The sequence below is a fragment of the Anabrus simplex genome, chromosome 7 (assembly GCF_040414725.1).
Source record: "Anabrus simplex isolate iqAnaSimp1 chromosome 7, ASM4041472v1, whole genome shotgun sequence".
Lineage (NCBI taxonomy): Eukaryota > Metazoa > Arthropoda > Insecta > Orthoptera > Tettigoniidae > Anabrus > Anabrus simplex.
In genome coordinates this window covers 346,220,983-346,464,775 of record NC_090271.1, presented here as the reverse complement: position 1 = coordinate 346,464,775, position 243,793 = coordinate 346,220,983, and the positions used below count along the sequence as shown (strand labels likewise).

Sequence of the window (243,793 nt, the reverse complement as noted above, 5' to 3'; positions counted from 1 at the left end):
TTAAGATGTTGATGTGTTACATGTTTCGCTCCTTTTTTCTTTTTTTCTATTTTTCATTCTGCTGCGTAATTGTCTAGTGTTACTCCTAGCCTCTTGAGAACTACTCATAATACTCTTAATAAATATGTAAGTTTATGTTATGTTTATTGTATTGAATAGGTGGTAATTAACAAAATTATAAGAATTTGTATCACATACCACTTAGTCGAGCAGCTCTTCTTCTTTCTCTCATTTCCTCCCAACCCAATCTTTGCAACATTTTTGTAACGCTACTCTTTTGTCGGAAATCACCCAGAACAAATCGAGCTGCTTTTCTTTGGATTTTTTCCAGTTCTTGAATCAGGTAATCCTGGTGAGAGTTCCATACACTGGAACCATACTCTAGTTGGGGTCTTACCAGAGCCACTTATATGCGCTCTCCTTTACATCCTTACTACAACCCCTAAACACCCTCATAACCATGTGCAGAGATCTGTACCCTTTATTTACGATCATATTTATGTGATTACCCCAATGAAGATCTTTCCTTATATTAACACCTAGATACTTACAATGATCCCCAAAAGGAACTTTCACCCCATCAACGCAGTAATTAAAACTGAGAGGACTTTTCCTATTTGTAAAACTCACAACCTGACTTTTAACCCCGTTTATCAAAATACCATTGCCTGCTGTCCATCTCACATTTTCGAGGTCACTCTGCAGTTGCTCACAAACTTGTAACTTATTTATTACTCTATAGAGAATAACATCATCTGCAAAAAGCCTTACCTCCGATTCCACTGCTTTACTCATATCATTTATATATATAAGAAAACATAAAGGACCAATAATACTGCCTTGAGGAATTCCCCTCTTTATTATTACAGGGTCAGATAAAGCTTCACCTACTCTAATTCTCTGAGATCTATTTTCTATAAATACAGCAACCCATTCTGTCACTCTTTTGTCTAGTCTAATTGCGCTCATTTTTGCCAGTAGTCTCCCGTGATCCACCGTATCAAATGCTTTAGACAGGTCAGTCGCGATACAGTCCATTTGACCTCCAGCATTCAAGATATCTGCTATGTCTTGCTGGAATCCTACAAGTTGAGCTTCAATGGAATAACCTTTCCTAAAACCGAACTGCCTTCTATCGAACCAGTTATTAATTTCAAAAACATGTCTAATATAATCAGAAAGAATGCCTTCCCAAAGCTTACATACAATTAACGTCAATCGTACTGGCCTGTAATTTTCAGCTTTATGTCTATCACCCTTTCCTTTATACACAGGGCTTACTATAGCAACTCTCCATTCATCTGGTATAGCTCCTTCGGCCAAACAATAATCAAATAAGTACTTCAGATATGGTACTATATCCCAACCCATTGTCTTTAGTATATCCCCAGAAATCTGATCAATTCCAGCTGCTTTTCTAGTTTTCAACTTTTGTATCTTATCGTAAATGTCATTGCTATCATATGTAAATTTTAATTCTTCTTTGGCCTTAGTCTCCTCCTCTTTATGGAGATTATCCTTGTATCCTTGTAACCAACAATCTTTACATACTGCTGACTGAATACTTCTGCCTTTTGAAGATCCTCGCATACACACTCTCCTCGTTCATTAATTATTCCTGGAATGTCCTTGTTGGAACCTGTTTCTGCCTTAAAATACCTATACAAACCCTTCCATTTTTCACTAAAATTTGTATGACTGCCAATTATGCTTGCCATCATGTTATCCTTAGCTGCCTTCTTTGCTAGATTCAATGTTCTAGTAAGTTCTTTCAATTTCTCCTTACTTCCAGAGCCGTTTCTAACTCTATTTCTTTCCAACCTGCACCTCCTTCTTAGTCTCTTTACTTTTGTATTATAATAAGGTGGGTCTTTACCATTCCTTACCACCCTTAAAGGTACAACATGAGGTTAGTATTCAAGTCCCGTATAGATCAGAGCACAAAATTCCACAAAGACTGTCCATTGATAAAACTAATTCACTGGAATCATACCAGAAAGATTCTGAGTCTACACAACTCTGTACTGAAAGCACATCAACTCACGAGGATTCGCAATGGTAGAACACTGCATGAATTGCTTGTCGAGTTATTCGTAGACCACAGAAGAAGAACCAGGATTGGTTTGATGATTCTGATGTCGAGCTATGGAAACTCTTTGATAATGCAGAAGATGTTCTAAAATACACAACAGATGTTGAACTGCACAGAAGGATCCAGCAGGAGCTAAAGGTGAAATCAGTGGCGGACAACAAGAGCGGTTGCACTTCAACGCCTGGCTGATACACACGATATTGGAAGCTTTATGAAAGCTTGAGAACTATTTTTGGACCAAGAAGCTAACTGTTCTGATACACTCATGAGATAGAAGACGCAGAGTCAATGAGCCTCGTAATATTCTCGCACAATAGGCTGAACATTTCGCTGATCTTGCTTATATAGATTCGCTTCTCTCTCTGACTGTTAAGCCCCCAAACCTGGAGAGTTTGAAAACACCTGGTTTGGATAGTCTTCCTGGTTGTTCTGATTGTTATGCGTAGCTGGGAAGAATTGATAGCATCTGATCTTCTTCTTGGTCTCCGAAGAAGCCTTGGTGACCTGGAGCTCCATGTACATGGCACAAGCCATCAGAATTAACCAACTCGACCCGTCTGGGACCAAAGGCGAGCGCGCTATTTACCCGTCGAGCCGGACACAGAATCTGTCAAGAACGAAACATGTCATCCTGTTTTTAATTACAGTACTGTACATGCACTAATTTTGACTGACAGAAAAATAGATTAACTGACTCAAAACTGAAAAGACCATAGCATCACAAATAGAGGTTTTTAATTATATGATATTTTATTATATTAAAAGATACAGAAGAGTACAGTGGTTACAGGATTTCAGGTGTATATGTTGAGAAAGAGTGTTTTGGCTTTTCACAACAAAAATCCCAGTGTATTCACCTTCTGGAAATTGATTAGAAACTTGTTATTGAGAATTTCTCACTTGACAAATGAACTAAAACTCCATGATGAATAGCAAAGTTATGCATATTATAACTAGTAAGTGACTAGTGTTTAGTGTCCATTGTTTATTACAGAGATTTTCTTCACAGTAACACACCCGTGCTCTGTCCTTGTCGTTGGATAGAACCGGTGTGTGGCATCCCAACTCGTGGCTGTAACGGGCGTAGGTATTTGAACATTTCCTCACCACGACTTTCTTAGTGAATGGAACAGCAGTCCAGCGAGGATCATTTCCGTCCCAATCTTTAGCATTTTTACCACCTGCCAGTTTATATGAATATTGAGTTACTGTAAGAACAAAAATAAAATTATGAACTCAAACAAATATTGTGAATATACGAGGTCAAGTCAGTAAATTCCTGGGCTCATCTCATAAATAGTTAATTGTGTACATTAGATATTATTGACCCCCATCACTTTCAAAGTGAAGCTAGACGTTCATTCCTGTGGCATTGCCACCATGGGAAGCATTCAAGAAAGTAATTTTCTTGTAGCGTATTCAAAACAGACTGCTCTGAATTTCCTCCACTCTGAAATTTTTGCTGCCTTAGCTGCATTTTCACTTCTGGGAAAGAAAGAAGTTCTAAGGATGTAGCTCCAGAGATATATTATCGTTATCCAAAAGCTGTTGAGTCAGGTGAGTGAGTGAGATGTTGTTTCATGTGGTGCTCCTCACATTCCCGTGTTGATATTTCAAAACTTCACGACAGAGGAAGCAGCATTAACTGACTGTCTTCAGGTATAGGCTGATGCATTCTCTGGCATTGAAGTGGGCACTGGGCAACAAGGGCAACGTTAGAGGGAAGTCCCATATCCCGCTCCCCAAATGCTGTCCTCCGCATTCTGAAGCTATATTCCCTAGGCCAGGGATGGCGAACCTTTTCCAACTAGTGTGCCATTTTAACTCTGGTTTATTATTCTCATATGTTGACTGTGCCACTTGTTGTTTTCCATTTCCATTAAGGGATGTCTACAACCTACAACCCTCCCCCCCTCGCAACTTCCTTTCAATTTCTCGATTATGTTTCATAATACAGATGTTGATTCCCATGGGGAATTTAAAATATTTGTCCCGAATGAGTAAATTTATAATACCAATATAATGGTCCGTTATTGGACATTATAAATTTTCCAGCTAACTCATTCTTGGTTGCCTGCGTTTCGCCCTCGTGTGCTAAGTTAGGCTCATCAGTTGGGACTTAGCACACCACCCAAGACGCAAGGCTAGTGCATACCGTGGAGGCCACTGCATAGGCTATTTGAAGCCACCAGCAGTACCAATGCACTACGAGAGCTATGTCTCAATTTCCAAAAATAGATTCCTGCCTGGCCATCAGATAATACAGATGTTGATTCCCATGGGAAATTCCGTGGGGCCGCGGCGGTTTCCTACCCACTAGTAAGCCTATCTCATCGTCGCCACAAGTCCTGTCTGTGTCAGTGCGACGTAAAACAAATTGTAAAAAAATATTAGATATAAAAATCTAAAGTACTGATATTGCGAATGGACTTCACTTCCTCCATTAGCTTCATTATCTTCCCATGTTGTAGTTTGTACGCTCAACAATTAAACTAATTTCTCCCTCATCACATTTCCATAAGGAAATCTAAAAAAAAGAAAAAAAACAGCTATCCTTGTTTGTAAGGTCACATTCATGCTTTCATCAAAACATACTGCATATATGTGGGAGTTATCCAAATTAGCTTTCAACTGCTCTGAAACTACTTCATCATCATCATCATCATCATCATCATCTGTTTACCCTCCAGGTTCGGCTTTTCCCTCGGACTCAGCGAGGGATCCCACCTCTACCGTCTCAAGGGCAGTGTCCTGGAGCTTCAAACTCTTGGTCGGGGGATACAACTGGGGAGAATGACCAGTATCTCGCCCAGGCGGCCTCACCTGCTATGCTGAACAGGGGCCTTGTGGAGGGATGGGAAGATTGGAAGGGATAGACAAGGAAGGGGGAAGGAAGAGTCCGTGGCCTTAGGTTAGGTACCATCCCGGCATTCGCCTGGAGGAAAAGTGGGAAACCACGGAAAACCACTTCGAGGATGGCTGAGGTGGGAATCGAACCCACCTCTACCCAGTTGACCTCGCGAGGCTGAGTGGACCCCGTTCCAGCCCTCGTACCACTTTTCAGATTTTCGTGGCAGAGCCGGGAATCGAACCCGGAGCTCCGGGGGTGGCAGCTAATCATGCTAACCACTACACCACAGAGGCGGACTCCGAAACTTCTTCACTCATTTTTATCCTTGACAGCAGTTCAGCTGGCTGGCATTCCTTTAATCACATTAATTAGTAGTTGTTTGTTAGGAAAGTTTTCAAATGATGTGTCGGACGTCAAAAAGAAACTTTCTTTCAACAACTCACCGTCAGAAATCTGTTTCTCATGCATGCTGTACTATACAGCCGCACTGATTTTATTCCTTGGCCGGAAAGATGATACAAAAGAACTAGTTTGTTTGTGTAATGCTGGATATTTTGTGAAACGAACTCTCTTCTTTCTTCATGTGAAATGGAACAAACATTTGAATGACCAGTCTCAAAATTGCGCTTTACATTATATGTGGGGGATACAACTGTTTTCGAACACAGGCAACACATCTTTTTAACAGTCCGAATTCCCGTGGCCAGAGTTCTTGAAAAAGACGGTCACCACCTTTGTTAAGTTTCTGTTTTTTTCGACACCGAAAACATATTTGCGATGTCCGCATACAAAACCACCAGAAAATGACACTATCTCACTTGACTTTCGGACCTATCAGTGTAGCAGTGTTGCCATATTGCATGTCCGAATGGAACTAGTATTTAGATTTTCGATATGTATTTCTTACACGTGAAACACTGTAAGATGTGCACTGTCTGTAGTACGAGACGTATATATAAAATATTATGTTCATGTGGCGTGCCACCGAAATTGTGTCCGCGTGTCACCTAGTGACACGCGTGGCATAGGTTCGCCATCCCTGCCCTAGGCTGAAGGAGAATTTGATGCAAATACGCTGTCCATCTCACTATTTGCCCCGTGTCGGTAGATTTACTGGCACGTAAAAGAACTCCTGCGGGACTAAATTCCGGCACCTCGGCGTCTCCGAAGACCTTAAAAAGTAGTTAGTGGGACGTAAAGCAAATAACATTATCACTATTTGCAGAGAACAAACTGCTCGTCAGCACTCCTAGCACGTTAATGATGTTCCACACAAGCATGGGAATTAAATGACTAGACCTCGTATAGTAAGATACAATTTGCAGAATATTTCTATAGAACTTTTCTTAATATGATTTGAAGATCTCTTGTTCTACATGTCCTGCCAAGTAATCTAGTACTGTACAATATAAAAACTAGAGTGCAGGAACACAATTCACCTTCAGCTTCAAGTTTGACACAGCCAGTTGACAGGTATGGACAACTTGTCAAAAGTTTTGGCGCATGCTCGCAGAACTCGTCATCTAGTGAACTGCACACATAACAACGAAATGACATCACTGAAATGAAATATTAGCTACATATGTACAAAATATTAAATATATAATAATACAGTAAGTAGGCCTATAGACTATTTTTCTAATGAATTTGAAATAAATTATTCCAGTAAGCTGTTCTTCTCTCTTTTTTCTTACTAGATTTAATTGATATCATAAAATTAAATTTTTATGTCAGTTTGGCTTCTTATGAAAATTATTTTTGTACCATTTATCATCTCCTCACTATTATTTAACCAGCTGTTAGCATTCATAAATATCAATAAAAGAGAAGAAATTCACTGGTCTTTTGTAATACTACTTTCTGTTATCTCCCTCTCAAAATATATTGACAGTAATGTCAGTGTTATAGTGGTTTATGCCCAACAGAGTCAGTACTACTCTAATTTCAGATAGTATAAAATAAATATATAGCAATATACGGTGCTATGGAAGAAGGGAACATAAATAACATTTGAGAAGATTGATGTATAAAAGAAGGAAGACGTCAGCTGTGAACCTTCCACGAGGTGACTGCAGTGGAATACATCCAACATCTCATTCAGTGATGGGGCCTATGTTAACTAAGAGTTCCTGCCTATTCCTGACTTGTCCTGTCTTATGGAAAAGTAGGGATGGGAAATGAGAGAGCTTGTCTCGAGAAGCCCAAGAACTTCTCACAAGATGCGTCTCTCAAGCCTAAGCGCGCTTCTGAAGTCGCACAGTACACTAAGAGCGATAACGTACTCTGACGTCTTGGTCAACTGGACGAATCGGAAGATGGACAGTAGGCCGTTCACTTGATGTGAATAACATAGATGCATGTGTAAGTAGCAGAAAGGTTGCCACAAATGTGATTCCAGGTCAACCTATAAGGCAAACAGCAGAATTTGTCATTCCATACTAGCCTGATCCTTTGAGTTACGTAGGATGTTAGCTGCGCCCTTTAAACTTATCTCCTTCTACAGAACATTACTGTGACCACTGCATGGTTACCCCTTCTCTCACTTCAGAATTCCTTGAATTAGATGAAATCATAGAAATTGATGCCAGTGCACACCGATAGCTACCAAGAGAGATTTATGGACCTGGGAGAATTTCACAACAGCCCCAGAAAAGTACCAACAGTGAAGAGACGATGTGAAAAAAATTGTTAATCGTAATCTGTCTCATACACAAACACTGAATAATAACATTTTTCTATACATTTCGTGAGGAGCACTGATACACGGTCTGTGTTGCAGCTGGGCTAGTCATCATCATCATCATCGTTGACCACCTCGTTTCCCAGGTATGGTATATAAGCCCCTTCCATTTTGTTCTGTCCATGAGCCATTCTTCGTTTACAATCCGGTCCCAATCCTGACATCTTTCCTCTACATCCTTCTTCACTAAGTCTGTCCATTTTTCTCCAGGTCTGCCCACTGGTCTCTTTCCCCTGATTTCTCTTTCATACTCCTTTCTTGCAGACCTGTTGGCACTCATTCTTTTCACATGACCAAATCACTTCAGTTTTGCCTTTTGGATCTTCTGGAGTAAGGAGTCTTCTAGTCCTACGTCTTCTCTGACTTTTTCATTCCTGATTTTATCCCTCCTGGTTTTCTGGATCATTGTGCGTAGGAACTTCATTTCTGCTGCTTGGAGTTTCGAGTTGTCCTTTCTTGTTAATGTAGCGGTTTCCAGGCTGTATGTGAGGATAGGGGTGTCATCTTGGTTTTGATTGGTACTTGTTTATCCCATAGTAGTACTTGGTGGTAAAAATGTATTGCTTTGCTGATTCGACTGTTTACATATTTAGCTAAATTATCCTTGGACATTATACTAACCAAGTACTTAAATTCTGTGACACTGTCCAGCTTAGTGCCATTTAGCATGATTTCTAGCTGATTGTCACCCTTCTGTACCTTCAACACCACCGTTTTAGCCTTGTTGATGTTTAATCCATATCTCTCAAACTCCTGACTCCACCCCTGCAGTCTCTCTTCTACATCTTTCTCTGAGTTACCCCAAATTACTACATCATTTGCAAATGCAAATGCTTTTAAGTCTTGTTGCCCCTTTTCTTTTAGCGCCTTTAATATGGTATACATTACAGTGATAAATAATAGGGGCGACAAAGCACTACCTTGTTGTACTCCCCTTTTTGTCTCAAACCAGTCTGACAGTCCAGAACCGACTTGTACACAGCTTCTGGTTTTCTCGTAAAGCACCTAAACTTTTGAAATTAGACTCTCTCGAACTTTGAGCTTTCTCAGGCACTCCCAAATAAGCTCCCTTGGTATGCTGTCATAGCCCTTTTCGATGTCAAGGAACAGTAGATATAAAGGCTTCTCTTTTTCCCAATGTTTTTCCATCAGCATCCTGACAGCAAATATAAGATCTGTTGTTGATCTTCCAGGCCTAAAGCCATATTGTTCCTCTTCCCAAAGTGGTTCTACAGTTTCTTGTAGTCTATTCTCTATAATTTTGGGCTCTTCACTTTTTCCAGATTCTTCTCTGTTTCGAATTACATTTGATCCTCTCCATTCAGGAGCTTGTCAAAGAAAGTCTTGAATTCTCTCCTGATTCCTCTTCCTCTCGTACTACTGATCCATTGTCCTGCTCTATTACCTTGATGTCTTCTAGGTTATTTCGCTTGTTTTTAATTACTCTGTAAAGAAGTTTCTTGTTTCCTCTGCTGTCCTCTTCCAATTTTTCCACAAACTCATTCCATTTTTTCTCTTTCTCTTCTCTTACTATCCTCTTAGCTGTAAGTTTTTTTGCCCTGCAGAGTTCCTGTAGTTTAGTCATTTCTTGGCCACCTGGATCTTGTGCATCTCTTTGCTTTTCTTTGTCTAGCATCTTTTTTTTGCCCAATTTCTCTCTTTTATAGCCAATCTGACTCTGTCATTCCACCAAGGTGTCTCATTTTCTTTCATGGTCCATCCTGATACTCCACACACGTCTTTAGCTTCACCCACCAAAGTATCCTTAAGAATTTTCCATTCTTCTTCTACTGTATTCATTTCCCCTTTTGGTAAGTGTCTGTATCCTTATTTTATATTCTTCCTTCAGCTTGGCTTCTTTTAATTTCCAAGTCATCACTTTAGGTTTTCTTTTCTTTTTCTTTTCTTCGGTGTTGTGTTAGCCACATGATTTAGGTCTGCAGTCAATAATCTATCATCACTGTCCATACTCTCACTGGGGATAACTTTGACATCAGTTACATATTTCCCTCCTCCTTTGTTAGTGATGATATAGTTGATGAGAGGCTTATGTTTTCCATCCCAGCTATATCTTGTTATCTTGTGACTGTCTTGTTTTTAGAAGAAGGTATTTTTGATGATCAGTCCATTTCTTCTGCACAAATAAAGCAGTTTTTCTGTTCCCAAACCCATGTGGTCCAATGATTTCCTCATAACCAATTCTGTCTGTCCCAACTTGTCCCCAATGATGATGACATTTTCTTCATCAATTATATCTTCTGGATCTTGACAGAACTGTTCCTTCTCTTGAGCACTACATCCAACCTGTGGTGCATATACCTGCATGACTGTGTAATTTGTGGACTCCAGCTGTATAGATAATTTAATTATCCTATCATTCTTATAGGAGACTTCGGTAATGGCGTCCATGTCTTTTGTTATCAGGAAAGCTACACCATTTCTGGCCTCTTCCTCGCGTCCACTCCATACTAATTTGTAGCCTTCTCTGAGAATCTTGCTACCTGCCTTTGTCCATTTTGTTTCACTCATTCCCAATATGGATAGATTTTTCCTCTTCATCATATCGATAAGTTTTTCAGTTTTTCCAGTCAGGGTCAAAATATTCATAGTCCCAATTCTTACATTGTTCTTCGGACATATCTGTCTTTCATTAGAGCCATGTTGGCTGTCATACCTGCCAGATCTGCTCGAAGACTTTGTCAATTTCGGTATTAATTTTTATCTCCATCCGAGGCTCGTTTGATTGTTGAAAGCAATTCGAAAACGCTACCACGGGCTTGCTAGGCCTACCCTGGATCTTCGCGTTGATACTTTGTTATGCACTAGATGGTCAGTGCCTGACACGCATTTCCTCATGTCAGTTAAGTCTATGGTTTACCTGCCAATACTCGGGAGGCTGATTGCAGTGGTTACCCACTGGGCGATGGGGTCGCCACATCCTTACGCTTAGCTGGGCTAGTGCTATATAATATTTTGGCATACTGGAAGTGTTACATTGATGTGAGGTCCCAGTTAATACGTGATTCGTTGAAGGGCATTTTACCAGGATATTACAGAAATTTTACAATTAAACATAATGTTTGTATAAAAATGAAACAACAAACATAATTCAAAGGAATAACAACTCAATTTTTATTTGATTGCAAACATCCTTGTGTTTAAAAGAAAAACCTTCCCGGAATGAAACCTCTTTAGCCCTTGCTGATGGCTAGTGCCATTGAGACACCACTGCAAGAACCTTACCCTGTCCTTGTGCCTTGGCCTAGCTCAGTGGTCCGGTAGAAAAAGTGGGTGAAAAATCTGACTAAAATTTACTTAAAATGACTTAGGACAGGAGCAAGACTACGTATTATATTTAAATGAGAAGTCACGTACGTAAGGGTCAGACACAAACTTTAATATGCTAATAACACATGGCAAAATACGGTGACAAATAAATCAAGAATTTACAATGGAAACTCGACATCACAGGAGTGAATGTCGTGATAAGGGTTATGAACCCAAAAATAAGTCTTTCATAATTGGTGAATATCGGATGGCTCGTATTTAATTACGCTGAGTTAATCAGATGAATTTATCTACACTTGGCAAATAGCCTTAAATCAATCTATACATTTATGATGATACACCATAATCAAACTAGCAATGTCACGGCAATCTATATACACACAAATATTCTGATCATGTCGGTAAACATAAAATATCAAACACAGTCTTGGGACTGACTCCAATAAACCCCAAAAAGGCACAGAGTCTAAATCATGGGACCAACCCGGACGCAAGTGGAGAAGGTTGAGCCTCCGACCCATTACAGCACGTGCTGTCACTCAATCAACGTTGCACACACACACGAAAACAAAATGACAAGACAAACAAGAAAATATATACACAAGTCAAAAACGAAACCCGGTCGCACTTCCTGAAATAGAACACATGGAAATACACTTGTGATATCATTGGCATTATATGTCTGCTGGACTCTGGGAAGTCACATATATGCCACGCCTACTTGGCGAGCCTCGGGACGCAATGACAGAGATTCCAGAGGGGCTACTGAATGAACAAATCAAACGAAAGGGGAAGTTACCACCTGTCAGACCTTGCCATTTGCCAGGGCTTCAAATGTAACAGGACTACACACTGCGACTGCCGAAATCCGGGCCCTGCTCGCCTACGTGCCTTTCGCACACAATGCTAGCCCTCTGGGCTAACAATAAAACAAGCCATTTCCTGCTGCTAAGAGGCAGAGAAGCAAATAAACATAAGCCTTCATCACAATCTGAATCTCTGGCGACATAATTAGGCCATCTCAGGGCTCGTCTGTTTTATTCACATATCTTATTGGCGCTAATGGCTCTTCTTACGAAGTATTAGCTCCCCGAACGTCTGTCAGTGCTACCGGCTTCTTGCCTCACAATATGTAGATTTATATCCCGGCCTACTCTTGTCCTTTCAAAGTTAGTCGTCTCACGACTACAAAACCGCTGTCTCAGGTCCAATAATACTGCCTTGAGGAATTCCCCTCTTAATTATTACAGGGTCAGATAAAGCTTTGCCTACTCTAATTCTCTGAGTTCTATTTTCTAGAAATATAGCCATCCATTCAGTCACTCTTTTTTCTAGTCCAGTAGCACTCATTTTTGCCAGTAGTCTCCCATGATCTACCCTATCAAATGCCTTAGATAGGTCAATTGCAATACAGTCCATTTGACCTGAATCCAGGATATCTGCTATATCTTGCTGGAATCCTACAAGTTGAGCTTCAGTGGAATAACCTTTCCTAAACCCAAACTGCCTTCTATCAAACCAGTTATTAATTTCACAAACATGTCTAATATAATCAGAAAGAATGCTTTCCCAAAGCTTACATGCAATGCATGTCAAACTGACTGGCTTGTAATTTTCAGGTTTACGTCTATTACCCTTTCCTTTATACACAGGGGCTACTATAGCAACTCTCCATTCATTTGGTATAGCTCCTTCATGCAAACAATAATCAAATAAGTACTTCAGTTATGGTAATATATCCCCAGGAATCTTATCCATTCCAACCGCTTTTTTTAGTTTTCAACTTTTGGATATTACTGTAAATGCCATTGTCATCATAGGTAAATTTTAATACTTCTTTAGCATTAGTCTTCTCCTCTATCTGGTCATTATGACTTGTTGGCTGAACGGTCAGCGCACTGGCCTTCGGTTCAGAGGGTCCCGGGATCAATTCCCGGCCAGGTAAGGGATTTTAACCTTAATTGGTTAATTCCTACGGATTGGGACCTGGGTGTATGTGTTGTCTTCATCATCATTTCATCCTCATCACAACGCGCAGGTCGCCTACGGGAGTCAAATAGAAAGACCTGCACCTTGGCGAGCCGAACCCGTCCTGGGATATCCGAGCACTAAAAGCCATACGACAATTCATTTCATTTCTGGACATTATCCTTGTAACCAACAATCTTTACGTACTGCTGATTGAATACTTCTGCCTTTTGAAGATCCTCGCATACACACTTACCTTGTTCATTAATGATTCCTGGAATGTCCTTCGTGGAACCTGTTTCTGCCTTAAAGTACATATATATACCCTTCCATTTTTCACTAAAATTTGTATGGCCAATTATGCTTGCCATCATGGTATCCTTAGCTGACTTCTTTGCTAGATTCAATTTCCTAGTAAGTTCCTTCAATTTCTCCTTACTTCCACAGCCATTTCTCTTTCTTTCCAACCTGCACCTCCTTCTTAGTCTCTATACTTTCCTGTTATAATATGGTGGATCTTACCATTTCTTACCAACTCTAAAGGTACAAACCTGTTTTCACATTCATCAACAATTGCTTTAAACCCATCCCAGAGTCTGTTTACATTTTTATTTACCGTTTTCCACCGATCATAGTTACTTTTTAAAAACTTCCTCATGCCTGCTTTATCAGCCATATGGTACTGCCTAATAGTACTAATTTTAATACCTTCATTTCTTTCACATTTATTTTTAACTACGACAAAAACAGCTTCATGTTCACTAATTCGATCTATTACTTCGGTTTCTCGATAGAGCTCATCTGGTTTTACCAGCACACCACATTCAGAATACTCTTCCCTCTAGTTAGTTCCATCACTTTCTGAATCAGCTGCCCTTCCCATATTAACTTGTTTGCCATTTTTTGGTCATGCTTCCTGTCGTTCGCTTTAGCTTCCCAATTGACATTTGGTAAATTGAGATCACCTGCTACTATCACATTCCTTTCCTTATCGTTTTGCACATAGCTGATTATGTCTATATCTATACTAATATTATAAAGAGGAAAAGTTTTGTTTGTTTGTAACGAATAGGCTCAAAAACTACTGAACCGATTTTAAAAATTTCTTCACCTATAGAAATATACATTGCTGGTGAGTAACATGGGCTGTATTTTATTTTCAAAACAATTCGATGTGGGGGGCAGGGGGGAGAAATATAAAAATAATAGGCTAATATAGGCAAAATATCAAATTTGTCATATAAGGATGAGACAAAGCTCAGTATAATCCTCTTGACGCAAAGAAGAAAACTCGGTAAGCCCTACGGGCCCTAAAACCAACCGTTACAGAGATATTGGCACCACACTACCCCTGCTCTAGGAATCGGATAAAGAAATGATCTGCCGTAACCATGGCAACGTCAGCTCCAGGATTCTAGAGCGGTGAGATTATGTATGTATATTTGAGCATAGCTGCCAACCAAAATTGGAACAAATAAGACTTAATATCTGGTAAAAATATACTGTTGTATAAGGCACTCATAGGACTCCTTTGGGCGGGGATGGAAAGGGGGTGAAGTATGAGTATAAAAATCTTACCATATATAAAAATGGAAGTGTGTGCGTGTAAATGACACATCTAAACCACTGGAGCAATTTCAACCAAACTTGGTACACATATTACTTACTATCGGGAGACGATCACTGTGGGGGTAAGCCATCCCTAGTGCCCTTAAGGGAGGGGGTCAGTGGGGTAGTTACAATAATAATCGAGAATAGTATCGAATTCATAGTTTTCAGGGTCGCTGAGTTGAAAAGTAATACTCTAGAATTTTAAGTCCAATTCCAGCCCCCTTTTAGGTGGAGAGTAAAAGGGGGGGGGGGTGAGATATAGAAATAATTATAAACAGTTTTGAATCCATAGATTTCAGGGTCTCTGAGATGAATAGTAATACTCCGGATTTTTTGCAAGTCCAAGTGGGGAGTGAAGGGGGTGAGATATAAAATTAATCGAAAAACTATATATAAAAATCTTATCTTCTTCTTCTTACTATATATAAAAATTGATGTGTGTGTGTGTGTGTGTGTGTGTGTGTGTGTGTGTGTGTGTGTGTGTGTGTAAATGACACATCTCCTCCTAAACCACTGGAGCAATTTCACCAAACTTGGTACACTTATCAGTTAGTATCAGGAGACAAACCGCGTGAGGGTAAGACACCCCTAGCACCCTTATGGGCAGGGAGCGGGGGGACTGGTATAAAAATAATCTGGAATATTATCAAATCCATACTTTTCGTGGTCGCTGAAATGATTAGTGATACTCCGAATGTTTTAAAGTTCATGTTCAGCCCCCTTTGGGGTGTGGGTGAGGGGGTGGAGTGAGATATAAAAATGATCAAAAACAGTGTCGAATCTACAGTTTTCTGGGTCACTGAGATGAATGGTGACTATACAGATTTTTTATCTCTTAGTGGCGGGGGGCAAAAGGGGGACAGTCTCAGTGACAGTTGAAATCCTGTACATCGTATCTATAGTGCGATGGCTAAATACATATAGTTATCACTTATTAATTTTTGACAGGATCAAATACTTCCCAGTTGATTCGAGCTTCCATAAGGACGAAGTTTTACTCAAAAATTAAATAATCTAAAACTAAAAATCAAACACATCTAAATAATTCTAAAACTATTTTTTTTTTTTTTTTTTTTTGCTAGGGGCTTTACGAAACTATATAATAGATCATAATATATCAATCTGCAAGTCAAAAAGGAAAAAAAGGAATTCTATAAAAATTTACATCACACATAACTAACTGGTAATAGTCAGTAAGGCGGCAGATGGTGAAGGCTGCTAAAATGAACTTCCAGGATTCCATAGATCAGAAATCGTTATACATTGAAATATAACAATTTGTCAATAAGTAACTGGATAAAGGATTCATTCTCTGTCACAGATGACTTTTAAGGTTAAAGATTAAAGTAAATGATACTTTGCAGGAACTTCAAGACATGAAATCTACCCCTAAACATGAAATTATATATATATTAAGAGATCACTAGCCTGCCTTTACATCGAAATGAACGAAAATACAATCAGCTATACAATATTCATTTAAAATTTGAGTTCCTTCTAGATATTAATGCACTATAGCAACTTACGTGCTATACAAATTACAAAACCAAATTACAATTGAACCATTACCCATTATCGAGAACATCAAACGCTACTCAAGGTACCATGAACACCGTACCAGATGACAACACCCCACAGAAGTCCTAACCAGATACTCACAGAAATACCAAGCGAGGTAGTTCAACGTCTGACCCGAACCAGATAAACGTAAGTCACTTGGATGTAGATCAGGAGAAATTTTTCCCAGAGAAGAAGTTATTACACAGGTATAATCCAAAAGGTAGGAACAAATTCAAGGTTTAGAACTTAGCAGATACAGGACTACGACACGGTGTAGAATAAATCATTTTCAAATTCCAACATACACTAACAAGAATATTAATAACAACGGTTCAACTTCCCACATCAAAATACACCACCTAGTTGAATAAGAATAAGGACAAGCAACCAATATGCAACTAATAAATCCTGCTTTACCGGGCGAGTTGGCCGTGCGTGTAGAGGCGCGCGGCTGTGAGCTTGCATCCGGGAGATAGTAGGTTCGAATCCCACTATCGGCAGCCCTGAAGATGGTTTTCCGTGGTTTCCCATTTTCACACCAGGCAAATGCTGGGGCTGTACCTTAATTAAGGCCACGGCTGCTTCTTTCCAACTCCTAGGCCTTTCCTATCCCATCGTCGCCATAAGACCTATCTGTGTCGGTGCGACGTAAAGCCCCTAGCAAAAAAAAAAAAAACCTGCTTCAAGTGACCAAGGATAGGGTATTAAATATGGAAAATCCAAGGCTTAAAAGGGTAAACATGTTTCGAGCAAGGGAAAGATAGACTGGACCGGTTGGAGACCTCTTAAAATATCCAGATGGTGGGTTCGCAAATAGTCTGTCATTGACAACAGATCAGCCAAGCAATACCGAGCAACGAATCTCTAATAGATCGAAATTGACACTTCATTAGACACTAATAAGCAACATGGAATTAACAGGACAGAATTAGGGATAGAAGAACCACAGGAGGGACACAATCTGGAATCAGTAACTAACCTACTACACAAAACCACAAATACAATTCATTTCACAATGGCCATCCAATCAAATTAAAAGACAATGAAAACCTCAGATCAGAAAACCACAAAGGAAAATAACGAGCAATGACCCACACAGCGCACACCACCGGTTACCCAACAGGGTCTCGGCATTACCTGGTCTGTAAATATGTGACTTTCCCATCACACTGTCCCAGTACGGCAACAGGTACCTTCTCCTATCCACCAGGAGAGCAAGCAAATAAAACATAAGTGGCGGAATACGAGGCAAGTCTATGGAAAATGCTCAAAGTAGCATGAAGAAGGCAGAACACCACTAATAGACCCCATAATCTATCAGCAGGAAGATTCCAGTACCGACTAAGGGAGTCCTAACCAGTCCCATACCTGAGTAGCAAACCCATAGCGCGGTAAGATGACAGCAACCATGTCGACAGACACTAGAAGATCCACTGAGAGAAAAAATACCATAGAGTGGCAGATAAAATAAAATGAGCTTTACAGGAGCAAATATTAAACACTAGACGACATCAGATCAACCAGGAAATGCACGGAGACAGGAAGGAAGAAACCCGGACATACTAAACAGACACATAACTCATAACAAACAAGCTAATTCCAAGAGTAGCAGATTCGTGTAAGAAGAAATGGCCATATCCACAGGACACAGAGGTAAGTTAAAGACAGACTCAGACACTGCCCATACCAAGGTGCCAACATTACCCAATTATACAACACAATAGAAATAACACAACCATGATAAACCACACCGGACAAGGGATTAAAGGAACACAGACCATCCTCAACAACATGGCGTGAAGTCACCGTGCCATCCCAAAATATATCCCCAAACACAAACCACGGTACCATCACAACGTAATCATCCAACATAGATCCAGAGCCACACCGTTAGGTTCAAAGAGGCATTTCCCCTCTCAGGCAAAGGATACTCACTTGCACAACACAAGACCAACAACTACAAGCAGATATGGTAGGGAATACACTGAACCCACGACTCAAAGGAATTAGATAAATAACAATAGGTTAGCAAAATTTTTCCAAAAATACATGCTCCAGGTACATAGTTACCAACGACAGTGCACAATACCAATAATGCAGAGAACAAACAGGCCTAAGAAACACCAAGGCAGCAAGTAAAGTTTACACCAGGGTGTAATCAAATCCAGAAGTTGCGAAAGGACAAGTTAGGTTAATAAATAGACAGCAAGACAAGTTACGAGTAAGAAAACTTGAAGTGGGCCAGACACCAGATAAATACTCCTCAACTAGTTGATAGATTACACAAGGAAGATGGTCCCCGGCACATCAGAAATAGTCAGACACATACAATCGATAATCAGGAAAGGGAAAATCAGGAAAAACTGTAAACGTTCAGGCATGAAGCCAACTAGTTATCCCAACCTAATACCGACTAACATGGCTCAACCATAACTGATGACTGCCTCATAAACAGATGACACAGAGGATAACTCAAATCATTAACCGAACCCAGGCACACACATATACACGGATAGGATGATGAAATGAACGGACCTTCATGCAGACAATGCACTCTACTCAAAGCACTCAAGCACTCAAAGCACAAACACACAGAAGCTCAGTAATGATGGAGTCACACCACATAAACAGTTTCAACACACCAAATTCCACACAAGGACGAGAACACGTTACTAGTAACTGGTCAAATAACCGAGTCATCATCACACAAGGGTGCATATATAGCGGCACACTTCAAGCCCACTATACTTTAGTAACTTAAACCAAATTTAAAGAAACAACAATAATAAGACAGATAAGTTGAGCAATTTCCAAATTAAAAACAAACCAAAGGGCTCAGAAGTATCACAGGCTAGATTAATTTCAGGATACCATGATGTCGCTCACCAGATTATCAGATACTAACAGCCAAAGGAACAGTTACTGGCATGAAAACAACAGTGGTTACCCATAAGTTAGTAGGAGCAAAAAATATATGCATACAGCGGCGTGTGGCATGGTCCAATGAATCCCGGTTCCGACTGTATCGAGCTGAGAGTGTGGCGTATGCCCCATGAAGCTATGGATCCTGGCTGTCAACAAGGTTGTGTCCAGGCAGGAGGTGGCTCAGTTCTGGTCTGGGCAGCGTTCTCATGGTCGCAATTAGGTCCCCATGCAGGGAGTGCTGACAGGTGCACGTTATGTGGACATTCTTTCAGAACATCTGCATCCCTTTCTGGCCCTAGATTACCCTGATGGGGATTCCATCTTTCAGCAGGACAATGCACCACGTCACTGTTCTGCAGTGGCACGCAGGAGGTTGGAGGAGCACTCCCGTGAAGTTACGACCATGGATTGGACCTCTAGATACCCCAATCTTAATCCAGTCGAGCATTTATGGGACGCTGTCGATGCTGGTGTACCCTCCATGAACCCCGCACCAACTACACAAGACCAATTGTGGGTATCAGTGCGTCCAGATCCCTCCAGAATGATTCCAACACCTTGTAGAGTCAATGCCTCTGCCATATTGGTGCCATTTTGAGGGCTCGCAGAGGACCAACTTGTTATTAACATCACATTCAGTGTCTTCCCATGACGTTTGGTCACTCAGTGTAATCAGGATACACTTAAGTGAGTTATTCTAGTGTAGTTATTTTATTATTGTTTTATCACTGGTTTTTTTCTTCAAATTTTCAGCATTTAACAGCCGTTTTCACTTCTGTTATCACATAGAGAGAGAGAGAGAGAGAGTGTGTGTGTGTGTGTGTGTTATTTTTTTTTAAGTATTCTAATGCAGGACAGGTATTAAAGAGGGAGGGGAAGACAGTGGGCTAATGTTTTAAGGGGAAGGAAATCGAGGGCCAAGTGGTCTAGTAAAAGGCACAGTTCAGGAGTGGTATCAGCGAGGAATAGGCCATACCCAGGAATATTTGGGGGGGGGGGGGGGGTATGATTTTTTGGTGGAGGACAGGAGAGGGGACTCCTGAAACAAAAGCTATAGGAGCAATAAAACACCCTGTAGAAGTGACTAGCTCTCAATGTGTTGGCAACTACATTTCCCGTAGCTCTGACCTTCCCTTCCTTTTGCCAGTGCTGAGGCTGGTTGCCCTGTCTGTCAGGATGAATTGAACCCGGAACTCCTTGAATAAAAGGCCAGCATGTCCTCATTCCAAGGTGGTAGAACTCTGCAGCATTTCACGAATTTTGGCAGCGTGCGTAAGCAGTAACTGCTGCCTCCTTCTCCGTAAAGGTGTAGGCTGGGAATGGGGCTAGTACAGAAAGCTCCCGTTGCCAGCTGATCTCCACTATGGTGAATACTGTCTACAAGGCTCAGCGTAGATTTTGATGCTGAGCCATAAGCCGCACTTTCATAGTCAATTCAGGAGAGGACTATTGCCGTGTAAAAACGTTGCAGCACCGCACGGTCAGCCCCCCACGAAGTGCCGCTAAGAAAAGCATGTTAAGTCTCTTCATGAAGGCAACCTTCAATTGACGGATATGGGGCTGCCATGTTAGTCTCTGATAAAAATGGAAACCCAGGAATCTGCAAGTGTCTACCACTGGTAAGACACTGTTTTGCAAAGCGGAGCTCTGGTTTAGGATGTACAAGCCGACGTCGACAGAAGTGTACAACTGAGGTTTTCACCGCTGAAAATTGAAAACCATGTTGCAGGGCCCATCTGTTGACTCGGTTAATAGCTTGGTGTAGCTGTCTCTCAGCAAACACCACCCTTCTGGAGCTGTAATGTAGAGCTAAGTCGTCTACGTACAGCGATGGAACAACTGCGGGCCCAGCAGCAGCAGCTGTGCCGTTGATGGCGATTGTGGACAGCATGTCACTCAGTACAGATCCCTGAGGTACTCCATTTTCCTGAACATAATATTGAGAAAATGCATTCCCTACACAGACTCAAAAGAGCCGGAAGGACATGAAGTTCTCAATAAACATTGGCAAGTTTCCCCGAAATCCCCATTGGTGTAGAGTGTAGAGAATTCCATATCGCCAGGTAGTGTCGTAAGCTTTCTCCAGGTCAAAAAACATGGCAACTCGGTGTTCCTTCCGGAGAAAGGCCTCCTGAATGGCGTTCTCCAGTCTGACCAGATGATCAGTGGCAGACCGATGAGAGCGAAACCCACATTGGTAGTTAGACAAGAGACCTTCCTTTTCCATGGCCCCACCATCCTTTCAAATAGCTTACAAAGGCCATTTGTAAGGCATATTGGCCTATAACTATCCAGGAGTTGATCTATACCTGGCTTGGGAATTGGTATCACAATTCCCTCACGTCAATGAGATGGAAACACTCCCTCACTCCATATTCTGTTTAATAGAGTGAGGATATCCTTGAGACATCTGTAGTTCAAATGCTTAAGCATTTGATTATGGATTTTGTCCGGTCCAGGAGCCGTATTCTCTGCATAGCGTGAGTGCACTCCGCAACTCCCACTCCATGAAGGGCACGTTGTAGGGATGTGAAGCACTAGAGATGAAAGAGAGATGGTGTGCCTCTGCTTCACGCTTAATTGGTAGAAATTCAGGGTCGTATCTCCCAGAGTTGGACATATCTGCAAAATGTGACGCTATGTGGTCAGCAATGACTGAAGGAACCATAACAATATCTCCATTAATGGAGATACCAGGGACTGAGGGCACATTCTGTACACCGACAATGCGGCGGAGTTTTGTCCACACTTGTGATGACGGAGTATGTGCTGTCATGGAAGACACATAATTTTCCCACGTACCTTTCTTACTTTCTCAAATAAAAAAATGGGCCTTCGCGCGTGGACGCTTAAATGTGATATGATTGCCCATCATTGGATTCCGACGATAGTGCTTAAAAGCCCATCAGCAATCACGTAAGCTGCTGCAGTTTCGTCCGTCCACCGTGGGACCTATTTCCGGTGACGAATACCAGGCGAGGATGGAATTGTTTCCTCTGCAGCAGTCAAAATTCCAGTAGTAATGGAATAAATGTGATCGTCAACAGACTCAAGCATATCTTCGGCCATCACTGCGCGTTTCAAAAATTCTGGCCAATTTGCCCACCGAAGTAACCAGCGCTTGGGTATTTTGGACTGTCTTTGATTTAAGAGAGATAGAATTATCGGGAAGTGGTCACTGTCACAGAGATCGTCGTGTACTTGCCACCGTAGCAGGGGAACCAGCGCACGGCTGCACAAAGTGACATCAAGGTGTGAGAATGGGCTGTGTGCGCTGCTGAAATGTGTCAGTTACCCTATATTAAGCACGCATAGATCAAACAGATTGATCAGTCGCTCGACCATCCTTCCCCTAGCACAGGAAGACCGAGAACTCCATAGTGTGTTACGGGCATTCATGTCGCCCAGCATGAGGAAAGGAGGAGGCAACTGAGTGATCAAATCTTGTACTGCAGGCATTTCAAGATCGTAGTCCGGTGGAAAGTACACGTTGCACACCGTAGCCATTACTGGTAATGGAGTGCGAACTGCGACTGCATCTAGCTGAGTATGGAGCGGTACTTCTTCGCTGAAGACGTTTGTGCGAACTAGGGTACAAACGCCCCCAGTTGCGCATCATCCACAGCTACTCTGTCCTTGGAATAAAGATGATATCCTCTCGTAGTCGTGTTATGTCCATGTCTCAAACGAGATACCTATAGGCAGACTATGGAGGCCGCATAGACGGATATCAACTGTCATAACTCAGCTAAGCAGCAGTGATAACTACTGCAGTTCCATTCATTGTGTGGATAGGTAAAACTTCAAATTCAGAGCAAATTCTTGCCCTTCGTTCGGTTCATTACCTGCCAGGTTCCGCTGTCTTTGTCAGTATCTTTTTTGTCATCATCACCATCCACGACAATAAGTGGTTCAGTCTACATTGTCTCCTCAGGAGAAGGAGACAAGGTGACTGGGCACTCCGCAGACGGTGATCTCATGGATAGGGAACAGTGGGTCTTCTTCCTGGGAGAACTAGGTTCTCCAGAAAGTGATCGAACAAGAGGGCGTCAGGGCCTCTCGCTCTTGCCCACCATTTCTGTCTTTTCGGAGGAGAACTGGCAGATGGCTTGCCAGATTTCTTCGGGGATTCTGTGACCTTTGATTGAGTTGGAGTAACATATGAGTAACAACACAGTAAAGGTTTCCACCTATTCAATACAAAATATATTCACAATATTTTAAAATTACATGGAACTAGTTTCGACCCATCTAGGGGTCATCAGCCACATCAAAGCAAAGATTACTCTTGACGAAATCCTAAAAACATGTTAATTTTAACAGTAAGATTGTTATGGAATAACAAGTGAATGTGGTAAATGAAAAGAGATGTTAGTATGGGACAGGTGAGTAATAGCTAATAAATATACAAGGAATATACATAAGAGGTTTGGAACAAAGTATAAAAGGGGGCTTAGTGTTGTAAAAATTATATAATCATGGAAAACAGTTAAGTCCTTATAATGAAGAATGCAATGTGAAATGACACACATAAAATTATATATGGCTTAGGAAGAGTGGAGGTGGTTTAGGAGGGGAAGAGGGCTTAAGGTGTGGTTGAAGGGTGCGGGAGAAAGGGTAATTGTCTCGGAAAAGTACCTTTGATTAAATTTAGGATTGAGTTTTGGTTGGCTGCATTATTGTTTCTGAGGAAAGTGATAAATAGATCGAAGAGTATGTTGGGTTTCTCTGAGATTTCATTGAGATTGTGACTGGCATTAAAGTATTGGTCTAGGTGTATGTAGTAATTTTCCATTATGTAATTTCACCAATATTGAACAAGACATGGACATCCTCGTATTAGCAAACAAGGGCCCTTTACTCGACATAATGGAAAATTACTACATACACCTAGACCAATACTTTAATGCCAGTCACAATCTCAATGAAATCTCAGAGAAACCCAACATACTCTTCGATCTATTTATCACTTTCCTCAGAAACAATAATGCAGCCAATCAAAACTCAATCCTAAATTTAATCAAAGGTACTTTTCCGAGACAATTACCCTTTCTCCCGCACCCTTCAACCCCACCTTAAGCCCTCTTCCCCTCCTAAACCACCTCCACTCTTCCTAAGTCATATATAATTTTTACAACACTAAGCTCCCTTTTATACTTTGTTCCAAACCTCTTATGTATATTCCTTGTATATTTATTAGCTATTACTCACCTGTCCCATACTAACATCTCTTTCCATTTACCACATTCACTTGTTATTCCATAACAATCTTACTGTTAAAATTAACATGTTCTTAGGATTTCGTCAAGAGTGATCTTTGCTTTGATGTGGCTGATGGTGACCCCTAGATGGGTCGAAACTAGTTCCATGTAATTTTAAAATATTGTGAATATATTTTGTATTGAATAGGTGGAAACCTTTACTGTGTTGTTACTCATATGTTATTCTCAGTTCAATACGGACCAACAACATGAAATTTATGACCCTTAATGAGTTGGAGTAGGCGTCTTCTACAATTTCTTAAGGGAGCTCTGTGGCTTCACCTTCTCCTCCTTTGCGGTCTGGGCATAGGAAGGAGGGCTGGACTTTCCAGCCCTATTTGGGGAAGTCTTCCCCCCGCCCTGTTGGAGGTGGACTTCCCAGCCGAACGTTCCTGGGAAGGGTCCTTCCCAGACAACGTCGGCAGTAACGCTATTTTCAATGCTTCACATAGTGAAACTTTTGTTTCTTTAGTTATTACATTTTGTTGCTGGCTTTGAATTTTTGATGCAATTTCAGTACTGGTGTTCTGTACAAACCTCTGTGGAGTGATCCGCACATTTACGACCTTTTCAGCAAAGGAGATGGAGAACTCCGGAGCAGCCATGGACTTGACTTCCTCCGGGCGCGTGGATAAGATAGCTTATCCAGCGTTTTTATCTCCTGGATTTTCTTCTCCTGCTTGAATGTGGGGCACTCCTTGGAGATTGGAACATGCGCACCCGGACAGTTGATGCACACAGGTGGTGGTGTGCAATCAACCCCAGCATGCTTGCACATTTTGCAGGTTGTTGAACCTGTACATCGCAATGAGGTGTGTCCAAACGTTTGACAGTTACAGCACCTCATTGGTGCCGGAATATATGGACGAACAGTCAGGCGATACATTGCCACTTTTATCCGTTTAGGTACAGTCTTGGCGTCGAAGGTAAGGTTGCAAGCACCCACATTGAGTAGTTTATCACCCACACGCCTCTTCAACCTCTTCACGTCGGTTGCACCCCGAGGTGCTAGGTATCAGATCATAGAATCATCGGAAGACTTAACCAAATCCCTGTGGAGTATAACTCCCTTGCAGAAGTTAAGGGTTTGGTGTTTCTCGATTATCTCCACTACCTTTCCGAATAACTTGGCTTTAAGTAGCCGTCTGCACTGTTCAGCCGTAGATGTCTTTATAAGTACGAATTCATCGCAGAGCTTGCGCATCTCGTCGACTTCACCAGCAACAATTTCTTCGATTGAATTTTTTATGACATAGATGTTGATTCACATATGGAATCTGAAATATTTGTCCCGAATGAGTAAATTTATAATACCAATATAAATATCTATATCATCTGATGGCCAAGCAGGCATCAATTTTTGGTAGTGAGACAAAGTTTTTCATAGTGCATTGGCACTGCCGGTGGCTTCAAGTAGCCTACGCAGTGGCCTCCACGGTATGCACTAGCCATGCGTCTTGGTAGGTGTGCTAGGTACCAACCGACGAGCCCAACCTAGTACACGGGGGCGAAACGCTGGCAGACAGGAATGAGTTAGTTGGAAAATTTATAATGTCCAATAACGGACCATTTATATTGGTATTATGAATTTCTTATCACAAAAGGACATTCATCAAGGAAACTTTTACCATCAACCCTGGAAGCAACCAGCTATCGAGGAAGACATTCATCAATTATATAATATACTGGAACTGGAGTATACCGCTTACGTTTTTTACCTATCTTAGACGCTGCTTTTTTGAAGGGTGCAGGAAGAGAAAAGACCAAGCTCGATAGCTGCAGTCGCTTAAGTGCAGCCAGTATCCAGTATTCGGGAGATAGTAGGTTCGAACCCCACTGTCGGCAGCCCTGAAGATGGTTTTCCGTGGTTTCCCATTTTCACACCAGGCAAATGCTGGGGCTGTACCTTAATTAAGGCCATGGCCGCTTCCTTCCCACTCCTAGCCCTTCCCTGTCCCATCGTCGCCATAAGACCTATCTGTGTCGGTGCGACGTAAAGCAAAAAAAAAAAAAAAAAAAGAAGAGAAGAGAGAGGTTCCGTTTTTGGTCCCACAAGTACTCCGGAAATACGAAGTTGACCCTCGGCAGAGCCAAGGAGTTGTACTGAAGGCAAGGCTATATACTCCAGAAGGCGCCCGGTATCTGGAAAGGGTCGCCAACAACTACTCTCCCAGTAGCCATGCATCACCTCGCTACGACCCGAAACTTGTGATTGGGGAGGATAAAACCTCCGTACTAACCTAATCTACCTGAGGCAGAGAGAGTGGCCAGACAGGAAGAGGAATTAAATTTAAGAAGGTGAGAATAGAAGGTTAGAAATAGTGATTAATAATAAAGAGCACAGACACCTGTCAAGCAACTCGGGGGACACCTGGTTAGTCTGGCCACAGCCCTCGGGATCAACAAGCCCCCAAGGTCATGGTGTCCCTAGAGGGGGTACTTTTACGGGATCATTTCACTTATTTTGATTCATTTGTATTATCATTCTACTACATTCTTCAAGTCTCTCTGTCACAAGTTACAAATGTGTAATTCAGGACATTTTTTTCCATAAGTATCAAATGTTGTCTCGTGGCGTAATGTTGTAACCAATAATTTTTTCATACCACTTTTGGCATTTTAATAGGTAAATACTATATATTCACCAATATGCATTTTTTAAATAGGAAAGATTACACTTTATGTTCATATAGATCTACTCCCACTTTCTGGCTACCTGTTCTATCCCATATTCCACCACCTCACCTCCGCCGAGAAAATGCTCTCCTACGAGATTACAAGAAAATAACTAACAACAGTCAGTTGCCAATCCATGGCGACATGAATGATGTTCTTATTAACAGGCTAAAATCAAGACGCCCACCTGTTAGAACAGCTAGAAACCTAGCAGACGCTAACTTTAATCTGCTTCAGGCCTGGAAGCAAGTATGGATATCCAGTGCTCCATCAGAATATCACTATCTACCATGGCTGAAAAACAAACCAGAGGGTTTTGATCTTCCACGGAAGACCTGGCCATGGCAGATGTGGCGACTCCCTCCATAAATGGGGAATACTTAATTCGGCAGCGTGCAGTTGTGGTGCTGTGAAGCAAACAGTTCGGCACATTGTGGAGCAGTGTCCTCTCACGGCCTACCAGGGAAACCCAAGAGACTTTTTCTTGCTCTCACCCTTGTGTGTTGAATACGTAAATAATTTGAACCTGTAAATACTTCAAATTGTAAATATTATTTATTATTATTGTATCTATAATGTGATGTGTTAGCCATACGCTAAATAAATAAATATGTTCATATAGAAGAAACTGCAGTAAGAAATGGTTAATATTTTTATCAATTGTGTACACAAATAAATGTATAAATATTATAATGGAGCAAATTTAAATATTCCATTATGTTTACTTACATATGTATATTGTTGCAAAAATCAATTCATCTTCACACTCCAAATATAAATTATAATAAATGTTATTATAGCAATTTATGTAGTCTGTAATATGTTTGCAGCTGTGTTGTGATCACCAAGGCAGGCAGAGCAATGCGATTGTGAGACTTCACTCCATTTCTCCACTTATTTACAGCAAAGGTGACCCTTTAGGAGGGGAAGAATTTAAAATAAAACTAAAATGCGTATGCCAGGAGAAAGGTGCCCTACATCTGTTGAGATTTCTTCACGCTGCGAGCAATTTATTCTCCTGCTTACAAATCGGGGATTGGCCTTTTTGTTAATGAGCTAAGGGTTTTACAAAATGCAATTGCTCTAAGGAAAATTTAAAATGATGAAATTGTTTAGTGACTACCACAAACTGTTTAAAAATGATTAATTTTTATTTATTAACATGAATGGGTGACAACCATTCTGGAAAATCTAAGACGAAAAACTGAATATTTTGTTAACAAACACAAATTTGTTATTAGTTTTCTTTGTTATATTTTATCGAAAATTATCTTAATTACATCTAAAAATCTGCTCCCAGGATGAATTGTCAGCGTATTGGCGCAGGGCCCCGCATTCATTTCAAGGATAAATAATAATAATAATCATATGGCCTCAGCTACCGTGTGCAGACATTTCGATTTGACTCCATCTGGCTGTCTGCTCGTCAATTTTGACGTTCCGTTTTACTCTAGGTCCACTAGATGGCAGACAGAGTAAACCGGATCTCTCTTGGGCGTCTATGGCTGAGATTTAATTAATTTTGTCGGGTAAATACCAAATGTATCACCAGAGATCTTTTACATGCCGACATCGTACGACATGGAGTGTCGAATGGACTTTTTTCCGCCCTTCAAAAATCTGACTACCTCTGCCGGGTTTGAACCCGCTATCTTGGGATTCGGAGGCCGACACTCTACCACGGATCCACAGAGGCAGCTATTTCAAGGATGGGCTGAGGACATTAACCACGTTTGGTTATTTCTTCTAGCTCGAAGACTGGATGTTCGTGATCGTACACACAACATATCACACTGCTATCAACACTCATTACCCCTTGGCTTGGCTTCAGGAAGGGCATCTGTTAAACAGGGCTTAATGCACATTAGGGCCGATCCCAGAAAAGGCTAGGAGAATCTCTTATGTGAAACATGAGCTGAGAACAAATATCTCAAAAAGTGAAGACTGTTGTAAGTTTCTAGGCATATAACCATTCAAATGGATATGTCAACACTTACAATATTTAGACAATATACTGTATGTTTCCTGTATTTACATGATGGTAACAAAAGGCTCAAGCAAAACATTTCAGACAAGAATGACTTGGTCTGGAGTGTAAATAATTGAATGACAGTGCAAAATGTATTATAAAAGCAATAAAAATAAGCAAATCTCACCAAAATTAAAATTTTCATTTATTTTTTCAGTAAATTTGTTTACTATATTCATAGAGAAGACAGCATAGTTTTATAGGTCAAATTCATTTTTATTATTTTTCCTTGATTTCATAATAGTTTTAATTTAATGGGTTGAATTTTCAAAAGTACCTATGTATTGTTTAAATATGTCCAGTACCGGGCGAGTTGGCCGTGCGCATAGAGGCACGCGGCTGTGTGCTTGCATCCGGGAGATAGTAGGTTCGAATCCCACTATCGGCAGCCCTGAAGATGGTTTTCCGTGGTTTCCCATTTTTACACCAGGCAAATGCTGGGGCTGTACCTTAATTAAGGCCACGGCCGCTTCCTTCCAACTCCTAGGCCTTTCCTATCCCATCGTCGCCATAAGACCTATCTGTGTCGGTGCGACGTAAAGCCCCTAGCAAAAAAATTTGTCCAGTCATCTCCTATTTCAGGAAGAGGGGGTTTGAAACCCTCCTAACCCTGCATATGGTATGGCCCAGAGTCACTACAGGTAGAACAGCAGAGGGAAGATGAGGAACAGGGAAGTGTAACAAAAGAGGGATAAATAAGAGGAAACGTAGATAAGGGAAACGTTGAGTAGAAGATAGTAAGAGGGAGGTGGATTAGGATCATGAGAGGGAGAAAATGCAGGAGGAAGTAAGTCCTGGATACTGGGAAGGGAGAGGTTGAGGAACTGCATTGTTAGGCATGTGGGAAAAGTGCATGAAGGGAAGGGAACCAGGGTAGAGTGTTATCGAGGAATTAGGTTAAAGCAGGTGTTGATGAAAGTGGAAGGGAAGGAGCAGTGCAAGAAGAAGATGGTAGTTTTTCACTTTGGCACCATTAACGTAAGGCGAGCAGAAATAGGTACCACCATAGTTGGGGGTATGTGGAATCTTGTTAATGCAGCATGGGAGAAGTTTAAGGGAGCAAAGTGAGCTACTGTGGAGGATGGGTACTAACTGGAGGGTGCTCAGGCATTTAAATGAGACTCTACATTGGGTATGCTGAAGAATCAAAGTAAGATTTGTAGATGGTAATGGATGGGTAGAAAATAGTAATCTGCACTCAGATGACGTTCACTTGAATCGCAGTGGTACGGGTAAGTTAGGAGATTTGTTAGGAAGGTTATAGGGAAGTGGGGTGGTCTAGGAAGCGATGATGAGAGTACAGTAAGTCAAGTAAGGATGACAAAGTTGTTAGCATTAAACTGTAAGTATTGGACGGAAAGGAATGTAATTAAGTCATTTAATATACATTACTGTATTTACCAGGAATTGAACCATGGCTGAGATATTATATTATTCCCCAAACTGGAGAATTTACCATTAGGAGGGGGAGTATACTACTTGTACTGGCTCATCTCTAATGATAATAGGCTACTTAATGTTTTGGGGATATACAGGTCTGGAAAGCACGACTTTGATGCAGAATTATATGATAATTAGCTATGTAGGAAACAACACTGAAAGGAACACGATTGAGCAGGTGATCTCAATTTATGAAATGAAAAATGAAATAGCGTATGGCTTTTAGTGCCGGGATGTGTCTGAGGACTTTGGCTCGCCAGGTGCAAGTTTTTGGTTTTATGCCCGTGGGCGACCTGCGTGTCGTGATGAGGATGAAATTATGATGAAGGCGACACATACACTCGGTCCCTGTGCCAGGGGAATTAACTAATTATGGTTAAAAATTCCTGACCTCGCCAGGAATCAAACCCGGAACCCCTGTGACCAAAGGCCAGCACGCTAAGCATTTACCCATGGAGCCGGACCGTTTACTAAATGTTAACTGGGAAAGAAATGCAAATGACAGAGAGCATGCCCAACAAAAGGTAAATACGTTAATGTAGAAAGGACAGACAAATCAGAAAGTTATGGAATCAACTAGAGGGAAGAATAAGCCACATGAGCTCCACAGAGAAACTGAAGTGATAGCAGGTATGGACAAGAGAAATGAGATTCATTAGAAGTATGCATCAAACTACTAGAAAGGACAAAATCAGGAAGGTATGAGGTCTGTGGTATGGACACCTTACCGTCCAAGGCAAAGAAAATGCTGGAGGAGAGAGATCTCAAATGGGCCACAAGATGCATGCAGATGCTGCCATGCCACCTGGGCTACAGACTGATATGGCACGACAGAGTTTTTATGATCAGTGGAAAAATAATAATGAGAAATGTAAAAACTGGTATGTACCTTTAAAGGTGGCAAGGAGTAGTGAAATCCCACTATAATAAAGAGATTTGTGAAGGGGTGCAGATTGGAATGATTGTGGAAGTAAGAGCAACTTACCAGGAAATTTAATTTTGATAGTGGGTTTGAACCCCCACTGTCGGCAGCCCTGAAGATCATTTTCCATGGTTTCCCATTTTCACACCAGGCAAATGCTGGGGCTGTAATTAAGGCCACTCCGCTTCCTCTCCGCCCCTAGCCCTTTCCCTATCTCATCGTCGCCTTAAGACCTATCTGTGTTGGTGCGTTGTAAAGCCAGTTGTAAATTTTAACCCTCAAATGGTCCATTTATACGACTGTTATGGTCAGACGATTTTCAGGATTTTTGTATACTTTCGGTAAAAAATTCTTAAAAATAGGTTTTAAAAGAAAGGCATGCATTGTAATACATTTTATTAAATCCTAATATTATAGGCTATTGATTGTTTCGTACCTTTCATTATATATTTACAGCCATCCTGAGTTTCCAGAAAAGTGTTTGCACCCATACCAGACACTAAAATACTTGACTTACCTGAGAAAGTCAAATCACAATGTTGTTCACAATTTCATGCACTTCAAGAAAACATAAACACTTTAGATGATATATACACAAGCACTAGAACGCTTCCGCAAAGTCACTCGGGAGCTACCAGAACTAGACTGCACTCTCCGTTTTCTTCCTCTCCTTTCAGGTCTCCAAAAGTGCTGTAAATTGTGGTAACACTCTCCCTGTGAACTGCACAGTTGCAACCCGGGCACCAATACTGGGTCCTTCCTTTTTTTTTTTTTTTTTTTTTTTGTAGGTCCACAGATTATGCATAAACGTTCCAGCTTTCCAGGAAGTTTGTCAAGCTTGTGTGCAGGGCCTGGGATTTGTGGTGGAATACGGTCAGTTGAAGTTGATAGACATTCAACAATACTAATAATGAAATCTCTTCTTGTTCTTGGCTTGTCAGTGTTCAAGCTGTACAGAACAGAAGCATTGAACAGTGCCAGGTCAATCAAATTGAAGATGATTTTCTTCCGGTACTTGTATGTATTTCTGTTGCAAGTTGTATGATATATGCACTTGTCGTTGACATCTACACCTTCCATATCCTGGTTATAGTGATTGATAAAATGATAAGTAGAGGCTTCACTGCCTGTAACCCACTCTTACTTTGTACCAATCCATCTTCTGCATGGCACGCAGTTGTTAGGAGGAAGACCAGTTTTCTTCCTGCTCTTTGCTTGTATTTCACCAGCAAAAGCTCCCCTTCCCTGAAATACACTCTCTCTAGGCTGAATTACTGCTGTTTTTATCTGTACTGGAAGATTTTTGGAATTTTTATATGATGTACCAGTCAAGTATGTGTTCCGAGCTAGCAGACTCTTCACAAGGGGCATTTTGGTATAAAATTGGTCTGTATAAAGGTGATGGCCTTCATCCAGTAGTTGCTCTTCTCCATTACTTCCATGACAACACGTTCAGTAAATAACATATTTGGATCACTAGGTCGTACAGGTAAATAATCCCTGCCACTATGTAGTTCCACATCCAGTACATAGTATTACTGTCACAAGACTCAAACTTTTTCAACCCATACTGCTTGTGTTTTTTATTTTTTGGAGGTACTGTATGAAGGCACACCTATTTTTCATACCGATAAGTGATTCATCAATACACACTCTCCGAGAAGGTACAAAATGCCTAGTAAAAGCTGAATTCAGTAGGTCTAATAAGTACCTAACTTTTAGCCAGGGATCATAACCAGGTGCACCTCGACTGACAGGATTTGCAGAAGAAAGATGAATATAGGAACTAATAAGAAAAAACTTGTTTGCAGGCATCACAGAACTAAAAATGGAACTTGCTGTGACCCCCTCACATCCCAATAATGCCTTACATTCTTTTTTATAATAATGCCCATGTTTATTATCAAACAAATACTCTCACATCTGCCACAGTTAGAGGTACCCATCTTTTCGACCTGACATTGAGTTTCTGGTTCTGATTAGCTGAGATTTTTCTGTCAGCATAGGCATTTGTCTCTCTGGTAAGTACTTGCCAAAAGGCTGTTGTCAGAAATAAATTTAAATAACTCAAAGGGGCACTATTTCTGGGGGGGACAGTTTCTGATGTCAGGGTTCCTGACAGTTAAGTTGGCTTCAATGTTTTTAGGGGGCTCTGGTGGGTAGACTCTAACCTGTAGATTTTGCAGTAAAATATTCCTAGGCCTAGGCGTATTATTGTAATCACTGTCTGAATTCTCATTATTGTCGGAGCTATCGTTATTACCTTCTAATTCATCTTCATCAGGGACAAAATCTGCATCGCCACGTGAACCAGATGAGAAGTCCGTCAATGATCTGTCGCTCATAACACCAGGGTCAATGTCACTGTCACCGCCATTATCACTCGTATCACTCACGTCGCTCATTGTTTCATCCAACATCTTCCGAATGGGACTTGAACGTAAATTACTCGCCATTTCAGCAAAATAACTGATAAAAACAATGCGTACAACAGAACTACTCCATCATGCGGCAAGGCGCCAAACTGTACTGCGCAGTTCATTTAAAGGGCAATCTACCGCCTAGCAACTAGAGTCAAAAGAGAGACTGTAATCTGCTGTTTAAAATGATACTACATAGAGCACATTTGTGTTTTGCTATGCATAACAAGAGCGTGCCTAATGAACGGCTGCAAAAACGGTCGATGTATCGTCGTTGACCACGACGACATGTACGAAAAGGGCGATACATCGTCGTTTAACCATTTGAGGGTTAAAAAAATTTGGAAAGAAGTCAGCTAAGGATAATTTGATGGCAAGTATACTTGGCAGTCACATCAGTTTTACCGAAAAATATGGGGGTATGTATAGGTACTTCAAATCAGAAACAAGTTAATGAACTAAATATGTGAGAAGTATTTTGTCAGCAGTATGTAAAGATTGCTGTTCATAAGGATAATGTCCAGATAGATGTACTGAAATGTATCTATGATAACAAAGGCATTGGTCCTTATCTAGGACGCTACTCGAAAGACAGGAGAGAAAGTTGTAACACATGGGCCTCGGGTAAGATTGCAGAGCCAGACATATCAAGGAAGGAAGAACCAAGAGACGTCTTTATAGAAGACTCTATTGAAGAAACGAAAACAATAGATGCAACAGGGACCCAGGTGTCATCGAGAAGAAATAGAAGAGAACAACACTTCAACCAAATATGAGAGAAAACAAATACCAATGAAAGACATGATATCATTGGAACATAGCAAAAAACACGCAAACTGCAAGCAGCAGAAAAAATGGCATGGATGTATATAGGAAGATTAAGTGACAACACCAGCAAGGAACTCATCAAAGAATACATGAAAAAGAACGGAATACAGGGAAACATAGAGTGCAAGGAGCTCCAAACAACGGGGATAAGTAAGGCCTTCAAAGTCGGCATACTATTCAAGAATCGAGCATATATTGAACGATCTGACTTCTGGCCTGAACGAGTCATTGTAAGATGATTTCATTTTCGAGCCAAACACAACAGAATGTTCGGTGCTATCTAATCCAGAATCACTACAAGAATTGAATGTACTCTTATGGAATGTGGAAGGACTATCGAGCTTGATGACAACAATTTCAGATGAAATGTTCTTGCAATACCATATTATAATTATGACAGAGATGTTTCTAAAGACAGAATACAACCTGAGAGACCGACATTCACTAAATGTTTTTGCAGAACAAGGACAATTAGGAAGACCAAGTGGAGGCATAGTGTGCTACTTGGATAAGAGTTTAGCTCCATTTAGGACACCTCACAAAACAACAAATTTATTCCTAGTCCAGACTCAAATGTGTTGGATAATTGCTGTTTATTTCCAACCTGAATACACTGCCAGGGAGATAATAGATGAACTTGGATCTGCACTCTGCAAAATCAAGGAAAATAGCGCTGTTATCATGGCTGGTGATATGAACTGTCGAATAGACACGCAATCTTCAAAAAACTGCAGGCATCTTGGAATATATGGAGGAAGAAAGCTTCTCTTTAATAAATCAGAGACCGGGCGAGTTAGCCATGCGGTTAGGAGCGTGCAGGTGTGAGCTCGCATCTGGGAGATAGTGGGTTTGAACCCCACTGTCGGCAGCCCTGAAGATGATTTTCTGTGGTTTCCCATTTTCACACCAGGCAAATGCTGGGGCTGTACCTTAATTAAGGCCACTTCCTTCCCATTCCTAGGCCTTTCCTATCCCATCGTCACCATAAGACCTTCCTGTGTTGGTGCGATGTAAAGCAACTAGCAAAAAAAGATAATAAGAATAAATCAGAAAGAAAATGAACCATATGTCATAATGGATCAAGCACAATTGATTTAGTTTTTACAAATATGAAAAACATCAAGTCAGTGACTCAAAAGATATGAAACACGGTAGACAGAAAGAATCTACCTGTCAAAACAAGAATCAAACTGTGCAAGGAAGCACCGATCACCAGGAGGTTAAGGCAACAACTATCAAAGGGGAAAGTGGACCCTGAGTTGAAACGACAAATATCTGAGCGCATTCGGCGAGGACACCTTGACAGTGGAGCATCTGGTATAGAGCAGGTAATAAGAAGTGCGGCATCGCCGGTCCTTCCTATAGCAAGAAGGGCAAAGCCTTGGTTCAATGAAGCATGTTATGCAGATGAGCGTACAGCTCTGAATGCTTTACACATGGTGAGGAGTGAACCGTCGGAGATAAACTGTATGAAGTATGTAGAATTAAGTAGAATCTATAAACGCGTAGTGAGGGAAGCAAAGAAAGAGCATCAATAAAGAGAATAAAGTGAACTGATACTTGAAGCAGAACAGAACCCATATAAGCCGCTAAATGCACAGCTACCAACATTTCCTAGAAGCATTTCAACAGACGTATGGCAGGAACATCTACGCAAAGTAGTTCAAGCAAGAGAAACCCGCCCTGATCTGGAAATGACAAGTGAACGTTTTACAGAGGAAGAAGTGGCGGAGGTTATAACAAGTCTCAGGAACAACAAATCAAGTGGACCCGACTCTATACACGGTGAGAATATTAAAGAAATATGGCCTGAAATGAAAGATGAAATAATCAATCTTCTTAATGGATGCCTACAGCAAAACAATATTCCGGACAGTTGGGGGAAATCTACGGTCAAAATGTTATATAAAGGGAAAGGAGACACGGGATCCTAATTTATACAGAGGAATCGCCCTAGAATGCACGATGTTCAAGTTACTAACTAAATTACTATGCAAGAGGCTTTCAAATATAACAGACTTGAAATTACCTGAGGAACAATTTGTTTTCAGGAAAAATAGAAGCACAATCCAAGCCATTACATGTCTTCTCATTGACATACAGACTACCTTTTCAAATTCAGGATGAAAACTACATGCAATATTTATAGATTACACGAAGGCCTTCGATTCAATCAGTCGGAAATTAATAATGGAAAAACTGCAGCAATTGGTTGGTGGACAGAACTAGCTATTGCGAATTATTCAAAACATACTGCATGACAACAGCATAATCATCAGTGATGGAATAATTTCTAATGTCCAATTCAACAAACAAACAGGGTTCTCCAAGGAGATCCACTGAGCCCTCTGCTCTTCACTGTAGCAACAGCTGACATAGTTCAAGCAATAACATCAGACAAGGTATGTCTGTATATCTATGCAGATGATACGGTAATAACATCAACAGACCAGGTAAAATTGCAGATTGCCTTTGATCAACTAGTGCAATGAACAAAGGAAAATGAGCTACAAATTAACGGAAAAAAAAGACAGTGTCCATGAGCTTCAGAAAAGCGGGACCACAGGCCACCTTCTTTTACCAAGGAAAGAGACTAACAGCAGTGTCACACTTCAAATATCTTGGCATGACCTTACAAACACGTGCCATCATATTAAAAAAACACATAGAAGACAAAACAAACACAGCTATCAAGGTGATGAATGGCATAGACTATCAATTGGAACAGCAGTGAAATTATTCAAAATTAAAATCACTCCTATCATAACATATGGACTAGAATTAATATGAATACACTGCCCACAGAGAAATCTGGAACAAATTGAGAATGTGAAAGCTACTTTTCTGAAGAAATTATTATGCCTTTCCAAATTCACACCATCTTGGCTTGCATACGAGCTCACCAGAGAGTTTTTCTGCCTACGACTGCAGTTACTTTTGCCAGCAACTCCTGCATATAAAGGCCTATGGAAGTGCTTTGGAAAAAGAAAAATGAAATATGGTCAGAATTCTACGTCACAGACACTATGATCTATTTATTATAGTGGAATTTAGTGTTTTATCCATTTTACGTTTTTTAAATTTGTACTCCAGTCTGTCTCCGAGCTATTCCGTATTTCTTGTCAGGAGCTAGTAGTCACTTGAGGAAAACCTGTCATTTGGATTTGATGTTATGAGATCATGGTATCATAAATTTGTAATGCGTGGGGAAACGTTACTTATCTCTTAGTTGACGAATGACGACAGATAATGAAACTGTGAGAGAGTAGCATTTATATTTATGCTATGAAGGAAGACCGTTTAATGAACTGGCCTGTTCTGTGTGTGGCCCTTGAGGTAGGGGATTCACCTTGTTTGCACCCGGCAGTAAAACGCGTACAAGTTTTAGCTCGCCGGCTCGCACACAGGGAGTTAATCCCAGTGAAACTCACAGATCAGGTGAGTGCAGATATTTACTTTTATTATTATTATTATTTATTATAATTATTGCTCATTTTTATTGCTCATTATTTGAGATCAGATTTCTTGGCGGAATTTTAGCAGATTTTTAGTACGATTTAGCGGATCTTGAAAACATAAGTTGGCAACAATGGAGCTGAGACATTTAGTGACACGCTATGCCGTTCATGGCTTCCACTTTGTTACGATTGTGGGGGTAAATGGAACCAAACATGTATCTATATGCAGCAATTCCTAGAAGGTAATACTCCCTATGACGTAATAATTATTTAAAGATACATTGGCAAGCTATCCAGTAAGAAACAGGTCCATGGAGGGAACAAGAAGAATAACAGTAAAGTTTAACAAAGACTATATATTCTTTCCACTCGAAAGATAAAACTCAACATTTCACAATATCGTAAAGTTCAAGAACAATGTTTGAATAGAAATAACGTATTTACAAGAAAGTCCTAGACCATTTACAAATTTTTTTTAGATGAGACAATTCAAAAAGATGTAGTGAACTTCAAGCCTCAGCGGAACGAGATAAATGAAGACAGTTTTAAAATTGAGAGAAGGAAAAGGAGGGAGCAGGACGGGATCACAACAGTGGGAGTCGCCCAAGCACGTAAAGATGTAAAGTGCAAAATTAGTTCATAGTGTGCTTGCTAAGTCCAGGCCCATATTCCATCATTCAAACCTCTTCAGTCTATGTTGCCATTATTTTGTTAAAACACTCATGTAAACTCAAACTGGCCATGCAGATAAAGTTAAAATTAGACCCTGCACTGGTCAAATAATAACAATAAATAAGAAGACACTGTTGCTTACACAATCTGGAAGAAAATAAAAATATAGTTTCCCAACAAAATACCGGGAACTTGTTGGACAACCCTTCAACCTCACTCGGTATCAGCGCTGGATTCAAGACCAAGGGATTCGGGGACAAAGCTATAGAGCGGCAGAAAGTTCGTGAAGCGCACATGGCTTCCAGAAACAACAGATAGTGACATAACCCAGTGGTACTTGAGTACGCAGTGAGATGTCCAGCAGGTCAGGCGATATGCAAGGCAGCAGCGAGAGTACAAGGCCAAATACATGAGTGCTTGTAGCGGCGTGTTGAGTAAGTCAAGCGGTGTACGAGAAAACGGTGGCCATACGGAGTCAAGTAGGTGAGTGGGCGTTACAACTTCAAGGTGTGCATGACCAGCAAATGTCAGGATCCCGACGTCACCTGTGTGCAACAGAAGTTGTGATCGACGTCATACAATGATATGCAGTGAAACAAAGTGTTCATTAACTATTGTGTTCCTGCACATTGTGCACTTTTCCTCTTTATTATTATCAATATGTTGACAAATGCAATGGTAGTGAGTTTGAAGTTGCAGGTATGATAATAAAAATGTTATGGGAAGCAGTTGGGACAGGTTATGAATTAGAGGGAAATCAAAATACAGCACAGGACTGGAAATGTTCATTCAGGTACCATTTCTTTTTAAAATATTAGGCCTACTTGTATAAAACATAATTATCAGTTTTAGTTCTCCAGTTAATTCTGTTTCATACTATGAGCCTCTACGTAATTACATAATATTCCAACTAATGTCAATTAATCTTACAGTCAATCAATGAATCACTACTGATCTGCATTTAGGACAGTCGCCCAGGTGGCAAATTCCCTATCTGTTGTTTTCATAGCCTTTTCTTAAATGATCGCAAAGGAATTGGAAAATTATTGAACATCTCCCTTGGTAAGTTATTCCAATCCCTAATTCCCTTTCCTATAAACAAATATTTGCCCCAATTTGTCCTCTTGAATTCCAACTTTATCTTCATATTGTGATCTTTCCTACTTTTAAAGACACCACTCAAACTTATTCGTCTACTGATGTCCTCCCACGCCATCTCTCCACTGACAGCTCGGAACATACCACTTAAAATAAGTAAAACACTTTCAAGATTAAAATTATTGTGTCCACCTTTTCAATACAAATATATTTGTTTTAGTTATTGTATCTTCAATACGGACCAAAATGAGATTAGTTACTTGTAACATACCACTTAATCGAGCAGCTCGTCTCCTTTCTACCAAGTCTTCCCAGCCCAAACTTTGCAACATTTTTGTAACGCTACTCTTTTGTCGGAAATCACCCAGAACAAAAGAGTAGCATTACAAAAATGTTGCAGAGTTTGGGTTGGGAAGAATTGGGAGAAAGAAGAAGAGCTGCTCGACTAAGTGGTATGTTCCGAGCTGTCAGCGGAGAGATTGCGTGGAATGACATTAGTAGACGAATAAGTGTGAGTGGCGTTTATAAAAGTAGGAAGGATCACAATATGAAGATAAAGTTGGAATTCAAGAGGACAAACTGGGGCAAATATTCATTTATAGGAAGGGGAGTTAAGGATTGGAATAACTTACCAAGGGAGATGTTCAATAAATTTCCAATTTCTTTGAAATCATTTAGGAAAAGGCTAGGAAAACAACAAATAGGGAATCTGCCACCTGGGCGACTGCCCTAAATGCAGATCAGTATTAACTGATTGATTGATAGTATATTTCTATTTTAGGTCTCGTTTTGTCAATGATGAAGACATACCTGACATTTTGAGCCAGTTGTCCGAAGAAATAGAGGACTCTGCCTCAGACTTTTCCGATGGGGAGGAGGAAATTATGAACGTATCGGATCAGGATCATAGCAGTGATACGGAGCAGGAGGCCGAGGAAGACAATAACGAAAGGGAATTTATCTTCGGGAGAGATGGAGGAACAATGTGATCCACGACGCACTTTTTCAAACTTACTTCGAGGGTAGAAGCAAGGAATATTGTAAAAATACTGCCAGAACCGGAAGGGGAGGCGAGAATGGTATCAACAGAAATTGACTGTTTCATGCAATTGATAAACGCTGAGATGGTCGATGAACTATTATACTGGACTAATTAGTACATTTCTAGGAAGCAGGAGGAAGTGAATTACAGCTGTGAGCGCGATGCTAAATTTGCGAACCGCAGTGAAATTATGGCATTGCTCGGGGGATAAGGTGTGCAAGATTTCTTGCACATGGCAACAAAGTCTATTTTTCATCGAGTCATTTTTTTGCTATTATATCTGATCATTTCATTGTATAATTGTGCAAATATTAAAATATGACCATTATTTTAATTTAATTCTGTATCTACTGCTTAACTCATTTTAAATAGGCACAGTATTCATATTAACCACTAATACAAGTTTTTAATTTTATTTGGAGAATAACATTGAAACAAAAGATAAAATGCCGTTAAATGAAATGTTTAAACGATTGGAAGGCTGTAAACGACTGAAAATGTAACTGGTTGACAAAGTCAACCGCGCGCCCGCTAGTGTGACAGAAATTGCCGCGCCCGGTCTAGGGTTAATATGAAATGTATTACCTATGAAGGTATCACCAGTCCTTAGAAAACATCTGGACATATCTAGCAAAGAAACAATTATTAGATATTGAAAGTGTAAAATCAACTTTTCTTGTCGAAATTCATGCCATCCCCACGTGTTAGCCACGCTACTTCCAGCCAATTAATGGCCTACACGATTTATCAGCAAAGAGAGCGGACGACTTCGTTACCACTGATGCGATGTTCTCACAAGACTGGAAACGAGCAAATTACGAGCTGCGGCACCCTGTGACTAGGTTTGCAGTGCATGGTTTCCACCCTATGTTATGCAGAAGATCAATTTGTCATCATCCTGACTCAGACTGTGTATGCTCTCGTTGCGGGGACCATGTGGTAGATACCGTGCCATTTCCTGCAGATAGAGACATTAATCATTTGTTCAACAGAATTGTAAGACTTCATATAGCCATTGGCTGCAATTAAATTTTCATTCAAAATCCTGCCTTGTGTGGACAACTGTCCAGCTCACTCGGCATTTCTGCCTGCCAACATAACCGAGCAGAGGGTCATGAAAGTGCTCTGCACTTTTATCGAAAGAGAAGTGAAGTGTATTGATTGGGTGGACCATTAAACCTAACACTAGTTCTTAATTTAAACTGTATCAATATAGATCTATATGATGAAGTTCATAAATTGTAACAATGAATTTCATCTCCGCTGCATGGGAAGTGTCCGAAGTGCAGACCATCACCCATTGCTTAAATAAAGCAGGCTTTTTCAAGGTCAGATAAGGATTATTTTATAGGTCTTCTATATAAAAAAAAGTCCCACCTTGGTGTAGACTGTAGAACCTTGGCCTCTCACCACTGCTCCAGTGGTTCAATCCCCGGTCACTTCTTCTTCTTCTTTTCTTCATGGGGCCTCTAAATATTAGTTCCTAATTAGTGTCGACCTCTAAGATCTTTTGCTACCATGTTTTTCCTTCATTCCCACCTAGATATACCTGCTCCCTTCACAAAGCTGCAGGTTGTTCTTATTGGGTCTTCTTGGATTTTTTCTCTCTCTTCACCTGATAGTCCTAGAGTGGAGAGTCTGATTCTACCCAACGGCTCACATTCGAAAAGTATGTGTTCAGCTGATTCCTCTGTTTCATTGCATTTCCTACACATATTGTCTCTAATTACTCCAATTCTATGTAGGTGGTTTTTCAGATGGCAGTGTCCTGTCAACAATCCTACTGCCCATCTTATATTTTCTCTGCTAAGTTTCAACAGTTCTTTAGTATGCTTCTTGTTTTGTCCTTTTATCAGTTCCTTTGCAAGCCTGCATCCTGGAGTATTTTTCCAGTTTTCCATTTGTTTCTTTTGTACCCATTTTCCTATGTAGTGTCGGGCTTGTCCATAGGGAATCCGGCATACAGGTTCTGGGCCTACAGAATATGTTTCTTCCCTTTTCCTGGCCAGTTTATCTGTCTTTTCATTTCCTGCTATACCTGCATGCCCTGGTACCCATACCCCGGTCGCTGTTGAAAGTTAGAAACTTCATTTTGTTCCGTATTGAACTGGGATTACAGTAAAATGAAAATGTTAAAGGTCCACCTATTCAATACCATGAATATTTAACAATAAACAATAAAGGTGGACCTTTAACATTTTCATTTTACTGTAATGTTTGTGCTGGACAAAGTGGAGGTGGGACATGTTTTTTTTTTTTTTTCAGGCACTCCAGTTTTGCCTGTCATCTTTCATTCCAGCAACACTCTCCACATTAATTTAATTTTATTTGTCATTTGTTAATCATTACCCTGGAGTGCAACAGACCTCACCAGGGGTTCATTCATCCCGTTTTTAGATCTGGTCGGTTGTCTTGAAACAGGCTGCAGATTTTCAGTTTATCTATAAAATGGTTTTGTTTCACCAGGAGGTTAATTTGCCTTTTTCATGGTGCAACACTCGGTGAAACAAGCTGATAATGTCAAGGATTGGGCTGCTATATGGGAGAAGTTAGAGGATTTTGTGTCAGTGACATCAGAAATCCGCAATGTCGATGGCATCCTGCCGCTACTGTCCAAGATGAAGGCAGTGATGAGGAAATTGAAAATGTCACTTGCACAAAATGAAGCTCTGGGAGCAATCAATCTGCTTCAAAATTACATGATCACAGTTATTCCTAGCGGCGTATCAAGTGATGTGAACAGCTACTTAAACTCCACAGCAGTAGTGCACGCACTCGAGAAGCATCAATCAAAGACTTTTTAATAGGAAGTGAGATGTCGGAACTACAGTAATGGACAATAACATGCTGTGCTGTAATACCGGTAATAATACAGTAATATTGTTTTAAATCACGGTCCCTTGAAGAGCGTAATAACGGGGTTTTACTGAAATTTGTTCTAAAAATTATGGCAAAGAGAATTTTGAAGATAAACTTATTGTGGGGGTGTATGATCTACTATTATGGGTTTTGGAGATGCCAAAGTGCCAGAATTTTGGCCCACAGGAGTTATCTGGTAAATCTTCCAACATGAGGCTGGCATATCTGTGTACCGTCGTATACCATTGGAATGAGCTGGGATTGAACCCACCATGCGAGCTACGCAGCCCAACGAAGATTCCTTTCGATTGGATGAAACAGCATTCTATATTTATAATGTTTTTATTTCAGCTGTTATGTCTTAACCTTATTTTTGTACAATAAATTTTGTTTGATGGGAGTGAAAAATCTTTTCACATTCTCCACTGTTAATATTTGAACTCTAAAAACCAATCGGACTTCACAAGAATAACAAGAAAACTTTGGAACATGAAAAGAAGGTTAAAAATACACAAATTGAAAAATGTTAGATGGCAAATGTCATCTTTGGCAGTTACAAATTTTTTGAAATATTGGGATGAAAAAGACTTGAGGAAAGTTCTTACAATACCAAAAGACTTAGAGAAAAATGGTGCTGTTTCTGTGCTTTTGATACCATGGAGTCAATTGAGATAGCTATTGATCAGTCCTACAGTGCACAAGAAATAATTATGTAGCATTTAGAGCACACAAATATAATTCTTTCTAAAGCAACTTTTAATCTATCACCAGCTTGCTGGGCCTGTCTTGACTTCTCCATGTTATGATACGGTACGGAAATATATACAGTAGTGAACATGCTACAAATTACAGATGAAACTTGGAAGATGATTAGATGAGTTGAAATAAAAGAATAACTGATATGCTGAAGAGGGAGAAGTGGTGGAAGACAAGAGGAGATGGAGAGGCTTATGTCCCAAGCAGATCTGGCCAACTGCATGCGATGATGATGATCGAATATAAATTATTTGAGGTACAAGTCAACATCCAATAGATACATATGTTAAACTACTGTTCATATCATCTAAAAAAGTTAAGAAAGGTGTTGGAATGAAAATATACAGAGTCACTGCAGATCGTGCTAAAAATGTAGAAAGAATTTCTTCTGCTAAAATAAACAGGGTACTTGACACCACATCTGATTTTGTTGGCGATAAGAGATATGGCAAAGGAAGAAGAAGTAATTCATAAAATATTGAAAATTAGGATTAGTACTAACCTGGGTATATTAAACTATATAGGACAGAAGCTATCTGAATATTTAATCTCATATTTCTTTAACATGGCATTTGTTGTTGTTATGCTTCAATAAATTAAGAGCACTTATCCCACCACAGAATATTATTAAGCATGAATTGGAAACAATACGGCTTTATGTGGCCTTGACAGTTGTTACATTTAAGCCATTTATTCCATGAGAATAATAAAAGGTAGTACCCACATATGCAGTAGCATAGATTTCTGGGGAGGGTGTCAGAGATTTGAGAAACATGAACTGTTCTATTCCCTTAAGATACTGATTAACATTTTAACACTAATATTAGCAAAGTACTGAAATTTACCTATGATAAAAAAGACCTTTACTCCACAAGTAGACTTTAAAGGCAAACCAGAGGACCCAAATTCATATTGCAGCACAGCCCTAGATAATACAAGGTTAAACCTACTAGTCAAAAGACTAATGTGAAACCTCAAAGACACCCCAGATTACCCAGAGGTAAATTATACAAGAACTAAGCTGATGTCAGCACCTTTCTAAAGTTCTGGCTCATTTCCATGTGGTCAGGCAATACCCACGTGACCACATGTCCCCATTCTCATTTTCACCAGTACCATGAATTCCCATGACTTGCTCTATACATTCTTTGATGGTCCCTACATTTGCATTCAGATCAATGATAACAGCAAGCCCCAGGAGCTCTTAACTTGGGTTGGCAACCACAGGGCCCTTAGCTGAGTCCTCACTTACTTGTGTGAGGGTCCTCCTATGCGATCTCTTGTTCTTTTCGGACCCGTATGGAGGCCTAGGGAGTCTTTCATTTCCACACTCTTTGCGGCCCTTGTTTTTCTTTGACTGATACCTTTATTTTTCAAAGTGTCTCTTCCATTACCCTATTTCTCTCTGATCAGTGTTAAATAGAGAAAGGTTGCCTAATCGTACTTACTCTTAAAACAATAATCACCACCACCATAACAATTCCCAATCTCATTCATCAAGTGGTACAATATCTGATTTAGCATAATACTGTCAAAGTGGATGTTAGGTCCCTTTAGTCCTGACTTGTAGTTTGTGCTCTCTCTTGTCACTTGTTTCAATCTAAAAGGGCCTCTTTACTTGGGAACCCCCTGCCTGTCGTAAGAGCCGGAGCGTGGATTGGTAACCACAGGGCCCCTAGCTGAGTCCTCACTTACTTGTGTCACGCTCCTCCTGTCCGACCTCCCTTGGTCAACCGTTGTTCTTTTCTGACCCGAATGGTATTATCACGTGCGAGGCCTAGGGAGTCTTTCATTTTCACGCCATTTGTGGCCCTTGTCTTTCTTTGGCCGATATCCTCATTTTACAAACTGTCAGATCCCTTCCATTTTTTTCTCTCTGACTAGTGTTATAATATAGAGGATGCTTGCCTAGTTGTACTTCCTCTTAAAACAATAATCGCCACCACCATCTTGTCTTGGCTGTGAAATCTACAATCTTTTCCGAGTTGCTGAGAACAAGCAACAAGAGTCGCCAGTGGGACCCTGGAAAGATCCAAAGCAAAGCAGTGAGAAGACTTGGGAGTAAGAAGATGAGCTGCCTTCAGTAGACAAACAAGGTTGAATGGGATTTTTAAAGTAAGAAAGATTGCAGTATGAAGGTAAATTTGGAATGCATATTCGGGTAAATATTTCACAGGAAGAGGAATTCCTACTTCATTGAAATGATTTAATGGGCGATGACCTAGGTGTTAGTCCCCTTTAAACAACAAGCAACAAGAAATGATTTAAACAATCTGGCAACCCTAAATGCAGATTAGTATTGACTGCATGCTCTCCATCTTCCACTCCTCTTCCTTCCAGGTCCTGATTGATGGCCATATCATTCTTAGCAACTGCTTTACTTTTGTATTACGACAGATCTTACCTCTTCTTGTTTTCTGTAGCATTGACTATCTCTACTGTTGATCGTACAGCTTCATGGAATGTACCTGATAAAGGGTTGTCGTTGTACTTAAAGGTGCTCCTTTCTGCACTCTGTTAGGGGACTTTGCGTCACTACTTACAGTATTACCAAAATATTCAAAATGGTTAACGTTTTCTAGTTTCTCACCGTCTAGTTAGATGTTAACCTGTAGGGCGTCACTACGGTTTTCATGTGGCTGATTTTTAAGCCAAACTGCTGGTTCCAAGTTTTTAATTTCTTCTCCTGTTCCTCCCTCATTCACCACATCGTCTGCAAAGATTAGATTCATTCTTCACTCTCTTCATTACTTCCTCCATCACCATAATGAACAGACAAAGTGCTGCCCTGTTGCACTCTTTTATTTGTATCTTTAGTATCTTTATTTTCTCCAAATGTTACAATTTTTTTAACCTTAATCTTTACGGAGAAAATAGAAAGAACAAAGCAAATGGACACAATCAATACTGTGAAGGTACAAATAAAAAACCCAATTAAATAATACTCAGTGACAAAACAACAACACAAAACAAAAACAGAAGAACAAAAGAACAATGGCCTACCTATCAAACTCTTGTTGAATCAGCAAGTCTTAATCTCCCTCTCTAAACGCTACACTCACAGGCCATGATCTAGAACAAAGCGTAACCATGTCCTCGATTCTCGACAAGGCTGCATGCTCCAGGCCCCGTAATGCTGATTCACCCCTCTTCCTTCCCGTATCCTGCTGAGCCTAGTGCCCTACATTCCTCATTTCCTCTTACTTTCTTACCTAGAGCCCCAATATCGTTATCTAACCATACAAAACCACTATATTAAATTCCTACATACACTGTCGTACATATTTAATTGCATGTCCAATTGTCTCTAGCATTCTCACACATCCACTTCCTTTAGTTTGTTTACGCATAATTTTTTCACTGCACTTACTGTAAATACCAATTTGAATTCCCCACCCTATTCCATTCTTTTATCACCCATGCAATAATTTTCTAATCATTACCATTCTGTTTTAATAGTTCCTGCTGACTTTCAATATTTTCACTCTCACACTTTTTGTTTCTTTACATCTTCCTAACAAATGCATGTCTTCATTCACTTCTCACCAGGCGAGTTGGCTGTGCGGTTAGAGTCGCGCAGCTGTGAGCTTGCATCTGAGAGATAGCGGGTTCGAATCCCACTGTCGGCAGCCCCGAAGATAGTTTTCTGTGCTTTCCCATTTTCACACCAGGCAAATGCTGGGGCTTTACCTTAATTAAGGCCACGGCCGCTTCCTTCCTACTCCTAGGCCTTCCCTATCCCATCGTCATCCAATAAAACCTATCTGTGTCCGTGTGACGTAAAGCAAATAGCATTCACTTCTCCACACAACAAACATAATGTATTTTCCTTTTTTCTAATCCACCCGTTATTTTTATATAGGCCCAAAATCCACCATAGTCTACATTACCAATGCTTAACCTATTAAACATACTTAGAGACACTCTCCTCCATCTGTCATTGCAATTGGATATTCTTCACCCTCATTAAAGTCATTCTCCAAATCCTACTTCTCCTTTTATCCCAAACCGTGTACCATATGTATCCCAGACCCATCTTTTCCATATACCTTTTGATCTTCGCCAGCTAGCTCTCACCATAAAACCCCATGGCACAGCCCTTGAAGGGCCTTGGCCTACCAAGCAACCGCTGCTCAGCCCGAGGTGTCGTGTGGTCAGCACGACGAATCCTCTCGGTCGTTATTCTTGTCTTTCTAGACCGGGGCCGCTATCTCACCATTAGTTAGCTCCTCAATTCTAATCACGTAGGCTGAGTGAACCTTGTACCAGCCCTCAGGTCCAGGTAAAAATCCCTGACCTGGCTGGGAATCGAACCCAGGGCCTCCGGATAAGAGGCACGCACGCTACCCCTACACCACGGGGCTAGCAGCTCTCACCATACATACTTTTTAATCTTGTGCTGATAAGCAGATTGTAGCAATATGTCCCGCTCCCCTCTCTTTAATCTCATCCAATAATTAAGTACCCTCTTCACAATTTCTACTTGTATATACTCCCCACAAATTTTTATTGCCCCCACGTTTGCTGTGCACTCAGGGAGTCGCATTGACATCTTACTAAATTTACTAGTTATCTGGTTTAGCATATCCCATCCTTCCTCTAGACCCCATAGTTCAGCTCCATAGAGTACTCTGCTCAACACTAATGTCTTGAACACCATCCTTTGAATACTATAATTTATTCCTGGGTATTTCATCTCCAAAATCTTGACAACTGAGAGAGCCACTAACACCCTCCATTTCGCTCTCTTAATATGATCTTCCCACCCCTGCCCCTTTTTTGTTTATGAGAACCCCTAAATATTCCAATTTTTCTACCTCTTCAATCATCTCCCCCTGGACCACCCATTTCCTCCTCTTCTTTTTCGACCTGTTCGTTTGAACTACCAACTATGGTTAATTTTCAGGGAGCACTTACTTGCATATTCTGAAACCGCATTTAAACTTCTCTGTAAACCCCACCCTGTTAATGTCATTAATATCACATCGCCAGCAAAAATCAATCCCGGGATCTCTTTATTGCCTATAACTAGACACACCCAGTTATGCTCTCCATGACCTTGCAAAATGTCATTTATAAATAATAAAAATAAAATTGGAGATAGTTTACAGCCCTACTTCAATCCAATCTTACATTCTATGAGGTCACTTACTAAGCCTTCTTTCACTTTAATACAACAATAGACTTTATCGTATATAGCCTCAATCGCTCGGATCATCTTTCCTGAAACCTGTACTCTTCCTAATTTTTCCACTAACATGCTTCTACTCACTGTGTCGAAAGCTTTTTCAAAATCAGTGGCAGCTAGATATACTTTACCTCCTTCCTTATTCAAATATTTCTCCAGAATCATCTTAACTATCGTTATATTATCTGTCATCCTTCTGGCCTTTCTAAAACTGCCCTGAAAAATTGACAGTACCGGTATCGATTGTTTTTCAGCCCAGTCTCTCAGTCTGTTCGCTAGTATACCTGTATAAATCTTACTCAAGGAATCACAGTAAATTTATTCCTCTATAGTTACTTGGGAGATTTCTCTCTCTCCTTTCCTTTTGTAAATCGGGCATATAATCCCAATTTGCCACTCTTTTGGGAACCTACCACCCTTGAAAATCATGTTGAACAACTTTACTATGCCCTCTATCATCTGATTATATTTCCCTATATCTTTCCAAAATAAATTATTGATTCCATTTTCTCCTGCCGACATAGTCCTTAGGTTTCCTACCACCCCCATTACCTTCTCTTCTTATATCTCTTTATCTAGCTTATAAATCTGTACATCTACTCCTCTCTGTATGACCTTCTCGCCCCCTTGTTTCTCTCCACCTATCCTTCACTCCTAATAATTTGCGAAAGTAGTCCACCCATGAATCATAGTCAATATTTGGTTTGTCAACCCTCTTCCCCTATATTAATTTTATTAACTCTCTCCCACACTCTTTCAAGTTGCTTCATTCTACACTTCCTGTTTATCGCCTCTGCTTGTTCTCTCAGCCATAATTTCCGCCTCTCTGCAATTTTAAGATTGTATTCTTTCCTTAATTTACAAAAATCTTCTCTTTTTGCCCTCCCTCCATGCTTCCTCTATTCTTTTAGAGCCCTCATGACTAGTTTCCTCATTTCCTTACACTCTTTATTATGCCACCCGTCTTCCCCTCCCTTCTTTCTTTTCTTAAATCTAGCTATCTGCGCTATCCTCTTTATTGGATATACGATTAACTCCAGTGCTCTGTCAATATTATCTTCCCTTAAAGCTACCTCCCATCCACACCTGATTAATTGCAATTCATTTTCTATAAGAGTATCTAAATCCCGTTTTACGTTTTCTGTTCACATATATTTAATGTATCTTGTACCCTTCTCTGCACTCCTCCTTTTCTCTCTTTTCTCTTCCGCCCTCTCACTTCTTTCCAGCTTAACATGTACCGGGGTATGATGGGATTTAACCCAGTCCCCTATTTCTATCCTCTTAAGTCTCTCCAATATGTCCTCTGAACTAATTACTAAGTTTATAACACTTACACGTCAGCTACCCTTTCCTATCAACAGCCGTTCAAAATATAAAAATTGCCTGCCACACACAATTAACTGCTGCTCATGCAGCATTTGGATGGTTAATGCACAGAGTCTTCATGAATAATGACCTAAAACTGTATACCAAACTCATGATGTACAAAGTTGTTGTTATTTCCACGCTGCTGTATGGACGCTCTATCGCCGTGATATCAAAATTTAACGTCAAAATCTTCATTTTAGGGTCCGTATTGAATTGAGATTTACATTCAAATAGTAAAAAAGGGGGTATTAGGATCCACTTATTCACTACTAAATTATGTAATATCACCACATATTGATTTATTCTAACTTATGGTACCAGTTTCAGCAAAAAAGATTGCCATCATCAGTCTAGGGAATCTTTACAAGGCCATTCAAAAAATTACATTGACATATGACTTTTGTAGTTAATACATACTAATAATTTAAAAAGATATCCATGTAAAAGCTGAAAAGTATTTACAAATGTTACATAATTGTCATTAAGTATTTACATAATGAGGTGTACACCATCCTATAGTTAAAAGGTTAACAAACTAGAAATGTTTTAACTTACCAATATGTAACAAAATATAGGTCGTCATGAAGACAACTGGTATAAATATACAGACATGGGAAGCGTATTGGGAGGTGTGCTAGGTACCAACTCATGAGCCCAACCTAGCACACGGGGGCGAAACGCTGGCGACCAGGAATGAGTTAGCTGAAAAATTTATAATGTCTGATAACGGACCATATTGTACCCGGATGAGATGGGCCCTAGTTATCATGATTTGATATTATAATATAAATGCAGACATGTTGTGCCCTATAATGACTTACTTCACATCAGGCGAACGCCGAAATCGAACCAAGTGCATCATAGTTACCAATACGTCCACCAGAGTGAGTATTTATGGCACATAGCTTACCTTGCGATGGGTCTCCTCTCTCAGCAGCTCTGGAGAAACATGAATCAGGGTTAATGGGTAAAGAACAGGGCATCGATATTACTTAACTAAAGAGGATACCAAAAGTGCAAGGTAAGAGCAATCCTAACGAAAGAACGAAATTTTTAGCTGCATTCAAATTTTTACAATAATATTTATTACAATCAGATCGATAATGAAGATATACAAATATATAAGTCAAATTTGATGTGTAATATATGGGACTTTTAAACATGGAGCCGTCGATAACCATCCCACATTTGGTCGCGAAAACATCTTCACATGACTTTCGTGCTGTAACAAGCATATCAACAATGATACGAGTAACGCAATATTTAAACGTGCATCTGCACAAAATGCAAGGCTAGCAATTTCCTCCTGTTCCTCTCTAAACAGCTCTATGCCACAGTACTCAGTACATCCTAACTGGCAAAACCTAAACATCCGAAATTACATTGCTCCGATGAGGCATCGAACACAAGACCAACCAAGAGCAAGGTTCAAACATATAAGATAAATCATTAGGAGCTCTAATATATCATCCAATAATCATATAATTGGGGCTGGTTGCATAAAAATAATATTTACAATTGGGAATACAATCACAACTTGTTCCGTAACAGAAGGTCGTTGGTCTCCCTAAGCATTTAACAGACATTCACTAGCATTTCCCTTCCGCGATCCTGTGTCGTGACGTCATACTACTCCCTTCCTCCCCTTACTACAGGCACGTGACAAGGGTCGGCCATTCTTCTGTCTCTAAAAATAGCTTCCAGCTGGTGAACAGTAAACAAACTGCGGAAGTCTTTCGCTCATACCGCAGCTTCAGAAATCTGGCTTTCTTCTCGTCCTCATTACTATGCATGGGCTACCTGCCATCATGTTTATATCATTACCAATACAACAATACATAGCGGCTGCCTACAACGGGCTTGTCTATTACTATTCTCTGGCGCAATCTCCAGTGCAATTAGTCCTTGGCCAACACAGGGCATTTACATCTCATATGACACATTATAAGTAAGCAATAGGCCCTCCTTTACATCGATACACACGGTCAGCTGGTTACACAATACTCATATATCTCAAATGTTATGACCCGCGCCTCTCGACACGTCCACCCGAGTAAGTTAAGGGATAAGTAACGTACTCCAACGAACTACATTAAACCAAAAGTTACGTACATGACACATCCCTATCAACAATAGCTGTCGACCTAACTGTTGTGACCGTGCTGGTCCGACATGGAAATGTATACAACAAATACACAATCCTAATAATACCGAGTACCATGGTTATCACACTAAATAAACAACACACGACAAGCAATCTACTATTAACCTAACTGAGTTCGAGTCCTAGGCATAGACACTAAATACATGACAATTTCCTATGATATTTACATGTTGGCTGACGGCCAACATTCTCCTGTAAAGTAGAATTCATGACAGCATGCTTATTACAATTGGAAAGCTCTGACCTGTGATGGTGTACATTACGGAACGGAACGGCTCCTCAGTGGACAGACTGATTTACTGCATCATGACGGGCTTAGATGGTGACGGCGCACACAAGTTGGTAGCGGGAGACATCCTGGCTGGCGGTTGCATTTCCTGCAGCTTCCCTGATGGTTGGATGGTCGCCACTTCGGTGTTGTGTTGAGTAGACGTGCTGGTTGGTTCTGGGTCGACTCCTGATGCCGTGATGACACCTTGTCTGTTTCAGTTGCGGTTACCGCTCCCCTAACACAAAGGAACAGTATCTCGTTCCGGGATGATGTAGGGAAAACTGTAAAGAAATGTCCATTACACACTGTCCGTAGTTTGATGCCCGTTTCCTCTACCACCGTATCTAATGTGTCGGTTAATCAAGTCATTTTCAGAATGTAGGCCTGCTCCTCAAATTGTTTATCTCTCAAGACATAATAGCAGTTTCATTTCATGCCTTTCACACTGACCGAACATTCTAACCCCATCGATAACCTGAGCCTACACTAATATGTATCATTCGTTTGGTACAATTTGAACCTCAAGTAATGTGAAGTCACTAGCCAAACAGCATATAATTAGCAGCATATTACCTCTAGGCAACAGATCAACGCTAGTAATTTCAATTGTACAGCTTAATTATCCATGTCAATTACTTACTTTTCCCCAAGGCTTGCTTGAACTTGGCGTACGCAGCTCGAAGATAAAGACGCTCTTCTGTATGCCGACTTGTAGCGTGATGACCTCGTTCTGGCAACAGTACAGTCGATGAATGAAACTGACGCCCATGGCGGCCGTGTATATATAATCAGGCTCGCGCACGCGTTACCACGCTTCAACGTGGGAGGTCTCCATTTAAGCGCGCCCGCGAATGAAAATTTCTACCGCGCAAAGAGTGACAAGTATCTCACTTTAACGTATGCATTTATAATTATAGCCGTGTCGCATATCAAAATTTACGGGAAATTATGCAGGTTGCAATTCTCCTATCAGATCCAGTGCATCTCGTATGCAGCTGGAGATATTAAGTTAACTTCCTCTTCCCTCCAAGTTACAATCAACCCGCGAGATTCATGCAGCGTTTAGCGTCCAACGCCACTTATGAAGAGGCTTCGCTTGGGTAATAAATTCCTTTTATGAGTCTCTGGAATTTTCTTCACGCTTCTGATGCTATGTTGCCACGAGAAACACTCAGTCTCTTATCATCTTACATAATAAAATGCTATACAAAGGGCTTGCATGGCGGTCTCATATTATTCCAACACATTAGGCCAACATCCATATTACTTTACCATGAACTGAATGGTTCAATATGGGAATATTACATTATGTACAGGAAGAATTTTAATATAGTCAGACGTATTCTCGACAATCTGTCGCCAAGACTTGAGCCTGTCATTATGGGTAGTATTATTCCCTTGTCGAAAGCTAAGAGGATTAATTCTAGAACTCACATCAACAGTCCTAATTGCAACAAGGAAGTGAGAGAGTATTTATCTCTGAACAAGGTGCAGCCGGTGTGTCACAAAATACGAAGAAGATGACGAAATAGAGTTTCCAACGCCTCGAGGCACGTTGTCGTCAGGTTGCAAGGAAGAGATATTTAAACTAACCGCTACAGTGCTAGCCAATGACAAAATTTATCAGAGACTCGCAGATGCGCCAACATAAGAGAAACCAAGGTGAACTCCTGTTAGCTTCTCCCATAAAAATAATTAAATTATTCCAACCACAAAATTGAACAGAGGGGATTTTTGTGATATCATCCAAATGTTGATTAATTGTAATTATAATAAATTAAAGTAAAGAATTTTTGGAAATGACCCACGCTAGCTCGCCATTGGTCAAGACGATCACTCCATCAGGGACGCCGACTTAGGGCGCGAAAGTTGGAGAACAGAAATAAAGTGATATCTCCGTGATCGCCGAACGATATGAGATCAGAATACGACACGTGAATGTGCATCGCCAGTTTATTAAGTGGGTTAAATTAAGAGATCCAAATCCATCTGCAAATGCCGATTTAGGATAACCAACTCCCCTCCCTCTGGTATGACCACGGATGACCCACGCGCGAAACCAGGTCGACCATATATACTAGGGAACTAGGGAGTCGAGCTTCACATCAACCAGTCGTTTGAAACAATTTGATATGCTGACACGGTGACTCTGTAACTCAGTACCAGAAAACGCATTATAGATTTCGTTAGAGTTGAAAGTACGTTAGTAGTCATGAAAGTGAAAACGAACAGTGATAATTATTCAGAATATCAAGTGTAAATTATCAGTATTACTGTATGTGAAAGTAATATATATCTCAACATTTCATGTGTTGGAATTTTAAGGGTCGACTGAATGCCGATAGTACTTTTTGAAGGCATTGTTCAGAGCCTGAAATATATATTTCATGATAGACGGTGTAACAATTATTGTAGCAGGGAACTGTAGGAGCGAGGCGATCACAAGACGGCCTCGTATACATCAGGAAGTGCCGGATAAAGAACGCGATACGTGCCGGTTCGAATGAAACGACACTTCGTCGTAATGTGTCACGTCTAGTGGTTCGGGCTCAAGGAAGAATAATATTGTGCAAATGTAATGGATCTAGAGGCACCTATAAGTGTTCTTTTATTCTTGTATAAATCATTGTAAATTATCTAGTAAGATGTTAATCATGGGTAATCACCCAGAAGTGTTTTGTTGTGTTAATTTCATAAAGTGCGATATGATGAACGATGGGGCCATGAGACTTCTCATCCGCTACGAGAAAATGGAATTCTACATAGGAATGAGTACATAAATTTAATATTTTGGGATGTTGTCGCGACAAAATGGGATTCAGTGTAGATTAATCATGGTTACTTAACATGGATCGCCTCCCGAATCCATGATTTTTTGATAGACGGACGAACTAATTTATATTAACGTAATAATGGGTTAGATTAATTATTTGAGTATTTGTTTGTTGTATATCATCTGAATATGGGATATATCTTTCAATTAATGCACGCTGTTTGTGGATACAATGATTTAAGTTCATTTCAAGTGTTAGATTACTTTTTGTGCTAACCCATTTATTAGATTTTCAGTCTTTGCGGTGATTATTTGTATGTTAGTATGAATATTTGTTATCAGACAGCCAGATTATGAAAGTGCCAGAGTGTAAAATTTGTGTTGCGTACGGAAGGTCATAATAATAATAATAATAATAATAATAATAATAATAATAATATTTTGTGCGTTTGCAAGTTAAAGTATAATAATAATGATAATGCTTTGTATGTTTGCTAGCGGAAATAATAATCAATGTGGAGATAAAATGTAGCGTTAAAGAATTTATTTCGGGCAGTAAGTTTGATTTTTACGTAAATTGTTGGTTTCACGTTTTTGGGCTTTATCTTAACCATTAAAATTTATTTAAAAGCGAGAGAGGCACGTGAATAGAATGGTCACGATATATTGAAAGCCGAGAGTGGTTTGAGCCCATATTTAGAGTTGGAAGTCATGAGAGACGAAATTCCGGCATGAAGTAAAATTGAGGCGTACTGTTTATGATGATGAAATAGATGAACCTCAAGGCCTAAGATGATATAAAAAGCCGATTCCGGTGTTATGAGTGGCAGAATTCACGCACAGAGGATTAATTTATGAATTAAATGTTTGAAGAGTTCCAATGAAAAAATGGTCTCCAAATGAATTGGAAGGAATAGTTTAGCAATCGCCGGCATTGGAGGTATTTGCCCAGCCGCGATGTGCCATGGGTTGTGAGATGTGTCTTGGGAGGACATGTGTCCCCATAAAATTAACGGCAGTACGAAACTGAAGGTGCGGTCCCGAATACAGTGTTGTCCCGACCGATAAAGAGCAGATCTTGGTGGTTCATAACGGGATTTAACATTGTGACTGAATTCTAAGGAGTGGAAATTAAAATATCAAACTGTCCATTTTTACTACTGCTACTGCTACTACTACTACTACTACTACTACTACTACTACTACTACTACTTACATACATACATTTATTGAACATAACAGGCGACTTCGCCCCTATACATGTTCACATGCAGAGTAAAATTAATAATAAATAATAATAATAATAATAATAATAATAATAATCAGAATAATCAGAATAATTAGCAGTCATTAGCTGTAGCAGTCACTCACTCAATGTTCATCCAGTGTCCTTATTATGCTCTGTACTTGCGTCACATTATTGTTCCTGACTTACACCTAATCAATAAATCAAACAACAACACTCAGCATTTCAGCACTTGCATTCCAGCTAACTTTAAAACAAACTGACCATGCAATCCTGTCTTATTACCCAACTCCACATAACTAAGTACTCGGTCCCTATATTCCCTAATCCATTAGAATTTTATCATACTATCCCCTTCCCTTATACACATAACTATTCCACCCCCCTATTCCCCTGCCCACCCTCTAACTCACTCTCATTCATTTTACTCCCGCAGGCCTTTTTTGTAGCACAAAAATACCTGTTCAATTGAACCCCCTTTTTTCCCATTGTTTAATAATCCATCTCAGGATTGCGTTCTCATCCCCTCTCCCCAATATTTCCCGATGCTCGGCACTCAATAATCCATGTCTTAACCCCCTCGTTACCTCACAGTCTCTTAGCAAGTGGAAATCATCATTCACATCTCCACAAAGTACACACCTTGTCTTATCTCTCCCCTGTATCCACCCTGTATTCCTTTGCAAACCTAAAAGCCACCACATCATCCCATATCGTTTTGACCTATCGACGTATCTAATATTCAACCCTGCTATCTCCTCTATTTTCGTCAAAACAGTCAGCGAATTTCTTAGTCTGCTTTCCCCCAATAGTTTCTGCCTATGGATATCTCTAATTCTCCTTTCCAGTATATTCATCCCTCTCACTTCTGTCTTCGACCAAACCTCCCCCCACAGGTGTCCTAATGCTATCCTCTCCAAATATCCCTTTATTTTTTCTAACCATCCACCCTTATACATGCTCTTACATTGCTGTGCATACGCTGCCCGTAATACCCTCCCCCCTTCCTGTCTTTTTAAATTCATCCAGTATCTAACTATTCTTTTCACACCCTCTGATTCCAAATCCTCCCCACACATTAATTCCGCCCCTACATTTGCTGTACACCTTGGTAAGCCTATTACTAACTTAGCAAAGCTACTAACAATCCTTAGTTCCTCTCTTTTCTCATCCAGCCCCCAAACTTCTGAGCCGTATAATACCCTCCCAACGATTACCGACCTGAACACTAGCCTCAGTGTTTTATAACTGATCCCCGGGTATTTGACTAGCAAATTTCTGACTGAGGCTAAGGCTGCCAATCCTCTATATTTCACCCTTTTGATCTGGTCACTCCAAGTTCCTTTATCATTAAAAATAACTCCTAGATATTCCATCTTCCTTACCTGTTCCAATCTTTCTCCCTGAATTACCCAATTACCTTCTATCTTCCTTCTTTTGTCCACCTGGACTACTAATATTTTAGACTTATTTCCATTAATTCTCAATCCCCATTTCCTCGCAAATAGCGTCACTGACTTTAAGGCCCTATTCATCGCCCCTGAATTTAGCGTCATCAATAACACATCATCCGCAAATATCAGTCCTGGTACTTCTAAACCATTAATTACTGGCACAGCCCAATTTTCTGTCCCAAACCCCTCTAAAATATCGTTGATAAATAAAATAAACAGTATTGGCGATAACTTGCATCCTTGTTTTAAACCCACCTTGGACTCTAATGGTCCACTCAGTCTCCCTTCTCCCAATTTTACACAAAACCTGACAACCCTATATATTCCTTCCACTGCCCTCAACATCTTCTCCGAAATCCCTAGCCTGCCTAATTTCTCTAATAGGGCCTCTCTATTCACCTTGTCAAAAGCTTTCTCAAAATCTATTGCTGCTACATAAACCGTACTTCTAGCCATATTCTTATACTTTTCTAGAATAGTCTTTACTATCATTATATTATCTAGTGTTCTTTTCTTTTTCCTAAATCCACCTTGGTAAGCTGTCAAAATTTCATTTTCTTCCGCCCACCCGCTTATTCTTTTCGCTAAAACCCCAGTATATATTTTACTCAAGGAATCCAACAGAGATATACCTCTATAACTGTTCACATTGTTCCTACTACCCTTCCCCTTGTATATAGGGCATATAATTCCTGTTTCCCATTCCTTAGGGTAATTACCTCAAATATCCTATTGAATATTTTAACCATTCCCTCTATCATTATCTCATTTTTGCTAATTTCCTTCCAAAACTTGTTATTTATACCATTACACCCCCCAGATGACTTTGCTCTGGCTCTGCTTATCACTCTCAGGATTTCCTCCCTTGTGATTTCTTTATCCAGGTCATAAATTGCCACTCTCCTATTCCTCCAAATTACTTCTTCTCCCGAACCTCTCCATCTTTCATCCCCCTTATTCCCTAGTAATTCGTCAAAGTGTCTGACCCATTGCACTTCCTCAATACTCGTTTTCTCTGTATTCCTTCCACCCTTAATAATTTTTTTAATCTTATCCCAAACTCTCTCAAAATTATTTGTCTTGCAGTCATTATTTATGGCTTCCATTTGTTCCTCTAACCACGTCTTTTTTGTCTCATAAATTTTCTTTTTATACTCCTTCCTCAATCTACAGAAAAACTCCCTTTCTTGGCTCCCACCTTTCCTTCTATATTCTCCTAACGCGTCCATCACCTTCCTCCGCATTCCTTCACACTCCCTATTAAACCATTCTTCTCCCTCTTTCTTATTTCCCTTTCTAGCTTTCGCCTTCTGCGCTATTATCTTTATTGGATGTAGCAACAATTCCAAGGCTTTATCAGTATTATTCTCTTCTAACGCCCCTTCCCACCCATATTTCAGGAGTTGTAACTCCTCTTTTACTACCCTATTCCAATCCCGGCCCACCTTCTCTGTCCATTTATACTTATTATAACCACTCCCTCGTTTATCATTTGTCTCATCTTCCTTCATTGTACACTTCTCTTCCCTCCTTTTCATCATAACCCTCACCGGGAAATGGTGTGATTCAATCCAGTCTCTTATTTCCATTCTTACAACTTCCTCAATCATCCCTTCCGAACTTAAAACCATATATATCACACTACCACCCTTCTCAGTAACATATGTCAATTTCCCCGTCCTGTCACCCTCTATCCACCATTCAGAATATACAAATTTCCCACAGCACACATCTCTAGGAGCTTCTCTCCATAACTATTTGTAATTTTGTCCTCACTCTTTCTACTTTCCAACAAACACATTCCATCCTCCCTACTATAAACTGGGCTCTGTTCCCCTATTCTCGCGTTCCAATCCCCGAATAACAACATATCCTCCTCACCTGGAAACATTCCCCTTATCCTACCAATATCTACCAATAACTCTTCAAAAAATATTTATTTGCATATGCTGAATTACTAGGGTGGCAGTAAACAAAAGCCAGATTTATTTTCTTCCCCCTTCCCTCACCCCCTCCCATATTCAATCTCAACCATATGGTTTCCATCATATCGGTCTCTATATCCTCTACTCTTTCACTAATTTCTTCCCTAATTAGAATTATCATCCCTCCTGGTGCTCGTCCCTTATTCCTCTCTTTTCTTCTATATTTATATTTTATCACATACCCCTTCCATGAAATCTCCCTCCCTGTTTCCAGCCACGTCTCCAAGAGTGCCACAACATCAAAACTTTCAATTACTTCCCGAACTTTCTTGTTTCCTAATTTGTTCCTTAGTCCCTCAATATTCACACATCCTATTTTCCAATATAGTTATAACTTTCCCTCCCTCCCTTCTTGGTCTCCCCCTCTATTCTTACTTCTAGTAATTATCGACCTCTCATCCCTCGTCTCCATTCCTCCTTCTTTAACCAACCTATACCGTTCCATGTCCTCTGTATCCTCCACCCCTTTACGTACTTTTCTCCATATATCTTTTAAACTCCTACTTCTGACTTTACTCATAATTTTTTTACCTTCCTGTCAATCTGTCTCCTCTTGTCTTTTCTTGTTCACTACAGCACTGCACTCTGCTCTCACCGATTCTTGCTGCTCACCCCCACTCACCCCCTCACTATTTTGGGCTTCTGAATCCACCTTCCCTTGTCCTTTCTTGCTCACTGCAACACTACACTCTACTCTCTGAGTTTCTTGCTGCTCACTCTCACCGTCCACTTCACTATCTTGATCTTCTGCCTCCCGGCTGCACTGCCCATTCTCTTCTGAGATGCTCTCCTCTCCTGCCACGTCTCTCCTCTTCTTTTCTTCTTTCTTCTTCCCATCATGCCTTGTCATCTCACCACCCTCAACCCTCTCGTTTTCGTCCATCTCCTTTAGCTTCGTCACTGAATGTACTCTAACCCATCGCCCGTTTGTCACCTCCAACCTCAGACCTCTTATTCGGGCCTTTAGCCCCTGGTTCCTCGCTCTCCATAGGTGCCTATTCAAGTTCCTCATATTTTCACTTCCTTCTCTTCCCATGTCTCTTTTCACCCTTATTTTCTGTCCCTGTAAATTCTTACTGTTACCTACCACAATTTCTGCCATTAGGGTAGATAAAAATTTTACCCTAATTGGCCTCCGTCCTTTAGTTTTACCAATTCTCTCTACATCGTCTATGTCACCACTACTGAAATCTATCTTCATTGTATCACGTATAACTTCGATCACCTTGCCTATCAGTTCCAACTTGCCCTCCCTCACATCTTCCTCAACTCCATATATAAATATGCCTTTCTTCCATCTCTCCTGCTTGTACTCCTCCCCTTCTTTCTTCATCCTCATCATCTCCTCTTTCAAATATTTCACTTCCCCTCTCAATAACTCGATTTCTTTCTCATTATTGTCAACTCTTCTGCTTGATTCCTCCGTCCTCGTTTCCAGCCATTTCTTCATGTTGCCTATTTCCTTCCTCTGCTCCTCCATCATGTCCTTTATTTCCTGCAGTTTCTCCAACTGGTATTTCTCCTGCATGACTTCACACACAACCACCCTGAGTGCGGCCAAATCCTCTGTGTTATATTTTCCACTGGTATTTGGGCCTGGGTTTAATTCCACCCCACCCCCAATAACCAGTAGCACCGCTACCACTGCCACTACCAGCACCGTTTCACTAATTTTTAATCCGTCCTTACTTATCACCAATCCATTCTTGTTCTCCTTCTTCCGTTTCGCCTGCCATTTGCCAATAGTGGCCCGGTATTGCTCGATGCCAACCATATTCACCGCACACACTACTCTACACGACCTCTCTCCTCGACCGCTCGAGCTAGACTGACTACTACTACTACTACTACTACTACTACTACTACTACTACTACTACTACTACTACTACTACTACTACTACTACTCCAAATGAAACTTGTCTTAAATCAATTGCTTACTGCCAAAGTAGACCGAAATTGTAAAAGCTTATGCATTAAACATAAATATGGCTAACGGTAGTGTAACACGTGAAATTAAGTTACCATAATAATAATAATAATAATAATAATAATAATAATAATAATAATAATAATAATAATAATCAGCTACCCGAGTATTGGCGGGAAAACCATAACGTTCGCGGGGTATGGAGGAAATGCCTACTCCCAGTCACAGTCTTTGCTGAGCTGAGCTAGTGAGCAGACGTGCGTGGTAACGGTGCGGAAGTGCAGGAAAAGCAATATGGGCGTAACAGTGCAGCAGTATAGGAGTGTGATAGGGCGATGGCACAACCGGGTCAAGTGGATCAAGACGGACTGTAAATCAGGATTTAATAAAGAAATAGGACTGACAGAACTGTTGATGGCGGCAGCTATAGTGGCTACTCTATTAGTCATCGGAGGCGTCGAGATGAACCCAGGCCCATTGACATGGGAGGACATTGAGAAAATCAAGGAAGTTGTCCGCGATGCTTCTCAGGCTGACCAGACCAAATAAATGTTCGAAGCACAGTTCCAACAAATCAACGATATGAAGGAAAGCATAACCGAAGATCTAACAGAAATAAAGGCGAAGATAAGAGAAGACAAGGAAGAAAGAGCTATAATAAATCAGAGGATACAGGAGCTAGAAGAACAAGTACAGGTACTTCAATGGCGAGATAGCAGAAGAACGGAGGAGGAGAAGAGAAGAAATATTATTATTTACGGACTGGATGAAACGGAAGGAGAATCTAAGATGGAATTGATGAGCTCAGTCCTTAAGCTAATGAGAGAGAAATTAGGCATTGAGTGTACCGAAAGGGAGATAGATGATGTGTATAGGATGGGAAAGAATAGAGGAAGAAGACTCGTTAGAATTAAGTTTGTTTCCTCATTAATGGCAAGCCGAATTTTGAATAGTGCGAGGAACTTGAAGGGCAGCAGAATTTGGATAAAAAGGGATATGGACAGAAACAGCCTCCAAGAGCAAAGAGTTCTACAATTCCATTTACGACAAGCAAGAAAATCGAATCTACGAGCATTTATAAGAGGAAACCGCTTGCATGTGATGGGAGATACCTGGGCGAGAACGTGGACGGTCAGTGATCTGGGTGATATGTTTAAGGAACGAAGTAAGCAGTTTGGGTCATCAGCGGAAGTGCATGGTGAAGGAGTGATGACACGAGAGATTCCAGAGTATACGTGCGATGCTCGGGTTGATAACCCCGGGCAGGTGATTCAACAGCCTACGTCAGATCTTCCAGCGGAGTTAAATAACAGTGGGAGGAACGACGAGGCGAGCCGGATGTCAACAGCGGCGCCGCGTGGAGGAGCTGAGGATACTTCCAGGCGTAGGTCAGTGAGTCTAAAAGACTTTTTTCAGAAGAAGGGGATGGGTTCAGGTAGTAGATTAAAACTCACAGAAGAACTATCTGATAAGGACGTTATTTGCTCTCCGGAGGGAAGTATAATGGAAGTGGAAAGATCTAGAATAACTAGAAGTAAGTCAGGAAGTTTAGAACATAGAAGTAAAAAATAACTAGAGTTAAAGGTATCATGTGTTAACATTGAAGGAGTATGGAGCAAAATAGGTAACGAAGACTTTAAAGAGCTACTGGAAGAAATGAACATCCTTGGGCTTGTAGAAACTTGGGCTGATTACAAGAAAAACTTAAAGATAGAAGGGTGTATCGTATGGAGTCAATATGGATCAAGGAGATCCAATAGAGGAAGGATATCGGGCGGAATTTCAGTGGTTATCAAAAACAACTTAAAAGATAGAATACAGCTGTTAGAATATGAGTTTAAGGAATTAATCTGGATAAGAATATTAGATAGGGTCAATTGGAGGAATGAAATATGTATAGCTTTTATATATAATCCACCTTTGAGCTCCCCATTTGCGCAGAATGATTTTTTTGAGAATTTAGCGACAGAAATTAGACGAATGAGAAGTACGTATGATCAGGCAAGCATTATTATTATGGGCGATCTTAACGCGAGGATAGGGGACAAGAAACCAGTTTATAGTCAACTTGAGGACGGGGTATTACTAGTTAATAGAAATAGCCAGGATAAAGAATGTAACAGAAATGGAGAAAAACTACTAGAGTTATGCGCGGTAGAAGAGCTTTATATATTGAATGGGTGGTGGTTTGGAGATGAGAGTGGAAAACTAACCTATATAGTAGAAAATGGGGGCAGTACAATTGACCTAGTTGTATGCTGTAGGGATAGTTTGCAAATTATCAAAGAGATAAGCATTAAGGATTGGGCAGAGGCAAATCATATGCCAGTATCTATAAAATTAATTATTCAAGAGATAGGAGCGCAAGAGATCGTTTACGATAGCGTACAGGAGAGGAAAATAGCTAGGTATCGTTGGAGAGAAGAATTAGGAAATGAATTCAGAGAGTACTTCAATGGAGAAAATTTTGAGGTTTGGAAAATAGGTATTGTAAAATTGATAGAAGGGAATAGAGTGGAGGAAGCCCTAACCAGGATAGAAAATTTAATGGGAATGGCAGGAAAAGGTATGAGGCAAAATCTAAGTAAAACGCAGATAAGAGGTGGATGGTATAATACAGAATGTGTAAAGAAAAAAGTCACAAGTTATGAAGGCACTTAGGAGATACAGGGTGGATGGTGGTCAAGTAGCTAGAAACGAATTTTGTAAAAAAAGGAAAGAATACAGAGAATTGTTAAGAAAGACGAAGTAGGAATGGCAACAAAAGATGGCTGCAGACATAAATAAAAAGTGTAAGGACAATGACAGTAGGAAAGTATGGGATAAAATAAATCAAATAACCAAGAAGAAGTCGGGCTCTGGGGGGACCAATATAAGTTATAGTACATGGGTCCAGTATTTCGAGAAATTATTAAATAAAGAAGACAAATGGAGAGCTCAGCATGAGGGGATTACTGTTTCGAGGGGTTTGAGTGTCACTCTGCCTGAATTAGATGAGGCTATTTCGACTCATGAAATAAGGAACCTGTTACAAGGAGCCAAAAAGGGAAAATCAGGAGCTATTTCAGGTATCACATATGAATTTTGGAAAGAGGTGGGAGAAGGAAGCGGCATGTTGGAAATTTTGACAAAGATATTCAATAAGATATTCGAGAAAGGGATATTTCCAAAAGCTTGGAAAGAGGGGATTATATGCCCTATATACAAAAATAAAGGGGATAGATTAAATCCAGGAAACTATAGGGGAATAACCTTATTAGATACATTGGGGAAAGTATATACGGGTATACTAGCAAATAGACTAAGGAACTGGGCAGAGAGACATTCAATCCTCTCGAAATTTCAAAGTGGCTTCAGAAGAGGGAGAACAACACCAGATAATGTTTTTATTGTGAGAACTCTTATTGACAAATATGTAAAGAAAAACGTGGAAAGCTCTATATTACATCAATAGATTTAGAAAAAGCATTCGATACTGTGAACAGGGGGGCAGTCGTTACTAGATTGAGACAAGTAGGAGTGTCATGTAAAATGATAAGGGCTATAGAAAAGATATATGCTGAAGTCAAGTGTACTGTGAGAGTCAAAGAAGGAGTAGTAGTAGGAGATATTATTTCTAAAATGGGTTTGAAACAGGGATGTAAATTGTCACCGATTTTATTTTTATCGTTCATTAACGATATACTAGAATTTGAAGTTGAGGAAAGATTAGCACTGCCGTGTTTAGAAAATCAGGATATTCCTGGTCTTGTCTTTGCTGATAACATACTCCTGTTCACACTAACGCCAGTTGCAATGCAAAAAAGTATTGATTGTATCGAGAAGTACTGTAAAGAGTGGAATATGAAAATTAACGCACAGAAAACTAGAGTAATGGTGTGCAAAAACGGGAACAAATTAGCAAAAAAGGAAAAAAGGAGTAAATCTGGAAGTAGTTAATAAGTTAGAATATTTAGGAATTATCATATCAGGAAATGGAAATTGGTCTGAACACGTCAAGAGAGCAAAACTGATTGGTACAGCAGCCCTAGCTAGTATAAGAATATTAGATAACAGGATGCCTAATATTGACTTTAGGGTACAAAGAAATGTATACAACGCTGTGATTAAATCTAAAATGATATACGGTTCAGAAGTATGGGGCACAGAAAAGGAAATAGTAATGCTCGATTCAGTCACTAGTAGATTTATTAAAATAATTACAGGCTTACCAATATGTACAGCGAATAGTGGAGCAAGATTAATGTGTACTGACATTAATATAAAAGTGGATATAATTAAGAGATTAATAAAATATTGGTATAGGTTAAAAAGGGGAGGAGGGGGAGAAATTCTAGATATAGCTTACCGACACCAAATGAGGTATCAGGATGGGTACTGGGCGGGCAACTTAAAGAAAATACTAGAAGGAATTGGGATGGGGAACTATTGGGACAACGATTTAGAAGAAAGAAAAGTCTGTGGGAGAGTGGCACAGAGGGTAGCAGATATAGAAATACAAAGGCTAAGAGCTGAGGGTAATAATAGGAGAACTCTGGAGGAATTCATGAATATATACCCAGGTATGAAAGTAATACATGATAAATTAACCAAAAGAGAATACAGGGGAATGATATGATGGTTGATGGGAGTTTATAAAAATAAGGCATTTACAGAAGTTGCAAATACATGTTTATTGTGTGAAAAGGATTTAGGAAATGCACATTTCTTGAGACAGTGTGAAAGTACAAGAGCATTACGCGTTAAATACTTGGAAGCGGAAGAGATAAATAAAATGGAAAGAGAATCTGAGTACTATACTCTTGTCAAATTAATAAACAGGGAATGGAGAAGGCCAGGGAAACTATCAAAACTATTCACAATTATAAAAAGCTTGTGGGAGAAAAAATGAAATTAGTGCATGAGGGAAGGGGCACATGCTGCTGAAAAAAAAATGAAACAGCGAAATTAGCACGAGTACACATGGTTGAAGGATATTATGGAACACTTAAGCTACACATACAGGAATGCATGCTAGTATTTCAGAATGAACCAGGTCTCGGCTCTCCTACTTCGGACGACCGAAGTTGGAAGAGGGAGACTCCAAATCGACCAGTTACCAGTACACTGAATAAGAAGTTTAAAATCATTATAGTCAGTAGAAGAAAACATACGGAAAGTAGTTATCTCTGAAGTATCATCTCTGCATGGGTTAATAATAACGAAGTTTTGTAATCATGTATGTACATAAAACAACTTCGATTCACAGATATGGAACATTATAGAGTTTAACTCACTAATAACTAAGGGCGACAATAATTATAAATTTAGTATTATTTTTGTTTTTTATATCTGTTCAGTTTTGTTCCCTTGTTCCTTAGGTATTGTATATTTCTAATTAGTAGATTCAGTTCATTGATATGTAAGCCGTACCGTATTACTTCTAATGAGGTTGTTTGTTGTTTGTCTGCCTGTTTTATTTTACTTTGGTTTTGTTAGTTAGTTTGTTATGGCTACCTTCTAATGAGATTGTTGGTTGTTTGTCTGCCCGTTTTATTTTATTTTATTGTGGTTTTATTTTAGTTTGGTTTTGTTAGTTTGTTTGTTTTGGCTGCTGACGTACAGTAGAGTTGGAAGAGGCGGGGATAGGCCTGACCTATCTCAAGCTAAAGTGTTGATTCGGTACGTCAGCACATGTAAAGTAGAGTAAAGTACTGAATAGTGTTAGGTTAGAGGAATTAAGTTGTCAATGAGACAGTGAAAGATGAGCCGAGTTATGGAATCCGTCTCGGCAGTGAAATATAGGTGTGACAGTCTACATGTAGAGCTAGGCAATCCGCACACATTTGGGTTGTTACAGGAAGGAGTGGTGAGGAAATAACATTGACAGCTTAAAGGGTCTATGAGGTATCGGGTTCCGAGCCTCATGAGACATGTCTGGTCGTGACATCCCAGGGAAGGGTGGTAGCAGTTCCTCACCAGGGGTGATGTCACGGCCAGATAGATTTAGGATAGATTTAGTATATATTCATGTAGTAAAGTAGTGAGTTTAGTTAGGTGGTGTGTTGCATGTGGAGCTGGCGATCCGTCCATGTGCAGGATGCTACAAAGTAGATTTAGAAGTAGTTAAGTAGTATATTTATGTAGTAAAGTAGTTAGTTTAGTTAGGTGGTGTGTTGCATGTGGAGCTGGCGATCCGCCCATGTGCAAGATGCTACAAAGTAGATTTAGAAGTAGTTAAGTAGTAAGTAGTTAGTGTCTAGCTATAGTCTGTGAGTGTTTATTTTATTGGAACATTGTAACTGGGCGAAAGCCTGTTATGTTCAGTTCAATAAATTCATTCATTCATACTCCCAGTCCTGAACAACTAAGATGAAATAGGGCAAAAAGCTTTCTTCACAATTCATCTTTCATCACCCATCATTCACCATTCATCACCTTGCCAGATCACATCTGGCATTGTAAGCCCTGACTTCGGTCAGAAATGTATTGATCATTGATCAGACAATCAGCCTATTATGATTAGTCTTCTAATGATATATCCACCGGTTTGGGTACACACATCATCAGATCCAAACAAAGACACCATTCGGATACGGTGGGCGTGTCACATGGAAGACCAAGGCGAGTCGGAGCGCCTGCAACCCATTAAACAACATGCAGACCCATCCGATCAAGAGGAAACTTAAATTTAATAAATCAGGACAGTTCTCATATTTCGCTACAGTGAACATAAATTCATTAATGAAAGTGGGCAAATTAAAACATCTCACAGACGTCTTAGATCAACATAAGATACTGATAACTGCCCTTCAAGAATTGCGTAATACGGATTAAGACGCCCTTGAGTCAGGGGGATATCGCCTATACAAGGGTCCCCCAGGTGAAAGAGTACTAAAGAGTGTTCCTCAGTTTGGAGTCGGCTTTTTGGTTCATACTAGTATCTTAGATTCAATTGAAGATTTTTCTTCCACCTCCCCCCGAACGGCATTGATGACAATCAAAGTAGAGAATAAAACGTACACATTGATAAACGTCCATGCTCCAACGAATGAAAAAACAGGACCAACAGGGAAGACACAGACAAATTTTGAGAAGAACTAGACCAACTATTATCATCCATTTCCGATAACCATATTAAAATCATGCTTGGAGATTTCAATGCTAAAATAGGCCGTGAGAAAAAGTTTCGTAATGTTGTAGGTAAGTGGCCAGCTCATCATCTACAGGAATGGTCAGAGATTGATCGATCTTTGTACTGATCATGGGCTACTTTTGGAAACCACACGATTCAAACGACGACCACATAAACTGATGACTTGGAAGTGCCCTAATGTTAAATTAGGGGAGTTCCAAATTGATCATGTAGCTATGGATAAGAACTATCATAAGGAAAATTACAATGTGAAGGTCCTCCGTTGAGTGGATATAGATTCAGATCATTATTTGTCCAAAATTAAAATAAAATTAACTCCAAGAAAGAAACGCATTCTCTCCAAATGTAATAGGAAGAAAACATATGACCCTAGCTATCTCATTAATAATAAATTATATTATGAACAACCTAAAACCTATCTAAGTGATGATTTGGGAACGGTAATTAACAAGCTAAAAACCATTGCTGAGGAAACCGCTCCCGTTAAAAAGAGGATAAAACATGCTTGGTGGAATGAGGACTGCGATGCAGCGATTCAACACCAACACAAGGCATGGTTGATTGATCAACAACGGAAAACAGAACAGTCACGCGAAGAACTTGTTACTGCTAGACGACATATGGCTAAAATCATCCGAAGGGTTAAGAGAAATTATCACACGGAGATGTTACACTCTATTGACGAAGCATTTACTCAACATAAGACAAGAGATTACTATAAAACATTTCGGCAATACCAAACTAATTATACTCCCCCAACACTCCTAATGAGAGATACTAATGGAAAACAGGCACATACTAATCAAGATAATGCGGAAATTTTAGCTAGATACTTTGAGAACTTACTTAACAGTGAGGAACCTTCAGAATATCTGCAATATGACACACATCCAAAAATAGGATACCTTTAGAAAAGGTTACACCGCCCGTTTATAATGAAGTGCGAGCAGCAATTGATTCCCTTAAAAATTATAAAGCACCGGGAGAGAACCAAATCGTCGCAGAGGTATGGAAGAATGCTAATGACCAAACCGTTCAGAATCTACATAAACATCTTATAGATATTTGGAATACTGCTACAATGCCTGAAGAGTGGAACATGGCAATAATTCAACCATTGCATAAAAAGGGCGATAGATCTGATCCAAATAATTATCGGGGAGTATCATTATTGGATATTACATATAAGATTTTATTTAAGATTATCCATAACAGAATACAGGGACATCTTGACTGTGAACTAGGGGAATATCAAAGTGGATTTCGTCCAGGAAGAAGCTGCCCTGACCAAATCATCAGTTTAAAATGGATTATGAAACATCATAGACCTAGAAACAAAAATTTAGTTATTACGTTTGTTGATTTTCAAAAGGCGTATGGTAGTATACATCGTGAATCACTGTTGAATGTCCTTCAGGAATTTGGTCTACATTCCAAACTTATTAGCCTGATTGGTATGACTCTTAAGAATACTCAATCTAAAGGTAGATTCAGAAATGAGTTATCTAAATCATTTGCAATTACAACAGTCCTCCGCCAGGGAGATGGACTTTCGCCATTATTGTTCAATTGTGTATTGGAAAAGGTCATGCGAGAGTGGACTAAGGTATGTCCTCCAAAAGTGAAAATTGGAAAAAATATCAAACTAAATTGCTTGGCATTGGCGGATGATCTTGCGATACTGGCAAATGGTTTCGAAGAGGCTAAAGTTCAATTGGAAGAACTTGCAAATGTAGCGAAAAAAGTTGGATTGCAAATTTCGTATGATAAAACAAAAATAATGCCTACTTTCAGAACTTTAAATTCAGAGCTATTATTAAATAATAATAAACGAATTGAAATTTTAAGTACATTTAAATATTTGGATGAAAATCTCACTTGGAATTGCAATGAAAAACCATCAATAGAGAGCAGAATATATAAACTGAAGCAGGCACAACGGATAACTTGGCCTACATACAAAAAGAAATGTCTTTCGATTAATGCTAAATTTAGGCCTTATAACTCTGTTATTAAACCAGAAGCAACTCATGCTTGTGAAACATTATTTAAACCCAATACTAGATCAACAACAGAACGCTTACAACGAGTTGATCGAAGGATACTCAGGACGATCATAAACAAGAAACATCAGGTGGATGGGCAGTGGAGATTGTTGCCGAATGAGGTTATCTATCGGGAAAGTGAGTCCATCACAGACACGATGAGAAAAAGAAGAATTGCCTTTTTTGTCATATATTTCGACTAAGTGATAACAGAGTTTTAAAACAATCATTTAATTACTTTTGGAATAGTAAATCAAAAAACAATTGGTTTAAAGAAGTACAAAGTGATTTGGAGGAGTTGAATATTACTATGCAAACCATAGAAAACAGAGGCGAGAGAAGTATTTTGAAGAATAAATGCATCAGGCTTCCTCTGACCACTGTACAGAGGAAACAATATGTTATAACGGATGCGGAGAGGGCAGCCAGGTCAACCAGACTCAAGACTTTTTGGGAGAAGAAAAGGAAGACAAATTTGTTGTAGTCTGATTTACGTGCTCCAATGTAGGCGAAAACTCTGTAAATAAATAAATAATATGAAGAGGAATAGTAGGAAGAAATTTTTCGATAAATTTGTGAATAATTATGGAGAGATCTATGTAAACAATTAAATCCATGATGAATAAGTGATACGATAATGATAATCTCCACTAATAATAATAATAATAATAATAATAATAATAATAATAATAATAATAATAACAATAATAATAAGTTGAAGAAGCAGAAGAAGAACTTGCAATAGTAATTTGAGAATAATAATTACGATGAAAGGAAATTAAGATATTTTATGGACGATGACTCATTGTTACGAATATAATAATAATAATAATAATAATAATAATAATAATAATTGAACCGTGTGTTTGGTCTCCTCCCGCCTTAAAGGACTTGGTTCCTGTGCTGTGCTCCTAGCGAGCTCATTGAAAATTTACTACCATCATTGTGCGTATTTCTGAATGTCCTAGGCATTGATTGTGTAATAAATGTGTCTCTCCCTGTTCCTCACTTATGGCTCCATGGACAAGGAATTCTTTCCGTCCTGGGGCGTCCCTCCGTATTTGCATTTCTTTCGTATGTCGATCGTCTGCCATGCTCCCTCGCGTGTACTTACCCCCTCCCGGCTTCTCCGAGAGAGGGGCGTGATGACGTTGGTATCGGGACCTACCCCTCCCGGCGAGCCAGTGTGCCTCGCCGGGCGGTGGACCGTCTCACTTACCTGCTGCTCTTTGTGGAGAGCACTACTCTTGGGTCGAACCAAGGACCGTGAGAGGGGCATGGGAGGTAAGATCTACTGGCTTGCTATGTGTTGGTAGGATGATGGGAGGAACTAGGAACTTGTACAGATATGTAACGCCATGTGTCTGGTTGTAATTGATAAGGAACGGCTTGGTGCCGAGATATTTTGTGAAAGTAACGTAAAGTAACTTAAAGTGTTGTACGTTTCTTGTAACATGAAAGAAAGATTCCAGAATGTTCTGGACGTGTAGTTGGGAAGTATGCGTGTCATTGTGAGTTCACTGATAGAAGAGTTTTCCTTACCTTGTAACTGGGGAGCTGTATATACGATGTAGCGCTGTAGTGATTAGTAAGACCTTTTTGTGACCAAGGTGCGCAGCTTACGTTCTGTTAAACCTTTTATTAGAGGAGTGGAATTCCTCTTATATTTTACAAGGATGAGAAATGGAAACGGGTTAAAACCCTTCTTTAGTTATGTTATGTTGATTTTCGTGCGCTTCCGAATTGGTTTGTTTTACATTGTCTATGAATAAAGTTGTTGTCAAGCTGTTTGAATTGGGACTTGACATTATCCTCTGGGTTGGACCTTACTTTTATATCCAGATCCCTGGCCCGCTCTCCTTTGGGTCATCGTGCCGGGGTACGGCACAGTGGTGGCAGCCAGGAGCGTGGTTCGATCTGGATTTCCTTTTTTTTCATTTACTTGCGAAATTTGAGCTCCCAGAGCTCTCTCGTCTCGGTGCTTGTAATTTTGCCTTGTGTGTTGTATCATTTACACGATGTCTGCTCGCGACATTATTTATCCGGGAGCTTTGCGGAAGGAGGAATTGCTGTATGAGTTAGCAATACGTAATTTGGAATCGAAAGGGACAGTTAAGGCCGATGAACTCTTGTTGAGGAACAATTTACATCGGAATGTCTCAGCGCCCTGTTATACCGAAAGCGAGGTCACGAGATCGGTATCCCTTATTGAGACTAACCTCTCTGATATCGCCTCAGTGATGGATTTTCTGGAGAGCGACGTCGCTTCGCCCCATCAACTTAAGAGAGTACAGGGTCGTTTGATGCATTATGTTCATCGTGTAGGTGATTTGCTGTCATTAGACTTAAAGGAGGAGGTGTTAAATCAGGTTCAGGATTTACAGGTCAAATCTTCTACGCTTTTAGAGAAAGTTGAGACTTGGCTAGCTGACCCGTCTATCAAGACTAAGCCAGTGTTACCTTCCACTGCGGCGGTGGTAGGCGAGTTAAACCAACCCACTCCTGACCTTGGGCCTGACGGGCAGCGAACTTCCCTCGAGCCGCATTTCTCATCTTTAGAGCGTTCTTCAAAACAGACTACGAGGCAACAGCCACCTTTGTCGCCGCAGGTTTCACCATTCTCGAGTATTCCTCACCCATTGAATAACATGCTGAAGGACAGCCCGCGCTACTCAGTGAATTCGGCGAGTGATGTGGTTGCATTTCTTCGTTTTCTTGTCGAATTCTTGGATCACGCTCAAGTATTTGGGTTGACGCATGCACAAATTTTACAGGTGATCTATCCGCATACTGTTGGAGTTCTTTCTGATAAGATTGTTAATGCTATATCGGAACAATTATCGTTGCATCAGTTTCATGCCCATATACTAACTCACTTTATCCCCGCTAGGGCTCTTAATTCTTTGGTGCAACAATTCTACTTTCGTGTGCAACGTTTAAATGAGACCTTATCAGAATTTATTTCTGACATTAAATTTTATGCCAGGGTATTCGCACTTGATTATACGGAGGAGCAGGTGGTTTCGACTATCGTGGAAGGAATTACTCCGTCGTATCGTTCTTGCTTGTGTTTTGTGTCTCAGCCTCGTAACTTTGCCGAGTTGGAAGCTATGGTCGTCTCGGCGGAGGGCATTCGACATGCCGACTCGCTTCGCGATCCTGGTCTTTCTTCTGGCCGGGGTGTATCTGAGCGTGCTGTTACTCGTAAACCCGCCCCGTTAAAAATATGTTTTGGCTGCGGCGCGTCTGATCATCTCCGTAATAAGTGCCCTTCTCGATCTCTTCAGGCACAAGGGCCTAGCCGTGGTTCGAGTACCGAGGGGCCGCCTAGGGTTTCGAAGGTTGTATGTTTTCGCTGTGGGACCCCGGGTCATGTAGCGAGGGATTGCACGAAAGGGCCGAAAGGTATCTGACTAGACCGGCAAAAGGCCAGGGACAGGCTCATTAATTCGCCGTCGCCTAGTCAAAATCATCGTACGACTCCAGGTGAACGTTTGTCATCCTGTCCTGCCGAATGTTTGCAGATAACGACCGAGAATAAGGGGGTAGCTCCATTTGTCAAGGCCGAGATTAATAATGAGCCAGTGACGGCACTCTTAGATACTGGAAGTGTTGTTTCCTTTGTAAGCGAGAAGTGGTTTGGTCTGCATAAATCTGTGTGTAAATTTCCCGTCGTCCACCCGGTTTCCTTTTCCTGTGTGGCCGCTAATTCTTCTAGAGTTGAAGTCTTGGGAGTTGTGAAGTGTAAGATTCGTGTTGCTAATTTTTCGTGGAAATTTCCGTTGTATGTGGCCAAAGATTTACCGTGTCCTGTAATCTTTGGATCTGATTTTTTCGCTTACTCAGGCTTGGTTTTGGATATACAGGAAGGGTCCTGCTGGTTCAAATTTTGTCGTGATGTTCGGATTCCTGTATTGCGGTCTAACTCGAGTTCTTCTTTTGCCGTGGTGCCCTCTGAGGACGAAAAGGGCTCCGATCTTAGCCATTTGCCCGAGGATCAGGCCAAGAGCATTAGGGAGTTGTGTGATGCCTTTCCCGAGGTTCTGACGGAAAAATTGGGGATGACTAACTTGTTGGAGTACAAGATAGAGGTCTCAGATTCTATTCCTGTTAGGAGTCCGCCCTATCGTCTTTCTCCCCCAAAAATGCGAGCATTGAAGGAGATCATCGATAACATGTTGCAGGAGGGAATAATTCGGCCTTCCACGTCAGCTTACTCCTCACCCATATTTCTCGTGCCTAAGCCTCAGGGAGGTTACCGTCCAGTTTTGGATTATAGGTCATTGAATAAGAAGGTGATATTGCAATCTGTTCCGCTCCCAGACTTGCATTCCTGTTTTTCGTGGTTCAGAAAGGCTAGGTATTTTACCGTCCTGGATTTAAACCAGGCATATTATCAAATCCCTTTGGCAGAGGAGTCCCGTCATTTGACAGCCTTCGCAACCGACTGGAACCTCTACGAATTTTGTCGATTGCCCTTTGGCATTTCCACTGGCGCTGCGGTGCTTAGTAGGCTTCTAGATCAGTTGTTTTCGGATATTAAATTCAGTTATCTTTATCATTACCTCGACGATGTCGTCATCTATTCGGAAACCTTTGAGGAGCACCTTGACCACCTGCGCGAAGTGTTGTCTAGACTGCGTAACGCTGGCCTGACGGTTAAATTGTCGAAGGTTTCCTTTGCAAAGCCGCAGATGTCCTTTTTAGGCCATATAGTGTCATCTAATGGAGTTTCAGTCGACCAGTCTCGCACCCGGGCCATTGATGAGTTCAGACCCCCACAGGACGTTAAAGGCGTCGCCCGCTTCATCGGGATGGTAAACTTCTTCCGTAAGTTTATCCCTAACCTTGCTAAGCGTGCTGGGCCTCTTAACGCCCTCCGGCGTAAAGGGGTGAAGTTTGAATGGGGTACTTCACAACAAGCAGCCTTCGAGGATCTGAAGTTGGCTATAACTAATGCTCCCATACTTGCGATGCCCGATTTTTCCAAAACCTTCATTGTTCAGACCGATGCTTCAGCCTCGGCGGTTGCAGCTGTCTTAATGCAGGAATCCGACCTGGGCCGGCGACCTGTTGCTTACGCTTCCAGGACCTTGACTCCTCTTGAAAGTAAATATTCAGTCTATGAGTTAGAGGGTTTGGCTGTGTTGTTTGCCCTAGAGAGGTTTCGAATGTATTTAGAACATGTAAAATTCGAGCTTGAAACCGATAACCAAGCGTTGAGCTGGGTCCTGGGTAAACCTAGGAAAACGGGCCGTCTAGCTCGGTGGGCCATAAGAATATCGGCGTTTCAGTTCGATGTACGGCACATTCGAGGCTCGGACAATGTTGTGGCCGATTCGCTTAGCCGCATGTTCACTGGTCAGCCTATTCAGGATGATGACTCTTCTGACCCTGAGGTCCTAACTTCTTTACCCCTGGCTGGAGCGATCTTGACTGATGCCCCGTTGTTATACCATGATCTTGCAAAATTCCAAGTGGAAGATCCTATCTTAGGGCCTATTGTCCAGCAGTTGAAAGAAGGCAAGATTGGTAACCCATATGTGTTAAGAAATGGTGTCCTTTGCTGTCCCTCCCGCTCTGATCACAAGATGAAAGTTGTTGTTCCATCGGTATTAGTACCTATGATATTTAAATATTTCCATGAAACTCCTTTGGCTGGTCATCTGGGAGTGTTTAAGACCAGGGAGAAAATTCGCGAAACCTTTATTTGGAAGGGGCTGGATGCTGAAGTCCGTGAGATGGTCAAAGCGTGTAAGATTTGTAGGATGAGCAAGCCTGCCCTTAATACTCGGGTCGGCCTGTTGTCTTCTACCCAGGCTACGCGACCCATGCAACGTCTATTTATAGATTATGTGGGACCCCTCCCCAAGTCAAGGACGGATGGCAATAGATTTATATTTGTTTGTGTCGACGGCTTCACTCGTTTTTCTTGGTTTTTTCCGACGAGGTTAGCCACGGCAGAGTCCACCATAAGGTGTTTAAAAACCATATTTTCTTCTTTTGGTCCGAGCCAGTACTTGGTGTCCGATAATGCGAGGGCGTTCACGTCGAATTTGTTCAGAAAGTTTTGCTTTAGCCTGTCCATTACGCATGTGACAACGTCCCCGTACCACCCCCAACCCTCTTATGCCGAGAGAGTCAACCGCAATTTGCGGGCCGCTCTCATCGCCTTCCATCATGACGATGTTTTGAGATGGGATACTTCGTTGCCATGGCTGGCTTTCGCATTTAATTCTGCTGTACATGAAGCGCATCAGTTTTCTCCTGTGTCTCTTATGTTCTCCTTCGTTCCCAACTCTCCACTCAGTAATCTCTGGAACATTGATGAACTGTTACCAGAGAGGATTGACCCCCTTAACATCAGGGCAATTTGGAAAAAGGCTAAGGAAAACCTCAAGGTGTCCTATGAGAAGAAGAGAGAACGTTACAATGAGGGGCGCCGACCGACCGATCTCGCTGTAGGAGATAATGTTTTTGTTAAGAATTTCGTGCCTTCCGGGAAGCTCGCTCCTAGATTCCGAGGACCGTATGAAATTATTGATTTCTTAACGCCGGTCACCTTGTTGGTAAAGGATCCGGAGACGGAGAGAGTCTTCCGAGTTCATCTTTCGCAAGTAAAGCCTGCTTAGCGTTTCAGCTACGGGTACCTTGGTTTCATGTGGTATGCAGCTTTAACTTGGTTATCCGGAGAGTTTTGACTCATTTCCATTCTTGTCGGAGATATGCTCTTCCCTTAGTTAGTTTAAGTTTGTTCTTCCCTTTTTAAGAAAAACAAATCTGGATGTATTATTTATTTATTATGAATGATTTAATGTGAGTCCTCCCGGAGTCCTATCGCACCCGTACTGCTCCCATGCCCCCCGGTCCGGTCCCCTACACTGCATTGGCCCCCTGTATCCTGTACCGGTGGATGGATATCTTTCGACATCTTTGCTGGCCTTCTGCTTTATTTTACAGTGGACTGGAGTATCCACCTACGCCCACTGCTCCATGAGAAGGGCCCCTCGTGGCTGCGATTCCTGGCGATCATTGACTCCAGCCGCCGTGTCTTACGGCTACCGAGTTCAGAAGGATTGGGATTTCCAGCGTCTGAGTTGCCTAAGGTGGCTCCGAGATGGTCCGCTACTGTGGCCGTTGTCCTGCATGCATGCCGCTCAATGTTTGGTTGGGTTGTATCCCAGCTATGATGGTTGCCGGCCCTGATGGCCCACCTTTCCCCTGGCGATTGCTGGGGACATCTTCATTGAACTGAATGTTGCCATATCCCGGGATATACTTGTCAAAGACTCGCTACTTCATTGTGGTGTACAGTAAGAAACTAAATTTTTGATACAGCAAGAATGTAAAGTCAGGGATAGGCTTGGCAAAGACTCGCTACTTCATTATGGTGTATAGTAAGAAAGTAATTTCAGTGCTAATCTTGGCAAGAACTCGCTATTTCGTTTAATGTACAGCAAGAATGTAAATTCAGAGATAATCTTGAACTCACTACGTCATTTGGGTGACCAGCAAGAGTATTAATTTTATATATTATCTGGGCAAAGACTTGTTTCTTCATTTTTATGTGCAGCAAGATGTTACTTCTGTATATAGTTATTTATTGTAAAGCAAGAACACTATTGTATATCCAGCAAGTATTCAAGATAATGAACTTTATGCGGCTGATCTTTATGTAAGGAAAACACTTTGGTCAACCCTGGGTTGGTGTTTTGGGGGGGAGGTCTGAACCGTGTGTTTGGTCTCCTCCCGCCTTAAAGGACTTGGTTCCTGTGCTGTGCTCCTAGCGAGCTCATTGAAAATTTACTACCATCATTGTGCGTATTTCTGAATGTCCTAGGCATTGATTGTGTAATAAATGTGTCTCTCCCTGTTCCTCACTTATGGCTCCATGGACAAGGAATTCTTTCCGTCCTGGGGCGTCCCTCCGTATTTGCATTTCTTTCGTATGTCGATCGTCTGCCATGCTCCCTCGCGTGTACTTACCCCCTCCCGGCTTCTCCGAGAGAGGGGCGTGATGACGTTGGTATCGGGACCTACCCCTCCCGGCGAGCCAGTGTGCCTCGCCGGGCGGTGGACCGTCTCACTTACCTGCTGCTCTTTGTGGAGAGCACTACTCTTGGGTCGAACCAAGGACCGTGAGAGGGGCATGGGAGGTAAGATCTACTGGCTTGCTATGTGTTGGTAGGATGATGGGAGGAACTAGGAACTTGTACAGATATGTAACGCCATGTGTCTGGTTGTAATTGATAAGGAACGGCTTGGTGCCGAGATATTTTGTGAAAGTAACGTAAAGTAACTTAAAGTGTTGTACGTTTCTTGTAACATGAAAGAAAGATTCCAGAATGTTCTGGACGTGTAGTTGGGAAGTATGCGTGTCATTGTGAGTTCACTGATAGAAGAGTTTTCCTTACCTTGTAACTGGGGAGCTGTATATACGATGTAGCGCTGTAGTGATTAGTAAGACCTTTTTGTGACCAAGGTGCGCAGCTTACGTTCTGTTAAACCTTTTATTAGAGGAGTGGAATTCCTCTTATATTTTACAAGGATGAGAAATGGAAACGGGTTAAAACCCTTCTTTAGTTATGTTATGTTGATTTTCGTGCGCTTCCGAATTGGTTTGTTTTACATTGTCTATGAATAAAGTTGTTGTCAAGCTGTTTGAATTGGGACTTGACATTATCCTCTGGGTTGGACCTTACTTTTATATCCAGATCCCTGGCCCGCTCTCCTTTGGGTCATCCTGCCGGGGGTACGGCATAATAATAATAATAATATTTTATTAGGAACTGATCATTTTTTGTGCGGATAAATTACGAGGAAGAACGACCCTTCGTTTGAAACGTCGGCAAGGGTTAGCATATAATCATCAGGGATGACAAATGATAATAATCAAATATAGGATTATAATTGAAATTAATTATAATAATAAAACAATTGATGGTGATCAAAGAATATGATAATGATCAGATATAGGATGGTAATGATAATTATTGATAATGATAATGATAATGATGAGTCACTTGCGGTATGTACATTCTGGTGAGCCGGACCCCACCGTGGAAATGTTATCGTATTTAAAACGGGAATTCATAGTACGGACAAACTCTAGCCTATATTTCCAGATTCACAAACATGCCTGGTATATCTCATTAACTCAAAGCTTATCTCAATATTTACTTTTGTCAATACGTTAAGACGTACGGAAAGGTTCATTACCGTGCTCTGACATTGAAGACATGTGCCGTCCGTGGGTTATTTCGCATCTACCGCTAACAATCTCCCACGTGGAAGTCCAACGTCTGTTTCCGACCAGTTCGACACATGCCGACTGTCCCGATCATATCTTCATATGATTGTTAAAGAATTATCATTATCATCCTATATCTCATCATTATCATATTCTTTGAATGCCATCAATTATTTTACTTATTATCATTAATTTCAATTATAATCCTATATTTGATTATTATCATTTGTCATCCCTGATGATATGCTAACCCTTCCCGACGTTTCAAACGAAGGGTCGTTCTTCCTCGTAATTTATCTGCACAAATTAATGATCAGTTTCCTAATAAAATATTATTATTATTATTATTATTATTATTATTATTATTATTATTATTATTATTATTATAATATTCGTAACAATGAGTCATCGTCCATAAATATCTTAATTTCCTTTCATCGTAATTATTATTCTCAAATTACTATTGCAAGTTCTTCTTCTGCTTCTTCAACTTATTATTATTATTATTATTATTAATATTTTCATCATTGTAGCTTATCATTATCGCATCACTTATTCGTCACGGATTTAATATTTTACATTGATCTCACCATAATTATTCTCAAATTAATTGAATAAATTCTTCCTATTATTCCTCCTCTTCTTCTTCTTCTTCTTCTTATTATTATTATAGTAACTTAATTTCACGTGTTACACTACCGTTAGCGATATTTATGTTTAACGCATAAGCTTTTACAATTTCTTGTGGAAATGATGAGATGTTTTTGCTCTATCCGCATCATACTTTCGTCATGATTTGATTACTACTTCCATTCCACTTCGATGGTGACTGATCTCGTCCTGCAGATTCTGGTTATTGAGTCTCAATTATTCATTCTCTCGTTGAGTCAGTTGGATCATGTTAACAAATCTTGGGCGTCGCTGTCAGGCTCTCCACATTCTAGACATGGTCTTGCTTCTATTTGCCTATGGATCAATTGGACTTCTTCTCTTTCGTCTTCTTCTTCATCATCCTCTCCTTCGTCCTCATCTTCTTCTTGGTCTTCCTCTGCTTCTATTAAAACTCTCTAGTTTTCCTCCTAGCTCCGAGTTGTCGTTCGTCCTCGAATCTAGAGGCGTTTGTATTTACCTGGCTACTTACTGATATTATGGCATCGGCGTGTTCCTTTCCGCGTTGCGACCACAATTAGCCTCCTTCTTCCAGTTGTCTTCTAAATATTGCTTGGTTTCCTGATGTAGCTCCTCCATAGTCTGTATCGTCGCCTCTATGTATGGTTTCCCATCGTCTTGGTCCCAAACACTACATGGCTTGTCATCCTTTCGGTCATGATTTTGGATTTCCTCCTTCCATTTCCTCTTCTTCAGCTCATCGAGGTACAGCTGGGTTTCTGGGTGTCGCTCCTCCCCATTTCTACGGTATTCCTCCGTGTAAGGCCTTCGATTATTCTGATATCTTCCGTGGTATGGCTGAGTTTCGCTCCTTTCATTCCGATATCCACGGTATCCCCTTTCTTCATGGAATTTAACATGCTTAGTTTGCCGGTTGCCTTCTGCAAATCCTCCTCGGTTACTCCATTGTCGAGGTCTCCATCCTTGGTAATACACTCTCTTGGGCTCTGGATCGGTACTCGTTCCCTGATTTCTGGTATTTATGGTCCTGATTTCCGTCTCCCTTTCGACGTTATTGATCTATTGCTCTCTATGCCTGGGTTGCCTTTGTTTAGAGTGATACGTGGTCTGATCTAACTGACGCAACAGAGCTTCCGCTTGTTCTGCCGTCCGAATATTCGACGCAATCATCATCCGCTGGACCTCAAATGGCAGCTGCTTCCCAATAGCGCTAATGAGTTCTGCCTCACTGACCGGATTGTCTAGTTCGCGCATCTTGTGAAATTGTGCCACGAAATACTCTGAATATTTAGCTGGGGACAATGTAGAATATCGTCTGGAGTACATCTCCAACCTTAGATCTTGTTGTTCCTCAATGCTCCAAAATTTCTGTAAAACGCCTGTCGGAATCCCATAAAATACTCGAATGTGTATAAGAAGGCCCTGAACCACATTGCAGGTGCTCCGTCCAAAAACTTCTCGACAGTTGGTAATTGCCTCTCCGCCGGAATTTTATTCTCACTAATATAGTTAGTGATCTCGCGGATGAAGCCTTTAGGGGTTATATGTCCTCGAGCGTCGTATCTAGGTGGTTTGTCGTCTGACATTTTGATGACGTGGACCGCAGATGTCGGAAGGGCATTCGATGATGATGACGATCCATCTCCTATTTCAAACTTAAGTCCGGTCGTATCAGCTTGTGGCATGCCTTCCTTTTTATGAAATCCCAGATTGTCCAGGGTCTCGAACTCTCGGTACTAGAGACGGAAGTCCTGAACTGACCCTGGCAGTTCTAACCTGGCCTTGACCTGTCGCAGATCTTTTCTAATTTCATCCAGCTTTTCGGTATTACTGTCTGACATTTGCTTGGACACTGAATTCTGCCCCGTGTGAACCTTAAATTGTTCCACTATTCTGACCTCTGTGTCAGCGATCATCTGGCATTGTTCCGCCAACCCTTCAGTTTTTCTGAACAATGCTATATTCGCCTTCTCACATTGTGTGAGTCTCCCGCTACGATCTTCCGGATTCGTCTTTATATCCTCAATTTCATTTCTGAGACCGGCTACTAGTACAAGGGTACGAAACGTTTCACCCCATAACTCATCGATTCCCTTTTCGTGCCTGTCCAAAGTACTTGCAGTATGTGCGCCTTTACTTTCCACGTGGCTTCGGATGATATCGTTTTCCTTGCGACATTCACCCCTCACCTCTTCGATGTGCGCTTTCAAATCTTCGCGGTCGACCAACCTCTGAGCTGAGAACTTCTCATCCGCTGTAAAGACAATAGAATTCTACATAGGAATGAGTACACAAATTTAATATTTGGAAATGTTATCGCGACAAAACGGGATTCAGTGTAGAGTAATCATAGTTACTTAACATGGATCGCCTCCCGAATCCATGATTTTTTTATAGACGGACGAACTAATTTATATTAACGTAATAATGGGTTAGATTAATTAATTGAGTATTTGTTTGTTGTATATAATGTAAATATGGGATATTTCTTTCAATTAATGCATGCTGTTTATGAATACTTTGATTTAAGTTCATTTCAAGTGTTAGATTTCTTTTTGTGCTAACCCATTTATTAGATTTTCAATCTCTGCGGTGATTATTTGTATGTTAGTATGAATATTTGTTACCAGACAGCCCATAATAATAACAATAATAATAAGAATAATAATAATAATAATAATAATAATAATAATAATAATAATAATACTGGTTTATGTGCTTTGTGTGTTCGCAAGTTCTATAATAATAATAATAATAATAATAATAATAATAATAATAATAATAATAATAATAATAATAATAATAATAATAATAATAATAATAATAATAATAATAATAATAATAATAATGCTTGGTGTGTTTGCGAGTGTGAGATAATAATAATGTTTGTGAGTTGGCAAAGTAAAGTAATAATAATACTAATAATAATATTTTGTGCGTTTGCAAGTTAAAGTATAATAATAATAATAATGCTTTGTGAGTTTGCTAGCGGAAATAATAATCAATGTGGAGATGGCATGTAGCGTTAAAGAATTTAATTCGAGCAGTAAGTTTTATTTTACGTAAATTGTTGATTTCACATTTTTGGACTTTATCTTAACCATTAAAATTTGTTTAAAAGCGATAGAGGCACGTGAATAGAATGGTCACATTATGTTGAAAGCCCAGAGTGGTTTGAGCCCATATTTAAAGTTGGAAGTCATGAGGGACGAAATTCCGGCATGAAGTAAAATTGAGCCGTACTGTTTGTAATGATGAAATAGATGAATCTCAAGGCCTAAGATGATATAAAATGTCGATTCCGGTGTTCTGAGTGGCAGAATCCACGCACCGAGGATTAATTTATGAATTAAATGTTTGAAGATTTCCAATGAAAAAAAGATGGACTTCAAATGAATTGGAAGGAATAGTTTAGCGATCGCCGGCATTGGAGGTATTTGCCCAGCCCTGATGTGCCATAGGTTGTGAGATGTGTCTTGGGAGGACATGTGTCCCCATAAAATTAACGGCAGTACGAAACTGAAGGTGCGGTCCCGAATACCGTGTTGTCCCGACCGATATAAAGCAGATCTTGGTGGTTCATAACGGGATTTAACATATGTGACTAAATTCTAAAAAATGGAAATTAAAATATAAAACTTTCTATTTTAATAATAATAATAATAATAATAATAATAATAATAATAATAATAATAATAATAATTATTATTATTATTATTATTATTATTATTATTATTATTATTATTATTATCCAAGTGAATCTTGTCTGAAATCAATTGCTTAGTGCCAAAGTAGACCGAAATTGTAAAAGCTTATGCATTAACAATAAATATGGCTAACGGCAGAGTAACACGTGAAATTAAGTTACCATAATAATAATAATAATAATAATAATAATAATAATAATAATAATAATAATAATAATGTGAAGAGGAATAATAGGAAGAATTCATTCGATTCATTTGAGAATAATTATGGTGAGATCAATGTAAACTATTAAATCCATGATGAATAAGTGATACGATAATGATAATCTCCACTGTTGATAATAATAATAATAATAATAATAATAATAATAATAATAATAATAATAATAATAATAATAATAATAATAATAATAATATTTTATTAGGAACTGATTATTAATGTGTGCGGATAAATTATGAGGAAGAACGACCCTTCGTTTGAAACGTCGGCAAGGGTTAGCATATAATCATCCCGGATGACAAATGATAATAATCAAATATAGGATTATAATTGAAATTAATGATAATAAGTAAAATAATTGATGGTGATCAACGAATATGATAATGATGAGATATAGGATGATAATGATAATTATTTAATAATCATAGGAAGATATGATCGGGACAGTCGGCATGTGTCGAACTGGTCGGAAACAGATGTTGGGTTTCCACGTGGGAGATTGTTAGCGGTAGATGCGAAATAACCCACGGACGGCACATGTCTTCAATGTCAGAGCATAGTAATGAACCTTTCCGTACGTCTTGTCGTATTGACAAAAGTAAATATTGAGGTAAGCTTCGAGTTAATGAGATATACCAGGCATGTTTGTGAATCTGGAAATATAGGCTAGAGTTTGCCCGTACTATAAATTCCCGTTTTAAATACGATAACATTTCCACAGTGGGGTCCGGCTCACCAGAATGTACATACCGGAAGTGACTCATGTCCAACGGAACGGGGAGATGACAGTAAATAGTTACTCTCATGCCTTCGTCTCCGAAACAAGATCTCCAGCGGTGAAACGTCCACTCATACAGATGTGGATTCGACCCCCAGTAACCAATGGGGCGAATTCATCAAATATTTTACACTACCAGAGTAGTGAGGTGAATCCAAATATTATGTCATTTCTTTTTCAGGATGGAATTTTCCCATGTAATAATTGTCATCATGTGCAGTTTGCAAAATAAGTCAATAAATTGCTCCTCATTGCAGTTTCAATAGGAAACAGTTTCCATATCTTTTTATTGCAGTTAGTCCAGTATGCCCATGAAATTTAAGTTGTCACTTCCCAGTCCTATTGTGGAGTCTATAATTTGTATCCATGAATGAGTCGTCCCCCGTTACCTTAATTTGCATGCCCCGTTCGAAACCCCACAACTACAACAATAACGGCCAGCCCAGAATACGAACTAGCAGTTACACTACTGCCCCAGTTCGTAAGTAACAAGTGGAAGCACAATCAGACACAATACACTCCACACAAAACAACAAATAAGCAAGGAAAAACTTACCTTAACAAGTGGAGAAGTGTCACAACAAACCGTGGATAACTAAATTAACCACTGTACTGGACATGAGAACACAAAAGAGTGAAAGAAAGAACACCTTTACTTTAAGAAAAATAAAAATTTTAATTCATGATATTAAATAAAAAAACCAACAACATTGTCCTTAGAGAAGAATTAATCAACAAGACAATTAACGTTAAAAGTTACCAGAGTTATAGAATTAAAACTAAAATTGCGGATCCGCTTTTCAAAATTAATTAAACCAAAGACTCCAAAATTAAATTAAATCGTAGCCTTGAGATAACATCAATAAGTTTTGTGTCTAGTGCAAGTAGGATCTCACATCAGCATGAAAATTCATTTTCAAAATTAATTTCGGTAAGATAAATACCTTAAAATAAGAAACTCAAATAAGCAGAAAATAAGTAAATATGCGTGAAAGCACACGACGAAAACATCCCAGAAGCAAGAGTAGGGGAGAAAATTCATTACACGACCAACATGACATCAACCGAACCACGTCTACATTCAAGAAGATGACATAATAATTAAAATAATAATAGTAATAATAATAATAATAATAATCGCGCTTCACATTACCATGGCAACAACAATACAAGTAAACAGTAAACGCCCAATGGCGGCATACGGCTGCAACAAAGGATTATGCAAAATAGGACAAAAGAAAATCAACCCACCCAAACAGAAATGAAATACCAGAAAAATAAGAATTATCCAGAGAAAATTTTAAGGCCCAACAGGATTAAAGCGAATTAGAATTTCATGCTAATGTTCCACCCATTTAGATTAAAGCTACCCTAGCCTGATTAGTGGTATTTCAGATACACAGATTAAGCCTATTCACGGGTGAAAACAATTCCATAAATTTACACACAGCTTTCACAAACACAAAAGTTCAATTTTTAGAATTTCCCGAGATACTTATTCGTCCATATTATCGTTTCTTTCAAACGGATTAAACATACAGTAGATGCCGCAAGGTTGTAAATTTCCAACCACAATAAGCAGATTACAGTTGCACGAAGAACTTTTGAAACGCAGAATATTTTCTATATCACAGAAGATGAAGTTTACGGTGCTTCCAGTACTTACGTGTGTACATCCAAAACCTTAATACAGCATGATACTCACAGAAGTTATCTCACTGGTCACATAACTAAATAAGTTAAGAAAATTACGAGGACGATGTCACCAAATAATAGGATAAAGGCAGAAGGGTGTACAACCCACTACAGCAGACTTTAGCTTGGGTCGAAATTCTTCCCAAGCTCAAACATTTTGGTAGACTTCCAAGCGCGTGCTCTCCCCATCAGCTCCCGCAACGAACTCATCTCATAATGGCTTCCAGCTTTGTTGCATCTCGTTGCATCGAGCTAGTCGTACACTGATTGGATGAGACAACAGTGGGAGGAGCGTGCAACTTAGCGCATGGCCACAAGAGTGCAGTTCACATCAGGAATTGTAGAAATAAATTCACTTTCGTTAGCGAATAAATGTATGCAGTTTTCAACTAGTTCTTTCCTGTCCCCAGGCCGGAAGAACACATAATGAGGAACGAATAATTCCAGAATTAGAGATAAGACGTGAGCAAACACTTCAGTTACAGAATTAAAAGATACCAATTTCCACAGCTGAATAGGTAGTTCGAAACCGTTCCTTGGGAAAGGGGTATTAAATCAGTAATACTGTCTCACGCCTATATACGAAGTACGTCCAGAAAGTAAGTTCCGTTTGGTAATAAAACTAAATTGTGTACAGATACAGAAAAAATATTTATTGCACAAAATTCTACAACTCTTAAACTACTTTTCCACATAACTGCCGAAATTGTGCAGGCATTTGTCATAGCGGGGCACAAGTTTTTGTATACCTTCTTCATAGAAGTTTGCCGCCTGTGTCTTCAAGCAGTTGGAAACATTTTCTTTCGGCTCTTCGTCACTGTTGAAGTGTTGACCGCCAAGGAAAGACTTGAGATATAAGAACAGATGAAAGTCGTTAGGAGCGAGGTCAGGGCTGTACGGAGGATGGTCAAACTCGTCCCAGTCAAATCCCTGTAGGAGGTTTTTCGTCACATTTGCAGTGTATGGTCGTGCTTTGTCGTGAAGGAAAACAACACCTTTTGACACCAATCCTCGGCGCTTGTTCTGTATTTCGCGGCGCAATTTCCTAAGTGTCTCGCAATAAACATCTACTTTCATTGTTTGACCACGCGGTAAGAAATCAATGAGTAAGATGCCTTTGAAGTCCCAGAACACTGTGCACATCATTTTTCGAGGTGTCAAGATTTGTTTCGGCTTAACCGTTGCTGGGGATGAAGTGTGCTTCCATTCCATTGATTGCCGCTTACTTTAAGGGGTGTCGTAAGAGACCCAAGTTTCATCTCCTGTGACTATCTGTGTCAGAAATTCTTCGCCGCCTTCATTATAACGTGTCAATAACTGAAGTGCACTACCCATCCGTTTTGTTTTGTGTTGCTCAGTAAGAATCTTTGGTACCCAACGTGAGCAAAGTTTACGAAACTTCAGTTTTTCGGTAACAATTTCATGAATTAGTGATCGTGAGATTTGGGGAAATTCCATAGCGAGAGCACTAAATGTAAACCTGCGGTTTTCCCGGATCTTGTCATCAATCGCGTGAACCAGTTCTTCTGTAACCAAAGATGGACGCCCACTTCGTTCTTCATCGTTCACGTCACTACGTCCTTCATTGAACTGTCGGACCCACCTTCTCACCATTGAATCACTCATCGCATTTTGTCCGTAAACGTCGCAAATTTGCCGATAAATTTCAATTGGTTTCACTTTCCTAGGATTCAGAAAACGAATCACAGATCTGATTTCACAAGCGGCGGAATTTTCAATCAACACCGACATTGTAAACAAGCATAACAAAGCGTACGTGGCTGACAGCGATCTCAAAATGGCACACGCTTCTTCTCCTTGATACAGAGCGTCTACCGTGCATGTACAGAACTGCGATCGCAGCGCTGCAGCGGAGATAAATTGAAACGGAACTTACTTTCTGGACGTGCCTCATAGATATTTATAGTTTTTTAATTATAAATTTTTAACATCTTATATGAACTGATCACCCCTGAGATTAAGGCTAGTCTGGGACTCAGGAGGTGAGCAGTGCATCATGGCACCCAGACTAGCCTTAATCTTAGGGGTGATCAGTTCGTATAAGACGTTAACAATTTATAATAAAAAAACAATAAAATTATATATAGGAGCACCAAATGAACACAGGGATCAACGGGGCATGCAAATTAAGGTAACGGGGGACGGCTCGTTCATGGATACAAATTATAGACTCCACAATAGGACTGGGAAGTGACAACTTAAATTTCATGGGCATACTGGACTAACTATAATAAAAAGATATGGAAACTGTTTCCTATTGAAATTGCAATGAGGAGCAATTTGTTGACTTATTTTGCAAACTGCACATGATGACAATTATTATATTGGGAAAATTCCATCCTGAAAAAGAAATGACATAATATTTGTAAAATATTTGGTGAATTCGCCCCATTGGTTACTGGGGGTCGAATCACCATCCGTATGAGTAGACGTTTCACCGCTGGAGATCTTCTTTCGGAGATGAAGGCGTGAGAGTAACTATTTACTGTCATCTCCCTATCCAATTGGACATGAGTCACTTCCTGTATGTACATTCTGGTGAGCCGGACCCCACTGTGGAAATGTTATCGTATTTAAAACGGGAATTTATAGTACGGGCAAACTCTAGCCTATATTTCCAGATTCACAAACATGTATGGTATATCTCATTAACTCGAAGCTTACCTCAATATTTACTTTTGTCAATACGACAAGACGTACGGAAAGGTTCATTACTATGCTCTGACATTGAAGACATGTGCCGTCCGTGGGTTATTTCGCATCTACCGCTAACAATCTCCCACGTGGAAACCCAACATCTGGTTCCAATCAGTTTGACACATGCCGACTGTCCCGATCATATCTTCATATGATTATCAAATACGGTAATTATCATTATTATCCTATATCTGATCATTATCATATTCTGTGATTACCATCAATTATTTTATTATTATCATTAATTTCAATTATAACCCTATATTTGATTATTATCATTTGTCATCCGGGATGATTATATGCTAACCCTTGCCGACGTTTCAAACGAAGGGTCGTTCTTCCTCGTAATTTATCTGCACAAATTAATGATCAGTTTCCTAATAAAATATTATTATTATTATTATTATTATTATTATTATATTCGTAACAATGAATTATCGTCCATAAATATTTTAATTTCCTTTCATCGTAATTATTATTCTCAAATTACTATTGTAAGTTCTTCTTATTCTGCTTCTTCAACCTTTTATTATTATTATTATTATTATTATTATTATTATTATTATTATTATTATAAAAATGGAAAGTTTGATATTTTAATTTCCACTCTTTAGAATTTAGTCACATATGTTAAATCCCGTTATGAACCACCAAGATCTGCTTTATATCGGTCGGGACAACACGGTATTCGGGACCGCACCTTCAGTTTCGTACTGCCGTTAATTTTATGGGGACACATGTCCTCCCAAGACACATCTCACAACCTACGGCACATCGCGGCTGGGCAAATACTTTCAATGCCGGCGATTGCTAAACTATTCCTTCCAATTCATTTGATGTCCATCTTTTTTTCATTGGAACTCTTCAAACATTTAATTCGTAAATTAATCCTCGGTGCGTGGATTCTGCCACTCAGAACACCGGAATCGACATTTTATATCATCTTAGGCCTTGAGATTCATCTATTTCATCATTACAAACAGTACAGCTCAATTTTACTTCATGCCGGATTTTCGTCCCTCATGACTTCCAACTTTAAATATGGGCTCAAACCACTCTGGGCTTTCAACATAATGTGACCATTCTATTCACGTGCCTCTATCGCTTTTAAACAAATTTTAATGGTTAAGATAAAGTCCAAAAATGTGAAATCAACAATTTACGTAAAATCAAACTTACTGCCCATATTAAATTCTTTAATGCTACATGTCATCTCCACATTGGTTATTATTTCCGCTAGCAAACTCACAAAGCATTATCATTATTATTATTATTATACTTTAACTTGCAAACGCACAAAATATTATTATTAGTATTATTATTACTTTCCTTTGCCAACTCACAAACATTATTATTATCTCTCACTCGCAAACACACCGAGCAGTATTATTATTATTATTATTATTATTATTATTATTATTACAGAACTTGCGAACACCCAAAGCAGATAAGGCAGTATTATTATTATTATGACCTTCCGTACGCAGCACAAATTTTACACTCTGGCACTTTCATAATCTGGATGTCTGGTAACAAATATTCATACTAACATACAAATAATCACCGCAGTGATTGAAAATCAAATAAATGGGTTAGCACAAAAAGAAATCTAACACTTGAAATGAACTTAAATCAATGTATCCACAAACAGCATGCATTAATTGAAAGAAATATCCCATATTTACATTATATACAACAAACAAATACTCAATTAATGAATCTAACCCATTATTACGTTAATATAAATTAGTTCGTCCGTCTATCAAAAATTATGGATTCGGGAGGCGATCCATGTTAAGTAACCATGATTAATCTACACTGAATCCCATTTTGCCGCGATAACATTTCCAAATATTAAATTTGTGTACTCATTCCTATGTAGAATTCCATTGTCTCGTAGCGGATGAGAAGCCTCATGGCGCCCAACGTAAAAGGCCGATTACATCGTGCTTGAGCTATGTGTGGCTTTATGTTTTGACGCATCAAAAAAGACCGAACTTTGTTGTATTAGCGACGATATCACGAGCGACCAACTCAGTGCCCGATTGCATTATAGATAGGCCCAGTTGTTTAACTTAAATGTAAACTCAATCGGGATATTTAATTATAATTTGACCGCATCACGGTTAAGCTAAATAGAGGATTTACATTAGATGTGTCAAGTAGTAATTCATGTTAACGTAAGATTAGTTTCGAACGGGGCTAGACTTGATAATTATACAATAGTAGTTCATTGCTATAAAGGCTCATTAATTTAATAATTCCCTTTTTCGATGCAATTAAAAGTTTATTGTGATTTAACGAGACTCCACATAAATGTAAATATCCATGGGCAGGAATTTTATATAGGCAAAATGTATTAGGAATACTGTATTTGGTAAAAATGTGACTGAGCACCAGATTCAAGTATTGGTATTATAAATTTACTCATTTGGAACAAATATTTCAGATTCCCTATCGGAATCAGCATCTATATCATGTGATAGCCAAGCAGGCATTAATTTTGGTAATGAGACAGAGTCTCTCATAGTGCAGTGGCACTGCCGGTGGCTACAATTAGCCTATGCAGTGGCCTCCACAGTATGCACTGGCCAGCGAATTGGGAGGTGTGCTAAGTACCAACTGATGAGCCCAACCTAGCACACGGGGGCAAAACGCTGGCAACTAGGAATGAGTTAGCTGGAAAATTTATAATGTCCAATAATGGACCATATATATTGGTATTAGAGAAGTGAAAGACGGACAGAGAGCAAGGACAGCAAGGTCTTCAGCGTGTTGATATAAATGGAGGGGTGGTGTCGAGTGGGGAATATTGTAAGTATACAAGATATAAAGCAAGGGGAAAAGCGGGAGCCTTGAGCTACACCAGAAGTAATCAGAAAACTGTAAGAATGGGTGCCGTGAATAGAAATGGAGGCGGTTCGACATTTAAGATGGTTAAATATGAGGCGGAGAATAGTGGCAGGTAAAGGCAAATGGGAAAGTTTGTAGATAAGACCTTCATGCCAACCGGAATCAAAGGCCTTATTTACATCAAGACAGACAAAAGCAGCGGGATGGAGGGTTTTGAGATAGGTATCTAGAGAGGACATAAGGTGAAATAGATGATCGTGGGTGGAAAAATGGGGTCGAAAACCAGTTTGAGAATTAGGGAGGAGATGGAGGGAGTGTAAATTGCGGGATATTCGATGACAAAGGTTACCTTAAAACATCTTAGAAAGTACAGATAAGGGGGAGATCGGGCAATATGATTGAATGCCAGAGAGTGGCTTATTAGGTTTAGGGAACAGAAGAATGATGGCATGACCCCAATGAGAGGGGAACAGGCCGGTATATAACATAGTATTATAGATAGTGCAGAGGAGGTGGATAAGAATGAAGGGGCTTCACGAATGTGGCGGTAAGTGATACGATCGGAGCTGGGAATGGTATTTCGTTTATGACGATTGAATTGCTGGATTTCAGAGGGGGTAATGGGGGCATTTAAAGGGTGGGAAAAATCGACTTCATAAAAGTGGGAGAAGGAGGGTTGAAAATGGGGAAGGTTAAGGTCACAGTGTTCAAGAATGATAGGTTCATCAGGATGAAAAAAGTGAGGAGATGTAGACAGAGAGAAGACAGTAGAAAAGTGGTCAGCAAAGACGTTGGCTTTTTCTTTCGCAGTCGTAGGTGGGGTGGGGTGAGTAAGAATGGGGTATGTAGGAGAGGATTTACCAGTCCTAGTCAGGCGGTGGAAAGTTGTCCAGAATTTACGTGAATCGTGCATGTCAGAAAGAGTGTTACAAGAAGTAGTCCAATGTTTATTGTTAATAGCTGTAATAAACGAACGAGCATGTCGGAGGGTACGTCGGTGTTCAAGTAAAGTTTTCGGGTCACGAGTTTGGAGGTACGAGTGGTATGGGCTAATGTAAGGAGTGATAAGGCTTTAGGAGGAATAGGCGGTTTAGTAGGGTGATTAGAATGATGGGGTATATGAAGTGCGTCAGCTGTTTGGAGAGCATGTTCGACCTGGTGAATGAGTGAGAGAAGGTTGGGAAGGGAGATGGGAGGGGAAGAGTTCGTGAGGAAGTCAGTAATCGTATTTCGATAATTAGTCCAATTAGTTTGGGAAAAACGACTGGTAGGTGGTGGACGGGAAAAGTCAGAGAGGGTTGAGCACGACAGATGCGGAAAGGTAAGGAGTGCGGGGAGATGATTGCAATCAACATGAAGTAGTTTATCAATAGTGAGATTAGTGGAAAGGGAAGGGGAGAGGATTAAAGCGTAAGGGGTAAAATTGGAGATTGGGCGGGTGTGGAAAGGGAAAGGAATCTGCATGGCCCGGATGGAAGAAAGTAAATTAACATAATCAGTTGTTTGAGAGATGTTATAAGTGTTAACATTAATATTGGCAATGAAAATATAATTAGTGAATTTTGAGTCGATATAACGAATGAAATCAAGAGGGGGCGAAGTAGGAGGTGGGAGATAAAGTGTGACGATTACAAGAGATGAATTATTGGGAAGAAAAGTTTCAAGTATGGGATATTCATAAAAGTTATTGGGAAAAGTATAAAAATGAAGTTTACTAGTAACATGCCGTTTAAGGCCAATGGCTACGCCACCACGGGCCTCAAAACGTCTATCAGCTCTATAAAAATGGTAGTGAGAAAAATTGGGCTGTTGATATGGGGTCAAAAAGGTTTCATTAAAACAAAGATTTCAGGGTCATACAGAGTAACGGATAGGTCCAGAAGATCCCGGTGGGCAGAAACAGAGCAGATATAACTTCAATTTAACCTATCAAAGGGACGGCATTTAGGGGGAAAAATGCACTTTATTCCCCAAATATGCGACGTCAAGATGCGTGTTAAAGACCAACCTGGTGGCAAACTGAACCTGGTTAAGGATGTGGGGGCGGTTAAAAGGGAGGATGTTTTGGAGGACCATGGTTAGAAAATGAATAATGTTTTCGGTGCATGGTGCAGGAAGGGAAGAGGAGGGGGCGGGGGGTAGGGAGATCCTGTGAGATAACAGGGATGACAGATTCAGTGTGAGCGGGATTGGAGGCAGGTCGGGACTTGCACTTGAAAGAAAAAGAAGGATGGGGCTGAGAACAATTGACACACTTGGGAGTAGCCTTATTCTGGCAACTAGCAGTGGGGTGCTCCTGACTACAGATAGCACATACCTGAGCCTGGATACACGGCGTGCCTGGAGGATGGTCGTAGCACTGGCACCGCTCACACCGGATCTTCTGAGGCGGCGCCGAGCGAGACAGCTCCACATGGTGACGGGCGCTGTAGATGACAGTACCATCGTGCAGGAGTGCTTCCAGAGTGGCGACATCACGGGATAGAATCCGGATAAGAGATGTTGGTCTTTCAGCGTTGTGGATACGCACCACCTTGAAGATCTGATGGCCCTTCATTTGCAGCTGGGCGGCCACCTCATCGTCAGTCCAATTTCGATCGACCTGATACGCTACAACAGAGTGAATGGGCGAGGGCCGAGAGGGCGGAGCGGTGCGTCGTGCTGGCGTCTGCTGTGTGATGTTGACCGCTCATGCGTGTTTCCCAAAGTGCTCCAAGCCGATCGTTGTAGTTAGGTGAGCATAGAAAAGTTGGGAGGTTTTGAGGTTGAAACAACCATCCAAGTTCTTTGAATTTCCAAATTGTAGTCTGCGTAATTCCTGGTGAACCTGGTGATGATGGTGTGTAGCGCTCGACTGTTGGCCTTGTCAGGATCCACATGCATCAGATGAATGAAGGGTTGCTATAGTAGGCAGTAGATTAACATTGGTGGTATCCCCTGCCATTTGTTGTGGCATCATACACAACCATTAACCCGGCTCATGGAAGATAGGGTCACCTTCCCTATCCTTCACTTGAGTAATTCTTGTCTGGCGCATCCACATTAAAGGAGTGGGTATCCTCCACATCAGTAGGCCGGTGTGAAGGAGAGCTAAGTTCAGGCAGTGACACAGTCTCACGATGATATAATGTGGAACCCATGCCCAGGGTTATGGATGAAGACCTTAACAGCATCTTAGGCAGAGAAGAAGACCTTCAGAATGGCAAAAATAGTGGATGAGGCAACCCATCCTTTCTCGGGAAAATTAGAAGAGGAAACCACTGCCATGTGGAGAAGAGGGATCTTCAATGGCTAAGAGAGTAAACCCCGAAAGAAGATCCTCAGATGTGTTAGGCTTAGCAGGTCAGCAGATGAGTAAATTTGTACTTGCTTTCATTTTCAACTATAATACAAGCCTCGGATGAAAGTTTAAAAATGGAAATGGAATTCACATGTGTCTGGCTACAGTTGCACAGTATGATGGTAATCCTAATGTTCGTGTAAGTGTTAGATTGGAGAACAAAACCTGATTTGGAACAATAAATATTTTAACAAGGAATGGAAAGGAAAATACATTGATTGACCTAATGGAGAGACGAAAACTGGACATCCTGGGATAAAGTGAAGTAAAATGGAAAGGGAACGGAATGAAGAAACTAAGAAAGGGGTACACCTTGTACTGGATGGGTAACAGTAAAGAGAAAAGAAATGGAGTGAGATTTGTAGTGAATCAGAATGTTGAACCAATAGCTGAAGTAGAGTATGTAAATGAAAGAATCATAATAATGCACATACCTGTAAACAAGGAACTGCTAAAGATAGTACAGGTGTATGCTCCACAGACAGGATGTAGCGTGGAAGAAAAAGAAGAGTCCCTCAATGAACTGGAAACACATGTTGTTGGAGATGAGATCATGATAATGGGAGATCTGAATGCTCATTTGGGAACTGATAGAATGGGGTATGAGAATGTTCTGGGCCCACATGGGTATGGCGATAGAAATGAACATGGAGAGAAACTGTTGGACTTTTGTATCAGAAACTAGCTGTTACCCATGGCTTCGCTCGCGAGGATTTGGTATGTTGATAAAAATTATTTGTTCCTCGGTACTGCACAAAGACATTTTCTGAAAATCCTTAAATTATAAAAACTCGTTGAAAAATTGCATTTCATTTTTCCCAGAACCTCTTTGTAAACCACGTTTGTGGCATTGCCTTTTGGGGCTAAGATGACCAGGCTACTGGCAGAGCTAAATCTGGAACATGCGACATGGAACTCTAGATGTGAGGAACAGTCCTCTTTTAAGTCAAAGAAAAAAAAAAAAAAGAAGGGTATCTTTATTTCTACAGGAGATTCCAAATACCAATTTTCACGTATGCAACATCTTAGTTTTTGAGGTGCAAGTACCCTCATAAAGAGAATTCAACTCTTTCTTCACTTATTTCCGATCTCCAGCTTAAGTTGATTTTCCGAAAACAAAGAGTATGTGTTACTTTGTTTTTAGAGGGGATTACAAATACCAATTACTAACTGTGGAATTAAAACAAGTAAAAATCCCTAAAATTGTATTGAAAAAGAAACCAAAGATCAGAATATGGGAATTGGAGGAGGAGGATAAAAAAATTGCATTCCAAGATTGTATAAAAAGGAAGTTGCCTAACACGGAAATATGAAGTGGAGAAGAAGAGTGGGACAACATATGGCAGACATTTGTGGAAGCAGCAATTGCGGTATGCAGACAAACAAAAGCAAAAGTTAAGGGAAAGTAAACATGGTGGTGGACAGACAAAATAAAAGAAGAAATAAAAGAAAGGAACAAGGTGAAGAAAGAAATGGATAAGGAAAAGCAAAAAGCATATCAGAGGGATGAGAATAAGATAGAAAGGTTACATGTCAATCATTTCAATCACATCAATCAATTTCAATCACTACTGATCTGCATTTAGGGCAGTCGGCCAGGTGGCAGATTCCCTATCTGTTGTTTACCTAGCCTTTTCTTAAATGATTGCAAAGAAACTGGAAATTTATTGAACATCTCCCTTGGTAAGTTATTCCAATCCCTAACTCCCCTTCCTATAAACAAATATTTTCCCCAATTTGTCATCTTGAATTCCAACTTTACTGAGCTCGATAGCTGCAGTCACTTAAGTGCGGCCAGTATCCAGTAATCAGGAGATAGTGGATTCAAACCCCACTGTCAGCAGCCCTGAAGATGGTTTTCCATGGTTTCCCATTTTCACACCAGGCAAATGGTGGGACTGTACCTTAATTAACCCTCAAACGTTGTTGTGGCTGATCTGTTAAATATACGTTGTTGTGGGGTCGAAAATGATACCACATTAATTAATGGTTTATAACATGCTTTATATTATTTACATCATAACCATTCATAGATAATGTTGTAATATATGTACACCAGAATAATTTGTAATATTTTAAACAAAATTCTCATAAAAGAAGTAACATTAAAAGTTATTAGAAAATGACTTTGTATGAAAATTAATCGATGGAACATGAATATTTTAAAAATATATTATGAATATGATAATTATCACCAAATTTTGAAGTGTTTTATTAAGAGTAATGTTAAATAGTTGCAGTTATGTTATACATAATGAAATTTAAATTAAAATAACTTTTAGCTTGATTTTACAAGTGTTCAATATTCATAACATATCATCATCTCCACACTCTTTACACACTACAGAGCGACAAGTTTGGCAGACTGGGCAATCGCATTTGACACAATAGAGGTTGGTCTTCAGGGGCACAATGCACATCATTTCCTCTTTAATCCTTGAGCAATTATTTGCTGTTTAGGACAAGGCTTTTTCAAAATCCTGGAGATTACCATACGGAGTTCCTTCGGTAGCCGGTTATTGATGAGTCTTTCGTTGAGATACGTTTCAGAAAGCTGTGTTTTCATGAAGTAAAATCGAGAAATAGGAGTGTACTTCTTGAATGATGTTTGAATTTACTACAATTATGTTCAACATGGCATAGAAAATAGCAAGGGGCCATCTACGTGTGCTGTACGTAACACACTTCTGGTCGAGAGAATCTACTCCACCCTTAGTACTGTTATAAAATGAAATGATTTCCTCCTTGCCGGTTTCAGGGTCGGTACTTCTTGAGTGATGACACTCATTTTTGACATCCCACCCTGATGAGTCTAGTGTCAGACCTAAGATGAAATGCTGGTTAATAGAGCAAATGCCTGAAAAGCCTTACATCTGATAAGTTTTTGACGTTTTTGACATGCTCTATTGGTGAAAAATATCTAATTCCCTCCATGGGAATTTAGAATTTTCCATTCGAAATTGCTAGGCGAGCAATAATTCCATTGTGCAGATTTATCTCCCATATGCAGTTATCAGACTGTGCCTCTTATAAGGGCTTCTGATAAGTTCACCTGCATACACCCCAGCGTCAGTAGGTAGGGTCTGACACATCCCACTCTGATGAGTCTGGTGTCAGACCTAAGACGAAACGCTGTCTCCTTTCTCCCAAGTCTTCCCAGCCCATACTTTGCAATATTTTTGTAATGCTACTCTTTTGTCGAAATCAACCAGAACAAATCGAGCTGCTTTTCTTCGTTTTTTTTTCCAGTTCCTGAAAAAGTAATCCTGGTGAGTGTCCCATACACTGGAACCATACTCTAGTTGGGGTCTTACAGAAGACTTATAAGCCCTCGCCTTTATATCCTTACTACAACCCCTAAACACCCTCATAACCATGTGCAGAGATCTGTACCCTTTATTTACAATCCCATTTATGTGATTATCCCAATGAAGATCTTTCCTTATATTAACACCTAGATACTTTCAGTGATCCCCAAAAGGAACTTTCACCCCATCAACGCAGTAATTAAAAGTGAGAGGACTTTCTCTATTTGTGAAATGCGTAACCTGACTTTTAACCCCGTTTATCATCATACCATTGCCTGCTGTCCATCTCACAACATTATCGAGGTCATTTTGCAGTTGCTCACAATCTTGTAACTTATTTATTACTCTGTACAGAATAACATCATCTGCAAAAAGACTTATCTCTGATTTCACTTCTTTACACATATCATTGATATATATAAGAAAACATAAAAAGTTCAATAATATTGCCCTGAGGAATTCCCCTCTTAATTGTTACAGGGACAGATAAGGCTTCACCTACTCTAATTCTCTGAGTTCTATTTTGTAGAAATATAGCCACCCATTCAGTCACTCTTTTGTCTAGTCCAGTTGCACTCATTTTTGCCAGTAGTCTCCCATGATCCATCCTATCAATTGCCTTAGCCAGGTCAATCGCGATACAGTCCATTTGCCCTCCTGAATCCAAGATATCTGCTATATCTTGCTGGAATCCTACAAGTTGAGCTTCAGTGGAATAACCTTTCCTAAATCCAAACTGCCTTCTATCAAACCAGTTATTAATTTTGCAAACATGTCTAATATAATCAGAAAGAATGTTTTCCCAAAGCTTACATGCAATGCGTGTCAAACTGACTGGCCTGTAATTTTCAGCTTTATGTCTATCACCCTTTCCTTTATACACAGGGGCTACAATAGCAACTCTCCATTCATCTGGTACAGCTCCTCCGACCAAACAATAATCAAATAAGTACTTCACATATGGTACTATATCCCAACCCATTGCCTTTATTATATCCCCAAAACCTTATCAATTCCAGCTGCTTTTCTAGTTTTCAACTTTTGTATCTTACTGTAAATGTCATAGTTGTCATAGGTTAATTTTAATACTTCTTTAGCCTTAGTCTCCTCCTCTACCTGGACATTATCCTTGTAACCAACAATCTTTACATACTGCTGACTGAATACTTCTGCCTTTTGAAAATCCTCGCATACACACTCCCCTTGTTTAATTATTCCTGGAATGTCCTTCTTTGAACCAGTTTCTGCCTTGAAGTACCTATACATACTCTTCCATTTTTCACTAAAATTTGTATGACTGCCAATTATGCTTGCCATCATGTTATCTTTAGCTGACTTCTTTGCTAGATTCAATTTTCTAGTAAATTCCTTCATTTCTTCTTACTTCCACAGCCATTCCTAACTCTATTTCTTTCCAACCTGCACCTCCTTCTTAGTGTCTTTATTTCTCTGTTATAATATATTGGATCTTTATCATTCCTTACCACCTTTAAAGGTACAAACTTGTTTTCACATTCCTCAACAATTGCTTTAAACGCATCCCAGAGTCTGTTTACATTTTTATTTACCATTTTCCAGTGATCATAGTTACTTTTTTAAAATTCCCTCATGCCTGTTTTATCAGCCATATGATACTGCCTAATAGTCCTAATTTTAATACCTTCCTTTCTTTCACATTTATTTTTAACTATGACAAAAAGAGCTTCGTGATCACTCATACCATCTATTACTTTGGTTTCTCTATAGAGCTCATCTGGTTTTACCAGCACCACATCCAGAATATTCTTCCCTCTAATTGGTTTCATCACTTTCTGAATCAGATGCTCCTCCCATATTAACTTATTTGCCATTTGTTGGTCATGTTTCCTGTCGTTCGCATTTCCTTCCCAATTGACATTTGGTAAATTGAGATCACCCGCTACAATCATGTTCCTTTCCTTAAGGTTCCCACATAGCTGATTATCTTATCAAATAATTCTGAATCAGCTTCAGTGCTACCCTTTCCCGGTCATTACACTCCAAATACATCAAGTTGCCTGTTACTTTAGAGATGAGCCTTACACCCAGAATTTCATGTTTTTCATCCTTAACTTTTTCGTAGCTTACAAATTCTTCTTTCACCAGAATGAATACTCCCCCTCCTACCATTCTTATCCTATCTCTACGATACACACTCCAGTTCCGTGAGAAAATTTCTCCATCCATTTCTCAGTGCCTGTTACCATATTTACTAACTGCTGCTATTCTCTCGTGGCAGAAATCTGAAACTCAGCTGCAAGAAAAAACAAAACCTGATGAGTTTTTCTATATGACTTTCAGTTTTGTGATAATATGTCAAATGATATAGCTACAGTAAATTTGTGAAATCATTTCAATCATTTGTATGTAGCATCATTAAAATATTATTGAAGAGAGGCCTCATTGTAACAGGCCAGTGAGAAGCAAGACTGGAAGGCTGAGGAGGTGGGGAGAACATTTCCTTGTAAGTCGTAAACAGAGAACAAGCAAACAGGGAATATAGAAATCAGTGATACCAGTATAAGTGCACCAAGTTATGCAGAAATGAAAATAGCTCTCAAACAAATCAATAATGAGAAGGAATCAGGGATTGATAATATTGCATGGGAAGAATTGAAAGTAGACTTTGAGACCATTGTTAGTCTGTTATACCCAGTGCTAGAGAAAATATGGGTAGACTGTAAAAGGACTAGTTGCCAAGCTACCCAACTGTAACAATTGATATTCTGTACCAAGAAAAATGCTCTCAAGGATAATTTTAAATTGAATTAAAGATTGTGAGGAAGTAGCAAGTTTCATAAACACAACTGTACTGTAAGTGAAAGGCAGAATACTCTGTATTGAGTTTGACTCAGTCAACAGGGATGTAATGTGGCACATGAATGCCAAATCTTGCACAATGGAAAGTTAGTAATATTTATGAACTTCATCACGGAAAGTTAACAGAACCCATTCAGACTAATTCTGGAGTGTGACAAGGTTGTATCCTCTCACTCTGCCCCCACTGTTTTTGTTAGTGTTGGAGAGAGTGACGCAGAAGGTTATAGTAGGTAGGAAGAGAGGTATTGAAAGGGGAATGCAAGATAGGCTTGAGGATATTGATTTTGCAGATGACATATGTCTACTCGCACAGACATTCTGTGACATGGAAGTAAAGTTTCTGAAATTGCACCATGAAGCAGAGGAAGTAGGGCTAAAGATCAATGTCAGAAGAACTATGGAAATGAGAATCAACTCCAGAATTGAGCTAAGGTTGGTTGTGAATGAGGAGGAAAAGAGCAAAGTCATCTCTGTGCAGGCCATGAAGGTGGAAGGTAAAAACTAACCTTGGCACTTGATGACGTCCATCTTGCACAACGCTCACCAACTGACTGATTTCACAGCACTCGCTGCACTACTACCAGCTATCACTGGTAATTAAATTAACTCATTCAAAGTATTTCATATTAATACTAGTTTCGATCAGTGTAATTATCTTCGGCTAATAAATCAATTAACAAGATAAAAACAACCAAGAAATGAGTACATAGATATCTTTATTACATCTTAATTTGTTTTCCCCTCCAGATCTACAGTATTTACTACCATTATTGATCCGTTAATGGAGAAAAATAATAATGCCTAACCTAGACAAGCTCTTATACAAACACACATACAAAATAAATTCTCATAAAATATTCGGCACATGCTGACAAATGGCCCACGGACAACTCCCTCCTGGAGAACCGATAGCCATGTTAGTACAGCAAATAGATGAACAAATGACAAAAAGCCAAAATTAAAATGAAATAAGACAGTACGGCACACCGGCACCCTGGCGCAAGGCCACCCGTATGGAGGTCAATACCCTCCTTCACCTCTCCTCATACAATCTACTACCACTTGCTGCACAGTCATCATGTTACGTCACTGCTGAGTTCGTGTCCTACATTATCTTCATGTTTCTACCTTGTGCATTGTTCTGCTTTCATGTTACCTCTCATTACTCACTATACCATCATTATCTAACATCTTGCCATATTACCAAACCTGTAGTTTATCAACTATGCGTCACTAGCTCCCTTTACATTTCTCTTTCAATCACATTCTGCATATACTAACCATAATCACATATCAATTTATACTATCACCCAACTTACTACCAACTAAATAAATTTATCATACTTGGCCACCCAGCTTTACCAGCCCCAATCTCACATTGATTTCGACTCTTCAACTCACTTACTAATACCAACAACTCACTCACATTCAATACCCTTCTCACTCTCATCAACAGTCACTCAAAATACCAACTCATATAATTCAAGTCTATTTGTCTATTATCTCACCCATCAAAATCACACTTAATCACTATGTAATCTCTCTTCATTTCAAATACAGTTAGCAACAATCACTCAATCACACCTATCAAACCCACAATGAACCACTTTTCCAACCCCAATAACAATCACACTCCTACCATACCCATCTTTTAAGCATCATTTCATATCTACAACCACAACCTTCCACCATTAACTTGCTAAAAGTATATCGTCGTTGCCGGGACAAAACCCCCCATGTGATAATATTTTTGGAGATATACTGACCCGCTGCACATACATTATGAAGAGCGAGAATGGCTTGACGGTATTCACACAATATTGTACCTTAGATGACAGAACCTTAACGGCCAAAATTCTAAGATAAAATATTTCACATAGGAGCGGCAGCGACGATATTCACTTAAAATACCATACCCTTCCCTTAACCATATCAAATCCTCACCTCCAATATAATTTTTCCTTCTTCACCAACCAAACCATAAAATATCAACACATATGATCTTATATTACCAGCATGCCTTCACCCCCACAGGTCCCTTAAGCTCTATTCTCTGCCTGGTTTCCTTTTCACTCTGCACTTCCATTCCTTCACTTCTCTGTCTATGTCCATAGCTGTAGTTGTCCACTGCTCTTTCCTTTACACTATGCTCATCTCCCTGCCTTTCCTCGTTCAACTTCCTGCTTCCCTTGTTTTTTTTTATTATCACCATGTCCGTCTTCTCCAACCTTGCTGTCTATAACTGACCTTTCTTCTACTCTCTTCCCCATTACTTCTTCTTGCTTCAAATTCTCTTGCAATTCCCGTAATTTCATCACTGACCAAAATCTGGTCCATCGGCCATTGGTTACCACTAATTGTTGACCCTTAATGTAAGCTCTTAATTCTTGAAGTCTGGCCCTCACCAAATTTGCTTTTAGGGTATTTATATTCTTAATCCCTTCTCTTCCAATGTCTCTTTTAATCCAAATTTTTGTACTCCGTAGATTACCTGCGCTTCTTATCACTATTTCAGCCATCAGGGTGGAAAATAACTTCACTTTTATCGGCCTGTTACCCTGTGCTTTACCTATCCTTTCCGCATCGTCTATATCCACTTCACTAAAGTTAACTTTCATTCTTTTTTGTATGACTTCCACAACTTTGTAGATTGTCAACATTTTGTCCTCTCCTTTTTCTTCCGGCACTCCATACATAAGTAAGCATTTCTTCTTGCATTCTTGGCTACAGTCTTCTATATCTGCCTTCAGCTTCACCACCTCTTCTACCATATTCCTTATTTTCTCCTTGAGTGTCACAATTTCTCTCTCGTTGATTCCTATTTTGGCCATTGTTTCGGCTGTTTTTCCCTGGATCCATTGCCTCATATTTTCAAATTCTTTCACTTGTTCCTGCATCATATTTTTAATCTGCTCAAATGGGCATACTTCTTCCACAACCTTCTTTACCACCCTCCTTATGACTTCCACATCTTCCCAGCTCATGTTGCCATTGGAAGTTGGGCCGGGGTTTACTTCCACACCCCTATAACTAGCAGTACCATGATCACCGCTCCCACCAATATCATCTCACCCTTCATTCTTTTTCCACCTTACCTCCTTCACTCTTGGCTGTTTCCTTCTTCCCCCTCCCCTGCCATCTTCCGATAACTACCCGATATTGTTCCACACCAATCATCTTCCTCTTCACTCCCATTTTTCTTTTTCCACTCACTGCTCACACTCCACTCCCGCTCTGCCGACACACTCGACTCAGCATGTCTGCTCCCGATACCTGGTCAAGTTAGACTGAAATGAGTACATAGATATCTAAAAACACGAAGGTGAATTGTCCATTTAAACAAGTGAAAAGGGCACTGTGAAAGTACTATAAGAAAAGAATACAATGGATTAATGATTCTGAAAGTTAATATTATATGTTGGCTTAAAATCTTGATGTCTAATAAAATAAAGTGACAACTTCAAACATCTAGACTGCTATTTCTGACTGACGCTAGTTGATTATACAAGGCTTAAGCTGAAGTCTTCTGTTTTTATCCAAGTTTAAGAAAGCGGAGATTGTTATTAGTGGAATACTGTATAGGAGGGATACTGACTGCAGGGTGATTGGGGATTTAAATGAGACTATGGAGTGGGTATGTGGGAAACTGGCAGTGAAATTTCTAGATCCTAATGGGTGGGTACGAGATAGGGATCTGCACTCAGATGGCCTTCATTTAAACCGCAGTGGTACGTATAAGTTAGGAAATTTGTTTGGAAGGGTAATAGGGAGGTACATTCAGAGAAACAGGGTGGCCTAGGGAGCGGTGATAAGGGAACAGGGAACTGGAAATTAAGTAGGGATGACATCAAATTGTTAGTGTTGAACTGTAGAAGTATTGTAAAGAAAGGAATAGAATTAAATAATTTAATAGATATATATTTACCAGATATTGTAATAGGAGTTGAATCATGGCTGAGAAATGATATAATGGATGCAGAAATTTTCTCACGGAACTGGAGTGTGTGTCGTAGAGATAGGATAGGAATGGTAGGAGGGGTAGTATTCATTCTGGTGAAAGAAGGATTTGTAGGCTACGAAAAAGTTAAAGATGAGACACATGAAATTCTAGGTGTAAGGCTCATTTCTAAAGATAACAGGCAACTTGATATATTTGGAGTGTACAGACCGGGAAAGGGTAGCGCTGACACGGATTCAGAATTATTTAATAAGACAATCAGCTATGTAGAAAATGACATGGAAAGGAATGTGATTGTAGCGGGAGATCTGAATTTACCAGATGTCAATTGGGAAGGAAATTGCGAACGACAGGAAGCATGACAAACAAATGGCAAATAAGTTAATATGGGAAGGACAGCTGATTCAGAAAGTGATGGAACCAATGAGAGGGAAAAATATCCTGGAAGTGGTGCTGATAAAACGAGATGAGCTCTATAGGGACACAAGTAATAGATGAAATTAGTGATCATGAAGCTGTTTTTGTCGTAGTTAAAAATAAATGTGATAGAAAGGAAGGTATTAAAAGTAGGACTATTAGGCAGTACCAAAGTAGGACTGACAAAGCAGGCATTAGGCAGTTTCTAAAAAGTATTTATGATCGGTGGAAAACGGTAAATAAAAATGTAAACAGACTCTGGGATGGGTTTACAGAAATTGTTGAGGAATGAGAAAACAGGTTTGTACCTTTAAGGGTGGTAAGGAATGGTAAAGACCCACCTTATTATAATAGACAAATAAAGAGACTAAGAAGGAGGTGCAGACTGGAAAGAAATAGAGTTCGAAATGGCTGTGGAAGTAGGAAGAAATTGAAGGAACTTACTAGAAAATTGAATCTAGCAAAGAAGGCAGCTAAGGATAACATGATGGCAAGCATAATTGGCAGTCATACAAATTTTAGTGAAAAATGGAAGGGTATGTATAGGTATTTTAAGGCAGAAACAGGTTCCAAGAAGGACATTCCAGGAATAATTAAACAACGGGAGTGTGTATGTGACGATCTTCAAAAGGCAGAAGTATTCAGTCAGCAGTATGTAAAGATTGTTGGTTACAAGGATAATGTCTGGATAGAGGAGGAGACTAAGGCTAAAGAAGTATTAAAATTTACATATGATAACAATGACATTTACAGTAAGATACAAAAGTTGAAAACTAGAAAAGCGGCTGGAATTGATAAGATTTCTGGGGATATACTAAAGATAATGGGTTGGGACATAGTACCATATCTGAAGTACTTATTTCATTATTGTTTGGTCGGAGGAGCTATACCAGATGAATGAAAAGTTGCTATAGTAGCCCCTGTGTATAAAGGAATGGGTGATAGACATAAAGCTGAAAATTACAGGCCAGTAAGTTTGACTTGCATTGTATGTAAGCTTTGGGAAGGCATTCTTTCTGATTATATTAGACATGTTTGTGAAATTAATAACTGGTTCGATAGAAGGCAGTTCGGTTTTAGGAAAGGTTATTCCACTGAAGCTCAACTTGTAGGATTCCAGCAAGATATAGCAGATATCCTGGATTCAGGAGGTCAAATGGACTGTATCACGATTGACCTGTCTAAAGCATTTGATAGGATGGATCATAAGAGACTACTGGCAAAAATGAGTGCAACTGGACTAGACAAAAGAGTGACTGAATGGGTGGCTATATTTCTAGAAAATAGATCGCGGAGAATTAGAGTAGGTGAAGCTTTATCTGACCCTGTAATAATTAAGAGGGGAATTCCTCAAGGCAGTAGGTATTATCGGACCTTTATGTTTTCTTATATATATAAATTATATGAGTAAAGGAGTGGAATCAGAGGTAAAGCTTTTTGCAGATGATGTTATTCTCTATGGAGTAATAAATAAGTTACAAGATTGTGAGCAACTGCAACGTGACCTCGAAAATGTTGTGAGATGGACAGTAGGCAATGGTATGTTGATAAACGGGGTTAAAAGTCAGGTTGAGTTTCACAAATAGGAAAAGTCCTCTCAGTTTTAATTACTGCGTTTATGGGGTGAAAGTTCCTTTTGGGGATCATTGTAAGTAGCTAGGTGTTAATATAACAAAAGATTTTCATTGGGGTAATCACATAAATGGGATTGTAAATAAAGGGTACAGATCTCTGCACATGGTTATGAGGGTGTTTAGGGGTTGTAGTAAGGATGTAAAGGAGAGGGCATATAAGTCTCTGGTAAGACCCCTACTAGAGTATGGTTCCAGTGTAAGGGACCATCACCAGGATTACTTGATTCAAGAACTGGGAAAAATCCAAAGAAAAGCAGCTTGATTTGTTCTGGGTGATTTCCGACAAAAGAGTAGCGTTACAAAAATGTTGCAAAGTTTGGGTTGGGAAGAACTGAGAGAAAGAAGAAGAGCTGCTCGACTAAGTGGTATGTAACAGTTCAACAATAATAAAGGTGTTTCAATTTATTCCACCTATTCAATACTTATATTTTCACTTATAGTTGTTACATAATTAAATTCTTAGAATTACTAAGAAGGAGGTGCAGAATTTAATTATGTAACAACTATAAGTGAAAATATAAGTATTGAATAGGTGGAATAAATTGAAACACCTTTATTATTGTTTATTATTGTTGAACTGTTAAAAAATTTTCAATACGGACCTAAAATGAGGTTTATGACATGTAAGTGGTATGTTCCGAGCTGTCAACGGAGAGATGGCGTGGAATGACATTGGTAGATGAATAAGTTTGAGTGGCATTTATAAAAGTAGGAAAGATCACAATATGAAGATAAAGTTGGAATTCAAGAGGACAAACTGGGGTAAATATTCATTTATAGGAAGGGGAGTTAGGGATTGGAATAACTTACCAAGGGAGATGTTCAATAAATTTCCAATTTCTTTGAAACCAATTAGGAAAAGGCTAGGAAAACAACTGATGGGGAATATGCCACCTGGGCAACTGCCCTAAATGCAGATCAGTATTCATTGATTGATTGATTGATTGATTGATTGATTGATTGATTGATTGATTGATTGATTGATTGATTGATTGTAATGATGAGCAAAGATATCCTAATTGTTGTCGTATCGACCAACCCGCTGAACAATCTATGTGATAGGATATCTAAAAAGAGACAAAATGAATGGGACTTAGAAAAGTTGTTGAAAATTATTGCCTAGACATAGTAAAGATATTGTCACTCCTTACACCTTAAGCTCTAGTCTAGCCGGAGGTATGGAGTAAACTGTACAGCCAGAGACTCAAAGCGCGAGGAAGTAACCTGGCACCCTAAGAGAGCCAACGGCTTTGGTAGGGTGTTGGACCCTCAGTGGAGGAAATGCTGTGGATTGCCAAAGGGGTCCAAAAGGTTGCTGGGATAAGCAATGAAATCAGGCCTTAAGTCCCTAAAGGCAAGATGATATATAATGAAGCGGACAAGAGCTCGTGTATGCTGAGCACTCTGGCTGGCGTTGTTCCAACTCTGGATTCGGCTACTGGACGGCTTAGTGTAGGCGACCATGCACAACACACGAAATATGCAACTGGAAGGAGAGAAAAATTTCAAGCCCAAAAAATGATCAAGATAGGGACTTGGAATGTGTGAGGCCTTGGAGCGAGAACTGATGAGGGGGCACTGCTGAGACCTACTGGAAGAACAGGGAACATCTCACCAGTCTTGCCGGGCTGAGTGGCTCAGACAGTTGAGGCGCTGGTATTTGAAGGTGCCACCCTTGTGTCAGTAGATTTACTGGCACATAAAAGAACTGCTGTGGGACACAAATTCCGGCACCTTGGCATCTCTGAAAACCATAAAATTAGTTACATACATACATACATTACATACATTATCATTATAGACTGTTGTGCCTTTCAGCGTTCAGTCTGCAAGCCTCTGTGAATTTACTAAACGTCGCCACAATCTTCGATTTGCAACTAGTATTGTGGCCTCATTTAGCTCTATACCTCTAAACCTTAAATCGTTAGAAACCGAGTTTAACCATCATCGTCTTGGTCTACCTCTACTTCTCTCACCCTCCATAGCAGAGCCCATTATTCTCCTAGGTAACCTATCCTCCTCCATTCGCCTCACATGACCCCACCACCGAAGCCAGTTTATGCGTACAGCTTCATCCATAGAGTTCATTCCTAAATTAGCCTTCATCTCCTCATTCCAAGTACCCTCCTTCCATTGTTCCCACCTGTTTGTACCGGCAATCATTCTTGCTACTTTCATGTCTGTTACTTCTAACTTATGATATCTTGATATCCTGAGTCCACCCAGCTTTCGCTCCCGTAAAGCAAAGTTGGTCTGAAAACAGACTGATGTAAAGATAGTTTCGTCTGGGAGCTGACTTCCTTCTTACAGAATACTGCTGATCGCAACTGCGAGCTCACTGCATTAGCTTTACTACAACTTGATTCAATCTCACTTACTATTTTACCATCCTGAGAGAACACACAACCTAAATACTTGAAATTATCGACCTGTTCTAGCTTTGTATCACCAATCTGACATTCAATTCTGTTGAATTTCTTACCTACTGACATCAATTTAGTCTTCGAGAGGCTAATTTTCATACCATACTCATTGCACCTATTTTCAAGTTCCACAATATTAGACTGCAGGCTTTCGGCACAATCTGCCATTAAGACCAAGTCGTCAGCATAGGTCAGACTGCTTACTCCATTTCCACCTAACTGAATCCTTCCCTACCATTTTATACCATTCAGCAGATGATCCATGTAAACTACGAACAGCAAAGGTGAGAGATTACAGCCTTGTCTAACCTCTGTAAGTACCCTGAACCAAGAACTCATTCTACCATCAATTCTCACTGAAGCCCAATTGTCAACATAAATGCCTTTGATTGATTTTAATAATCTACCTTTAATTCCAGAGTCCCCCAGTATGGCGAACATCTTTTCCCTCGGTACCCTGTCATATGCTTTCTCTAGATCTATGAAGCATAAACACAACTGCCTATTCCTCTCGTAGCATTTTTCAATTACCTGGTGCATCCTGAAAATCTGATCCTGACAGCCTCTCTGTGGTCTGAAACCACACTGGTTTTCATCCAACTACCTCTCAATGACTGATCGCACCCTCCCTTCCAAGATGCCAGTGAATACTTTGCCTAGTGCACTAATCAATGAGATACCTCAATAGTTGTTGCAGTCCTTCCTGTTCCCTTGCTTATAGATAGGTGCAATTACTGCTTTTGTCCAATCTGGAGGTACCTTACCAATACTCCAAGCTAATTTTACTAGTGTATGAAGCCATTTCATCCCTGCCTTCCCACTATACTTCACCATTTCAAGTCTAATTTCATCTATTCCTGCTGCCTTATGACAATGGAGTTTATTTACCATTCATTCCACTTCCTAAGCATAATTTCACCAACATCATTTTCCTCCTCCCCATGAGCTTGGCTGTTTGCAACACCACCAGGATGATTCCCTTTTACATTGAGAAGATGTTCAAAATATTCCCTCCACCTCTCCAGTGATTCCCTGGGATCTATTATGAGTTCACCTGAATTACTCAAAACACTGTTCATTTCCTTTTTCCCCTCCCTTCCTAAGATTATTACTGTCCAGAAAGGTTTCCCTGCTGCTTGACCTAGCCTTTCTAAGTTGTTACCAAAATCTTCCCATGACTTCTTTTTAGATTCAACAACTATTTGTTTCGCTCTGTTTCTTTCATCTACGTACAAATCCCTGTCTGCCTCGGCCCTTGTTTGGAGCCATTTCTGATAAGCCTTCTTTTTACGTTTACAAGCTGCTCTCACTTCATCATTCCACCAAGATGTTCGCCTTTTCCCATCTTTACACACAGTTGTTCCTAGGCATTCCCTTGCTGTTTCTACTACAGCATCCCTGTATGCCACCCATTCACTTTCTATATCCTGAACCTGCTTACTGTCTACTGTTTGAAACTTCTCACTAATTGTATCCATGTACTTCTGTCTACCCTTATTCATTTGCAGACAGATTTCATTTTCTCTACCCTAGGCCTAGAGATACTTAGTTCACTACAGATCAGATAGTGGTCTGTATCATCGAAAAATCCGCAGAAAACTCGTACATTGGTAACAGATTTCCTGAATTCGAAGTCGGTTAAGATATAGTCTATTATGGATCTGGTACCCCTAACCTCTAATGTGTAGCGGTGAATAGCCTTATGCTTGAAGAATGTATTCGTAACAGCTAACCCCATACTAGCACAGAAGTCCAGCAAACGCTTCCCATTCCTATTAGGTTCCATATCTTCCCCACATTTACCAATCACCCTTTCGTATCGTACAGTTCTATTCCCAACTCTCGCATTGAAATCACCCATTAGCACTATTCTATCCCTGACCACAATGTCACTCAATGCTTCAAAAAACTTGTCAACTTCATCCTTATCTGCACCCTCACATGATGAATACAAGGACACAATTCTAGTCCTAATTCCTCCAAATGACAAATCTACCCACATCATTCGCTCATTTACGTGTCTAACAGAAACTATGTTGCGTGCATTGCTATTCCTGATAAAGAGCCCTACCCCAGACTCTGCCCAGTTAGTGGGATGTAAATCATATCAATGAAATTCAAGCAGCACCAAAAAAAATGGGGAGTGTTTATACTGGTGAGAGAAGAATTTGTAAGCTAAGAAAAGTTCATTTCGACTACGAGAACACCACAGTTGCCATAATCGTGCATGTTGAAATCGTCTGTTTGGCTTTCACTTTGGTTGGAAGAATTCGTGTCACCATTCCATTGATCGCTGCTTTGTTTCTGGAGTCGTGTGAGACACCCCTGTAACAATGTGGTCCAAAAATTCATCCCCTTCCCCATTGTATCAGATCATAAAAGCACTGGCCATTCCTTTTTTTCCCTCAAAAAACAGCCTAGCAACCAATTGCAAACAGAATTTTCTGAACTGCTTGTACAACACTGACCTTGAAGTTTGTGGAAATTCCAGTGACAAAGTAAAAATCATGAACTTTCGGTCCATAAATTTTTGCATCAACTGCACATACCAAATTGTCTGTGATTACAGAAGATACACCCAATCGTGGTTCAGCATGAACGTTATCCATTTACACACTTTGTTGTCACGCATTGGATTGGGACCGTTGACCCGTCAGCACAGTCGACCCAGACATTCCGCTAATGGCAGTCCACTCCAAACCGGTCATTACCACAAATGACCCAGTTCATAAACAATCAGGAAGCAAAACCCTGATACCATAAAACACCACCAAATAACCAAAAAACAAAGAACTTACCTTAACTGGTGGAGAGGTGTCACAACAAATCCATGGATATTAAAGAAACAACTGTACCTGGTATCAAAATACTTAATCTAAATGAAAGAAAGAATGTTGAGTAAATGACATCTTTTAATTCAAGAAAATGAAATTTAAATGGAAAACCATAACAGAGAAAATCGTCCTCATAAAAATAATAAATAATTAGACTATTTAACTAAACTCAAATGACAAATCAGAAGGATTAAATAAACCTTAAATGTGAGTGGTTCACTTAGGAAGATATAAATAAATAATTAAATAATCCAACGATTCTGATAAACAAAACAACCTCCAAGGTATAAGAGTGACTAGGATTTTCTTAATTCACTTTGGAAGGAACAAAGTTCAGCTTTGTTCTATTAAAATTATCACAATATAATCCAGCGAGTTTCCCCAAGCGAGTCTGATGCGAAATTCATACGACGGCATTAAATGAAAAACATAACACACAAAGAGAGAATGATCAACACTAAGAAAGGGAAAAATTAATAAGGGTTGAGTAATATGACCAAAATTCCACGTGAACCAGAAGCTTAGCCACAAAGGCACAAATCAACTCCAATCCAACACCGTCAACAATCGAAAAATAATCATAATCGCCAGGACAACGAACATCATCATGCCAACGAACACAAGCCAAAAACGCCGCCAACGACCAATCCCAATAATATAAAACAATGGTTGTTACCAGGGAGCACAAACCCCAATACAAGAAAAAGAAAGTAAAAAACAAGATAGGGTATAAAAGTAAGAGCTAACACGAAGTTTCGGACCTCTTGGTGAAAACACACATGGGCCTAAAAACCTTCCGCAGGGAGGTCCTCGATGAAGAAGGTCTTCTTTGCAAGCTCATATGCAAGCCTTGATTTTGTGTATTTTGATATTCCCAGTGTAGCTTTCAGGAAGCGCGACTTGACTGCTTCAGTCGTCTTCAGCTCAGCCAGACCCAATTTACCCCAGTCCATATGTTCCAATGGCACAATTTTTGCATCAGATAGTTTCATAGCAGTTTCTAGTGAAGGCTTGGTAATTCTTTTAATATCACATATGGCTTTGGTGGCCGCCATTGCTCTATACTTTATGTTGCTGTTGTTTGCATGGTTAGTCCTAGATACTTAAATGTCTTGAGGACTGTAGATCCTAGGTATATCCTGTCATCTTTCCGAAATGTCATTTTCACTGTTCCCTGTGTTAATTTTCATCTTGTTATCTTTTGCTCACCTGTCTAGATTGTCTACAGCTTTTTGTACATCATGTAGGGAACTTGATCCAATGACCATGTCGTCTGCGAATGAATATATTTTCAAATCCTCTATTCCTTGCTGAGTAACCTTTACCACATCATATGTCATAATGTTAAACAACAAGGGGCTTAGTGGGTCTCCTTGGAGTACTCCGTTAGTCTGCACGATCATTTTCGAAGTCGCGACTTCAATCAATCAATCAGTACTGATCTGCATTTAGGGCAGTCGCCCAGGTGGCAGATTCCCTATTTGTTGTTTTCCTAGCCTTTTCCTAAATGATTTCAAAGAAATTGGAAATTTATTGAACATCCCTCTTGGTAAGTTATTCCAATCCCTAACTCCCCTTCCTATAAATGAATATTTGCCCCAGTTTGTCCTCTTGAATTCCAACTTTATCTTCATATTGTGATCTTTCCTACTTTTATAAACGCCATTCAAACTTATTCGTCTACTAATGTCATTCCACTTGATCATCAGTTTGAATGTAATTTGCCGTCAGTAAGTTGTTTATCAGAGTCGTGAGCTTGTCTTTCCCCATTATGCCTTCCAGCTTCACGATTATTAGTGGTCTGCTTAACGTGTCGGAAGCTTTTGCATAATCAACAAATACTGCATGGACTTTGCCTCTTGGATGTCTGAGGGCTTCTTCCATGCCACTGATGAGGTTTTTAATGTCCTGGAGGGTGCTCCTTCCTTTACGGAATCCAAACTGTTCCTCTGGGAGTTTGTGTTCTACTGCGTCTGCAACTCTTTTTGTGAGAAGCTTTTTCATTATTTTCAGCATGCAGTTTTCTATAGCTATTCCTCTATATGAGTTAGGGTCTGACCGGTCGCCTTTTCCCTTGTACAATATTTTCATTGTTGAGGTTCTCCAAGATACAATACAATACAATGGATTTATTTTGTCTGGCAAGATTAAGGCCATTAGGCCCTCTCTTCCATCTAACCAGAAAATACAGAATCTACATGTGCAAAATAGAAATAAATACACTTACAATTGAAACATCTACTAAACAATACAATATTATGATAAAAAATTTAAAAAACTAAAAATAGGAAAAAATAGGAGATTGATGGTGATGATCATTATGATGATGGTCATTATGATGATGGTAATGATTATGAAGATGATTATTTACACAATTATGACATGGTTAGCTAAATTCTATTATCCTTGGTAATAACATTGGGATTATATAACGTCTATAGTTTGAAAAAGGCTAAATCTACAGTATTTCTGTAATATTACTTAGTAGGTAGCGGTGACAAAGTTGCCTAAAACTAGCAGGAGAGGCTCCTCTGACAGAGATGGGTAGTGCATTCCATTGTCGTGCCGAAGAAATAACAAATGAGTTTGTGTATCGTGTGGTGTGGTGAGGTGGAATAGATAAGTGTGTATCAGATTTTGACCGTGTTCCAAAACTGTGATTGGATAAGAGGTGATGAAATTGACTGTACAAGTAGGGAGGTGAGCATGAGGAGAGTATTCCATGAAGAAGGCATAAAGCGTGAAGATTACGGCGCTGTTTGAGTTTTAGCCAACCGAGTTCATCGTAGGCAGGTGTAACATGGTCAAAATAACGTAGGTCACATATATAGCGAACACAGGCTTTTTGCGCACTTTGTAGTTTGTCGTTAACAGTAGCAGTCAGGTCGTTGTACACGGCGTTACAGTAGTCAAAATGAGGTAATACCAGAGTGCAAATGAGGCGTTCTTTTAATACTCGAGAAAATATGTTGCGGAATCTTCTAAGTGAGTTAAGTGTTGCAAATACTTTCCTGGAGATGCTGGTAACCTGCTGCTTCCAAGAAAGATGTTCGTCTATAATAACGCCGAGATCTTTGACAGATTCACTGAAATCAATGGGTGAATTTTGTAGGTAGAGTTTTCATAAAGTGAAGTTGCTTATGGTTTTTGAAAAAAGCCAAGGACGTGAAATTATTATAGCTTGAGATTTTACGTTATTTAGTCTACGTCTATGCATGTCAGTCCAGTTGCAGATTTCTTGTAAGTCTGTATTGAAATTTTTAATTTCATCGGTTAGTCTTTCTGGTTCACATTGCAAGTATAATTGTATATCGTCAGTGTACATGTGGTGTCTGCAGCTGCTTACCGACGACGTAATATCATGATATAGACAGAAAATAGAAGCGGTCCTAGGACAGACCCCTGTGGAACACCAACCTCTAGGGATCGTCAGGATGAATATTCATTATTGTTATTTCTTACACACTGCAGACGAGTGCGGAGGTATGAATTCATCCACTGAAGACTGTTTGTCGAGAACTGGAGTTCAAATAGTTTGGAAAGTAGTATGTCTATGTCAACTGAGTCAAAAGCTTTAGAGAAGTCAAGAAGATCTAGGATGGTAACTTGTTTTTGTCCATCGCATTGAGAATGTCGTCTGTAACCTTAAGTAGTGCAGTACTAGTGCTGTGGTTACGTCGAAAGCCAGACTGGTGTTCGTCAAGAATATCGTGTATTTGCAAATAGTTGGAGACTTGTTGGTGTACAATGAATTCTAGGGCTTTTGAAAGGACCGATAGTATGTTCACAAGTCTGATGCATACTTGTAGACAGAGGTTCATTAGGTTTGAAATCACCGGTAATAGTGTCTCTGATGAGTCTTTTATGTGTTCGATGTATACGCCATCGGGTCTTATGGCCTTCTTATTTTTTAGTGACGTAATAGCTTCCTTTGTGAATCGGTCAGTAATGTCTTGGTATTGCAGCCTCAGTATTGACATCCTCATCAACATTTAGTATATTCCTAAAGTGATCTTCCCATATATCCATTTCTATCTTTCCACTATTTTGCACTTTTCTAGGCTTTAATGCTACAAACGGGTCCTTGGTGGCAACTTCCACAATTTTTATTGCTTCCTTTTCCATGTGTTCATTGCGTTTTACTGATAGCAGTTTTTTTGTATTCCTTCCTGATGACGATATATCGCCTTATTGTCTCAATGCTCTTGTTGTTCTTTGCTGCATGCATGGCCTTAACAGTGCTCTGTCTCTTCTTATAGCAATCTTTATCGAACCATATTCGCGATCTTCTCTTCTCTGATTTGATTGTCTTCTCCAGGGATAGTGCAGCTGCATCTATGTCATTATTCTTTATGTTCTTTTCAAGTTCTTTCCGTTCTTTGGTTTGTTGTTCGAGTACATTTTTATTTATCTGTCTTGAGCGTTTGGCATCTGCATAATTCTCTCTCTTCTCTATTCTTGAGACATTGAAATGCGTCGAGACAGGACAGTGTTTCCTTATCATCGCCTGTTCTGTAGTGAAACACACGGAGTAATTTATTAGCTTAATGTTTTGACCTTTGTAAAAGATTAAGTCTATAGTACTACTCCCTGTATATGTAAAGTGCGTTCTATCTTCAAAGTTGTTAACAAGGTTGAAACCTTCCTCAGTTATTATTTCCAGGAACTCTTTTGCTCTATAATTGTTGTTGTCAAGTCTGCAGTTTAGGTCTTCGGCAAGTATTATGTCTCTGCCCGGAGCTATTTGTTTTATGGAGGACATGATGATTGCTATTAGTTCTTCAATGGGTGTTAGTGGCCCTGCATATAATGCTATCACAGAGATCCATTATCATTGTATCCTGTTCTTGGTGTGTACTAAAAAGTTTACCTAGTCTTGGTTTGTAGTAGCATGAAATACCGCGCATCTTGGTCCTTGCGTTGCTGGTATATGCTGCGCATAGAAGTGATTTAGTTCTATGGGTTTGTAGATGGTTATTGTTTGTCAATTCTATGGCATTCATTAGACCTTCTACGTTCCATAGCAAGATGCAAAGAAGGTTAGGCTGGAAGTTTGACTCCTGTTTCTCGGGAGTGAAAGAGACGATATTGTCTCACGACGATGCCTTTAGGCCACGCTTCTGGAGCGTAAACCTTTGCCATTTCATGTAAGGGTATAACTACTCTTAGTGATTTAAGTGTATTATTAGTTTGTAATTCTTCACATCCAATAATATTTGTCACATTGAACTTAGATGTCGCTTTACCATTTCTACAGTGGTATTGTGGTGTAGTCACCCTATGTATATCCAAGCTCTGGGTTCTGCTGCTTGTAATTCTGTTTCATTCATCGTGAGGTCTTTTTCGGAGTTCATCAATCATGCATCTGCTGGTGTCAAGATTGTTGGCTGTATGTTGGAAGGCGTTGGTTTCTTCTGTGTGGATCATGACTCTTCCATGATTTCTTTGTATGTGCGGCTGAGGTGCGTTGTGATTTCCATGGAAGACGTGTTTGAGGAAGTTGGTTGATCCGCTTCTGTGTTCGTTATGAACGAATTATTACCTCGAATATCGTTCAAACTACTTCGATTGATGAGTTCACCATTATGGATTGTAATTCTCGTGTTAATTTCCTCATGTAGCATACTCATTAATATGGCAGTTAAAGTATCCATCATGGCATGTAAGTCCTGTGTTATTTTTCTTGTGATTCTTTCTTCCATTTCATGTTCTGAGGAACTGACTATGTTGCCCTGCTGACCTCTAGATGGCAGGTTGTTCTTCCTGTGCCATCGCTGCTGTCCCTAAATCTGTTCCGCGGATGTCCACTAGATATAACCTGTCCCTCATCATGTTGGTCATTATTCATAACTTTGGCTCATTGCTCGGAGAATGATATCTTTGCATTATCTCCGTTATTCTCTTGGCTGCTCTGATTGCTCTTGATTGCGTGCTACTAGTTGTTTCTTGCAAGTTCCCAAGAGATGGTGCCACCTATCCTGTAGTTAAACTATCTGACGTTGCTGTCATATCCTTTTGTTTAATCTCATTGCCCTCGTGATGAGGAGTCTGTTTCCTTGCACTGTTATTTTCAAGCATAGTTTTCATTTCATCAAAACAGCTTACGATGACACTCACCATTTTATGAATATCTTCTTTAATTTCTTTGTTCATATATCCTCCTGCATCTGCAGTATTCTGTATAAACCTTAGAGCAATGTGTAACCGACTTTCAATCTCGTCCGCTAGTGACCAAGAGAGAGAAGCATCTCCTGCCGAGAATGCGACAGATGAACCTGTATCAAGAGAAAGCATCCGAAGCCTTGCAAGTAGTATGAGTTCTAGAGGTTCTGTATGAAGCCAGATAGAAAGCCCAACATCAGCCCCCAAAGATCCTCTTTTAACACCAACAGGAAAGGATGGTTCTAAGAGTGCAGCATCATCTTAGAAAGGGGCTTTACCATCACCAAATGTAAATAAGAGTCCTAAGAGACACAAAAGTTCTATTAGAAGTGATGCTCGTGGTGGGAAAGGAGATTGGTTATGCATTTGCCCAGGAAGCTTACCACAAAGACAGAATTCATCACAGAGTCACAGTTCAAAAAAATAAATATTGAGTAGATAAATATTCCACTGTGTTATGTAGAGGATGTGACATAGTGATCAGTCTTCCTCCACCTGTAACTAACCATTGTAACTTCCTCAAACAGAGAGATGGAGAAAGTCATTTTTCACATATTTTAGATATGTCTGTATTGACTATATTAATATACAGGGTTATTCTAAATGATTGTCGGGGTTACAAAAATTCATAACTCACAGTGCAGTTGGCGTCTGTCTGTCTGTCTGTTAGGTTATCAGCCCAGAGGCTGGTTGGATCCTCAAATAGCACCACAAAGGTTATGCAGTTATAAGGAAACCGCAAAAACCAATGGCAGCACCAAAATGAGATGTAGGAATATGAATCTTGTTTTATTGTATGCTGTAACTCATAAAGTTATTTTGGCATACGTTATAAAGGCTCGATATGTGCGCCTTGTGTCACTCTACACACATCTACTCCATAGTCCATCTCTTCCCACACATGAGTCAACGTGGCAACGGTGATACTTTCGAAGGTGGCTTGGATGCGCTGCTTCACTTCCTGAATATTCACCGGTAGAGGAGGAACAAATACCTGATCCTTAACATATCCCCACAGGAAAAAATCGCATAGTGTAAGATCTGGTGAACGTGGTGGAAAGGGTAAGAGGATCAGATCACCTTCCATTCCGCGTCCCATCCATCGTTGTGGAAGTTAAAATGCTCTAACCTCCCTGCAGAAATGAGGTGGTACACCATCCTGTTGCAGCACGTAATCATCCCTCTCACTCAACTGGGGTAACAGCCATTCTGTGAGCATGTCCAGGTAAGTCAGCCCTGTTACTGTCTGTTCATTGAAGAAGAACGGGCCATAGACCTTCGTGTTTGAAACGGCACAGAACACATTTACCTTAGGAGAGTCTTGCACATGTTCCACATAACAATGGGGGTTCTTTGCACCTTAAATGCGAACGTTTTGTTTGCTTACCTTTCCACTTACATGAAAAGTAGCTTCGTCACTGAAAACTACTCTGTCAAGAAAACCATCATCTTCTTCAATCCATTCCTGCAGAGCCATGCAAAAGTTGAAACATAGGGCTTTGTCATTAGCTGTTAGAGCTTGATGCAATTGTAGGCGATATGGCTTTACCTTAAGGCGCCTTCGTAACCCACGCCATACTGTGGTTTGAGGAATTTGCAGTTCCCTCCTACATCTCGTAGTTGATTTCTTAGGACTAGGGAGATAAACACCCCTAATCCGATTCACACCCGCTTCTGACTCAGCGGGACGCCCACTGCTTTTCCCTTTGCACAAACAACCTGTATCCACAAATTATGCATACCATCTACAAACAGAGTTGTTGGAGGGAGGCTCCTTCCCGTATTTTGTCCAAAAATGGCGCTGGACTCTGATAATAGATCGGTGTTGATGAAATTCAAGAGTACAAAAAGCTTTCTCCTTATCGCTACCCGCCATTTTGTTAAACACTGCTATTACTGCCATCTGGTGGTAACTTATGTACTACAGTTAATGCAAAACAAAACTTTGAGAGTTTTTCTAACCGTTACTGCAACAATAAAAATGGTACGTTTTCCATGTTTTTAAAAAAAAGTCACGAAACCCCGATAATCATTTAGAATGACACTGTATACACTGTATTTAATATGTATGGCTAGAATATTTTTAGCACATTCCAAAATCTAACAGAATTAATAAAAATAAATTATAATAGAACACAGATTACTAAAATGTAAAAAGAGAAGGCAAGCAAACACGATACAACTGTGTAACTGTACATCTCACATATCTGGCAATTAACGTCCGCTGCTGACATATTCCTTGCTGTCAAAAACCAAATTATAGATAGTCTTCCACAGTTGGCACGCCATTCATTTAAAACCTCGCAGTATAAATAGTACGTGACCCTACAACTGCAAATAGAGTTTGCCTGCGTTCAAGGCAGGTTGGACGCATTTCTACAGGCACACAAAATTTACATAGTTGCAGCCAATCAGAGCTTACTTGTATGTATGTATGTGTGCGCACTAACAAAGAAGTTAAGCACATCTCTGATACAAATTATTTCTAACTTCAGGTTATTAATTTATCAGATTCTCTGATTCTGAGATCTAACGTTTCATGTTCTGACAATCAATCAATCAATCAATCAATACTGATCTGCATTTAGGGCAGTCGCCCAGGTGGCAGATTCCCTATCTGTTGCTTTCCTAGCCTTTTCCGAAATGATTTCAAAGAAATTGGAAATTTATTGAACATCTCCCTTGGTAAGTTATTCCAATCCCTAACTCCCCTTCCTATAAATGAATATTTGGCCCAGTTTGTCCTCTTGAATTCCAACTTTATCTTCATATCGTGATCTTTCCTACTTTTATAAACGCCATTCAAACCTATTCGTCTACTAATGTCATTCCACGCCATCTCTCCGCTGACAGCTCGGAACATACCACTTAGTCGAGCAGCTCTTCTTCTTTCTCTCAATTCTTCCCAACCCAAACATTGCAACATTTTTGTAACGCTACTCTTTTGTCGGAAATCACCCAGAACAAATCGAGCTGCTTTTCTTTGGATTTTTTCCAGTTCTTGAATCAGGTAATCCTGGTGAGGGTCCCATACACTGGAACCATACTCTAGTTGGGGTCTTACCAGAGACTTATATGCACTCTCCTTTACATCCTTACTACAACCCCTAAACACCCTCATAACCATGTGTAGAGATCAGTACCCTTTATTTACAATCCCATTTATGTGATTACCCCAGTGAAGATCTTTCCTTATATTAACACCTAGATACTTACAATGATCCCCAAAAGGAACTTTCACCCCATCAACGCAGTAATTAAAACTGAGAGGACTTTTCCTATTTGTGAAACTCACAACCTGACTTTTAGCCCCGTTTATCAACATACCATTGCCTGCTGTCCATCTCACAATATTTTCGAGGTCACGTTGCAGTTGCTCACAATCTTGTAACTTATTTATCACTCTATAGAGAATAACATCATCCGCAAAAAGCCTTACCTCCGATTCCACTCCTTTACTCATATCATTTATATATATAAGAAAACATAAAGGTCCGATAACACTGCCCTGAGGAACTCCCCTCTCAACTATTACAAGGTCAGACAAAGCTTCACCTACTCTAACTCTCTGAGATCTATTTTCTAGAAATATAGCCACCCATTCAGTCACTCTTTTGTCTAGTCCAATTGCACTCATTTTTGCCAGTAGTCTCCCATGATCCACCCTATCAAATGCTTTAGACATGTCAATCGCGATACAGTCCATTTGACCTCCAGAATCCAAGATATCTGCTATATCTTGCTGGAATCCTACAAGTTGAGCTTCAGTGGAATAACCTTTCCTAAAACCGAATTGCCTTCTATCGAACCAGTTATTAATTTCACAAACATGTCTAATATAATCAGAAAGAATGCCTTCCCAAAGCTTACATACAATGCATGTCAAACTTACTGGCCTGTAATTTTCAGCTTTATGTCTATCACCCTTTCCTTTATACACAGGGGCTACTATAGCAACTCTCCATTCATCTGGTATAGCTCCTTCGACCAAACAATAATCAAATAAGTACTTCAGATATGGTACTACATTCCAATCCATTGTCTTTAGTATATCCCCAGAAATCTGATCAATTCCAGCCGCTTTTCTAGTTTTCAACTTTTGTATCTTATTGTAAATGTCATTGTTATCATATGTAAATCAGCATTCATCCTCCTAACACTGTCTCCTGTCATCTGTACGTCATATTATGGATTTCATTTGTTAGATTTTCTAGGCCTACCAGGATTCAGAGATCTAAGAGGCCGGGCGAGTTGGCTGTGCAGTTAGGAGCGCACGGCTGTGAGCTTGCATCCGGGAGAGAGTGGGGTCAAATCCCACTGTCAGCAGCCCTGAAGATGGTTTTCTGTGGTTTCCCATTTTTACACCAGGCAAATGCTGGGGCTGTACCTTAATTAAGGCCAACTCCTAGGCCTTTCCTATCTCATCATCGCCAAAAGACGTATCTGTGCCGGTGCGACATAAGGCCTCTAGCAAAAAGCAGCAGCGAGATCTACGAGTCCATGTTCTGACTAGCGTTCATCTTCCTGACAATCGTAGTCCATCGTGCAGATTACAAGGCCTGTCCACCAAGCAAGTCCCAGGGGAGGAGTGTGTTATCCCATTAGACACACAGCTACTTTAAACTGTTTCCTAATTCTCCTTGGATGCTCCACCCTCTTCATTAACCAGTGGCGGTGCTAAGAGAAAGTACAAGTCCTCTTATCTGCCTCTTCTATATACTAAGGATTCTGTGCAGCCACTGTCAAGTCATAAGGAGGCAGGAAACATTTAAATGAAATACAATATTTTTCCTCTTATGTATGGTGCAAATACTTTGATTACTCAAGATGTAATCACCATGATGATCCTCACTGAAACCTCTGTGCCTCCACTAAGCAGGGCACCACTTCATCATCAACTTTTCAGAATATTAATAAAAGAGAATGGTATCCTCACTGTACATCACTGTAATTAACATTATTACAAAGACCAAATCCCAAGCCCCGAACAAGCGACCCCTGCAGATTGCGAGGTGTCACGCGGGTGACGCAATGAATAGACCACAGTCGTTATCTCACAGCTCCCCAATTATAATCACGTAGGTTGAACCGGCCATCATATCCGGAAAAATTCCCTGACGTGGCTGGGAATTGAACACAGGACCTCCAAAATAAAACACTGCTCGGGATGTTTATAGTTCGTGGACTTATGTTTGATGTTTGACACAACGCAGAACACCGTTCCAGTGAAGCATGCACAGTAGCAATGTTTCACTGTCGGATTTGGGTGGCGAGGCAGGAGGGGATCAGTGACAATGGCTTGAGAAATCGCAGCTAGAGGATGGTGGTGATTATTGTTTTAAGAGGAAGTAAATCTAGGTAACCATTCTCTATATAACACTAATCAGAGAGGAAAAAGGAAGGGATACAACACTTCAAAAAATGAAGGTATCGGCCAAAAGGAAGACAAGAGCCACGATGGGCGCGAACATGAATGACTCCCTAGGCCTCGCATGCTCTAATACTGTCAGGGTCAGAAAAGAACAAGAGTTGACCAAGGGACTTCGGATAGGAGGAGCCTGGCTTATTCCAGATTCAATAAACGCAGTGCATAGAACTGGGAGTGATTTACGTCGAGAGCCGTGACAGTGCACTCATTTATACATGATATAATTAAACAATTGGTGTGGCTTTTGAAAATGCAATCATTACATCAAAGGCAGAACAAGTTTTTAATGGTTAAACTAGTGAAAACATCAAGTGAAACTAATAACTGGTTTGATAGAAGGCAGTTTGGATTTAGGAAAGGTTATTCCACTGAAGCTCAACTTGTGGAAAAAGACTTGGTGTCCAATCAATATTATCCATAGAGGAAATTTTTTTCTACACTGCCAGACTTTAATATGAGAGTAAAAGATAAAGAGGAGTGTGGTTTTCCTGTACAAAAATATTTGTGAATTTAGATGTAAAAGAATAATATTATCATAGTGTTATCAGTCGAATACCTTGTAGGAGGGATTTAAATGAAACTATGGAGTGGGTATGTGGGAAACTGGGAGTGAGATTTCTAGATCCTACTGGGTGGGTAAGAGATAGGGATCTGCACTCAGATGGCCTTCACTTAAACCGCAGAGGTATTTGTTTACAAGGGTTATAGGGAGGTACATTCAGGGAAACGGGGTGGCCTAGGGAGCGGTGATAAGGGAACAGGGAACTGGAAATCAAGTAGGGATGACATAAAAGTGTTAGTGCTCAATTGTAGAAGTATTGTAAAGAAAGGAATAGAATTAAGTAATTTAATAGATATATACTTAACAGATAGGTATTGTAACAGGAGTTGAATCATGGCTGAGAAATGATATAATGGATGCAGAAATTTTCTCACAGAACTGGAATGTGTATCATAGAGATAGAATAGGAATGGTAGGAGGGGGAGTATTCATTCTGGTGAAAAAGGAATTTATAAGCTACGAAAAAGTTAAAGATGACAAACATGAAATTCTAGGTGTACAACTCGTTTCTAAAGATAATAGGAACTTGATATCTTTGGAGTGTACAGACCGGGAAAGGGTAGCGCTGATGCTGATTCAGAATTATTTGATAAGATAATCAGCTATGTTGGAAACGATATGGAAAGGAATGTGATAGTAGCAGGTGATCTCAATTTACCAAATGTCAATCGGGAAGGTAATGTCAATGTCAGGAAGCATGACCACAAAATGGCAAATAAGTTAATATGGGAAGGGCAAGTGATAGAACCAACTAAAGGGAAGAACATTATGGATGTGGTGCTGGTAAAACCAGATGAGCTCTATAGAGAAACCGAAGTAATAGATGGTATTAGTGATCACAAAGCTGTTTTTGTCGTAGTTAAAAATAAATGTGAAAGAAAGGAAGATATTAAAATTAGGACTATTAGGCAGTACCATATGGCTGATAAAGCAGGCATGAGGGAGTTTTAAAAAAGTAATTATGATCGGTGGAAAACAGTAAATAAGAATATAAACAGATTCTGGGATGGGTTTAAAGCAATTGTTGATGAATGTGAAAATAGGTTTGTACCTTTAAAGGTGGTAAGGAATGGTAAAGATCCAATATATTACAACAGAGAAGTAAAGAGACTAAGAAGGAGGTGCAGGTTGGAAAGAAATAGAGTTAGAAATGGCTGTGGAAGTAAGGAGAAATTGAAGAAACTTACTAGGAAATTGAATCTAGCAAAGAAGTCAGCTAAAGATAACATGATGGCAAGCATAATTGGCAGCCATACAAATTTTAGTGAAAAATGGAAGAGTATGTATAGGTACTTTAAGGCAGAAGGACATTCCAGGAATAATTAATGAACAAGGGGAGTGAGTATGTGAGGATCTTCAAAAGGCAGAAGTATTCAGTCAGCAGTATGTAAAGATTGTTGGTTACAAGGATAATGTCCAGGTAGAGGAGGTGACTAATACTAAAGAAGTATTAAAATTTACCTATGACAACTATAACATTTACAGTAAGATACAAAAATTGAAAACTAGAAAAGCAGCTGGAATTGATAAGGTTTTGGGGATATACTAAAGGCAATGGGTTGGGATATAGTACCATATCTGAAGTACTTATTTGATTATTGTTTGGTCGGAGGAGCTATACCAGATGAATGGAGAGTTGCTATAGTAGCCCCTGTGTATAAAGGAAAGGGTGATAGACATAAAGCTGAAAATTACAGGCCAGTCAGTTTGACACGCATTGCATGAAAGCTTTGGAAAAACATTCATTCGATCTATATTAGACATGTTTGCAAACTTAATAACTGATTTGATAGAAGGCAGTTTGGATTTAGGAAAGGTTATTCCACTGAAGCTCAACTTGTAGGATTCCAGCAAGATATAGCAGATATCTTGGATTCAGGAGGTCAAATGGACTGTATCGCGAATGACCTGTCTAAGGCAATTGATAGGATGGATCATGGGAGACTACTGGCAAAAATGAGTGCAACAGGACTTGACAAAAGAGTGACTGAATGGGTTGCTATATTTCTAGAAAATAGAACTCAGAGAATTAGAGTAGGCGAAGCTTTATCTGTCCCTGTAAAAATTGAGAGGGGAATTCCTCAAGGCAGAATTATTGGACCTTTATGTTTTCTTATATATATATATATATATATCAATGATATGTGTAAATAAGTGGAATCAGAGATAAGTTTTTTTGCAAATGATGTTATTCTGTACAGAGTAATAAATAAGTTACAAGATTGTGAGCAACTGCAAAAAGACCTCGATAATGTTGTGAGATGGACAGCAGGCAATGGTATGATGATAAACGGGGTTAAAAGTCAGGTTGTGAGTTTCACAAATAGGAAAAGTCCTCTCAGTTTTAATTACTGCATTCATGGGGTGAAAGTTCCTTTTGGGGATCATTATAAGTACCTAGGTTTTAATATAAGGAAAGATCTTCTTTGGGGTAATCACATAAATATGATTGTAAATAAAGGGTACAGATCTCTGCACATGGTCATGAGGGTATTTAGGGGTTGTAGTAAGGATGTAAAGGCGGGGTATATAAGTCTTTTGTAAGACCCCAACTAGAGTATGGTTCCAGTGTATGGGACCCTCACCACGAATACTTTATTCAAGAATTGGAAAAAATCCGAAGAAAATTAGTTTGATTTCCCACAAAAGAGTAGCGTTAAAAGAATGTTGCAAAGTTTGAGCTGGGAGGACTTGGGAGAAAGGAGATGACCTGCTCGACTAAGTGTTATGTAATACAATGTAGTTTGTCCGTTATTGGACATTATAAATTTTCCAACTAACCCATTCCTGGATGCCGGCATTTCGCTCCAGTATGTTAAATTGGGCTCATCAGTTGGTAAACAGCACACCCACCAAGACGCAAGCCTACGGCATACCGTGGAGGCCACTGTGTAGGCTACTTGGAGTCACCAGCAGAGCCAATGCACTATGAGAGACTTTGTCTCATTTCCAAAAATGATGCCTGCCTGGCCATCAGATGACATAGATGTTGATTCCCATAGGGAACCTGAAATATTTGTCCCGAATGAGTAAATTTATAATACCAGTGTAGTTGGTCCGTTATTGGACATTATAAATTTTCCAAACCAAATTCCATGGCAATACTGCCCTTGAAGGGCCTTGGCCTACCAAGTGACTGCTGCTCAGCCCGAAGGGCTGCAGATTACGAGGTGTTGTGAGGTGAGCACAACGAATCCTCTCGGCTGTTATTCTTGGACTTCTAGACCGGGGCCGCTATCTCACTATCATATAGCTCCTCAATTCTAATCACGTAGGCTGAGTGGACCTCGAACCAGCCCTCAGGTCCAGGTAAAAATCCCTGACCTCGCCGGGAATCGAACCCGGGGCCTCCACGTAAGAGGCAGGCATGGTACCCCTACACCACGGGGCCGAATTTTCCCACTAACTCATTCCTAGTTGCTGGCGTTTCGCCCCAGTGTGCTAAATTGGGCTCATCAGTTGGTAAATAGCACACCTACCAAGACACATGGCCATGGAGGCCACTGCGTAGGCTACTTGGAGCCACTGGCAGTTTTATTAGTGTTATTGCACACTACAGGACTTACTGTGGCGGCTATGTTATATGAACCAAACCAGTATACAGTTAAAATAAACAAACATGTAGTCCCTCCACTCAGCGACCACCGCCCGGTGTGGCCCAGCGTCATGTGCGCCCCGCGCGGTTGAGTCTGGAGGTTACCAGGTGTCACGAGACTGCTCACGATATTGAGAGGAATTTTGAAATAATAAGAGTAATAGCTCCCGCCAGTGGTGCTAACTGCTAGCGCAAGGAAATTCACAATAGATATTATAGGGAATTGTGAGGTTCCTCACGATGCTGCAAGGATGAACAAAATAAGGTACCTAATATGATAGGAGTAATTATCATGAATCGGGAGGCTACTCACGATCCTGAAACTATGAAGAGACATAAAGTACAATAAGTAGAACAACATTTCGCAAACTAATGCCTGTTGTATACTCATCTGTTCCCTGCAAGGGGCCAGCCGACCTAGTATTACTGTCGCTTGGCCTCGATAGAACAAGACCTTCTGCTGAAGCTGGTCTGTCCTCTTAACCATTTAAATTCCAGTCTGTTTGGTCACTTGCATCACCACTATTTACAACTATGCAACCTTCCTAATTCACTTTCTTTTCATTCAGATTCCTCACGGCACTTAAATATTTGTTCAGATTTTTTTGCTGTTCCACTCTTTAACTATCCAAGCAATAACTCTTGAATTATCTTGTGCCTACACAACACTATTTGTTTCTCACTTAAAAACTTCTTTCTCTCACATTCCCCAATGAGATGTAGATCGTCTGTCTTCTTTTCACATAAAATACATACTGAAGTGTCTTTTCTCCTAATCCACCCCTTTTTCTTGTACAGCCCCATTATCAACCAAATCAATCCCCCTTTACGTCTGTTATTTCCAAATCTTATACTTATCTTAGAGACTTGGAGTACCTTGTAAAATAAACTAAGAGAAGCTCTCTTACCAAATTCTTCTACCAACCTTTGCGTTTGAATGTCCTTAACTCTGGCTATCAAAGCTGTCTGGCCCCTGCTCCCTTTCCCCTTCCATGTCTCCGTCCAAATATAATCCAACCCTATCCTCTCCACGTAGGCACTCTATGTGTACATACCCTTTTCCTGCTGTTTGAAGGCTTCCTGGACCACTAAGCCACCCTGTCCTTTCCTCAATCGCATCAAATATTTCAAGACCCTCCGAACGCAATCTACTTCTATATATTCTCCACATAATAATGCCACTCCCATGTCCACTGTGCATTGAGATAGCCTTATACTTATTTTACTAAATGTATGTGTGATTTGGTTTAACAATTCCCCTTTTTTCTCTGTCCCCCATAGTTCTGCCCCATATAGTACCTTCCTCAACACTATCGTCTTTAACACTAATCTCAGTATCCTGGAGCTTATTCCCAGGAATTTTGAAATTAAGATTTTAACCATAGAAAGTGCTGCCATCCCTCTCCACTTAACCCTTTTGATATGATCTTCTCCCTCCCCTTCTGTTTAATATCATTCCTAAGTATTCTAACTTGTCTACTTCTTCTATACATTCTCCCTGTAACTTCCAATTCCTTTTTGCTTTTTGTCTCTTGACCTTGCTTATAGTTAGTACCTTGGATTTGTTGCTGTTAATTCTTAATGCCCACTTCTTTGCAAACTCTGACAGCTTATCCAAACTCTTTTGAAGATCCCCTCTTGTCAAAGCCATTAATATGACATCATCTACAAAAATCTAACCCGGGATCTCTAGATTATTCATGACCGGTTCTGCCCATTTTTCTCTACCATGCCCTTCCAAAATGTCATTAATGAACAGCAAGAATAGCAGTGGCGAAAATTTACATCCTTGTTTTAGCCCCGTCCTACAGTCTGTGGGCTCGCTGAGCGCCTTGTGTTGCCATATGGCAACGATTTTCGCACCTTATTATTTTAATACTGCTGGCAACAAGAAATAATCTGGAAGATTGCAGTGTCATCCGACAGTTGGAGAATTGAGTAATCATGTTTATTTAATTTTAAAATCTATTGTTGTGACACAAAGACTGGTGGACTCTTGGTTATTTTAAGATTCCTGCGAAATGGCTGCCGGCTTCACGTAAGAAGGATATAAAATCTATAAGTGAAGTACTTTCATTGGATTATGTTTACACTAGTGTTGTGCACACTTCATTATGTATGTTGTAAGCATGTGAAATAGTACAGGTGCACAATGCCGTAGTAGTGCTTGTTGAATCATTAGCATTGCCTTATACTCAGTAAAATTGCTGCAGCTGTCACATCATGATACTTTATACTGATTCATACATCTTCATTGCAGTAAAGGATTTTCCCTTTTAGAAGCACTGGATGTGCTACTGACTGAAGATCTCGATGGTGAAGTTTTTGTGGAACCGTCCGATGTATACTTACAGATGAGGGCTTCTGGTGATGAAGATGATGGTGGGCTTATTGATAATCTCTCTCTCTCGACAGTTACGTGTCAGTGCTGAAATGAAGCTTGTAAATAACGAAAGAATCAGGATTAGTTACGATGGTGATGGTGTGTTACCAGAGGACGAAGTGCCTTTTCTGTCTACTGATGCAAGATCTGTTTCAATACCCAATGCTGTGAAAGAGCGGATAACTGATAGAGGAAATAACAAACCAATGGGGTGACTGTTGACATTTCCGGAGCCTAGTTATAGCAAGTGAAAATCTATGACTGTTGTTGACATTTTTGAATTGTTTACAGATATTCAGCTGATCGAACATTTAGTTCGAGAGACTAAAACGCATGCAGTGTTTTTAAATTGTACGGACCCACAAATAACTTCTGATGAAATTCGTTGCTTTATCGCCATACTTTTCATTTCTGGATATAATAGGTTGCCCTCCAAGCATTCTTATTGGAACACGCAGGATGATATGAAGACAGTGAAAGATTGTCATTCTCTATCTCTGTGGCTAACGTGCAAGTATTGAGGGTGGGCTTTTATATGCCTCCGAAAATATAGACTATTGTAGTTACTCTATAGTTTGTAACTGCATCTGAAATTCTTTGATTCTTATTTTCTTATTTTTGATTCTATTATATTGTTGCAGTGAATGTTTCGTTTTGACAGGCAACGAACTGTACATGTGTGTCTACGTACTGGAAACAAATATTTTCTCTTTTTTCAATAATTCTATTTTTCTTTTTGCTGTGATGTGAATAAAAACTGATATTCCATATTCTTACAATAAATAATGCTAAGATATTTCAACATTGTTATTGCACGAAAACAAAAAAAACCACTTTGCAACCTAAATTTGACTTTCAAAACTCATTTTTTAAAAATAGGTAGTGTAAGCGCCTAGCATTGCCATATGGCAACATCAAATATCTTATGACCTAGCGATTCCAAAATTCTGAAACTTGTTTTATTAGTTTACTTGCAAGATACCCGCGCTCCGCTACGGTATTATACTGAAATTTGAAATTGAATGCTTAACGTTTTATGTATAATCCACCAAAATTCGCGATCTGACTGGTTTTCTGAGAGAATCCGCCAAAATTCGTGATCTGACTCGTTTTCAGAGAAATTAGGACAATGTTCCTCCTGTTTTTCAATCTTCCTTTCCAGCAATCGATTTCGTACTTCCCGGGCTAGGTCCAGGTAATCCACCCGGTCAGTTGGGTCCCTAAATCTTTGCCATCTCTTCCTATAAGCATTTTTAATATGGATCAAAACCTTGAGGAGATCCAGTGTGGTGTCATCTTGGGTGCCTTGACGATACTGAACCCGTGGCCGGCCTGCATTCGTAGTCATTACCAGTCCAGGACCCGTTTCCAGCGCCGTCAGCACAGTTTGACAACGGTCCAGAACATTATTATTATTATTATTATTATTATTATTATTAGTCATGTTCTGGACCCCACAGCCAGATGAAAGATTGCTAGTTGGCGGTAAATTACATGTGCTGCCATTGTCATTGCTGACAATGTGACCAGCACCACTGTCGCGCGTAGGCAACTGCGCAGGATTTCTGGAGATATGAATGACATACTTCCATGCATTACTAACCTAATTATAGAGGTGAACAGTTGCACGGTCAATCTCATTCCTACAGTTTATTTCAAATGTGTTTAAATTTTTATTTATATGCCAGGAGAATCTACTGTAATCTAAGAACATTATCCAAAGGAAAAGATGGCTCTTGAAAACAAACCCAGGAAAGATTAAAAATGATCGCTTTATGATCAGAATAAGTACATTGAAAATCCACACCCTGTTTCCAGTCATTCAACCGGGTCAGGAATGGAATGAACAAAGCCGCCATCTAGCAGCGAGGATAGGAATTATGCCGGCTGCTGAAGAGTGTTGCTGGAATGAATGATGATGGCAGAAAACGGACTACCCGGATAAAATCCTGTCCTGCTTCTGCTTTGTCCAGCACAAATCTCACATGGAGTGACCGGGATTTGAACCACGAAGCCCAGCGGTGAAAGGCCAGCCCGCTGCCACCTACGCCATGGAGGCTCCTTATAAGTACATTATGAACAGTAAAATCAATTGGTCTCACCTCCTTTTTCACCCCACCGCCGTTAAATTGATCCTTTCCCCACTAAAAAAAAGAAAGCATGTTTCTTTAAGTTTAAAGGAGATTCCATATACCAATGTTCACGTCTGTTACCTTCAGTTTTGAGATATAAGTATCCCCATAAAAAGAATTCACAATTTTTCAGTTCCTTTCACACTCCCCCCCCCCCATCCCCACCCTTAAGTGAATTTTCCAGCAAAAAATACTTCTTTCCTCATGGTAAAGGATCTTCTAAAAAACAATTATCACGACTCTAACATCTTCACTGTTTGAGATGTGTGTCCTCATGAAATGAATTCAACACTTTTCACTCCCGCCCCCCCAAGATGACTCCCCGCACCCCAAATTGCGTTTTTCGTTGTTTTTAAAGGAGATCTAAATACAAATTTTCATGTCTGTAATAACTTTAATTTTTATTAGATGTATCCTCATACAATTAATTTAATTAATTTTTAAATTATTTCACCTCGCTCCCCCCCTCCCCTTCATTGGATTTTCCGAGAATACATGTTTCTTTACTTTCAAAGCAGATTCCAAATACTTAATTTCACTTCTGTAACATCTTCAGTTTTTGAGATATCAGTATCCTAATTAAAAGAATTCAACCCCATTTTCAGTCACTTTTACCCCCCCCCCCCCCTCAGTGGTTTTTCCGAAAACAAAAAATACACGATTCTTTATTTTTAATAGAGATAAAAATACCATTTTTCACTTCTGTAACATGTTAAGTTTTTGAGATATACTGTAGAAATTCTCATTTTAAAATTTCACCCCTTTTTATTTCCCCTTAAGTGGAGTTTCCAAAAACAAATCACCTATGTTTCTTTACTTTAACAGAAGATTCCAAATACCAGTTTTTACATCTGTAACATTTTACGTTTCTGAGATATACTGTAGATATAATCTTTCTAAAACTTCACCCCAATTTGTCACTCCTGTTGAACCCCCATTAATTGGATTTTCCAAAAACAAAAACAAAATGTGTTTCTTTATTTTTGAAGGAGATCCCATATACCAGTTTCCAGGTCTGTATTATCTTCCATTTCTGAGATATAAGTATCCTCATTAAAGGCATTCAACCCCTTATTCACACTTTTTCAACCCCCGTATTGGGATTTACAGAAAACAAAAAAAGAAAGTGTTCCTTTATTTTTAAAGGAGATTCTGAGTATCAATTTTTACATCTGCAAACTTTTAATGTTTTGAGATATAGATACACTATTTTAAAAATCCACCCCCCTTTTGCCCCCCTATTTGGATTTTCCAAAAACAAAAAATATGTTTCTTGATCCTTAAAGCAGATCCCAAATACCAATTTTCAGGTCTGTAATATCTAGAGTTTCTGAGATATAAGTATCCTCATTAAAGATATTCAACCCCCTTTTTTCACCCCTCCTAGTCAGATTTTCCAAAAACAAAAAAAATACATGTTTCTTTATTTTTAAAGGAGATTCTAAATACCAATTTTTACATCTGTAAACTTTTAAAGTTTTTAGATATAGTGTACCATACCCAGGGGTAAATACCCTCTAGGACGATGCCTCCATTCCCGTATGAACATCCGACTAACTCAGGGTAGGGCAGAAAGTGGGTTGGTTGCCGTTTGGGTCAGGATAAAAGTCGAAGTTCTACTCAAAAATATAAGTAAATGACAGGATAATGGAGGTATAACACAAATGAGAAACAATCATATGGGGTAAGATGGATTTATTTACAAATATCCCCAAATCATTCTACTTGAAAGTTAAATAAATTAAAGCAAAATATCAAAATGGCATCATAAAATTCAAAATAAAAGAAAACTGGACATTACAACATCAATTATATAAGAAACAAAATGGAAATAAAGTATCAAGCATAACATGAATACTTGTATACTTTCAAACTGATCATCTTCTTATTAGTCCATGGTTCAAGAGATATGTGATCATATGTGTACGCATACACTGATATGTAGTTAATTCAATTCAATTCGCTTCGCATGGAGTTACACACTTACGCATCACAACAATACGGTTATGAAGTTAATTAATTCGAGAGTCGCCAAACCACTACTATTAAAGAAAGTTACAATAAAAGAAAAGTTACGATGAAAAGAAAAACTAAGACGCTATGGGACCTTATATGAGTTATGCAAAACACTAGGGGCATTTCCTACGCTATATGTACAACAAATCAAACAAGCAACACTAAACACTTCTATTTACATTGGATAATGAGAAAAGGTCTTACGTGTTACACAGATTCTACGTGAATCGCGGTTCACCACAAAGGATCTAGACAAAACTAGATTGACCATCAATAAAATTTAGCACTCGGGCTGTTCCCCATTAAAACAACGAGACAAGGTATTCAAACAACATATAACAATATACAACATCATCCTGAAAGGGAAAGACATATACATAGCCATCAATATCTTGTAGAAAGCAATGGGCAACATTGCCTCCTGCTGCTGCATTTGAGCACTCAACAGCGCGGTCATCCATCATATATTTCCGGGTAGGCTGCAAGCTAAAAGGAAATGTTGAACTCAACACTGCACTAAAGTTTGGATTCTGTCTCCCAAGACTGTCACAAGGAAATAACATCTCACTCGCACGGTCAAATAAAAACACAGCCAACTTATCAGCTTGCAATGAGATAACGTCTGTCACCGTCTTTACGGAAAGTCACGTATAATCCTTCCTTCCTGGCATGCTTTTACCATTTAACACACATCAGACTCATTAGTCTGGAATTAATTCCGTCAATTCTGATATCAATATACACTCAGAAGACAATTGGCAGGTACAACTCCACTGCACAATATTCTCTCGCAGATCAGGCATACAATCGGCCTACACTATAATTCAGCATGCACTCTTTTATCTCATATCACTTATGAATCACATTGGCCTTCTACACTATGAGACCCGGTTCATTTCCCGTGCAAGTCATTGGGTAAACAGTTTCCAACTTAGTTTTAAAGATCCTATTCTTACAACGCTGTTATGCAGCTACTTCGGACAGCTCCTGTAATACATGCGTCATGCAATTAGCTATATCTGTGTCTCTAAATAACCGAAATAAAATGACAAAATAAGTATTTAACTCTGAATTTAGATGAATTAGTCAATCTAATTCCCCTAGCATAAATTCATAAAGAAAAATCGGAATATCCTACACTAAATTAGGCATGCATGAATAAACAACAACTAATCCTAACAAATCCCTCATTATCTCAACTATCTAGTCGTAAATCAGAATGAAGATGAAAAGTACATGCATTATTCTCATATCCTTATTTACAACACCATTAAATTGAATCAAACACATGCCGTCAGGCTTACTTTAATAAAAGCCCTATCTAACTGCCCTAGTGTCTTATCATAATTCATATAACATGCCATAATAAATACATGCGTCTTAACTTATCCTGGCAACTCTCGAGATACATGGTAGCAGTTTACATCCCTGCTGTATGAAGAAATTACACCATGACGATCACAGTTTCAACACATGGAGATGCACTTCCTTCTTCCATATACGAAGCCATCTTCTTCCTGAAAAGTTATTTACACTGGAACACAAAACTTTGGGATGAAAATCTCTTCACCGCTCAATGCAATACGTGCCGATCAACCCTTATTGACCAAATCAGCCAAACACACTGACTCCTCATTAATTATAACTCCAATTTAAAGGGTATACACAGTTTGATAGCGGCACACGGTACGCTACGATCACGAACACGACCGTCACGAATGTGTAATACAATAACACGTGTCTCCTGCACTTGTTACACTGCGGCTAATGATTACCGTCTATGTTGAAATTACACTGTGCAATAATCTAATTTGCAGTTTTCTTGGGAACAATTATATCTTCGAGCTACACGATTGAAACACTTGTTTGAAATAATATACTATTACTGATATAACACTCCTGCACTGTCTAAGCAGTCCGATCAAAATACACTTCCACACTCTCCAAACAATCCTATCAGAGTGACGTCTACAGTCTCCAAGTTATTCTAACAGAGTGACGTCTACAGTCTCCAAGTTATTCTAACAGATTGACGTCTACAGTCTCCAAGTTATTCCAACAGAGTGACGTCTACATTCTCCAAGTTATTCTAACAGAGTGATGCTCTTCCGAGCTTGGGTTACTGAGGAAGCTTCGGTAACGCCGTTGCAATTCTGGGGTTCCCGGTTGTCTAAACCAACCACCAATCAGAAAGCTTGCTATGACTGATGACACAATATAAATTACAATACATTTGTGAAACACAGCTCAAATAATCGCAAATCTTTTCCTCTAATTATAATATCACATTTCTGAATTTATATCACTTCTAGATCTGTGGAAAACCAATGAATGACAGAAATTAACATAAGCTACTGTACACGTATGCCAGCCTGGAACTGAGACTTGGCGCGATGTCGACTCCATGGTTGCCGATTCCTTACATTCTTATTGGCTGAAAATAATGCTTATTCAGCATCTAGTGCACGTGCCGAATCTTGCCCACGCTTGGTTACGCCAACCTATTCTCACGGTCAGAAGGAAGTGTTAAGCAACGTCCAGCGACATGATATCTCCATAGACATCCGGTCTCAGCTATCTGGGATTCAATACTTTACCATTTACGACTGTAACTTGTATGAATAACATATATATATATATATTGTCAAATAATACTCTAAATATTTCATATGGGCCGGCAGGATACGGCTCAATAGATATACTCATTTTAAAAATTCACCCTCCTTGTCCCCCCCCCCCCCATTACTTGGATTTTCCAAAAACAAAAAATGCGTGTTTCTTTATTTTTAAAGGAGATCCCAAACACCAATTTTCAGGTCTGTAATATCTTCAGTTTCTGAGATATAAGTATCCTCATTAAAGGCATTCAACCCCTTTTTCACCCCTCCTATTGTGATTATCCGAAAACAAAAAAATACATATTCATTTATTCTTAATGAAGATTCTAAATACCAATTTTTACATCTGCAAACTTTCAAAGTTTTGAGATACACATGCACTCATTTTAAAAATTTGCCCCCTTCTCACCCTCCCATTACTTGGATTTTCCCAAAACAAAAAAAATGTGTTTCTTTATTTTTAAAAGAGATCAAAAGTACCAATTTTCAGGTTTGTAATGTCTTCAGTTTCTGAGATATTGTACCGTACCCAGGGGTAAATACCCTCCAGGACGATGCCTCCATTCCTGTATGAACATCCGACTAACTCAGGGTTGGGCAGAGTGTGGGTTGGTTGTCGATTGGGTCAGGATAAAAGTCGAAGTTCAACACTAAAATAGCAATCAATGACAGGAAATGGAGGTATAACACGAATGAGAAACAATCATAGGGGGTAAGATGGATTTATTAACAAATATCCCCGATCAAATCACACGAAAATAAATGAATAAAAAAAAATAACTTGTAAAAAATGAACTCAAAGTAATAAAATAAATCGAAATCAGAAACGTTAAATGAGTGATAATACAAATTTGACATTAAAAGAAAAACAAGTTCAATAAAGAACATATATAAAAATCAAGACTGAGTATCTTCTCATAGTCCAATGTTTATGTTGTATGGCAACAAGTGTATGCAAACACTGCCATTTGTATTTCGGTATGGAGTTTCACATTATCGCATCCCAACGATACGGTTTCAAAATTAAGTTACTCCCGAGAATCATCAAACTATTTCCGTAAAATCAAAGTTACATCATGTGAAAAATTACGACGGAAAGAAAAAATACTTAAGACGCACCGGACGCTATGTAAGTATGCAAAATACTAGGGGCAAATCCTACACTATATTTACAATAATTCAAATCATCAAACTAAACATATATATACATCGGATATCGAGTAAAGTCTTAAATGCTACCCTGCTTCTAATGTGAATCCCGGTTCACAGCAAAAAATCTAGACAGAACTAGATAAACCAACAATACATCAGCACTCGGGCTGTTCCCTTTAAAAACAACGAGACAAGGTATACAATCACAAAATAATAAGGTAAAACCATCCTGTAAGAGAAAAACATATAAATAATCCTTGATGTCATGAAGAAAGCAATGGGCAACATTGCCTCCTTCTGCTGCGTTTGAGCGCTCAACAGCGCGGTCATCCGTCATGTACTTCCGGGTAGATTACGAGCTGTAAAGAAATATTGAACTCCACTACACTAAAGATTGGATTTTGTCTCCCGTGGCCGCCACAAGGAAATACTGTCTCTTTCACACATGCCGATAACACAGGCCAGAACTCAACTTGCCATAAGATAACGCCCATCATCAACTACACGGAAACTCCCGTATATTAATTTCTTCTTAGCATGCTTGGGCCATTTAACAACATCAGACTCAATAGTCTGGAATTAACACTGTCCATTCTGATCACAATATACTCAGAAGACGCTAGGCAGGCACACACACCTCTGCATAATTTCTCTCTATCTTGTCAAGCATACAATCGGCCTGCACCAATACATTATAATTAAGCATGCAATTATTATCTCATCATTCCTCATGAATCCTACTGGCCTTTCCACATAACGAGACGCTGTTCAAGTCCTTGGCAGACCATCAGGCAAACAGAATCCAACTTAACTTCAAAGATCTTAATTTAACAACGGCGTTCTGCAGCTCCTTCTGGCAGCTTCTATAAAACCATGCATCATGCAAAATAGCTATACCTGTCTCTCTGAATAAGCGAAATAAAATGAATTGATACGTGTTTGACGTAATATAGAAATGAACCTGTCGATCTAGCCCTTCTAGCCTATATTTAAGGAAAACTCGGAATATCCTACACTAAGTACTATATTTACAACAATGACTGATCCTATCAATCCCTCATTTTCCCAAACATCTAATCATAAAGCAAAATGAAAATAAAATAAACATGCATTAATCTCGTATCCGAATCTACCATAGTGACAAAATTAAACAAATACATGCCGTCAGGCTTACTTTAAATGAAACTGAAAATTCTATCTACACTGCCCTAGTACCTTAACATAACTTACATATCATGCCATATATAATACGTGCATCTTACTTTATGATGACTCTCGGGATACCAGGATAGCAGCTTACATCCCCACTAATTTTAGGATCTACACCATGATAATCACATCCTTAACATGTGGGAATGCGCTTCCTTCCTCTGCAGGTGCATCCATCACCTTGCTGGAAAACAATTCACTGGAACACAGAAGACTATAGTTGATAATCTCTTCGCTGCTTAATGCTGCGAGCCGAAATACCCTTTCTTTTACCAGATCAGCTAACACACTGATTCACATATATATAACACACTTCACTAAAAGGGTAAAATTACAGTTTTAAAAGCAGCCCACGGTTCGGTACGGAAGTTCCACGCGAATACGCGCCCGTCGCGAAATAGTGAAACACTGGCACGTTTCTACAACACTTGTTACTCAGCGATAACTACACCGTCTTTATCGATTAAAAGTAAACTCTGTCAAAGCACAGTAAATATTACGACTGCACAATTTGAAGTATCAATGAGAACCAGTTACTATTTCTGGAATAACGCCACGTTAATTACAACCACCAGACACAGAGTTGGTACATCCGCACTGTTCAAACTTCCTACAGAGTGCCGAGTTAGTACAACCGTACTGCTCAAATTTCAACTACAGAGTGACGCTCTCCAGAGCTTGAGTTACTGAGGAGGCTTCGGTGACGCTAATAATGTTGGGGTTCCCGGGTATCTGAACCAACCACCAATCAGAGAGTTCGTCATGTATGATGATACAATACTTATTGTGATATATTTATAAAACACAGCTCAAACATTAGCAAATCTCTTCCACCAATTTCTATAATACATTTCCAAATATATCTAACTTCAGAAACTGTGGAAAACCGATTGTCTACAGAAACTGACTTTATCCACAGAGCATGTTGGTCATCCTGGAATTAATATTTAGCGCGGTGTAGCCTCCAGGTTTGCCAAATCCTTAAGTTCCCATTGGCTGAAAAATATTGCTTGGTCAGCATGTAATACACGTGTCGATCCTTGCCAGCGCGTGGGTAAGCTTACTTTCTCACGGTCATACGAAAATATGAAGCAACATCCAGCGACTTACAGTCTTGCTCAACATCCGGTATTAACTATCTTGGGATACGATGCTTTAACATATTAGACTGTATCTTTTATTAATAAAATTCACATATTTGGTCAAATAATATTCCAATTACTATTATGGGCCGGTCGGATACGGCTCAATATAAGTACCGGTATCATGATTAAAGGCATTCAACCCATTTTTCACCCTTTTTCACCCCTCGTATTGAGATTTTCTGAAAACAAAAAAATACATTGTTTCCTTATTTTAAAAGAAGATTCTAAATACCAATTTTTACATGTGTAAACTTCTAAAGTTTTGAGATATAGATACACACAGTTTAAAATTTCACCCCCCTTTTCACCCCCTTAGCGATGGAATATTCAAAAATCCTGTCTTAGCGAGCACCTACATCTTAATATGAATGTATCCCCAAAATTTCATTTCTTTATGTCCAGTAGTTTTGGCTCGGCGATGATGAATCAGTCATTAATTATATAAATGATTTCTTTCTATCCCTACCATACAAACTTGAAAATGCAAATAAATCAGATGTATTACCAGAACTCCCAACCTTTGTGCAAAACTCTATGCAGTTAACTCCAGTAAGAGAACTGGAAGTTTTTAAAATCATACAATCTTTGAAGAGCAAAACTTCCACAGGTGTAGATGAAGTTCCCACAAAACTCATTAAAAAATGTGCTCCCTATCTGGTACAGCCTTTAACTTATCTCATCAATGAATCATTTTCTAGTGGTCAGTTTCCTAATCTCCTAAAAATAGCTAAAGTTATCCCAGTCTTTAAAAGTGGAAACTTACACGATTTACATAACTACAGACCAATATCAGTACTTACTGTTATTTCAAAAATATCTGAATGTGCTATGAAAGATCGGCTTACTAAATTTTTAATCAAATATAACTTGTTAAATAATGCACAACACGGGTTCAAAGCTGGCAGAAGTACTTTGTCTGCTTTATCACATTTTACACAGTTGGTCGTAAATGCTCTTGATAATGATGAAACTGTGATAGGACTATTTCTTGACCTTTCAAAGGCATTTGATACTGTTGATCATGAAATATTGTTGCACAAATTATATCAGATTGGAGTTAGAGGAATTGTTAATGACTGGTTTAGATCATACCTGAATAAACGATCCCAGTTTGTTGAAATTACACATTGTAACAGTAAAGGGCATAATGAGACATATCACTCTCAGGTAAAAAGCATAGACTTAGGTATTCCGCAGGGTAGTATTTTGGGGCCTGTTCTTTTCTTGATCTATGTGAATAATCTTCCTCACAATAATCAAGTAGAAACAGCAGTTCTGTATGCTGATGATACAAACATAATTATTAATAATCCTGACCCTACGTCTATAGAAACTACAGCAAATACAGTCCTGTCTAGGTTAGAATCATGGTTCAGGAAAAACAAATTAACATTGAACTTTAAAAAGACCCAGTACATGGAATTCAAGGCATCTAACTACCATGACAAAACTGCAAAAAAACACAACCTTATATTAAATGCAAATGCAATTGAAAATACGTTGACCACAAAATTTTTAGGTGTCCATATAGATGAAAAATTAAGATGGGATTGTCATATTAAAAAAAAAAGGGAAGTCTCTGAGTTCTGTTTGTTTTGCCTTAAGGATTTTGTCTAATAGTTGTAGTGAAGAATATGTTAGAATAGCATATTTTGGATATTTCCATTCAGTCATCACTTATTCTATTGGTCTCTGGGGCTGCTACAAATCAAATCTTGATGTTATTTTTCGAATACAGAAACGAGCTATCAGAATTATATTGAGACGTAACAGGTTAGATCATTGCAGACCATTATTTAAGAGGCTAAGGATAGCCTACTCCCAGTTCCAAGCATATACATCATGCAATGCATTCTACACGTGAAAAAAAATATTGATCACTTCAGAAAGAATTTTGACAATCACAATTACCAGACGCAAACAAGAAATAATATTTTTATCGAACACAAGAGTAAAACCATTGCCTTGAGACATGTAGACTCTGTTGGAATCAGATTGTATAATAAGCTTCCAAATACGATTAAAGACATTAGTCCCGTCAGTTCATTTACCACAGCTTTAAAAAATCTCCTGCTGAGTAGCTGCTTCTACAGTACAGAAGAATACATGATGAAGTGCTGGTAATGATGCTACTACTTATTAACTTGTAATCTAGTATATAGCCTTAAAAATATGTTAATGTCACATTGACTATGTTCACATTATTAACACCACACCAATATATTTTTATTTTGTCTTGTAAATATTGGTTATTAATATTATTTAAAAAAATTAAGATGTGCTGTCCTAACATTGAGGTATGTGGTGTTTCTGTTCTTCTTTTTCAAAATGTTCATTGTTGTGCATATATTATTGTTAGTATTAGGAAATCACTTGACAACTCCTATACTGTTGGCGTATTTCAAAATATGTAATTGTACAGTCTATGAAAGCTAAATAAATGAATGAATGAATGAATGAATGAATGTTAATGACTGGTTTAGATCATACCTGGATAAACGATTCCAGTTTGTTGAAATTACACATTGTAACAGTAAAGGGCATAATGAGACATATCACTCTCAGGTAAAAAGCATAGACTTAGGTATTCCGCAGGGTAGTATTTTGGGGCCTGTTCTTTTCTTGATCTATGTGAATGATCTTCCTCACAATAATCAAGTAGAAACAGCAGTTCTGTATGCTGATGATACAAACATAATTATTAATAATCCTGACCCTACGTCTATAGAAACTACAGCAAATACAGTCCTGTCTAGGTTAGAATCATGGTTCAGGAAAAACAAATTAACATTGAACTTTAAAAAGACCCAGTACATGGAATTCAAGGCATCTAACTACCATGACAAAACTGTAAAAAACACAACCTTATATTAAATGCAAATACAATTGAAAATACGTTGACCACAAAATTTTTAGGTGTCCATATAGATGAAAAATTAAGATGGGATTGTCATATTAAAAAAAATAGGGAAGTCTCTGAGTTCTGTTTGTTTTGCCTTAAGGATTTTGTCTAATAGTTGTAGTGAAGAATATGTTAGAATAACATATTTTGGATATTTCCATTCAGTCATCACTTATGCTATTGGTCTCTGGGGCTGCTACAAATCAAATCTTGATGTTATTTTTCGAATACAGAAACGAGCTATCAGAATTATATTGAGACGTAACAGGTTAGATCATTGCAGACCATTATTTAAGAGGCTAAGGATAGCCTACTCCCAGTTCCAAGCATATACATCATGCAATGCATTCTACACGTGAAAAAAAATATTGATCACTTCAGAAAGAATTTTGACAATCACAATTACCAGACGCGAACAAGAAATAATATTTTTATTGAGCACAAGAGTAAAACCATTGCCTTGAGACATGTAGACTCTGTTGGAATCGGACTGTATAATAAGCTTCCAAATAAGATTAAAGACATTAGTCCCGTCAGTTCATTTACCACAGCTTTAAAAAATCTCCTGCTGAGTAGCTGCTTCTACAGTACAGAAGAATACATGATGAAGTGCTGGTAATGATGCTACTACTTATTAACTTGTAAACGTTCTTAATATCTAGTATATAGCCTTAAAAATTTGTTAATGTCACATTGACTATGTTCATATTATTAACACCACACCAATATATTTTTATTTTGTCTTGTAAATATTGGTTATTAATATTATTTTAAAAAATTAAGATGTGCTGTCCTAACATTGAGGTATTTGGTGTTGATGTTTTTCTTCTTTTTCAAAATGTTCATTGTTGTGCATATATTATTGTTAGTATTAGGAAATCACTTGACAACTCCTCTACTGTTGGCATCTTTCAAAATATGTAATTGTACAGTCTATGGAAGCTAAATAAATGAATGAAAAAAATGAATGAATGAGTCAGTCAGGACAAGTTATTTTATATATATATATATATAGATTTTGGTCTCAAACATGCGACAAAACACAATACATAAGCAAATCTCAGAAAAAAATTAATTCAGACGCTAATGGGTTAAATTGTTGATGCAGCAATGAACCTTTTTATATAATGCCTCTTTAGCTCGTATAATTTTTCTTGAGACCCCTAACCTACCTAATTTTTCTACCAGTGCTTTTCTGCTAACCGTATCAAAATCAATGGCCGCTAGGTACACTTTCTCTACTTAGATATTTATCCAATATCATCCTGACTGTCATAATATTGTCTATTGTTTGTCTTCCTTGGAATATTGATATTATTGATTGGTTTTCTGCCCAGCTCGATAACCTGTTAGCCAAAACCCCTGTACAGATCTTACTCAGCGAGTCCAGTAACGTTATTCCTCGATAATTACTTGGTGCGTTACTGCTCCCTTTCTTTTTGTAAATTGAGCAGATGATGCCGCTGTTGAATATCCTGTTGAATAATTTAACTATTCCCTGCCTAAATTGACTGTAATTCCATACTTTTTTCCAGCATAAATTATTTATGCTGTTCCTACTCCCCGCCGATTTGTTCTTGAGTTTGCCTATTACCTCTTGTATTTTTTCTATAGAGATCTCTTTGTCTAGTTCTTATATACTAATTTCTAAATTTCTCCAAGTATTCGTCACCCCTTCTTCACATTTCCATCTATCCCTGATGCCTAACAAGCTGCTGAAGTGAGTTACTCATTGGTCATAGCTGATTACAGCTTTCTCAACCCTTTTTCCTCCTTTATTAATTCTGTTTATTCTTTCCCATACTCTAGAAAAATTCTCTATCCTCCATATCATCACTTAATCTATATTTTTTTTTAAAGTGTTCATAATTTGGCTCCTTAATATCTTGCATTTCTTGTTGTACCGTCCATCCGTCCCTCCATCTTCTTTTCTTGCTCCCTCCTTATAGGATACTCGATTAGGTCCAATGCCCTATCTATATTATTCTCTTCTAATGCTACTTCCCACCCACATTTTATTAACTGCATCTCCTGCTTCAAAAAGTCCTCTATCTCTCTATTTGCCCTCTCGGTCCATATATATACTTAGAATAGCTATTGCCCTTCTCTTTCACACTAATTTTAAGTCCTGACCTTTCTTCCCCTAAATTCCTTTCTATCCACACCCCTATCAGTGCATGGTGTGACTCTATCCAATCTGCAATTTCTATCCTTCTAACATCTCCCGAACACAACACCAAGTCAATCATACTACCCCCTTTAGCTGCTATATATATCAATTTCCCTTGTTTGTCCCCCTTCCAGACGCCATTTAAAATATAAAATTTCCCTGCCTCACAGAACTCCAGTAGCAACCCTCCATAACTATTTCTTTCCTTGTCTTTGCTTTTTCTTTCTACCTTTAAATCTAATTCATCTTCTTTGCAAAACATTGAGTATAGTTCCCCTATCCTGGCGTTCCAATCACCAAGTAGTAATGTTCCGTCTTCTTCGAACTTCCGCCTGATCATACAGACTTCCAAGAGTTGCTCCTCTCAATGTTTATCATTAGCGTACGGAGATCCCTTAGGATGACAATAAACGCATGCTACACATATCTTTCTCTCTTTTTCCTCCTCCCTTCCTATAGTAAATCTTAACACTTCATCAAGATCATTATCAATTTCCTCTACCAACTCATTAATTTCTTCTTTAATTAGCACCACTATTCCTCCAGGTGCTCGTCCCTTCTCCTTTTTTTTTTCCTTGCCTTGCATTTAACAGTGAAACCCCCCGATGTATCCAAGCCTCCAGTAATGCTACAATATCATAGCTTTCAACAGTTACTACCTTTATCACTTTGTTATTATTTATTTTGCTTAGCAGGCCTTCGATATTTATAAATCCTAGTTATAACCTGCCCTCTGTTCCTCCTCCATTACCCTCTTTGTTTTTGCTTCTCGTCATCATTAGCCTTTCTCCATCTACCTCCACCCGTTCATATCTTGACGATTTAGCGCATTGCTTCTTATCTTTTTCTTCCGTACCCTTATTTTTCTTACCCCACAGATCTTTTAAACTCCTGCTTCTTCCCTTCAACAGGATTTCTCTCCCTTTTTATCGTCCTTCGATCCGCTTCCTTCCTTATTATGCCCATTCCCCCTTCGTTCTGTAAGAGAATTTTCTTGGGTGTCGCCCACCACCCCTACCTCCTGGAACCTTGTATTTAGTTCCATGCTGCACTGCCCACCTACCACTTCGTTGGATTTACTTCTTGTCTCGGTTCCTCGCTCCTCTTGGTCTGCCGCCTTGTCCTCTTCCATAACTTTCAGTTCCGCTCCAGTCCCAGAACGTCTCCAATTTCTGTTGGACACCCACAGCTGTTGCCCACTAATATATGCTTTCAGCCCCTGCGCTCTTGCTCGCTCTTGCTTACCCTTGATGCCTCTTCTGAACTCTTAGGATCTTGCTGCCTTCTCTCCCCATGTCTCTCTTCATTCAGATTTTCATTCCTTGTAAATGGCTCGCGTTTCTTAAAGGCAGGCACGAACTTATCTAAGGGCCTAGCCAAAGTTATAAAAAGGTCCTAATAAATTTGAATAGAACCAGAATACGAATGGTAGTTGGACTGTTGACAGGCCACAATACCTTACAGACACACCTAAACATCATGAAAATCAGTCAGGATCCAATGTGTAGAAGATGCGGTAGGGAGAAAGAGACCTCCGTGCATGTGTTGTGTCAGTGCGACGCTCTTGCAAGCACTAGACATCGATATCTTGGCTCACATTTTGTGAGCCTGGAAGACATCAGGAATGCCAACATCTGGACACTGGTATCCTTTATAGGAGCATTAGGGCTGGACTAGGCAAACCCGTTTAAGGGACACAAAGGGCCTTCACAGACCTACGTGTGGAGCCCTGCGAAGACAGGGCTCACCCAGTCCTTATCTATCTATCGCGTTTCTTAATATTATGTCCATCATTATTGTAGATATCAGTTGCACTTTTATGGGCCTCCTGCCCTTCACTTTCCCTACTCTTACCACTTCGTCGATATCCACCTCACTGTAAGTTTATTTTCATTTTGTTTTGAATAATATCCACTACCAATATAATGATCCGTCATTGGACATTATAAATTTTCCAGCTAACTCATTCTTGGTTGCCTGTGTTTCGCCCTCGTGTGCTAAGTTAGGCTCGTCAGTTGGGACTTAACACACCGCCCAAGACGCAAGGCTAGTGCATACCGTGGAGGCCACTGCATAGGCTATTTGAAGCCACCAGCAGTGCCAATGCACTATGAGAGCTATGTCTCATTTCCGAAAATAGATGTCTGCCTGGCCATCAAATGATGTAGATGTTGATTCCCATAGGGAACCTAAAATATTTGTCCTGAATGAGTAAATTTATAATACCAATATAATGGTCCGTCATTGGACATTATAAATTTTCCAGCTAACTCATTCTTGGTTGCCTGCGTTTTGCCCTCGTGTGCTAAGTATTATAAATTTACTAATTCAGGACAAATATTTTAGGTTCCCTATGGGAATCAACATCTATATCACATACCGCTTAGTAGAGCAGTTCGTCTCCTTTCTCCCAAGTCTTCCCAGCCCAAACTTTGCAACATTTTTGTGACGCTACTCTTTTGTCGGAAATCACCCAGAACAAATCAAACTTCTTTTCTTTAGATTTTTTCCAGTTCTTGGATCAAATAATCCTGGTGAGGGTCCCATACACTGGAATCATAGTCTAGTTGAGATCTTACCAGACTCTTATATGCCCTCTCCTTTCCATCCTTACTACAATCCCTAAACACTCTCATAACCATGTGCAGAGATCTGTACCCTTTATTAACAATCATATTTATGTGATTACCCCAATGAAGATCTTTCATTATATTAACACCTAGATACTTACAATGATTCCCATAAGGAACTTTCACCCCATCAACACAGTAATTAAAACTGAGAGGACTTTTCCTATTTGTTAAACTCACAACCTGACTTTTAACCCCATTTATTATCATACCATTGCCTGCTGTCCATCTCACAACATTATCAAGGTCATTTTTCAGTTGCTCACAATCTTGTAACTTATTTATTATTCTATACAGAATAACATCATATGCAAAAAGCCTTATCTCTTATTCCACTTCTTTACACAAATCATTGATAAATATATAAGAAAACATAAAGGCCCAATAATACTGCCCTGAGGAATTTCCCTCTTAATTATTACAGGGACAGATAAAGCTTCGCCTACTCTAATTCTCTGAGATCTCTTTTTCTAGAAATATAGCCACCCATTCAGTCACTCTTTTGTCAAGTCTTATTGCACTCATTTTTGCCAGTAGTCTCCCATGATCCACCCTATCAAATGCCTTAGACAGGTCAATTGGGATACAATCCATTTGACCTCCTGAATCACAAGATATCTGCTATATCTTGCTGGAATCCTACAAGTTGAGCTTCAGTGGAATAAACTTTCCTAAAACCGAACTGCCTTCTATCGAACCAGTTATTAATTTCGCAAACATATCTAATATAATTATTTCCCAAAGCTTACATCCAATGCAAGCTGTAACAATGTATATCAGAGAATGCTAGAACTCATTAAGAAATGTCCAAGTACAAAAGAACATCCACAATCATGTATCTTTCACCTCATTTCCAGAAAGAAATTCTGAAGTGGTTGAGCCTGTTCAAGATGAGCAGAAATATCCAGTCATCCAATTTACAAAGGGCAAGTTTCTATAAATACAATGTTCTCTACTACTTGCAGTTTCACACAAGTGCCACTGGGACCTATGGTTTTACATGAAATCCTATAAGCACTGATTGAAATTCTAACCATGGCTACAATGATAAGAAATCGCTCATCACGTTCCCCACTATTTACTTCTGACTGTCATTAAAACTAAAGTCTATTGTACAAGTGTTTTAACACTGCAGGATACCGGCCCTGGCCTAGAAATCCAAGTTTAACAGCTAAGCACTGTCGCTGACCAAGTGTCGCCTCGTAATCTGCAGCAGTGGTTCCTTGGTAGACTAAGGCCCATTAGGGCTGTTTTGGCATTTGGATTGGTTTTAATGTTGCACCGACTCAATTAGGTCTTCTCGTGATAATGGGATAGGGAAGGGCTAGGATTTGGAAGAAATCAACAGTGGCCTTAATTATGAGAAGCGACGCAAAACCATCTTCAGGGCTGCCGACAATGAGGTTCAAACCCATCATCTCCCAAAAGCAAGGCCATAGCTACGTGAGCCAAACCACATTGCCAACTTGTTTGATGAACTTGAGTCTTGTCTTCTTCTAGTGGTAACAAAACTACAGCTAACATATCAAATATCCAATTCGAGCCAATTAATAAGCTCACCCGACAAAAATGTCACCCCTGGAGAAAGCATAACAAGTATCACGTAATACCGTGTAACTCCGCCTCTGGACTCGACAACTGCCTGCATTCAGTTAGGAAGCAGGTCAACAAAATTGTGCTGGTACATTTCATCTAGGTTAAGCCACTTGCTGAGGATTTGATCGCACAATTCCACTGAATTGCGGGGATGCTGACATCGGCATTTTACCTGCTGTACCAACATGTTCCACAGATTTTCAATGGGGTTCAAGTCAGGTGACTTTGCAGGTCAATCGAGATGTAATAGGGTGGGGGTATTCATAAATCCAGTCTCATATGCGTGCAGCCAGATGAACTTTGCTGTTGTCATCAATAGCATACTCATCATGCAGAAGCTGGCTGAAAGGCAGCGCCTGATCATCCGGAATGTTTAAATAAACATGCTAGTTCATTCCAGCAGTCACCTCAGTGAATGAGCCCAATCCATGATACGAAAAACACCCCGACACCTCCGGCTTGAACTCGACTTTGCACACATGCAGAATAAAATGCTCCATTTGTCCTTCTGTGCACTTAACGACGTGCATCATTAGAATAAAGTGTAAAATGTGATTCATCACACCGTATTACTCTCTGGCAGTCAGCTTCTGTCTTGATGATTTCTAGCCCGCTAAAGATACAGAGCTTGATGTAAGTGTGTAAACAATGGCCTCTTGCGAGGTGACCGACTCCAAATATTCATCGCATGCAGTTCCCGTCATGTTCTCTCGCTGACAGGTTGGGATGAACCTTCGTTCACTGACTGCAGCAATTTCTGTTGGGTTTGGAACCGATTTTGATTCACAAACCAAGAAACGCGTCTCCAGTCCTTCTCAGTCAGGATGTTTTTCTGACTACAATTCTGACACACTGTTTTGTGGCCATGTGTAGTACACCACTGAGAACACCAATAAATGCAGCAACTTCATGCAACAAATAGCCATGGACATTGCACCTGTTTGCTATTCTGTCACATCCTTGACGTACACTGTCGGTGACTTGCCAAGTGCTACTGCCTATGCTCACGTAAAGGCAGCGTGCATGCGGTTGAACACGAGACTCGTTCTCTGTGCGCACGCACTAGGGTGAGCTTCTCATGCTCTCCACAATAGTTATTGTATACTAACACTTCTGTCTCTGTATAAATACACTATTGTGTATGAAATGCATACAACATACGTGCATCAGAAAAAAAGTTTTTAAATTCCATTTTCTTACTTAAAAACCAAAATACACTGCAAACTAAGATACAGGTGATGCAAGATCTAGCATGACAAAGCTGAGAGTCCTTCAACCACTCCATTCGTAGTATGTAGGAGATCCTCCTCTCATGTTCACACCATCAAATCTAGGACCAGGGCTTCCATCTAGTCAAAGATCTTCTCACCCTTCTACAGATTTGTCAAGTTTCAGCAATTACGGTAAAGAAAGATGAACCATTTAAGTGCTTTTTAAAATACAGTATATGTAGGTTTCATAGTAGAGTATGATTATGGCAGGCTGGTACTGAGTTTCCACAAATGTACAATGGCAAAAGAGCAATAAACCCAGTAACACTCAAGGACTCATCAGAATTGCTCGATTACGTTCTTCCTAGATAACACCCTCGTGTTCCTTGTTATGTCCCGTGCATCGGAGATACCGCCACGGTCACCACATCGAGGTGCCGGTGAGGTATGATTCACATTCCATGGACAGCACGCAGAAGTACCGCATCCATCCTCGTGGAAATCTGACTGCGACAGAGATTGCCTACCCTGATACACAGAAGATCATTACACTGTATGGGCTCACAGCCCCCGGTCCAGGGGACAGGCCACCGACCTATTGGACAACGTGGCTGGCTGAATACTGTAACCGATGGCAAGGAGTAAGTGTCAACAAGTCTGTAAAGATATTCAAAATACAATGACAAGGAGCTGATGTGATCTCAAATGCGACTGAAGTAATGGCAATTATCTGTGTAAGTCTTATTGTGTCCATAAAGATAGTGTAATACATTTTCTATGTTTAGGTATCCAAAAGTAGATATTGTTCAATTTAAGGAAGAGTAGTAGTTCTAAGTTGTATTTCCTGGTCACCTGACTCACTCTCCCCCCTCTGCTCCATCATAGTGTGTATTGTACAGTATTTATATTTAAGATTAAAAACAGAGAAATCAGTAAGATTTGTGTTTTACAATTTGCTTAACGTTGCAGCGACACACATAGGTCTTACAGCGATGATGGGATAGGAAAGCGCTACGAGTGGGAAGGAAGCAACTGTGGTCTGGGTAAAAATGGAAAACCACCTACAGGGCTGCCGACAGTGAGGTCACCACTATGTGACCTAAACCGCGCAGCCACTTGCACGGTCTCCAAGATTCATTTGGGTGTAGTTTTCTTTTCTTGACATTTGCAGATTATTTTTCTCTTTACAAAATTATGGTTAGCCTGTTATAGCAAGCACCCACTAAATCAGTAATGCCACTACGGATTCTGTCCTAATGCAGGCTTCACATACATGGAAATAATCATGATGTGCCAAATACGTTAAAGAAACAGCCACCGAGCTCGATAGCTGCAGTCGCTTAAGTGCGGCCAGTATCCAGTAATCGGGAGATAGTGGGTTCGAGTCCCACTGTCGGCAGCCCTGAAGATGGTTTTCCGTGGTTTCCCATTTTCACACCAGGCAAATGCCAGGGCTGTACCTTAATTAAGGCCACAGCCACTTTCTTCCACTTCCTAGGCCTTTCCTATCCCATAGTTGCAATAAGACTTTTGTGTGTCGGTGCGACATAAAGCAAATAGCAAAAAAAAGGGAACAGCCAGTTACTAACCAATGTATCAATAAATTGGTACTACTAATATTACATTGAATGAAAATTATTCCACTGTTTGTACAAGGCATACAACAACAATCTACTGTTGTGGAATACACTAAAAAGGTTACATCTATAGAACAATAAAAGCTGCCAACACAAACAGCATTCTGAGGTTAAAGGGTTTAATACCTATGTCATAAGCATCTCACTACATAAGAAAGTGTCCAAACCTTTGAGGGAGACACTGAGTAAAGTCTTATACAGAATCTGTGAAGTATGGTATCACTCAGGAGAAGGTAGAACCTGACAGCTAGACTCACAAAGGAAGCAGACTAGTTAAGATCATTCCACACCATTTAATGCATAGATGAGCATAATACATACCAAAACTTTGGTGTAATGCACTTGGCTTCTCTTAGGCTGTTATTTTAAAAACATTTTTATTTTAATTTACTGACCCAAGTCAGGTCTCAAAAACAACCACCTTTGGAGGGTGACAAGGAGAAGAAAGCTATTTGAGCCCACAAAAGCATACTTCTTGAATAAATATAACGTATGTAGCATCAGAGTGACTGGTCTTCTCCCTGTTTCACGGGGTACCATATAAACTTTTTTGTGGATTAGCAAGGACACTACAAACTGACAAGTAAACTGCAATCACAAAATGTTCTTTACAAGTTAAAAATCTAAAACACTTTTATTCTGGGTTTCAATGGTGAATAAATAAACATGATTTTGTTTGCTTAATATAACACCATTTACAAACATTATTACTATTAATGAAAACAATCATTTTGTTGATAATATTGCTATAATTAACAATGTAACTTGACTGAACTAAGAAAGTCAGGGCTGTATGAGAACTGAAACATCAGCTTCATTTCTAGTAGTGGATTTTTCTTCTGCTTCCTAGCGTTGTTCCCACACTGTGGCGGGGTCTGTATGTTGGCACATCATCTCCATTTGGTCTGATCCAAGGCATTCTTATGGGTGATGCTCACATTCTCCACGCCCTCGCTGATACCATCCATCCACCGCTTCTTGGGTCGACCACACATTCATAACATCTAAGACTGGTTTCCTGCAGTTTCGTCCCAATCGGTGCAACTCCCATTCTTTGTTGAAAGTCACGTGCATGACACAGTCAAATAAAGACGGCATTTCCATCACATGCAAAACCTACTTGTGCTTTGCTGTATAACATTCTGACTGAAATCAGCCCAGTCACTTGGTGCCACTTCATCCGGGAGCCGAGGTAGTTGAAGTTCCACATCCCACGTCTTCCTGATGTTCAGGTGAAGTCTGAATTGGTTGAGCTGATCATTCTATTGCAGGTTCTCACATTGTACATTTGCCAAGAAAAAGTTGTCGGCATAAAGAAGCGTCCAGATGTTCCTGTGTCTATTCAGAGAATGAACATTAAGGGAGAAAGCGCAGATCCTTCATGTACTCCCGAAATTGATGGTAAAAGGAGTTGTACCCACTGCACATCTAACCCTACTGGAAATGTTGCAATATAAAAGTTGGATCTGCTGAATGTACGCTTCGACGACATTATGGGATTGTAGGGTGTGCCAAATGAACTCGTGGAGAAACATGATCAAAGACCTTTCCCACATCAAGGAAAGCCATGTGAACAGGTACGGCCTTCTCATGATTTCTCTCAAGCAACCGAGCAGCGTGAATGGCATCAGTCATTCCACACCCTTTGGCAAAGCCACATTGGTTTGGTGTAATAGAAACCATCTTGTGGAGCCTATCACTAACCTGTTCAAATATCTCCTTGGCGTGCCATAAATCCGGATTGGCCGGTATTGTGGAACATTCAGCGACGTCGCCCTTGGCCTTCCAAAGTGACACTGTGATACCGGTTGTCTGTAGCTTCGTCAATGATTTGGTTGTAAGAGGGCAGCGAGAACCTTGGCACCTTGACCATGGATCTTCCACACTTTGACTGTGATGTCAAGACCAGTTGCCCTCCCATTTTTCTTTTTCAACATCAGCGCTTCTTCTATCTCCACAACGGTAACTGGCAGCACAGGTCCAGAGATTCAGTCAACACTCTGGATTGGAGGGTGGTAAAATTCCTCATTACTGGTCTCTCGAGTAGAAATTACTCCATCGGTGAAAGATAGCGGCTGCAAAAGGCATTTGTTCTTCAGAGGAGTGACCTCTTTATTAATAACTGGCAGTAGGTATAAAATGCCTCCGACGACAGGTGGAGCCACACATTGGTTGGAGAATTTCACAGTTTGTCAATGGTTATATCTGTTCAAAATTTGGATTCAAATGCTAGGGCGTCCCCTGGAAGCGACTCACTCCGCTCCCGCCTGAACGACGTGAGAAATGAGTGAGGGCTACTCGCCTTTCAATTCGGCGGGCTAAAGTAGCTAGTACGAAGGCGGATCAAATATAAACGGGAATTTGAATGTACCGCTGCCGTTAGTAATAATTCTAAGGCAGGGCTTCGCCAGGATGTTGGTGGGGTGTATGGAGAAGGCATTCGTGCGCACGATCGACAGTGGAGAGCTAGGCTGCTTCAGTACGCCACGAGTGAGCAAGAGGTGCACACATTTGTTGCGCAACACATCATTATCAAATTTCTCACTAAAGAGGTCACCAAACCTTCCGAAATTTTGAGACAGCTCCGCACACAGTTTGGGGAAGAAACACTTTCGCAGACTCGAGTGTATGAGGGATAAAAAATTTGTGGCAGGAAGAGAAGTTGTGGAAAATGAACCTCATGAAAGGAGACTGCTGACAAGCATTACTGCAGACAACATTGTTGCCATTCGTGACATCATTGGTAAAGATTGGCAAATAAAAATTTCGCAAAATTGTTTTAGCCGTAGGAATAAGTTACGGAAGTGTTCAAACTATCATCCAAGATGAACTCCACTTCAGAAAATTGTCTGCAAGGTGAGTTCCTCATCTCCTCAAGCAGGAACAAAAAGTTTTACGCCAGGAAGTTTGTCAGTGACTCCTGTGTCGCTACGAGGTGGAAGGAGAGGATTTCTCGAGTCGTATTGCGACTTGTAATGAAACTTGGGTGCATCATTACACCCGAGAGTCAAAGCAACAAAACATGGAATGGTGGCAAAAAGATGAAGCAAGTCCGGTCAAGGCAAAAAGTGCCTATCTGCTGGATAGGTGCTTGGAACCGTTTTCTGGGACTCTGCGGGCGTTTTGCTGGTGGATTTTCTTCACAAACAAAGGACAATCAATGCCGCCTATTACTGGTGCCTTCTGGATGAAGTAAAAGCTGCGTATTGCAACAAGCAATACCGGCAACCGATCCGAAACGTCAATCAATCAATCAGTCACTACTGATCTGCATTTAGGGCAGTCGCCCAGGTGGCAGATTCCCTATCTGTTGTTTTCCTAGCCTTTTCTTAAATGATTGCAAAGAAATTGGAAATTTATTGAACATCTCCCTTGGTAAGTTATTCCAATCCCTAACTCCCCTTCCTATAAATCAGGGGTGGCCACTAACCTTACTTCGGGGAGCCGCAAATTTAGGAGACAAAAATTGGGAGCATGTTTAGAAAATGGTATATAATATGAAGACACATTTTTCATTTTATAATAAATGAAGGGACATTAATTTTCTACACTACACAGTACATAATTTTTCAGGTACATATCAAGGAATGAGTTTTTAGTTTTGAGAAGTGTTCATTTTAGCTTTTTTTTTTTTAAATCTGGCTGATAATAATTATTGGTAAGCACAGTTCGCACAAGATCAATTAAATATTCATCAGTTCGTTCAGATCGATATGTAGATTTAATGAATTTAATCGTTGAGTACAGTGATTCACACACATAAGTAGTCCCAAATGTTGAGAATAGTCTTTTGGCACACTGTTTTGTTAGTGTCTATTTTTCTTCTGGAACATTCTTCCAAAATTCTATGGTAGAAATGCCACTTCGTTTGAGTCCTTTTAGTCCTTTCGTCCTCTTGCAGTTCTTGTAGCTCCAACTCTACAGCTGCTGTATCCTTTGTTATTGGTGATGAAATAGGACTGCCATCGCCCACTACATCAACAGAAAAAGGATTTTCCAGGAATGAAAATGAAGGTTTAAGTGATCTCAAATCATGAAATCTGCCATTGATTTCTTCAGCAAGGCCAGACATTTTACTCATGTAATCTTCAGTTTCCAAATTTTCTTCAAATATCTGAAGTGAGAAAATGTTCTAGTCTGAAGGTCTTTCCCAAAAAGCTTCAACTTGCTATGAAAGCTAAATACAGTCTGGGCCAATTCAGAAATATCTTTACAAGGAAGATATTGCTTTGAGCGGGAGAGTGTGTCAGTGTGCCTATATGTGAACGCGACTGACTTCACCTCACGACACACTATCCCGCTCAAAGCACTATCAAATGGAAGGCGCCGGAACTATCTTCACTTTCCATGACTTACAACTGACCTACAGCGCTAATAACGTTAAGCCGCACATCACTGCTAATGACTGCCACCAGCCGCGAGATGTCATTAGATTCCATTAATTACTGTATATCATTTAATTTTACTCTAAGGTTGGTGTCAAGAGCCGCATGCGGCTCGCGAGCCTCGTTGTGGCCAGCCCTGCTATAAATGAATATTTGCCCCAATTTGTCCTCTTGAATTCCAACTTTATCTTCATATTGTGATCTTTTCTACTTTTAAAGACACCATCCAAACTTATTCGTCTACTGATTTCCTCCCACGCCATCTCTCCACTGACAGCCCGGAACATACCACTCCTTCCTACCAAGTCTTCCCAGCCCAAACTTTGCAACATTTTTGTAACGCTACTCTTTTGTTGGAAATCGCCCAGAACAAATCGAGCTGCTTTTCTTTGGATTTTTTCCAGTTCTTGAATCAAGTAATCCTGGTAAGGGTCCCATACAAGTTGAGGTCTCACCAGAGACAAATATGCTCTCTCCTTTACATCCTTACTACAATCCCTAAATACTCTCATAACCATGTGCAGAGATCTGTACCCTTTATTTACAATCATATTTATGTGATTACCCCAATGAAGATCTTTCCTTATATTTATATATCTAGGTATTTACAATGATCCCCAAAGGGAACTTTCACCACATCAATGCAGTAATTAAATCTGAGAGGACTTTTCCTATTTGTGAAACTCACAACCTGACTTTTATCCCCATTTATCATCATACCATTGCCTACTGTCCATCTCACAACATTATCGAGGTCATTTTGCAGTTGCTCACAATCTTGTAACTTATTTATTATTCTGTACAGAATAACATCATCTGCAGAAAGCCTTATCTTTGATTCCACTTCTTTACACACACACATATATATATATATATATATATATGAAAACATAAAGGTTCAGTAATACTGCCTTGAGGAATTCCCCTCTTAATTTTTACAGGGACAGATAAAGCTTCACCTACTCTAATTCTCCGAGTTCTATTTTCTAGAAACAGAGTCACCCATTCAGTCGCTCTTTTGTCAAGTCCAATTGCACTCATTTTGGCCAGTAGTTTCCCATGATCTACCCTATCAAATGCCTTAGATAAGTCAATCGCAATACAGACCAACTGACCTCCCGAATCCAGGATATCTGCTATATCTTGCTGAAATCCTACAAGTTGGGCTTCAGTGGAATAACCTTTCCTAAATCCAAACTGCCTTCTGTCAAACCAATTATTAATTCTGCAAACATGTCTTATATAATCAGAATGTTTTCCTGAAGCTTACATACAATGCATGTCAAACTGACTGGCCTGTAATTTTCAGCTTTATGCCTATCACCCTTTCCTTTATATACAGGGGCTACTATAGCAACTCTCCATTCATTTGGTCAAGTTCCTTCAAGCAAACAAAAATCAAATAAGTACTTCAGATATGGTACTACATCCCAACCCATTGTCTTTAGTATATCCCCCAAAACCTTATCAATTCCAGCAGCTTTTCTAGTTTTCAACTTTTGCATCTTACTGTAAATGTCATTGCTGTCATAGGTAAATTTTAACACTTCTTTAGTATTAGTCACCTCCTCTATCTGGACATCCTTGAAACCAACAATCTTTACATACTGCTGACTGAATACTTCTGCCTTTTGCAGATCCTCCCATACACATTCCACTTGTTCATTAATGATTCCTGGAATGTCCTTCTTGGAACCTGTTTCTGCCTTAAAGTACCTATACATACTCTTCCATTTTTCACTAAAATTAATGTGGCCACCAGTTATGCTTGCCATCATGTTATCCTTAGCTGACTTCTTTGCTAGATTCAATTTCCTAGTAAGTTCCTTCAATTTCTCCTTACTTCCACAGCCATTTCTAACTCTATTTCTTTCCAACCTGCACCTCCTTCTTAGTCTCTTTACTTCCCTGTTATAACATAGTGGATCTTTACCTAATTCTTCTCTGTGACAATGCAAGGCCACATACTGCTGCTTCAACACGAGAAAAACTGGAGAAAATTCGCTGGTCACCTCTGGAACACCCTCTGTACACTCCAAATTTATCACCTTGCGACAACCAATTGTTTGGACCACTCAAACAAGATGTAGGAGGACAGTGGTTCGATGATGATGCAAGTGTAGAAGAGTTTGTGCACAACTGGCTCCACACACGTCCCTCTTCTATCAGGCGGCATCAAAAACTTACCAATCCAATGAAGAAAATGTGTATCGAAGGCAGGACACTATGTAGAAAAGTGATCTCTTTTATGTGTATATTTTTGGTTGCTGCAATTTTAAAAAATAATTCCCGTTCATATTTAATCTGCCCTTGTACTATATTCTGCTATTTGCAAAATGTAAACAAATATATTAATATTCCAATATCAAGGAAGCTCATCGGTCTGTCATATCTTAACACATTCAGAACTTATTCTGCAACCATGTGCAAATTTAAAACTATTCTGCATTCTCCCCAATCACAACACTGAGCCCACCTTTTGGTTTATAATAATATAATGTTATTTGTTTTACGTCCCACTAACTACTTTTACAGTTCTCAGGGATGCCGAGGTGCCAGAATTTTGTCCCACAGGAGTTCCTTTACGCGCCAGTAAATCTAGCGACACGAGGCTGTCGTATTTGAGCACCTTCAAATACCACCGGACTGAGCGAGGATCGAACCTGCCAAGTTGGGGTCAGAAGGCCTGCGCCTCTACCGTCTGAGCCACTCAGCCCAGCACCTTTTGGTTTGACAAGTTCTCTGCTTCAAGACCAATAGCCAAATGTTATGTTCCCTCTCCTACCCAATTCCTTTTGCACAGATTAGGGTAATTACTGGAACAGCCAGTCATGCCGCTGTCCATGTAGAAGGTTTGTTTTCTCACTGCCGCTGCGCAGATTTTGTGTATGGAGTTTAAGTGAAAAGGAAAGAAGCCAAACAGGAACAATGCAAACTCAAATGACCAATGATTTTTAAATACTGCATTCGGTGAGTTGCAAAACTCGATTTCAGTGACAACTCGCCTATAGCATCAGGTATTCTGTAGTACCAACATATTCCTCATAAGTGTTTTTCAGCCTTCCTTAATGTGACAAACATATACGAGTCTACCTTGCCTAGAACATAATTTCAAATCTCAATTTGGATTACAATTTTCTAAGAACCAAAGAATTTTAAGATTTCTGCTGTCACTTGAACATTCATAATTCATCAAGACAGACTGTAGGTTGGTGTCTAGACAAAATTATTACCCTTGCCTACAGTCACTGACCTGCTGCAGGCAAGCTCTCCACCAGCATCACTACTTTTATTATGAAATTTAAGGAGGTATTTAATAATGTACCTACTTCAGTTTTTCACATTAATGTCAAGCTTAAAATTAAACGTGTAAAGTTGCTAAAAAAGAATGAGAGCATGGTATTGTTCGCATTAAATATTTTTTCACACTTATTTTAATTATTATCGAAATATAATTCACTTCCCATACAGATACAGACCCTGTGAATATCCACAACAAACATATCTAAAAGCGGTACTTGCAAGGAACTTACCATGCGCTCATTCTTTTTGTGAACAACCGTACAATCTACACGTAAGCATAATTAAGTTTTCTTCTATATCGTTTTCCACCTCACTTGACTGATAGCATAAATCTGTTACAACACAATTTATCAGGTACTGTACCTTGGATGTCATCATAACAAAGTTCTACTGTATGTTTAACCTGTCAGGGCAAAATTCTGGCACTTACAAGTTAGATATTTTCTGCAATGATAATGTTGTGCCATCAAAATAAAAGGTTCTGCCCTATTTAACCTAAAATTTGTTTGGTTTTTGCAACAAAAATATATAGGCTACAACAGCCATCGGTTGACCTGTTTGTTTTAATAAAAACATGAGTAATTTTTTTAAATCAGAAAAATAACCTGTACAAGCTGTGTTTTAACATTTATATATCAAATAAAAGAAGAAAGTTAACCCAATCTAATGCAAAAACAAGTTCACAAATACAGTAGCGCATCTATTTTATGAACCACTACGGACCAGATATCATTCAGATATTCGATTGTTCGGATAACCGATCATAGTGCACAAAATTTTACCATACAAAATTAACATGTTACGAAGTACACAGTTGGCTTACTTTTATTTTATGAAATAATTGCAGATTTTTCACGGTTTCTATTTTCAACACTTTACGATTACATCTAATGGAAGATGCCATGTCTCGTACTGCGCACAACACACAGGGATCATAATTTTATATAATACAGAAAACTTCAACTACACATTCCTTAAGCTGAAAAATTTGTTAGAATTTATTGAAGTCAAGGTTGAGACAGGAACAATAGCCATTTAGATGGAGAGATCTTAAGCTGTTCTTATGGAAAGTTTTTGACTGGGCTGAAAGCTAAGTAGCATCAGCTGATTGACAGTATAGAACGCGAGGGTCTGGCACTTAAGATTTCTGAGAAGATTTAAACAAAGTTATACCATAACTGTCGGTGTACTGTAATCCCATAACTGTTATACTGTACTTGTCAGCTGGGATAGTTCTCAAAATATTATCAAGTGACGGAGAGAAAACATTGTACTGAGCATTTAAAAATAAAGAAGAAAAGAAAATACAGAAAATGTGGGTTCACAATTTGATGTGTCGGATAACTGATGTTTGGAAAATCGATGCCCTATTGTAACTATAATGGTTGCAAAGAACACCACATTTGAAAAAATTCAAAGATCCCTAGACCAGAATGACAGGTACTGTATAGATTTCTAAGTCTGACTGGAGTATGTTAAGCAAGGAAACTTGACATTTGATATGACTAAACCTACAATTTAAATGGAATTTGAACTACAGGAATGTGATTACTGGTCAAAAATGTATGTAAAAACAAAATATTGTGGTTACTACCATGGTTGTATATCAGACCTCTCTCCTGTGCCACCTATACAAGGTTTTTGAAAGGTCTTTGAGAGATGTGCATCGTTCATAGATGACCAGCTAATTCAATATCAAGCAGGATTTAGACTAGGGTAATCTTGTTGCAGCCAAGTTTTGAACCTAACGCAGCATATTGAGGATGGATATGAGAATAAACTGATTACTGGTGTTGCCTTCATAGATCTCAATGCAGCATGCAGTGAACCATAGGAAACTCACTGCCAAGCTATACAACACCACCAAGGATATGAAACTAAGAAATGTCATATGAGTAATGCTCCAGAACAGAAGGTTCTATGTCGCATTTCAAGGAGGGGGAAAAAAAAAAAAAAAGGAGTCGATGGAAGAATCAGAAAAACAGATTACCTCAAGGCAGTGTTTTATCACCATTACTATTTTATATCTATACAAATGATCAGCCAGAATATCTAGAGGCAAGGCACTGATGATATTGCTATTGCTGCACAGGGTAGGAGCTCTGAAGATGTGGAAAGAATACTGACCAGTGCTCTTGAGAGATAAGATAATTACACACAGAATCACCTGAAACCTAATCCAGGAAACACACAAGTCTGCGCATTTCATCTTCGCAACAGAGAGGCCTGACGAAAGCTGAATGTTGTCTGGAAAGGAGCGACACTTTTGAACGCCTCGGTATTTAGAAATCAGGCTTGATCGCTTCCTGAGCTTCAAGAAACATCGTAGAGAGTGAAATGCAAGATCACCTCAAGGAATAGTATACTGTGGAATTGACTGGCAGAACCCTCATGTTCTGCGTTCAACTGCTTTGGGACTGTGCTTTGCTGCAGCAGAGTACGGAGCATCTGCCCATACCAAACTAGTGGATACAGCTCTCAATGAGTCCACCCATATTGTCACTGGGTGTTTAAGACCTACTCCAGTGTAGAAGATCTACCCTCTCGCTGGTATTGCACCTCGAGCTATTGGATTATTAAGAGATCAGAATTTCATATTTTTCCGTATTGAAGAGAGTTCAATATTAAGTTAAGGTATATAATGGTTCCACCTTTCAATACTATTAAAATAAGAAATGTAAGTTTACATTCCTATTTAATTAAAATTGGTACCGGTTTTGACTAGTATTAATGGTCATCATCAGCCAATTACAAATAAGTATAAAACAATGCATAGAAAAATAAAATGCAAAGTTTAAATAATTCTGTTTGGTTTCTGCTAGTGAAGCTCTAAAATCTTTAAGGAGCACTGTGCGTTGAAATATAGCCAAAAAACACAAATAAGATGCACAAGTAAAAATGAAGTTAGATGATGCTGTCAGATACAGTTTATCACTATAACACGTAAGGGAGCACTGTGCATTGAAATTTCAAAGTTATGTAGAAGTCTAAAGTCAAATACGTATTTTTAGTTTTAATTTATGAGGCACTGTGTAATTTTAAGTATCAGTAATGTGTGTCTATCAAGAAGTTGTAGATCAAATACGTTATTAAGACATATGTTAGAGAGCACTGTGAGTGAAGAAGAATGAAATAACGCACTTAAATATAGTACGGAGTAAATACTTGAAGAGTTCAGTTGCAGTTTGTGAGGCAGTGTATAATTTTAGAAATTAGCACTGCAGATGATGACCATGAATACTGGTCGAAACTGGTACCAATTTTAATTAAATAGGAATGTAAACTTACATTTATTTTAACAGTATTGAAAGGTGGAACAAGACATCCAATGTATAACCACAAAGTGACCACATCTTGCCTAAGATCCAGGAAGAGCTTTATGAAGGGAACAGTACCCCTCTCTATCAAACCAGAAGTTCGACGAATATCACTCTGGGAACAAGCACTGCTGGTGGGGGGGTTACTCCTGAAGAAGAACTAAGTAGTGGAAGCCATTTATCCAATTCACCTGGAGGTTGTTAAACCGGATGAGAACAGGTGTGTCCAAGTGCTGTAGTAATCTTGTGAAATGGGGTTATGCGGAAGATCCAGGATTGACTGTGGAGATATCCAGACTCCACTACACCTACTCATATGTCAAGAGATGAATGGTTCCTGTACCCAGGAAGATCTTATGCTTCCCACAGACCAAGGGATAAGAACTGCAGAGTTCTGGAGAGGAAGAATTTAATGTGTCTCCCGGACACGGAAAGTAAGGAAGCATGGTTAGACTAAAACCTCGGCTATCTGTTACTCCCTTCCCTCACTCAGTGATATGGCAGGCATAGCCCAGTTTCAGACTTGGTTATTGTTTATGACTAATGAGGTGGGTGTGATTGTTCATAGTAAGTTAAAACTTCTTTTTAAATCACATTTACCACTTAAATGTTTTATTGCTTTTGTACAGTGTTGTCCCCAGTTTGACTTGAACTGCTAAAATGGTGAATTGGGAAAACAACAATCAATGACATCAGAAGTGATGCAGGCAAAACTGAAGATGATATTTAAAAAATGTAAACCAAAAGTTTGCAAAACAATGGATCAGACAAAAAATGATCAGTTTGACACTGTAATCTGCCAATTATATGTTAAAGCCTGCAGTCAAGGAATTACCCTATTTGGCACCAATAATAATCACAAAAGCTGTTGATATGAACAACAAACTTGGTGGGGATCTATTTTTCACAAATAAATTTAAGTTTCTTCATGGTGTTAGCTGGACAAAACAGGAGTAAAGTTGAGTGTGGATAGTACAGTAGTTGTTTACTAATTTTATTCTTTTATCCGTCCATTCTCACATTCGTCATGGCCTCAGTCCCGACTACTGATGGATAATCAAATTTCTACTGTACTTCAAGAGTAAATAAAAATCAGAATGTCTGTCTGTTCCTTATACAAATCCATATTGTTCCACCAATCTGAAGCAAATTTTTGTATACTTACATTTCAGGACCCTGCGGGTAACCCCGTCCACAAGAAATATTAACAGCCCTATCCATTCCATAGATTTAGGCTGGCATGTAACATATGCTACTACAGGCAAAATATAAAATTTGTCATACAAGGATGATTAGCTAACGTAAGAAATATCATTTTTTGTCCGTATTGATGAGACACAAAGCTCATTTTATGCCTCATGATGCAAAGAACAAAACTACCGTAAGTTCTCACAGGACTGAAAAGCATGTTTTAAGGTGGAGGTGATGATCATTGTTTTAAGAGGAAGTACAACTGGGCAACCATCCTCTATATAACACTAATCAAAGAGAAAAATAGGAAGGGGTCCGACACTTCGATAAATGAAGGTATCAGCCAAAGGAAGACAAGGGCCACAAAGGGCGTGAAAATGAAAGACTCCCTAGGCCTCCATACGTAATACCGTCAGGGTTGGAACGAACAAGAGTTGGCCAAGAGAGGTCAGATAGAATAGATGAAAATGAGGAGCCTGGCACAAGTAAGTGGAAGCAATGCCAGGACTCAGCTAAGGGCCCCATGGTTGCCAACCCACGCTCCAAAGTTCAGAGCCCCTGGGGCCACGTTTTAAGGCCCTAAAACCAACCCTAATGGAGATATTGGCACCACACTACCCCCACTCTAGGAATCGGATGAAGAAATGAATAGTCGTAACCATGCCAACCTCAGCTCAAGGATTCTACGGTAGAATACAGGCCTGGTCGTTCAAAGTTGGCACGTGCGTGAATATAGATTAGGCCAACGAGATATTCTGCTGCACATTACTTACTGTCTGGAGAAAAAAAAAAAGCACTGTGAGGGTAAGCCACCCTAGGAGTGGAGGGAGAGGCAAATAAGTGTCTGAATCCATAGTTTTCGGGATCGCTGAGATGAACAGCGACACAATGCATGTCATCAAGTACAAGTTAAGCCCCAACAGCATGGGGGGTGAGAAGGGGTGAAACAGTCCAAAATGGCTGAGATTATGGATGTATAGCTGTCAAACAAACTTGATACACATGACTTACTATCTGCAAAATAATACTGGGGGTAAGACACCCATTGCACCCCTCTAGGTGGAGTGCAGAAAGGGGTAAAGTATAAAAATAAACACTCCAGATGTCCTATAAGTCAGAGTTCAACCCCCTCGGCACGGGGGTGAGAAAGGGTGAAAAGAAAATGTCCAAAATGATCGAGATTACGAATGAATGTATGTTCCAGCATAGCTCTCAACCAAACTTGGTACACGATTTACCATCTGGAAAAACGACTGTGGGGACAAGACACTCGTAGCGCCCTTGGAGGAGGGGGGGACATGTAAATAAAATTACTGAAAACGACCTATATTAGTGCCGTCGAGATGAACTGTGACAGTCTGGATGCCATTTCAGTCCTAGTTCAGCACCAGTCAGAATGGAGGTTGAGAAGGGGTGACAAAGGAAAGTCCAAAATGACAGATTATGGATGCATGTGTATATTTCAGTATACCATTTAACCAAACTTCGCACACATCTGCAAAAAATACTGTGGGGGTAAGACACCCCTCTAGGATGGGATAATATGCAAAAATAATAAAAAAGGACCAATATTAGTGTCGAATCCACAGTTTATGGGGTCGCTGAAATGAACTGCGACACTCTGAATGCCGTTTAAGTCCAAGTTCAGCTTTGGGGTTAGAAAGTGGTGAACAAAAAGAAATGTCCAAAGGGACCGAGATGAGTGCCAATTCCATAGTTTTCAGGGTCCCTAGGCTGATGGGGACAGTTGAAATCATGTACATCATATCAATAGTGTGACGCATAAATACATACAGTTATAACTTACTTTTACATAATATTTGTTTGAAAGGACCAAATACTTCCCAGACAATCTGGGTAACCACAAGGAAGCAGTTTAATGCATAAGTAAATAATCTCAAAATAAAACTTGCAAATATACACAACATTATTTCTACATCTACAAAAGAGTTCGTAAATTATCAATCAATGTCACAATAAAGAAATCTACAAAAATGTACTTCAAAAAGGTGAAACAAATTCTAAAAGTAAACATTCGAAAAACATATCCGAGCACAGCCGGGCACTGCAGCTAGTTAACTAGAAACTGATGGGGAAATCAAGAATACCTGTAACGGGCTTGCTTCCTGGTGAGCCATAATGAATATCACCAGGATGACAAGTACCTGAGATGTTAACCAAGTTCAGGAGTATCTACAGTGAAGGCAAGTCTTGCTCAAGAATGAGAAAAAGGTCTTAAATAGCAAGTTGAGAACTTTTATTCATGCAGCAGCAATAATTTGTGTAAATCTTTATACCATACATCATCTCAATTCATAACACTGTGAAAGAGTGAAACTACTAGTAAAGTATGTAATTATACAGACAGTTTTAAGGAAAATCCAAAACTAAACTAAGGAACATGTATAAAAATAAAGTTAAACGAAAATTGATGTGCCAATTTTATTAATTAAATTTTAAGTTACTGTACTTATGACATGTCTGAACACATACATAGGTATAAAATTATCTAATTAATCTACAAAATTGAACATATACAATAAAATAGCATCTAAGAGGGAAACATTTCAGAATAGTCAAAAGTTACATATCACAATACAATACTGACAATGCATATGCCACTAGCTTGGACTTCAACTATATGTGCGTGCCACAATTCACACAGTATGTATCTATCATCTGCTATTTAACAAAAAAGAAAAATACTGTGCGTAAGGATATCATGTGACTTAAGATCAACAGTATCATGGGATGAAGTTATCTACATTTATATTTATGTATGTACAATTAACTGTAAAATTCTATGAACGTTATAGGTAGCCAAATGAGACAATATGAAATATTTTAACAGCACACATTAGAAAGTTGAAATTTATAAACATTTAAATTATTCTTTTTACCTTTCTAGACTACTGCACACAGCTACTAAAATTTTTAAAACTCTTTTCCAGTTCACAATATTTTAAGATTCTATGTACTGCTTACAAACTATTCAACTATATGACAATGTACAACACAAAGCTCAACTAAACCAGGGCATTTCTGCAATCTTAAAAAATGTACAAGATTTTTTACCTGTTGTGTGAGGGCTTCTAAATACCTATGAAGCAAATACAGTATTACATGCCTCAGATAAATAACCTCTAACCTATCTATATCTATTTGATAAAATTAACAATTTTGCACCTTCCAAGTTTTACTTTTCACATACAGTCCTTTGCATAACCTTTAGTTTGCTTGAGATCAATGAATAAATCTCATCTTTCACACATAACTAAGTTGATGTAGCATCAGCAGCTGCTGCCTCCACAACCACAAAAAGTGATAACTACAAAAATATTTATACTATTTTTAAGCACCACTGTTAACATAAAGAACTTATTAAACAGAACAGGGAATCAGGGGTATAATTAAAAATTATGAGGAGGCAAAACCAGCAAATAGAAATTTTAAAAGAATAATCTACAGGAAGACAAACGTGATCTTTAATTTTAACACACATTGCAACAAATAGGAGATGGAATTGTAGAATAATAAATGCTTTGTTCCAAGAAGCTCTTTTTGTATGAATATATGTAGGAGTTCATGATTACCTTCTTTGTAAGCCTCAGTGATGGGAAATTTTGCCACCCATGTTTACTGGAATAGCGACATCACAGTACAACATAGTATAGAGCTATTTTTCATCACTGGTATGTTTGAAATACTTTAAAAGCTATTTTTCCCACTATAAATCATTGGATTAATTGACATGTGATATTAACTATTATTCCAATAATCACAAATATGACCATCTCTACGTATTACCACAAAACTCCGCTGCTCAATGGCTAATACACTACAATAAATTAGAATTCATAGTAGACAACCATCTCTAGCTTTAAAAACTTGATGTGATAAACTCAGAGAAATTAGAAATTATTTCCATATAACCCATCATTAAAAAAAAGAAACCTGATCCCAAGTGTATTCATATAAAGTAATCCTGCAACAAAATTAATTAGTTCAAACTCAAACTTATATCTCGGGAAACACTGTATGATATTCCATGGAATGTTCCATACATTAATCTGCAGAGAGATTGATGCTTTAATACTCCTCTTAAAAACATATCCCATTTTCATAACTTCTTCCAAGTATTCACTTGGTAACCAACAGTATTTAATAAACAAGTGCTGAAAGTACCTTTTTTTTCTCTTTCCTTTATATTCCAGCATACTGCAATTCCAAAAACTGATCACCGTATTCAGAATTTTCTCATTTTTAACTTCCAGCTGCTACTGTACATAGGTCTTGGCAAGACTTACATTCAATCCCAAACCAGTTCACATAGAAGTCTATGTCATAATGGAACAATTTCTTAATAGTCGAAGTCTGCATCCAGAATTCGATGGAATGCCAATTATGGAATGCACGGATTCATGACAGTTCATGAACTGATCTGGCAACATGTTAGAACAAAAACTGGACTTTTTTCCTTCAAAATATAACAACAGTTTCAAAATGCAAGCTGCAACAATTCTAAATGTTCTCTCTTCCTCAAATACAAAAAGCTGATAATACCACAAGATTGCACCGAATCCTAACGCATGAAAAGTTTTCAAGACACTGTGTTTTTTTGCTGGTAGTTTAATGTTGCACTACCACAATGAAGGTTTCTGGCAACACAAGGATGGGAAAGGGCTAAGATTGACCAGGCCTTAATTATGGTACAGATGCATTTGTCGGGTGTAAAAAAATGGGAAACCACAGAAAACCATCTTGAGGACTGCCGACGGTGGGATTTGAATCCAGAACATTGGGTTAACTCAGGTAGTACTATGTTAATAAATTGTACTCTTGATCTGTTTGCAATCCACAAGTTACTTTCACAATATATGATACAGTCACTACATTATCTTACAAAGAGGCCTGCAGTGGTGACTCAACAGCCAACTAACTGCCAGTATGCTGGCAAGGTGTGGTAGTCCAACTGACGAGCCTGCTGCCGTGCTGGTAATTCCGTGATTGAAAAGGCCTGAAGAGCCTGAATAATACGCGTTTCTCGAGAAAACTCATATTTCATGTGCTTGATTGTAAATTTAATTTCCACCAATTATATCAGACAAAAATTGGAATAAATTCAAGGTCAGCATCTGAGACTGTCAACTGAACTCTAGATCTGTGCACATTCCAATCATGGAGGTCCAAATGCAGGCTCCTAATCAGCAACAAAAAGAATCTAAGATCTGCAACCAGTGTAGTAGTCAAACGTTTTTAGAAAACCCCGAGCCACTTGGAACAACCGAGTAGGTGTCTAATCATCATTCATACAGCTTGCCTTCTTGTCAGTTTGAACCTTGAAAAAACAGCAAAAATTTGTTTTTCAATTTGTCCAAGACAATGAAAATTTAAGTTTCACTTAGATTGAAAAGATGATCCTACAGTTCAGCATGTATAGTTATGCATTTGAAATATTATTTTATTACCAATGAGTTAAAAATCATCTTTCTTTATTTATTTGTGTCAGTAGCACAATATAGATTACAGATGCAAATTAGATAAAATATATGAAATTACAATATTTACTCTTAAACTGAGAAATATACATTAAGTTCTCCAGTATTTCAGCAAGTCATGAATTACGAATGTATTCTGAAGATATGCAAAAGCAGAAATGTAAACAAGATGATGTTTCAGAAGAAAGAAAATATCTTTAGATGGACATGAGCACAAGTTCTATTTTAAGATTTTCCAAGATAGGTACATACTCATACTACAAGGCATTTTGTATACCACTCCCAAAGTGATAACATATAAAACTGAATGAAACCAACATTCCTGATCAGTTTAAATAAAGAGACATTAGACAACTGAAGAGTAATCAGTTGTGTTCAGAGAATAAGAAAATGTTCTACATACAAATATAATTTGGTTTTAGATGGGCGAACTGATCCATGAAGCAGCATTTCTCCCTCACATTGTGAAAATATTTTGTAAAATATTACTAAATAACAGGAGCTATCCAAAAATATAAATGTTTAAATTATACACTGTTTAATACAAACCAACTAACACAAAACATTCAATATTCACGTGTTTTAAGAAATATACTGAGCACCCTCCATTTCACTTACACCTATGTGATGTAAAAAAAACAAATAACATATAGGGGTCAGTCAGGGTAATTATGAGACAGACAAAAAAAAGGGGAAAAATGAGACAGTCAAATTTTTCTGCTCTGATTAATGATCTCAACACTTTGCATGAATGATGTTATATATTAGTCTTATATCCATTACGATAAAATAATTGAAAAGTCTACGAACTATATATCTACCAGTAGACAAGGTTTTCCTGACTGGTGTTTTTTCTAACCAAAAAAATTTCATGTGTTGCACTTTGTATTTCGTTACTCTGACTCAATCCAAATATCCAGGGAAGTGTTTGTGGTTTTATTTCATAGTATAAGGGAGAACCTTCCTTTTCAGCTTGTAAACACAATTTTAAGTTTTCAATTTGAGAAGAAAATTCATTTTAAAAAAAACGGGGGTAAATATGAGACATCATGAGGGTAAAAGTGAGACACTTCTAAGAGAAAAATGAGACACTTGGTACACTTGTTTCTGTACCTAAATACTTATCCTACTTTCAAAAATCAAACACACTGACAAAATCATAATCAAGTGAAAAACAGTGGACCCAACAGCAATGGTGATATCATCTGAAGAGTATTCTCAGCTTATGAGGGAAAAGCAGAAACCAGTTCATAAGAAGGATAGAAAGGGTACTGGTATTCAAAAGGCAACAGTTCCAGCAGTAACACCTCCATCTAAGACAAGAGCAGAAGTTGATTCGTCTGACTCAGCTTCAAGCAAAGGTGAAGATTGGCAAGGTAGCGGTGGCAGTCTTGATGAAGTTCATCTACTTGACACACATGCTGAGGAAATGACCATGGCAGATGAAGTAAATCTGGGTGACTTTGTACATGTACTTTTTGAAAATTGAAAGTTGTGGAAAGCGGCATTCTTTTCAATATAAACATGATGCCACTGTTCATAAAGTTCTGGAAGGCAGAGACAAGCAAATTGTGTGTCTCAATTGAATGGACAATAACAAAACTGCGTTGGGCTTAACAAAAATGACATATCCGTTGTGGAAAAGTCAAAATTACTGGCGAAATTGCCTGTTCCAATAATAACAGGGAAAGATAGAGGCATTACATTTGCATTCCCATGAACAGTTGATGTTTTTGAAAAAAAAAAAAAAAAAAAAAAAAAAAACCTAGAACTAACCCACTTTTAGCCAAGTAAAATGTCTCATTTATTCACCATTCTGATTACAATAGGTATTATATAGTTATTTAGTATCATTAAAATGTAACATAATGTAACATAAATTCAGGCATAAAGCTCAGGTACCATTTAATTAGATGGTATAATGTCAACAATCTACACTACATAATTTTTGTCAGGAAAATGTATAAAGATGTATCTCAAGGGCTAAATTTTGTGTTATCGAAACATGGCCATTTTGTTCCTATAATAAAACTGAGGAAAGTGTTGCAAACTATTACACCCAGATTTTTTTCTGTCTTCCTTTGACCCGAAACTGTCTCACAATTACCGTATTAACTCTCCAACATGATTTTACAGTCTGCTACAATACTGTCTCACTTTTTCCCTGGGTTGTCTCAGAATTCCCCCTTTTGTGGTTAAAAATGAGATTCACATTTATATTTATTTTTCAAAAGTAAATGAATATATAGAAATCTGTAGTTTCCATTGTTTTTTGTAACACCAGTCACAACTTATTATGATTATTTGTATAATTGTCATTGTTGTAGTTTGTAATTTATGAACAAAGTTGTAAAAAATGTCTCATATTTACCCTGACTGACCCTAACAACATTTCTACCAACTCTTACAGTGAAGTCATTCTGTCAGCCTAGAAGCCAGAGAAAAAGTACTAAAAAACAAAATTGGACAGTTCAGTCAATGCATCAAATACGAATTGCAGATTATTTAAGGCACTTAATTTTAAGTTATGGGTGTACTATTTTTAATTTGATACCCACGTAACTTTGCAGCCCTTTGCACAGAAATGTAAGATATTTCTGCGAGGTGAGAAAGACGACTAAGAAAAATTTAAGGGGAATTTTCTACGTGGCATGGAAGGTCATCGGCTAATTTATGAATTACATCACGACTTGAAATTCGAACAAGGTGGGAATTTCTCTTCAAATAATCATACCGATAGCATAAGTGGAATTCTGTACAAACATACATATTGTAAACGAATACGCATAATGGAATAGAATAACTGAGCCTATTTGTCATTTTGAATTCTTTGCACATTTTACCCTTAAGCATAAGCACTGTTCAAAGGACTCCTGACTGAATGGCATGACATGTCAATGCAGCAATTCGATAAACCCTCCCATTCTGTTGCTAGCCATGCAATGGCTTATTGCCAACAGTTCCCATAGAAGGCCAAGTATTTAACAAAATTGTATGACCTGCTACTTTCAGTCATTAGGGACCGATGATTTAATTTTTTAATATTTAAACTTCAAAATTTGCAAAAAGTCTGCACACTTGAATGTTAGAAACACATTATGCACAAATTTCACACCTCCAAAGCAATTTTAATACATAGGCCTAGCTCTATTTTAGTAATTACAATGTGTTAATCAGCAATTATTTATTTTCAGATTCAAATTTTTCTTTCCCTCATCACAATACCATTCCTTCTGTTTTCTTTATCATGAATATAATACTAATGTTAAAAAGAGAGAAAGTTTGAGAGTTAACTTGTTCAACCAATTTTGGTAATTTATATAATTATGCTAGCATATCTTGGGGAGCAGGTAGTTTTTTAAAAAGTAGAACAAGTCAGAAAAATTATGCACCTGAGACCCTTAAAAGTGAATACCATATGCTGCGTGAACTGTTAAAAAAAAAAAAAAAAATGCTATTTGTTAAAAACCCCTGACCCATCACTGAAGATGCATACTAGGGAAATAAAGAGTGAGGTAGTTTCCCGTTGCTTTCCTCACAGAGCCAGAAGTTGCTATTACATATCAGTCTGCCAACTCCACTGAAATGCATGACCCAGGCGGGAATCGAACCCGGGGCGGCCGGGTGACAGGCGGACGCGTTGCCCCCTACACGGCGGGACCGGACTGCGCGAACCGCTAGTCCTATTTAAAAATGGAGTTCCACCTAGTGTACTTAAAATTCAACATTCTACAAAAGAGTTCAGTGCATTTAAAAATGCTTTTCTGTGTTTTATTTGATAAAAACAAAAATAAAGGGTAAACTGTTAAGGCTTGTAAAAAAACACCTACATGCAAGATTTAGAATTAACTTTCCTGTAAAACTATGCCTATGCATTTTCTTTACAATTCGGTTTGCCAGAAAATGGCATGTTTGTGTTAAAGGGGCATCTCAAACACGCGATCCAGGGCACAAGCACGTCGAGCAAATGGGTGGTTAAGGGAGAATATCGTAACATATCCAACAGTGGCCGCCTGTTGCCATTTCTTGACGAATGCAGTACTTTTGTATCCGTCTCTTGGCACAGGCCAGAGCAAAGTGAAGCTTCCACTGAAGTGCCAGTCTCATCCATGGCTGTGACAATATGGAAGCTGCTGGGGTATGGGTGGTGCTGAATAATGACATTCGGAGCACAAATAGTGTCAGAGTGTTATGAAAGGTGTTGCTCGTAGGGTCAGTCGTGCTGCACTGCCACATTCTGGCCCAGTGAGGAAAGCAATGGCAAACTACCTCACTCCTCATCTTGCCTAGTATGCCTCATTTGGGCTCTGCCATTGGTTTTTGCTGTTTCCCTATAACTGCATAGCCTTTGGTGGTGCTATTTGAGGATCCAATCAGCCTCTGGGCTGATGACCTAACATACAAAAAGATCCAACAGTGGTCACGTCCAGCAATCATTATAATTTTTTCCTCTGTATGAGAGTCAGAGGGAGAAGACAGGGGCATGTATGTAGGTATGTTCAGTCTTCAGCCCTAAGGCTGGTTGAATCCTCAACAGCTCCACCATCGGCTGTCGTAGATGGCCTAGGTATCACTGAAGAGGTGCACTAGGGAAATGAGTGAGGTAGTTTCCCGTTGCTTTCCTCGCTGAGCCAGAAATTGCTATTACATATCAGTCTGCCAAGCTCACTGAAATGCATGCACTAACCAACCCTATGAGCAATATTTTCACACCATTCATAGCAGGGAATGGCATTACTAGCATCGCTCATACCTCAGTCATTTTCATATTGTCAAAGCCAAGGATAAGACAGACAGATCAATGAAAGTAACAAAATTGCTCTAGCCCATACCAGAAGACATAGTGCACTGAAAATTCTAGGTCCTGCCACCAAAGGAAATGTGGACCAAGCCAAAGCAAATGTAAGTTTAGGACTCTTAATTAAAAGAGAAAACAATGCTTAATATGTTAGAAGTACAGCTCGTGATAAAAGTACAGTACGCTTTTCTGATTACAGCCTTGGACATACTAACTGATGTATAGGCTGATGGAAGTGATAAAACTTGACAGAGAGCGTGATCAGGAGAAAGTTATTTTAGGACTGTTCACTACTGTTAGTAACAGTGAACAAATCTAAGACCGACTTCAACATGAGAGGAGCTGTGGGAACTGCCATATACATATTTAAGCAGGAACATGACAACCCAGTAAACAGATCATAATTGTGAGGTACTGGGAAGCCTGTACAAGAAGAACAGTAAATGGAAGTTGCCAAGAAACAGATAAAGATGATACGACTATCCAGTGTCTCATAGGATACATGAATACTCTTGAATATCGGGTAAACAAACGTAAATTATGATTTTAACCATTACTTCATCAATGAAGGCTGTCCTGCAGATATTACACCATTAACTATCATGATCCCCATTTAGGGATATTTTTCCTGCATAAATTTTGATGCAAACCTTAGACTGATAGTACTGATTTATTATTGTTGCCCAAAACATGTTCAAGCCTAGGAATTATTTAAAAGATATTAGTTTTAAATTGTTACTTGTAGAAAGAACACAGGTTCTTCAAGTTTTTTCCATCTCCATGTTTTTGAAAAACTGTTTGACAGATTTTTTTATTTTGTGTAGTAGTATTGTCTATAAATTTCATACAACTCATTTCCTGTTACTGCAGGAGGTACTTTGAAATTAATCTCCTTTCAGAGTTCCAAATGTGTACTTGGGTTAATGTGTCCTGTCACTAGAGATCAGAAAGGCCTGCGACATCACCCCATGGGAGCATAGCCTGAAGGAAGTGAAGGTTCGTAACAACTTAATTGCAAAAGTCAAGATGCTGTGTGAAAAGAACAGAAGCTGTGTGCGAATGGGCTGTCCAAACTGTTTGAGAAGAGAGGAGCACAGCGAGGATGCATTTTGTTACCCCTTTTACTTATCATAATAAAGGCACTAAAATAAGAAGGAGCAACAGGACTTGCACGCTTTCATCTTTGCCAGTAATGTGATGACGTGATTTGGGGTGAATCTGAAAAGGATATGGAAGAGGAATGCAGAGACAGAATAAAACATTTGAAAGACAATGATTTACATATCAGCAATAGTGAAGAAGGAACAGAGGAGAGATGAACCAAAAATCATGTTAAATGGCACAAAGGTGGACAGCATTCCATAATTTAAGTATCTGGGTAGTACAGTGTCAAAAGATAACCTAATCAAACAATCAAATCAGCAAGGAAACACATGTTTACCACAAAGTAAGGCAGCTGCTGTGGATAAGGGATGAAAACAAGGATAGCACCATATAAATTATATCCCCATCCTCAAGTCGTCAGGAACCTACCACATTAACAAGAAAGGACAACTCAGATCTACAAGCAGCAGAAATGTTCCTACGCATCATGATCCAGAAGACCAGGAAAGACAAGAAAATCTGAAAAGAGATAGGAATAGGACACACACTACTACAAGAGATCCAGAAGGCAAGACTGAAGTGGTTTGGTAGCTTATATAAAAAGGATGAATGCCAAGAGGACTGCAAGAAGGGAATACGAAAGAGAACGATAAAATACCAGGTGACAGACAGATAAAAATAGATTTAGTAAAGATGGAGATGTAAAGGGCATCATATACACACAGATTTAGTTGGAGGTAAGTCTAAGCAAACGTCTCTGCAGACAAGCCTCTGTGTGTATGGCCGTTAAGTCTCCTACATTCTGGAGCTGCTTGAATTCAGCCAGAGACTTTGCAATGAAAGTGCTCTCTAAGAGTAGCGGCAGAAAAAGTAAACGTGATAACCTATGAAGATGAAACTGCAATCTTTTCTTGAGTGTCTTCTTTGTGAAGAGTCCAACATTACGTCCAAGTAACAGCTTATCTTCCACTCACTACCTAATTAATTTCTATCCGTATAACTTATCCAATAATCCAAAATAGAAAACAACTGAGCGCATATTCAACTACCTCACTTAGTCTGGGTTGGTGTGGGCAACCGCATACTTCCGATTTACCTCCTGGAGGCAAGTCTGTGCAGGTATCACAGAAGTTTGTGCATGTATGGAGCCCCTTAAAGGATATAGGACAAGACTGAGAAACAATTGTGAAAGAAGAACTGTTCAATGTTCACTGGAGTGGGCTCACACTTAACTCGGCTGTAAAATGAAATGTTGTATAGCTTTTAGCGCCGGGAAATCCTAGGACGTGTTCGGCTCGCCAGGTGCAGGTCTTTCTATTTGACACCCGTAGGTGACCTGCGCGTCGTGACGAGGATGAAATGATGATGAAGACAACACATACACCCAGCCCCCGTGCCATTGGAATTAACCAACTAAGGTTAAAATCCCCGACCCAGCCGGGAATCGAACCCGGGACCCTCTGAACCGAAGGCCAGTACGCTAACCGTTCAGCCAACGAGTCGGACTACTTGGCTGTGATTCCCTGTAGCATAACCATAGCACCATTATACTATACAGTTAGACAGCTACTAATCTATCTGTTAAAATACATCTGAGGAAACTGTGACTAAAATTACTGTTAAGTGAAAATAATTTATATTTGAGTTAAGACATTAGTTTAGTTAAGCTGTTCTTTTACTAGGAAATGTTAATCATATCCACCATGAAGAATGGAAGAGAGCAGAATACATGCCCGCCAGAAATTTTGAAGTATTATATATATATTTTAAATTCACCTCTTGCTTAATAAAGTCATGTACGATACTAACAGTTTCACTTCTGTCTAAAATACATGCTACGTCTGTTTAGCAATTCAAACAGCAGTGGACCAATATACTCAATATTTTAACACATGATACACCCCCAATCCACTGCTTGAAGATGCCCTGGCTCTTGCTTCCATCAGCTTCTCCTTAGCATTAAGACCCTTTCGTTGCCACTGGATACTGGGTATGAATTGAAAAATAACTATCCCTGGGGTGACTAAGTTTTCAAAGGGTGATAGCCTATCTTTTAGTTTTAGAGCCAAATTTTATTTTATTTTCATACCAAAGAGGAAAATAATGGCTTCTTAAAAACTGCAATGTATGTAATACCAGTACTTTGAAAATAACTAATTCTTATTCCAACCTTTTATTATAATTTTACTAGTTTAATAAGTTTCCATTAACCATCAATTACTATACTTTTGCAAAGAATAAATTTGGTTCAGAATATGTTTATTCTCATTTGCGCCTAGCTTTTCACTCAGCTGCTCACACGACAAATGAAAGTTCGTTTTCACTTACAGCAATGTTTTAACTCTGTCCGTTACATTTCTGGGCATCTGACATCTAATCAGAAGTGCCAACCACTGTGAAGCTAATGGAAATAAGCATCCCATTTTCCAAGATTGAGCACGGAAGGAAGAGATAATCATTCAGGTTACAGCTTGGTAAACTAGTGACAACATATTTCTTTTTATACTGTAATACCTTTGCTCAAATTTGGCCAGGATTCAAAGCAATACATTAAATGCTGCATTCTATTGAAAATGAATGGAAACCAATAATGAAAACCTGGGACAGTTTGAGGATATCTATTCACTACGAACACCTTCAAATCAGGAACTATCCCCAGAAAACGAGAATGTCCTGTCACTCCAATTATACTGTTTCACGACAGTTACAATGGCCAATTTGTCATTTGCTTGTTCCTTTCCATTACTAATACTGACTACTGATATTACAAAGTTCAAATATATCCGAGATTTCTTATGAGTTATATAACCAAACCATTCAGAAAGGAGTCGGCACCTATTTTCAAATTGTCACTATCAGAACAGGGATATGGAGTTTATGATCATCAGGTAACAGATTAATTCAAATTTAAGGCAACCAACATTCATTCTTGTCAACTACGATTTATATACATAACAAACAAGCATAACTCATGAAGTTCTAGTAGTAAAATTTTGTCCATGTGACCAGTCAGTAGAAGCAAAGAGGATATTAATAAAGTTTTATTGCAGCCAATGGCCATATATAAATTGTTCTACTCTTTACTATATTCATGTAAGGTCTTTTCTCTTTTGCTACACTTATTGAAGTGGTATCGTTCACATATTTTCCCACACATTCATCGCTTGGTTCGTGAGAGGATATTATTAATATGGTATCCATGTAATTCACAATAAGATATTGCATACTTAAAGTTACTGAGAAGTATGCTCATCTTTTGCTCTTTTTCATCAGATTACTGCAAGTTAAAATTATCTTTCATTTTGACAAAGCTAGACCTAGCATGTTAATTATGGGACAATCTAAAATTTGCTTCAAATTAGGTACTGGTATATTGATTAAACACAGAACATCACTCCACAAGGTAAATCTTCACAAAGAATTTATGAATGTCCATGGGTAATAGGAATCTTACAGAGAAGAGAATCTTTTGCATTCACATTTGGCAAGCTCATTCCTTCACTATCTTCATGATTATTCTAAGTATCTACCCCACTCAATCTTACCGAACCCTAATGGTTAGCTTATTAAATACAATTTATTTATTTATTAATATGAAATGTGCACAAATGTGCATATACTTATGTAACATAATATAACTACTGTTCTTTACTGTACAGTATTCCATCAATGATTTTGTTCTCCTAGTGCACACGCTAAAATGGTAACATTCACAATATCCTCTGACACAATTTGCATACATTGCAGTGTTGGTTCAGGATAACCTTGTCGCCTAAATAAGGTGTGGTGAAATCCATGAACAGCCAATCTGGTCACAGCACTGCGTTAATGACCTCTTCAATTAAATTAGTTATTTTCCTTCACCCGTGGAATTTATATCCCATGCTCCCATCAAAGTAATTATCTTGTCACTTTCAATAAAACTGTAATTGGAAAAGTCATTCAGTGCATAAGTCGAAATCCAGATAGCTAAACTTTCCTACAAAATTACTGACAACATCCAAGGCCAAACCATGTAATCTTAGAACTTAATACAACAGCTGATGCAGTAAACTTGTGCATTTAACACCAATACAACTGATATAAAACAACCTTCCTTATTTCTCAAATAGTATATTGCCCTGATTGCTGCTTCTATCCTTTCTTCTATGTGAAGACTGTATGATGATTCTGTTGTTTGCAGTGTAACCCCTAGGTATTTGAATTTGTTAACTCTCTCTAGTGGATTGCCTGAAAACACAATTTTGTCAGTCACTGCTGCTTTTCCACCCTTCCTAATGATGGGAGAAACCTACTTCATAGAGGACATCAGGATCCAACACCACCTACCATCAACAGAACCATATCAAGAGGTACTAAGGAACCGAAATAAGAGAGAAGAAATACAGCTGGAATTCTACAGCTCGCCTGCTATGGTGGAGAAGTCCTGGACCAGAGAAAACCAGAAGCAAAGACATGTGATAGCCAGACTTTCAGTACACGGCTTTCACTACAAGCTGTGTATTAACAAACGATTTCACAAATCAGACGTAGATTGCGTGTGTGCTGTGTGGCAAAAATTGTGACATATACCACATACTAGAGTGCACGAAAAGAACGAAGTCAATCACAGACTACTGTAAGGACTAAGATGCTCAACTGAGCGCACCTTCTTATTTCTCAAATAGGGTATGATCTGATTAATGAGAATTAAAGCCTACCAACTATGTAATAGTGCTTCCTTATCGGGAGAAACAGTATGTGCACAGCATCGAGGTGAATTATAACAGAATGCAGGCCTATGTGCAATACTACCCTTTCCATTGAAAGCATTATAAATCCACACACACCCCTCCCCCCACCACAATTCAACTATTTCAAGAACTACATACTATAAATTTCATGATTGGTCCGTATTGAAATGTACATTAGTTTTACAAAAATTTAAATTCTCTGTAAATTGTAATTTAAGAACTCAAAACAATCACATATTTTTATAACACATTTCTCTATGTAATATTTTGACTAAAGCAATCAGAATCCTGATCTTTATCTTTTAAGCATGAGAGTACGGCTGACGATGCCCATATAATGGGCGAAACATGTCCCGTCAAATTAGTATAACAAGATGTAAATCTTAACTTTAAGAACCCAACTGTATTGTGTTATGTTCTGAACACACTACTAAATATACTTATCCAGTACTTAACATTATTTTATTAGGAAATGCATTTGTTGCACAGCATGGCGTAACTATTCATTACAATGAAAGTTCCAATGAGAAGAACAGCTGTTCTCTCCAGAGAGTATATATCTCTGTGTCGTTACGCTGTGGTTACTAGCGCAATCACTGTATTATTTTTTAAAACATACTATATATTGAATAGGTTGATCTTAATAAACTTTTGTAACATTTTAAAACAAATATTCCAAGAACTTTCAAGGAAAAAGCTGATCACATCACAGATTCTTTAGGAAGGAAATAAAGTTTAAAACAAGATGTTCCCATCATTTCTAATGTTCTTTAGGGGTCAGGATGAGAGAATTTTGTCCACCGTGAGTTAACTGGGTGTAAACCTATCAATGACTCTTGCCTCAAATCAATCTAACCTGGCATCAAACCTATAATCTCTCTCTCTCTCTCACAAGATTGGTACCTCTGAACTACATAGGCCTACAAAGTGTAGAAAGTGGAGGAGTCATACCAGAAGACAGACAAATTATTATAAAAGTAAGGAACCTACATAATAACATCATTTACTTTCAGACTAGGCTCTATAACCTTAAATTGCTCCTTATCAAATCCACTAATTAAATATTAAGTAAAATGAAACAACCCCAACAACAAACCAACAGCACATGATGTTCAGCTATAGATTACATTAAATTCACCTATCCTTTTGAATTACTATTACTGTTCATGAGATCAGTAACCCCTCCCTTCCCAATAATAATAAATCTAATACAATAATCTTGTAAAACAGAAGTACATGTACTGAACAGAAAAGCATACGAATCCTTCCGAAACAGAAGTCAGAGAATGATTGTACTTATGTACAACAATCTTGGAAACTCTAAATAGTTTCTGGTATGTCAGAGATAGCGTTTAAGAGAGAGAGAGAGAGAGAAAATAGAAAAATTATATCCGACTCAAACTCTTGTCCATGTAAAAATTGGTAAAATCACACAAATACTGAAGAAACACACGCACAGTTTTAATGGAACTCCAATATGCAGCGCACCAAAAAGCAAAACACATTCAGTGCATAAAATGCATAAGTATACAATGACTTTTCATTGAATGTTCAAATAGGCTAAATATTGACTTTGTCATCTAAGAATAATTTTTGAATCTGTCTGAAACCTTATTCGTTATTCAGACATTTGTCAACTTATCAAGTCATTTTCTGACGTCATTCAACCTGGTGCGCAACTCGTACAATTGGGAATCAGGGAGGAAATTAAATGAAATGGAAAAACTTACTTTTCTCAATCTCCATATGCTAGTTACAACAAGGCTAAACTAAAATGGCTAAACGTAACACAGAACAGCTGAATTAATCACATCCACAACAAAATTTCTCTACACACAACACTAACTTCTCTCAATACACCAGAAATATGTAGGCTACATGTACATTTCAGAATCATCTGAATATACTAACAGGTACATACATCCCATTGCACACAACATAATCTTTTGGTTTCAAAAGAACCATAAATGACATGCTGATGAAATCGACAAAATTACCAAACTGGACATGGAACCAAAGGGAAAAGAAATGAGGAGGTATATTATTTAATACAGAAACATCTGAAGACGAAAACTATAGGCCTATAACTAAAGATAGGATGAAGTTAAGGAGAGAGAGGGAGGGGAATGAGACTTATGTCAAATGCCCCCAAAACAAATCAATGATGTTGCAAAAATTCTTTTAAAAGTTTGCAGAAACAGAACTGCCCTGGTTTGATTAAGTTTTAAAAATCAATTTATCTTAACCAGTGAAAATACTATCTGAAAATTATAAATGCATTGGCCATCCAAAACTCTAGTGCTCACTTCAAACAGGTTAATGAAATGGATAACCTAATCACTGTCTGTAACATCATACTTATTTGACTTGAGCACATTATTTACAGTTTACACAATGTGGGTAAATCAGTTCTCGGCCTCTCCTGCAGTTGGTAACCAGAATGCCATGTTGGTACAAGCAGATGCAAGCATCATATATTTTGGATTAAACTGAACACACTGAACAGGTCCAGGATGATCAGCATTAAGCACACAGACTTTATATCCTGTATCTGCATTCCACACATGAACACGACCATCTGTAGAACCACTGAAAACAAACTGTGAGTCAGGACTGAAAGATGCTTCAATGGGGATTCCTTTGTTGTTCAAATGACCAGTAAATGTTTGTAGAGGAGTACCATGAAATGCATCAATTAGTCGAATTATAGACCCATTCGTCGATATCAAAATTGTCTTTCCATCACGACTGAATTTCAGTCCAGTCCAATCACACTCCTTCTCCTGACTAAGTTTGAAAGTAATAAAAGGACCTTTATCGAAGGACCTCAAGTCGTACAGCTTAATGCTTTCAGAATTAACACCAGCAGCAAATATAAGACCCTCTGGGTCATACGCTGCTACAGGCCTACCAGAGAGATGCATCAGTCCTTGGCAATTTGGAGACCTCAAATCCCATAATCTAAGTGTTTTATCAAGTGAGCCAGAGAGGAAAGTATCCTCCACAGGAGATATACACAGGGACACCACCTTCTTCGAATGACCTGGGAAATACCTAATGTATTTGTTATCATGGAGGGACAAGTATCTAATTGTATCATCTACTTTGGTAGAACTGTGAATTGCTGTGTTTTTTGCATGAGTGAAGTGAATGAGATCAACTCCATACTTTTTACTATTAACCGTTCTTGTCTGCGTGCCTTTTTCACAGTCGTAAATGACAATTTGATCGTCCTCACTACAAGAAATCAATGTGTCCCCGCTAGGGGAGAAGTCAATGCTGTTGATCTTGTCTGTGTTTTCTCGAAACACCTTTGCAACTTTAAAACTCCGAACCACCTGATCCACTAGCTTCATTTTCCAAAAACGGAGAGACTTCTATCCGTTATTAGCTAGGAAATGTACAACAAACAATAGTATTTTCACGAAAATACAATCCAAGCGAAACAAAGAACAAACGCCGATCGGTCAACAGCACCGTTCACAAAGGGCATGCTTTCAGTCACAATTTTACTTTTATATTGTACACAAATGCAGGCATGAGAAACCTTTGTTTAGTGTCAAGCCGAACAAACCACAAATATATTCTACAGTTAGCAGAACTCCACACAATTCGCTTACAAATATACAAAAGGAGGTTTCAAACACTGCATTTTCCGTGCACAACACGCATGGAACTTCATCGACATTGACGTTAACTACGAGAATTTCAATGACATTTTTAGCACGGGATAGATATGGAAGCGGCCAAAGAGTTTCTTGCCTCGGTAACTACCAACATTTACACGAAAATCGGCAGTCACAGATAACTGAATTAAACTTTGATAAAAAACAAAATATTTATATTGTTGGAAGATAAAATATTCGAGTGTAATGCTTAATAAGGATTTTACGTTCCTCGACAACGGGTACATGGAAAGAAACCATTTTAGACGTGTTTAGTGTTTGGGTAAAACGCGTATATCGGCAAGAGAAACGTATTTAACTTAAGGCCGGTCTCCACTGATTAATATTTAACAACAACATGTTAAATGTTAACTGGTGACACCATCAATATGTTCAATGTTAAATGTTGAATACTGTTTCATTTAACATTGTGTCCACACTTAATAAACATGTTAAACTTGACTTTCTTTGTTTATATATTTGTCCTAAGTAGTTCATCATATCAGTAATGGTAATACATTTAGGTGGAGTCTAGTATTTTCAAATAAGGACAATGGACTCAGATGAAGAAGATTTGGCCCTTTGTTATTTCCACTGTTGCTTCCTGTTATGACTTAATCTATATATATATATATATATATATATATATATAATTTAATAGCACACAATTTGTGTATATAAAGCGATTACATGTCATTTAAACATACTGTAAGTCAATTATAGGCCTATTTCTCTTAGAGCATTCCACGACATGGTAACGAGAACTAGTCAAATTACACAGTGTACACATACAACTCTCGTAGTCGTCCGGTTCATGAAAGATCCTGGTTTTGCAGAGTTTGTAGTGGTTTCCATGAATTGCCATAGAATTGATAAAATGTCGGAGGTCCTGGTTTGTATTGGTCCATGTTCTGTTCGTCATTGCTTCAGTCGTATAGAATTCGGGACAAATATCATACCTTTTGGCCACTCTTTCGTCCAGGAGTTTCTTCCATTGGTCTGTATAAGGTAGAGCAAGCTTGAATCTCAAATCTTCAATTAGGAAAGGCTCCTTCGCGAGTTCATAAACCAGTCTTGATCTAGTGAATCTAGACACACACAGGGTTGTCTTTAAGAATCGCGCTTTGACTTTTTCTAGAATGTGTAGGTCATTCTTTGTTAGCTTATCCCAAATGATTTCCAGCCCATATGTTAAAATAGGGATTTTTTTGCGTCAAACAGGGTAATGGCCGTCTTGAGAGATAGTCTGTTTAGATTCTTGATGTCAAATATCGCTTTCGTAGCTGCCGCAGCACGTAGTCTAATATGAAGTCTAAAGGAGTTTGCTGTCGTCTGCATCGTCAAGCCTAGATATTTAAAACTGTTCACGTCGTTTAATGTTTCTGCTTTGTACGTCACTTTGTCACTTGAGGATGTTCGTCCACCCTTCCTGAAAATCATGTAGACAGTCTTTTCGATGTTTACCTGCAATTCATTTATATCTGCCCACGTCTCCAGTGCATCCAGTGCTTTTTGTAGCTCTTTAACATCGTGTGATCCTAGAACCATATCATCGGCATATAAATACGTGGTTACTTCGTTTGTCACCTCTTTTATCGCTTGGACTACATCATAGGTAGCTACATTAAACAATAGAGGACTGAGAGGGTCACCCTGTAGAACGCCATTTGTCTGCGTGATCTCCCTCGATGAGGTTATATTGTCTGAGATGATGACAGTGTTATTTATCAACATGTTATGGATCAAAAGAGTGAGCGCCTTGTCCTCTACAAGAGAATCTAGTTTCGACGATATGATGTTTCTATTAAGATTATCGAAGGCCTCGGAGAAATCTATGAACACTGTGTGAAATTTACCCTTTGGTAGTCGTAAGGTGTCATGTATATCGTCCAGTAGATTTCTTATTGCGTGTAGAGTACTTCTTCCTCTTCTAAATCCAAATTGCTCTTCCGGAAGTTTGGCTTCGATTTCTTCCGTCAGTCGAGTGGTTATTAGCTTGGTGAGTATCTTCATCAAATTATTCTCCAGAGCAATCCCTCTATAGGAATTTGGATCAAGCAAGTTACCCTTTCCTTTGTATAAGACCTTCAATGTGGAGGTTCTCCATGCTTTGGGGATGTCTCCTAGTAACAAGCAGAGGTTCATGAGATTCGTTATGGATGGAAGTAATACATTTGTTGAAGCTTTAATGTGTTCACTGAAAATGCCATCAGGGCCCGGTGCTTTTCCATCTTTTAGTTTGAGTATAGTGTCAGAGACTTCTTTTTGTGAGAATAGGGTGATGCCTCCCCTGTCTGCTTCAACGTATTTTCTTGGATAGGCTGTTACGGATCTTTGTTGGTTTAGGATGAGTGAGAAGTGCTTTTCCCATGTATTCATGTCTATTTTGACAGTTGTTGGAACTTTACGTGGTTTTAATGCCATGAATGGTTCCTTCTTGGCTTCGTCAGCCATCTTCATTGTTTCAAGTTCAATATACTTGTTTCTAGAAGTCTTCAGTAGTTCTTTGTATTTCCTTCTGAGCTGACTGTAGTTAGTTAAGTCTTCTATATTCAGTGTCGTTTTTGCCACATGAAGATCCTTCAGGACTTGCTTTCTTTCCAAATAGCAGGTCTGATTGAACCACTTTTTGGATTTTCGTGGAGTTATTGTGATGAAGGCGGATCTGAAGATGTCTTCTAAAACAGAAGCTGCAGTATCCAATTCATGTTCCATTATTTTGCGGTTTAAGTCCATGATTTTATCAGTGCTTTGCAGGAGGACATTCTCATTAAGCTTTCGGGCTATAGGCTTCATGGCGGTTTGTGCATTCCATGGGTGGGAAAGAACGTTCAGATCAAAGATCGCTGAGACTGGACAGTGCTTCTTTAATATTGACTCTGGAGATGAGTAGCATACCTTATAATCAATTAGTTTAAGTCCCGCACCTTTGAAGAATAGAACATCAATTGTACTGCTTCCATTGTGGGCAAAGTACGTCTTGTCAGATTTCCTGTTGACGAGGGTGAATTCTTCTTCCTCCAACGTTTGAAGCAATTCATGACCTCGATATTCATTGTTGTCTATCCTGCAATTTAAGTCTCCAGCAATGATTGTATTATTTTCTTGATTCACCTTCGATAGAGCAGTCATGAGGATATATAATACATCTTCCATTGCTGAGGAGGGGTCGATATATAATCCTATTATCGATAATTTGTTGGATTTCATTATTATAATGTTCTTATCTCTATAAGTGCATGACAGTTTTCCAACAACGGGTTTAAAGAAGCAGGCAATACCACTCACGGGTCTGCCTCGTTGCCGTTGTATGGCGAGTACTTGCTCTGAGTAGAATCCAGGTATGTTGATTTCGGTGGTCGCGAATGTTTCAGTCATGATAATAATGTCTTGCTTGTCGATGAGGTTTCCCGTAGCTAAAGTCATAGTGTTTTTAAGCCCTTCCACATTCCAGAGGAGGAAATTGAGCGTTATATTTTTCTTCTTTTCCCTGTTGTCGAAAAAGACGATATCTTCTCACTACGGCGTATTCTGGCCAGAGTTCCGGATCGGTGACCTTTCGAAGGTCGTTGAGAGGGATAACCACTTTGTATGATTTAAGTTTTCCTTTTGTTTGGAGTTGTTCACATTCTATTATCTCCTCTACTTTCAAGTTCTTCAAGTGATTCTTTATCATCTCTACTGAAGTGTTTTGGTCCAATCTGCCTATGTAGAGCCATGCTCTTCGGGGGAACGCACGAAGTTCCATGTTCTTTTTATCTTTCTCATTTTCTAAATCATTCCGCTTTGTTCCAATGAAGGTTGGAGTTTTTATTGATGTTATAAAAGATCTCCGTCTGTTTTTGACGGCTTCGACCCATTCTGCGTTATCAGAAGACTGTTGTTCGGATCTTATTAATGGTGCGGTATCTTTACTGCAATGAGGGAGTTCTTCTCTACCACCTATATTTCCCTGGATCCTTTGGGTAGAAACATTTGTTAATTCCAAGGCCCTCTTTGGTTTAAGGTTATGATCGGCCGTGCGCGTTGCTTTATGTCGTTTCATCTCTTCAGATTCTTTACGTGACGTCATCTCTGTTGAATTTGTGTCCGGTATCATATCAATATCTACCGGGTTAACCTTACTGGGCACATTCAGCGCTGGTTCTTTGTAATTTGTAACTGTATATCTACTAAGTGTTTCAAATTCTTTTCCGATCGCATTGTGAATTTCCTTCCCTATTTCATTTGTGATATTAATCTTCAGATCATTTAGCAACTTTTGCAGATGTTCTGATATCTTATTCAACACACTCCTTTCTATGTCCACAATGTTGATCTTTGATTTAGATTCTATGCATAGCCATATCGATATCGTATTCTCCTTTAGTTAGTTCTGAACAGTGGAAGTGCTGCCAGTGATGGCAACTTTCACATTCAATTGCTTCGTCCTTACTAGTTACTGTTTTGGAGCAGATGTTGCATTTGTCCTCAACGGTAGTAAACTCTGTGGTGGGCGGCATCTTGAGATCTCCTTGCACGGTCAAATGCACAGCCTGTATCTTGCTATCACTGTTCAACTTCACCTCACTTTGGCCTGTGAGAGATTTCAAATACACAGCACTTCTTACCTATTCTGTTGTTATGGAATCTTTGTGTCCCTACGCACTATATTGCCGAGTAATTTACTTCAGAAGACAATTGTTTCTTTTTTTGTTAATCTCTGTGATCAGAGATAGGCTCACTTTTAACTTTTAATACACAGTTTCACGGTCACGTGATTCGCCTAGTTCCGTCATTTTGTGTCTGTGTACATGTCTGGAGTAACCAGCGTTGAAATAAGAGTAGTGACAGTTGTTATCCCTTAATCCGAGGATCATCAATTTTATAAGGCGTTTTAATTAGATACACACAATGTTCATTGCTTGATGCTTGATATTTCGCAGTGAGCTGTCTATATTAATAGTACTTTTCACAAGAACAGCACTCGCCAAATTAGCACTTTACTATTTAGTATTTACTTTACAGTCACTATCACTTTATAATACTATATCTACACTTGGTCTGTTGATTTGTCACTTTAGTGTTAGGGCACTTCGATCGTCTTTCCTTCGATCTGGTAAGACGTGATTTCAAATAGTAAACCGTCACTATCGATATACTTGTTCAAATCAACAATGGCTCACGCAGATTTTTTAAATTGGTTTTCTGTGATGTAAGGATATTCGCACTAAGTCGTACACACTTATCACGGATAAATAAAATAACGTCTTAAATTAATTTATCCCCGTATCTTCAAAACTGAACACTTGAATAAGGAGTAACTCTCTTGTAGTTTCCAAATTATCACTTTATCAGATGAAACACACGGTTAGGTCGATGAATAATCACAGATCACATTAAATTTTAGGACATTGGGTACGTCAGCATCACATGCACCAATCGCAGATTTCACACTCGTTAACAATGTTTATAATATCTCACTGTATCTGCTATGTTTTTATCGGTTTGTCTAGGACCACAATTAATTAACTGTAAACTGCTCGATAGTTCAAGCGTTGTTGAATCACAGTATTTTGAGACTTCATTAGAGTAATGTCACATTGCACTAAATTTGTTCACGCTAACAAACACACAAAAAGAGGCATTAGTATGTTGTCTGAAACACTTCTAAATGATTTGTAGTACACACAATCACCAGGGTGTTACCTATCTTCTCGAGTAATGGTCCAGTTGATGGAGGTTAACCTAATGTTATCAATGCCAGCCCAATGAAAACAAATACAGTAGAGATAGTACGCGACACTTCGGATTTCGCCTTGCTAAAATGCTCTGTACCGTTTTGAGACATGAATCAATTGCTCTAAATTAGCCGTTTTTGAAATTGAATCTCTGATACTTTTCCCTGTTATGACTTAAGAAATGCAGTTTTACTAGACACATTTCCTCCCCTCATTGTGCTCATTGCTTCGAAAGCAAACCACTTTGAACTATAAACTTCGTCCGCTCCCTCACCCGACTTCTTTTTTCATTACTAGACTGTACTGGGAGCGGAGGGACGCTAGGTTTTTTCATTGCACTCGCGGGAACAATTAGAGATAATTTAGAGTTCCTGGAAACTGTCGGCTTTCTTCGCTTTATATCTGTATTCCTTTGATGAGACATCCCACAAACAAGGCCTTTCTATCATATACTTTATTAAGTCCAAAGTACTAGTAATCTTGCTCCACTCCATTTCTGACTATAAATATTAGTATAGTGCAGAGAGAACGACACACGTGTGCGTACCGTTACCGGTACTGTATTTGTAGTTTATAACAAAGAGAATGAGTGTTGCGGAGTGTTGTATCTATAATCCTACTTCACGAGAAGCACGTCCTTTGGCTATCTGTTAACATGGAAACGGCAGGGATGTTGCCGAAGTTGGGCCAACATCTCACGAACAACGTATTGACTTGACATGTTTTCCACTTGGAGCGGGAAACACGCCAACATGTTAAAAGTGTTAACCTGAACATTCTGAGTTAACATGCAAAATCAATTGGAAGACACAATCACAATTTACAAGTCAATTGTAACATGTTAAATTTAACATGTTGGTGTTAAATGTTAATCAGTGGAGACCGGCCTTTACGATGTTGTTTTATGTCTCAATTGACAAATAAAAGAGGAGGCTACCTGTTGCAAAAAGTCTGAAACGTAGTTTTAGGGAAATAGCGCTTCAAAGTAAGGCTAAATGTGTGCCAAATATGTGTCGTCAAACGCATATTCTATTATCAGATGGCGGTGTGTTGACTCACGCGCTCGAGAAGATGAGTTTGGCAGCCACAGCGAGAGAACGTACGTGCTTCCCGCTGAGTCACTCTCCTCGCCAGGCTATACTTGTCAGTACTAATCAGGCAACTGTACTTGTTAGTACAAACAGGAAAGAGCAGCATTTGTCTGTGCCAGAGCCCTACGGCCACCTGTACTGGCTCTGGAGCACAACACGTAACCGGAGACTACAGCACCAGAGCCGGAGCAAGAGACAAAATAGATAGAGGTGGAGACGAAGCCGTACAGAGACGAGTGTGACCCTCCTAACGGCTGCTCCTCTATTAGAGGACTGGGCGCCCTGTACTTTCTGAAAGGGACCTAGTCCTGCACAGAATGTGGCGCCCTCTCCACAGAGGCAAGAAAACCATTTCTGTCGAGAGCTTTCTACAAGGAGGCCTCATTATCAGGCATCACGGCCAGGAGCTGATGCGCGACGTGGAGAAGGAGCTCTCGACTTTGTTTCAGGTCGTCCGACTACCAAGGAGGGACGGGGTGCCGCGGCTGAACGCCAGCGCCCTCAAGAGGAGGGTCGAGACAGAGACCAGGTAAGCCATCACTCAGACGCCGAGGAGGCAAAAGCACAAGGTGTTTAATAACGACTTAGTCCAATCCACCCAGCCGGAGACCAACGGCGCCACCACTCATATGGCGCGCGCCCACTACGATGAAGTGGGCACAAACGAAGGCCAACCAGGCCGGGAGGAGGACCACCAGTTTGAGGCCTATTCCCCAGCCGAGTAGAGACCCCCACTGCCGGTAAGGCGACGCCGCCCTCGGACCAGAAGGAAAAAGACGACGCCCGCAGCCCAGGACTGCAGTCTATCGAGGAGCCAATCAGGAGAGGGCCTCAGCGGGTAGCGGCAGTCAGGTAAGACCTGTACGCTCCCCTCGGCAGCTCTTGCAGTGTTTTCGCTACTTGAGGTTGGGCCACCGACAGGATAGGTATGGGCTCCTAGTAGGTGCAACCGTTGTGGGAGTGATAACCACTACAAGGTCTTCGCGGCACTTAAGGAGGCGCCGGTGTGCGCCAACTGCGCGGGGGGTCACCCGACCTCCCATAGAAGCTGCCCTGTTTACCGGGACATGGCGCGGGCAGAGAGGAGGGAAGTCCGCCATCATGTCCCAGCCCCATCCAGGAGGCCCCCGCCCTGACGGGCTTGGCCTCATACTCCGGGATCGGAGACCGGGTACGAAGGTCCCCAAGGGGGCGGAGATGTGCCGCAGGACCTATTGGCTATTGACGCATGGCTCCGCAACCAGCAAAGCCTGCGCTAGTCACGGCAGTGTCCAGACGGACTGATCCCCTTTTAACTGGAATGGCGAGAATATGGCTAATGACATGTGCGTGACATCTATTCTCAACTAACACTATCACCTAGACCAACACAGAAACCACACCCTTGCATGTGCTATCAAAATTAGTCAGGTTTTACACGTAGGCCCTTTCTTTTTCCGCCCATATGGTTTTTCCCTGACCCTTAAAAGCACGCCTCAACACAACCTACCTAACACAACCCTTGACTGGTAACTCGTCTGACGTTCAAACAAGCAGGTAGTCCTGTAGTACCATTTCCCACTCATCCCTGCTATCTCCTTTCTCCTTAGAAATTAATAGCATGTCGGAGGCAATGCAGATTAGTGTCGATTGCCTCGCGGGGGAGGCGGCTTCAGGGGCCCCCGAAAAAATCGCGCGCACAGTTGGAGGTCAGCTGTCGTGAATACATCGTAGTCAGTTGTAAATAATAAAAACATTAATGATGGACAAGACATCACTTTATTTGAAAGTTGTGCAGAACAACAATCCCAGGACTTTAGGCAATTCATGTATTGATCTTACTTTTACTCCTAACATTACTCCTAAACTATTAAATTACATAATGCAACAAACTGCGAGGTCACAAAACGTTTCAATCAATCAATACTGATCTGCATTTAGGGCAGTCGCCCAGGTGGCAGATTCCCTATCTGTTGTTTTCCCAGCCTTTTCATAAATTATTTCAAAGAAATTGAAAATTTATTGAACAACTCCCTTGGTAAGATATTCCAATCCCTAACTCCCCTTCCTATAAATTAATATTTGCCCCAATTTGTCCTCTTGAATTCCAACTTTATCTTCATATTGTGATCATTCCTACTTTTAAAGACGCAACTAAACGTATTCGTCTACTAATGACATTCCACGCCACATCTCCAATGACAGCTCGAAACGTACCACTTAGTCGAGCAGCTCGTCTCCTTTCTCTCAGTTCTTCCCAGCCCAAATTTTGCAACATTTTTGTAACGCTACTCTTTTGTTGGAAATCACTGGTTTTCATCCAACTTCATCTCAACGACTGATCGCACTCTCCCTTCCAAGATGCCAGTGAATACTTTGCATGGTATACTAATCAATGAGATACCTCGATAGTTGTTGCGATCCTTCCTGTTCACTTATTCTTCGCCCTAAGTTAGTATTCGACTCGGCAATACGCTCATTTAAGCTCATTTTAAGAGCCTCAATAGCAGCTAAAATATTTTCCATTACAAAAGCAGTAATTGCACCTATCTATAAGCAAGGGAACTTGAATCAAGTAATCCTGGTGAGGGTCCCATACACTGGAACCATACTCTAGTTGGGGTCTTACCAGAGACTTATATGCCCTCTCCTTTACATCCTTACTACAATCCCTAAATGCACTCAAAACCATGTGCAGATATCTGTACCCTCCTTCCCATGAGCTTGGCTGTTTGCAACACCACCAGGATGATTTCCTTTTACATTGAGAAGATGTTCAAAATATTCCCTCCACCTCTCCAGTGATTCCCTGGGATCTATTATAAGTTCACCTGGATTACTCAAAACACTGTTCATTTCCTTTTCCAGCACCACATCCAGAATATTCTTCCCTCTAGTTGGCTCCGTCACTTTCTGAATCAGGTGCCCTTCCCATATTAACTTATTTGCCATTTGCTGGTCATACTTCCTGTCGTTCGCATTTTCTTGCCAATTGACATTTGGTAAATTCAGATCTCTCGCTACAATCACATTTATTTCCATGTCGTTTCCCACATAGTTGATTATCTTACCAAGTAATTCTGAATCCGTGTCAGCGCTACCGTTTCCCGGTCTGTACATTCCAAAAATCTCAAGTTGCCTATTATATTTAGATATGAGTCTTACAACTAGAATTTCATGTTTCTCATCTTTAACGTTTTCGTAGCTTACAAATTCTTCTTTCACTAGAATGAATACTCCCCCTCTCACCATTCCTAACCTATCTCTACGATACACTCTCCAGTTCCGTGATAACATTTCTGCATCCATTATATCATTTCTCAGCCACGATTCAAGTCCTATTACAATATCTTGTAAATATATATCTATTTAATTACTTAATTCTATTCTTTTCTTTACAATACATCTACAGTTTAACATTTTTATGTCATCCCTACTTGACTTCCAGAGCTCTGTACCCTTATCACCGCTCTCTAGACAACCCCGTTTCCATGAATGTACCTCCCTATTACACTTCCATACAAATTTCCTAACTTATACGTACCACTGCGATTTAAGTGAAGGCCATCTGAGCGCAGATCCCTATCTCCTACCCACCAAATTAGGATCTAGAAATTTCACTCCCAGTTTCCCACATACCCATTCCATAGTCTCATTTAAATCCCCAATCACCCTCCAGTCAGTATCCTTCCTACACAGTTTTCCACTCATAACAATCTCCTCTTCCGTAAACTACACCCCTGCTGCATTTGCCAGATCCCACACATCCTCAACTATGTTGGTACTTATATCAGCTTGCCGTACGTTATTGGTACCAACGTGAAACACTGCCACCTTCTCCTTCCCCTCCTCCATCTCTTCCACTTTCCTGAACATCTGCCTCAACCTAATTCCTGGATAACACCCTACCCTAGTTCCCTTTCCTCCACACACTTTCCCCACGTGTCTAACGATGGAATCCCCTATGACCAGAGCCTCAACCCTACCCACCTCATTTGATCCCCTCCCCTCCTGGTCAGGTCTATCTCTCTTGATGGCTGCAGAAGCTACTTTCTCCTCCCTTTTCTCTTCCCATGACCCTGATCCACCTGTCTTTTCCTGTCCTCTACTCTACATTTCCCTTTCCTACCTTTTCCCTTCCTCCTACTTCCACACATGTCAGCCGCAGTTCCCTGTTCCTCATCTTCCCTCTGCTGTTCCACCTGGGGTGATTCGTACCGGTTTCGCACAGACATATGTCCTGAATTGCGAATCTGAATAGAGCTCTTAGCCCACAATCTCCTTCCCCTTAGAACATTAGACCAGCTGTCTTCTACAACTCCTCCCTTTCCTTCCCCTCCCTCTTGTACACCTACTGTAACCTGTGCATAGTTTGAGGGAGTCCTATCTTCCTCCATGTCTTCAATGAGAATCCTAATTATCTCCCTCAAACTCTCCAGCTCCTCCCTCATACCCCTCAATGCCTCGCCACACGTACAGTTCCTACACTTGCACACTTTAGCCATTCTTTACGGGAAATGAAAAGAAAAGAAAAATAAGATAACTTATATGCAAAAAATTAACGGAGTGATATATTGTCTGGGATAGTACTCAAAGATCACACGACAAAAAGGTAATTATTATACGACAACACTACAATACTACTTAGTCTAACACTACTTTTATCCTACAGCACCCTAACATGATAAAAACTGTTGTTAATTACTGAACACCGAAAGGAATACACAAGAATTACACAATTCTAAACTGCAATTAAGACTATCCTAATTTCAACAGAATTTTTAAGAAGAGAGTTTCTACGGATTCCTCTACTATACCGGTACTACAAAACATTTTACAATAATAAAACAAGCAGGCTAAATTCTAATAAGATATTACTCGTATACTACTGTACAGTACACTACAATAATTTTAAACTACGTTCAGACGTATCCTAATTACAATACCGGTACCGTATTGTACAGGGAACAGCGGTACGGAATTAAGTCCCCGCAGTTAAAATTTAAAACTACGCGCTACGCGCCGGCCCAGCAGCAGAAGACAGCGAGCAACCTGTGCGTGTGATGTAGAACTGCTTGACGTCACAGCCTGCCTCCCCGTGACAGAAAGAGAGCGTAGGTCAGCATGGAATGTTCGAAAGGTTCTTCGGCTAATAGCTTCCCTCACAGTAATAATGGGGTAAAATCAACTGCATCATCATGTAGTTCCATATTTTATCTCTATTCCTACAAGATTTGGTAAAAATCCGGCAAGAGACAACGAAGTTGTTGAGAGAAATGTAAAGACATATTATGGCTTGGTTCGTGTATATATTGAGAGCTGCTTCCCTAAGCAGAAAAGTGTGTGTCAGAGTGTGTATGGAGTTCATGAGGCGAGCAGCGGGCGAGAACACGGATCCTCTATGCCACAGTCAGTCGGCTCGTGGGGACTGCGACGCTACGCGAGTGATAGTCTCATTTCGCCGAGTTCAAGACTTAAACCTACATTCGACCTTTATAAATATTTCCGCGAGTTACAAGTGATAGTCTTATTTTGCCGAGTCTCCGACTTAAACTGTATAACACTGTGTGTGGACTTTACAATTTCCCGTGATTCACGAGTGATAGAATCTAGCCTGATTTAAGACTGATTTAAACTTTAATGGTGATCTATTTGGACAGATGTTTCAAACTTACATTTCTTACAAGTGTTTATAACCCATGATTGATGAAACAATCCGAACAGTGATAAATTGTGAACGATATTCGCCTTGCCAACTAATTGAAATATTTCGCAAATTTAGTGTGTCAAATTTAGAACTCTTCAGACTGTGACAAGTGATTAATTAATGAATTAATTTCAATCTATGACGACGTCACCAGACTTCAGAGTAGTCGTTGGACTGTGATTAATTTCAATCCGTGTACTACGCATTTATTCTGTGCAGACATTGAACTGTGAGTTAATGATAGACTGTGAAACACTAATTCGAACTGTGCATTCGTTATAGATAATGTGCTGTGTGTTAATGACTGACTATGGATATTTATTTAGGCCGTGCATTCATAGTAGACATTGGACTGTGTTAAGAGGTGAAACACGTAACTGAAGCGTGCATTCATGGTTATACACTGACTGACAGAGCAAATGCAACACCAGGAAGGAGTGGTCAGAACTTTATGCCAATTGCAGGGTAGACTGACGTCACTGAGGTATGCTCATGATGTGAAATGCGCCGCTGTGCTGTGCACGTAGCGAACGATAAATGGGACACGGCGTTGGCGAATGGCCCACTTCGTACCGTGATTTCTCAGCCGACAGTCATTGTAGAACGTGTTGTCGTGTGCCACAGGATACGTGTATAGCTAAGAATGCCAGGCCGCCGTCAACGGAGGCATTTCCAGCAGACAGACGACTTTACGAGGGGTATGGTGATCGGGCTGAGAAGGGCAGGTTGGTCGCTTCGTCAAATTGCAGCCGATACCCATAGGGATGTGTCCACGGTGCAGCGCCTGTGGCGAAGATGGTTGGCGCAGGGACATGTGGCACGTGCGAGGGGTCCAGGCGCAGCCCGAGTGACGTCAGCACGCGAGGATCGGCGCATCCGCCGCCAAGCGGTGGCAGCCCCGCACGCCATTCTTCAGCATGTGCAAGACACCCTGGCTGTTCCAATATCGACCAGAACAATGTCCTGTCGATTGGTTGAAGGAGGCCCGCACTCCCGGCGTCCGCTCAGAAGACTACCATTGACTCCACAGCATAGACGTCCACGCCTGGCATGGTGCCGGGCTAGAGCGATTTGGATGAGGGAATGGCGGAACGTCGTGTTCTCCGATGAGTCACGCTTCTGTTCTGTCAGCGATAGTCACCGCAGACGAGTGTGGCGTCGGCGTGGAGAAAGGTCAAATCCGGCAATAACTGTGGAGCGCCCTACCGCTAGACAACGCGGCATCATGGTTTGGGGCGCTATTGCGTATGATTCCACGTCACCTCTAGTGCGTATTCAAGGCACGTTAACGTTAAATGCCCACCGCTACGTGCAGCATGTGCTGCGGCCGGTGGCACTCCCGTACCTTCAGGGGCTGCCCAATGCTTTGTTTCAGCAGGATAATGCCCGCCCACACACTGCTCGCATCTCCCAACAGGCTCTACGAGGTGTACAGATGCTTCCGTGGCCAGCGTACTCTCCGGATCTCTCACTAATCGAACACGTGTGCGATCTCATTGGACGCCGTTTGCAAACTCTGCCCCAGCCTCGTACGGACGACCAACTGTGGCAAATGGTTGACAGAGAATGGAGAACCATCCCTCAGGACAGCATCCGCACTCTTATTGACTCTGTACCTCGACGTGTTTCTGCGTGCATCGCCGCTCGCGGTGGTCCTACATCCTACTGAGTCGATGCCGTGCGCATTGTGTAACCTGCATATCGGTTTGAAATAAACATCAATTATTCATCCGTGCCGTCTCTGTTTTTTCCCCAACTTTCATCCCTTTCGAACCACTCCTCCTTGGTGTTGCATTGTCACTGTCAGTCAGTGTATATTGAACTGTGTTAAGATGTGAATAACGTATTCGAACTTTACATTCATGGTAGACATTAGACTGTGTTTAAGAAGTACATTAACCCTGAAATCAAACTGTTTATTCATGACTAGCAATAAACTGTGTATTTAAGCAGTGGGTGTTCAATAGATAGTATTTTTGTGTGATAAAACCATGGAGTGCGGAAGAGTGAAACCCATTTCATTTAATTTCAAATTAATGAACCAAATCGGTTTACAAGTGAAACATTTTCTTTTTCAAGTGACTGAATTAAAATTGCACGTAACCCTAAACAAATATTTCGTGTGTGATAATTTCAAACTGTTTCAAGTATCACATTTTCTTTAGTCAATTTTATTGACATTTGATTACGTTACATTACGAGTGATTCCTTTGTTCAACATTGAAATCTGTTACTCAAGAAACTCTTTCCGTGTCCCAGATGCTAATGTGTACAGTCATTAAGTCATTCTCCGTGCAACAAAATCTCATTGCTCACATTACTACGTTATCCCGAACTTCTGGACGCCGTATGTATATTCCAAAACTTCTAGAATTTCCATCGTGGGAGAAATCGTGGTTCCATGGTGCCGAGAGGAGAGTGATGGCAGTACGAGGAGAGCCGCCAGCCTGGATGAGGAAAGAACCATTTCCTGCATAATTTCTGTATGAAGGTGATACAATTTTGAACTTTGTTAATAAATTCAGAACTTAGAAAAAGAACTTAAGTATTCTTTCAGAAAAAGCCTTCCTCCTCTGTAAGCACTTCAATCAGAACGGAACATGCCCTGCGTCTAACTCATGCTCGTCAAAGCACCATATTTTCTATTACAGTATGTCACTATTAAGCACAACCAGAAGTGAAAATATGCGAGTTTGTTATTCGAAGGAACTACTGTACTCAAAGATTTTTTTGCTATTTGTTTTACGTCGCACCGACAGAGATAGGTCTTACGGCGACGATAGGATAGGAAAGTCCTAGGAAGTGGAAGGAAGCGGCCGTGGCCTTAATTAAGGTACAATCCCGGCATTTGCCTGGTGTGAAAATGGGAAACCACGGAAAACCATCTTCAGGGTTACCGACAGTGGGGCTCGAACCCAGTATCTCCCGATTACTGGATACTAGCCGCACTTAAGCGACTGCAGCTATCGAGCTCGTTGTACTCAAAGATTACCAACAAAGCTAAATGCTTATACCGGTTATTTTTAGTACTATGCTCTAATAGACACATACGAATATAGCAGCAATATACGGTACTATCCTAATATCTACACTATAATTCTCAGCTTAAATGTGGTTATATCATTTTTACCACTGGTGGATTAGTATTATTTTCCCTACTACGCGGGACGGAGTATAAAAGTGTTCTTAAATGCTGAAAAATTAGAGGTTTTCTACAATATTTTCTGTCAAAAATACGCCGGGGGCCTGAACTGCAATATTATTGGGATATAGGAATTTGATTATTAACTTTTACTCAATGAATAAACGAAAGTTTAAAGTACAACGTATGCAGGAAACTAAGACTACGAATTATCGGAATAAAGTAAACAGCTGATTTTGTATTTATTTACACAACTACCATGTGCATGCAGCAACAATCGTCAACAATTCTAATAGAATTATAATAGAATCGTCAACAATCCGAAAACTGTTAAGTGCCGTAATTATCCAGTGAAATGACCGTGTATTCTCTTTAACTTCTTTTTAAATCTAAGTTTACAGGCGTATCATGTTATTTAATTTAATAAATTATTACCTTCGTGATAGTTTAAACGGATATCTATACGAAATATCGGAAAAAATGCGGCGGTAGTTACAATGAGTTACAACTCCGTATGATAATCTGCCTTTGTAAGTATTATATCAAAGAACCTACAGATATTTAAAAGTTAATATTATTGCCTAAAGTATTTTCTAAACCTACATTCGAAACAAGGTACACCTAGCTTGCCTACTTAACCTAAAAACGTAATCTACTGAACTCCAACTGAATTACTTGTTATAAAATTCAAATAAATATCACTACTCCCAATTTCTACCAGCAAGCACTAAACAAAGAAGTAGAATACCAAAGGGGATTCTGGACCACGGGGATTCTGGACCACCGCATCCTCTGCGCTAGCGCGCGGGCTTTCCCCCTGCGGGTGCCTCTCACTTGCCAGGGCGCGTGTGGAATGTTAACTACACATACCCGGAGGTTTTTATGTAAGAGGTAATTATTTCTCTAAAGGTTACTGGTGTGGGCGAGGTGCTGTGATCATGGGTCAGTGACTGGATTTGTTTTAAAAGGTCACTTGCTGGAGTGCCTCTCACTGGCTAAGGGGTCTAGGCACACATTCAGAGGTCTTTATGTAAGAGGCAATCATTTCTTGAAGGTTACTGTTGTGGGCGAGGTACAGTGACTATGTGGCAACTGGATTTGATTTAAAAGGTTACTTGCTGGCGAAAGGTGAACAGAATGTTAGTTTACGTAAAAATGAACGCCCCTCCTCCTCCTCCCCTACCGTGGGTGAGGGGAAAAACTAAGGAGTGGTGCAGTGCAGCTGTTACTTGGCAAGATCTGCTTTACAGCTTGTTGAAGGTTATCTCTATCATGAAAGGTGAACAGGATGTTTACGGCAGGCTGTACTTTTGAGTGAAGGTGAACCAGCGACAACTCCAGCCCTCTGGTGAGGAGTGAAGGTGGTGGCTGGGAGTATTTAAGGAGCAGAGCACAACATGAAAACTATCATCTAGTTGATCTAGTTGGAAGAGAACTTCTCTACTTCTATTACTACTACTACTACTACTACTACTACTACTACTACTACTGCTACTTTCCTTTCCTCTTCAGTAAGTGAGTTTAAGTTTATTTAGTTTGTTAGTTGTAAAAGACAATACCAGTTTCAACAGAATGGATATGCTAATGAAATTAAATAAGATAGCGAAGGCACCAGAGTTTCATAATAGAAAACTAAGCGAGTTGTAAATTAAGATCCATTTAAGGCTAAAGAGCTGAGAACACGTTTCGGAAGGAAAATAATAGCTGATATGGAAGGGGAAGATGAGGAGACCGTGAGTGTTTTCCTGCCGGCACATTTCGAGAAACTTTATGGAGAAGAAATAGAAGAAGTATATTTATTAAAAAACTTGAAAATGATGTACAAAGGCATGGGGAGGGGCTACCATCAAGTGTGCTTCCTACAGTAGAATGCCAACAGTTACGTCACTTATTTTCACTAATTAAGTATACAGATGGTCTCTTCGTTCTTATATGTAACTTCTTTTCACCGTATTCGTATAATTGTTTTGTTAATTGAAAATAGAATGTGCTGCTTCTTTTCAGGTGCGTTGTTTTGCTATGATGAAGTGGAAGAAAGTGGAGATTAAGGCTGGATCCGAAAATCAAGCATATCCAATCATACAGAGTCGACGCTTGCAAGTACATCAAGAGGAGGAAGTCGTCGCCAGTGCACAGCCTGTTCAAGATGAAGCGGGATAACTGAGCGCTAAACAACAACAAGAACTGAGTGGTAATTGTATTGAAATATGGAACAGAGGGTGTGCACACTTTAATTTTACAGTATTGTGACGAACCTGAGTAAAGCATATGAAAGCCAGCAGGAGGTGACAGCTGCTGTAGTGCGATTTCTCCTGACCGAATTTTCAAGTAATGAACATTTTTTACTATTTGTTGGGTATACAAATTCGAAGAAATTTACAAGATTGAATTTTCCTTTTCTTCACAAGAATCGAATAAAATTTTCTATTACCGGAATACATTGTTAAGGAAGCTTCAGGACGAGTTTTTAAGCGAAGCTGTTGACTGTTCACTAGATGTAGTAGGGAGTGAGCTAGCTCGATGGTTATACTGTGTGATGACGGATTGTACATTCTTGATAAGTCGTTGCTACAGCAACCGCTGGACTTGTCTTGAGAACGCAGAAATATTTAGCACCAGAACGTAATTCGCGGCTACATTATTTTAGTCATGGAGTTTCCTTCGAGCAAACGTAGAAAATTAGACATTAATTTACAGACGGATGAAGATGAGGGAAGAATGCAAGCTCATTTTGATAGAGCGTTTGAACGCATTCGTGAGTTTATGAGGGAGGTAAACGGATCAATAGTAATTTCATATCAATTCGAACCTAGCGAGGAGCTAGAAGAAGCTCAGTTCGAGCTGACTGAAAATCTTAACGAGCTAGAGGAAATGCGTAATCGGATGTTAGAAATTTATTTACACGCTCGCACTGTTAATGGCCTAACTTTTCAGATAGAAGATCTGTCTGCTTTCCAGTGTAAGCAAATCGAGGAAGCTTTTCGGCGCAGAGTGTACATACTATCGGTGGTAAATGTTAAAAATTATTTCTTACTTCCCGAACAGTTCCTAGATAAATCTTACGTGTGGTTTAATAAATATGTGAAGAAAGCACTTAACACACAAGCATTAAAAGTAAATACCGTTCTCTGCACAAAAACAGTTCTTCACGATAAAATCGTTAACAAGTATTTTCATTCAAGGAAAGTAGTATAATAAGACAATTCGGCGGCCACCACCTCCTCCGGGCTCCCAGGGGCCCCTCCGCCTCACACGGGAAATTTGAATTTTGGCGGGAAATTTGAATTTTGGGCGAGAAATTTGAATTTCTAAACACATCCACGTGCATTTTGACAGCTGTCATCGACAATAACGCATCGCTAACCTCACTGCTGCTATATTGACGGGCCTAAACCTCAGTGGTACCAACTTAACCTAACTAGCGCGAGATTTGAATCGGTAAACAAATCCACGTGTTTTTTGACAGCCACGTGCTTTTTGACAGACAACAACGCATCGCTAACCTCAGTACTGCCATCTTGACGGGCCTAAACCTCAGTGGTACCAACTTAACCTAACTAGCGCGAGATTTGAATTTGTAAACAAAGCCACGTGCTTTTTGACAGACAACAACGCATCGCTAACCTCACTGGTGCCATCTTGACGGGCCTAAACCTTAATGCTACCAACTTAAAATCACTAGCACGAGAATCTAATCGGTAAACATATCCACGTGCTTTTTGACAGCTGTCATCCGCCATCTTTAAACTACAGAGCACCGTGCTGCCCTCTTTATCGCAGTAGCTGCAAATTCGTCACCTGTCATCGGCAGTGCTGCCATCTTGGCGGGTCTAAACCTTAGTGGTACCAACTTAACCTAACTAGTGCGAGATTTGAATCGGTAAACAAATCCACGTGCTTTTCTGACAGCTGTCATCCGCCATCTTCAATCTATAGAGCACAGTGCTGCCCTCTTTAGCTACTTACCTTTGAAATGTGGTGGCGGATAATTTGAAAAATGCTTTTTGACAGCAGCCATCTTTGAGCACCGTGCTGCCCTCTTTAGCTAGATACCTGTGGTGGCAGACAATTCTACGTGACAGCAGCCATCTTTGAGCACAGTGCTGCCCTCTTTGTGGTGGCGGGAAATTCCACGTGCTCTTGCTTGGAAACAAATTCACGTGCTTTTTTCTGACAGCTGTCATCCGCCATCTTGCATCACAAACCTCAGTGCTGCACTCTTTAGCTAGATACCTTTGAAATGTGGTGGCGGCAATTTGAAAAATTCTACATTCTCTTGTTTGGAAACAAACCTATGCGCTTTTCTGACAGCTATCATCCGCCATCTTTAATGCAGAGAGCACCGTGCTGCCCTCTTTAGCTACTTACCTTTGAAATGTGGTGGCGGCAAATTCTACGTGCTTTACAAACCCATGTGCTTTTCTGACAGCAGTCATCCGCCATCTTTAATCCAGAGATAACAGTGCTGCACTGTTTAGTTGAAATGTGGTGGCGGCAAATTCCACGTGCTCTTGTTTGGAAACAAATTCTACGTGCTCTTCAGCTGTCATCCACCATCTTTAATCAAAAGAGCACCGTGCTGCCCTCTTTGTGGTGGCGGATAATTTGAAAAATTATTTTTGACAAGCAGCCATCTTTAATTCAGAGAGAACAGTGCTGCCCTCTTTAGCTACTTACTTTGAGGCGGTTAATTTGAAAAATTATATTTGACAAGCTGCCATCTTTAATGAAAAGAGCATCGTGCTGCTATCTTGCGGGTAATTTTTACGTCACAGCTGTCATCCACCATCTTGCATTGCTAACCTTAGTGCTGCCCTCTTTAGCTACTTACCTTTGAGGCGGACTATTTGAAAAATCTATTTGACAAGCTGCCGCCCGCCATCTTGCATCGCAAACCTCAGTGCTGCACTCTTTAGTTGAAATGTGGTAGCGGATAATTTGAAAAAAATCTTTTTTGACAAGCAGCCATCTTTAAACTACAGAATACCGTGCTGCTATCTTTATCGTAGTAGCGAGGAATTTAAAATCCAGATGCTTTTTTCTAACAGCTGTCATCCGCCATCTTAAATCTAGAGAAAACCGTGCTGTCCTCTTTGTAGTGGTAGTAAATTCCACGTGCTTTACAAACCCACGTGCTTTTTTGACAGCTGTCTTCCGCCATCTTTAATCAAGAGAGCGCAGTGCCGCACTCTATGTAGTAGCGGATAATTTGAAAATTTCTTTTTGACAAACAGCCATCTTTATTCAACACAGTTACCGCTATCTTACATCGCTTACCTCGGTGCTGCACTCTTTAGTTGAAATGTGGTGGCGGTAAATTCGAACAAGTTTAATCATACATCGGGGGAGCTAGAGTAAGCACGTGCTGCAGTGATGACGTCATCATGCATGTTTAGACTTGTCCGTTTTCTTAAGAGTAAGTCGGTGTAAAGGAATGTCGTGGCTGTAAATTCGAACAAGTTTAAACATGCATCGGGAAAGCTAGAGTAAGCACGTGTTGCAGTGATGACGTCATTGTGCATGTTTAGACCTGATCGTTTTCTTAAGACTAAGTCGGTGTAAAGCAATGCAATAAGTACAACATTTTCGAATGCGATCAAATATTTATTTACAAATGTACTACAACAGTGTTCGTTTTTGCTGCTGACAAGGGTGGTATGCTTCTTAACAACGTATGCTTCTGAAATGCCTCCTGCAACATTCAAATTAAACAAAACATTTAGAAATATATTATACTAAGTATGTTATGCTTTACAGAGAAGATCATATACTTCTTACCTTGTTGTTATTCCTTTTCGGAATCATCATCATCATCATCATCATCATCATCATCATCATCATGAGGTACTAGAGAAAGTTCATTCATACAATGTGTACAGTGTTCAATCCTCGGATTTGGTCCATCCCAATCATCATCACCATTTTCTCCTCGATGCTTGTAATGTCGTTGACAAGTTCTGCATAAAGCTACTTCGATCGACATCTTACTGTGTAGAGGAAGGATGTCCCAAAAATTATGTACGTAAGAGGCAGCGTACGTATATAAAAATCCTGGTGGTAAGTATTGAATAAGATATTTCGGCATCGACGATCTATGTTTATAGAACATCTTCATAGCCTCAATCACTCGTGTAAGATAAATAAGATGTTGCGTATGAGCATGCAAACAACATGCACATTTACAGTTTTGTTCCATAGCGTACGATGTCGAAGCACACACTAATGAAAATGATAAAGAGTTATTCTTATTTATAGTCTCGTAACAATATTCGTTAGCGGATGGTAGGTAACATCACTCATATGAATAATAAGACAATAGGCTGCTGTGTTAGCAGGAATGTTTTCAGGTGTTTCAAATTCTGAACGAATATCAACTGGAGATTCTTTTATAGATTCTTCATGATAAGAGCAGTCTATAACTACAATCGGTGCTTTATTTTTAAATTCTTGAGGTGTAAATAGCGGACGATCTTCTTTCTGATAATACGATGATTGAAATTTACAAAACATGTCATAGAGCATCCCAAACTTATTTTTCTCAAAGTTAATGTCTATGTTTTCGTAGGGATACGTAATTCCGTTGATATATCGTCTAACGTGTCTTAATTTACAGTGATCAAACAGTGAGCTATCTTTTTCGTGATTGAATTTACGATTAGTTTGAAATCCAAAAATAATGTACAAGGGCTTCTCGGTAAAACGTGATGTTTTAACAGCCCAGCTATGCTTGTTTGTAGGTGGTAACACAGGATATTCATGCAGCTCCCAACTTCTAAAACGTATAGGTAATGGTGTATCATTTTCTACAATCTTGAGCAATCGAAGTTTTTCACGATCAGATAAGGTTACATGTGGAATCCTCCACAGTATACGATGCAGTGTTATTTTCGATTCTACTGGTGTTTCTACTGCTTTAAGAGAATTGTAATCACTTCGATCACGGATTAGAATAAGCTCTTGTTTTGCGATGATTATAATACGTGTAAAGTCTTCTGCGAATCCAAAAATATGTTTCAGTGATAACATACCCGTAAAAGTACCATCCTCATTAATCATCCAGTTGTTAGTAGCTTTTGGACACCATCCAGCCATCCGCAAAAGATTACTTTCTTCATCACAGAAAGAAGGGTAGAATTTCATTGCACTTGTTATACCAACATTCTTCGTTCGATCTATTTCAACATTATTTACTTCATATCGCGCTTCAGAAAAGAGAAAAGCTAGAGCATAGTTGTTTAGTTGTGAAGTGCTTGGTCCACTTCCATCAGACTTTTCTAGTCGTCCTTCAATATAGAGGTAGCTTTCGTGTGGTAAGGTGTATACATCTTGCTGATTAATAATAAAATGAATTTCATCATTGTTATTTAATCCAAACGTAAAAGGTTGATAGGAATGAAGCTCACTTCGTACTACACCTTCACGACTTTCTACTGTATTCGTAATGTCTAGCATTTCTTCTATTCTGTTGTAGTAGTGTATATCCTAAATCTTGGAGTATCTGCTTATGGGTATCTGTTAACTCGATGAGTCTCTGCACACATGTAGTATGTCTTCGGAATGTACACCGTGTTTTATAGATGGTTTTAATACTGGTTTAAAATGTAGTTTGTAAGCTACGTACGCGTGCTGATCTAAATGAATAAGCTGATTATGTTTATTTACAAGTCTAAGAGTAATGTTGCTAATGTGTTTTACAGACACAGGACGATAAAGAACTACTGCTGGTTTCTCACAAATAGTATATCCACGTTCCTCTGTAACAATAAAGTCGTGCAGGACGTGCGAAGGTTGTAGATTACTATTCAAGTCTGTAATAATATTACAAGTAATGTTCACATTATAATCATCGAAGAGTTTTATAGGTTGATCAGACTCGTAACGTACGTTCGGTAGGAGCTCCCTCGATGAAAATCCAAGCAGTGGTCCAATCGAATCAGGTTGTGATTTGAAGTCAATCTTAAATGATGATTCAATAACACATTTATGTGTAATGTTGCTTATAGTGATTGAGAACTTGTAATTATGATTACTAAAACTATCTTCCCCAAACTGATCAATTAACGTACTTTCAATATAGTCGTGAATATCGTCTACTGTATAACTACCTGAGGGTAGTGTTAGCACATACTCATCGTAATAGAACTTGTTTAAACCATCACGCACATTATAGATTTTATTGTAGCATTCAAACGATACTAGTCCAAGACAATGCGGCTGATAGCTAAGTTCGATTGGTGGATTAAAATAGACGATTGTTTCAGGTCCTTCTCCACGTACAGCAAACGTTCTTTCACTATTCGTCATCACGTAGACACTAATGCACTTTCTCTACTGTCTGGGTTTGATAGAAGAACATAAGACTTAATCGTCCGCACATGCGTGTATTAAAGTTTTGCTCATGGTTTTTATTGTAAACAATGTCTGTACTGCTTCTGAAATAACGTATGAGCTCAAAAGGAGGAGGTAAGTCTCCAGAGCTATCAAAATACCATACTTTAGATTTACGTTTTACATAAGCAACGTAATGAGTTCCAGGTCCACGACTGTCGTCCAAGTTAATTACGGCACTTTCACGTTCACGTGGGCGCGCTGGTAGTTGATCGCGCATATACACTCCTCGAAAATAATGAATTCCTAGTTGTTTAGCAAACGTAAAAACTTCATCATGCGTTAGAGGTCGATGTGGCAGTGCATTCAGTATACGTTTTTTGGAGAAATGTAGATACCAAGCCCTTTCTTGTATGGCGCTAGCTTCATGTTCATACCTTTGCCTCGTAACGCAATTGCCTCCATCGTCTTTTTATGACGTTCACTCTCTTTCAACTGTTGTTTCGCTTCTTCTACAGCTTTGACAGTTCTCGCTACAGCACTAGCCCCACCTAGCAATGACCCTAAAGCTGCTAAGCCAGCAAACAGCGCAGGAAGAAATCCTCCTCGTTTTGGTACAGGAATAATTCGTGCACGTTTACTAAATATTGCTCTGCACTTTGGAGAAATTCTCGCTCTTGCTGCGCGTAACGCTTTAGTAATAGCTACACGAGGATTGTATTCCCCTCGAATAGCTTTTTGCGCAGCCTTTATAACATCTTTCCATCCAACAGTTTTTACTTTCTTCTTCTTCATGTCGTTTGGATATCGTTGTTTCACCATGCTGTACACGACTTTACTAGTCAAGAGCAAATCATAAACTAACCGTTGCCTCTTGTTTCGTTTAATATATATATTACTATTACGTACTTTATGATTCAGTTATCATGAAGATTATAAAGCAGCAAGACACACTACCTGTTACCGACATTGTACCACATCTCTTACCTAGTTCTAGTACAACTACAAGAAAACGTCATGGAACGTTGTTTCCTTTTACTGTTCGATGTATTATATCAGGTCCGTCGGGATGCGGGAAAACAAATCTTTTACTCACACTTATTACTTCTGTAAATGGTGTACGTTTCGAGAATATTTACGTTTTCGCAAAGTCACTCTATCAGCCGCTATATACTATTCTACAAACTGTAATGTACGATCTAGTTAAAGATGGAATAAGATATTTTAAATTTAATTCGCATGAGCAAGTACCATCACCAGACAATGTGCTTCCTAATTCTCTTATGATCTTTGATGATGTCGCAACAGAACAGCAAAATGTTATTCGTGCATTATTTAGTATGGGTCGGCATAAATATGTTGATTGCATCTATTTGTGCCAAACCTATTCCCGTGTGCCTAAGCAGTTGATACGTGACAACGCAAATATTATTGTGCTTTTTCGACAAGATTAGCGCAACATGCGACATGTGTATAACGATCATGTTAACACTGATATGACAGTCGATGACTTTAAACGTATGTGTGCTAAATGTTGGTCATTACACCGTTACAGTTTTTTAGTTATTGATAAAGAAAGTGATGTACAGCATGGACGATATCGCATGGGTTTCGATCATTTTATATGCATTAACACAGAATTACAGTAACTACTTGATTAAAAACCATCATCATGTTAACATCTAGCAAGGAGATCACAAAACATATCATCCAAGCTCGAAACAATATTCGACGGAAATTTAAGAGCTTAAACGTATTCAAGCAGACACGGATTTATTTAAAAAAACACAACTAAGTACACCACTCAAAGAAATTTTTAATTCTACTTCATTACCGCAGTCTACTTCAAGTTTTGCTTCTATGCAAACATCATATCATAAAGAGAAGCATGAAGAAGAAAAGCATGAACAAGATACGGAAGAGAAGAAGCAGGATTTAGATCAAGAAGGGGAAGAGGAAGATAAGAAGAGGAAGAAGAAGAACTTAATGATACATCACCATCTAAGCGTGTTGAGTTTTTAACTACAGATGTTATTGCTGAAACACCTACTACATCGACGCAAAATCTACCATCTTTGTCTGAGGTTATGATTACACCAGAGTATCGCAATCAGTTTGGAACTTTTATTCAAGATGCCTATGGATCTCTCTTTGCACCTTATATAGAAAAACTTTTTACAGGACAAACTGACACTACCTACGTTATTCGCTACGAAGATGACTGTTTCCGGATAGGAAGTTCAAATGTTAAGATTAATAACAACAAACTCATTGTAAAAGGTGTTACCTATAAACCTACGAAAGGACTCTTAGAACTTCTTTTCTCACGAATACCTGACAAGGATATTATTTTGCAAGATGATCTTAAAAAATATAAAGCAATACTTTTTGCTACTGACGCAACACGGCGTAATTACAAGAGAACAGAAGCTGTAAATGCGAATAAGAGTTACAAGTATCGTGAGTTTGTTTCTAAGCTGTTTCCGACTGCACGTAGGCTTGATGTTATCTACAAGCCTTTGTTGCCGAATGTGGATGTAAGATACTGGAATGACCCAAACTTACTCGTTGAACGATTACAACTTTTAAGAGCATCGCAAGAGGCTGGTCACACTGGTCACGGATCGGAAATTCTAGAAATAGAAAGAGAACTACGTTATGCCGGTATTATTTTGTAATGACTCGTCAAGAGAAGACCTCACCTGTAAAGGTAAACATCGCACATTAGTTACATAAACCAGCACGTCGCACCTACTGTCGCAGACGCGTTATTACACGAGGAAGAGATGATCTCTGGCAAGCAGACTTAGTAGAAATGATTCCATATGCCTCTAGTAATAAGGGGTATAAGTATCTACTTACTGTTATCGATGTGTACTCGAAGTTTGCTTTTGCACAACCCGTGCGTTCTAAAACAGCAGCTCAAGTTAAAGAAGCATTTAAACATATTGTTGAAGAATCGAAACGCTGCCCAAGGCTTCTTCAAACTGATCAAGGTAAAGAGTTTTACAACAAGGATTTTTCTTCTTACCTCAAGTTACTTGACATTCAACACTGCTCTACGTTCAGCAATCTCAATGCAAGTGTTGTAGAACGCTTTAATCGTACACTCAAAACAATGATGTGACGAGAATTTACAGCGCAAGCTTCATATCGTTGGATTGATCTGCTACCTAGACTTTTATCTACCTACAACGCACTATCGGAACAAAGCCACGTCTTGTTACAAAGAATACACCTCGTATAAATCCTATTCATCTTGTAATTAAAACAGCTGATCCACGTCGCCATCGCTTTAAAGAAGGTGATTTTGTTCGCATCACCAAACAAAAGTCTATCTTTGCAAAAGGATACACACCTAATTGGAGCACTGAAATTTTTCAAATCAGAAGTGTTAAGCTTACTAATCCAGTTACGTATTTACTTCGCGATCTCGGAGGACAGCCTATTGAAGGAGGATTCTACATCGAAGAACTGCAGAAAACAAAATATCCTGATCACTATTTAGTTGAACGTGTTATTCGACGTCGTGGCAATAAACTGTATGGTAAATGGCTTGGTTTTAATAACAGCTTTAATTCATGGATTAATAAAGAGGATGTACTTTAAATCTTATGTGTGTTTTCTTTTAATCCTCTACGTTTCCTTTCTTCTAAGTCACAAGGACATGCTGTAGGATTAAACAACACCAGTAATATGTTTTGACAATTTATATTTATTTTAGAATATATATATATTTTATCCTTTGTTTATTTTACGGTCTTTGTCACTCAGTTTTCGTTTTATTGCACCAACAACGACAAGTGCTGCTATCTTCTGAGCAGCTAAAGCACTAGGTAATAACACACACACACGCAGCATAACTTTTCGAAGCAGATTTTAATAGCTACACGGCATACTCTATGCAGGCAGCATGTAACTACGTGTCAGGCGAACGTGTTCTAGGGCCGCAGGGGAGATGAAGCACGAAGAAAGAAGATCAATCACTCTATTGATGAGTCCACGCCCAACATGCTTCCTCATCTTTTCCCAGCATGTTTCTTCACCTTTTCCTTGTTTACTCTCTCCACAGCCATGATAAGTGTTTATAAGCGAAGACAACTCGTTAGTTTTAGGTCCGTGATACAGTTTAATTAGTTGACATGTACGGCACTGTCTCACAGAAGGTCTTCTACTTAAACTCACGTGTTCATGATGTAAACTACACCTTTGAAGCTCTGACTCACGAGGCACCTTATCCCAAATCTTCTTTACAGCATTCGCAGCTACATTAACTAAAAATGCCTTTGGTAATGCATGTAACTCTTCTTCAGTAAAAGTGTTTAGTTTCTTTTTGCATGCATAAAACTTTACGATCGCCTTTTCAACTGCGTTACACTTAGTATCTGTTAGAAATGACATGATGTCTTTACTCTACAAATGTTTCTTTTACACTAAGGTTATTTCGACACTGCAGTTTACATATGTTGTTCACTTCCCGGCATGCACTGCAACACAACCAATCAAAGAGCATGCATACATGTTGTAAAGACTGTTTACTTGTTTCTCTACTATGCTCTTTCGGAAGAGTTTTAAATGATGGGCATCCCAATTCATGCATGTCGATAATTTCACACGATGATGGTAGAAAATCACGCAACCATTCTTTCTTTTCACAACCCTTTAAAAGAACAAGATCTGCTCTTGACAAATGTGCATTCATCATTAAAGGTAGAAAACGATAAGGTATTCCTTTTTCTTCCCAGTTCAAACCTAAATTGTTTTCAATCCACTGAGTCTGCTTTTATCTTCATCTGTTTGCAAAGAGAAAGGGAACGGTGGGCTTAATACTAAACTAACAAGTTTTGGTGCCCACAACACACTGCAATCTAACACAGCCACCTCTTTAAACACAAATTTGTTTCCGTTTACTTTAAAGCCTTGCACATCAACTATTAATGTTTTCGTCATGTTTGCACTCCACTCTCTATCACTGTTTCTCGAAGACTAAAGGTTTTAGTCAACGAACGGGTTTAAACATGGGCACCTACAATAACGTCATCGCTGCAGCACATGCAAACTCTTGTTTTTATGATGCATACTTATTGCACTCCTTTACACCGACTTACTCTTAAGAAAACGGACAAGTCTAAACATGCATGATGACGTCATCACTGCAGCACGTGCTTACTCTAGCTCCCCCGATGTATGATTAAACTTGTTCGAATTTACCGCCACCACATTTCAACTAAAGTGTGCAGCACCGAGGTAAGCGATGTAAGATAGCGGTAACTGTGTTGAATAAAGATGGCTGTATGTCAAAAAGAATTTTTCAAATTATGCGCTACTACATAGAGTGCAGTACTGCGCTCTCTTGATTAAAGATGGCGGATGACAGCTGTCAAAATAGCACGTGGGTTTGTAAAACACGTGAAATTTACTACCACTACAAAGAGGGCAGCACGGTGCTCTCTAGATTAAAGATGGCGGATGACAGCTGTTAGAAAAAAGCATCTAGATTTTAAATTCCTCGCTACTACGATAAAGATAGCAGCACGGTGTTCTGTAGTTTAAAGATGGCTGCTTGTCAAAAATACTTTTTTCAAATTATCCGCTACCACATTTCAACTAAAGAGTGCAGCACTGAGGTTTGCGATGCAAGATGGCGGGTGACAGCTTGTCAAATAGATTTTTCAAATAGTCCGCCTCAAAGGTAAGTAGCTAAAGAGGGCAGCACTAAGGTTAGCAATGCAAGATGGTGGATGACATCTGTGACGTAAAAATTACCCGCAAGATAGCAGCACGATGCTCTTTTCATTAAAGATGGCAGCTTGTCAATTAGAATTTTTCAAATTAACCGCCTCAAAGGTAAGTAGCTAAAGAGGGCAGCACTGTTCTCTCTGGGTTAAAGATGGCTGCTTGTCAAAAATAATTTTTCAAATTATCCGCCACCACAAAGATGGCAGCACGGTGCTCTCTTGATTAAAGATGGTGGATGACAGCTGAAGAGCACGTAGAATTTGTTTCCAAACAAGAGCACGTGGAATTTGCCGCCACCACATTTCAACTAAACAGTGCAGCACTGTTATCTCTGGATTAAAGATGGCGGATGACTGCTATCAGAAAAGCACTTGGGTTTGTAAAGAACGTAGAATTTGCCGCCACCACATTTCAAAGGTAAGTAGGTAAAGAGGGCAGCACGGTGCTCTCTGGATTAAAGATGGCGGATGATAGCGGTCAAAAAAGCGCATAGGTTTGTTTCCAAACAAGAGAATGTAGAATTTTTCAAATTGCCGCCACCACATTTCAAAGGTATCTAGCTAAAGAGTGCAGCACTGAGGTTTGTGATGCAAGATGGAGGATGACAGCTGTCAGAGAAAAGCACGTGAATTTGTTTCCAAACAAGAGCACGTGGAATTTCCCGCCACCACAAAGAGGGCAGCACTGTGCTCAAAGATGGCTGCTGTCACGTAGAATTGTCTGCCACCACAGGTATCTAGCTAAAGAGGGCAGCACGGTGCTCAAAGATGGCTGCTGTCAAAAAGCATTTTTCAAATTATCCGCCACCACATTTCAAAGGTAAGTAGCTAAAGAGGGCAGCACTGTGCTCTATAGATTGAAGATGGCGGATGACAGCTGTCAGAAAAGCACGTGGATTTGTTTACCGATTCAAATCTCGCACTAGTTAGGTTAAGTTGGTACCACTAAGGTTTAGACCCGCCAAGATGGCAGCACTGCCGATGACAGGTGACGAATTTGCAGCTACTGCGATAAAGAGGGCAGCACGGTGCTCTGTAGTTTAAAGATGGCGGATGACAGCTGTCAAAAAGCACGTGGATATGTTTACCGATTAGATTCTCGTGCTAGTGATTTTAAGTTGGTAGCATTAAGGTTTAGGCCCGTCAAGATGGCACCAGTGAGGTTAGCGATGCGTTGTTGTCTGTCAAAAAGCACGTGGCTTTGTTTACAAATTCAAATCTCGCGCTAGTTAGGTTAAGTTGGTACCACTGAGGTTTAGGCCCGTCAAGATGGCAGTACTGAGGTTAGCGATGCGTTGTTGTCTGTCAAAAAGCACGAGGCTGTCAAAAACACGTGGATTTGTTTACCGATTCAAATCTCGCGCTAGTTAGGTTAAGTTGGTACCACTGAGGTTTAGGCCCGTCAATATAGCAGCAGTGAGGTTAGCGATGCGTTTTTGTCGATGACAGCTGTCAAAATGCACGTTGATTTGTTTACAAATTCAAATTTCTCGCCCAAAATTCAAATTTCCCGCCAAAATTCAAATTTCCCGCGGGAGGCGGTGGGGCCCCTGGGAGCCCGGAGGAGGAGGTGGCCGCCGAACTGTCCTATTATACTACTAAGGAATGCAGAAATCACCGAAGGTACTAATTTAAGAGAATGGTACAACGACCATGTAACTAAGCCGATTCTGAAGAAATTAACAGAGTTCGAGGTTCGTGATTCGGGTTGGTCACTGCTACGAATTCGTAAATTTCGGATAAAGATTAATAAAAATATCGGTTTTCACGTGGGCAAGTCGCTGAGTAGTCTAACGTTGCCTTCTGCAGTTAGAAACAAGAAAGCAGTTATTAATCTGCAGAACACACGGGATGCTTGCTTTGCATGGAGTGTAGTTGCTGGCTTAGTTCGAGCTAAACATCATGTGGGTCGTATTTCTTCTTATCCACATTATAATTTAATTCTAAATTTAAAAGACATACCAATCCCGATGGAAATGAGATACATGAGAAAATTTGAAGAACAAAACGAAATCTCTGTGAATGTATTCGGAGCGCAGTATGACGAGAACAACTGGGTGTGCATAGGGTAGAAAGATGTCAATAAAAAGTTTACTCTTGTACCTTTGTTAGTTTCGTGAAAAGAAAGTAGATCTTCTAATGCTTCAGATTGGAGACGGTGATAAATATCACTCCTGTTTAATTAAGAATCTTTCACGTCTTGTGCGCTCCTCTCTTACGAAGAACCGGAATAGAATTTATATTTGCAGACGATGTTTGTCTTACTTCCAAAGTGAGGAAAAATTAGCTTTGCACAGTAATGACTGTATACAATTTCCGATGGGCAAAAGTATAATACCTTCGAATAGGGAAAGGCTAGTGTACTTTGCGGAGTATAAGGTTAAAGAGACAGTGCCTTTTCTTGTGTATGCTGACACAGAATGCATACTGAAACCTGTGTCTACTTGTTTTCCAAGTGATAACACGTCGCATTCAACTCCAATTCACGAACATGTGCCATACAGCGTAGCATATTATTTACACGGTAGTTTTGACAGGGATATGTGCTCTTTCAAACTCTATCGAGGTAGTGATTGTGTTAAATGGTTCGTAGCTGAGATGTATAACTTAGTGGACACGCTTGCGCCGTATTATTTTGAAACGAAACCGATGTTACCATTGACTGTGGAGCAAGAAAATAAATTCCTCTCGTCTACATTATGTCACATATTTGAGAAGGAAATCGCAGATAATTAAATTAAAGTTCGCGATCATTGTCATTTAACGGGTGTCTAAAGGGGATCAGCACATCAATCGTGTAACTTACAGTATCTTTAAATTTCTACCTTGCCGGTAGAATTCCATAATTTGACAACCTATGATGGACATTTTATAATTAGAGAACTGCATAGGAAGGGAGGGGATGTTGCGACAAATCACAGAGTGAACATTAAATTATTAGCAGTGAACATAGAGTGATACAAGGGATTTTCAAGCTTTATACGTTATTACCAAAGACAATGTGTTGAACTATGATTTAGGGACACATACAACTTCATTCCTTTTTCTCTGGAGAAAATGGCACAATTACTTAGTGAGAAGTCAAAGCTTGTAACGAGCCGGTATTTCACCGATGATTTACAGTTTAAACTCGCTTCTCGGAAAGGGATATTTCCATACGAATATATCACTAGTATGGAGGTGTTAGGCGACACTAGTTTACCGCCAAGGAGTTCATTCTTTAGCTCTTTGAAGGGTAAAACTTTGTCGGTAGAAAACTACGCGTTTGCTCGCCTTATTTGGAATAAGTTTAACTGTAAATCGTTGAGTGAATATTCTGATCTTTACTTGAAAATCGATACTTTACTATTAGCTGATGTATTTGAAAACATTAGATTGAGTGGCAAAGAGACAATATGGTATTGATGCCGCTCATTTCTACACGGCACCGTCTATGCATGGAGTGCTATGAAAAAAATAACAGCTGTCCAGCTAGAATTACTTCAAGATGTTGACAGGCTGCAGTTTTTCGAACGCTCCATACGCGGTGGTAATGTGCAATGCGTTACGTGGCATGGAGTAACAAATAACAAGTACATGTTAACATACAATGAGTCCAAACCGGAATCATACATAATGTACTTTGACGTGAACAATTTGTATAGAATCGCTATGCAACAATTTATTCCAACGGGCGGCTTTCAATGGGTAAAGAAAGTCGAGAATTTAGTCATTATGAAAGTAGGGGATTAAGCAGATGTTGGGTTTATGGTAGAGGCTGATTTAATCTACCACCCAGAACTTCATGATAAACATGCCGATTATCCTTTGTGCACTGAAAAATCTACGAAACTAATGAGCACTCTTTACAACAAGGAACGGTGTGTTCTTCATTATAGGCTATTAAAACAATGTGTAGAATTAGGTATGAAAGTAGATCGCATCTACAGAGCGATTCAGTTTAATCAGAGCGTATGGTTAAAATGCTACATTGATTTGAACACAGAGAAGCGAAAGTTAGCAAAAAATTTGTTCTAGAAAATTGTCTATAAATTAATGAATAACGCAATTTTTGGTCGTTCATTAATGAACATAAGGGGGCTGCGCGACATCAAATGGGTCACACAGTGGAAGGATCGTTATGGTGCACGTACGTTGATCTCGAGAGCAGTGGATGAACAGTGTATGATTATCGAAATGAAGAAACATCAAATTCTTTACAATCGACCGGTTTACCTCGATGCTATAATTTTAGATTTGTCAAAAATGAAAATGAACGATTTTCACAACAACGTTATTTTGAGAAACACTGATTCAAACTTACAACTACTATACTCTGACACCGACAGTATGATATACAATTATTCATTTGATATATACGAGTCTGTGAAGGAAAATTCAGTCTTGTTTGACACAGGAAATTATGAAGAAAATAATCCTTTCCAAATTAAATAAAAAGTTCAGACGAAATATGTTTAATGAAGGATGAAAACGGTGGAAGTATCGTTGAAGAATTTGTAGGTTTGCGATCAAAGATGTATGCTATTAAGTTGTGTGAAAAAGAGAAACCTACTTGTAAAGCTAAAGGTGTCAAAAATGTTGTCGATCACCTTACAGTTGATCAGTATAGACGTTGCCTGTATGAAGGTGAGCGAGTGACCAAACTACAAGTGTGCATCACTTCCGCTTCTCATTCTGTGTTCACGGTTCGTCAATATAAACTAGCACTCACAGCTAATGATGACCAAAGGTACATCACAGACAACAAAATTAAGACATTACCATTTGGACATTACAGTCTTGCAGAGAAAAGTGTAACCAATGTATACCTATCTTGCATAGTAGGTTCCCTTTTTTGTGAGCATCTCCTCCACTTCCTCATCGGTTTACCCTTCCGTATGTAAAAATAATGTAATGTACTCTGTAGGTGATTATTAAGTAATAGCAGGAGAAGCTCTTGTTTCTTCTGTGTTTAATCATTTTATTTTAGAAGCTTTTGTTTCTTCTGTATTTGATTTAGCAGCAATATTTTTTTTTAATTTTAGAAAGAAATCGTGATCTCATAGAATTTCAAACTAGATGAATATTTCACTTGCTGTTTCTTTTATTCAATGCATTGTACCGTATTTATACTTTCTCATTTAAAGTGCACTGTATACTATTGTACTGTAAGTCTACTTTCATTATATATTAAAGTGCATTGTAAACCTTTACTAATCTTTTTCTTTTTCTTTTTCGAAACAATATAATCCAGAGTAGATGATCAAATATGTGTTAACATTCTTTTCTTTCAACTATCCTGCGCTGCCTCTCCTTTTATTCCTTGTGCTCTAACTAAAGTAGTAGGAGAATGAAAAAACATATTTCTTTTTACATTCAAATTTATTGAATGAGAAGCTACAGAGTTTTTATATAAAATTTTGATTGAATCTTTGACTGCAACCACGAGAAGAAACCTGCAGATACTGAATCTTTGACTGCCACCGCGAGGAGAGACCTGCAGAGGAAAAAAGAAAAATTAGTTGATAGCAGAATAAAACCGAAAAACCAAGCAAGAAAAAGGATACCATTATATCTATTTTTCCTCACCTTAATAATTGTTTAATTAGTAGCTGATATCAAGCTCGGACTTCGTTGTCGTTGTTAGCTCCTGAATCCCGACAAGCATGGTGTAAGTTCGCCTTCAGATGATCTGGTAGATACTGCCAGAGCGCACTTAACTGATGTTGTTCATAAATAGATAATATGTTTTCAGGGAAGAAAGCCCACTCAAATTTATTGAATATGCTCACACCTTCTTTCTTAAATTTGTTAATTACTGAACACACTATTCTCATCACACCATCTGATGATTTTAACCAACTATGAACTGCGTGAACGTTGAACATAGCACAGCTGCCTGAATGTCTTGCAACATGTGGTAAATGACGTGGACAGTCCACAGGGAAACACTTGTTACGCATTGTTCTCAAATCGGGTACGCCTTCTATAGTGTTCAAGTCAATTATGCATGTACGAGGATACTCTCGCAGTGCTAATAGACGTAATCCATTAACACAGTTGCACACAACCAGATATTGGTATTGTTGATCACTGAGGAGATTGAAGAACGACGTAAGCGTGAAATCTAAATTAGGTACACTCACACATAATAGAGCTGTAGATAACACATTTGTAGATAAATCTATATTACAACAGGCTATCTCGTAACCTCCAGTAGGTAACTTCTGAATGTCAACTATCACTCCTCTGGGTTTTGCACTCATTATGTGTTCGATATCGAAGAACTGAAGCAGTGAATCCTCTCTCTCTCGTTTATATACACAGTTAGGAATAAAAGGAAGAAAAACTCGCGCAAGGTTATTGGAAGAAAAATACTTCATTCGTTAGAGGTTTATAATTTATTATGCGATCATGAATAATAATGCAATGCAGAGTAGTGTTGGCTGGAATAGGTTCGTTTGTTTCAATTTCAACGCGAACATCAACAGAGGAAGATTTTATCGATTCTAGATGTTCCATGCAATTAATAACAACAATAGGACAATGCGATTGAAATTCACTTCGTGATATAATCGGTTCTGAACGAATATCATCAAGCTGATACTACACATTACGAAACTTGATGAACATATCATACAATTCAGTGCAGTCGCCATTGTTAAAATTAGCCACAGCCTGTTCATAGGGATAAGAGTTTGAATTTAAGAATACGCCAACGGATCGAATATTACAGTGATCGAACAGAGAAGACGCAGCATTACTTTTTTTTCTACCGGTTTGGAAAGCAAGCATGAAAACTCTCGGTTTTTATATTTGTGACGTAGTCATAACAGTCCCATTAATTTTCATTGAATTTGGAATATTAGGTAACTCGTGATAACTCCACGATCGAAAGGCTACAGGAACAGAAGGATTTTTTGATGAACTTTATGCGTTTAACTTCTTCCTCGTCGGACAGTATTATAGTTGGTAGCTGTATATACATTTTGCGTACTTTGACCTTAGCTTAATCATCCGCGTTGGCTGAAAACAGTGCACATTTGTCATCTCTAGAACGAATAAAGATAAATTCAAGTTTACAATTTATAAACGGTTTCCTGTAGTTTTCAAATAAACCGCAAAGAACACGCAGTGGGATAATTGCATGGAACAGCTTTGTAGTTGCGTGAGCAACATTAGCTTCGTTTGGTGGTGTAGAAATTGATGGAAAATAACCGGCATTTTGCAGCGCTAGCATTTCAATTTTAGAACAAGAGGCGAAAGTTTTTATAGCACTAGTCGTACCTACACGCCGAGTTCTTTCAATCTCCTTCACAATCAATTCAATACGAATTTCATCGAAGAGATTTGCTGCAAAGTTTTGGTCGGAAGCGGATGTAGCTGAAGGTGTATTATCTGCGCTTGATCTAGCTATTTCACCTTCGATGTGAACATCGGCTTCAGGGTAAAAAGACATGTTCTTGGTTGTGTACAGGAACTCGAATGTCATCGTTGTTTTCATATTTCGTGCCTGCATTTGAACGATAGCTTCTTACCACCTGCCTGGCTACTCCGTTATCAATTACAACTTTGTTGGTTACGGATGCAGGGGCGTATTTGCCTTGCATGCAAGGCATTCATTGCATGCGTTACGATAGCGCGAAGAACTGTCTGAAGTACGATTTTAGGCTGTTTCAAGTCAAGTATTATTAATTTCATCTCTCAGAAGTTTAAAAGTTCCGCTCAACTTGCATTAGTTCCGTTGCTTGACTACGAGTGACGCTGCTGTAGTCTCGCCATCTACTCTACCGTAGAAAGAAAGAGAGAGCAAATATAGAAGTTACGGACGTAACGCATTCAATCTTAAAATTGCATTCGGTGGCAGACGTAGTTCTGAAACCCTCCGCATGACGTCACTGCACTTCAATCTTTGTCACCATTCACCTGCTACCCTCGGCCAACTGCTAACAGCTTTGAAGAAAGGCGGAATGTCCAAGGTAACGTCGAGTGCGAAGCACGGATTACCCCCTGGCGAGATGAGCTCTCTTCGGGAAGAATCCAATACAGCTGCTCCATTTTCCAAGACTGGCCTTAACGACGATAGCCAGCCCAAAGCTGTGTGGAGGATGTTTGGATTTAGATGCTGTTGCTATTAATAAATTCAAAGGTAGAAGGTCCTTTTAGTCAGCTGAACTTGGTGAAAATAGAGATGCATAACAGATGCCATAAACGCTCTTGAAAGTGTTAGGAAGACCTCTTATACATAATTATGAATTCCATGAAAAGGCCTTGCGTAAACAGGAACCTCAGCTGCATATTCTTCTTATTTTAATTAGGTATGTTGTAGTTATTCATCCACTTAATCCTTCAACATTATCCCATGTAGACCTAGTTCCAAAAATTTAATGTATTGACATTTTATCCCAATTAGTGACTTCATGATAGTTGGCAACACTAAATCTAGCAGCTGCCCAAGTTCAGGAAAATACCCAACATGCACTTAAACTCAGCAAATAGGAATATTCAATTTACAGTATTATTGGCTTTCTTGCATAAACAAATAAGAAAATAACACACATATTAATATTTCTACTTTTCGTTAATGTGGAGAAAAATATTACATTCGACTGAACACAATTTATAGGCTAATCTAACAGTAAAGTTTGGGCATATAAGCTGGAATAAAAACATTTATAACGCAGGATACAATTTCATCAAATAAAATGGGCAGTTTTCATATTCCTTAAATCACTCCAAATAAAAAAATCTATTTGTTAATATATCCAATTACCAGGCTATATCACCGTTGCGTCTGAAAATATTGCTGAGAATGGTGTCGAAGGAGTACTGACACGCGGCAGGTATATCAGTAATAACGATAATTCCTTGATAGAATTTCGCACAATATTGAACCTTAGATAACTGAACTTTACAGGCCATAGTTCTAACCTGAAATATTTCACACGATGTTTGGGGCACCACACAATGATTGTAAGAAATTTTCATTTTCTTCTGGCGAGTTTCCTAAAGATCAATTCAGTAAACTGATGGAATTCTATGGGAAACATTTTGATACAGTACGACTTAAATCCGAATTGAGGGCAGTGTTCACTTCTGAACACTTCAAAGATATGACTGCGGCTTAAATCCGGAAGTTCCTATTGACTTCTGATATCTATAGTGGTCTTCCTGAGCTTTATAAATTGTGCACATTGGTTACAACTGTTCCCGCTATATCATCTGTAGAACGCTCTTTCTCTGCCCTAAAGCGAATAAAATCCTTCATCCACAATTCTTAAAGTAAGAGTCATCCCTCTGCATTAGGAATGATGTCTATAGACAAGGATAAGCTTGTTGAGTTGAAAACACGTGAGGAATTCTACAGTGACTTCAACAAGGAATTCTGAAAAAAGAATTGCAGGATTGACTTCACCTAAGTGTAATTAGGATGATTAGAATTGGAATTTACTAATTACATTGTGCTACTGCATGGTTACTAGTTGCATGCCTCCATGGGGAATCCAGGATACGCCACTGTACGGATGTTACCTTGATTACACACGAAAAGAGACTAAAGTAGTTTCCGTAGGAGAAATAGAACTTATAATAGTCGGTAGCTTAGCGATTGCAAAAAGTCTTTACTGCTTGCGGTTAATCTTTTCTTCTAGCGTACACGATGGGATTGTTTTTCTAGCTTCACTCTATATTTTACTACTCTGGCTGCTTCCTCTTTTAAACCTCGCTTTTTTGACTGGTTGTTGTAAATTGCTACCATGATGTTGTTGTTCAACTGTTCCTTACTCGAATGATAGTACATTAGTGTACGCTTTATGTTATATACGATTACTGTATTTTCACTGGACGAATAATTAACTCTACTGTTACATCCTCATTTTGTAAGTCAATTGGGTTTTCGAATTGATCTTCGAGTACGACGGATATATGTTGAATAACACTAGTGTTTACCGGTAAGAAGCTTATAGTTGTCGGTTGAACTGCGATAGGATAGCCTGCTGGAGCAAGCGGTTAAAATTGTATAACGAATGTGTTTGTTAACCGTTGAGGTAGGAACCGGAACCTAACACGAGATTACAACATACGCGAATCGAGTTTACGCTATTAATTTTAATAATCTCCCCTGAAATATGTAATTTATTAGCTTCATATTTTTGACGTGAAAATCCTAACAAATCTGCAATTGACTCGGAAACATCAAAGTCTACGCCTAGGTTTGAAGACATTTTACAGCGAAGATAGGTCTTTTCATAAGTAAGAGTAATAAGTTTACTATCCCTCTAGAGGGTCATTCACCTCTTCGAGAATAGGGAAGTTGTTAATTATTGCTTCTTGAACTAGAGCTCCTATTTCTGAAAAAGTGTAACTACCTTCCGGTAATGTGAGTACAGTTGTTTTGTCACCCTTCATTTTAATACCAATCTGGTTATTTGTGCTATTAACGCTCACGTTACCTATTTCATTCAGTTGTGATTCATGGTTAGCATGTTTCTCATATACATTTAACAGATAACCTAAGCTACTACCAACACTGTTCGGTACATTGAAATCAATGTCAAACGGAGAATGCATTGTAGGTTTGTTGTTAATAGTTGAGATAAAGAACTAAGTTTTGGAGTGTACTCTTGCAGAAATAGTTTCACATTTTTAACAGTTAGCAAACTTTCTATTTTTGCAACGAGATCTTCGAATTCATAAACACCTTCTGTTGCACTCAAAATAATTTTTTATTATTCAAATATATAGCAAACGTATTATTTTTACTAGTGACATTTCGAATACTATTAGATGTAAATAGTGCGGTAAGTCCTATTTCATAGAAAGAAGCTCTATTCAAATAAATCGGGTTTTCTAATACTACAACAATCTTCGAGCCTCTATCCTCGAGTGCGATCCTTCTTTCATAAAGCATCGTGCACACTGAACACAAATCCTAAAGTCGTGGTTTATTTATACAGTATAAAAATAGTAAACACAAGATGACCACAAATTGATGAATTAAAAATTTGATAAGAATGAAAATTATACCGAATGTAACAGTTTTTTAAATATTCTAATACCTCTTTATGGGAACATAAATTACCAAAACTATCGAAGTAGTACACATATACACATCGTTTACTGAACGCAACCCAGTGCGAACCAGATTTACTTATCGAATCTATATTCAAAATACAACTCTCATTTTTACGAGAAGTTTTCGGTAACGTATCTCGCATAAACACACCTCTGAAGTAGGGAATTTTTAAATGAAATGCGTAACGATATAGATCTATGTTAGTTAATGCTCTATTCGGCAGGCATTCCATTATCTTTCGTATGCTGGAGGATTTAAGTAAATGCCCTTTCCTTTGTTTCGAGTAGAAAGCCCTTTACCGAGCTCGATAACTGCAGTCGCTTAAGTGCGGCCAGTGTCCAGTATTCGGGAGATAGTAGGTTCGAACCCCACTATCGGGAGCCCTGAAAATGGTTTTCCGTGGTTTCCCATTTTCACACTAGTCAAATGCTGGGGCTGTACCTTAATTAAGGCCACGGCCGCTTCCTTCCCACTCCTAACCCTTCCCTGACCCATCGTCGCCATAAGACCTATCTGTGTCGGTGCGACGTAAAACAACTAGCAAAAAAAAAGAAAGCCCTTTCCCACGCATCGCTTCTAGCATTCGATTGTGTCGCTTCATTTCTTTTAATTCTTCCTGTGCTGCTTTCGCCTAGTTTACAGCCGATGCAATGCCCGCAGCTCCACTTGCTAGACCGCCCATGCCCGACAAGGCTGCAAATATCGGAGGGAGTGGAAGAAAACCACCTTTTTTACAGCATGCTGTCTTCTTTTCGGTTTTACACGCTCTCTTCGATGTTTTGATTTTCTTCTTCGTCTACCACCACCTACTTTAGTTTTCGCTTTCATAATACTCGTAACTGCTAGTGCAGCTGCTCCTTCTCCCAATGATGTGTCCTGAGAGTTTACACGAGACCAAGGATCTGCTTATTTCCTTCTGTTCTGGTCTCTGTATGTAGCATAAGCGATATCGTGTTCTTTACACGCCTTATCTAATAGATTTATTCCTTTCATCATCACGCTGAAGTCGTTTTTATAACTTTGACGCAGGTCCACAGAATTCATAAACGTGTATGTGCAATTCTACTGGTAAATTATCTATAGCTTTATTAAGAACTTTGCCTATTGTTCCTTCTTTCCCAACTCGTTTACATGGAGCTGCAGCAACGTTGCGTCTTCGACGCAGCATACTCATATGAGAGCTCCTACTAGAAGTGTGTTATTATATACCAATTACATTTTCACACGATGTCCAACTGTTGAATACTAAAATGTATTTAAGTTCAGATTCTTTTTTAAGGTAGGTAGATGAATAAGAGAGATATTTTTCTGCTCTCCTCATTTTACAGCATCATGGCGTATGCTATATTTCTAGAAAATAGATCTCAGAGAATTAGAGTGGGTGAAGCTTTATCTGAACCTGTAATAATTAAGAGGGGATTTCCTCAAGGCAGTATTATCGGATCTTTATGTTTTCTTATATGAGGTAAGGCTTTTTTGCGGATGATGTTATTCCGTATAGAGTGATAAATAATTTACAAGATTCTGAGCAACTGCAACGTGACCTCGATAATGTTGGGAGATGGACAGCAGGCAATGGTATGTTGATAAACGGGGTTAAAAGTCAGGTTGTGAGTTTCACAAATAGAAATGTCCTCTCAGTTTTAATTACTGCATTGATGGGATGAAAGTTCCTGTTGGGGATCATTGTAAGTATCTAGGTGTTAATATAAGGAAAGATCTTCATTTGGGTAATCACATAAATGGGATTGTAAATAAAGGGTACAGATCTCTGCATATGGTTATGAGGATGTTTAGGGGTTGTAGTAAGTATGTAGAGGAGAGGTCATATAAATCTATGGTAAGACCCCAACTAGAGTATGGTTCCAGTGTATGGGAACCTCACCAGGATTACTTGATTCAAGAATCGGAAAAATCCAAAGAAAAGCAGCTCGATTTGTTCTGGGTGATTTCCGAAAAAGAGTAGCGTTACAAAAATGTTGCAAAGTTTGGGTTGGGAAGAATTGAGAGAAAGAAGAAGAGCTGCTCGACTAAGTGGTATGTTCCGAGCTGTCAGCGGAGAGATGGCGTGGAATGACATTAGTAGACGAATGTCCGGCTCCATGGCTAAATGGTTAGCGTGCTGGCCTTTGGTCACAGGGGTCCTGGGTTCGATTCCCGGCAGGGTCGGGAATTTTAACCTTAATTGGTTAATTTCGCTAGCAGGGGGGCTGGGTGTATGTGTCGTCTTCATCATCATTGCATCCTCATCACGACGCGCAGGTCGCCTAAGGGTGTCAAATCAAAAGACCTGCACCTGGCGATCCGAACTTGTCCTCGGACACTCCCGGCACTAAAAGCCATGCGCCATTTCAGTAGACGAATATGCTTGCGTGGCGTTTATAAAAGTAGGAAAGATCACAATATGAAGCTAAAGTTGGAATTCAAGAGGACAAACTGGGGCAAATATTCATTTATAAGAAGGGGAGTTTGGGATTGGAATAACTTACCAAGGGAGACGTTCAATAAATTTCCAATTTCTTTGAAATCATTTAGGAAAAGGCTAGGAAAACAACAGATATGGAATTTGGCACCTGGGCGACTGCCGTAAATGCAGATCAGTATTGATTGATTTATTTATTGACTGATTGATTGATTGATTGATTCCTCGTCCATTAAATTTAAAATCTGAGGTCGATCGGATAAGGACTTTTGCTAGATGGCGTGTACCTTGTATGGACTCCGTAAGTTTACCTAAAGCTGGATTCTACTACACGGGATACCTACATGCAGTTAAATGTATTTTTTGCGGAATCGAATTATTTTCGTGGGGAAAAAAGATGACGATCCGTTAACAGAACACAGAAAATGGTCACCTTCGTGTCGGTATATGAGGGGTTATGAAGTTGGCAACATATTATTAAATCTCTATAACACGACTGCATTTCCAGCACTTCTTAATACTGGGTGTAGTGTGATGCACGAACAATATTGGAACTTGTCAAGTGAAACAGAAAGTTCGTGTTTATTTAGTTATCAACAATAACTTTGATATAAAAAGCTCCTGTGCACTCGATCGTTGAAAATTATTATTATCATCGAAAGAGAGTGATAATAAAGGCAATAAAACAATCGTTATCTTTACCTGTGACGAATCTGAACGATACAAAACGCTCAGTAAGAAAGAAAAATAAACATAGTAAACTGTTGCCGGACACAATACGCGGTATCATATGCGGTCCATCGAATGCAGGGAAGACTAATGTTATGATTAATTTGTTATTGCAACCAAACGTGTTGCGATTTGAGAATGTGTATGTTTACTCAAAATCATTGCCGCAGAAGAAATATATTGAACTAGAGAAGCTTTTAAAATCTATTAAAGAAATAAAATGCGAGTTTTTCTCTGATCATGAGCAAGTAATACCTCCAGAAAAAGCTCTAAGAAATTCCGTTTTTATTTTTGACGATGTAGCAAGCGACAAACAGCAGCACATGAAAGACTACTTTAGTAGAGGTCGACACCATATCGTGGATGTTTTTTACTTATGTCAAACCTATTCCTGCATTCCCAAACATCTTATTAGAGACAACGCTAATTTCATTATTCTGTTTAAAGGTGCAAGAGATCTTCGTCATGTCTACGACATGTATGCATTAACGAACTCATTTTCGAATTGTTGAGGAGAGAAAGAACATCACGATGGCATCAAACAACAGAACCAGTAACGTGTATGTAACGCGTCCATCGTCACGACATGATATTGCCACTAAATCATATGTGGATTAAAAAATGTTACTTAACACAAATTACGTAACATCAATATCTGACGGAAACTTAAGTATTGATGGTAAACGGTTAAAGAACGTCGGCAATCCTATAAACATGGAAGATGCTTGGAATAAAAATTATGTGTTAAAAACCGTCAAGGATTGTATTAATAAAGAAGAAATACAACGTGACATTTTAGATCTTAGAAATGAAATACGTGACATATGTGAACTAGAAGAGGATACAGTTGATTTTAAGAACAGTCTGAAAGGAATAGCTCCAGCGATGAATGGAAACGAAGCAGTTTCGCTTGACACAATGCGTACGCACACTAACAATGTGCAGAGAAAGTTGGAGAAACGAGTTAACGACGTTTCAGCACGCATAGAATATGTTGACTCCCTTAATACGTGATATCGTGGAAGATCACCTTCCTTCGACTGACAATAACCTCAACATGAACAACAAGAGAATATCAGGTGTAGCAGATCCTGAAGAGGAAAAAGATGCAATATCACTTTTATTTTTGGAAAAGCATACAAAAGGTAGGCTACTACAACTGAATGACGATGGATCGATAGATATGCAAAATAAACGAGTAACAAACATCGGCAAACCTATTCATTCGACGAATGCAATTAATAAAGCATACCTGGAAAAACATTCAGCAGCGCAAGAAGAACTCGAAAAACTGAAGAATGAAATAAGCAATTAACAGAAACTAAACGTTGATGTGGGTGGCACGTTGACTATGAAAAATAAGCGAATTACTAACGTACATAATCCGTTAAATGAGAAAGATGTTGCAAATAAAATCTTTGTAGAACAGTATGCGGTTGCGCGGAGAGAAGTTGACGAGTTAAAACTTGACATATCTAAACTTCAGAAAATTTATCTACCGGTAGAATCTAACGGAGAATTAAATATGAAGAATAAACGAATTGCAAATGTTGATTCTCCTATCCACGAGCAAGATGTTGTTAACAAACTGTATTTAGAAAGGTTTGCTACTGCAAAATAAGAGTTTGAAGTGATGAAAGAGGAACTGCATAATAAACCAAGAAAAGCTCTTTTTCAAATGAACAGTCTACCATCAAATCAGTCACCAATATATATGCTACAAAATTGACGTCTTATGTATAAGCTTCCCTACAAGGGCACACTAACACCGTTAACAGTTTCACGTAGTTCTCTGGTATATGCGATGATTAATCATGAGAACAATCCAATCGAATTAGAAGTAGGTGCACCAATTGCTGTAAAGGAAGGTGATGAAATTCAATTCCGCCTAAAAAATCCAGAACAATGGAATACCAACGATCGTCCGCTCATGTACTCTTTGAATATACTATATATGAGTAAAACAATAGACGTTATACTTCAGTTTTAAAATGCAGACGAACATAATGGAAAAAGTCGTGTAAGGAATAAACTAGCAAAATTAAGAAAAGATGTAAAAAATATAACTCTCTTAAATCAGATATGGCTTTAAACCAACTAAAGTTAGAAGAAACATTTAAGCCAATAACTGAACTATTAAATAAACTGCAGCAGCTTACAGTTAACTCGAATGGATTAAATGTAAAGAAAAGTCGAAAATTAAAAAGTTATATAAGTGATAAAGAAGAATCAGAAGAAGAAACCCTCGACAGAACGGTTACGACTCTCCTGCAAAATTATCTTAACCCACAATTAAGACACAAATTTGATAGAATATTTGGGGTTCGAGTAGTTCATGGAGAAGACTATTTAGGGAGTAAAAAGTACTGTTTCGCGATAACAATCTCATAATTGACAATTTTAACTATCCATTAACCGAAGGTCTCCTTGAATTACTATTTCAGAAAGATCCAGACGCACACATGTATGATGATAATGATCCGTCAGTTACAGTCATATATTAAATTACAATACGTGCACAGGAAACAGCATGACGCAGGCAAGCAAATGAGAGCCACGAAATCGCTCAAATTTCAAAAAATTATCAAGCCATTAGTAGAAGATGCAAAAGTGAAAAAAGGAAGGAGCACACCAAAAGTTGTGAGTGTACACAAATAAATACGTACAGGAAGAGGATCAAAAGTAGCTAAGTGGAAAAATGAACAAAGAAATAAGATCGAATTTGTTCATTGGAATGATCCAAACAATCTAGTGGAGAGACAGAAAAAGTTAATAACATCTAGAAGTGCAGGTCATTTGTCACACGAAAACGAAATCTTGTCAATCGAAGAAGAACTTCGAAAATCGGGGTTTATCGTATAAATGAACACTGCGCGGTGGGACGAACTTCCGTTCGCAAATATATTTAAAGCGGTTATATTCTCTAAGGATATTTCAGTAATCTATGAAATTGAATGTGAAGACAGAAGAAGCAACTGGCAACAACTGGCTATAGATCGACTCCGAATCAAGAAACGAATAGACGACACAGAACGAATTCTTTTACCCATACTATATGCACAAAATCAAAGCAGAAATAGCGAAAGAACTCCACGCTCCAGTGCGAAAGAATTTTGAAAGACGGAGAGTTATTAGCTGGGCAAAGGACGATTTGCATCAGGCTGATCTTGTTGATATGTCTCTGTTTTCGAATGTTAATAGTCGATATAAATACATGTTAACTGTAATTGATGTTTATTCAAAGTATGCCTGGGAAGTTCCACTTAAAACAAAAACAGGAAACGAAGTAGTGGAAAATATGGAACGCATCTATTCAAAATGTAAACGCTATCCAAAACATCTTCAAACTGACAGGGGAAAAAAATTTTATAATAAGATTTTTCAACAGTGGATTACAGAAAGGAAAATTAAACACTATTCGACAGGGATCAGCTTGAAGGCAACCGTAGTTGAACGCTTCAATCGAACACTGAATTAGTGGATGTGGAGGAAATTCTCGGCATGTGGATCATACCACTGGCTTCGTATGCTACCAAAACTATTAGATGAATATAATAATCGAAAACATCGTACGATTGGTATGAAACCTATAGAAGTCACAAATAATCTACAACAACTTGCAACTGTGTACAAATTACGAGAAATGAAGAAAAAAAGTCTACTTATCCACCAAAATTTAAAGTAGGTGACACAGTACGAATAAGTAAAATTAAGCGATATTTTACAAAGGGCTATACTCCTAATTGGAGTAATGAAATATTACTGCAAGGAAAGTAAAAGAAACATTACCGAGAACTTACTTGCTTCACGACTATCAAAATAAACCAATATATGGAGCGTTCTATGAATAAGAACTGCAGAGGACAAAACTTCCTAAAAAATACCTCATTGATAAAATTCTACGCAGAAAGAACAAGGTATTAGTCTCTTGGCTAGGATTCGACGCCACGCATAATTCTTGGATTCCGAAGGAATATATATCCTAAAAATGAATGGTAAGTACGCTAGTATAATATAAATAAGTTTTTAAATTTTTACTCTAATGTCTAATAGATTTACCATCTTATAGTGACCTCTCTCTATTGTTGCAGACTTCCCTTGCTCAAGAAACAGTGCAGTTTGTTTTGTTGATGACAACGTTGAACATTACCTCAAGCAAGAAGATATTTTCGCCTCAAATATGCATAATTTAATCGAAACATTTATGTAACATGTATCTTAATAAATAATAAATCATATTAAACAAAATTTAACTGAAGATAACCTTATATTTTCCCCCCTAAAATTAGACTCCCTTCTTTCTTTCTTTTATTTCTTTCATTGCTAAGAAGAAAGAAACATATATACATATAGCTACGTTTCTTTTCTCCCTACTCCTTTACGTATCTGTGTTAGTGCGACGTAAAAAAATTCTCCTAGATTAGTTTGTCTTCCTATCTGTTAAGTAAATAGCCTAGAGGCTGGTTGTATCCTCAAATAGCACCACCAAAGGTCATGCGGCTATAAGAAAACACCAAAACCCAATGGAAGCACCAAAATGAGGCATACTAGGCAAGATGAGGAGTGAGGTAGTTTACCATTGCTTTCCTCACTGGGTCAGAAAGTACTATTGTAGCACGACTGACCCTATGAGCAGCACCTTTCATAACACTCATATACACTAGTCGTGCTCTGAATGTCATTACTCAGCACTACCCATACCCCAGAAACTTCCATATTGTCAGAGTCATGGATGTTGACTTTACTCTAGTCTGTGCCAAGAGAAGAAAAGAGCAGAAAAAAGCAAAGCAAGAAAATAAAAGATATATACACTCACCTTTAACGGATCGAATAAATTAAATTCTCCTCCTCCTCCAGGCTCTCCCAATTCTTCTTCCACTATATCGAAAAAAATTTAATGTAGAATTAGATCTTTCCCGATCCTACAATAGACGTTTTCTTGAAATAAAAAAGTTGAAACTCACCAATTACATCTTCGTCACTTCTGTAAGAATCAATTAATTTCCCTAGCTTTATTATTATAGTGCTGAAAAGTAGCAGAAACCGTGGAGAAAGAATAGTGGGAAGTGTGGACTCTCGCGCTGAGAAATAACATGAGAGTACAGATTAACGAACAGCCGAAACTCTTCGTTTGTAAAATTTCTAATTCTATTTGCTACAGCGCGTTCAAACGCGCCCTCCACTTCCCTAATACTATTCAACTCACACTGCTCTTTTAATCTGATAATTTCCTGCAGCGCTACAAGTTTAGCAGAGAGGCTTCGTTGCATAGTTGACAAGGTACCGTAGATGTTCCAAAGTTTTCGAAACTTTGTCGTACTTTCAGCAAGCGAATCACACTATATATATATCCGTTCTAACGGGGGCATGTAATTTGAAAAACTACTTTCTAAAAAACCTGCTTGGGTTCAAAATCTGCTAGTAACCTGCGTGCCGCACTTCAGTTTACGTATCCTTCTTCTTAGCCTGAGGGGATGAAACCGTGATCAAAGCACGACCATGACCACCAATGACCGCGAATGAGGTAGGCCTTTGACCGGTTTAGGGGAAAGCTGCTTGCAGAAAACCTCCGGGTTTGATATTCACTACGAAGCGACGTTCTATTTAACACATATATGTACGAAATAATATTTTTACACACAATAAGGTCCTGTCTGGTAATATGATGTGAGATTATCTTACACCTAGCATTAAAATTTTTTATAAAACAAGCGAATTCGCTCACATCTTTAGTTAGCTACCCAGAACAGAGTCAGTTCGATCCTCCCCGTTGCCACTCACAAAATAATTATCTGTAGTTCGCTATTTTCACACTAGGCAACTGGTAAAGGAGATGTACTTTAAAGCTATCTGCACTATACAACACATCAGAGTGACGTAATGTCAATTGTAGCATATTATTTAAAAAAGTGTGTGAATAAATAGTAAAGTATTGTCACTGTTGGCATCAGTGTGTGTCAACGATTATGGAGCAACAAGTAAAGAATGAGTTTGGCGAGAAGACAAACCCTGAAGCTAACAGTAATATCCAGTGTAAATGTGAAGTTTGTACACCAAATATTAAACCTGGCGCGTTACGTACTATATATTTCTCACTAGTGAGTGAGGCTATTACATCATACTATACACATGGCAGTTCACTTCGAATGCCACAACATCTAATTAACTATTTACCATGTGGGTTTCTCTCAACATATGCCACTAAAGATTTAGATGAGGCAAGGGAGAAACTTCCCTTCTACACAAAAGCATTACTCGAACTAGCAGTTTGTCGACGTTGTATTAGGCATTTTAGACATCGTGGAGAAGATGATGTTGATTTTGACGGTCCAAATCCAATGATTAAGGACTAAGGCATATAAGAACGAATTTAAAAATGTATTTTGAAATAACAGGTAAATAAAACAGTGTGATGTTCCACTTATTATTCGAGTTGCTTGAATAATTCTTCCTAACCTATATAAGCATACACGTGTTATTGTTTTTCATTAGGCAAATGCAGTAAGCCACAATTCTTCCCCCCCCCCCCACATAAATTTTTTTCCTATCATCATAGGACCTACCTGTGTGGGTGCGAGAAATTGTAGCTTTTACTCACATAATGTCTCAAGTCGGAGGTTGATTAAGGATTAATTCGTAATATTTTATTTTAGAGAAGACATGCTTTATTTCACGGATTTTCCACCAGTATTTCTGCTACCTGGCAGCGCGTTCGTCTTATGTTTCGTCGAACACGGTCGTGTTTGATGTATTTGTTCACAGAAGTTCTTTGGTTTCGTTTTATTGCTTTTTCTTATTCTATGTTATTTGACTCGTGGTCACTTCATGTGTCCCCCTAACTGATTCATTAAACGATTTATTATTACGTCTTCCGTGCTAAACATAAATATTCGATATAATTTTTATAAGATAGCCTTTCATGTGCTCCCTAACTGATTTATTAGTTCAGAGATGTTACATTTTTTCAACGAAATACTCGTGGTAGACGCCTTGGACAAAGATAATAAGAAATCGCAGTCATGGCACTCCCATGTATGGGTGTTTGACCTCGAAGAGTTCAAACAGTTGACTACGTATGTAGCGAACTGTAACAAAATGGCGACCTATTTTCATTCCGTATGTAAAAATACCTATTTCGCGCTCGTAACAACGGAATTTCTTAATCAACCTCCGATTTCAGACTTTATCTGAGTAAAATAATTATTTGTGTTAACTAGTACAGTGATATTTTATAGGCCATTTATTTATTCATTTTTTCAATAAAATACTCGTGCTAGACATCTAGTGCCGTATGGGAGATAAAAATAATTTAATATAAAATGCGATTATCTAACGTGAAGATTTACGGCTGGATGTCCTTCCTGTCACCAACATAAACGATTTGAGAGCTAATCAAGGTGTGTACGTTAGAAAAAAAATATTTAAAAAATTAAACTAAGCATTTCATAACACTCAATGGAGGGTTTTTTTATCTCTACTAGGAGAGTAGGGTTAGTAGTTAGCATGCTTGCTCTTACATTGCCCTTTAGTAAAGGATACTCAATCATGCACCATAACAAGTGTTGTTACCCATCAAACACAACCTAGGCTTAGCAGTAGAAAGCTGTCGCCAGGAGAAACATTCCACACTTGTGTGTAGCCTTAACAGCTAGAGGCCCCGTACAGGGAGGTATATTCCACACGCGCCCTGGCAAGTGAGTGGCCCCCGCAGGTGGGGGGAGCCCGCGCGCTAGCGCAGAGGCTGCGGTGGTCCAGAATCTCCGTGGTCCAGAATCCCCTTTGGTATTCTACTCACATATATATAAATAGCACTAAATGGAACACACACACACACACACGCACACACACACGATATTTAAAGAATTCCAGTAGGTGTTAACTACTTTATCACTGGTGAAAACACAAGTAAATCATTGAAACTGTCAATGATTGGTACGATGTCACGAATTCATACAGTCCGGCCATTTCTATAGTCCCTAGCAAAAGTACGTATGGTCTTCTGCTAAAACAAAAGGACGATATTTTCAATAACTAGTGTAAATCTAGATATTATTGAGACAATAATTTACGATACCCTCATTGTTGGACATATACATTTGTGTGTGGGGACTTTTACCTGCAATTCTCGGCCATTGTTTGCATTGCCGTTAAATTATGTGCCTGAAACTGTGGCGATTTAAAATGTATTTTCTTGCCATTGTTACGTCGGTTGTTTCGAAATTCTGATTGGCTCAATAACCAAATTTTTGACTTGAGTGTGCGCAGTGTCGAGCTTCAACTGGGCGACGCGCGGCTTGTCCGGCCTGCACGCCAGTCGGTTACCAGCAGCTCGCCAAGATGGACGCGTTTGGAGAAGTTGTGTACAAAATGCGATTGAAAGTTGTTGGAGTGGAGTTTGATAAACCAGGCTAATAGCCTCGTTAATTAAGGCATTGCCTGAATTATAGCGAAATAATGTTGTGTGTTTCATATTTACTGTTTTTTTAATATTAGTGTGACCGAACTATCTGAAGGAGGGTTCTTCATTACAAAATGAGCTAGAATGTAAGCTATTGGATTACAGTATATTAAATTGGACACCCAAAAATGTAAGTACAAGTATCTACTTAATTGTTTCGAAACTGTTCTGCTGCCGGATTATTTGGAGAAGAACGTGTGTATCAAGCAATCTGCGACAACTATTATATTAGAAGAAATGTTTTGGCAACGCTGTTAATATTACTTCGTCTCTACTCCGCTACTGTAATTGAAATTAGGCCTATAGTTTATGGACCTGGTGACCACCGTTTATGCATTAAATTAAGCTGGACTTTCTTCTTCATCGGACATTTTAATGATATAAATTGTATCTGCTAAATATTAAAATGTAACTTAACGTGATTTTGGTAATGTTCTACATCCAAATTATTCTTATGAAGTAATTCTGGAACATGGTATATGCGCGGGTGAGAGACCTATTATTCCATTACTTTAATTTAACTGAGATTATCGTTGTGCTGCCTTTTTCTGTTTCTTAAAGTTATTATTATTAATTTTGTTGGTGGATTACTTTTTACATTTCTTGGTTCATATTTGTGGCATCCGATGGACTGTTGACAACGTTTTGAAAGACGTTAAGTACTAGTATTGTTTTCGTAATGGCTCATTGTTTAATTACTTAATGGGATAGTTTATTTCCGGTCTTATTCGGCCATTACCGTTTTCCAAGGCCTCCTAAAATTAAAATTGTGTAACCGGCATTTAAATCCTTTATTAATATTTTGGTTGGAAGAAAAGTTAAATTTAAAAGACTATACATAATTATTGTAATATTCTGGTTATAATAAACTGGAATTTGTTCCCTATTTCTTGATGATACTTTGCCCTCCTCAGATTATTCGCGTCCGTTTTTCTTTCATTCTTCTTTCATTATTGCGTGCCATGTTTTTATCTTATCTCCGGTACGCTAATTTTGTGTGGGCTTTGCCTATTGTCTCTTTAGTCTGATGTTGGCTTCGGTTTTGGGAAGCTGTATGCTTCGTGCGTACCATTGTTTTGTTGTCTGTGAAATTTTAAGTGTTTCCCTTCCTAATTTGTAGTTTATTTGAGACATATTTTTATTCGGGTTCGTGCGATTTTCTCTTGTGTCCTTTCAATTATTTACGTGTGGAACCTTTTTTTTTTGGGTCTGCTAGCGTTGCCTTATATATTGTGTGTGTTTCCGTGTTGCGGGGTGATTGAAATCCTTGTGTACTGACCCCGGAAGCAAATTCCAGTTTATTGCGATTCATTGTAGTATACTTACTCACCAAGAAAAGCTGGCCAGTTATGTAATTAATATTTAATGCACGGATCCGTTTTAACATTTGTCATTCATTTATTCTAAGGCAAAGTGTAGCTTGTAATCTGAGTGTGTTTTCACGATTTTATTTATCCTAAAAATAGACATTTGTCTCCTAATTTAATGAGTTAAATTATTACAATTTTTATCTTTCTTCTATTTACTTATTTATTACTACATAAAAATTATTTTACGTTGTTATCCGAGTGCGCACTCATAGTATATTTTGCTTTGAAAATTGATTTTTATCTATAATTTAAAGACATTATTTAGAGATTTATTTTTTTTGCTCTGCAGTTTTCATTCCTAAATTCTGTTTATATTTTTCCTAATTTTAAGTAAAGTTCAAGTTATTTAAACATTAATCTTGCTTTCATTTAGCAATCTTGACCTGGCAACCCCTCAAGTAGTTAGCTCGATCCTGTCCTTTCCCTTATGTTCTGTGCCCTCCACGCTGGTTTTGTTAATACTGCTCCTGCTCGATGGTAAGTATTTTGCCTCTTGTGTACATTTGGTTATATTTATGGGGTCTTATTATCATTCCTGTTTTAATCTTTGTCGGGTTGCAGTAGTGTTGTGGTAGCATTCGCTGTGGTTGTTGTTGTTGTTGTTCTAACAACTTGATAAGTTGCCTGGGTCAATGTTGCTAGCTGCTAAAAGTGACCAACCTTTTAAACTTAAAAATTGTAAAACTGAAATGGACCAAAGTAATTCCTTCCTATGTATGTTTCATGTGTAATCGAGACTTGCTTGTTGCTGCCCTCTTGTACTTGGAGTATGGCGCGGCTCTGTATCTGTGCTCTTGCTGCTTGTTTCATTTACCATATTCCGTGGTCATGGAATCCTGTTGGTTTTGGGGTCTGCTCATACTATACCTGCCATGTAGGGGTAAGTTGAAGACCATTCTTGCCTTTATTAATAATTAATTTGAAGTATTTACTTAATCTGCTTTCTGATTTAATAATTGAAAGTTTCTTCCACATTTTGCCTTAATGATGTGATGTTCTTTGACCTTGTTATCTGCAGCTTCTTGGTATACTAGCCCTTGCTGGAATTGCAGTGCCTGTCCTTGGTGGGATTTACTTGGATTAATTTGTGTTGGGTTTTGGAACTGCTGTTGTGACCCTGATTTAAATTCTAAGTGATGTTTTTATTCCAGTTTCATCCATGGTCCAGAGTGTGTGATATGAAATTGTATTGTAATAAAATTTTCTCTTGCAGTGACTGTGTACCCACCTCGCTGTTTGGCCTGAACATGTAAAATTGATTTACAATCTTGACCCATGGTGACTCTCTCCTTCCACTTTTATTTTTACTGTTCTGCCTTGTCCAGGTTACTATGTGTCATGTGTTATTATTCTGAGTTTATTTAATGTGGTGAGTTCTCATGTGTTGGTGATTCTTGCTTATGTAGGCCTATATTGGTTCATATCTGGGTCATGTGCTATGGGATTTCTTCCTATTTTACCTTGTGTGGTCTTGTGCATGTTCCCGTTCTTGATATGGTGTTGTTGTAGGTCTGTATTGAACTCTTGGATAATTATGTCATGTGATTATGGTGTATTGGTGGGAATCTCACTTGAATTTGTTGTGTTTAATGCTATTTGTGTAACCTTGGGCAGTCTTCTTGTTGTCATGTGCTCTGAAATGAGTGTCCTGATTGAACGGTGATAGGCTACGTCTGTATGGTTCATCTGAGATGGTATTATTTTTTAATTTGATGTGTCCATGTCAGGTAGCTCTGTCAGTTCTGTTGTGGAGTGATTAATTTCAGTACCTGATGTTATTCATGTCTCGTCCTTTTGGTACTACTCATCACCTGTTATTCACCTTCTCCTGCTATGTGCATGTACTTCACTCATGTGGTCTTGTTGTAATGAGGCGTGGTCTTAATTTCTTTGTGAATCTGTGGTTTATTTGACCTGGTTAATTGTAGTCATTGTGTATTAGCTTCTTCCCCTTGCATATTTTCTGTCAGGTGTCTGTGTACTAAACTCTTGCTCTGGGTTTCATTCTCTGCTGCTCATTAGGTGTGACTAGTGTCACGCATGTGTGTGATCTTCTGGTGCTGGTTAATGATTTCAGTTTTGGCCGTGTGCTTGAGTGAATTTTCATTCTTCCTGATTTTTCATTGCTAGTCCTGGTTGGTTGCTCCATGTGTTGATTCTTGATCATCCTTATCTCTCGTCGCTTTACCCATGTGTTGTTACTGGTACTTCATGGCAGTTGTGTGGGTTCATTTCTGAGTTCTGGTGTGGAGTAAAGCTGGCTTATGGCTTAAACGACCCTTCGTTTTTACTGTGTCTTCATGTTGGGATTTTGGTTGTGAGTTGCGCAATTGTTGTGTTGTTACTTGTGCTGTTCCTTATCTAATTATGGTGGAATCTGTTCTGAAATTAACCTTCTGTAGTAAATCTTCCTTCCTGTTCATTTTCTGTGGGTTATGGGAGTGTAATTGGTAAATCTTGTCATTTTGTGAATGTACACTGTCCTGATCATGTCTTCATTTGATGTCTAGTGGTATGAGAGCTTATGTCGCTTTTGATTTGTATCCGTGGATCAGATGCTGTATGTGATCTGCTGTTATTGTGAAAAATTTGTGTACGAGAAATTTTCCTTGCATCTGGTGGTTGTCACTGTGTAATGTCTTCCGATTTATCTCATTTACATAAGGTATTCCTTTGTTCGTGCCTTCCGCAGTTCCTCATCTGGTTTAATAAGGTAACCCCTTGTAATTCTGTCGCTTCTGGCTCTACCCTGCATGTTTTTGCAACACTATATTGTTGCCTGGTTTTCATCTGACTGTTCTGGGTTCTATTCCAATGAGTATGGGATCATTTGGGATAAATCCGGCACTGTCGCT

The 243,793-nt window shown here is 39.3% G+C and overlaps 1 protein-coding gene and 1 long non-coding RNA gene across 2 annotated transcripts; both read right to left on the bottom strand.

Moving 5' to 3' along the window:
• Window positions 1–3,275: 3,275 nt before the first annotated feature.
• LOC136877648 (uncharacterized) lies at window positions 3,276–187,268 on the bottom strand. The gene is made up of 3 exons (XR_010860789.1): window positions 187,157–187,268; window positions 6,383–6,474; window positions 3,276–3,300 (listed from the first exon to the last, which is right to left on the bottom strand). It is a non-coding gene; the product is annotated as an uncharacterized lncRNA (long non-coding RNA).
• Window positions 180,304–187,137, bottom strand: Wdr82 (WD repeat domain 82). The gene has a single exon (XM_067151850.2). The coding sequence runs from the start codon at window positions 186,890–186,892 to the stop codon at window positions 185,942–185,944; it is 951 nt and encodes a 316-aa protein (XP_067007951.1). The 5' UTR covers window positions 186,893–187,137; the 3' UTR covers window positions 180,304–185,941.
• Window positions 187,269–243,793: the final 56,525 nt, after the last annotated feature.

What these genes read in the sequence shown, in the direction of transcription:
- Wdr82 (XM_067151850.2), bottom strand. Translation starts at nt 186,892, where the DNA reads ATGAAGCTAGTGGATCAGGTGGTTCGGAGTTTTAAAGTTGCAAAGGTG.